This window comes from Hemibagrus wyckioides, linkage group LG06 (genome assembly GCF_019097595.1).
Source record: "Hemibagrus wyckioides isolate EC202008001 linkage group LG06, SWU_Hwy_1.0, whole genome shotgun sequence".
Classification (NCBI taxonomy): Eukaryota; Metazoa; Chordata; class Actinopteri; order Siluriformes; family Bagridae; genus Hemibagrus; species Hemibagrus wyckioides.
The window spans coordinates 21,099,320-21,341,724 of record NC_080715.1 but is presented as its reverse complement, the minus strand read 5'-3'; the positions used below and the strand labels follow the sequence as shown (position 1 = coordinate 21,341,724).

The following is a 242,405-nucleotide window of genomic DNA, read 5'->3' as shown; positions in this document are numbered from 1 at the left end:
CACACTCCAATCCATATGTCTCTGCCCCAATAACAGAGAGAAACTCGCTAACCTTTTTCTCATTTGCACTGTTCAAAATGTTCCACGTATGATTCAAAATCCTCTTTTGATTCTTTGTACTCATCCACACAGCCAAACTGCATCGCCGCCATGATGACTACTCCGTTAGCAGGTTTTTGACTCGTACCTTGTTCCTTTTTTTTCCACTTACGACAAGTGCAGCAAAGTGTCTAACAACAACTAACAGTCTCTAAAAGTTCTCTGAATCCTCGTCGCCACCGTAATATAGGCCTATTTTGTGGAAAAAGAAAGAAAAACTCGCGCTTGGCTAATTCACTGCTTTACTGAAGAAGAACTCTCGCAAATACGACAACTCAGGTACAGTCAAAAAGGGGCGTGGCATAACAACTCACCACATCTATTACATCTATTGTTAAAAATGCTCTACAATTAAAATGTAATTGAACTGAGTTGAATTGAATGATCTTCACAATCAAGTGGACTGCTCACTGCAGTCTGGTCTTACAGTTTACCAGTTTAAATGTTGCTGCATTCTGCTAAATCAGGAATGACACCTGAAATCTGTTATAGAAAAATAATCAGTTACAGCCTGGTGTGATTAAACCCTGATGTTGATTTCTTCCAGCATGCCAGTGAAATGTTTTATTCCTATTATACCACAGCAATTTACAACTGGCACACATATTTATCTGTTTGTAGTAGTTTTGTAACAGCTACTATTGTGGAACATCCTTTAAACAAGTTCGTTCTTTCACATTCTTTTAAAGTTATTGATTTATGCCCAAAAAAAAAAAACTGGCTACTGATAAACTGGAAAGTTTTATATCCTAAAGACATTACCTCTGTCTGAGACTGCTTCCAAAATGTTAAACATTTCCTTACAGAAAGCTTCACCTTAGCACACTTTTATACGATTTTCTTTGTAAAATAAGACGTTTTAATCAGATCTATCTATCTATTCTTAGATTATGTTGATTGTCAGCCTCACGAGTCTGTAAGAATGATCTGAATGTACTGTTTCTACATAATAATAAAAAAACAACAACGAGTTAGCCAAGTTTTACTTTGTTTATCTACTTGTTAACTTTTAACCAATCAGATTTCGAGATTTCAGCAGCGCTGTGAATGAAATCATAACGCAGACATTGTGTGGAGAATATTAGAGAGGTATTCAGTTGCTTTGTAGGCGTGTTGCTTCGTAGCAAAGTGTACAGATAGGGACATAACCCAGATGTCTGTGAATAGACCTTTGCTCAGTATTAGGGCTCGGGCTTTTAGAGAAAGGTTACTCGCGTTCATCTGATCCAAACAAGAGGCCATTACGGGGCGACGGGCAGTCAGGAAAAGTACACGGGGAATATAACTAACTGTGGAGAGGCGCAGAAATGTTTTGTAAATCGCTGGGAAGAAGTGGACTGCTTGCATATAAGCAAGATGTTCCCACTGGACTGAAATGCGTAACCGCCACGTGTGTGAATGCGGGAGTCGCGAGACAGCACAACTCGTCCACTGTAATGGGCAGCACCAGCAAACTGAAGACGATGGACGACTTGCGCGGCCCCAGCTTTCTAACATCTCTCTACTGGTTTTTTGGCAAAGGCTACTTTCCGATCACCCACCAATTGCAGGTAAAGAGCTTTACCATAGACCTTTCTATTTTTTTCTGTCGAGCGACTATAAAGTAAGATAGATGTTGCGTAATGTGTAGATTCCCGGTTCGGTAACCTACTAAATGCACCCCTAAAGCCGTTGTGGGATTTTTCAGATTATTTCATGATCTTAAAGATTCCATAAAAATTACATTTTATGCACATCATGATGGCTGCATTTAACTTCTTTTTTTTGTTTTGGGAGGGTAAAAATGCACAGCCAGTCATGGATAGAAGTCATGTTTTCAGGAAAACATGGGAAGAGCCATGGGAACGACATGGAAAGTGTATCAATATAGGTCTTAGATATGATGTCCAGTCATATCAGTCCATTTTATTCAGAACACGTTTAAACACTTGTGATTATCTAATCAGCCAATCATTTGTCAGCACAATGCAAATAAATAAATAAATCAAACATCATGCATATTCGTTTGTGAGTTAATGTTCACATCAAATTGTGATTTTTGTGACTATAACAGTGTTTCAGAAATTGCTGAACTGGAATTTTCATATACAACAGTCTCTAAATGATGCAAAGAACTAACAACACTGAGTTGAGTCATGGTTCTCTTGTGGAAATGGGTTCTCATGTTGATAAGAGCGATCAGAGGAAAATGGCTGTACCAGTTTGAGCTGCAAGGAAGGATATAGTAATTCATATAATTACTCTTTACAACCATAGTGAGCAGAAAGCATCTCAGTATGCATAAAAGATCACCACATTAGGCTCTTCTCCTGTTAGCCAAGAACAGGAATCAGGGGCTATCATGGATACAGACTCACTGAAACAGGACAGTTGAAGATTAAGGAAAAATTACCTGGCCTTTTTCCAGTATTCAGCTGTCCAGATTGCTTTTTTTGCTGACCTAGTTATAAAGTGCTTATCTGAGTTACTATATCCTTCCTGGCAGCTTGAATCATTTTCTTGGGGATTTTCTGACCTCTCATCAATATACTTATTTCACACTATTGCTAAATTGAAACTGTGAATATAGAGTCTGATATTTCCAGTTAGTTTTCACCACTATACTTGCCCTACCTGTAGTTATTCCAGTCTGTACTCTATTTTCTTCCTCTTAAGATTGAGCACAGCAAAATCTATGGTCCTCTGTGGAAGTCCAAGTATGGGCCATTAGTGGTCGTGAATGTGGCAAGAGCAGACCTCATAGAGCAGGTCCTGAGACAAGAGGGTCGTTACCCCATTCGAGCTAACATGCTCCACTGGAGAGGATACCGGGAGCTACGCAACCAGGCCCATGGTCCTCTCACAGGGTCAGAGTTTCATATCTTGCATACATATTCAAAGATATGTCAAGTTATTTGTCATTAAAGAGTTTGTTTGTTTGTTTGTTTGTTTGTTTGTTTGTTTGTTTATTTATTTATTTATTTATTTATTTATTTATTTATTTATTTATTTATTTAATGTATGTTTTTTGCTGGTGTGTAGATTAGGGGCAGAATGGCAACACATCAGAAGTATCTTGAACCCTCGCATGTTGAAGCCAAAACATGTGTCAGGTTACACTAACGCCATCAACGGAGTGGTAAAAGACTTCATAGAGAAGGTGGCTTGGCTAAGGGCAACGAAAGGCAACGGTGTAATGGTGCCTGACGTTGCTGGAGAACTCTACAAGTTTGCATTCGAAGGTAAAACAATCAGCATTAAAAAATGTTTACAACATTACTGATAGAATATATAATATCCAAACAGATGGGTGAAAGATTACAGGCAAAACCACAATGGGAAAAGTTTGCTGGCATGTCACTTGTCCTCAAAGTAGGAAGAGTCACTGCAAATCAATGCAAACTTTTGGAGACTGATCACCTCAAACATGTGATGAAATATCTGTCTTCTAGAAAGTGGTCTCTTCGTAGATACACAACTTCCTTGTCTACATGTAAGGGATGACTAAATAGTTTGACAAAAATCAAAATGTTAAGAATTATATCCTAGGAGCTTCACAGTCACCAGTGATAAAAGTCAGTTTGCATTGTTGGTCAATAGTTATACAAATAGTATATCGACACTCTGAAGCAAAATGTAATTATTGGGTAACAGACATAAATGATCGTGACAAACTTCACCAATATTAAGAGGCCTTGAAGTTGCTTAAAATTGACCTTGACTCATGTAAAGCTGATAAGAATTAGTCGGTTGGTAAGATAGTGTCTTTCCTGGGAGAAGTTAGACTTTAAACAGATAAAGACACACTATGGGCTTATTGCACTAAGCTGCAATAGGTGGTTGTTTCTAAAGGTATTTTTCTCTTTTCTGAGAAAAGAAAAGTATTTTGCCTCATTTGTGAAGCTGGCTATATATGCACAAAATAAAAAAATTTCAGTTTGTTAGGGAAAACACGTGCACGCTACTATTGCTCCTCAGTCTGTACATTTATGTGTAAATTTAAGCCCGAATGTGAACCTTGATTGATAGGCATAAATATGTTATCTAGTTAAAACCTAGTTTATTCCAATTGATTTATATAAAAATATAGATACTATATAAATAATAATTATTATTAACAATTGGCTGATTAGGTAATTGTATGAATGAGTAGGTGTACTACTTTTGTCCCCATTCGAACTTCAGTGTAGGGACAATAGTAAAACCTGAAGCCCGGATATTATTTAGTTTTCAGGAGTCAATTTTGATCATCAGTTTTTAATTCTTTCATTAAAAGAAGCTCACTACACTTTATGTAGTATCCGTAGCTCCTGCAGAAAGCAGTATTCAGGTACCCCCTTAAAAGTATTGAATCCCTTTAAAAGAAATTGTTCCCTCCACTATTTTTTTATTGTACTTAAAGTCCTAGTTCATTGTTTCTTTTTAAGAAAGCTCAAAAACTGCAAAATCCTGCTTGTATTCAACCCTTACAGACTACTACTTGGTAAAACCTCCAGTAATATAATACTGGCAGGAACAATGTGTATTTATCCTTTGTTATTCAGAGAAATCTGATGCTTCTATAGCTACCAAATCCCAGCAAGATGTTTGTCAGAGAGTTTTTTCAAAAAATGGCTTTCTATGATGAATTGCAACACAATTCTATATTCTCTTAGTGAAAAAACCTAAAATACACACCTATATAGCTCTAAAGCCAGTCCTCAGTGTCATGGTGTACAACAACTGAAAATCATTAACTGAAATGTAACCATCAATACTGCGGACTGTCACTGTTTGGTCCAGGACTCAGTGTTACTTTTCATGTTGTATAATGAATAATAATTCATTTGCATATTTTATAGTATTACAACCTGAAACAGAAATGGACGTAATTGGGATTATTCTGTATGTCATTACAGGCCATAATAATGAACAGGGGAAATATCAGTATGGTTGTAATGGAATTATTTACAAATAAAAAAAATATATAAGTCACAAAATTAGTCCTATGCAGTACACCTTGTGCAATGAAAATGTCAGTTGATCATAGTATAAACACATGTTTATGCAACAAGCATCATCATAAGAAGCAAGAAGCTATTAAAACAAGTGAAAGAAAATGTTCAACCAGGGTTTGGTTACAGAATAATTTCCAGAACTTCACAAAGTGTACCCTTAAGTCCATTAATTAAAATGAGAAAGATTCGACAGAACGGATGGATGAATGGAGGTATGGACTGATGAACAATGTCCCATTCATTAAAAACTATTGATTTGTAGTTCATTTAAGCCTGTACCTCTAAATTAGGTTTAAATAACAAAAACTTGAATGATGAACTGTCAAACGTTTCTCTTAGGTTGTACTGTAACAATTATGCTTCTACAGGGATATGCTCTGTGGTATTTGAGACCCGATTGGGTTGTCTGGATGAGGTGATCCCTAAGGACACTGAGAGGTTCATCTTTTCTGTGGGAGAAATGTTCCGCCTTTCCCCCATCATTGAACTTTTCCCGAAGTTTCTGTGGCCCTACATGCCCTTTTGGAAGCACTTTGTAAACGTATGGGATCATCTGTTCCAAGTTGGTAAGACACAGACCCCACAGCACTGTAAAATAAGCACATCAGCACATCATTAAAAACATTCAGATTGAATTTCATGCAGTTCCGAACATAATATGTCAAAATTTTCCATTGTTTTTCTCACTAGAGAGTCTTTTACTCTTTACTCTTACACTATTACAGTTGTGTTTTTATTAACCTCACCTTTCAATGTGTTCATATGCCATTACTCTGTATGTTGGGCGATGTTTTTGATAATTTAAAGTAGATAAGCTGTGACCTAATATACAGTTATAAAAACAGAACTATAAATATATAAATTTTAACTATGACATTTTTTAGCTGAAGATCTAGTAACGAAGAAAATAGCAGAGATTGAAGAAAAGGGGAAGAAAGATCTGCCAGTAGATGGTGAGTATCTCACTCACCTGCTGATCAGTGAGCAGATGTCCCCCACCGAGGTGCTGGGAAGCATCACTGAGCTGCTGCTGGCTGGAGTCGACACTGTAAGCAGTAACATTTTTTCAGTATCATTTGACATTGTATGAGGATTTCGAGCTCTTAAAGATTTAGACGCAGCTATCAGAGCACCAGCATGGCAATATTTTTGTACTCCCCAGACATCCAACACAATTTCCTGGGCTCTGTATCTTTTGGCACAAGATCCAGAAGCCCAGCAGAAGCTCTACGATGAAGTAATCAGTGTTTGCCCAGGTGACAAGATGACTTCCAGTGAAGACATTGTCAAAATGCCTTTTCTGAAGGCTGTGATTAGAGAGACACTTCGGTGAGACAGTAGCTAATCTGCTTTACTCTTGTGCTACATCAAGATATAACAAGCACAGTCTTGTCAGTTTGTATGATGTTTCTTCTCAGGTTATACCCTGTGGTGCCAGGGAATGCTCGAATTATTGCTGAAAAAGAAGTAGTGGTGGGCGGTTACCTCTTGCCTAAAAATGTAAGCATTCTACCACAGTGCTGTTGAATTCTTAAATCAGATAGGTCAGAAGTTGTTGATTCATTTTCTGTTAACAGCATGGCATCTGATGGTAGTACCTTCATTTTTCTCATACCTTTATCATTTCTAAAGTAGCAGCTTATTTACCGGGACTTAGTTAACAAAGGCATGCATTTATGGAAATTGTCTTGGCTTCTAGTTTTGCAAGTATTGCAAAGCATTGCAAGTAAGTTTACTGCCAAGATAAAGTCTTCAGATTGGAGGACATTGCTCTCTGTGGTTCTTGCTAATGTAACAAGCTGCATACTTTTGTGTTATTAAATTCAAGAGAGGAAAAAGAGAGAGAGGCTGATGAGGGATATACTGAGTATAACTTAGCAGAACTGACACTTCTTGTTGATGTTCCACAACATTAGAATTGTAAATATAAATGGTCACTTTGGGACATGCCGATATTGGAAAATAATCAGGATAAGACTGTCATTTTTTATTTATTGATTTTTTTTTTTTGATAAAACAAACCTTTAAAACCTATATACATTAAAATATATGGGTAATAGGTAAAATTAGACATAGTTACTGTGATGCCTTGCTACTCTATTGTATTTACATACACATACTAGTACTGTATTGAGCATGGAATGCATGCTGTAGCAAAGACAAACCATTTATAACAAACCAGCAGCTAACTCATAAAAGATTTTCTCTTTCCAAGACTCTGTTCCACTTGTGCCACTATGCTGTGTCCTACGATGAGAACATTTTCCCGGAGCCCCACACCTTTTCACCACAGCGCTGGCTGCGAAAAGATAAGCAGTTAAACCAGCACCCATTTGGGTCTGTGCCCTTTGGGTTTGGTATCCGTGCATGCTTGGGAAGAAGAGTAGCTGAACTGGAAATGTATCTCGTCCTGTCCCAGGTAAGATCATAAACAAGCTATTTCACTCCCTCCCATACCTGTCTGAACTTTGTCACTTTCATTACTGTGATGTAATTTCTTCTGATGGTCTTCTGAGCCACTGAGCAATGAAGGTGATGGAGTGAGTAGAGATAAGAGTTTGTGGCAGATAATTATATTTTCCACATCTGTACTTTAATCTGTAATTGAATGTCAGTATATAATCAGTCATTAGTACACTGATCACTGCATATGGCTCTCAAAGTGTTGAATATATAGTACTATCCAGTGAGGTGTAAATGGTTTTCAAAAAATTAAAGCAATATTTATAGATCTAGGTCTCATGGAAGATAAATGCTTTTATGTAAATTACTTTGCACTGCTCTGTCTCAATATTCTCAAATAACTCAAATTTCACTTTAGTTTCTTGAATTTGAAGTAAAGAGTGAACCTTTGTTCTAAGTAAACCTCTATTTTGATGCTGATCTGTTTTTTTTTTTTTTGGTCTGATTGTATATTAGTTGCAAACATTAATATTATATATTGAGCATATCATATTTGCCAATAAAAACAAATACATACATTTACCTTTTTTGTTTGGTTTTCACCTAACACCACTTCTACAGTGTGTCTAGATTATCTCTAGTTTAGTTCATGAAGAACTTGAATACTGCTAGCTTGACCTCTGACTATCTTATAGACAAACTGTAATTTATCTTCCCTTTTCAGTTAATTAAACACTATGAAGTGCGACCAGATCCTACAGGAAAGACTGTCAAACCAATTACCAGAACTCTGATGGCCCCAGCCACATCGGTTGACCTTCAGTTTATCGACAGGAAGAAGACCCCAGCTATAGCTGCTGCCTGATAATGCGCAAACAATCTCCTTAAAACTATTAGCAGTCTTTGGACCACTGTTTTAGACTTATGAGAGTAGAACTGTACATCGCAGGTGTATAGGGAAATGAATGCACTAGGAACTGGGTGTAATTTTATTATTTAAATAACATATGCATTTAACTTGAGTTAACCTAATTTACCAGTTGGCAGAACCAGTTCTAAATCTTTGATGATGTTTTAAACAAATATTTTGAAACGTTATATTTTAATTATAATCTGTCCTTGCACTTCTAGATATTTTGTGAATTGTATAAAACTGAATTTTAATCAGGATCATTAATCATAGTTTATATAACCCTTACATAAAATATGCTATAATAATATTCTATATTATTTGATATATGATACATATTAAGTAGAACATTGATCATGATAAGGAGATTTTACAGTTTTCAGTGAGCAACACCATGGAACATTTAGGGTCTGGTGGTTGCATAAAAAACAACAAGCACCGGTTCTTTTCCATCTGTAGAACACTGTAAAAAAACATCTTGTAAAAAAACGGTCAAATCACTGGTAGCAGTGGCTGCCAAACAAAAACCGTAAAATTAAAGTAAAATACGTTCATTCAAATAAAGTGCAAAAACAATCATTCTACATACATTTTTCTTAAATATTTTACAGGAAAAACACTGTAATTTTACAGATGTTTCCTTTATTATTATATGATCTCAAATTGACGCCAAAAAATTATGTCAAAAAACAAGTCAAAAAAGCAAATCAAATTGACGTCAACATATTGAGGTCTTATTTTGAACACCAAAATAATGGAACAAAAGTAAGAAATATTTTATCAGGCCCTTTTGGACACTTTGTTAGTCCAAACAGATCAATGTTCTATACCAGCTTTATTCCTAACTAGGGTCACAGGGGTCTGCTAGAGCCTATCCCACCCTGCCAGTCCATCACAGGGTCACACATATAGACAGACAACCACACACTTACTTTTGTGTGAGTATTCCAACCAACCTAACATACATGTCAAACCCGGGATCCAAACCCAGGACTTTCTTGCTGTGAGGCAACAATGCTAACCACTAAGCCACCGTGCTGCCCGTGAGACCAAGCCTTAAAAACCGAAATTAAAATGACCCCAAAATTAACATTACCCTTTTGACATTACAAAACCAGCTTCAGATGCCAAATGCCTTATAAGAAAAAGTGCTAAACAGCTGAATTATTGATCAATGTGATGTCAAACATTTTATATTCATATATTTAAAAAAAAAACTTTAAGTTTTAAAACTTTAAAAAAACATGTGTTGGTGTAATGACAAAAGTTAACTAAATTTCTTTTTAGAATTACAGAGTTTGAATGTAGAAATACCCATACAACACATACACATACAAATGAGTTTTACTGTAAAATGAAGGTGGGAAATGTTAAAATGTTATTATGGGCATAAACATTTAATATAATAAGCTACCTGTTTAATTACAATTTATTATTGTAATTTGATGTAAATTGCTATGTAATTTAAGATAACAGAAAAAATACAGTTAAAATAATACAGTATTTTTTTGTAAAAAAAAAAAAGAGAATTACTGTAATTTTTCATCAATGGTATAATCCTTAAAATTGCAGTCAATTTGTTAATTTAGAGATAATATTGGTCATTTTACTAGTTTTTAAATATAATTTTAAATAACGGGAAACTATTGTAAAAAAAAAAAATTAGTTATTTTCTGTAAAATTAGGATTTTTTTTTTTACAGTGAAGATTAGTGCCAAAAAACATGAAGAATCTTACAGTGCCTTTAATAAAAATCCCAGATTCACATATTTTTGTACTATACTGTGATTGTATGCTTGGTTTGACAGGTAGCTTTAAGAGGAATAATTGTGTTTGTTTAAAAGTGCAGATATTTCTTCTTTTATAATTTTGTTCCATTCGTCTAGCTAGCTATGATGATTTATGCCTAGTGGTTAAGTAATGTTTGTGTCTTGAACAGATCTAAACAACAAATGTAGATAAGATCTTAAACTGATAATTATAATTGTAAGAATTGTTCAGTGAAAGGATCATACTGAAATATTGTTTCAGCGCCTTATTTTTTCAAGAGGTATGCTTGTTTGTGAGCAAAAGTATGAATAGTATGAATAATTGAGATCGCATCAATTATTGGTGGACTACTACCTAAACCTATCATTCAAGTTACATACTGATAGCTCAGTGTTAATCCTGACATTTGCCTGCCAAAAGCTTAGAGGGTGATGACGGACAAGTTTTTTTAATAATAAAGTCATTGAAAAAAAAAAAACCTAATTTGATTAGCACAGTAGAATCATAGGAAATTTCAGCTTGATTTCTAACTTTCTGAGAAACAGTTATAGATAGATAGATAGATAGATAGATAGATAGATAGATAGATAGATAGATAGATAGATAGATAGATAGATAGATAGATAGATAGATAGATAGATAGATAGATAGATAGATAGATAGATAGATAGATAGATAGATAGATAGATAGATAGATAGATATACTTTATTTACCCCATGAGGGAAATTCTTGTTACAGCAGCTTAGACAGTTACAAGATATGATACAACACACACAAATAAATAAATAAATAAAATGTTTTATTTTATTTATTACCCCCGGGGGGGGGACCTGGGGGTATCCGAAACAAAACCTGTGCCAAATCAAATATGCCAACTTGATCACCTGCTGTGGTGACCCCGAACAGGGAACAGTCGAAAGAGCAACAACAACAACGAGTCATGGGTTATGGGCAAGAATTGTATTCTAGCACCCAGTGGAACAAACAGGCGCAACTACAATTTGCTTGAGTAGCAGGAATGAGGAAGAAGAAGGAAGTATGAAAGAAAAATTCTAATAATTAAGATAAGATAAAATAAGATAGGAAATAATCTCTATATACAAATGTATTAAAAAAGACCAAATGTATTTGAAAATATAAAATATAAAATTTTATAAAATATAAAATAAAAAATATATTTTTTAAATAAAATATAAAATAAAAATATTATATATATATATATATATATATATATATATATATATATATATATATATATATATATATATATATATATATATATATATATATATATATATAAATAGCCCACATTTCTAAGTTAGTGATAATGTTGCATTAGCAGCGGTGATTCAGAAACAGTGTTCTTTCTACCAGGACTTACCAGCTGGGTTTTTCGTCAGGGAGATTAATCATGCACTGCACCTTGCAAACTATTTATAGAAATGATTTCATTATAAATTCTAGAATTACAGTTCCCTTTGAAACTAATCACTTGTGGAGAAGCGCTCAAAAGAATTGCAAAGGTTGGCAATGTTGTTGTGTCCTACCACTTTTGTGAGAGTCTATGTTCCCAAGTGGGGAGAGGCAGCCGTGTCACCGATTGGTCACATCACCTAACCATGCTGCTGTAGGTTTTGATGGATCTGTATTTTGGGGTCAGTTTGAGTTTTATATTTTATAATTATCTTATGTTTGCTTTGAACTTCTGTGAACCCATCCACCGTGAGGCTGGAATTCCCCACAACTCCTTCTGCAAAACATTTTGTTAAAGTCTAAAGTGAAGATACTAACGTTTCTGGTTTGAAGCAGACATGATTTTCATCATCCTTATCATTATCATGTAATGGACAGATGATGATTTATAGATTCTGCTCTGTTTAATCTGAAAGAACAACATTTAATCACAAACACAATCATGGTCTCTCTCTCTCTCTTTCTCTCTCTCTGATCTGTTACAGTGTTTCCTACACACTTCTCTCCTGTCTTTAATTTAAGACCCTCACTTTTGCCTCACTTTTGACACCCATTTTGACAAAATGGATATTACAAATACTTAAATTGAACAAAATTTTTAAGAGAGAAATAATACATATGTCTAAAAATAATACCTAAAATGTGAGAACACTGACACTAAATCTAGCTTACAAAAAGTGGAAAATAAACTACCTTTGTATAAATGAAGAAGATAGAGCAGCAATGTCTTCATAAACCATACCTAATGAGCAGCTTAACAAAGTGTTGCATGTTTATATTCTGTGCTCAGAGCAGTTGTATTTGGAGCCAAACCTCAGAGTCAAGGCATGCAGCTGCTTCAGTAAAAACAGAAATGGGTAAATAATAAGGGGAAAATTCCCCCTGTTTTGTCACAAATGTAGGCAGAGCTACAGGTTCAGGCAAACTGATTATTCCACCTTTAGAGGAAGTACTCTTTCATTTGTTAATTTGCTATATTAGTTATCTGTTTATCTACTCATTTATCTGCTTTTATATGAAAGATACATTCTCAATACATGAATGATGATGAATGAATGTTTGTCCCTTAAAAAGCATACAAACAAACTCCAGTTCATTACCATCCATTCACCCGTCCATCCATCCATCCATCCATTTGCTGTAACCTGAAACTTGGAGTCTATCCCAGGGGACTTCGACTTGGCACAGTGCAAAGGACACCCTGGACAGGGTGCCAACCCATTACAGGCACAATTGCAAACATTCCTGCAGAAAACCCCAAAGCTCAGGGAGAAAATGCAACCTCAATGTGCACAGGGAGGAGGCAGGAATCTCAGTGAACATAGGGCAATTGCAATAATCAACTCCCAATCCAGATGTGTGAGACAAACATGCTAGCCATTAAGCCAACATGCCCCCATTACCCCAAATCCTTACCAAGAAACACAGTGATAACATTATGACCACCTTCCTAATATTGTGTTGGTCTAAATTGTGCTGCAAAAACCGGTCAGACCCGTCGAGGCATGGACTCCACTAGGTCCCTGAAGGTGTGCTGTTGCATCTGGTACCAAGATGTTAGCAGCAGATCCTTTAAGTCCTGTAAGTTGTGAGGTGGGGTCTCCATGAATTGGACTTGTTTGTTCAGCACATCCCACAGATGCTCGATTGAATTGAGATCTGGGGAATTTGGAGGCCAAGTCAACACCTCAAATTTGTTGTTGTGCTCATCAAACCATTCCTGAACTATTTTTGCTTTGTGGCACGGGGAACACTGTTTCTATGAAAGGATATACATGGTCTGCAACATTGCTTAGGTAGGTGGTACGTGTCAAAGTAACATCCACATGTATGGCAGGGAACACTGGCAGCAGAACATTGCCTAAAGCATTACACTGCCTCCATCAGCTTGCCTTTTACACCCGGCCATCCACGTGACGTAAAAGAAAACATGATTTATCAGACCAGGCCACCTTCTTCCATTGCTCCGTGGTCCAGTTCTGATGTTTACGTGCCCATTGTTGCTGCAAAGGGGTCAGCAGGGCCACCCTAACTGGTCTGTGGCTATGCAGCCCCATACGCAACAAATTGCGATGCACGGTGTATTCTGTGTATCACACCTTTCTATCAGAACCAGCATTAACTTCTTCAGCAATTTGTGAAACAGTAGCTCGGCTGTTGGATCGGACAAAACGGGCCAGCCTTCACTCCCCACATGATCAGTGAGCCTTGGCTGCCCATGACCCTGTCGCTGGTTCACCACTGTTCCTTCTTTGGACCCCTTTTCATAAATACTGACCACTGCAGACCGGGAACACCCCACAAGAGCTCCAGTTTTGGAGACACCCTAATCCAGTCGTCTAGCCATTTGGCCCTTGTCAAACTAGCTCGAATCCTTAAACTTGCCCATTTTTCCTGCTTCTAACACATCAACTCTGAGGACAAAATGGTCACTTGCTGCCTAATATAATGTTATGGCTGATCGGTGTGTATATATATACACCATATATATATATATATGGTTATATATCCATATATATATATATATATATGGATATATATATATATATATCCATATATATATATATATATATATGGACTTGAAATCAAAAATAGAATCAAAATGAAATTCAAACAGCCTTAATTAAAATTACGTGTCCATATTTATTACGCTTGCTGTTGAGCAGCTGAGTTTATGGCTCTGAATTTGTTTGTGTCTGAATAATGTATTGCTATATTCTGCCCTCTAGTGGAACAAACAGAGACTAGCTCTTTTTCGAACCATTCCATTCAATTCCCCAGAACGATTTTAGATTAAAATACAGATTGTATATTCAGCGCTTAAAGTAGATAGGAAGCTACAGGAGGTGTGTCTGACACCACTAGTAGAGGTTCCTGTCGGTCCCAGCAAACCCAGTGCATATTTAACCATCTCTTTAGTCTCTCACAGTCATTAGCAAATAATCTTTTTTCGGATGCAGAAAAAGGTAGCGTTTAACTTTTAACTTATAATAGTGTCCTTATAATAAGCAAAGAGAAATGCAAATAGCTCCTCTTTATAAACATGACCGTGCACTTAAAGAGTTTCCCCTGCACTGCATACTGAGGAGTTTTTTTTCCTTCAGACTGCCATATCAGATTTGCCATATCAGAAGCACACTCCACAAGTCCTTAAAGTGTAAGTGTGTGTGCAGCTCTGCTGGGTGTGAGCCGGAGGGGGAGTGGAGAACGGGCGTTTTCAATGCAATGAATACAGCCCTGTACTGCCTTCCCCCCGATGGCTTTTAAGTGTGTAAAATATTTTATGACGCAAAAACAAAGTGCTCAGCTGAAATGACAAACAGGTTGAAGCAAATGAGTAAAACATTATCCAAAAGACAAGTAACACCCCCATAAGTGCAGAGTTAAACGGCAGGGTTTGTGCGCTGCTGAGGGACGGACTTGGACGCGTGGTGTGAAGAAGACCACAGAGTGCTACTGCCAACACACACAGGCTGAAGACTGGGAGAGACGCAGCTAACGGTAATCATGTGTTCTTTTAACTAACAGCGATTCACCACCAACACAGAATTGCTGTTTGTTGCATCTAGGGAATAAGTGTGAATTTTACTCCGTGAATTTTACTCCGTTTTTCGAGGAAAAAAAAACCCCAAGAAGACTCGGTTAAAGAAGTGCTCAACTTCTGTGGTAAAGATAACACCGTGATCAGAGCTGATTACAAAAAGTAGCACCATAGAGTTTTGGGGGATTTATTTTGTTTGCAGTGGGTTTTTATAATGAGACACTGTTACCTTCACTCAATCCTGTATAAAGTTAAAATTCGAGTTGAGATGTAAATACAGCAGTCTCAACTCAAATGCATGGAGAAAACTTAATTTATTTGTTTGTTTGTTTGTTTATTTTTTTGCTCAATGCACCAAAAGATATCAACAGTGTTATTATTATTATTATTATTATTATTATTGTTGTTGTTGTTGTTGTTTACCCTGTATATATGTATGTATGTATGTATATGTATATATATATATATATATATATATATATATATATATATATATATATATATATATATATATATATATATGAGAGAGAGAGAGAGAGAGAGAGAGAGAGAGAGAGAGAGAGAGATTCCACCATTCCTTATTTGTATTTTTCACAAAATATTTCACACCATAGACCAAGTTGCTTCCTTATATATCAGGTTCATATGATATCTTACTACTCAATCGGTCATTTCTGTAAAGACTTTTGGCCTTAACTTTTTGCTTGTTTTTTTGTTCCCCCTTTCTTTTTTTAGATAACAACATGGAAGAGCAGCGACCTGACAATAGGAAGAAGTCCCGAGTAAGAATTTACGTTTATCTCGCTGTTACTGCTGTATCTCAAAATGGTATCCCAGCAGCTGAAAATAAATTGCAATAGCAGCTACATTTTCCGACTGAAACAATAAAATAAGTAATGATGTTGGTCTGGATGTTGTCCCGGTGGAGTGGGACATTGGGCTTTGGTGTTTTTTGTCTCATTTGCTTAGTTTCAAGTGCTATGAAAATGGTCTAATATGAACTGTGTCTAATGGAAAGTGTCTTCTTGCCTTATGCTTTTACAGAAAATATGCGGGACAAACTACCCACTTAGCATTTCCTTCATTGTAGTCAATGAGTTCTGTGAGAGATTCTCCTATTATGGCATGAAAGGTAATGAAGAAACACAGATGTCCAGTGTTTTATACAAAGCCAATGACCAGTGGTTTATACAAAGCTGTGTTATTTCACTTTTTTGTTGTGCACATCATGTGAAAGATTGTTGACATGCAAAGGTACCATGAATTTCTCTTCTTCATTAAAGCGTTACTCACACTTTATTTCATCCGATACCTCCACTGGAACAAGAACCTCTCCACTGCTATATACCATGCGTTCTCCGGCCTGTGCTACTTTACCCCTGTAATAGGGGCTATCATAGCAGACTCATGGCTGGGGAAGTTCAAGTAAGTTAAAAGGTTTCAAAATGGATCAATATACTGTAATAGAAAGATGAGTAAATAAGTACTGAAACTCTGACGTCTTTGTGCTGTGTTCACAGAACCATCATCTATCTATCAATCGTGTATGTCATTGGGCATGTAGTAAAGTCTGTTGGTGCGATACCAGATGTAGGGGACAATAATGTACACATGTAAGTGTTTTGCTTGTATGCATTCTTAATAATTGAGCTATGTATTACCATGTGTGAGTGCTGCATTTTGTATTTTTGTGGTACTTTTTGTATGATCACAGAGGTCTGTCCATGTTTGGCCTCATCCTCATCGCTTTTGGAACAGGAGGAATCAAACCTTGTGTGGCAGCATTTGGAGGGGACCAGTTTGAGGAAGAACATGTGAGTTACTCATGACATGTGACATGATTATTTCATTACTGAACCTGTTAGCTCACTACAATTACAATCACACAGTAGTTACTCAAGAATAGTTATTGAAATCATATTTATTCCCTAATCATATGGCTTTTTTCTTTTGTGTTTCTCAGACAGAGGAGAGAAGAAAGTTCTTCTCAATTTTCTATATGTCAATCAATGCTGGAAGTGTGCTTTCGACCCTCATCACACCAATTCTACGAGGTTAATCCTATAATGCCATAGAATTTTACTGTGCAAAAGCCTTACAAACCACAATAATGGTTTCCACTCATAATATGCAGTTACATCCTGAGCTACTTGTGGTTATACTGTAAGTGCATGTTTCATTTTTATGACACAGCTGACGTTCAGTGTTTTGGAGGGGATTGCTATGCTCTAGCTTTTGGAGTCCCTGCGGCTTTAATGATCATCGCTCTCGGTGAGTTTAGCAACATGTTCGTGTTCAGAGCAGCTCAAAGCACTGCTATTATGCTATTAAGCATTGCTATTATGTATGTGGAATTGCATGTATTTTTTTAAGACCAGAAGCACTGATGTGGATAAATACACACACACACATAAAATAATATATAACATAAAATATGTGTGTGTATGTGTGTTTGTGTATTTGCCTGTATTGTATATGAATTGTTAATATTTTTGGCAGTCTCTTAAATGTGTCAGTTAAACAGATGAGAAGAGCAAGCTTTAACCTCAGTTAGCATTATGTATACCTTGCTAAAACAATAACTTTGGAAAAATATTAAGCCTGTAGGCCAAGTGTATCATAGTGCTGTTCTACGATAGAGTGGGTTAGCAGTGTTGTCTTCTTGTAAGATACTCTAGGACCAGTTTAGAAACTGATTTCTGATTTCAGTGCTAGTGCTTTTTCAATTACAGTATAACATGAACTACAGCTTAACTGTACAAGGCAGCCTATAATGACTAGCTTTAGAGTTGGTATGCATAATCGCTTTACTGCTCAACACATTCCTTATGTACCTCTGATAACTGACTGTTACTTGCCTAATACTGAGTGTCTGTTGTTTGCCTAGTGGTTTTCATTGCTGGTAGTGGGCTCTATAAAAAATCCCCACCTGAGGGAAATGTGTTATTGAATGTCTGCAAGTGCATTGGGGTAAGAAATCTCTTCACACAACAGTTTGACAGATTGATAAAGAAATGAATAAGTCAGACCGGTTAATCACTATTTTGTTGATCAGTTTGCCATAAGCAATCGTTGGGGAAGCAGCAAGAAAAGTCCAAAAAGGGATCACTGGCTGGATTGGGCTGAGGAAAAGTATTCGGTATAAATATTCATAATACTTGGAACTTATTCTGCACTCTAAATACAGTGCTTGACATGACTTTTTATGCATCATGTGCCATCAGAAAAGTCTAATTCAGGAGATCAAAATGGTGCTCCGGGTGCTGCTTCTCTACATCCCATTGCCCATGTTTTGGGCCCTCTTTGATCAGCAGGTAAAAGTTTGTCTATCTTATAAATTAACATTGTTCTTATTTGAATACTGTGGTTCCAAACTTTGGTTTATAAATCAATTGTCAAATGCACAATGAAATCAGAATAGAGCTATTAGCTATAAGTTATTTTGTATCTCAGGGATCTCGCTGGACTCTGCAGGCCACTCGTATGAACATGGATTTCGTAAGTCGTCTGTTTTCATCACGTTATTTCCTCTTTCATATGTGACTACGTGGTTTCGTGTCCCTTGTGCAATCCCATGATTACTGAGAACTGAGAATTGGGAAATAAAGTTAAAATGACATCTGTATAACTCCCAGTTATGGACAAAATTGCTGTATTTCCTAAATAATACCATTTTATTCTATTGAGGAGTTAAATGGATAACATAAAATGTACTGAGCATTCACATATCCACTACAGATCAATAGGTTAATTCGTGTAATGGCAGCTTTACAAAGCACTAGACTTGCTGAGCTGAGCAATGAATTATCTTCCATAAAGTAACTTCATAAACAACACCAAATACGTCATAGCTAAAACAAGCAGTAGATGTATTGATAATTATCTAATAATTAGTTAGATAGGGAAATATTAACCGGTTTCGAGGTGGGGGATCTCCAGGATGGGTTTTCTCATTGCTGATCCATTACTTTCTCTAGATAATTGATGATGATGAAATGTAGTAAATATACAGTACACTGCAATGTAATTATTAAATTATTTATATATGTGTTTCTCAATTAGTATGCAGAGAACCTCATGCTCTGTACACATTTGTGACTTTTTGTGATTTTTCATACTTGGCACTTGGCAGATAATTATCAAGCTCTACTTCACTGTAATACAGAAAGGAAAGCCTTAAAATGTGGAGAACATCTGTTCTTAAGAATTGGATATGAAAACCTTGGTCAAAAATATAGGAATTAAGTAATACATGATTGTATGTGTTTTATGTAGGCTACGTGAGGAGCAGAAATAACTCACTGTAATTTTAAATAGTATAAAAAATATTTACATTCCAGTTTTTGACAGTTTATTAATTATTAGAGAAAGGTGACAACTTTGTGGCGATTGGATTTAAGCAACTAAACTGCAGACACTGATTTTTTTTATATTGCTTACATTTGAATTGTTAGGTGAGTTGTATTTTCATCCCTTAATCTCTTTTTTTATGTTTTTACAGGGTGGAGGCTTTGTAGTAAAGCCTGATCAAATGCAGGTACCAATATGTACAAATCTTGCCTAAACACTATTTAAGCTTAGTGATATGATATATTATTACCAAGAAACAATCATAAAATTTAAGCAACACATTTACTGTTATCATTTTTATCAGTCATATATTTTTATGATTTTGTGATCGTTATGTTTATCGAGCTGTCTGAGATGCATCATGCATTGTTTTTCTCCTCCCTGCTGTTAAGATGCTGAATGCGCTGCTCATTCTGGTGTTCATCCCTATCTTCGACATGGGCGTGTACCCGCTCATCAGCCTTTGTCGGATCAACCTCACGTAAGTACAGCCAATACTACATATCTGTGTGAAATGGAAAGTCCCAATAAAATTTTAACAACATTCGAAGCACACTAAAACATGTTTTTATTGTCTAACAAAGTGCAAAACAGCATATGCAGTGTCAAAGATTATGCAAGGTGCAGCATTCATTATGTGGTTCTTACACAGCAAAACAGTGCAGACCAGAATGTCCTTAAGCTTCCTTAATGTCACCACTGTCTGACATTTTGTCTTTTGTCTCACAACTAGGCTTTTTTCATTATTTTATGTATTGTGGTATTATGTGCTGCTTCATTATAAAGTTATACCAACTATAAATGCACTCTGATATAACAGGCCTAAATTTATTTTCCTGAATGTATTTCTCAGCCTTGTTTCAGATTTTTTTAAAAAACATTAGCTACTATTTGTACCTTAAGTGAAATCCCCTGCAGAATCTTTATGGATTTTATTTTATTACTTACGCACCTTTTATAACCATGCACATTTATCTGCACTCATGTATAAATAGTGTTTTGGTGCCTACGGGTCAAAAACATGACAAAAACAAAGTCAAAATAATAAGCACATATTTATAGACTTGATGCTTGTGTAACCTCTATATCTTTCTCCTATACTCAGGCCTCTAAAGAAGATGGCCGCAGGAATGATCCTGGCTGCACTTGCTTTCTGTGTCGCAACTATAGTGGAAATCAATGTCATTGTATGTCATTAGATACTCTTTATACAAAAAATGTTTAAAAAAATCTTAATGGAGGTCATAGAACATGCTGTACTCTGTGTTGTATTTTCTGGCAAAGAAAACAGTTGTGGAACCTCCACCAGCCAAAGAGTGTTTGCTGCAAGTCCTTAACCTTGTTAATGGAGATGCTGTGTCTGTAGAAATTACAGGACATAATATTTTCCCTGACAAAATAGAGTCGTATAAGGTGAGATAAGTTTAAGTTTAAGTTTGTTTAAAAATACATTAGCTTAATCACTAGAAAGCGAATAATGAAATGATTGTTATGCTATCAGGATCCTGTAGGATACACTAGACTTCCACTTGAGGATGTCCAGAAAATCTTACCAGTCACTGTCACTCAAAGCGGAGTGGGTCACCAGTGTGAGCTGAACGTCACTCAGCACACAGTTTATACCCTTGTCTTGTATCGTGAGAATTCTAATATTATGTGTAAACAGGTGAGTTCAAAAGAGTTTCCTAAATTTCTTTTTATAAATAACACAAGTGACTACTATCTAAATATATTAAGATTATACTAGGTTAGTATTGAATTTTGTACTCTAATGATATTACATTGTCCTCTTGTACATGTTTTCTGTCACTTAAATGAAGGCAGAGGATAATATAATCAAATCTGAGAACGGAGAAGCCTTCCTCAGGTACAGTACAGCTTTTGTGAATTATGCATACTGAATGAGAATCACATTGTGCAGACAAGGGTGTTTCTGAGGTCAAATTTTAACAGCATGGTTGAGCTTCAGTAGAATTATCAAACTTTTCATACTCAAGTGCTTGGACGGTTCTTTGCAATGAGCTATAAAGGCTTAACTATTTTTTGTTTTCAGATTCATCAATACTTACTCAGAGAATATGAACATTACAGTAGGCAGTGAAGATTTCTTTGCATCGAGCAATTACGGGATCTCACAGAGCTTAAATGTTGAAAGAGGAAAGTGAGTATGTTCATGTAATATCTAGTAATTCATTATCTCTCCTTCGAGTTGAAAATATCATTTTTATGGTCTTTTTATGGACTTTCATTTCACATTACAGATTTTATGCCTGATCAAGGTCTTGAATGATGAAACATTTTCTTTTTTTCTTTTTTTTTAACCCTGCAGATACATGCAAGTTCCCTGCAAATCAGACACAAAGACACATCATATTGATCTGGGGCTTCTTGACTTTGGTGCCACATACACATTCATTCTTCTCGGGGTAAAAAAATGTTTATCCTAGTGTTGTTAATGTTTTATTATGGGCACCATGGGAATACTTCTTTCACAATCTCATAGACAATTATGTAGTTTTTACAAGGTACAATATAGAAATTGGAACCACCTCGTCAATAGACTCACAGAATAAAGTCTCAGTTTAATATTTATGGTATTGGTTGGTGCGTCTTGAGATAATGATACAGGAATGAGCAGCCAGGCTAAAAAGGGTCAACGTTTTCCTGTCTTTTGTATAGGATGGAAATAAAGTAACAGTTCATATGATCGAAGATGTTCAGGCAAACAATGTGCACATCGCCTGGCAGATCCCACAGTACGTCCTCATCACTGCTGGGGAGGTCATGTTCTCCATCACTGGTCTAGAATTCTCATATTCCCAGGTAAACACAAACTGTGCACTGTTTTAGTTTTAATGTTCTGTAGGTTTCAGTTGCTCACGCCAAAGCTTGTGCCCTTAGGCGCCAGCAAGTATGAAGTCTGTGCTACAGGCAGGATGGCTTCTTACTGTGGCTTTTGGGAATGTCATTGTTCTGATTGTGGCAGAGGGAGCTGGGCTGGAGCAGGTAAGCTTTCGATCTGGTGGTTTCTTTTTATAACTCCTAGTCTGACCTTAGATAAAAAGTTAAAGTTAAACTAAAAAGTTAAAAGTTAACGTGAGTAAAGATTCTCCTTTATTTAAAATATTTGTGTGTCAGCCTCAGAAACTTATTTGGATGATGAGGCAACAGACAAAATATTTGGCTGAACATTTTTTTCTGCTCAAAAAATATTTATATATCTTGATATCTCAACTTTAAGAAACCATAAATATAGTTTATGGTATATTTAACATTTCAGTTTTGTCCATTTTACCTTTTGGAAGTAATAGACTTGTGGTTGAGACACATGCAAAAGAGAAACATGTTTAGTTTGTTTCATTTAGTCATATTTAATGGGCAGGGTCATGATAGGTAACATTTGCCTGGCACCTCCAGGGTTGGGAGATTCTAGCCTCCACCCTGTGTGCTGAGTGTTCTCCATGCGCTTCAGGGTTTCCTCTGGTTTTCTCACCCTGTCTAAAGATATGTGATGTAGGCTGATTGGCATCTATGAAGTGTTCCTAGTGTGTGTGTGATTGTGTGCATAAACAGGGTATCTCCCCTCCTTGTGCCCCAAGTCTCCTGGGAGAGACTCCAGGTTCCCTGTTACCCTGTGTAGGATAAGCTGTTTAGAAAAGGAATGACTGGATGAATTTAGTTTTCAGGAATATATAGTACAAAATGTCAGAATTTCACTGACTGCTGTCATCTACAGTGGACAGAGTTTCTGCTCTTTGCTGCACTGCTGGTTGCAGTCAGCATCATCTTCTCCATCATGGCCTATTTCTACACCTATGTGGACCCTGATCAGCTGGACAAGCTCACCAAAGAAGATGACAAGATGGTTGACTTTAAGGAGAAAGAAAAACAGAATATTGACATGACTGAAGTCACACAGAGCACAAAGATTTAGCACAATGACTTGTTGCTTCTGGTGTATAATTTATACTAACTCAGATCAAAACTAATGATATCAGTCAGGAAATAATGTTCATTGAATTTTTGTTAATAATGTCAATTTTAGGACCATTCTAATGGCACATATAAATATCATATTTAAAACAAGAAATAACTAAATGCTAAAATTTGATGGCTGTATTTATCTTTGTGTTTAGGCATTTAGGACAAAACATCTAATTTAAAGCTGCTGGATGTACATTTATAAGGATAAGCGTAATAGTGGATGTATTTTGTGTCCATTAACAGTATGATGCTAATGCTATATATACTGATTTCAGACAATAACAGAGCTGCCAGTTTATTAAATGCAGACGTACAGATGAAGAAATGGGCAGCACAGGGCCTCAGCTCCAGGGTCCAGGATTTTATCCTGATTTCAGGCTACTGTCTGCTTAAATTTGCTTGTGGCTTGCTATTTTGCCTGAATGTTCCAGTCAGTTTCCTGCTCTGGACCCACCACAACCATAGTACATACATCTTATATACAGTTTATAGACTGTAGTTTCAACAGCACATCATTGAATCATTGAGAGAATTGGGGCTCATGACCTTGACTGTGATAAACATGTACTGACAATAAAGTAATTATGGATGTAGCTGGGAATCTGGTGTATATCAGACATACCAAATCAGCTGATATTTTTTTATTGTCAATTTGCACAGACTAATATAAACATATCAGTGGCTTTTTTTTTTTTTTTTGTGAAAGAAATTGTGTGAATAAAATTCATTTTCAGATTAGTGTTTGATTTCAATGTTTGTTTTTTGTCCAGTTTCATCAAGGTTTAACTTATGTATTGTCTTTTTACTAGGGGGCACAGTTCCCTACAGAGAACAGTATTTTATAGCTTTATCTCTGTGAGATATGGGGTATGACACTATAATTTTATATCATAAGAAAAACCATGCCATTGCAACATTTCTGTGATATTTACATAAATAAATGTAGAATCGGTGCAATGATTATAGTAACTTTTTCTTTTAAATTATTATTAATAAGTCTTTATTAACTGCAATATTTAATGTATAAAGTTGATACAGTAAAAATCGCTCTGTGACTTGTTTAGTGAAGCTCTTTCTGACGGTCTATCATTAGCTTTGTAACAAGTTTGATGACATCTGGATGTAGCAAGCAGTCCAGCAGATCATTGGTGGATATTCGGCCACACGTTGCACCAGCATTTCCATCTTCTTCTTCCTCCTCTGTTACACTGATTGCCTCTTCTTTCTCATGTGTATCTGTATGCATGGTCTTTGTTCCCCTTTGCGTGTAAAAGAATGTATTGTCTTTTGAAATGAGAGCCTCTTTGGGGTTTGTCACTAAGGGTTTCTGAGTTAGGTCTCCATGACAAGTTACAGGAATGAGGTTAGGTCCAAAGGGCAATGAAAATGAGGTCACAGGTTCAGCGACAGGGGTCTTCAAATGACCACTAGAGTCCCGCTTCAAAGCTGAGGGACTGGGTTGCTCTGGACATTTGATCAAGTCTTCAGAATGTAAGCTTCTTTTATTCATGTATGCCTTCACTGCTAGATTCAGATACTGCATGTTTTCATCATGTGTAGAGATCCCATCCTTTAACACAACAGCAGACACATGAATGGGATGAATTGTCAATACAATCTTTATCACTGCTTAAAATGCTCTCAGTTCACCTTTTAACATGTACAAATAGAGCTTTGTGAAGGTTATGATACAGTGCTTCGATGTGTCAGTGGTCCTGGCCTTGTTGTCAGTCTGTACTCACAGCTGTGACTGAGATATCTGCTTGTTCTTGTCTGAGCCTGTATAATCCAATAGGCAGATTCCACTCTTTTAGCTATGTGTACAGATTGATGACAAGGCCAGCACCAGTAAAAACAAACATCTATCAAGTCTGGTGCACCCTCTGTGTGTTGATGTTAAACAAATTATTCATTTTCATCTGCATTAATCGCTTATTAAAAATGTTGAGAGATCTATGTAAATGAAATTTTCTGGGGTAGACATGGATCTCAGTGTCATGGTAGACAATGATAAATTCAGGTCTTTTTCCCCCTCACATCACATGCTGTAATTGGTTGTTTATGGGAGGTGGGGCTTTAAGGCATACCTCAGTAGGATTGAGCCAGTTGTCTTTGTTATCCATACTCGGTTTACTCTTTAGTGCACAGATTACGGTCTTGGTCAGAGCTTCTCCTATTCGGGCTTCGTCATCCACCTCCTGCATTGAAACGTGAGTGTGTCACTAAGAGGGAATTCTGGGAGTGATCATGAACATTACTTACTATTCTAAAGCTCTATTGCAAATCATTCCTTTGTCCTTGCAAAAAAAAAACTGGATAGCAGTAGATAGTATACTGCTTGAATGCATTAGTAGAGAATTAATGCACTGTTCATTTACAGGGGTGTCTTCATTCAAATTCAAATACATGTCTATTAACACAATGCAGACAGCACCATGGCATCCATCACAGTGATGCTGCAGATGAAGCATGAAAGGTCTAAACAATAATAACCCATGATGTGATCTTCAAATCATTCAAATACTACAGTTGTGCACTGCCACCTTTATATAGCTGGCAAACAATGGCATAATGTTACAAGAGATGGTACATCACCTTACCATATCAATCCAAGAGTTGACACTGACAGTTACTGGGTCTACTGATTCCACATAATGCCACCAATGTCTTGGGACAAAAAGAACCTAATATAAATGAAAGGAAGAGACAATATTAACAAATTTTGATCATACACTGTGAAAAATATCATTTTAGTAACTTAGATGGCTTCTGTCATGCAGTTTCTTTAGCCTCCCTTCGCTGTTATAATAACATCCACTCTTCTTTGAAGACTTTCCAGAAGATTTTGGAGTGTGGCTGTGGGGATTTGACCATTCAACCACAAGAGCATTAGTATTAAATCAGGCACTGATAATGGTGTGCAGTCAGTGCTCTAGTTCATCCCAAAGGTGTTCAGTGTGGTTGAATTCAGGGCTTTATGCATGCCACTAGAGTTCTTCCACACCTTGATAAACCATGTAATTATGGACCTGACTTTGTGCACAGAGGCACTGTCACACTTGGACACATTTGAGCAAAGTGTAAGGCTACAGCAAAGACATTCTATACAATTGTGTGTCCAACAGTTTGGGGAAGGCCAATTATGGGTGGGAATATAAAGTGTCCCCATGCTTTTGGCCATATAGTGTACAATTAGACACCAACCTATATGAGAGCATACTCATTGGGAGATCTGCCAATGCCACCTAAAGAAAAATGCAACATATGCACTTAAAGTTCACTAGAATGCAACTTGAAGCTACAGACAAATAAGGATTGTATTATTATACTGGGTTGAGTTGAGATCTAGCAGGATAGTGTTAGCAATACAAGTCCATGCAAAAATGGTTCAATGACCAAAGAGTCAATCTTGTGACATGACCATTGCTGTCCTTCGACTTAAATCCCACTGAAAAACTTTGGAGTGAGATGAAAAAGGAGTTTATAAGAGAGGACTCTGTTAGATCTAAAGAGGATTGTTCAAGCTGTATTTGCTTTGTATTCTCAGCAAGCATTATTTGAGAACTGTTGGGAAATTCTTTGTTTTCTTAGAATAGAAAAAAATCATTATAATCTTCAATTACAATTTCTCTGTCAGATTTCTCTCACACTTACAGTGCAAGAGCTAACCACAAAGACAGCTTTCATAACATTTTTTAAACCAATGTTTATCAAGGGTGCCAATAGTTCTGGAACTGATTATAAAATCCTAAAAAAGAAGCACAATTATCCATCAAGACAGTAGGATAATGTTAAGCTTGCAATTAATTTTTACATAACTGTTCAATTCTCTATTTGTTTATAACAAACTCAATAAATATTTGATCAATTTTCCTAGATTTACATTTTCTCACACTGTTGCTTTCTGCAGTGTTTCCAAATCCAACTGACAAATCATTCAAGGTTAATATGTTGTGCAATTTTTCACAGCACAAATCTAGCAGAAACAGGACAAATGGTTAAAGCTCAGATGGGTTTGTGTAGTGTCTGCAGAAGTAAGTCAACAGGTCTGGATTTAGCCAAGCAGAGTAATTCACCATTACAGATTAGTGCCCTCAATCAGCATGCAGGTTTCTGGACTTGTGTGTTTGAACAGGCTCAGAATACCAAAAAGGGATTGCATGTCAGCTTTTTCCTCTCCACTAGTGGGCAGCTGCAGTCTGTCATACTGTTGTAATGTGGGTCTACAGCACTACGTGATATTCATATTCATGGAAGTATATAAGGGCTGGTCAACCTTTAAACTATTTTAGGTTATATTCCTGCAAGCGCTTCATTTTCTGTGAACATTTTTGCCTGTCTTCTTGAGTTACTTAATTGTTACTGTCGGTATTACAGTAATTGTAATTCAGAAATAATATTTCCCCATACTGTAATGGCTTCCTTATGTGCACCCTGCATTATTTATGAACCTCTGCTGTAATCCGATGGAAACTTTCCATTCTGACAACCACAAACTGTCTAGTCTGCTCAACTCCATTTTAAGAAACAGATCCATCGATAGCAAATGTGCAGATACTGCATAACTTTTGGCCGTGTCTTCAATAAGCTCTTGGCAGGAAGGAGTCTCTGGTGTTCCCTGAAGGAATTTTCTTTTGTTTGTGTCATTCTATAAATGTGTATTTATGTGTAAATATCAAGAGGATTATGGTGGATTTTCAACTTTCAAACAAACTTCAAACAAACAGACACCCTCAAAAATATTCTGGCATCCTCCATATGTAAGGTTGTACTGTTTTATTTGCACTTGTGGGCAGTGTAGCTCTCTGTGTGAAAATGGAAATGTACATCTCTGGTCTTCATTAGTATGCTGCGGATCATGCGAGCGCTCCCAGCGAATTCACTAGCAATGTTGAACTGCCGCTAATTGCACTGCCACCATCTCTTGTCTCAAATTGTGTGAGCAAAGAGGCTTCATAAACAGTACAGAATTCCAAAAGTGTGTGTGTGTATTTGGGGGGGTATGATAAACACACATGTACACATGAACAAATGCACACACACATTTTCACACACCCTGTGAAGAAACATGGACACTATATGAAGGCATGACGCTTCTGCTTACCATGCTAGTGTTTAAAATAGAAGAAGGAAAATACAAAAGAAGTGCAAATAAAGTGAACATTTTTGACACTACAGTATAGGTTTACAGATAAAGCCCAAATTACTTTTCTTTAAATCTATTATCATTTTAAGTGAAACTGTGTGCTCCTAGTACAAAATAGCTATCTCTATGTATTTCTGATCACAACTTTGGTTATACATTTTGCTAAAAGCACCCATATACCTTTCCTAGACTTTTCCCCAATTTAATAAACTATTCTGGAATATTACCACCAGGACTTCATTCTCTACCTGCATAGGGTTTTAGGAATAGAATTACTCTCTCCTCTTTCAATGAAGAGTGACACTAACTGATGGTGGTTGTCTGTGAGCTTATGTATGTGGAAAAGGGCAGTTAGTGCTATGTGATGTACCAGTAGCGTCAGTTTGAAAGTTGACTTCCTGTTCTCGGAGGAAGCATGAATGCTAGCTTTCACCCTCACTGCGTAATGGTGGTCATTTGATGAGGCAACCCAGGGAGTGAGTAATGGCTCAATAATTAAGGTTTTGGGTTACTGATCAGAAGGTCAGGAGTTTAAGCCCCTGCACCACCTTTTAGCAACTGCCACCTTTCGGGCCTTGAGCCTCTCTGCTCCAGGGTGCTGTATCATGGCTGATTCTACGCTCTGATCCCAACTTCCTAAACTGGGATATGTAAGGAAAAGAATTTCACTGTGCTGTAACATACAGTATATGTGACAAATAAAGTCTTCTTATGGTAGAAATTGTGTACTCCCAGGCACTGGCATGTTATTTTTGATGACTAATATTTTAAATGGGACTTGATGCAGCACTGTATGACTTCAGAGACTTGGAGATCTTTTTGGGTACATATAGTTATTACTTCTATTTTGACAAAGACAAGTAAGTAGTGCCAGCTGAATTGTACTCACTTCCTTGTGTAAATTAATCTGTTGGCAATCCATTCAAGGAAACTTGGTTAAACAACATGTCTTATGAAGATTATTATCTGCTCCTATAGAAGTCTCTAATGAAATAAAAGCATTACTGCACACATCAGTTGTGTTTACGGAGTGCTTGGAGAAAGATTCAGGTTAATGTTAGACAGAGCATGGCAAGTCAATCAAACCACTGACAATCAGCAGTGAGCCATGTGAGCAATTATCACTGAGAAGGTAACGGCAGGATGCTAGAATAGAAAGAATAGAAGCTAACTAGATTCGCAAGGAATAATTAAGAATATAAATATATTGATATTGCACATCTCTCTGGCACTATTTAAAAAGTTGCTTAAAAATGAATAAACAAAATGAATAATAATAATAATAATAAAGAAGTCTTTCTGTTGTCTTTCTTTCTGTGTTCAGTAAGAAAAAAGAATATTAATGAATAACCTTTTTGGTCTGCCATCTCATGACACTGCAGGAAAAACAACACCAACATCATGTTTCAGACAATTTATTTACTATTCTCAATAAACCATGTTAAAACTGACTGTTTGACCATTTCGAGCATAAATTATAAATGATGTTAAAGCAAACTGCTCTTTACCTGACCCGGCTCCAGAGTGACGAGGTGAGCCCTGGCTCTTCGGAAAGCAGGGAATCGGTGCATGTCAGGACGCATCACATTAACCTGGCTGAACACGCTGGACTCCTCATATGGTATACGTGTTGGGTACATACATTCTGTATCATCAGGAGGAAAGAGATGCCAGCATTTTCTAGAGGGAAGAAAAGATTATTGCTACTACTAATGGCAGCACAATAAAAAGTGAATCAGATTTTTTGTCAGGTTCATTAGATACAGGTAGATCCAAAAGTCTGGAAAATACTTCTATATGGCATAGATACAATGTTTTTTTTTGTCTAATTTAACAGAAATTATAATTGCTGACATCAACATAGTAGAAAAGTAGAATCCTTCCATGACTTTCAGAGTTTCCTAGTCTTTGGTGTGTCCCTGTTTTTGCTTTAACGACCCTGTGCACAATGACGAGCTGGCACAGACTCTACAAGTTTGTGTAAAACCTCTGATCCGTTTTAGATCAAATCCATCAGAGTGTGGTTTGAACTCATGCTTCAGTAGAAGAGATTAGACATGAGGAAAATCTGACCTTTAAACAATAAAGCATTTAACATGCACAATTTCACACATTTGCTTACGTTTAAATAAACAGAGGCCTTGAAATAGTATGTTCAAAATTCTGAATATTTACTTTCCTTGGTATAAATATTTGAAAAACTCAGTTATTTCCAATTTCTATATATTTTAAAAATCCCAGATTCCCAATGTGGTCTCAGACTTTTGAACCCCAAAAGCTTTAGTTAATGCCCGACATCAGAATGAAGAAATCTTTGTAACTTTGATCATGGCATGGTACCAGATGGGCATAGTATTTTAGAAACTGCTGATCTCTTGGGATTTTCACACACAACAGTCTCTAGAGTTTACACAAAAACAAGAAACTGAGTGATAGTTCTCCGAGTGCAAATGACTTGTTGATAAGAGTGACCAAAGGAAAATGTTCAAACTGGTTGAAATCTAGAATAACTCAAATAACTCACTCTTTACAACTGTGTTGAGCAGAAAAGCATCTCAACATGCACAAAACATCAAACCATAAGTTTGATGAGCTACAACAGCAGAAGACCATGGCTGGTTCCACTTCTATCAACCAAGAATGGGAGAATATCCTGGCACCCCATACTCACCCATACTAGAAAAAAAAACACCTGGGCTTTTTTCCCCCAGTCTTCAACTGCCCAATTTGGCTGAATAGGCCCAGATTCCTGTTCTTGGTTTTCTGCTCTTGTAGCCCATCCACCTCAAGGTTTGATGAGTTCTGCATTCTGAGATGATTTTCTGCTCAATACAGTTGTATGGCATGCTTATTTGAGTTACTACATCATTCCTGGCAGCTTGAACTAATCTACCCATTTTGCTCTGACCCTCTCTCATCAACATGGAGTTTGGTGCCAGATCTTCCAATTAATGGTGCCAAATGGCTGAAAGTACTTTTGAGCATTGTCTTAGAAACATTTTTAGAAAATTCTGAATGAGTTATCTGCTGTAAGTTATTATATAAAAGCTTTTACACAGACTATACATAATCTCAAAAGCAGCTGGGACATCTATTGCAGTACATCATTTCTGATGTATTACCTTAGTTCTCTGATTCAGATTTTACACTCTTTCTTCACATTCTGTAAAATCTAGAAAATCCATTAAAATACAGGAAAGATGTGGTGTTTCACTAAGGCAGACAACTGTCAAGAGATTAGTCCAGACTCCTGGGCTTCCTCTGTCAGAGATATACAGCTGTTCCTTGTAATACGGCTCTGTAATGCAGTGCAAGAGCCTCTTACAGCTCAGCCCTTTTACCCAGCTTTGGTGAAGGAGACGACTTTTCTTGTTTTGGAATAAAATAACTCTCCCCCTCTGAAATCCTTTTTCTTCTCTGCTAGCTATATTGTGCTTTTTCCCCCTCATAGTTTAACCATAAATCTAGATCAAACATGACCGTTGTAAAATATTCATTGGCAGAGGACATTTGTCCAGTATTAGCACTAATAAGTGTCACACAGCATGAACTGTAAGATTCAGCTCTGTATCATTACCTGCCTTGAATCTGAAAGACAAGATTGTATCCATAGGAGTCCAGATGACATGGAGTGTTGGCACCATTTGTACCAACCCAAAGGGTACTTTCTCTCCCATCAAGGCCTGGGTAGCCAAAGTCAGACCACATTATATCCTGCAACACACACATTTGGATAAGACTTTCAGCTTAGACTCACATTTGTACTATGAATGCTTACAAAGCTGAAATAAAGAAGTTAAAAGTTATTTATTTATTACTGAATTAATCATTACATAATTTGATTGCTGTAACATTTTTTGCATAGCATGTCTGATCTGCTAATATATTCCCTTTACGATAAGAAGGGAAAAACCTGTGCTTGAAGATGCTGCCCAGCAACCTGGATAATGAATCCATTAACAGCCGAGAGACTGTAAAGAGCACACTGAGCAACTGAGGTTTTCAGCAACTTTTAAATGGCACTATTCATCATTTAAGAAAAGCTGATGTCTGCCAGTCTCACAGGCTGGGCTTTGGCAGGATTGCTGTCTCAAAAGAGAACGACAACAGCTCACAAGCATTTATTATCATTTAAAAAGACAGAGAAAGCCTGCAAGAGCCACCCATTCAGGTCAAAGTAACCTTGTGGCAAACTTTAAAACAGCTTCTCTGCCATTACCATCTGCAGTCTGACTGACTGAAAACAAGAGCTGGGCAAAAACGCACCCAGTGATTTATTGCTCCAATTTAGTCTGCAAGTCTGTGTGTTTCCAAAAGACTCAAAGGATGCTTTGTGTGGAAGTTCAAGCAATAGAAATGCACATACATAGAAGACGAAGACGTTATAACAATAGGAATTGATAAATGCTTCATGTTAGATAAAAACACAACCAAAGTTTATTCGATAGAAAAATCTGTAAAGGATCATCTGCTTTCTAATTGTGCGAGTGGTTCACAAAGCTCAGGCAATGAGGTGCTTCTCCTTACATCTGTGACAATTACTACATAACTGACTAATCACAATTGATTAGGACTATTTCCTACAATTATGTAATTAAACTTGCATTTATAAAATTCAAAGAAGAAGGCTTTAAAAACACTTGCTCTGGATAAGGAGGTCTGCCAAATGCAGTAAAGGTAAATTTCATTTATATCATGCTTAATGTTAGATTCTAGACTTGGTTGTCAGTCAATACTCATTTGAAATTATTTTCTTGTTGTAAACAAACCGCTGTACCACTGCATTTTAATTATTATTCTTGATCAAATGCTTAGTTTTCCGTTCTGTTCTATTGCTAAAACAATATTAGATTTAGTAAATTAGTACAGAACAGTACAATATTTGATTTACTTTCATAGATTTTGCCATAGTTCATGTTCATTGTCAAGAAACCTATTTCTGTATAAAAACATTTAAATGCAAATTATTTGTACTGTATCTTCCCTGAGTGTTTTCAGCATTTAAAAGCAAACAGAATTTCAACATACTTAAACTCTATTCTCAGTAGAAATGCATATTATTAGACTAAAAAACTGGCTCATACTTTAGTAGGGGCATCAATTCAACAGAACACACAAGTTATCATAAGTGCATGTTTGAATGAATCCAGTTTTAAAATAAAAAGTAAGTATGTTTGATTTGAGATGTAAGATACTGAACATGGTGTGTTGATGTACCTTAAACATGGAGATCTTTTCCTGAAAAAGAAGGGCGATATACTTGTAGTCCGCATAAGCCCAGTATTCTGAAAGGGGATAGTCAGCAAATGGGCCTACAGAGGCATCATCGCTACCACTCGTCCAACACAGGAACTCTGCAAGAGTTGCTTCGAGATATGAACACTCTGTCTCAAAGAGAGGAGCTGGTGAAAAAGCAAAAAAAAAAAAAAGGTGCATGTAGACAGAGGGGTTGTTAGCGAAAACTGCCATTGAAGTGGCCTCTGCGTCAATCTGTTCATTCGGAATATTACAACTTATTGATTCGGCATGATGTTTGAATGAAATGTCCTAACATTACCTCAATCAAAAGTGCATTGCAATGACACAAAGTTTTAATCATCCACTGTGCAGTGCTTTTTGTAAGTGGCACAAAATTGCATCTTGGTACACTTGATTTCTGTCTGGTTCAGAATGAAAGGAAAATTGACTGAGCAGTCAAATTAAATAACACAGTATTGGACATGTCTACCATTGTTGTGTAGAGGGAACAAATGATCTATCTCCTGCCAGCGCTGCACACCAGGACACTTTTCAGCAAGCTCTCTGAACCCAATATTTCAAGCTTGCATTTTTTAAAACCTTGCAATATTAAAAGGGTTTGCTCTACAGACATGTGAGAATTGTGAGTACATTACATAGTCATAAATGACAGAATGTAATACTGGCACATTATAATATACATTTCCCATAACTACAATGTTCAAATTAAAATGGCAGCTTTCACTGACAAATTTCACATTGCCTTGACTATGGGGAGAAAAAAGCTTTCAGTCTATTTAGAGACTATAAATTACATTGTAGGCACAGGACATTTTTACATCTCCGTTAGAAATATTCATCCATTTATCTTCAGTAACAACTTATAATGGTCACTGCTATTCCAGCATACTGGCAGTGAGGCAGGAATACACCCTGGATGGAATGCATATGGACATACCAACAAATACTGCCTATGTAAATAAGGGAGCATAGGCCATTATTACATTACACCTAATTAAAAAACATAGCACAGAAATTCACAGCAACTGTATGACTGCATTTGAGGCCCTGAGCACCAGAACCAAAAGTTTATCAAGAGCTCTGTCAGACTACTGTAATAAAATGGACTAATATACACAAATGATAAACAATGTGAGTGATTTTTTTTAACCTTCTACACTACCTAGGGACCAGTTTAGTAATTTGTCATAATGCATTTAGGGTGGGTCAGAGAGTGAGTGAGTGAGTGAGTGAGTGAGAGAGAATGTGCCAATATTCTTGGATATTGTAATAAATAAAAAAAAAACCTATAGTTGAATTAATTAATTAATTAATGTAATGGGGTCTGCATATGCCATTTCATTCAGGTCTTAGTATTCCCAAATGCAATTACATGCAAAAGTTGCATTGCTTTCTCAATGAAAAGCCAATTATCTTTATTTTCCAAATTATACACAAAAATCTATTACAAAACCTTATAAATATTTTGACCTCTTTCATTTTATTTTGTCTTTATAGTACACAACATATTTTATTGTCTGACATAATTGTTGAGGGAATTTATTTCAGTTGAACAACTATGAACTACTACGTATGCAACTGAGCAACTCCTTACCCTTCTTTTCACACTTCTTCCCAACACGAAAACGTACAGCCTTCTCTAGACAAACTGCCAGATGTTCCAGAGTCCAGTCCCGTCCTGGCCAGTTATCAGTCATGTTGATGAAAACCGCTGGCTTGTGCAGAAACCGCATGATCCTACGTGCTTCGTCTGGCCTGAAGGGCTTAGTGGCCATATCTGCAGAGGTCACTGAACAGAAACACAGTTTTGAAGGTTCACATCAATCGAACCACACATGCCATACACTACTGCACAGTCTCATTTGCTGTGACATTTCCATTACACTAGTTAGCAAGTCTCAGAGACTGAAGTGATTTACTCTTTCTGTTCATCTCTTTATAAAGCTGTAGAATTCTCAAATCTGATTGGACAAAAGGTGTTGATTATTTAACAGAAGCTTTGACTAGAAACCCAAAACGCAAGTTTATAATAATGCGCTTGTTGTAATACTTTACTCTTCCTATAGTAACAACTCATTTAGGAGGATTTATATGGTGCATGTGCTACATAATTTATTAATGAATAAAGTAAGCAGAAATAATGCATTGTTACGTTAAAATACATATAAAAATTTACAATTCAATTCATTAATCTCATAAATTCACTTATTCTTGTTAAATTGCTGCAGTTTGATGACCGCTGTTATAACTTCGTGGTCTCACATCTGGCTCATTTACACCACCCAGATGTTTTATTCCTGAATTATTTATCTGAACAGACTCCTACAGGTTATGAAGCGAGTTAAACTGGCTAACTGATACAATAAACGCACACAAAACACCAATTAAGCCAAATTTAATCTTTTAATACCCGTTTCTATGAATTCTTCTATTTAAAGCCTAAATTCATATAGAAAAAAGTCTTGTCTATATATTTGCATATGAAGAACAACACGTGGTGAGAGAATGATCATGGCCAGCCTGAAGACGCTTCGAGCTGCAAACTACAGTATTTTAACTACACAAACACTCGCTGTTCTACTTTTCACTCTGCATAAGCTTTACATGAACTCAGTCACACAGTTTAACTGCACGGATCTCAAACAACCAAAACATAAAATAACACAGTCTCACAATATAACTAGCAGCTAGACATAAGGACGTTCACTCAGCTTCCCAGAAAAAAGTACTCTCTGTCCTGATCTGGCCATGTAAACAAACTCACGTGAGAGCTTACAGTGGGGTTTTAGAACAGCCTCAAAAAATCGGACAGGAAGAGAAACTCCAGCCATTCGGGCTCTGCCATGATGGAGGATGTCCTATTAATAAAGGTCTCCCAGATCCAACATGGCGAACGGAGTGGTTTCAGTTTCTAAGCTGTGTCGTCACGTCCGTTTGTAAGAGCCGCATGCGCAGTAAAGTAATAATGCTTGAAACTGCCATCAGCTGTTGTTTACGTTTGTGGAATCGACCGGTGAGGAGATGTTTGTGTAGTTTTTGTTTACTGTTTCAACCTCGGACACTTCATTAAACTACGCAAAGAGAAGGGATTGCGAGTCGATTCAATGGGTGCCGTGGGGAGCACCGACGGGGAGAGGGACCCGTTGCTCGGGCCGAACCAAGCGGAACCGAGGATCCAGCCAGTGATCAGCAGTGGCAGGGTGTACAGGCGGAGATGGCTGGTGTTGATCTTGTTCTCACTCCTCGCCTTTTTACAAGGGATGGTGTGGAACACATGGGGCCCCATCCAAAACTCTGCCAAGCATGCTTTCGGCTTCGCATCTACGGACATCGCAATTTTAGTCATTTGGGGACCCGTGGGCTTCATCCCGTGGCTCCTGTTTGTGTGGCTGATGGACAAGAAAGGTTAGTTATTGTGTTAATACGATGTCAAGCAAAAGCAGTCAGTGACTCAGTTTGTACTGCTTTGAGACTGAATCTGTGCTTATTGCTAATCTGATTTTCTAGTTGTGTAAATAGCTTTGCTCCAAACTGCACAAGATCACTAGATGATCCAGAAAGTGCTTCCGGGATTTCAAGTCGAGTCATAAGGCTTTTATTGTCATTTTGAATATATATATACATATGTAGCCGACAACGCAGAACTAGGGCTAAAGAGTAAAAGAAAAATGAACCAGTTGACATTTAGTTTAACTTCTCCATCTGATTTGCAGCATCCTGGTGTCATGTGGTACAAAACTGGCTAAGAAATGGCCGAACACCTCCTTTTTCCAGAGCCTTTTTTACTTCCTAAAAAAAATACCAAGTTACCTCAACTTCTCCATCTGGTCTCTCAGAGTTTCTGATTTGCGACAGAGGAGTTTCCTTTCAGAGAGTCACACAATCACAAAATCACACAACTCTCATTGAATCTTTATTGCAAGGTCTCATTTAATCAGTTTTAAGTGAGTACTACAAGGGATTTGATTTGAAAGAGAATCACCTGATGCTGAGCAAGTGAGACTACATTTATGTATGGATAAAGTAAAGATGCAGAAGTGCTTTTAAAATAAAGATCCTTGGGGCAAAAAATGGTTTATAGGTACAGAGATTTATGCAGGCAGACACATACAGATACAAATAATGCAGGCTGGTAGAGCTCAATGTCCCATAGTATACATCAATCTGGCATAACATTATGGGCACTGACCTCATCATGGCACCTGTTAGTGGGTGGGATATATTATGTAGCAAGTGAACATTTTGTCCTCAAAGTTGATGTGTTAGAAGCAGGTAAAAATGGGCAAACGTAAGGATTTGAGCGAGTATGACAAGGGTCAAATTGTGATAGCAAGACGACTGGATCAACTGCAGCTCTTGTGGGGTGTTCCCGGTCTGCAGTGGTCAGTATCTATCAAAAGTATCCTTTAAGTCCTTCAAGCCCTGTGAGTATTGTTTAAGTCCTGTAAGTTGCAAGGTGGGGCCTCACAACTTAGAGGACTTAAAGGATCTGCTGCTAACATCTTGGAGCCAGATACCACAGCACACCTTCAGGGATCTAGTGGAGTCAGTGCCTTGACAGGTCATGGCTGTTATGGCAGAAAAATGGGGACCAATGCAATATTAGGCAAGTTATGTTATGCCTGATCGGTGTACGTTATTTACTATGGACCTTAGACTCCAGATATTGCCACTGAGCCACTATAACACCTAATACTATAAGGTAAAGTCAGTTGTCCAGTGGAGATTATCAGTGCTAAGTCAGGGTTTTTTTGTTTTTGGCGTTTTGACCAAGCATAGTTACAGTGAGATTCTGTGTGCTCTACCTATCTGTCTTTAACCACATTATACAGTAGTGTTTATAGAGTCTACCCATTACTGTTATCTCCTCTCACCTGACAGGTCATCTGATGATCCTTTGCAAATGACAACACATAAACTTTAGCATAAAATGTATGAAAACATAGGTTAAAGAAGATAAGTTGTATAAGTCACATGGAGATTTCATAATCAAAAGGGTGTGATTTCTCTTTTAGTCCTTCTCACATATACCCTGCTCAAATTTGTCAGCAGCCTGCACCTCAACAGTCATAAATCTTGACAAATAATGTATTTAATGACATAAATAATTATATATAATTTAGTTTGTATAATATCTCCAACAAATTTGAACTGAAACACTACATACGCTTTATTTAAAATTGCCCATAATCTGAGTTTATAGATAAACGTTTTTCTCTGTTCCGGTTTTGCGAACATCAAGAATTTTTACAGGGAATAAAATAAGCTAATGATTGGTAAACATATTAATGAATTAAGATCGTACAGTTTGAAAACTAGCTATACAATGTTAATATAATCATGCCACACCATTTTAAATGGTTCTTTGTAATTGGTTCAAATGTTTTTGTATAAATCATGCACTTGTCTGTCATCATCACGAAACTGCAGGGGGTTGAAGTTAATCTATTCTGTATCATTCTTTTTCCTGATAGTATTGTCCACATATTAACATGATAAAACTTTTTGTGTGTAACCGAGACTGATCACTCGGACAGATGTTTCCACAGCTGCTTATAGACTTTTAGTTTGCAGTGAAGTTCCCACTGCAGTACACAAGTCATGCAAATATATCACACACCCTGCCTTCAAGCTAGCAAGCAACAAGGCAACAGCAGGTAATAACACGCTTTCCCTTGACACTGAGCGACTAGTGACATTGGAATGGTCTTTTAAATTGGGTCTAAATTAATTATATGAATTATGACAATATAAGGCAACTAGCTCCAACAAACTCTGTGGACCTTGTGGCAGTGATGGAGAACAATTACAGCTTTAAGTTCCTGTCTGAATAATTTGTCCCTTGCCATTTCTCTTTATAACCTCATAATGGACAGTGATTTAGAACAATTTATAAAGGATCAAGAAGTGATCAAGGATCAATTTATTTAGGTGAAAATTAAATAAATAAATAGTTAAATAGCTATACAAACATAGTATTTTCAGGTCACCAAATCTACATTATTGTGGAGAACTGAGCATGCGTGTTTGTTGAATATCCCAATTTCCACTATTATTTCCCCTTTGCTATTCTAGTAATCTCCACTATTCTGGGAATTCATTTCACTAGATGTTGGAGTGTGGCTGTTGGGATTTGTGATCATTCAAACACAAGGGCATTAGTGAGATCTGGCACTAATGTTGGATCAGGAGGTCTGGGGTGCGGTCAGTATTCCAGTTCATCCCGAAGGTGTTCAGTGGTATTGAGATCAGGGGTCTGTACAGGACACTCGAGTTCTTCCACTTCAACCTTAGTGAACCATGTCTTCATGGAGCTCTCTTTGTGCACAGGGGCATTATCAGGCTGGAACATGTTTGGACTCCTTTTTTCCAGTGAAGGCAAATTGTAATGTTGCAGGATATAAAGACATCCTATATAACTGTGTGCTCCCAACATTTTGGGGAAAGATTGCACAAGTGTGTGACTGTCAGTTTTTAGAGTGTATATAATACCAAAGGTGTACTTTGGTACAGTGGACAGGAGTGGACATTACAGCTTTACTCAATAACTGTGATAGTTAGATACTGCTGATTTAATACTAGGCAGCATTCTCAAGTCTTAGTCTTAGTCATTTCTTATTATGGCACATTTATATTGCACACAACACCCAAAGTCTTGTCATTGTTGAGACAAGTGACTATTAGAACATTATGTATGAACATCTGAGCTGATAAGGTTAGTTCATATTGATTTACACATCCATTATTTCATATAAAGACTCCACAGTGTGTGAGAGAGTGTGTGTGAGAAATAGCAGTATTTATATGAAGTATATAACTGGAACGAAAAAAAAATGACACCTTGTATTTAGTGAATCAACAATTCTGGTTCTGGTGACTCCATTGTGTATACAATTAACTGTGAAGGTCTGCTCTATCTTTGTCTTAGTGGTGTTCATGACCTTGTGACTTCCAGTTAGGAGTCGAAATGCTTGCCGTTTATATGAATCCAGGCAATCAACCCCTTGCAGAGTCACAGCCTCTGAATAGGTGACTTTGATTTTTAGTACCAGGCAAAGAAAGTAAAAGTGCTGGCTGTTAAGAGTTTGTCACTTATATAACGTTCAGGCTGACAGTCATGTGAAGAGCTTCATCTGTGAGCGAACTCCTGTGAAACCTGCTTGAGTGGAGCACAATTCTGCCGATGTGGCAGAACCCAGTATTTTTTTTTTAAGGCAGATTTTTTTCATTCAGCTTGCACAAATCTTGAGGAAATCTATCTGTATACAGTTAACGCAGGGGTTCTAGAGTGATATTAACTGTTTCATAAGGGAAATAGGCAGGTTTCAGTTACGTCCTGACTGGAAAGGAGTGAGAGAGGTTACTACACATTATGAAAGTATTAAACTTTCCTCTTTTGAGAGCTCTGTTACTGTTTCTGAACACATTTTGTAACAAATGTGCAGCACACAGTGTTCCCAGCATTATGCCCTGAGTCTCCTCCAGGCTCCATGTGACCCTGTGTAGGATAAGCAGTACAGAGATTGGATAGATGGATTTACTTTTCAGAATTATATAGGAGAAAATGTCAAGATTTCACCACATGAAACATTTTCCCAGGCCACCAGACATTTATGTGCATCTATAGTGAACAGAGTTTCTGCTCTTTGCAGCACTGCTGGTTGCGGTCAGCATAATCTTCACCACCGTGGACTATTTCCACGCCTACATAGACCCTGATCAGTTGAACAAGCTCACCAATGACAGCATGGTTGACTTAGATGTATTAATGAATGGATGGTTACTGTTCTTCATTTTGATCCTTTCAGTATTCATGCTATTATATCCAAATGTTTATAGCCCAACTAATCACACAAGTGTTAATGATAGTCTGTTGTATTACTCTTGACCATACTGCAGGAATTATACTCTAAGCTAAATGTTAACCTCATGATTGACAGAAATTGTGAATAATATGTGCCACATTAAAGATTAGTGATTATTAGGGTTAGGATTGAACTTCACACAAGACATATATACATTATACATTAGACACAATACATATACTAATTAGGACATCAGATTACACCTCTCCTGAAAATGAGTGCTAGCAAATCAACCTCTTGCCTGCAGAGTTGCTGTGAATGATTAGGTACGCCCTTGATTTTGAGAACCCCAGCCGTTATAAATTGTGCGTGAGATCTTTCTTTGTGTTCAGATTTATACACAGTCTAAAATATCAGATTTTACACCAATACATTTTCTGCCTGTGAAGGAACTGAAACTGGTATAGAGAAGTTCCCTCAAAAGTGATGATAAAATTCGATGTCATTGCATTCAAACACTTCATGAATCTGTACAGAAAACTTGTATCTCTATCTTTAAAAAGTGTGTTCCAGTTGTTTCTCTTTTTACAGAAGACTAAAACTTCATCATATTACATCAAAAATACTGCAGAGATAATTTCAATTAAATAACTATTAATAAATAATTAAATAGGTATTAAGCACCAGTAAAGCTCTACAATGTGTAAATCCAGTGATTTGGCGAGGTAATTGACTTTTGGAACTATTTTATCCTCGTTGGGGTCTCGGGGGATCTGGAACCTATCCTGGGAACACCGGGCATGAAGTGGGATTAAACCCTGGATGGGATGCCAGTTTATTGCAGTGCACCATGTACATGCAGTCATTCACACCTAGAGGAAATTCCTCTAAAAATATATTTAATCTTTGTCTGAATGATGAAATCCAGTGTTCTTTCACACCATAGTAAATATATATTAACAATAAAAGAAAGAAACTGGAAGTTGCTTGCTTACTGACTCTCAGTGATATTATATTGTACCCGTCCCCTATTTTGCAGGATTGCGGGCCTCTCTGCTGCTCACTGTCTTCTTCATGGTGTTGGGTTCCGCTCTGCGCAGTGTTCCTCTCTCAAACCCGCAGCTCCGGCGCTGGTAAGACACTCATTCACAATGCACCATTTCCCTTCACATCTCAATCCTAGGGAAAACATATTGTAAAGGTCAGAGCAATTTTCTCACCCCCGCCTTGAAGCCATATTCAATTCACTTCCAAGCGCCATTCTCTTGTGCCCCCTGGCATCTTAGTTATGATGTGGTTTGATGGTTTGTGTCATTGGGTGGATTATTATATTGTTTTATTATTTAAGAACCTTGCACCTTCTGGAAGAACAGTTTTATTTGCTGTGATGTAAAGTGCTTGTAAAGGTGAAGGCAAAGGACAATGGAAGACCATTGGGACACTGGGCTTCTACATCCCCAAATAGCAGAGCAAAACAAAGAATTATAAATATTCAAGGAATGGATCTTGTTTATTTATTTTTACACCATAGCACTGTTAAATTCTTGTATCTGAAGATGCTGATTCATTTTCTATAACAGCATGACTCTAACAGCAGTCAGAGCAAGAACAATACATCATCATTTCTACAGTAAGAGCTCCTTAACATGGAGGTATATGCTGCATGCTCGATATAAACTGAAAACCAATAGTAAATGAATATAAATGTTGAGGTTTCCCATAGAAAAATGTATAATAGTGTATAAGACGGTGAAGCTTAGAGATGCTTTTATATTTACGGAAGGAGTCTCCAGTGTGAGCACTTTGTAGCAGTCTGGGGTTTTCCACACAGAAAAAAACTTCACTGCATTTTTTGGTTTCTTTGTAAAAAGAATGTATTTTTGTCTGAATAACCTCGAGAAAGTGAGTAAATGATTGTTTATACCTGCAATAAAACACTGATCCAACTAAGTTGTGTCTCAGATGTTCCACAATGTTAATCGTACCAATCAACCTATAAAAAAGTATGTACAATGTCGTTCTTTAAAGACCCTTTTACAGATGACAAACTGCTGTGTTATAAGGGCAATAAAACCACTTCGGGACATGCTGCTATTCGAAAATAATCAACCTCCGGGTTGAATCAGCTTTTCTCTTCGCATGAGGCAGCATCACACCACTCTGTTCTGGATTATTTGCTTGTTATAGCTTTCCCTGTCATGTTTTATTCCTTAGTTATTTCACTGCAAAGAAACTGACTGTATGAAATGAGAACAGCTTTAAAAAGAGAAATCTCTGACCTATTGAGAACATTTATTAAGACACCTTTTTTTAACGTAAACACATTTTAAGCCAAACACTTTACATGCCTCAGTAGTTAAGCTCATCTGTGGAAGACACAGTTCTGGCAACTATCTGCCACATTTTTACTGCTGTCTCATTTTTTACCCATTTATTACCACTAATGTGCATCGCTCTACAAGAATTTATTTAGATCTAAATGCTAAACATTTCCTATCACATCTCAGAATTACATTATTGAATACGATGCAAAGCCATAGACATCACACTGCTTTGTATAATTGCTTGTAAAATCATATTTTTTTAGTGATGTATTTGGATTTTGGGGTTTACTGAAGTGTTGCATGATTGATATTGAAACACTGCTGCTGCACACTACAGGAATCAATGTGGATTGAATTTCATATGCTTAAAGCTTTTCGGGGTTTTTTTTTTCTTTCTTTTGTCCTTTGTGCCTTTCTTACCTTTCATAAACGCTATTAGGGAAGTTCTATTTTGCTGAAGGCAGGAAGGTCCTGCTGTTTTAAATCTGATATTGTGTTTAGTTGTTTTGTATAAATTCTGTACTATTGTTCATAATCATATTAGAAAAAAATTTGGAGCTGATAAAGCTTGACTCTCATTGCTGATACACAAATGTATTTAGCAGTCTTGTATATCGGACGTGTTTTCTTGTGTTTTAATTAGAGACATGACTTCTGCCTAGTTTTAATATTCCACTATCTGTAAGGGTTCATGAACGGATATAAAGGTAAACATTAGGAGAGAGAATAATATCCGTAATAATATCACATACAATATGTTGCATAATATAATTTTTCTACTGCAATTGACAGTTCACTCTTGTCACTGCCAATTAATGCACACTCTAATTTATGCAACATAGGATAGTTATCCTTTCTGCATTAAATCGTGCCAAATGTTTTTCTTTTTATATTTTCTCACTGGCATCATGTCAGCATATGCCATAAGGAATACAGTCATTTCCAATTTTCAAATATGGGTGCCTCAAACATTTAATCGAGTTAATTAAAAGTCCTGAGTTTTAATTCTTGTTTGCTTAATCAACAGTTGGGAAAGATCTCAAGTTGTACAGGAGAAATTAGCTGGATTGGAAATTCATTTGTTTAACAAGAACTATGAAGCCTTCTCTGTCCCAACAAACATTGATTTTAGAATGATGTGAGCGGCAGGTGCTGATAAATCATTGCTGACAGAATATCTGCCTTCACCCTCAGACACAGTGCAGAATTTTGCTCTTGATCTGTTGCGTTGTCGCAACCATCGATTGACCGAATGAGATAATGCTATGAATTAAATTTTCAGGTGCACACTGATAATGCTACTTTATATTACTGCAAAACAAACATGGAGAATCTGCGGACTAGCATCTGCCTCCATTATGCATTATGCTTCATTGTTTGTATGAATGTTATTTGCTGTGGAGAATGAAATGATTGTTTGATGTTTGTGTTACGCTTTTTGATTCACACCCAGCAGTGGTGTTACAATGCTTGCATTGCAGAAGGTGTGATTTCACCCTATGCTGTGAATTTATTTCTTGTGTTTCTAAGCCCATGATTGAGCTTGCTCACTTGCTTATTTATATTTGAGCGGAGGTGTTGAAACAGTGTGTATGGCAAACTGTGTTAGAACCCTATGCTACTAAAGCTGCTAAGCCGCTGTATCGCTAATGTGATTTTCAGTAAAAACAAGTTGACAGGACAAGAGACAGAAATCCTTTTTTCACCAATAGGTGTCAGCACTCGCCTTGAGAGTGAGCAGATAGAGACGAGATTCATTCTTAACCCTGTGCTTGTCTTAAAAGTAGTGAATAACTGTATCAAGAACCTCGGCCAAGGGGAACGATACTCATCGGAGCCAATTCAGACATGAAGTGATCTTGTTGCTTTGGTTGATCTGCCAAGCACAGTGTCCAGTGTCTGTTTCAACAATGCAGTGTCCAGTGCAAGACTCTAGATGATAATACAGCTTAAAACTCTAAGCTTCTAAAACTAGAAACTGCTCAGCCGTGTCTCCAGTTTGTGTTCGGTGCAAGGGTGGGGCAGGAACCCTATCTCATCCTTTTTGGTTCTGCCCACATCTCTATGGTTTCTTGCAAAATATATTTTCCTGGTATTCTGTGCAATATCATAACAGCAGTAATGTAAATGTGCATCTTTGGGTCAGCTTCTAACACTGTTACCTACCTTATTATATGCAGTTGTGGCACTAATGACTAATGATGTACATGGTTATGGCTAAGAGAAGCATATTGAGGGATAAGAAAGCTTCTGCTCCACCATTCTTTTCAGAGATGGCTTGCTTATATTAAGACTTGCATCTTGTAAAAAAAGATTTTTAAATATTTGTGATATGATCTTTCGTTGTGTTCTGGTCCCATTGTTTGCGTGATTTATGTTCCACGTTTGTACTTTATATAGGCATTAATATCATTTAAATTGTGGTCTGTGTGTGTGTGCGTGTTCTTGTGTATTGTTTGGTTTCTGTTGTTCATATAAAAATGAATCAAAATAATATCGCAGGGGAAAAACAATGCACTGTCCATATGTTTGAGATCAGTAGAGGCAGGCACTTGGAAAAGAATTGTTGCAGATATTGGTGGCAGATGTCAGCGCGTGCTCTTCAGAGAGAGGAATGTGTATATAAGACGCATGTAATGTTTAGTGAAGCTGTTTTCATGGAATTCTCAAGGGTTGGATTTGGATTTCACAGATGGGTTTGAATCTGAGAAAGATTTGTTTTTTTCCTGAAGACCTTCTTTTCAGTTCAGAGGAATCCACTGCTCTCTCAGTCTTATAGAGTCTATAGAGGAAATGCTGGAGTCTGAGTCTGTGCTGCAGAGGCATCAGTACATCTATTATTGCGGTGGTAGCTGATGGGGAATGCCAGTGATTGCTCTCAAATCAAAGCAGATTGTTAGGGTTACAATAAATGTATGCAAATAGCGAGTGCAGCCTCTGATTAAAGAGGGTGCTGTGGTTGAATTGCTGATTATTATAGCCTTTTGTATATTGTCATACCACCTTGACCACCATGAATTCAAATGACCAGCCATTACATCTAGTAATGAGTTCCAAGAACTCCTTCTTGGCTAGAACTTCTGTCTGACGTTTTTTTATTTAGTAGGTTAAGGAATATGACACAACACTTATGCTATTATGATTAACTGTGGGGTGGAGTGGTTCAGGCCAACTGTTAGCACCACATTTATTTACATTTAATATTGTGTAACTACTGAGAAACAGCTCTTGTAGTGTTGTAGTTTGTAACTGTACAGTCATTCTCTCCTGAAACAAAGGAATTATAGCGTGAACCACGCTGCTGTAGTAAGCGAATCATCAACTGACCAATCAGAATCAAAAGCACATCAGCAGTGTGTAATACACATATTATTAATTGATTCATTTGCAGCTTTTATTTTTACAGGCCAGTGATAGGAACAACTTGAACAGCCAGCCATCCATATTAACTCTACTGCTGAAACAGGCTTTCTCTCAGTAGGGGACAATTAGGTACAATTAGAGTGCACTAATGGACACATTCCACCCAAAAGCAGTTTAATCAGAGTGCATTGAGACTTCCTCTGCTGGCGCTTATCGATATTTATCAAGTTAATAATCTCTGTCTAAATTGCTATGCTCCCTCTACACTCAGGCTTTCTCGTGCAGACTCTGGCTCACTCACACTTATTTAAGCTTGTCCTCTGCCACAATGCTGTATCAGAACTTACACTTGCGTGTCAGCTGATCCTGAGGACAGATCATATAGCGAGGCTTGTGGTCACAGGGAGAACTTGTTTCATTCAGTAATTGCAATGGAAGTGATTCAGCTCAGCTCAGCTCTGCAAAGGTCTTTGCTTCCTGCCTCAATCTTGAGGGCTCTGCCATCCTTATATACTGGATTGACATTTTTGACATTGACATTTTTTGTGTATTTGTGTTTTGTTTTTGTTTTTTTAATAAAAGCTTTTATTAACCTGGGGAGAGTCCTAAATTTTCCCGGCTTTGGGTTTGGGATCTGGACTCATGTAAATATCAAAGATTTCTGCTTTTTCAGAGGAAGCTCAGGTTCCATCTAACTCTTATCCAAAACCTGTCCACTCCTTTCATGTCATTATAAGAAGTGTATTAACATGATAATAAGTCTTATCATGAGCACCAATGTTACAGTGTCTAGGTTTCAGCTCGATAGCATTATACTGTAGGTGGGATTAAAAGTCTCTCATTGAAAGAGCGTGTTAAATATTAAAGGACAATAAAGGGCCACAACAGAGTGAAAACGAGGGTGAGATAAGTGTTGTTGAGAAGGCTGTGGAGTAAATCAGTGCTCTTATTGACTGGTCTTGCAAGGAAGGCTTGCCTTTTGTGTACAGCTAGGGATTTTGGATTTCAGCTGAGATAGAGACCAAGTCTGGTGATTTAAGGTGTCACTATAACATAACTGAAATGTTGGCAGACCAAATGCAGCCATATGTCATGGTACTTACTTGCTGAATTTTGTTCTTCTTTGTATTGGATCTGCCTTAGAATGTTTTATGTAAAGAGCAAACAGCAGTGAAATTATTGAACTTTTTTTTTGTTACCACAAAATTGGAAGCACAAACATTTATATAATGTCTTTGCAGGCTGTAACTTAAGGTTTTCCTTTCACTGCAGTTAATGAGCCCAAACATGTTTCAACATGACAATGCCCCTGTGCACAAAGAAAGCACATGGTTTGCCAAGGTTGGAACATAAGTACATGAGTGTCCTGCACAGAGCTCTGACCTGAACTCCACTGAACACTTTGGGATGAACAAGACTTTGCTGACTAAACACCAGGCCTCCTCACCTAACATCAGTACCTTTTCTCACAAATTCTCATGCGGCTGAATGAACACAAATCCCCAAATAACACTCCAAAATCTAGTCTAAACCCTTCCCAGAAGAGTGGAGGTTATTTTAACTGAAATGGAGGGAATGGGCTGCTCAACGCGTACATATTGGTTTGATTGGTTTGAACTTTTGTAATGTCATGTTTAGTTAACACAAGTTATCTCATGTTATAACACTTATTTTATACCAGCTATAAACCGTTGCTCTTTTGTGAGTTTAATAAGACAAACAAATACAGCTTGTCACATTTGAAGCTGTCTTGAAGTTGCAGCTTTACCTCTGACTCTTACAAAGCACTGACACTGGAGACTCCTTCCAAAAATGTCTCATTAAAACAGAATACTCATATTTTTAAATCCTTTTGGATTTAATGGAACATCGACCATGCAAGTCCCTGTGTAACTTGTTGGTACAGAAACAATTATATATTTGAACAGGCGCATTAATATAAACATTTTAGGTGGAATATAATGTAAACCTGTTAGGTGGAATTACTGTCTGGCCAGTCAGAAGCCTTCAACAGTACAGTGGAAAAAAGATATAGATTGTTGTTTCACCTTCTTAATCATCACATAATATTATACTTTCAAAAGTGGCAACACTCCCATCAGAAATCAGATTATTGATTTTTGACTTATTTTTATTACTCATAGACCCAGAGTTTTCCCCATTTGAAGTGCCACTACTTAGAAATTCAGTGAACAGGGGGGATTGTGCCTGGCTGACAACAAGAAAATATATAATTGATATTTTAATACTACAATATAGATTCTGTATATAACTGTATAAAATCATGTGGTTAAACGGTATTTTGTTGTTGTTGTTGTTGTTGTTCATTTAAAGTCAACACTGTTGTGTGTATTATGTTTGAATTTGATGCTGTGATCTCTTCAACTTGTAATCTAAAAATCTTGATAGAAAGAACTAAAAATAAATAACTGTTAAATCACAGTTTTTATTTATGTGCCCTCAGTACTTTTAAGACAACCCATTTTGAATGTTTTGCTTTCTAGCATTTTTTTTGTGCATTCATTCCTTTGCTTCAGATTGCAATTGTTTACATATCAGCTGTAGCAGATGGAAAGGGATTCTGCTATCTGTGGTGGCTCTCACACCGTGCACTGGGGACAGGTGATGGCCCAGTTTAGTCAGAAACACAAAACCATCAGAAAGCTCCCTACAGAGGCTTTCTTTTCTCCAGTCTACCAGGCACAAGTAAAAGAAATTGTTTTTCTTTATTTAACCACACGTCTTATGCATACAGCAGCAGCTGGCTATATGCTATTCACTTCACCACTCCACAGATGCTATTCACTTCACTCAGCAGTGTTTTCAATGTTATGTCTGATTTTATATATGACACACACACACACACACGTGTGTGTGTATATATATATATATATGTGTGTGTGTGTGTGTGTGTGTGTGTGTGTGTGTGTGTGTGTGAAAAATCATATATAATTAGCATTGCTTATCTCATTAAGTGCAATGTCACCTGTTAAGTTGTGGAATATATTAGACAAGCAAAATGGCCAAGCATGATGGTCTGATCTATGTAGTTGTTAGTACCTACTAACTGGTGAACCAGCTACAGGATCATGGGGGCTCCAAGGTCCATTGATGCATGTGGGGAGTGAAGGCTAGTCCGTCTTGTCCGATTCCACAGACGAGCTACTGTAGCACAATTTGCTGAAAAGGTTAATGCTGGCTATGATAGACAGGTGTTAGAACACACATGTATGGGGCTGTCTAACTGCAGTCTAGTCAATGCTCATGCTGACTCCTGTCCACCCCCAAAATCACCTTCAGTGGACACATGAGCATGAGAACTGGATCATGGAGCAATGGAAGAAGGTGGCTCGGTTTAATGAGTCATGTGGACAGCTGGGTGCGTGTGAGTCACCTACCTGAGGAAAAGATGGAACCAAATGCACTATGCTCTGGGAAGTTATCTGGTGGGATATCCTGGCATTTATATGGATTATACTGTCACACATACCACCTAACTAAAAACTGTTTCAGACAAAGTACATGCCTTTGTGACATAAGTGATGTGATTGAATGATTTGAGGAAAGATAAAGAGTTCAAGGTGTTGACTTGGCCTCCACATTCCCAAGATCTCAATCTGAACTGTCGGATATGCTGGACAAAGAAGTCTGACCCATAAATAAATAAATCTGTAGTTAGCAGCAGATCCACCAGGTCCTGTAAGTTGCTTGATTGTGTGTGTGTGTGTCTATATATAACAGCAGGCTCAGAGCAGATTTGGTGTATTTCCCACCTGACACACTTGTATATAAATGTTTTAATAAATGGCATGATGTCCTTGGTCAGTGTGTATCTTGGAGGAAACTAACAAAATGTGAACAAAAATGTTCTTTATTTATGTACTAAAGCTGGTATGTTTTATAAGTGGCAGAATTCAAGAAATGTGTTTCTTTTCAATTTGCAGGTTGATTCATGGTGGGCAGTTTCTTAATGGTTTAGCTGGTCCAACCCTTATGAGTGCCGGCCCTCTTCTCTCCACTACATGGTTTGCTCCAGATCAAAGGGCTACAGCCACAGCTATCGCATCACTGGTCGGCTACCTCGGAGCCGCCTGCTCTTTCCTGATTGGTCCTCTGGCTGTTCCAGCACCCAATGATACACATATAGTGAACAGCTTCACGCACTGGGACCCAGAGCACATCAGGGACAGGATACAATATGTTCTCTATGCAGGTACAGTACCATCTCCTTTGAATTTACAAAACCGTCTCTACATCAATGCCTTTTTTCCTCTGCTCTGAAAAGCAGTCTCATTCCTGATATAAATAAAGAATCAAAGATCTCCATAACATTAGACTTCACCTGTATTTAAAGCAGAGACTGGCATTGTCCTGCTTAACTGATTCAGAAAATTAAAGCATTTAAGGAAGAAAAGAAACCTAGCCCCGAAACAGAATAAAGCACTGCCTTGCTTAAATGTGAAAGATTCTTCTATTTGCAAAGTACGAACCCAGAACAAATTCTGTTGGCTTTAGTATTCAGAAGGAAATGTCCAACCATACGCAACACTAAGCAGTGGAATGAACTCATATATTTTGACATGTCCCCTTGGGAAAAAAAATATTATACAACACTTTTGGACTTGAGTCAGTCTTCCCTAAAATAAACATCAGAGAAACTTATAATCACAGACAAGAGCAGTTTCACAGAAATGCTTTTGTTTTAAAATGAACACAGATGAATCCAAATCATGGCCAAGACAATTGTTTCCCTTTTCCTCATGTGGATGGAGATCAAAGAATAATAATAATAAAAAAAAAACTAACAAAACTAGGCAAGAAATATCCAAAAATTTAACTGTCTTCTTGGCAGTGTGTCAGCTTATTAAAGCCTTTTAGGTCCTTAATACTTAGTCTAAATAGATTAAATACTTAACTAAATACTTTGTTTTGCAGGTTTCTGATATGCTCTATGTATGCTCCAGTTTATCTTCTTAAGAGCTAAAGAGCTGAATATTGTAGCATAAGTAGAGTGAAGCACAGAAATGTACAGTCATTGACCTATGTAAGAAATAAAATGACAGCGTCTATAATTAACAAGGCGTGCTGCCCCGCAGTTGATTATTTTCCTGATATTTAATTGTGTATAGTTTTACCTTTAATGTTGTGGAAGTTAGTTCCTGTTATCGTTTATGCTACAACAGCTATAATGATATAAATCCTATCGATTGCTTCAAAGAATTGACACAAAGTTGGAAGCACACAAATGTATATAATGTCTTTCTATGCTGTAGCTTTAAAATTTCCTTTCAATGCATTTAATGAGCCTAAACATGTTTCAACATGACAATGGCCCTGTGCACAAAGCAAGCATGTGGTTTGCCAAGGTTGGAGTATAAGTACAGTGTCCTGCACAGACCCCTGACCTGAACTCCACTGAATACTTTTGGATAAATAGGATTGATAACTAAACCCCAGGCCTCCTCTCCTAACTCCTTTAAATGTTAAATTACCGATTTACAGAAAACGTTACCATATCAACGAATATATATTTTTCTTTCTTCAATAACAACACATATTTTATCCATTTATTATTAGTCTTAGATCATGTAGAGCATACACCGTGCAAGTCTCTGTGAATTAGCTATCACTGTAGAAATCATTATTAGAACGTACAGTTAAACCTTTCTTAACAGCCAACTGCTATAATGACTACTGTCAGTTCTGCTGCACTAGAAACTTAATCAATACCTTCTGACCGGTCCACAGCACTGTGCTATAAAGCACACAGAAATGCACACTGAGACTAATCTAGATGTAAACTATAGCATCAAAATTTGAGGCTGTCGCATTACAGTTAATATGTTATTGCGGATGTGTCTGTTGCCGGGTTAATGAGACGATCACTCGCCTCGTTATGTGTTTCCTTACTGTGCAGGAGTGTAATAAATCTTCCCATCTCCTAGTTAACTCCAGATAAATGTGGCTGTTAATGATATTGCTTGGGATCCTTCTCTCTCATGGTGCATTTAATGTCTGAGATAGCATACGTAACTGTACATGCATACGGAGTATACTTAACAAGCTTATCTTCAAGCCTGACCAATTCTGCGAGATTAGAATAGAGGTAATGGCTCTGTGACTTACCCATGTTATCGGGGTGGTGGTAGCTCAAGTGGTTAAGGCTCTGGGTCGTTGACCAGAAGATTGGGGGTTCAAGCCCCAGCACTGCCAAGCTGCCACTGCTGGGCTCTTGAGCAAGGCCCCCAACCCACCCTGCTCCAGGGGCACTATATCATGTCTGACTCTGCACTCTGACCCCAACCCCCAAGGATGGGATATGTGAAGAAAGAATTTCACTGTGCTGTAATGTATATGTGACAAATAAAGACAACTTAACTTATCTGTTTTGTGTGCAGAATCGGCGATGATTGCAGTCCTCTTCACAGTCGTGCTACTCTATTTTCCATCCAGGCCGCCCATTCCACCCAGCGTAGCAGCAGCTAGCCAGCGACTCAGCTACCGGAGCAGCATCTGCAGATTACTGAGGTATTTCGGTACAAACAAACTCCCAACATGCACTATTTACAGAACTTTAGTTTCCACGATGTTTAAGATATACACCTATGCATAAATGCACACAACACCAAATATTGAGTCTGCAATCTCTGTAGCTTCAGGGTTAAAAAGAAAATTGTGGCTCTGTGTTATTTTTTTTTAAATCTCTAAAAATGTTTTTTTATACTAATGATCACAACATGCTAGTAATCAATAGCCCTTTGCGAATCCTGCCACATCTAAAAGGTTTGTTGGTATAAATGGATTTTCTTCATTCGTCTCCTTCATATTGTCATATTGAGTTTTTCTGTGAATGTGAGGATGTGTGTAGTTAAGAAAAAATGTATCCAGGTTAACTGGAGAGATTTAATTCTGATCATACAAATGCACCCAAAACAAATCCCTCCTAACTTGATGTGGCGAGAAAGTTTGATTTAAACAAATTTGAAAAACCTTTGACGTTCATATTTTCATGTTTCTTCCCCATACAGAGAATATAGGAATGAATTGTGATGTAAGGCAAAATATATGTTACATAAGAACAGGGAAAATAAGGACATAACTGTCTGTATGTGTATTGAAATCTAATGCAAATGTAGCACAAGTGCTCTGTTGCTCTAACCACGCAGATGCTTTCAAAGTATTTTGAGCAACACCTCTACACATTTAGAGATCTGGATGAGATTAATGTGGGTTTTCCAATTCAGAAGAACCAGTGAAGAGATGAATTCGGTCTGGACGTAAGGGACAGAAAATCTTAATGAATAGGGTCTTGTCATTTCGCCACTCACCATCTGCTCTAGTTAGTTAATGCACATCAAAGATGTGGCTCTATCCCCGTAGAGTAATTATGAAGTCTTAAGTTTGGCAGACACTGTCCCTGCATGTTAAATAGATCATCTTTTTCTGCAATCTTTCTGGCCACACGAGTCTTCATCCTGCCGACTTCATCCTGAATGCAGCGTACACAGTTTTCTTCTTTTGATAGAGGTTGTTTATCAAAGCCAGGGCCAGTGTCACTGTTTACCAATCAGAAGCGACTGTTCCTTGCCCTGGGTTTGTTTGCCTCAGCTCTGCTGGAATGGATTGAAGGCTGCTCCCTGGAAAGAAGTGAGCATCCAGCGGCATTGGCATAAGGACCCCGTCTTTTTTAATCTGCCAGGTCAAACCACAGAGGGACACCAGATTTTCTGCTCTCAAACAAACACAAACTTTCTACAGAATGAATTATAATTAGAATATTGCAAACAGCACAACAGCATACTTGTTTGTGTATTTTGTACATGCATCTAGACAGCTGAAATGAATTCATATTGTATTGCTGACTGGAGTCTAGCTGACGAATACATGACATTTCATATCGTATCAGAGTCGAGCAACAGCCTAAGCTCTGTAATGCTTCTGCACATTCACAGAACACTGCAGATGAGGGACAGACGTAAGTTTCTCAGAACTCTAAGTTATCTGTGAAACTAATTTCTCTTCTCAGGCGTAGATATCTCTGGAGTTTGAAATATAGCTCATTTAATTACTTCTTTTTGAGTCAAGTCTCTCTCAAATGCTCTGAATAATATCATTTCATTCCATCTTTACAAAAAGCATTATTCAGAGCTTGATTAGTGTGCTAAGTGTGGATTAGTGTGGCTTAGAGAAAAAAGTATTAGTATGCTTAGTTCCTGAGGCATTTCAGCATGACCTGCTTTAATGAACAACAGTTAGTGTACATTTGCAGTATTGTACAGACACCCTGATCCAGGGCAACTTATATTTATCTCATATATATAACAGTTGAGGGTTAATGACTTTGCTCAAGGGCCCAACAAGGATAGCTTGGCAGTGCTGGGATTTGAACTTACAACCTTCTGGTCAGTAGATCAACGTCTTACCCACTGATCTTCTACTGCCCAGAGTTAGTTGTTGCTTTGCAGGCTCGTACAAAATATTTCACAGATAATGAGCCTGAAATGCTTCTGTACTATATCCAAATAAGCTCCTGCTGGTGTATGGGTATTGATTATTCTGCTGCTGTAAGGTTAATGAAACGGGTTCAACTGGGAAAAGGTGCTGCATCAAAACACGATTACACCATTGAGGCCACAGCAGCACTTACACACTTCTATCTACATCTGGGTAAAGTTTCAGTCTGATACAGAAAGACTTTGTGTTGCAGAAGTTTGCATTCAACAGAATTCAATGTGTGAAGCTTAAATAAAGAGGGGGGAAAGCAATCATCACAAAAGTCTGAAAAAAAAGAAATAAAAGTGTGTCTGGTGAGTCTTTGAGCTGGCTGTGGGATGTATTGTTGGTTTTCACCCACTCATGGAAATCGGGGAGGGTGCATTTGGAACATAAGGAGGGTGGGTGAACATGGCTGATGATTATAATTGGGATGGGAGTGATTGAAGCGCAGACAGAAATCCAGGTGAGAATGGCTGATTTTATAAGGGGACCTTGAGACACTCGTCATCCTGGTGCTCTAATGCAGTGATTGGAGAGATTCTCTTAGAAATGCTAATAGATGACATAATGATATAGCTGGGGATTTTTGTATCAGACGATGATTACAGACAGATCTAATTGAGGAATGTTTTAATGCTGAAATCTTAAGACTTGTGTGTTGTGTTGTGTTTATTTATGAGGACTGAAGGACTGGATTTCATGACTATTCAGGTATTTGATTTTTGGTGAATGAAGGCAAAATGACTCGATGCAAAGATGAGGCTGATCGTTCTACACAGATTTGTGTGATTAGTGATGTCTAGTCGTTTTAAAACACCTAACAGATACTGTATGTTAGTACATTCTTAAGGAAATAATTGGGAAAATGTATTTAGAAACTGTTTAACCCCTTCCAGTACTCATGCCTGGATCCACTCTTCCATTCCTTTCTCTTGTAACTTAATATACTTTTATTAGTTTTACTCCAGAAACTTGAACATTTTTTGAATATGTTGAATTGTTTGATTTAGGACAGATAGCTGAATTAATAAGCTGATATATTAAAATTGTGTTAAAAGTTTGAAGCAGTGATTTTATTTTTGAAAATTCTCTTTAGAAGTAATTTTATCTTTACACGCAGCTACTTAAAGAAATGAAATGCTTAGTAACAATTAAATCACATGTTAGCAAGTATGATACTTATAATATTTTATGTAGGACTGAGACAGACTAAAGATAAACGTATGTCATGGTGACATGAAGCCACAGAAGACAAAGCTTTGTTGCTAAGCACTTGCTCCATTCTATAATTACACTTGGCCAAGAGCTAGCTCTGCTGTCAGCTCGGTGTAGTCGCTGTCCTGCACACATTTATCTCTCTGTCACTTGGCTGAAAGGCTGCATAGATTTTGTGTGACAGGAAAGCTGAGGAGTTGGTAACAAAATAAACACTTCGATATGCCTTGAACACCTAGTTTAAATAAAGAGTAATGCATCCACGTCTCTCTTACGGCAGCTGTTATCATTGCTTTCAATTAGACTGTGTTAAATAAAAACAAAATTAGATTATGTTAAGAAGCGATAACCCTTAAAGACAAGAGTGATTAATGAGTTACGCACAAATAGAGCAATTGAACGCATGAGAGGTTGACGATGTTGGTAAAGCAGGATAAAAGAAAATAAAGGGTGTGAGATAAGCGTACATAACACTGGACCTACAGTACGCTACAGAGGAATTCTGTATGAATTGGGTGTTAGGTATAGATAAGAAACCAACATTTATGAATACACATGAAAGTTTATGACTCTTGAAAGTGTGATTCTTTTGCTTAAATTATAAACTGATAAATGCAGGTACTATGCATCTCACACTGCTTTACTTTTACAATCAACTGGATGCACAGTACAATCTGATATTTCAGACCAGTGAATCACGTGATCATGAACCATCCCAATCTCTTTCAAGCTGACTGACCGTTAAGTGAAGGACGTTCACCGCGTCTGTAATCAGTGGTCCTTGTCTTGCATTTAAGGACAAATTCCACTCAACAATAGCACATTATTTTTAATCTTACTTTTTTAGGGTTTTTTTTTTTTTTTTTACTTTCAACAGTCGGTGTACAGCTGTCATTTAAACTCTTCCAGACTACCAGATCTCCCCAGTCATCTCAATTACATCCCCAAGAGCAGATCTACAACAGTTCAGAGTGCTCTGTGGTGTTCAGTGCGTACAAAAACGTTCATGATCAGATACCACAAGCTGCTTTACTTTCCCACAAGCCATGTACTGAAAGCAATGCTAAAAAAGACCATGTACATCTGGGCTGGTGAAGATAGAACTGATTGCTCTTGTTGGTGCAGATTTTAACTGTTTTATGTCATTTTATGCTGCACACTGCCTTTGTGGCCAGGGTCATTGCCCCTAGGTGCAAATGAGATGTGTGTATGTAGGATGTTTCAAAATGAACTGCAACATCACATCCAGGGTGTGTTCCCACATCACATCCAATGGTCCTGGTACAAGGATAAGAATAAAGTGGTTATTAATGACGAATGAGTAAATAAAACTGCCTTGTTATAATCAACACTCTTACACAAAAGGATTCCTTCATACATTGCATCTCTGCGCTCTCTCTCTCTCTCTCTCTCTCTCGCTCTCTCTCTCTCTTCCTCTCTTCCTCTCCTCACTGACACGGTCACTTGGTTAAACCATTATACTGGAGAAAAAGCCCCAAGCCCATTTCCCCATTAAGATAACTGGGATTTGAAACTTCTTTTGTCATTATAACGATTATCATTTCTAACACTGAATGAAAATTTTAATTTCTTACCATTGTTCTCCTGCTTCACATACCAGCAGATGTGGCCTTGTATCTCATCTAGTGATGTATTTACAGAAGCTCAGTGTGAGAACGCATACATGTGTGCAAAATTCAGCATGGAGTGTGCAACCCCATATCCACACACATACAGCTCTGGAAAAAAAAATAAGAGACCATTGCCCAATCTCCAGATTTGAACCCTATTGAAAACCTCTGGAATGTCATCAAGAGGAAGATGGATGGTCACAAACCATCAAGCAAAGCTGAGCTGTTTGCTTTTTTGCAAAAAGAGTGGTATAAAGTTCCCCAACAGCAATGTGAAAAACTGGTGGAGAGCATGGAGCCAAAACACATGCAAATCAGGGTTATTCCACCAAATACTGATTTCTTAATGTTATTTAGCCAAAGCATTAACACAATTTGTTTACAAATTATTTGCATTTTGTTTTATTTGAGTTATTAAAGCTCTGCAAATACTGCATGATCTTGGGTTATTTTGATGTGTTGTCATTTCCTTTAAATATACACTCTAAATAACAATAGTTATATTTTGAATTTAGGAGAAATATTGTCTGCAGTTCACAAGAAATGAAACAAAACTGTTCATCTCACCAATACATGCACATGGAAGAAAAAAACATTATTTTGCAGTGGTCTCTTATTTTTTTCCAGAGCAGTATATACCCTCTCTCTTCCACACCCCCCCAACCCCCCCCCCCCCCCACACACACACACACACACACAAAATCAAAACACAATCTCTGTAGTATGTTGTCTGTTGGTTTGTCTTCCATTTTTATTGAACTTGCTTGCCTGGGCTGGAATATTACTTTGATATTACAAAAAGCCAAACTATTTTAAAACTCTAACCCTCAGAACCCAAGTCATTCTTCATTATCCTGTTTTGCAGTGATATGCTTTTACTGTAATGTATGGTGCTTTGACAAAAATTGAAGAATTTATTTATGCCTAAATATGCCTTTTTTCTTTAAAATTTTTTAAATATTGTTGCAATCCTTTTCTTCACATATTCCAGCTCATTAGGAAGTTGGGTGCAGGGTCAGCCATGATGCAGCACTTTGGAGTAGAGAGGGTTAAGGGCCTTGCTCAAGGGCCCAGCATTGACAGCATAGCAGTTCTAGGGGGTTAAACCTCTGACCTTCTGAATCAGTAACCCAGTACCTTAACCGTTGAGCCTCCACTGCTGTGTAAAATCTGATTACAAACACACCTGTGTTGCTGTTGTAGGATTTTTAAAAATAACAGGAATTATATGAATTTGACATTATAAGGTTGAGGTGTTTAGACGATTCATCTTGCTCTGTTTGCATTGAGTAAAGAGTATTTAGAAAATCCTTGGACCAGAGTTGAACCCCACCGTGCTTAAAAATATGAATCAGGTCTCAGGAATCAGTCAGATGTGCTCTAAAAATTTGGCATCTAACCGTCATCAAATTCTCTGAGCAGTGACTCAGAGTTAAAATGGCTGTTTAATCAGTCATGTTCGACTCATTAGTTCGTTCATTCTTTTTTTCAGAAATATTTAATAAGGTATTTCTCCTTGGTGATGAGCAGGCAAGATATAGTGTCTGTCCAAACTGAAAGGATCTATAAATTTGTAGATATGTAATCAGAAATGTTAATGCAGAACAGGTTCAGGTTTCTGTAATTTAGATAAATGGTTATGATTAGAGATATAATGGATATTTGTGTATTTTAATCAGAATGGATGTTTGTGTTTATCTCGCTCGAATAAGCAGAATGTTTTTTTTTTCTGTTGTTGTTATAGTAACATGAGGTTCCTGATGATCGCACTTGCCTATTCAGTGCCTACAGGAGTTGTAGCTGGATGGTCTGGTGTGTTGGACATGATTCTGACTCCTGTCAGAGTTAGCCAGGTAAGAAATCATCTCACTTCATATGAAAAACACATAGGTAGGTTATTTTGAATGAATAGAACTAATTCAAGCAATTTTCTTTTTCTTTTTTTTCTAACCACCAAGGTACCACCAGGTATCGAAAGGAAATTTGAATTACTGCAACAGAACTTAAATATTGAGACTTGACTATTTCATAAAGCAGCATAATTCCAGACACACTTCCTCTGAGTAGAGTCTGAGAGAGCAGGGGGGCGTATTGACATGTAATCCTTTTCTTTCTTTTCATGCCGTGTTGACGATCATTTTCATTGTGATCCAGGCAAAATGCACAAAAATGCAATTTGCTTGTCCAGTATTGATTTTGACTCATAATTAACCCCCGAGTGTACATGTATCATTAGTGACTGGGCGCCCACAGCAAAAAATCTTCTAAAACTGTTTTTCTTCCTGAACCAGCTCATTAAAACCCTGCAGATCTCTGTGAATAGACTTTTCACTTTAAATCAGCTGTTGTAACAATCTAATTATTGCCTTGTGAAAAATGAAATCCTCCAAAGCCATTCCCATCAGTGTCTAATCAAACGTACATGCAAGAGACTCCTCTATTTGCATGTTTGCCAAAATACGGCACATTCAACAGCTCTACAGATTAATGAGAGAAGTCCTCCATCACAGCATCTCTGATTCTCTCCACCCTCTTCAGATTTGCATCTGCCCCTGTGGACTAGGGGTTTAAACAGTTTTGGCACAGTCTTAGAGAGATGTTTCTGCATCCTGTGCGTGACAGTGACCTGTTAACATTTAGTATGAGACAGGTGTTACTCCTCAAGAAATCAACCAAGAAGGAGACACATTGTCCTTTTTTTGTGTCATACAGCTGTTAGAGAGATGCTCGTTTCTTTCAAGCTTCATTTCCCATTATGATTGTCATTCATGATGCAACCACCTGAAGCATTCCCTGCTTTTATGGCCACTTCTATTGAGAGGACCTTTCAAAGTTCTTTCAAAAGAAATAATGTTCAACAAGGAGACAGAGTTGTGCCATGTCAATTGAAGCAGGCTGTGCATGGAGTGTTTATTTGATTTGATCCTGTGTGTGCTTTGACCAGACTACATTTTACTTTGCTTAGGCAGCTACAGATAAAATGTAGGATCAAAATTTTATTTTCTTTGACTGCAAATGAATATAAAGTCATACACTGTCCGTTGTCCTTATGTCTCTATAGACATAGCTGGAGGTGTACACTTCTGCTCTGCTGAATGTTGTTCTCTCCCTAAACTTCAATTTCAAACATGTACACAGTGAGATAGAAGCACTGAGGAGAATGTTTAAATTATTAAACTATTTCCACCTGCATACTGCTCTATACCAAGACAGGCATTCAGACCAGAACCAGACATCGTTCTGGCTCAGAGAGTCAAACCGAATGGACGAAATCCATAGAAGACAGTAGACGTGGCTGAATTTTTAAGAAGAGCAGTTACTTAGCTATTTTAATAAATCAGATGTCGTCAGTTTGCCCTAAAGAGCTTAGTTTAGATTGACAAGCACAACACAGCCATGGTTTGTCCAAAACTGCCAAAAAAGCACGGCTAAACATTTTAAAGTCATTTCCTTTAATGGTTTATGTGAAAAGAGCTTATTTCCAGGACTGATGCAATGTTTGTTTGCCCCGAGGATTCTACAAAGCAAGAACTAAGGGCCTATAAACACACACATGTACCAAGAGCCTGAAGCATTGGCTCTAAATCGGGCTTCCTAGACTCATTTCCTGATTATTGACCATGCTTAAAAATGCATAATTACACTTAACACACCACAAATCTTGTCCTTTCTCATTCCACTTAGCATATAGACATTAATTTACTTCTTTCCTCCACATTAAATGTTTGCTTTCTGGCAGCTAAATGAGTTTAAAATGTTTCATATTTGCCTGACTAATTAGTGTAAATGCTAACCTTGATATGAAGTAGCATTTTGCATTTGTGAGAAAACCCAAATGTATGAAGGCAGCTAATGACCTGTCTGTTGAGGGAATTAGATAAGAACTTGCACATGATGCAGAATGTAAATCTGTTTTTGATTTGAGTTGATTGGCTGTACACTGAAGATTAGTGCACCACACTGTGTTCCTTAGTTACAGAGCGCTTAGTGCCTTCTCGGGCGGTTTGACACACATCATATCGAGTTCTTGGTTTGGAGCGTCCTGCGGTTATATGTCTAGGTTGTATTTTATCTTCTTGAAATACAACCCCTGATACCAAATCACTATCACCATGCTTGACCTTAGCTGTGCCCATCACTGCACTGTCTGATTTATGACATCTGTTAGAGTTGAAGCAGGAAAAAATAAAAGTGTTCTGCTTAAAGCTTGCGCTCTAGTCATGCATGCTGCACGGAATGCAGTCAGGCAATTTGCTGTCCAACTGATTGACATGTTCTCTCAGAAGACAGGCACTCTGTTTCATCCTGCAACCAGTTTTTCAACGAGCATAGCCTCTGCATCACAAGCAATGAATAATTCTCATGTTGTTTCTTGTCTTTTTTTATTTTGTGTCTCCTCTCTGTCTCCCTCTCTGTCTCTCTCTCTGTCTCTCTTCCTTTTTAACAGGTAGATGCTGGATGGATAGGCTTTTGGTCTATTGTTGGAGGCTGTGTGTTTGGAGTAGCCATGGCAAGGTAAGCACATTAAGTAGAGGCGAATTAATTGAGGTCTTATGTAAAATAGCTCTGTACATAATATAGCATCGCTTTTGAATCTCCTGTGTCGGTGCTGTATAGAGATAAATGACTCTCCTCACTGTATATTCACCAACCTTGAAAGGTGTTGTTTTGTCAATGTCACCGTTTTGTAAAGCGCACATTTTTTTTTTCTCCTGACCATTTGGATTCTCCCAGGCTCCGCAACTAATTCATCCTCTCCCATGTAATTTATTAAAATCACGTTTGTGATGAACGGCAGCTAAAAATGCTAATGAAATGGCCATGCTGCAAAGCCTGATGGATAGGCACTAGTGCAGATAAACTGAACTTTGTCTATACAAGGAAAGATGGGATCTGACTAGTACTGATGAATAAACACTTTCCCCCCTGGGTTCAGTCAGCAGTTCCAGGGAATGGCAGCATTCAAAAAAGGTAATTAAGAAAATTAATGCATAACTCTTTCTGTCAGTCAGATGCCAACTCTTTGGTCAGAGGGTTAGCATTGGGGCAGCAGTACAATTAGTAGAAAATGATGATCTAGTGCTTACATCGTTTAATGACTAAAGGGCAAAGTACAACCCTCTAAAATGCTCTTTATCAGCTTGTTATTCAGATAAACAGTGGACTGCATCTTGGATAGCGAGTCAGAGAGACTGATTAAAGAAACCAGACGCCTGGCTGATTGGCTCTCCTCTGTTGTGTGTACGCTTGTGTGTGAAAATGCACGTCTGTGAGGACTAAATGGAGGCTCTGTTGGGAGTGCAGAGGGAGGCCTCAGAGAAGCAACAGATGCCCCTCGTTCTTCCTCCTGGCAGCCTTTTCTTTTGTGGTGCCGTTACTGATCGTTTTCAGGGCTACATGCCATTAATGGGTCGGCATGAGATACAGTGTACAGGGCCTCAGTGCTTTTTCTCTGCCATGAATCAAAATGCAAATGCACGAATGTGTGTAAGTTATTAGATACCCCAGTGCCGCTGCACAGACGTGGCCCAGTGGGCTGTGTTCTGGCTGTAGAAAAATGGCTGCATTAACACTCAGCTCCAGGGGTGATGACCGCACATTTTAATTGATTCGGCTCCAGAGGTGCTTTTAATAGATACTGTCCTTTTCAAAGAAGAGTCCTTGTTCACCGACATGGCAGAATTCATCCGAACAGATGAACAATTAGCAGGTAGTGCAGTGCAGCACAGCGCACACTGAGACACTTGATGAACAGTCCTGCAACTATTAATTGTCCCAAGACTGCTTGAATAAGGACAAACGCTGCTGTTATTAGAAGGAAACACCCAATGCCATCCATCAAGCAGTGGCCCATTACCAACCTGAAGAGTGTTTAATCACTGGTAAGCTAAACTTAAAACTTCTGTTTCTATTAACCAGGAGGAGGAGAAATTACCATGCCTGGAGTTTGAATGTATGGTTCTTTGCTTAATTGTTTTGGTCTTATGCATCAAGTGTACTTGTTATTTTTCACATGACAAAATTTATGAATGTTTCCTCTGCAACTGTCCCCCCCCCCCAACATTCTTTAAGCTGTTTCCTTATTCATGCAGTGCTTTCCACAAATGCTGATATAAAAAGCAAACTGCCAAACCCTTCAAAGCCTTTAGAGCACAAAATGACGGTTTATAGGTACACTAAACAATATTGGGTCCAGGCTGCAGTGAACAGGTAGCAGATTGCATAGAGTGAAGTTGTATTTTACTCTAGACATTCCTTTCCAGCAAGATAGCTTTCGTGTCATCATGCAGAAGATTAGGACTTGAAGTAGCCAGTGAGTGCACATATATTCTGCTTTCACATTATTCATAACAATGGCGCTACATCATGCATTTTGTAATAGTGTGCAGTTCAATAACTTCCCAAAGCATCAACTAGACCTCTAATTAAACTCTCACTTTCTCACTTTTATGCCCATGCTCTCCCATGTAGAGTGTGAACTGTTTCAGTCTGACAAGATGGATTTTATATCAGTCTTTAATAACTGATTTGACTTCAGGTTTTTCCTCACCGGATTTCCACCTTGTAGAGAAATGTCCTGGAGACACTCGTATCTAAACATGATAAGAGGTACTAATTAAAATTTGTGGAGGGAGAATGTTGTCTATGCTGACTACATTGACCTGGATGCTTTCATGTGTGTTTGAAGTTGTTAGTCAGTTTTACTAGGGCTCCTCTGGCACTTCTACCAAATATAACATCTCCCAGATGTTTTGTATTTGCTGAGAGCCAAAACAAAAAAAAGAGAAAAAGATGAACCGTCTGTGTTAACTGTTCTCATTTTATGTCTTGTTTCTCTTGCAGGTTTGCGGACTCTATCCGGGGCATGCTGAAGCTGATTGCAGTGCTGATGCTGGCTGGAGCCTCACTGGCAGCCACTTGGTTTACACTCACCTGCTTGACCAGGCTTACTCATCTGCCCTCCACTAAAGGTAGTCTGAAACAAATATAACCTTTTTGTAGTGTGAAGACGTGAAAGTGGCAAACAGCTGTGAATGCAAACTGCAGTGGGAGAACTAAAAGAGCTGAGCCAGAGGAGCTCATTAGATCCAGCTCAGTGAAGGGAATCGAGGACTGGGGCTCCATGAAAGCTGGGCTGATATGAACATATGCCCCACAGATCAGCCAGCTTAAACATGGACATCCATAATCATCCCTTGCTTGGCACCTGTTTCTTTATGGGCACTCTCACAGTGATATTGACGCACCAATCTGGGCTGACTGGGTTTTCTCTGCCTGGCACACATGCCAGATATGATGTCTGAGGGCCGTAATATAAGGCAGTAGTTCTTAAGTTGGGGTAAAGTATTAAGCAGGGGGTTGAGGGAAAACTTTTTTTTGAATGAACTCAAAATACGCGCCTAATGGCACCACCTGCCGATGATATTATATAACTAATTTACTGCTTATTGTAAGAAGTCACATGGGTTTAGCAATTTGTGGCTTGTAGTCCTCATAGCTGGACTGCTGATTAGACATGGAGCGATTTCAACAAGTACAAGTACAAGTATAGAGCCAAACTCAGGGATGATAATAGTTTGAGTCTCTTTCTCAGCCCTACTCAACGACTGGTCTGCCTCTATCATAACCCAACCGCCCCATAGAGTAGACTGAAAACATGGAAGCTGTTTTATACACTGCTCAAAAAAATGAAAGGATCATTTCATCAGATCTCATTAAGGAAAAATATCTGGAAAAATATGGGTATCTATACTGATATGGACTAAGTAATGTGTTAGGAATGAAAGGATGCCACATCGTTGGAAATTATGGAAATTGATGGAAATTAAAATGATCAACCTACAGTGGGCTGAATTAAAAGACACCCTGAAAAAATTGGGACAATGGGTCTAAGGATTTCATTCTGACACCTAATGGCAGTCAGGGTGCCATGGTCTAACCTGTAGAGGTCTGTGCGTCCCTCCATGGATATGCCTCCCCACACCATCACTCAGCCACCACCAAACTGGTCATGCTGAATGATGTTACAGGCAGCATAATGTTCTCCACGGCTTCTCCAGACCCTTTCACCTCTGTCACGTGCTCAGGGTGAACCTGCTCTCATCTGTGAAAAGCACAGGGTGCCAGTGGTGGACATGTGTATTCTGGTGTTCAATGGCAAATGCCAATCGAGCTCCATGGTGCCAGGCAGTGAGCACAGGGCCCACTAAAGGACGTTGGACCCTCATGACATCTGTTTCTGATTGTTTGGTCAGAGACATTCATACGAGTGGCCTGCTGGAGGTCATTTTGTAGGGCTTTGGCAGTACTCATCCTGTTCCTCCTTGCACAAAGGAGCAGATACCGGCCTTTCTGATGGGTTAAGGACCTTCTGTGGCACTGTCCAGCTCTCGTAGAGTAACTGCCTGTCTCCTGGAATCTCCTCCATGCTCTTGAGACTGTGCTGGGAGACACAGCAAACCTTTTGCCAATGGCATGTATTGATGTGCCATCCTGGAGGAGTTGGACTGCCTGTGCAATCTTTGTAGAGTCCAGGTATCGCCTCATACTACCAGTAGTAACACTGACCCTAGCCAAATGCAAAACTAGTGAAAAACAGTCAGGAAAGGTGAGTAGGGAAAAATGTCAGTGGCCTCTACCTGTAAAACCATTCCTGGTTTGGGGGTCATCTCATTGTTGCCCATCTAGTGTACCTGTTGTTAATTTCATTAACACCAAAGCAGCCGAAACTGATTAACAACCCTCTGCTACTTAACTGACCAGATCAATATTCCAGGAGTTTAATTGACTTGATGCTATACTCTGATTAAAAAGTGTTCCTTTAATTTTTTTGAGCAGTCTATTATATAAATGTTGTTCATCAATCAAATGGGGGTGGGGACAGGGTGTGTGTGTGTGTGTGTGTGCGCGCGTCTGTGTGCGTGTGTGTGTTAAGAAGAGCTTAACGACTGCTGCTATAACATATCATGAAAACAACAAACTGCTCAGTGTACATGAATTCTGTCTTATTTCTAAACAATATTTGGTATTTTAAGCCTCATAAAATATCCTACCCTTGTTTGGATTAATACCGAAGAGCCCCACCTTCATGGGAGGACAATCAGGGAAAGGTTTAGTAGTCTTATCGGATGTTATGTGTTTTCAGACTGTGTAGAGACTGTTGTGCATCAAAATCCCAGGAGATTAGCAGCTTCTAAAACACTAACCAGTCTGTCTGGCAAAAACAAACATGCCATTGTCAAAGTCACTGAAATAATATTTTTTCCACATCCTTGTGTTTGATATTAATATTAGCTAAACTTTTTACCTGTACCTGCATGATTTTATGGCTCATTGCATGAATGTATAGGTGTCCAATGAGTATACAGTATATATAAGCAATACTAAATATCACATTTGAATGAGGTAAGGCTTTTGCACATGTATGCTTAAATGTGTCTTTTTTTAAACTGGTTTATACTGGGCATGGGCAATATGATAATAGGTCTGACCTTTCACAAATTCCTGTGTCCTCAGCCACACTTTATACCTCCTGTATCCTGGTGGGCATCTTCATCAACAGCAGCATTCCCATCTTCTTCGAGCTTTTCATTGAGACAGTGTACCCTGTTCCAGAGGGCATCACCTGTGGTGTGGTCACCTTCCTCAGCAATCTCTTCACAGGCCTGCTCCTTTTCTTTCTCACCTTCTACTTCACAGGTAAATTATACTCACAACAGGATTAACTTTGCTTTTATATAGTTTCCTGATAGATCTGCTTAATTCACTATGTTAATAAGACATGCAAGAAAGCTTGAAAATAACTTCCCGCAGAAACATGATCAGTCTGGACCTCAGTGTTGATGCCATAGCCTGTAACTGTTACAAGGTTTGATTACTGATTGAAAAGTGATATGATATTGTTGACTTTTTTCCCCCATCACGCTAGGAATAGGCAATCCACATGAATAAAATTAGTTGAGCTGATTTAACAAAGGCCAAGTGTGCTGGGATAAAGCACCCAACATGACTGAGTGGTGACAACAGTTACAATTCATCCAATAGTGATTAGTGTCTATAGACTTGAAGTGGTTTTATTTTCCCCTTGGAACTTTCTGGTACTTGGAACTTGCCACTTTTGACTCTAGAGATATAAAACATCTGTTTTGAACCTGAAAAGAGAATAAACACATACATCTCACACACACTTCTCTAATCAGACCTGAGAGGGTAAAGGAATTAAAAATATCTATGAAAGTCTTTGATGATTCTTTTCCTTCTCAGTAAGTTGCCTTCAGGTAAATTATTTACATAAAGCATGTGATTGTATAAGCTACAGCAGAGGATCTGCTGCAGAAGTCAAACTGGTTCGTGTTTAGAAAACTGAAGTATTTTAACTTCTGCCGATTTTTCTTCATACTTTATTCGGTTCTGACATTTGCTGGGAGTTCGATTTGATCATATGCACTTTACTAGGGCTGCATCTGGACTGCAGTCTGCCAGTTGTTTATCATCTGGCCTTGTGTATTTTTCTGTTGAGGGATATACTGATCCACAACTGGTGCTCAATATCAGGGATTAAACCAAAATGAAATGAGGGATCTCAATCAGATTTTACACGTTTTCCATTCTGCCATATTGACTGCCATATTTTGTCACAGCCATGTGCGCTGTTGAGTGATGCGACACAGATGTTGGATGTGAATTCAAGAAGCAAGTTGTCTTAGAGAATGACATCATCACTCCATTTAATAATGTTTCATGTGACAACAGTTTTGCTTCCAAAAATTTGCGAGTATTGGATCAATATTAGAAACTGGTCAATACCCAGAGCTCTTCTATTGGTATTCATTTCCAAAAAAAAAAAAAAGTTAACTTGTTCCCACCCGGCCTCTGTCTCCTGCATGGTGATTATCCTCCAGCATGAGGGTATGCACATGGACAAGTCAGTCAGGTGAGGTGATGAAAAATGTGCTGAGGGATTGACAGGGATTCTCATGCGTAAATAGAATCTACCTGTTGAATATTGATGAAACGCTCTGTGATATATTCCTCATGGTGAGCAGATGGGTAAGTGAGAGCTCTATGATTGCCATATATCTCAACTCTGTTTCATCTTTCCTTGCTGCTGGAATTGGCTGCTCACATAAGTTAGACACAGGCACCTTCCTCAATAACAAGCCATGTGGCATGAAATCCTCATCTGTGGACAGTACCTTCACTTCCTAAAGGCTTTCGACAGATGGCAGATGCTCATGCATATACATTAATGCTGGCAACACACTGTGTTTGGGTGTATTTCTAATTTTTGCTGATACCTGTTGAGGTTTGATGATAACGGGTGAATTGCAATGTTCAGGAAACAGCATGTTTCAAGCAGACTCCATCACACAGTGCTGTTAGTCCTGCCAGCTATGAGATCCTTTGGATAGATTTTTTTGTGTGTGTGTGTGTGTGTGTGTGTGTGTGAGACTGAGCCTGTTGGATTAGCTTGAGGAAGCAGGGTGATGGATTTCCTCATGCAGCTTTTGCCTTCCTGTTGATCCTCCAGAGAAGATTACAGCACGATCAGTGCGATTAGGAGAGCTCAGCTTTTCTAATCTGATTCTGTTATCAATCACAAACAAAGCTGTGTGACTGTCCATACCTGTGGGCCTAATTGAGTCCAGATCTTTACATTTTAATGTGTACTGTTTCTATATTCTATAGCTGAGAGCGGGGGTGGGGTTAATGGCTCATCTGGGCTTGCCACTGGTATATATACTATAGGATCTTATGGATTACTTCTTGTTTCATCAGAATCTTCATGCAGGTTCTTTTCCTCAAACTGCAAACTATTTCTCTTTTTTTCTTCTTCTAAATACTGTTAGGCAGCACGTTCACAGAAAGAACAGACTTTATTCAGAGCTTATATACGCACAAAGCAGACTTTGATGTGTATATACACTTTCCCTCCATGTAGGATTAATGCTTGTTTATAGTGCTAGATGGATTTTCAGTTAACACTAGCTAGCAATTGGTGAGTAAACATTAATAAGAAAGTCTCTGCTAGAAAATTGATAAATCGCTATATAGATTGTTGATTAGCATAATTATTATAAGAATTAGTGGACCTCTCCTTCATCGTTCTCTAAATTAAAAATATCAAGGTGGCACAGTGCTCAAGTATTAAACAAAATGTAACTTTTCACTTCTGCAGAAAAGTTGCTAAACCTTCCCTGAAGATTTACTCACTTACACTGTTTATCCATTTTGTAATTAATAAAGTAGCGTCCATCTTGTCGCTCATACAGATGAGAAGGGAGCGTTGAACATCAGGCTAGATTTCAAATCCTTCATTCATGTCACTGGGTACTTGCTTTTGGTCCAAGTCCAAAGCTCTGTAACACCACCTGTCAACTACTTACAGCCCCATACTGATCCTTACCCTGGTGGTTTTGCTCCAGTTCACACCCCTCTGTTCCTGCTGTTGTCACCAGCGTGAGTCACACACAGCCAGCGAATGCTGGAGAATTTCCCAACATCCTCATATGATTAAAACACAAATTTAGACATGTGGACATGTGCCATTTTTACTCGCTCACCTTGGGTGTGCGAGTGTACGTAAGGATGAAAAGTTATTTGCACGTTTGATTCCACTGTTTTCTGCACACCGGTGTGGGTGGAATACAAAGTGAAACACTGCAGTGTCTGTCTCTGTGAAGAAATCAGGTTAGCAAGGTCATCCTGTTTTTCTGTTATGCAGGATGCATTATTAGCCATTAGCTTTGTATAAAGATAAAGACATGCTGACATGTTTTAAGGGAAAAAAAATACTGCTTCTCATTCAGAATACAGAGTTTAGATCTTCTGTTTTGAATCTCAGTTGAAAGTGGTGGCATGTGAAGTGATCATGTTTATACAGAAAGAACCACCGCGATTTTATTGTCTGTAGAGGAATGTGGAAACATATAGCAGCTGTGTAATTTAGCTCCTTGTCAATTCCCTCACATAGAACCACTTGAGCTTGCTAATAATTAGGCTAGCTATTAGCCACATGCAGAGCTACAGCATTTAAAAGCATTAAGCCTAAAGGATAGAAGCTGTCAGTCTGAGCACTGAATGGGCGATGATTGGAAATAATTACAGCAGTAAGAGGTACATATCAGAGTTGTTGGTGGTGAGGGCTTATGTCTCCTGTGTCCACTTTCATGTCCTTATCCTTGGAGGCTTTCAAACTGTCACTCTTCTCCGGCCCTGTCAGTGCGTCAAATCCCCCCAAGACTCTGGCCAGAGGCAACATCTCAGCCAAAATTGGTGCCTTAATAACAACAATCTCTGCACGTTTGACACCAGGTATAACATGATGAGAGGAAAGGAATAAAACATAACAGCAGCAATTTAACTGCTGTGTAAGTGACAGGTGGGGAAATAATTGCTGCGGTGTGATTGCTAGGAGGAAAGTGAGAAACGAGAGAGATCTGTTTGTTCTTGGTGGAGGCCTTTCCTGACAGAAAGGTTCAATTGTTGCGTTTTTTATGTGTACCGATTTCCATTAGCGCTGGAGGGCTGGATGTTGACCGCTCCTGGGCTGTTTGAGTTTCTATGAACATCTGATTGGATTACTTGAGTGTGAGTGGGGCGATATGCTAACTCATTAGCATTCGCTGTGACCATCCTGCCACTAATGTTGCCTTTCTCTGTTTTAAATTGATGAGACCTGGGCAGGCGTGTGGCTCAGATAAAACGGCTAGGTAAACACAACTCCATTAACCTGCCACCACAACCCAGCGCTGTCGAACGGCTAGTGAGGCCTGATTAATGAGCAGGCGTTCGCGGAGGAGCTCCTCTGTGCCGTTCTGCCTGTCTCGTCTCCCTCTTGGAGCTCACACCGTCTCTCTGTCCTCTTTCTCTTACTGATATGGACTGTGCTGCAAACCCGAATCATATCATTTGCTCAAAATGGGCACAGCAGCTGACCCAGCATGGATTTCACCTTCCAACATCGATTACAGCTCACTCTTCAGGGGCAATTGATCAACCTGTTATCTGGTTTCACAAAGCCGTCAAATTAAAACCTGCTCGTCTATTGAATTAAGAGGTGCACTCTCCCTTGTCCTAGGGGTCTGGGAGTTTGAGCTGCTCTGTGATATATTTAGTCCCAGATCTTTATCAGGGCAGAAGCAGACACTGCAAGGTACTCAGTGCATTGTGTGTGTGGACCTGTTTGCGTACTCTTCGCAGATGCTGTGTAATTTATTCTCAGTAAGGCCAAAGCAGAGGCTTGGCAATAGTCCTGCTGTCCTCTTTTTTAATTTAGTTTTTGTTCATATATTTAAATAAAAGACTTAATAGCTTTCAATTACACTGTGCACTATTCCTTTACGAGCGCTTTCATAATTACCACTCTCACAACCCAGGCTTCATCTATCAGTAACAGAGTGCATATATAACACCTTTAAAGCTGCTTGTCATTTTATTTTCACTATTAGCTTCTCGCTGTTATCTACAGCTAAGCTGTGGTGAGCATATTATCAGCTTCAAAAGAGTAAAACTTTTGAGTTTTCTGAAATTTTCTTTCTGCTGTTTTCCTCTGAATGGTTCCATTGTTCCTCGAGTTACATTAGGAGTAAGTGACGGATAATTCCACGTAAGAATAACAGTTAGGAACATTCCATATTAGTTGCTCGTTTTTTTCCCCAAACCACAAAAACACATTTAGCTTTTTTTTTGGGTCTGAATAACCATAATCCAGATTGTATCTAGGTATTATTTGTGATAATCACCTGCTTGGCAGGATGCCTGTTATGTCGGTCTCTTGTGTGCTATTTGTTGTGGTTAAGTGCGAGGGGAAGAATATAGTAAAGTGGGAGAAGTTACACTGCAAAAAACTACATCTTAGCAAGTGAATATAGTTATATTTATTCAGTATATCCTATGATGAGCTTACATAAAACCATACATAAGAAAAAGCCTTTTTCTAGACATATTTGCCTAGTTATGAGCTTTCAATTTTCGTATTCTTTTCCCAGATAATTTTTCTTCTTTCTAGCAATAAGTACTTTAGAAATTAGATTAATGAACTGCCAATAAAACAAGCTTGAAATGAGTAAAAATGTTTTAAAATTGCTTCAATATTCTCAGATTTAGTGCCTTGTAATCTCCCATAAAGGAAATTCTAAATTCAAGATATTTTAACTTGCTAAGATGCCGTTTTTTTTGTTGCAGTATATAAAAGTTAAAAGCTAACTGACTTAAACCTAAGCTTATTGTTGAGCTAATAAACTTTGATTGGATACTAGGGGTAATTATATTGTAAAATGTTCTGTTGAACAATACAGACAATCTGCACAATATAATTTACTTCTTCACAGCGAGAAAGCACCGAAATAAAGTTTGTGCTGCAGTGAAGAAGTGGCTGCCTGTGTGAAGTGAAAAGCCTGACCAGCACAATAAATAAAGATAACGGCTCAGTTTCTAGAAGGATTCATTTTCATGGTTCGACGATGGAGTGCTTGATATAAAACGTAGTTGAAAGAGTTTTACTCAAACCTCGGTGCCGAAACTCCACATTCAGGAAAACAACGTAAGATTATGAAATCTATTAAAATGGAACAAATATAATGATAACGATAAATAAACAGATTTTATGAGGGGATCAGAAACCAATGTCATAGGTGTGCAAGTTTATTATTATTAATGATAATAGAATAGAATAGAATAGAATAGAATAGAATAGAATAGAATATATGTTTATATAGATATAATAATAATAATGATAATAATAATGATGATGATAATAATAATAATAATAATAATGATGATAACAACAACAATAATGATGATAACGACAACAACAACAATAATAATAATAATAATAATAACAATAACAATAATAATAATAATACATTTTTGCCTCACTCAACACTCAAGGACACCTTAAAGTACCACAAAAACAACATTCTATAAGAGCAACATAGTGCAAATAAATGCAAACTTAGGCATGCTTCTAGCACTGCCATGGTACAAACTAGATTGATCCTCTCTTTGCTGTTTTCTCTGGTTTCTCATTTATAGCATGTCAGTAAACCTCTCCCTACTACCTGACCTCTAAAATTATATATTTATGAGGTCAGCTTTTCTGCGATCCCTCACTAGACTGAGTGTGTTTGTGTCTGATAGATGGATTTTGACAGTGTGGTAATAAAATAAGCTGTGCCCCAACTACATGTAGACGACATGGTGCATCACCGCTGGCTAATGCCCTACTTTTTATTTATTTATTTTTTTTTATATAAAATATGCTGGCAATGTAACTTTAGTTTTGTTTTAAATCCAAAAGGATAAATTTAAAGCAGTAAAGATCATGTTTTGTTATATCTTTGATGAAATTTGTTCAGTGTTATTTATTTTAAGGATTACTTTTTCTTGAATCTACCTATGCTTTGATGTCACAAAGAATTTTCTTTCAGCCCAAGACTTTAATAGCCTTCTGTATTATCTTTGCTGTTTCAGTTATGTTAGGTGTCTCTTTTATTTCCCTGGAAGAAGAAATAAGGAATAAAGGGCTTTCATCAGAGAAAAAAAACAACAGAAAAGTCTTTCATATGGAGTACATTCAATTATATCAGTCATCTCTCTCTCTCTCTCTCTCTCTCTCTCTCTCTCTCTCTCTCTGTTTCAGAGCTTTCCTGGTTGAACTGGTGTCTCACAGGTTCCTGCCTCTTCAGTCTGCTCCTCATTCTTTTCTTTAGGGAATCCTATGACCGGCTCTACCTGGACGTCTTCGTATCAGTCTGAGCAGCTTGTAGCATCGGAAAAAAAACTGTGTTGACACCTACTTGCACCAAGAACACAGGAAGTGCATCATCATCTCTCTCATTTCAATGAGAAAGTTACACGGTTTGTAGTTGGCAGTGCTTTGTATTAGCATTGTCAGAAAGAAAAGAAGCCAGCACCTTAGTAGTAGTGTAGGTGTTTTTTTTTTTATTAATTATTTGAGATTTTGGGGATTTTAAAAGTTCTTTTACTTGAACTAATGGAAATGTTTTGACGCACATTCATTACATGATACTAATAAAGGAGTTTGAGGTGGTTTCCTGCAAGACCTGCAGTAGTGAGACCTCCAGACCTTTAGAGATCAATTTATCATTATTCATGCTCAATCATCTGGCTGTCAAGAGGCTTCTAAGTAGTTTTCTTTTATTCTGAATGACATCAGCAGTGAAGGAAGTCGTACTGTAAATGACCTTTGACAGCGTCCGTCATGAAGTGGCCTACGTGTTACTCTCTACCGGCTCATTTTCCCTCTTTATACTTAATTATTATGCAAATGATGATTCCTGCTTCTCCTTCACATCCTCTTGGGTTAAAACTGCCTCTCACTTTCAAAGCCTGTGATTGGAGAAGGGTCCTTATGTGTAGTTCAGTGCGAGGACAGGTCCAGAAGTTTCTAGAAGATTTTTCTTTGGCTCATGTGGCTTCTGTCTCTGAACAGATTCACACAAGTGCCATCGTCTTCATGAGCATCAAGCTTTTGTTTTACACATGCTCCAAGCACAGTGTAGGCATCAGCTGTATAGACATTCACTGTTATTGTTGTTGTTTTAGTGTCATTGGTGCAAACATTATGAAGAAGTTTTTTTTTTGTTTTTTTTTTGTAACACTTACAGATTATAAAACATGTGTAATGGATTATTTGTCTGTTTAAGTGCTTGACCTTAGTCGTCATCATACATGTAAGAAGGGATACTATATTTGAAAAACAGACCTGTAGCTAAAATTGAACAAGGGAGTGTGAAGACTTCTGATTGTTTTTGCCTAGTGCTGACTCCTGTTAATGTTTTTCCATCATTATTGAGCATTTATGTATCCTTTCATACTGTTGTAACTTATTAGTGATGTGAAGCTGATGCTTAAAGCGGTTTCAGCTCGGGTTTGTCCACTCACTGCCTAGCCTTTTTACTGTCTTTTCCACTGAGCCCTTGTGAGAAAGAACTTCAGGGGATTTTTGTAGCTTTCTATAAGGTGTAATTTGGTTCAGTAAGTCCCAGGGCTTCAAATTAAAGAAAGTCTCCAAAGAAGGCCAAAACAACCTGTCTTACAGAAGGGATACAATAACTAACTCCAGAAAATCTTCAGAGGCACCCAGCTGATGGATCTGTTGGTTTTTTGTGGGGTTTAAACAGGGCCTTGAAGAACTGCTTTACTGTAACAGTCATGAAAGGAAATTGTAGCTGGCAACAGCAGCCATAGGGTGAAAGAACTTTTGTCTTTTATCCTCTGACTGATTTTTCTTTATTATTATTTAATTTATTTTTTTATAATTACCCACCCCATGCCACAATGGTGCCACCCCATGGTGCCACAGAGGATTATGGGAAGGCACAGCTGCGCACCTCTTTGCCTGGATGTGATTTTCTGTCTTTTTATGTATTAAAGGGGTTGTGTGTTAACCCGCTGTGAAAGGTTGCCTTAATTAGCAGTGACCAGTGCAATTTTGCCCTTCTTTCTTCTCTGTACTGAAGAACAGCATTTCAGACACACCCAGTGGTCCTGTACTATTGTTCATTTTAATGTTAAATCAGTGGGAATTTTAGGGATCTGGATATTCTTGTCCTTGTCTTTGTTCCAGATTCTGTATATGTATGTGATTTTCAGCACCTTATTAAAAACACATTTTGAAAGAACAAGCCTCATTTTCTCCTCCATATTACTGACCCAGTGATGTGTACAGTAGGAAATGTTTAGAGTTTTTCTCAGGCTGATGAGGAAAATGTTGTCTAATCTGTGTGCATAGTAATGAAAGCAATCTACAACGTCATCATAAAAGCTCACAGGCTACTCACACATTTCTTAAAAGGACTCTTAGTTCCCTGAACTGAAACCTTGTGGTGGATATGTCAGCTCACTGTACTGGAGCCAGTACGAACTCCATGACCTTCTGCACCCACTACAGCGTAGAGATATCAGGGGTGACATCAGGATTGTGTTGGAGGCTCTGGAGACTGTGAGCATGCTGAAGTGCTCTGCACAATGTCCTGAGCACTATCCAATAGGGCAGGGATTAATGCTAATCTTTTTCACTCGTATTCCTTGCCTAGGCATGTTTCTTATATAAGCGTGTGAGCAGATGACTCTATTTCAATAATAATAATAATAATAATAATATAATATTATAATTTTATTATTATAAATAATAATAATAATACTTGTTGTATTCATGTATTGATTGTGAACTTTTATGTAATTATTATTATTTTTTTTAAAAAAGCTGTGATATCTATATAAGGATAAATCCCAAAAGATATATTTACATTATATAAATGGCATGAAATATCTCAAAGATGTGCAGCACAGAAGCACAGCAGGTAGTATTTCCACCTCACAGCTTCAAGGTTCCTGGTTCTATTCTGAGTTGCAGAATAATTTCTCTCACAATAGTTTCCTCTCACTGTCCAAACACATACCAGTAGGTGGATTGGCTATTCTAAATTGCCCCTAGTTATGAATGTGTATGTATGCATGGCGCTGGGATTTCCATCCTGGCATCCCATCCAGAGTGTATTCCCACCTCACAGGCAGTGTTTCTGGGAGAGGAACCAGATTCACTACAACCCTAAAGGTTCAAGAGGTTCCTAAAGTTGAATTAAGTAATGAATCTCAAAAAATAGAAATAATGGAGTTGTGGGTACGTTTGCCTTATTCTTCAAACTGGCAATGAGGCGTGAAAAACAGATGTACAGTGATTGTGCTTCTAAGATGAAACAGCTCTATCAAAGAACTCAGTGAAATACATTTTAATAGCCTACATATTCCAACACACTGAGTAACACCTGCCTCTGTGTATCAGTAACATCACTGAAATATTTACTCAGTAGGATCACATTAGATAAATACTGGACTTAAAGAAATAATCGTGATTAATGGTAACGGAATCTACTGATCAGTGCTCTTCAAAGTCAGAGAAGGAACTTAGCAGGTCACGTATATGACACACACCATAATAAAACTGTATTAAAGGGAGAAATAAAATCATGATATTACTGCTACATGGCCTGCTAACTTTTATGGAGGGTAGGATGGTATGGAAGTGTTATTCTCATTCAAGTCTACTGACATGATATATATCCATTTCCTCGCAGGTCTAAAGCTGGGAGCATTTCAGAATGGCTTGCTGTAATTTGTTGAATGTTGTGGTGTTGCTTTTGTATGTCAGTGTCGACAGACTGTCTAGAAGAAGATTGTGTATTTAAACAGGATTTTTCATTCACCAACAAGCAATTTGGTAACATCCAGTTCTGTTCTTTGTTCTGACATGAATTGCATTGTCGAAGACTGTACACAACTGCTGATGCAAATTGGGGTCACTGTCAGTCCGAGTGACATTTGTATACCCCTTAATTATTTTGCCGCTGTTTTTCTGTTTGTATTTTTGCCTGAATATTGGCAGGATGTCTGAGAATTCTTCCACTTCTGTTAAACACAAACATGTACCATTGAAACATATTTCACTTATTAATGCTTCAATCAGTGAATCTTGTAAAACACTTCCTGTCAAATCCGAAGCGTATGAATGTGGTTGTTTTTCTGTGTTAAATCCAGGGACTGTGAAGAAGCTTTTAAATAATGGACCAGCATCAACCTGGCAGTTCTGTGTGACAGGTTTCTTTTTTCTGGACACTAAGAGAAAATGTAATGTCAATGTATTTCTTTTCAAGGAAGGTCCTCCATTCGTAACTTTTAACCTCATTTCTGTTCTTAGCTTTGTGCATCCTGGATGTTTGTCTTCATTTCAGGAAGTTTGAAATCCAGAGCTAGTCACTGCAAAACACTGATATTGTGTTTCTATAACCATTTCCTCGTTAATTTGGCTCTATGAAGACTCATCATTGAAATGATTATCTGTGGCCAAGTCTGAAACCCAAGGTAGAGACAACCAGGTTTTGGGCTGAAAATATTCTGGTACTTAGCACAATATCTGATGCTATCAGTCTTCACAAGAGTCCCTAACCACCAGCCACAAGACAGTTTCACAACATCAATGATCCACCTAAATATTCTACAGGTATCGGATTTCTTTTTCTTTACCTTCTATCCAAGTCCCTTTAGTCACCAAATATGCTGATGCTGTGCATAAGCAAAGAGTTTTCTAAGTTCTAATGGATTTTTAATTATTGTGTGTGATGTTTATTTTATGCAAAGCATGTCAATAATTCTAGGTAACAGCAAAGTATAACATGCTCACAAAATCTAGCACATTTTAGGTGTTGACTCTGTTGTCTGAAAAAAACCCAGTTTGCACTCATCAGATAAAAGAAAGAACATTCTAGAGCACTAACCATCATTCTGGAGCTTAAAGAGAGCCGGATGATGTGCTCATGCCCTTCACCATTCTAAATGACTCTCAGTCTTCAGTCATCCTCACTCTTTCTTCATTCGGAAATCAAATCTGGGGTCTATCAGACATCAGTTTTTGGACTCAGTTGTGCAACAGTAATATGGGGAGACATGACCTAACCGAAGCAGCATGTCTTAGAGACTTAAACTGGTTATAAGATCCAGATGGATGAAAATGCCACAACCAGGAACACTGGCCTTGATCATTTGGTGATTCCTGTAGACTTTCATTTGTCATTAATTTTGTTGTTGTGGAAGGTTGGTAGTGTAAGTCTTGCATGGCAACTCCATTGCACTCTTCAGTTAATACATATTACATTTTGGAAGGTTTCACTAAGTTGATAGACTGTGCTGGTGCTCTGGGAGTATCTTCCCTCCTGCAAGTGCCTCTCTGACTCATCCGATGCGAGCTCATGTTACTCTCCATGCAAGAGACCAAACGAGAAAGGCTTCCTTTGATCCTTTGTGTCTTTTGTGTTTGACGGTGAATATGTATGCTAGTTTTGTTCGCTTGTAAATGTGATACATAGACTTGTAGAAATAGTGGAAATGGGTTTTCGGATAGACTCAGAATGCATGCATTAGTAGCTGACCGGTCAGAAGTTACTACTTTGGTCTGTGTTTGGTTCTAAAAGTGGTAGGATAGTGAAAGACACAGCCTGGAGCTGTCAAAGGGACAGGAGTCACTGGCTCCATTAACCTGTCCCTATAGAAACCGGGTGCCAAGCTGTGATACACTTCTGCCAGAGCAGCTGCTGTAGACGCTGTCCTCAACCACAATGACGTCAAACATTCGTAGCCCGTTGTCACATTTTGCCCTATGTAGACCAGTGGCTCTGCTTCACAGAGCTGAGTGTGTGTGAGAGTAGGTGGATGGGTTGCTGTGAATGTGACACTCAGATGGACCACAAGCTGTGTTACTTCAACACCTCTTGTATTTCCTGCTTCATAAAGCATATGGAAACAGAGCTGATAACTCAGAGAAAGAGCACAAAGCAGGTGTAAAGAAAAAACCCTTACTCCCAACATCTGTTGTTGTTGATTCAGCTGAGGAAAGAGATGGAGAGAAGCAGGTCAGTGCAGCATTGACTAGAGGCTTAGCCAAGCAGGTGGGCGTTTGTCATTGGCAAGAATGCCGTTGTTCTCCACTCCACTAGATCGAGATAAATTTACAGCAGCCTCATAAATCTTTGCAGGCCTCTTTGCACTGCAGCATGGCCCTCCAGAGACCACATCTAATAATGTTAAATACCTATGTTTCAGCACAGGGCTGACAGGTTGGCCCTCATAGTCAGTTTTTCCAAGACTAGCCATGTTTAAAGTGTTCTTTGTGAGGGAAGAGGCAGAGTGATGAAGAGTCTGTCACTGAGTGTTCTTTCACTTAAACAAGAGTATTTTGTTCAAGTGGCTCTGGTGGACTGTCATGGCTCCAGGAACAGATTTACCTGTAGCTCAGTAAGAAACAAACTCCTGAGAAAGACTGACTGGCATACTATAAAAACCAAAAATCATCTCCCTCAGAGCTGGAATGGATTTAATTCAGGATCAAGGAATTCAGTGTGAGGATCAGCATTCAATTCACCTTCAGAAACACTGCGTGCCTGACACAATGCCAGAATTAAAAATGGGTACAGATGGATTTTGTTGTGATCTACAGCCATGTCATGTGCTGCTTAATAACCTTTACATGGAATGATATTAACATTTTAAAGCTTGACTACATCTACAGGATTTTTCATGCTGAATGCAGCCAGGTTTTTAAATGAATTATTAAACCCAAATAGATTAATTCCTTCAGTTAATGTGCTAAACTACAACATGATTTCTTGGTACTTAGGATTTTTTTAATACTTTATCATTTTTAATAGCATTGGTGTATTAAACCACCTGCCATTGTTTCAAATGACCAACCCTGAGCAGATTTCCTAATGCCAGGTCTTTGAGGTATTCTGGAAAGTTTGTAGCACTGTATGTGTTGCAAAAGGATTTTATTTCCTGTGAATGTATAGTGGGATGGAAGAGTATCAAGTTCATGTTGCAACAGAAGTATTATGTATCAAAACAAATATCGTTAAAAGTGATTTACAGCTCAAGGTAGACCCACTCTCTCAGTAGACATACTTTACCTCAACTGCATTTGTCACTTTGCAATATGGATGAAACATTTCACAGTAACCAGCAGCAGCATATAATGCAGCAGCTACTGAGGAATCAGTTGAGGATTTACAGTAGGATCATTATTACAAACAGTATACTCACCCTTGTCCTGATATATATAACCTCCTAAGACCCAAGCTTTGGTTTGGCTTGCATTTTAGATTTCTTCTAGCTATTTGGGGTTAGGAGGAACCAATAAATATGTACAACAGGTTCCAGTTTTAACTACCAACCAAAAATTTGATGTCCAGGTTGAAGGAGGAGATATATATATATATATATATATATATATATATATATAAAGCTACTGCAGCTATGAGTGAGCATGTTCTCTGTCGTGATCTTGGAATGGGTTAAAAAAAAAACATTAATCATTTTAACAGTGTTAAACTTTGTTTAGTCAGCACTCTCTTATACTCAGCATGTCAGGAAGTGATCCCAAGTGAAATCTTTGGCCTTTCAGCTTTCAGAGAGTTTTGACAATTAATCATTTTTTTTTTTTTTTTTGCAATGCAAAATGTCTTATTCAGCATGCATACTGTCAGTGCCATTTTACCTTGGGTTAATAAAAATATTACAAGAGCATCTTTGCTAAGGCAGAGTGATGGACCATAGAAAGGGTCCAAGAACCCGCTGTATAATTTTCTTGCATTGTTTTGTAGTCTCCTATATTTCTCTCTTGTATGTAGTTCACTATATAGTTCACGGTGTAAAACCCAATCCACATCATATTGATGTGGATTAAATAAAAGATAAAATGCTTTTGAAATCAATACCTCACTAAACAAATATAATTTAGGTTGACCCAAATGAGATTCTTGTGAAGTGATGATTTTTATCCCTCTTTTCTGGGTCAAGCTGTATAAATGGAGGTGCCTTTTAGTTCCAAATTCATTGCACAGTGTAGTCATTTAACATCATTTGGCCTCCTCTTGCTTTCATTAATGGGAATAGCGCTGGAAAAAGCCCACTATATCACTGCCCAGTCACTGCCTCGTACCCATTTCTCCCTGTCATACACTCGTAGCCAATAACAGAATTGGCCCTCCTCCACACATGCTAATGAGACAGAACTACGCAGTCGCATTTTATTTCAGCTCAAGCGCATCCAATTTCACTGACCTTGAGAAAAATTGTTATAAAGTTATTTTCATTGTTGGATTTTTTTTAATGAAATGTATCATACCATTGATAGTGTCAAGCATTGTGTAAATACATGTTTATGTAACAATTAATGAAGGAAGGAGTCTCCAGTGTCAGAGCTTTATAACAGTCAGGAATAAAGCTGTACGTTTTCTGTTACAGCGATCATATCACTCCACCAAACAGCACACATCATTGTGATTTATTCCTCAAATACAATTACTGTGTTTAAAGAGGATACAATGGTAAAGTGATATACAGGTAGTATACCAAGAAAATTTATAGCGATAGCGATAATTATAGAGGATAGAATATCTGTGCTTGCAGATGTTGTACTAATGAGAACCAGGTAGGTTAGAAAATGTGACAGTGTAGCCTAGTAACAGGCATTATAGTAGTACACAGCTGCATTCATGGCTACAGTAAATGAAATGTGAAAAGGCATGTGCTGATTATACTTTTATTTCATGCTAGGTCACGGCTGCATACCAGTCCTGAAAAAGATTCTTCCTCATAAATTAGTTTACTTCACAGCAATCAAACCTGGTTAGTGTGACAAAAGGGATTTCCAGATATCTGTTACATTACAACTCTGTTATTTCCCTTCCTCAGAAGTGTAATAGGCTCCTAAATGAAATCCATTTCAGCCGCTGATATATGAAACTCTATAATCTCCTGGACTTTTAAATATGCTCACATGTGTCTCACCATCTCTCTCTCTCTCTCTCTCTCTCTCTCTCTTGCTCTCTCTTAAAATCAAAAGCTTATCAGTTTTGTTTGCACACATCACAAAGCGAGCAAGAGCATAATGCTGATCAGATGCTTTCCATTACCTATCCAGTCTAGGAGAGAACTCAAGAAGACAGGATCGAAAGCAATTACAAAAAGGAGCTAGATCATGCTACAAACCATGAACTAGAGCCCCTGTGGCAGTGTATCTGTAACTTGTTATGATTGATCCTCCATGGTCAAAGTCATGCATCAGACATCTCATCAGATAGTATTAGAAGAGCTAGATTAAAGTTGAGTCAAAGTTTGTGCCCCTTAAGCCACCTGTTTAAAAAAATAAAAGGAACATGTTGTGTCCTGCAACAAGACAACAATTGAAAACAAGGAAAAGTTTACAGAAAATCAAACTTGTCTCTGTCTCCAAACCTGATTTGAAAAAGACAGTATGTGACATCTGCAGAGCTTCTAACAGAAATGTTATTAAAAATGAACAAAGATTGACCAAGTAATCAGGTTGTGTAGGGCTCAGAACATCTGAACAGCTGTTCAAAAAATATGAAACAGTTTGGAAATGGTGAACAAGTTGGAGAAAATTTATAACACATCCACATGGGTTTCATTTATCAGTCTTTAGTAAAGCTGCATGTTAAGTTTTTTCTAAGTCAAACTGAACTATAAATTCCTGCCAGCTTGTTGATAAATGCTAATCAGCTGTAAATTACCAAGGGTGTTCATGGCACAGTCAATAACTCCCTAAAAGGCAAAGAGCTGTAAATGTCAAAATGACATCAAACAGTTAAAGAGCACTTCATCTGCCAGTTTAACTTTTGCAGTAAGTCAGCTACTGTACACACACATTAACGCTTCCTCCTGTAACACAAGAGCATTTCTTTTGTCCTAATTGCACATATAATCTTTGTTGTATTAATTGTTTTAAATTGATTGGGATTCATTAATATAAAGTTTATATGAAACAATATAGTTTCGCAGGGGGCATAGTGGCCTGGTGTTTAGCATGTTTGTCTCATACCTCCAGGATTGGGGGTTTGATTACTGTCTCTGCTCTGTGTGTGTGGAGTTTGCATGTTCTCTCTGTGCCTTGAGGGTTTATTTAGTACAAAGACATTGATTGTATGTTGATTGGCATCTCTAATTATATCTGCCAGGGTGTCCAGGGTGTACCCTCCCTTTTGCCCTGAGCTATCTTTTGGTATAGGGTCCAGGTTCCCCACAACTCAGTGGCTCATGTAGTGCAGAGAATGGAATAAATGGATGGAATATAGTTTCACTAATTTTTCTCTAGTTTCACATTACATTCATGCATGCAATTGAAACAAATAACTTGATTTGTAACCTACTCACTAGATAATTGCATGGTATAGCATTCATGGTTCACATTAATGAATAGGTTATTATTACTTCTTGTAGCTTGTTAGGAATTTGGGGTTAGAGTACAGGATCAGTCACGATACAGTAGCAGATATGGTTAAGGGCCCAACATAGGCAGCCTGGCAGTCATGGGGCTTAAACCCCTGAGCTTCTGAGCAGTAACCCAGAGCCTTTAACCACTGAGCCACTACTGCCCTATTAATCAACACCAACTCTGTCTGATTCATTAACACACATGCTCATAGAATACAAAAATCTGAATGCTTTTGTGATATTTTACTAGTAAATTTTGGAGTGTTCCCAGTCTGCAGTGGTCAGTATCTATCAAAAGTGGTCGAAGGAATGAACAGTGGTGAACCGGCGAAAGGGTCATGGGCAGCCAAGGCTCACTGATGAACATGGGGAGTGAAGGCTGGCCCGTGTGATCCGATCTAACAGATGAGCTACTGTTGCTCAAATTGCTGAAGAAGTAAATACTGGTTCTGATAGAAAGGTGTCAGAATACACAGTGAGTGATGGGTCAGGGCTGTTTTGGCAGCAAAAGGGGGACCAACACAATATTAGGCAGGGGGTCATAATGTTATACCTGAGCAGTGTATTTTTGTAATAGGCTACTTTAGCTTAGGCCATATGCAAGCTTAGGTAGTAGATATAACATGCATGCCCTCCACATGATAATTCCTAGAAACCAACAGTGGAGAATGTTCCAGAATGGGCTTTGCAATAATAACACATCTATTGTGTTGACAAGGGATCAAACTGGAAGAAACTCCAGCCCCTAGTGACAGCATTACTGAACGACTGCAAGTCTTCTCTGAGTGCCTCCATCTCTGTTCTTCCTCTCTTCATCGCTGTGAGTCTCTGCTCCTCCCTCTCAGACATGGCTCTGCACTGGCACTAGGCCAGTTCTGCCCCCTGGAGAGGACACTACTGGTGATCTGTCTGTGCCAGTCTGTCAGTAGATAGTGGCTGATTGATGCAGCGTTATGCTCATCAATAAACCCCACTTTCAGCATTTCTCAGTGATTGTAGAGGAGCAAGCTGAGCATCCTGGTCCAGAGTCACCAGCCAGCCACACAGCTGTCTGCAGAAAGACACGGCAGGGGATCACTCCTCTCTGCTGCCTTTAATCTTAGCTGAGTCTATTGACTGAATATGGTATCAGCTTTCACAAAAACCTTCATGCAGCTGTCTGTCTTTGTTAACCTTGTATCTACACAGACAGGGGAAAACAATATCTTCAGTCTGATCAGTTAGAAAAACAGTTCTGTCCCAGTCAGAGATGTTACAGAGTCTCACATTAAAAACAAACTGAGAAAGATCACGCAAGTAGACATGGTGATTAATTCCCGTCTGATTTCAATCTTCTCTCGAGTGATCTGCATTCTCATTTTCGCTCTCCTCAGTGGAAATGAGAGAAAAATGAGTAACCCGAAGTCCCAAGATGATCCCAACACCTCAGTCATGTTTTTCTAAAGGGACTGTTTTCCTAAATGAGCATTTCTACATTAATACTAAAAGAGGAAAAAATTGGCTTGCTCACTTAGTGTCACAAGCAGTTTCCTGAGTAAAAGTACTTGAATGCCTACAAACACCATTGTCACCTGTAAAGGGCAGGTTATTTTATCACTGCCACTTTTTGTGGCCATATACAGTCCTATTAAAACCATTAATGGGATTGTATAATAATAATTTAAAGAGTAGCACATGACACTACAGTGGATAGCATTGCTGCCTCACAGTTCAAGCATTCCCAATTCAATCCTGCCTCATTGTGGCAATCTTGCCTATGCAGTGTTTTCCCATATTCTCCTTTTGTCCATATGCATTTCCTCTAGGTTCATCAGTTTCTTCTTGTGAACTCGCTATACTAAATTACAGTAAATGTGTGTGTGAGCATGGAGCCAGGGTGTATTCCTGCCTTACTGCCAGCGTTCTTGGGACAGCCTCTGGTTCCTCCATGACCCTGACCAGGATTACCGAAGATGAAACGATGACATTGATCCAACAATAATCGTTTATCAAAAAAATGATTTATCCTCAGTGTAACTAAGGTTTGCACAGCTCAGTGTAATATACATGAAGACTGATGGAAGAGATCCATGTGAAAGCGGAAGGTCTTAAGGATGATGTCTACCAACTACAGATGGATGCAAATTCTGACGGCCATTTATTCCTGCAGAGGGCTCCTTTCTCACTTAGGGAATGTGACAGATCTGCAAGTTTTGTCAGCACTGGAGTCTGATATCCTTCATGCCAGCCAGCCAAGCAAATCCCAGCACAAACAAATGGGACTGTGCGATACCCAGGCTGACACTGGCTACAGAAACACAAAAGCAGATCCTGCGCCAGCATGAAAACACTTTTCTTTCACCGTCGGAAAGAGAGCGGAATCTACCCCATGTATGAGCTGAAAAGGATGAGTTAACTGCAGCTAGGTTGAGTCATCATCATGGTTTATTATCATTTACAATGTACAATATACAAAAATATAGAGTACCAAAAAATTCACAGTGTCTAAAAGGCAGTGATTACAGTCTACATCACATATCTAACAGTACCAATGGGTCAGTTGCATAGAACGGCACCGAGCCTCGTGGGGATGAAGCGTCTCATTTCATCAGCTTTTGCTCCTTGCCTGTTAAACACCAGAGGTCAGAGTGGGAATAATAAGATCGCATCTTTAGAATTTATAATAGAATTTCAAAATAGATAATGGGTGTCATATTCCTATATATAAAATGCATTTTATTGAGACCAATAATTTGTTCTCGTTAAACAGAAATAGACACACCATGCCTTAGTGAATGTGATACACTGCAGAGCCTCATAGTGTAGGCGGTAAATTGAAATCACAGCGCACTCCAGGCCTTGTTATACAGCTGCAAATTAACACTTGATTTTTATAGAGCCATTTCGTAATATGACTCATGACATCAGTATAGCAGGATAACAGTTTAAATCTCTGCACAGTCGCAGTGCATTCTCATAAATGCGATATTTTGCAGTTGGATCAGATGCAATACCACAGTTGGAAGGTAAGTTTAAAGCTGTAACAATAAAATTAGTGAGCAGTAATGTTGGAAACCTCCAAAACTAGTAGTTTAGAGCCCGAATTAAACAGCATGGTCACGTAATAGATGTGAATGAAGTTTTAAATTGGATTTTACAAAGACTTGGAGGAGTTCTGGTTGACTGCCACAGAGCAGGAGCACTAGACTCATTGACAAGCTCCATCCCCAAACTGTGCCTAGAGTTGGATATATATATACACGGATGCTGCACATACTATTTTACAACTATAAGGCTTGTAAAAAAAAGGGTTAGCTTTACAATATACATGTACATTACACTAACTTTTATGTGTCATAGTGGGGCATTGCCTATGTACAAATCAAGCACTCGTGCTTAGATTAACTAAAGGTCACCACTGACAGCATTCCTTTGACGAGCATAATAAAATAGCTTTGTTCTTGAATGCCCCTTTTACAAACCGAGCTTATTTTGTATAATATCACACCCAGACAAGCATCTCGGTGTTCTTCTCCCTTTTTATTGTCGCTTGTTCATGTAGAACTGAAGAGTGCATCAGATACTGGATATAATGAATGAGATATTAAAAATGAACAAATGCGCATTCCTGCTTCATTATCTCCTCTGACACTGCAGAAAGTTGAGCTTGTCATTCCTTGTAAGACGCTTACTGTATGTGTGCACAGTTAGAACGTGATATGTGATAGATGTGATTAAATGAGCAAATATTTGAATCACTGCTGTTAGAGCTTGAAGAACAAATGCAGTATATTTAATAGTAAAATTAATGTAGAATTCTTTACAATTACTGCTGTATAAATTAATGCAACATTTAAAAAATAATGAGAATGATAGTTAATTTTCTAGAGTACAAAATAATACATCTAAATATGAGAAAATGACCAAAATCAGTATATCCCATCAAAGTGTGAATTATTTAAATAAACCCTATTATCCATCCATCTACTTCATTTCTTAACAACAGTCAAATAATTCCCTCTTTAAAATAATATTTAAAAAAAAAGTGCCAAGCTATCAATTTTTTCTATAATGTTTCATATTAAAACAAAAAAATATATATATTGCCCAAGCTTGTCGTATTTGATACAACCGTCAAGGCAAACCAAGTATTTAGACTTCAGAAGTATGTGTTTATATAAGATCCAAGGTCCAACATGGCGGAGACTGGAGGGTCATATAGTGGTGTTAAAACCCAGCGGCACCAGTTACAGTCCTATTGCTTCTTCTCCAAACTCTGCTGAACAGCGGCATATTGGACTTCATCCTCTGCATTTTTTCGTAGCTTGGTTGCAGACGTTGTCATACTGATCCGGACCGGTTAGGTTCAGTGTTGTCCATGTAATATCATATCATGTCCATGTCAGTGCTGCATGCCTTATATACCGTGCATTACTTCTTCAACTGTAGCTTGGTGAGAACTGTATACCAACAGACCTAACAGGTTCTGTTCATTCCTTTCTTTAACCATATTTCTTCTTACTCCTTTTCGTGGTGCAATATTTGCCACTGTGAAGTGTTGAACCTGCCCATTTTGGAATTCATGTAAGAGGTTTATTAGATTTGAAAGTGTGGAGTCAGCTTAAATAGAGGTCCTCATTCAGTTATCCTGAAAAACTTTTCAGTTAACGATTAAAGATATCTCGAGTTTCACAGAGCTCAAGATTTAAATAATTGACATCAGTGTAGCTACACAATTGTACACATTCCCAAGGAAGGAATACCATCTGAAACACAATTAGCTGTGATTTATATGACATGCTCATATCCTCCATGGTGGGAGTGTGAAGAGTCATGCGAAATGATCCAGAAGAGCACCAATGCTCATCAGGTGCCAAGAACGCATGGATGGAGCATATGGTAAGAGTTTACGAAAAAGCTCCGGACTGTCAGTATTCCCCATCACCATGGCAATATAGCTAAGGGGTGGGAGATGTGTCTCAGCTGGGGTTGTAGGTTCTGCAGGGTGAGGGGGAGGAGTCTGGTCGATAGTCATATTTTCCCAGCGGTGTTGGGTAATAGGTGGTGGTGTAGACATTCGTCTGCTGGATTTGTGAAGGGAAGAAGTTGGTTCTTTCATCTGGCAGCAGGTTGTTCTTGTTTAGTGTCTATAGTGGATAGACAAAAAGGACAAGTTCAGTTAGAAAAAAAAGACACACAATGTGAAAGATCATTGTTCTCATATTTGAGACAAAAATTTTTTTTTCAGTGTTGATGGTCCACATGAACTCTAATATCTAGGAGCAATGGCCAGTTCAGGGTCATGAGTGTAAACACAGGGTGTCTAATCTAGCTAGCACTATAAATATCGACAGCACCTCAGAATGATGTCCCCAGCTGAGGAGCTGAATAATTCAAAAGCAGTAGACTAGCAGGTCATGGATGAAAGCAGAATATGAGCGTTCTGGTCTGCTCTTGAGAAATGTAATTTATGTCAACAGCTCTGAAGCAACAGCATCTCAGTAATTGGGAGAGAAAAAGTGCGCAATGCTCAGTGGTGATTGTAATGACTCAACCTCCCAGGCTGCCTGCAAAACTCTCAACAGCAATTGCATGCATATAATGTAAAATAAACAGCATAGTTTGTCAGAGTGTAGGACCTTGATATTGTCTGCTTACAAACATCTCCAATTATAACCATATACACAAACCAGCACTTATCCCAGTGTCACAGGTGACAGCAAGGAGAAGGCTGGATTTATGGCTGATAAAACAGGAGTCACATCTGCACCTCTTGTGATGAACAGCTGTGACTTCGTTTCTCACCTGTCTCTGCCTTCGATTCTTCATTCTAATTATTGCATGTCTCTCACCGGATGTTGATCATCACACCTGTCATTAAGAGTCATTAACCGGCACCTCAGATTCTCCTTTCTGCAAACAGATATGAGTAGAAGCACATGTCTAAAACGTCCAGGGCAGCTAAGATCACCTTACTTGCGTCCTCGCCTCAAAGGCTCATAATGAGCTTAGAGTGAGCAGCGGGTACAGAGCAGATCGATGGAAGTCGTGGCAAAAGGAGTACGCAGGTGTCAGAGCAAGGACAGGAGGTGGGGGAGAGTGAGCCGAGTCTGGCTAATTGGATGGGCTCGACAATCAGTCACAACCAGCTGTGGGAGTGCACCGGCCGGCTGCTGCTTAAACAGTCTAATGGAGCCCATTAACAAAGACAGAGCATGTGCCAGGAGCTGGGAAAAGGGGCAAAACAAGGAGCCTCGGGCAGAGAGAAAAAAACAACCAGAATCTTTCTGCAATCAGACCTCTATAGATGCTCTTTTCACACATAATAGATGATAATCCCAAACCACCAAGAATATTATTCATCAAAGTTTGGTGCTGTTTCTGAATGTTTCTAACCAACACCGTGATTGACATCATGAGAATTCTTGTTATTGTAATTAGAAAATAAATGTTTAAAATATCTAAAAAAGCTTTAACAGCATTAACAGGTTGTCACAATAGTCAAATAATTGGGTTGTAAAAACATGGCACTCCTGCCATCCACAGAATGTGCCAGCCAATGTAATGTACCAAGAAACGATGTCCAGAATGACCACATATTTCTTCCTCATATCTCCTTTTAGAAAGAAATGCTGCCAAGGGAAGGTACAAAATGGTTGGAAACCCACTCACAGGAGAAAATATGTGGCTTGATTATCGGTGAAAAAGTACAATATGACAGGCTAAAATGACCACACTAGTCAATTTAAACCTCCCAGTGCTTGAGAAGCTTCATAAAACTGACATTTATGATAGCGAGGCCATTGGGTCTAATGAATACTAAACTTAGACCTTCACACAGTGGAATAAAATAATAAGGCCTTTGTCATTTTCCTGTTGTTTTTTTTTGTCCTTCCTTTTCCTCCAGCCCACACTATCTACTCCAACTGTCCAACAATGGGCCTGAAAATCTTGGGATAAGAATCATCTTCCTACCAACAGCTGTTTAAGAAATTTTAAATATAATTTAGGGAAAATAAATATCTACATTTTTTTTAATCATTTCAGTACTGTTCTGAAAACCAAAATGCAGCACAACTTGTGTATAAATGACTCAAGGCCTCATTTATAAACACATTCATAGAATAATTAGGAAATTTGGATGTTAAGATTATTTACCAACAGTTTCATTGAATGGTTTATAAAAACCTCCATATGCAAGAAAATAAAATCATCCAGCTGTGATGTGTCTATTAAACGCAAATGATTTTTAAATTATGTACACATGATCAACTGAAAGGACAGTTCTGAGTAGCTGATATAAAAAGCCATTTATTAATGTTGAGAAAGGTGCTGAAAGGGACTGGCAGAGTACAAGCATGACTTTGTTATTCCCTGACTTTTGCCCATATATAGTTAAATTTGATATTTTAATTAAAATGTTTGGAGGAAAGTCACATAGTACATGTGTAACATTTGCAGTTTTTACGCAACTTTATTTGGGTGTTACATTTTTTACATATATTAGCAATTAACTATTTTAGTCAATTAATTTTTTTATTAATCTTTTTTTATGCTAAAATATTATTTTGTTTATACTAATACCATAAATATTTATTTCTAAAATATTTCTGTGCAGAATTTCAATCAATACTGTAGGTCAGTAACTGCAATGCAAGGCATTTATCAGATTATTCGTCACTGCATGAGAATATTATATAGATTAAGAGCTTACTTGAACCAAATCAGAAACCTAATGAAATGTAGATGGTATTCTGTACATTTGTACTGGATCCACACACCATTTCGCAAACTATAAGACTCGTCTGCCTTTCAAACTCATATTTTCTTTTTAATTCAGACAAATCTGAAATAAACACAAAATAAAATACCTGTCAGTAGTCTTGCTAACTAAAACACTCAGATGCTGAATTCATTTTGCCGTGTGTGCATGGAGGCAAATCCAAACTGAAAGCAAGTTTTTAATGCCTTAATTCTGTGAATCGAGTCTTTCAGGGATTGACTTTGAGACTGAACTGAAAGCAGGATTGTGATAAGTCAAGATATATTAAATTCACATGCATATTATGTATGGAAAGAAATCTATAAAAAGATTTTAAATGCCTATAAGCTAATTAAATCAAATAGCTTTACTGTGCAACAGTGTACGATACACATGCTTTACTAAGTGAGTTGTGAGTTGAAGTGAGAAAAATTCGTCTCCTAGATCAATCAGTAATTTGAGACCATGTTCATTTTCAACCCTGTTTCAAACAAATTGGCAAAAATGCCAAAATAGCATGAAATTTTCAGATAGAGCAGGAAAGATCAATACATATTACATAAATGTGCACTACAGCAAGAAACCCAGATAGAAAGAGTGAAAAAGAATACGTGGTGGTTATATAATAAGCATGTATAATAAATATGAATCAAACAGGGACACAGTACTTCCGAAGCTTTGTGGACACCTGACTGTCACACCCATAGTATACCTCTCAAAGTTTGAAGCACACTCTTGTATAGGATGTCTTTGCATACTGTACCACTGCAATTTCCCTTTACTGGAACCTCATGGCCCAAACCTGTTCAAGCATGACTATACCCCTGTGCACAATGACATGGTTTGCTAATGTTGGAGTGGAAGAACTTGAGTGTCCTATATAGAGCCCTGGCCTCAAAACACCTTTGGGATGAACTGGAACACTGACTGCACCCCAGACCTCCTCCTCACCCAACATCAGTGTCTGATCTCACTAATGCTCTTGTGACTGAATGATCACAAATCCCCACAGCCATGCTCCAACATCTAGTGGAAAGCCTTCACACAGTGGAGCTTATAATAACAGCAAAGGGGGATTAAATATAGAGTGGGATGTTCACCCCATTCATATGGGTGCCAGGTGTCCACATATTTTTTGCTCTGTAGCGTATGTCATGAGAGCAACATCATGGTGCATTGTAGTTGTTCTGTCTTCTCTGCTGTAAATGTGTTTTACTCTAAGTTAAGTGATGCAGTGCCAAGCTTTATTACACAGTTTAACTGATCAATAATAACACTGATAAATTGATATAGCCCTAACTGTTTGCTTTATTCAGAAATTCAGAACAGTCAGCCAGCTAATAGAGACATTTCAGGCTTTGAGGCTAAATTGTAGAGGAGAATTTTACATATAAGAAGATGGATGCTCTCACCTTGAATTCCATGGGTGTGTATTTCTCATTCTTTGGCGTGGTGTTGCCCTTGTAGCTGAGGTGGTTAGGGGTAGTAGGGTGGATCACAGCAGACTCCTGTGAGGGTTTGTGGAAGCGTTGACAGTAGACATACACTAGGAATGACAACAGTCCTGCTCCCAGGAAACATGACACACCTGTCGCTATCAGATGCAACAGAGTGAACCCTGGGGAAATATGAGCCAAGGTTAACCGAATAAGGACATTCAAAAAGTTATTTGTCTCTGAAATCATCTGTCCACTGCTATGGGAGAGCTTTTTGCCACTCTGCCTGCCCATTATGTGCAAAAAATAACTCTTAATAGATATACCAGGAAAAACTGTGACTGTGACATCTCCCTCATTACTACTCCACATGTCATTACTATGTTCATTTCAGTGCAGATGTTGGAGAGTTTCAGAGTGACTCAAGCTGCACTGAGACACAGTGAATCTCCTGATTAGCAGAGGTGTGTGAAGAAGCAGTCAGATTGCTGGCCAGGGCCATAATGAATGAGCATGATGAAGGAGAGAAGACCAGGCTGCAGTGCTCTAATTGGACGATGAGACACGAGAGAGAGCGCCACTCATTGGGGATGCTGGGTAATGAGCTGCCCGTGGTTGGTTCCAGCTGTTAAATGGAGAGAGCCCAAATTGGCATGGTGTTGGCATCTCAAGGGCATTGCAGGATACCCACTGTAGCCTGGATCTGTGGTCTCTAAAGAACCAGTGTGCCAAACTTATGTATATTTCATCATAATGTGTGCGCCTTACTGGCAGGGCACAGAGTGTGGAGAATCGCCTCAGCTCAAGAGCAGCGAAGCGCCGGGGTGTGAACGCCCGCGTTCGGCCCTGTAGATTCTACCTCCTCTTCCTCACTCTCCTTACACCACTTATTTACATTACTGAGAGTCGAGGAGATGGAGGGCAGGAGAGAGGTTCCACCTGGCGAGATTCCATTACGTCCTGAGGGCTGCATGAGTGAGCAGGGCTGCCAGAGCAGACATTCATACATGCACACATGCTTGCTTGCACACTGCACAATGAACACACATGCACAAATGCAGCCCAACATGCACCTGAAAACACATTCTGTCTGTTTTATACAAGGGGGCATTGTTGATTCACTTACCCCCACACTGCTGGTCTTTATCATAGCCAGATGCAGGTAAAATCACTGGGAAGACAGAATGAGAGACATAGTTATACACATATGCAAGTACACACACACACACACACACACATACACACACTCTCCTCTATCTTGGCTTATACTGCCAGAATGCCAATCATTGCTGTCCTCTGTTCACTCCTCTGAAAGGCAGCACTGCTGGAACTGGGCCAGTGTAAAGACGAGCAATGACAGTCAGCGAGCCACATTCAGGTGCTGTGTGCAGAGAATCCGATATAAAGAAGAGAATCTCATGAAAGCCTTTCTTGGCTATAAAGAACAGCAGGAGAGTATTTAGGTTTTAGCGATGAACAGACAGTGTGCATTATGTTTTTTTTCAATCTGGGAATTTCAATTACTAATATAAAACCTATTATAAAGATTATAAGATTAGAGCAAGCATCCGAGTGAAGACGTCAAATCTAGACGTGCTTCAGAGATTCTAAAAATACAGCCAAGTCAAGCAAAATCTGTTATAATGCCAGTCCTCATTTATTCTTTTACAGCTGAGCTCTGATATGCACAAGACGTGTAATTCATGCCTATGGGGTGAGGGTGGGACTGCTCCAACTGAGACGCACAAATTTTCTTGATTAATTTATGGTGAAATCGCCTGAAAGTCTCACAGTCCATGAGACCTTATGATTTCAAACACTCGCCCCAAAATTGCAGTGGAATTAGATGTGAGCCTGGCTTGTGACATAACATTAATATTAATTACAACGCCTGATTTACTTGATATTCTGCTCGGATAACTCCTGCTGGAAATGTCAGTTCTCTACTAATAAATCCCTCTTTCACTTTCACTGACCAGATTGAAGAAGCAGTGTAAGTAAACACATTATGGCTAATCTATCTTAATGGGTTATATAGAGGTAAAAATATATATGACTATTAAAATAGGTATTCATTTGCTGGCAAGTTTATGAATCGAATCTGTTGTACTGGACGCAAAATACTCGATATATACATACTGTATGGGTGACATTGAACACATTCAAATGTGTGTATATGTGAACTCTCACCGGGTATCTCATTGCAGTCTCTGTACTGGGTGCTGTTCCCTACACAAGGAGAACCCTGATTCCCACACACCCGAGTACGTGACTGCAGGCCTAGATCATCACACGCAGACCACAATGTCCAGGCCATCCAGCCACCTGCATGAACAAACATTCACACACATACTTTTAGAGAGTTCACGCATTTACACCTATTTATATGGAGCAAGTCCAGAAATCTAATACCCTTATAAAGAGAAAAGGAAACACTTGCAAATGTTGCTAAGTATGCTTAGGAGAGATGTTGAGGATAACATTCTATGCATTTGTTTACTGGGGAAATCAAATCAGCTTCTAGATTCATTGTTTTTGGTTCAGAGATGACGGACTGCTAAGCAGCCACCTATTATATCATGCAGAAACAGAGTCAGCAAGACTCAAGCGACAGAGACAAGAGCTTCAGAGGTGACATCTAAAATCTACATCTTAAGCTGCATGTTGACGTGAAATATTTGCAGCCATCATGGAAAGCAGCCTCCTTGTTTAATAACGATGCTGAGCAATGCAGATAATTGCTACATCCATCTCTTTATTTACCTCAATCAAACAAAGTGTTTGCTTAGCAAAGTCAGGGTAAGAGGAAATAAGGAACGAGTAGAAGTGATGGACTTGACTGCGTCTTTTAATATACATGCTGCCTCTACACCTGGCCCACGCTCACTCTTACCTCCAAAACATCTTTAATCAAGCCATGCTAAAACGATATGTGCACAGCTTCTGCAATCTTATTGGAGGTTGACTGAGAGCCTGCAAGGCTTTTTTTTTTTTTTTTTTTTAAATCTGTAGCAGTAGGGCTGGGTGATCACCAGGACAGAATATTAGGAGATGAATGGCAGAAGGAAAACAGACACTCAGATACTGCATTGATCTGTGTGCATATGTGTTTGTGTATGTGTTTTTCACATTTTTATTAGGGGCGTTTAATACGGCAAACATATCATACCACAATACTTTCATAATGTGCAATATGCATCACAGCATGTGTAGGCAGCAGCATGTTTAAAAATCAATACTTCTAATTGATGTCTACAAAAAGAATAAGAAACTTATTGCATTTTAATGAGGAAAACATACACTAATAGGGCTATAACAGGGTTAACATTGTGTCATGGAGGAACTGAGGAACTGTGGAGTCATCCACAGTTATTAAAAGCACAGCTGATAACCACGATATGTCAGAAATATCCTTGTGAATTCATTTATCACTATATCGAAATTATAGAGCCAGCAACCCCTATTTTCTGCAACAATAAAAAATAGAGGCAATTAATTTCCTGTTTATAGCTTAAAAATGCTCCATTCTTGCCATATTTATAATGGCTGGCAAGGCGTTCAGTCTTACATGCTTTTCTAACCGCAGGGAATGCAATCATTTTGCAGTGCATCAATGCATTCAAGGAATATTAAGTGAGTTTCAAGAAAGAAATAGAATATGGGCGAAAAGCAGGAGTACAACGGCGCTTGTTAAATCCAAAAGGTGTTTTGAATATCTTCTTTTTAGGAAAATGCTTGCATTCGCACATGATTCCAAGATTAGATCACTTCATAAATATTTGAGGCTTCTACAGAAAGATGCTGTTGAACACTGCAGAGCATGATTTCACATCCACACACACACACACACACACCCACAAACCCAAGATATCTCTGTATCTGAAGGATGTTTTTAATGATCTGCACACAGCAGTGGGAATTGTTCTATGGAGCTGACAGATGGTGCACTTCTTTGAGGTGATAAAATGGATGGACATAGACAGAAGACTGAAAAAACAACACACACAAAAATGTGTATCTGATCTTGTGCATACAGGTGGAGGCAATTTACATTTTGACTGACCTGTCAGGACCTGTGGCTCACGGTCGGCTATCATTTTAAGCAATAAATCGGTTTTGCTTTGTTGCTGGTCCTGATGGTAGGCTTACCCTGGCAGGTGTGTGTGTTGCACAGAGCCTCCTCTGTATGCAGCCCGATGCAGATGTCCCCTCCGTGGGCGGGCGCGGGGCTTGTGCATGTGCGCGTCCGCTGGTAGTGCCCGCCACCGCAGGGCACCGTACACTGTGACCATGACGACCAGCAAGACCAGGCACCTTTCACTGAACAGACCAGACACACACATACACGACACACACAAGTACAGGACGATCAGGCAAGCAGGGAGACACAAACAGGACATGTGGATAAGCAGACATTCACACAGCGCAAACAGGATGCAGTGAGTGAGCAAAGAGATGCAAACAAACGGACATGAAAACAAGCAGACAGACAAAAACAAGCAAGACAAAACACAACAGAGGGTGAAATCAGAATTGCACAATTGCACTGCTGACAGACAAACATTTACTATGAGGTGTAACGGGGACAGGACGCAGGCACAGTAGTGGAGACACATGTCTACTTTCTCTGCTCAGCACTCTTCATTAGCTTTCTGCAGCACTGTCCACACCTGTGCCTCACCATTAGAGCACTATGGCTTCACCTGGCCACAATAAGTGTTGCTTTATGGGCATTTCTGCTCCTGTCAGAAGCGGCTAGAATCCTCTGTTGATGTTTCATCAGCTTGATGGGATGGAGGGGGGGAAGAGGTGGAGTGTTGGGCAGGGGGGGTTATCTGGCTGCAGTGGAAAACTCGATTTCCTCTAGTGCATTAGAGAGGAGACACAGGACGCGAGAGACTGTAAGGTGACAACCCTCAGCGAGTCCACAGCACACACAGTACACACAGTACAGGGGACTGACTAGGGAGCTGCATAAAGACATCATTTTGCCTCCATTTTTCTAAATCCTTTTAATCTCTGCCGCTACTCTGCATCTAAAAGATAAAGATACAGTAGATCCTCTGGCCTGCATGTAGCTATATCTATATTTGTTTACATTTGCTTACATTTTTTTCTGATGATTTCTAAGGGGTTTTCAGAGCTATGACCTCCTTACACAAAGCACATCTATATTTCAAACAGATTACGACTGTTCAAAAGAGAGTACTTAACATGCCCCTAATACACATTTTATAACTATTAGTGTGGAAATCCTGTTAATCCTACATTCATTCTCATTGTCATTTTTTCTGCTAACTACAGTGTTCTCCATTTCCATGCAGCTCTCTAAAAATAATAGCTGAAAACACAGAAAGATGGTAAAATGGTAAAGATTATGTGAAATGATTACAAACATGGTGTGTAGAATATGCCCTTCAATTTGTTGATTATTGACTTCCATCTTTTCTATCTCTCTGTTTGTCACAAGCGAGGAATGCATTGGCATGTTGTAGTTAATAAGATAGGGAAAATATCCATCAGCTTTCAGACCAAACCCTCTACATTGTTTGCATTAAAAGAGGAACCAAATACAATTCTAATTATGTTTCTCAAGACTGAACACAGCTAATGTAAAAATCTATAAACAGTGTAAAAGTAAATCAGAGAAGCAGGTAATCAAGAAACAACAGATTTATTTTATGTTTCTCTGACTGTATTAACAATCATGAATTGTTAATTATAGAATGTCCTGAAAACTCTGAAATTCTTTTTGCCCTGACAAAGAAAGAAGGGTTTTGACCACAGACCTCTGGAGCCAGTACAGTCATCATCTCAGCCATCCATTAGCTAATGAACTCATTAATACACTTGGACTCAGCAACTGTTTTACCAACTTGACTGATAGAAAAGGGAAATGAAGGAAACACTTGGACGTCCTGTGTCTGTGTGTGTGTGTGTGTGTGTGTGTGTGTGTGTGTGTTACCAGGACATGGCTGAGGATTGCAGTCCTGATACTCTACAGGAGATCCTCTGCAGGTATTGGGGGAATTCTTGCCGTCCATGCCTGTGCAGCTGCGTTTTCGGGAGCGATAGCCTTTAGCACACTCCTGACTGCACGTCGTCCATGACTCCCATAATGACCAGCTTGAGCCTGTGAGTCTCACCCCAGGAGTCCTGAGCAGCTCATCCACAAGAGCTGCAACATACACACATTTTACTTTTTGAAGGCTAAACTTGATGATGAAGCAATCTCTAAATACAGCATTTACCATGGGTCTGGACAAGGAAAACGGAATAGTTCTGGACATGGAAGTCTAAGGTCAGATGTTCTAGAAGTAAAGCACTTTGCTTTTGAATTTGTGTTATGTTTCCTCCCATCTACCTGACCCTTATTTTTGACCCTGACCAGAATGTCACAGTTACTAAAGGTGACTGGATGAATAAGTTCACAGTTTTTAATGTATTTATTAAATTCACTGACTGCATTTAGATGACTTTTTAAAGCCACCTGTTTTATATTCTTATACCGGTTCAGGAAAAAACAATCACCCATATGATATAAAGAGATATTAGATGTTTTTTTTTTTAATGTGGCCTCCTTATTCCTTAAATATTCCTTAAATAAAAAGCCTTGTAAAATTTAGTAGTGTTCAAGAGAAGTGTGCCATAATGAGGATCCCACACAACATTAAAAATGTAACATATCAACTCTTTCGTTCTCTCTCCTACACTCCTAATGGATGAAGACCTAACCCTCTAATTTAAAGCATAGATGTCACGGCTCACAACGTGCTGGCCTTTTTCATTAGTAATTCAAGGTTGGCTAGGGCACCTAGTCACGCTGTGTTTTACTGCATTTCCGACAGAACACTCAAGCTGCTCTGTCCGACCACCTACACATAGAGCTATCCTTTTACCACGGCTCCACACTCCCCCTAATGCACTCAATGTATGGTGTCAAGTATGGCCCACTTCTCCCTGACTTCTGGCAGGAATTTATAGTTAATCGATGTGTGGGCTGACACCCATAACATGGATGGTCACTGAACTGTGTTGCTTAGCTGTCACCTGGGTAGAGAAAATGCCTCACATTCACACACAGCATAATCCCTAGATAAAGATACAGACAAAGCAACTTCAAGCAGACAGAAAGCATTTAAGGGGATCTACTGTTAAATCTCCTCTGGTGACAGAGACTAATGCAGTGAGCACTTTCAAGGCAGGAAGTAAGGTTTACTGTTTTTCACAGCCTTCACTAGTTTAATGAAGTCATGTATACAGGAATGAAGCACAGTAGATCCCTGGAGTAATAGCACATTATTACTTAGAGTAGGGTTTCAATAAGCAATCTGTTCTCTGGAGTCTTAAATCTTAAAAACAGCATGGCAGCAAGCTACTTATTTCCCACTTCTTGAGGGCTTAGTTTGCTGAAGTGTGTAATATAGGAGCGAGAATTGTGCGTGACTTCAGCACTCACAGTCTGTGTCACAGGAGACGGTGCCATCGTTGGGACAGAAGCGCGTCTCCACCTTCCTTTTACCCAGCTGGAGTTCATGCGGATCTGCCAGTTGTGCCCGGCAAATGTAGCGCACCCTCTGCTCCTGGCGTGCACCGCCTTGGGTTATGTTTACTGGCACCCATGGCGTCCAAGGAGTGTTTCGCCTCACCTCAGGACACGACTCCAGATTACAGGCCTGGTATTCCTACAGAATGAGAAAGGGACAGGGATGTGAGCAGTGTTTAAAGTGTGAAACATTCAGTTCATTTGTCATGCCCCCCTGTGGACAATCATTAAGCATAATTAGAGATACCGTGGCTCAGCGGTGCTGAGTCATGTGTGAAAACTGTTACAACGTGACGGCTCGCTACCACACACTCTGGGGAGGTGTTTCAGCAAGTTGTGAGCAAACCTGATTTGATTTTTAATAAAGTAAATTACATCTGGATTAAATTAATTGCAGCTATAGTAGCTCTTCAGTCTGAGAATTCACACACACACACACAAACACACACACATGCATACACACAGAGACAGATAAAAAAAAAAACCCCTCTCACACTGTAAATGAGGGGCAACTGTGAAGTGAATGTCTCAACCACATGATTAAATAATCTATTTGTTCAGTAGCTGCAGAGTTTATCATGGCACTCTGTATTTGGTTTGCTCATCATGGACTGCAGGTACATTTCGCAATTTCAGTCCGGCGTTAAAATATGTCTAGGGAAATGTGTTTTGTTAGTGAATGTGCAGCTGGATTTCCACTCAGTGTGCTAAGGGACTTAGTTCTTCCCCCTTCGAAGAGCTTCTTGGTTATCATGGATAGACAGACTTTCAGAAAACTGAATCCCAGCTGCCCTAGTCAAGACAGGAAGAGAGAGGAAGAGAGTGTGTAAGAGAGAGAGAGAGCTATGTACCAGTGCGCAGCCTGGACAGCTGTTTCCATTCTCACAGTTCCTGGAGCGAGAGTGCACTCCTCCCCCACACTCAGCACTGCACTTAGACCAGGGTGACCACGATGACCAGAAAACAGGCTGAGGGCAGGAAACCTTCTCATTGCAAAATCTGGAAAGGAAGATGAAGGTGGGTTGCCTTAATCACATCCAGACACACTCGCACACTGTGCCCTTATTCCAGAAACACATTGCTCAGCACTTCAACATCAAAGGAAACCAAATACTGAAATCTGAAGATTCATATGATGTGAGAGAGACAGTTACATCATACTGAGTAATTTAGGTGTCGTGAAATCAGGTGTGCAACATGAAAAAAACTTTAATTTTATCAGTGTCCTCCAGCCTCACTGTATTCACTGTCTGAAAGGAGATGTGTATGTAGTGTAGTCTGTAAGAGCACTCTACTTTCTCTATCTCTCACCTCTGCTCTCTGGCTTGGCCCACACACACCCGGCCACCGTGTCTGGGTGAGGGGTTGTTACAGGATCTCTGACGCACCTCGAAGCCAATCTCGCAGCTGGTGCTGCACTGACCCCATGATGACCAGGGAGTCCAGCCACCATTCCTGAGAGAAACCAAAGACAAAATGTGTTTTTTCTCCAGAATGTTAGTTTCTAATGTGCCACAGGGAAAGAAGAAGAGTTCTGCTTTGATAAGGAGTACGTTTCAATGTGCAAATGCATTCCCTTAATTTGCTTAAGTGCCTTGCTCCTGTGTAGCACTTCTCAGAAATTAATTGCCACTTCCTGGGCAAACACTATTTAATTTTGTCACCTTGCATTTAATCTTGCATAACTTTGACTTAGCTACTCTTATGCATAGCATGGTGCCTGCGTGTACAAATCATCAAACACTTTTAAAGGGTGATTCTTTGGTATGACTGTGCATATTAAATTCAATATCAGAAAAGAATTAAATGCTCAGCATATGCTGAGGCTGGAGTGTGCTTTAGCAGTGAACTGAAACTGCAGTTACCTTGAGCAATTGGCCACTTCAATGGTAGGACCCTCACACATTTTTCCCCCACACAGGGGAGGAGGACTGTCACATCCCCTAGAACGACAAAGACAAGCACTGGTGCCATCACCGTCATCGTGGCTGCAAGGCTGCCATGGAGTCCAGGGCCCATAGGCACCATCTATGGTTTGGTTCCACAGCTGGAAAAAGGTAAAGGAAAAAATGTGAAAGGAGAGCACAGGATAGTGGAAGTGCTTTCTTCAGCCAGCTCCACCATAGCCAGAAGCAGTCTCTGTTCACAGACTCTTGCTCACAAATGACTATGAATGGGCAACTTTGGAAGCTGAGGCCAATTCAATCATGTGGTGAGTCACCCTTCATGCAGAGGCAGGTGTTCAACTCTTACTGGGCATGCGGTGATGTTCTGAAACCACTGGCTCATGTTAGAGCTATCCTCAATTGTGGTGCAGCGTTTCTGCTTTCTGTCCCAACCACAATATGGGTCTCTGGCACCCAAACACATCCTGGAAAACAGAGAGAGAGAGAGAGAGAGAGAGAGAGAGGCATTAGATAAACAAACATAAACACACAATTTCATCCAGTCACTGTAACTAAACAATCAGTTGAACAATCAGTCCTGAATATTCCGACACCTCTGACATCTCAGGTGTACAGAGAGGGCAGTAAGGCTTCATATGAACCTATCACACTCTGAAACCGAGATAAAATATCTAATCTGGTGAAAAAGCAGCTGCCTAATGAGGTGTGATTAAATCTAAACTCACTAATGAACTTAAGCCATGAGACACAAATAGGTTGCAGGAATGCAGGGCAGCACAGCAGTAAACCCGAGAGCAAATACCGTGCCCCAGCTGAACCATTAGCCTGAAAGGCTCTTATTTTTGGCACAAGCAGATTGTTTTGTTTGCAATGAGTGGCTATTGCTCCAATTTTGGGGAAAATAAACAGTGTTTAAGAATGAATGCCAGAGAAGAAAGAAGTCTGACTGGAGTACAAACACAGCTGCTTGAAGGTCCAGAATCTCTGTGAATAATTTCTGTCTCCTTCTACAGTTTGCCAATACTTGCTAATACTGCAAATGTCTCTGTTTTTGACTTTTGTAGTTGTTCCTCTTGAATGAACTATAAATCCTACAAAATCATCTTGAGATGAAGAAGATAACTTTATCATATATTTACATATGAAGGTAGATGCAGAAACTGTCTAAATCAAGCTATATGATGGACGAAAGGTCTACCAGTTCTCATACTTATTTTAATCAAAGACACATGAGTTTATCTGTTCACCTTCCTGCCTCACCCTGCATTCTGTGTTGGCAGGCAGTTGCACTAACATGTGTAAGGCATAATTAAATAACACTGTTCTTGTCAATTAAGGACATCTTAGGGAAGAAAGGGAATAATGATGGCTATGTGGTGCAGAAGGCTCAATTACCCCCAGTTACTAAAGGTAGACAGACAAGCCCACAGGGCGCTAACCTGCAAGCAAAACCCATTTAAGCGAGAAGTTGGTGCCTGTCTTATTAATTACAGAGGAGAAATCCACTCCCATGAACCAGTGCCTCTGAGCACAAGCGAACCATGTAAGCTCTTAAGACTGCAAAAATGCAGCAGCTCAAGGGGAATGCTGATCTGACAGTTTGAACTGGAGGGCCGGTTCATGGATGGCCAATGGACACACAAGCAGCTTAGAGCACTTGCAGGCCATGGCCTGGCTCAGCCATCTGCCAACTGACTCCCTGAGAGAAATCAAAGGCCCAGACTGTGAAATGCATGTTTCCACCTGCAATTCAGATTTGGGAAAGGGAGTTTCAACACACACAGGGTGAAATAAAAATGTTTTGTCTCAACTTTGGGAAAAAATGCTGCTACTGTAAAAACAAACAAAAAAAACTGCATAGTCATACTGATAGCTCAGCTGTTTTAAAAACAGCAGGCCATGAACATTAGTTAGTGCTGAGCAATGTCTCGTTACTGCATCATAAATAGCAGTTCAGCAAAAACAGCTATCATGTATTTGATGTATTTGTACCTGAGTCAGGCATGAGGTGCTTCGAGTGACATCTCCAAGTGGCTCAAACTACATTCATGTAGTGTGTTGGCTTGCTGATAGATCAATACATCATGAGCAAAGCCACATGGCTTGTTAAATTTTAAACAGTATACAAGGCGAAAATAAACTAACACATAAAACAATGTGGCATGACGACTGATGGAATGCAGTAAATCTCCTCTATTCCCTGCAAGCTTAATGGATGTTTTAAAGAGATGAGGAGGGCTATAAAATACTGTCCTTTTTTATAGGCCTTTTAAAACGAAAGATTGGAGGCAAATAGCCATCACTGTCCCTTTAACATCAAACCTGCCCTCATGACCATAAATATGACAGCTGGTCAGATTTGCCACTTTGAACAGATTGGGGAAAAGCAAACCTTTAGACACAGCACACAGTGCTATGGTTTGATGTTCTGCATAAACAACACAAAGTTTTAAGCATTAAAACAGCCTCAGTGATGCTATTTCTACACAAGTCACTGAAAGGAATTTTTGCACGCTTTGTCTTTATATGTTAGTCTAAAGGTTAGAGGGCACAAGAACAATATCTGTAACCAGTGACAGGTTTTCTTTCAGTTCTTCTCTTAATTAGTAGTGAACTGACTGAGAAAAGCCATCAAACTCTGCACATTCATCCAGTTCCTGGACTTTAAAAGCTGTTTGGAGAATGGACGGCTCCTTGCTGGTCCCATAAACCTAAGTGAGATAGCTGTATGAAGGCTCAGTTAGCACTTTTAATGAGTTATCACTGTTGGAGTTTGTCAGAACTTGAGGGCAAAGGGTTTGAGACATATTGCCTGACTGAATAAATGCTGAGAGAGCACATGAAAGAGAAATGGCTTCAATATTGAAAGTCTGCAAAAGGAGACTCCGTTAAAAGCCAAACATTCTCCAGTAGTAATAAATACCTTCACTTTCTGATTACTTTCTTTCCCCTCCTTCTCTCTCTTCTCCTGCTGTTAGACTCCCTACAGTGCTGGGCTGAGTGCTCCAATAGGCTGTACTGATGTGAGCCCTTAACCACTGTATTCCTTAGCACCCTGCTGACAAGCTGGCAGGAACAACAAATCATAAATCTTCTCGGCCAGGGTGCCCCTCAGAGCCCCACAACAAAGCTCCACTCATGCAGGTCTCAGTCTGACCTTCTCAACAGCCACAGGTAAAAGAGCCATAGTCGCATATATCAATTAATAGGAAGTACTTTACAAATTCCTCTAGGTAGAGTTGCTTAGACAATACTTTAACACAGACCAAGACCTGAACTCAACTTTGTTTCCTCATGGATTAGGTGTTTAGTTGCATTATTAAAACTTGCCTTGTGTTGCTATGTTCTCTGCTGAGATACATCATAGTGCTGTAAGATGAAAGATTCCACATGCTTGATGCCTTAAGTATTTTTGTGGCCAGAGGACCATGGCATATCTTTAACAAGCTGAAAAAAGCTGGCCACATCTGTGGTAATGGGAAACCCAAGGGAAAACTGTAAAAACCATTTGTGGTTTACCAAGCAAAACATGTGGTTTATGATGCTATGTTCTGCTCTTTAAGAGTGACTTAAAGAGTGAGTATGAACTGTTTTTTTCCTTCTTTCACTGGGTTCATGAACTTGTATATTCTTACCACATACATTAAATAGCAATACTAACAGTATAAACCTGAACTATTTCACACTAGATACTTAATATTTACAGAATGCAGCTTCTTAAAACTTTCTTTTCATGAGCAAAGCAGTAGGCTAATTTGTCTGCTGCCATGATTCAATTCTGCGCACTTGATCGACTGCCACCGTCGTCTAAATGCTATAAATTGCTTTATTCCACCTGCACCAACACTGCTGCTTTGTTCTGTGCTGTTGGCCAGAGACTGTAGGCGAGCAGAGCTCGTCATTCAGGAGGGTACTGCTCCCATACCTCAGCCATTACTGCATCAACCTCCACATCCATTTCTCCCTAAGACGCAATCACCCTCTCTCACCCTTGCTAACGCTTGCTGAAGTGGATTGATGTGGCAGAGTGGCTGTGCTGGCATTGTTTTCCGGCCAAACAGCAGCCCAAGTGGATTAAATTAGTTTCTTACTGGACAGGCGTGAGACTAGGGCAAGAGGTGTTAGCAGAAAGTGGAGTGCTTAAAGGTCAAATGTAATTACACAGACCAAAGCCACTGCCGACATGAACATTTTGCATTAAGTCACTAATAAACACTTCTACAAAGACAAGAGGAAAGCTTGAAAGACTTTCAGCTGCATGCATATATCAGTAGAGCCTGTGTTAATCCATACACTGAAGTGCTATTAAGAGTGTTTTGGTTGTCCTCATTAGAAGGTAATACAGATTGTTGTAAAGGATTTCAGCCCTGACATTTGAAAGAGATGTTCACATGAAGGAATATAGAATATACAGTACATGCTTGATAAAGGCATAGAAAATTATCTCACAGGAATAGTTAAAAAGTAGACAGAAATATTAAATTACTATTATTAAATAAAAAATAAAATGACAAGATAATGACATTTTCATCTTCTTCTTCTTCTAATAAGAGTAATCATTATTATGGCAAGTATATATTACGGCAAGTATACATCATATCAAAGCATATCATATCAAACCTGTGCTAGTCGGTTCTGTCAGATTTGCCCTTGAACCAATGTGATTATACTTTCCTGCTGGGTTTCAAACCGGCATAACTACTTGCACTTTTTCTCTGCCCTTGCTCTTCTGCAACACCACAATAACCCCCTGTCCTCTTAAGATGCACGTTTGTTGTTTGTTTGTTCTCTGTTAGATATCTCTCTCTCAGCATGTTTGTCTGCGTTGGAAGCACTTCTACAGCTACTCTTTCTTTTTCACCTTCAGCAATACGGCACACAGCTGACAAACCATCTTTTGCAACCCTCAGCCAAATGGAGCTTGACTCCGGTCCCTACCTTGGATAGGCAGCGGACCCGGACTGATCGAAATCTCTGATAACCTCTGGGAGCTATGGGAATCCTTACTCTGCTTAAGTCATCGGGAAGGACAGATTTCAGTCCCAATTATTTGGTCTACCTGATTATCCTACAGGGGAAGGAGTATGAGCCCATGCCATGCGTCTGTGAAACTGAGCCAAAGGATTTAATGTCCCTAAGGACAGAATGAATGGGGTAGACTGAATACACACAGCTTTATACAGAAAGAAATTTTCCTGTTTTTGTCTGGCACATTTCTAAAGGTTTGGATATTACAATTATGCTTACTGTTCTGTTTTATAGCTGGAGCATCGAGCCAGGGGAATTTTTAGCACTCTGTCATTCAGACCCACAAAGAGAGTCCTGTCACCATGGAGAATCTGGAGACTCAGTATTGGCTCCTTTACACCGGGTGGGTGGAGCTGCATCTCCTCCAAATAACAGCCTTGTAGACTCTTATTGGTGGTTGCCAGAGCCTTCAGAATGGTCCCATATTCTAATACATAATAAAGGAGAGAATGAAATCAGATTTTAGGTCATAAATTATGTAAATACTGCTGGTAGGTTATAACAATGTCTGAAGTAAATTTGTATTTATAATACGGACTCATTCAGCTTTCCTGGCCTGCACGTTTGCTCACCTGTGCCAATGTACATGACGTGGTGTAGGGTGTCCTGGCCTTGCACAATGTCCACCACTAGCTTGGAGAAGCGTACATTATCCTGCCACACCAGCGGGTTGACAGATACAGGCTGTACCACGTCATTCATGAGGTAGAGTCGCTGGGCATCCTGCAGGCTGCGTTCTGTTAGGCCCTCGTTAGGCCCCTCATCCTCGATGGTACCACACTGTAACAATTCATAGTAAATAAGAGTAATAAATATTATATGCATCTCCTATATTTGAATGCACCAGTGCTAGGAGTGTTATACTGTGAGAGTTTTGAATAAAATGCCATATCATTGTAGTATGTCAGGGTACAGATGCTCACTTTAATATGTTCACTTTTCTTGATTAGTCGTTTAAAAAAATGATCTGGATGACTGCAAATCTTTAGAGACATACCAACTAAGCAGAATGTTACTAAAATAACACAACAATATCACATAACCAAATGTTCATGCAAAATAGTATTCCCAATTGGCAATATAATATGAAACCAGTATAGCTTCACAGCTGTGGATATAGATTAAAGGCGGTCAGAGACTAGACAATAAATAGAATCAAGGTGAGTGGTATACCTGGAAGTTGGGGATAGGGTTAAGAGTTGGCAGCCAGGTGGATCGTGGGTTCTCCTGGGAGCGGAACGGCCCATTAAACGCACGTGTGATGGCACTAAGGTTGTACGCACAAACTGCTGATGCGGCTATACTGTTCCTGTAAATTCGATAGAAAGATACGAAGAGAGTGTGAGAAAGAGAACAAAACTAAAGAAATAAGCAAAGGTAAAGAAAGGAGTTAAAAATCAAGGCAATATAACAATTAGTTGAAGAATGATTTATATCCCATATGATCTTTCAGCTGTGTGTCTTGCTGGATGAAGGATTTTAGATTTTAGTCTAAAGTTCCAGCAGTGTATATCTAAGCCTTTAGGCTTCTCTCCTGCTACTAACAACAGTTTTGAAATGGAGTTTCAGCTAAGATTTCCATGTGAGAATATAATGAAGTCGCATAAAGCTAAATCCGTTTCAGTTGCTGACACACACTGAGAAGAATACACAGGCGCTCACACTGTGAAATTACTGCTGATGCACATTGCCACTGTTACGTAAATGCCGCTGACACCTGTGTAAACCTCTGCCCACTGCTATTTGGTTATCCATGCAATCAATTCCTCTGCAGACAAATAATTAAGATGGGCAAAATGACTATCTGAAAATGACCATATTCGTCAGTATTTTTTAGTCAGTATATGGCAGCCATGTCTTTGAGTATAAAAAAGTATAAAATGGAAGACTGTCGTTAAAAAAATGAAACAAAATTAATTTATGTTGCTTTGAAAAGCAGGCAGATTCAAAGCCAAATGGTATCTTAAGAAAGCAGAAAATATCCAGGAGAGTAAATGCGTGTTTTGAGCTGACTCAAAACAAGCATGGGCTGCAGAGACCACTGACAAATGAGCTGCAATAACTAGGGTGCTAGCAGCAGAGCAGTGGACAGATGGTCTCTACGGCTGAGCTCCAGCAGGGAATCTAGCCCTGCCAGACTGTGGGGCCTGAATTGGGCTGTGGTTATTGAGTCTGGAAAAGAACCAATAGAACCTGCATCAGAGGACTTAGGGTACAGCTCTACGACAGGGGCCACATGCTGAGAAGGAAAGTATGAGAGGAAGGGCATTGCCAGCAGGAGAAAGAAGGTTTGACAGTGCAGCTCAAACGACTAGCAAAAGACAGTGAGATCCTTTACGTCCATTAAATTGGGCAGTGACGAAATATGGGCTGTTAAGCAGATTAGCCAGGAGTAAGCTAAAAAAAAGAGAGAGAAGCTAACTTCCTCTGAGGTGCCCTACTCCAAGCAGGTTTTGACATGACAGCAAAACAACTATGCTTTCATCAAGCTGCTCTTTTTCTTTGATGCTTTCATCGAGGCAGCATGAACATACTGATGGATGAGAATGGCCTTTTTTTTGCCTTAGCAGTAGCATAAAAAATGACCAACAGAAATATGCTGCCTCAGCTTTGGCTCTTTGCTATATAAAACTTATCGTGTTCATAAAGTCCCCCTAGCAGGAAACTGCTGTTAATCAGCCCTCTTTAATCATTAGTGGAATAATAGCAGGCAACTGGAAGGAATAAGTAACAGTTCAGAGAGCAGAGAGGATTATTTTAACTGCCCCACTTCATTGATTTAACATTGAGGGTGGGCCTGCGTCTCAATGAGTCAGAACTCCTGATTAACCTTCAGAAAACGTTCCCAAATTTATCCATGTGTGAAAGAGCCTTAAACACAGCTGCAATGTGATATGCTTGGAACTAAACAACAATAAAACAATATTGTTATACATAGCTACAAATAATGCTTAAAATAACAATTTAACTTTACAGAACTCATTCATTTATCACTCACAATCCAGGCTAAAAAAAAAGTGTGTGAACCATTGTTAAGAACTGGTAGAACACCGTTTAGGAGCAATAACCTTTTGCTAAAGTTTCTGCCATGCTTCACAGTTTTGATGGGGTACAGTGCCAAATATAGTGCTGAGCAATTTCTCCAAAAAGTACAACTTTTGTCGCCTATGTCCACAGAACATTGTCCTATCAGCATTGTTGAACGTCCTATAACAGTTTTTTTTTTTTTTAGAGAGAGAGAGAGAGAGAGTTTTTTAATCTGAACTCTATCCAGTATGGTGGAAGTGGAGAAAGCAATTTATCTCATATATAACTGTTTCTAAAAAGGGCATGGATCCCACCTGAATATAATGTGCCTATAAGTTGTATCCTGTGCCCATGTGTCACAACCAGACAGTCAGATGGCATAAAGAGACATGGTCCCACACATTCTTAGTCTAACACATAGCATATCAGGGTGATTCCACCTTACTGTGAGAGCAGATGATTATCTAAAGCATCTCTGACTGCTACACACTCCTAAGAGCTATCCAGGTTGTCCAGGTATAGAGTTTTTAGCACTGTAATTTTTATTCTAAAATCACTGTCACAACACTGGCCATAGCACAGGGTCAAATGAAGACATCAGAGTATACAGTATACTCCGGATGTAGCAGAATCTCCATATTTTTAAAAAAATATGGAAAAAATACATTATGTCTGGGATTCCAACCTCATCATGAATGCAAAAGCCCAGTCAGCAATCTTCTGAAGCATGAGGCAGGATTAGTCGGAATTTTTTTTTTTTACTGCATAATAATCTTTGAGTTACAGCACTGGTCAAAGTCACTTTCTTGAGGGAGGAAGTCAGAATTTCTCCAAGTCACCACATAAGCATGACAAGTATGTGTGACAAAACTGAGTGAAGATTAGCACAATGGCTCCATTCTCATTTCATATCTCTAAATATGCTTTAAAAGCCAATTAAAATATATGCATTCAATATACATCACACTAATACTGAAATAAAAATGAATCTTTTTGAAAATGCATTGTGGTCTGGACAGTGGAATAAAGAGGATTTTTTTATTGTTATTTGATATGATCTGAAATTTCCACTCTAACCACTATAAATCCAACACAGCCCAAATACAGCACACGCTAATTTGACAGTCGTTGACGGAAAATGTTTTGGTTGCGCATTTAAAATTCAACCGAGCCCAATGTAAACGCAGCATTCCTGCATGCACTTAGTACTTTTGTAGTCATCGCTGCACAACTGACCTCTGCATTCGTAGTGCTATTACTGACTCTTACAAAGAGTGCTAATGGTCTGTATGTCTGTAACTTCTACCACATTAAACTACATGATGGAAATTGTGCCAATTCCTGGCTCAGATTACATACTGATTGTCTGTCTGCTCAAAAGTGTCTCAAAAATCTCTGGCTTTAATTTGGATTTTTTTTTTAAAAAAAAACCTATTTTAAAAGAATATACAAATGCAAATGTTGTTGGAAATGTTTATAAAAAGCCAAAAGAGCATTGTTTAATGTCTTCTTATGGACAAGGCATCCTGCCCCAGAAAGGCTTCTTGATTCAGCTTATGTCCCGAGAAATAAAATGATGAAGTCATTTTGTGTGATGAAGCACTGCAGTATAGGTAATCACATGGGGCAAAATGAGAAGATAAAGTAAAGTGTATTTTAGTGCTTGGGTTCAGTGCTGCTGTATGATTAGCACTGTTTATAGCTGTGTAGAAATGCACTGACAAAGTGCAGCTTAGTCCTGCGAGTGGCAGAGCTATAAACACAGTGAGTTCATTATGAGGGGCTATAGTGCTTACAGACCTTTAGGCACTAATTCACAGTGAAAACGGGCTAGCCTTGCCAACTCAGTCTTTACCGACTGGTAGAACTACTACTTGCAAATCCACATTTTCTCTCTCACACATTTTCTCACCCTCTGTCCTGCTCTTACAACCTGAGATTCCAGAGGTCCATGCTGGAGGTGTTCAATTTACTGCAGACAGATGGAGACACTGCTCTTATGATTTCATTACTAAATCCCATCACTACAGGAGTGTGTGTGTGTGTGTGCGCGTGTGTGTGTGTGTGACAGAGAGAGAGAGAGAGAGAGAGAGAGAGAGAGAGAGCATAGCACTTTTTAACGTAAGAGCCTTTTCACTTTTCCTATGATTCAGCAAATGTACAGTGTACAGCCTTTAGCCTTCAGAGTTCCTGATTACGGACGATTTTAAAGAGGACACAACAGATCTGCCTGCAAACAGAGGAAACAAACTTTTCCCCTTATTTCACCATCTATTTTGAACCTTTATTAAAACCTGAGCTTTCTGCACAACAATGATAAAAGAGAAAGAGCAGCTGCTCGGTCATTTGGTGTAAAGTTAAAGCTGATTGAAGCATATGCTTAAACACAAGTAAATGGCCATATAATCTCTTATGCATTATCTCTTACACATTACTAAACACATTTACCTTTTTCTTTTTTTCTTGCCATCACAGGATAAATAATGTATGTGCAAAACAGTGCAAATGTAAACACTGCTTAAACACATTAACTAGACACTTTGGCTTTAGAGTGCACTCACACATTGGTAGTAAATATGCCGTAGATGAGATCCTGCTCAGGTAGGTAGAAAGTGCTCTGGAGTTCGTTGTAGTAGAAGGGGATCTCTCCAGAGCGGGAGCAGTTCAGTCGAGCTTTGGTGAAAGTGGTCCATGTATCCTCGAGCAGGAAGCGGCCACCGATGTCATTCTTACAGACGCGTGCCACACGAGAGTACACGGTCTTCCCACAGTCATGCTCTACTGCATTCTCCCTCAGGAAGAAGAAGGTGAAGAGTCCAATATCATAGGCTGAGATGAACTGAGGCTCTAAGAGAAAGAGAATGTATTCTGATGAACACTATGCAGCATAGTGTACGGTGGGGACAGTTACAAAAATCCATTTGCATACTCATTAACACTTAGGGGTCATTAATCATAAGCAGTCCACCTATGGGCATGTTTATGGCAAATTCGATGATACCAGAGACTACAGAGTAAACCCATGTGGACAGAGGGAGAACACTCAAAAGTCTACAAAGACAAGAACCCATGTTTACAAATGAAACCCTGGAGCTGTGAGACAGCAAAGCTACCTGCTCTACTTCCATCATTATTTATATTGCCAAAGACACTCACCACAATATCGCCATAATAATAAGCTTATACCTGCCATTTTACCATGTCTATTTTTACAGTTTTACGATTTTATGCTTTACCTTTCAAACACAAAATAGGTTAAAAAAATGAAGGAAAAACAAGGAAAAATTCACTGATCTAACATGAGGAAGAAACTTTGACAGTCTCGAAAGTGAACCCATCCTCTTCTGAATGACACTGAATAGTGAGAATATAAATCACAGCTATTCTACAACTGTATACTAATGAGTTAAGAGGTGCGGAGTGGGTCACTATAAACATCAGGGTCAATCTGTAAATAAACTGGAAGCTTTTGAACCTACAACAGTCAGGAACATTATACACTGACAATGAAAGAAATAAAAAAGAAAGAGCTTTTCTCCATGTGTGTAGTGTGAGGCTGGATTTGACTGAATAATAATAAACTAATAGTAGAGCTTTCTGGATGTTGAGTAAGTACATACTACATGAACCTTTTAATATATTTTTTCATCTTGCTTAAAATATTATTATTCATCATCTACATGTAATAATTAAGTTAGGCAGTTTTGCATTGCTGCAAATATTTCAGTATGTACTTCCAACAAGCAGATTTTTCTGTGACTGAGAGGTAGGCCAGACTGTTCGTGTTGTGTAAGTGTACACATGTTTGTATGCATGTGCATGACTGTACAGTTATATGTGGGCGTGAATATGACAAACAGTCTTTTTCTACTTGCAGAATGAAAGTAAACAGATCAGTTCCATCAGGATTCTAGTGTGTGTTTGTGTGTGTGTGTCTGAGTGTGCGTATGCACTTGTATTTGAGATCATGCCAGACTTGCAGCTTCTCCAGTAGCACTGACAAACTTCTCATAAGAGAGTTTGGAGCCAAAACCCAGGGCTTATTCCAGTTCCGTTCCAATTCACTTCATTATTAAAATGTAGTCAGTCAGCACCTTATACGTAGGTGCCGAGCGCAACAACAGGCCAGGTGAATCAAGACCCCAGAGGTCTGTGACATTCTTTCCTGACCCCCTCAGGAACAGGCTTATGAATGGAAATGAGATTTTAATTCACACTTCACATTCAGAGGGTTATCTTCACATCCCACTGGCTTGGTGAGTAAGTGCTATTTTTTACAGGTGGGATATGCTGAGAGCTGAATTTGGTCACGAGGAGCACAGCAACATAAGTCTGACAGATTATTCTTCACACTGAGGCACAGAATTGAGTCTTTGTGCTTTCGTGTGTCGGATGGGGAAAAAATGTGCATGTGTGTGCGTATTAACTCTATCTCTCTCTACCTTTTTCTCCTCTGCAGCCCCTCACTTCAAATCTCCCACAGCGGAGTTAGGTGGGTGTCTCTGGTAGAGTGGAGCATTGCGGCAGCAATTTCACCCTCTTCCTACTGTGAGGAATAATTATACCACTGCCTGGCAGAGAGCTGATCTGTTCCACCTGAGGCAAAAACTGCTTGCTGCTCTATAAGTAAGCTTTAACACCTGCCTCGATTCAAGTAAATAACATGTGAAGACACCAGAGACATGAGATTCACCACAGATTCATCATGTGGAGATACTAAAATTGTTTGACACAATTTTTTTTTTTACATTTACTAATCAAACAGGTGCTAGGTGAATGTAAAACATTACACTATTTAAACAAGACATTGTGTTTCTCCTACCGTTGAGCCATTTGGAGTTGTACTGGGCGGTCCTCAGAGGAGGCATGTTTCCCAGGCTGCGGTATATGACTGGGTCCCGGCCAGAGAAGTCGATGACTGTGGCAGCGTAAAGCTCTCCGCTGTCTGTCACAACTGCCGTAGAGTTATGGCGAGGGTCATAAGGGCAGCGTGCCACGCCATTCACCCGTTCCAATATCCTGCTCATATTCCCCACCTGAGACAGTTGGGAAGAAAAACTCAATTAAATGTGCTCTAATTCCTAAAAAAAACTCTAACTGATGAGTAAATACTATTGTCACTTACTTCTCTGGTGATGCACAGAGGCTGGAAAGCGTTAGTGCCACATGTCATCACCTCTGTCTTGTTAACCAGAAGTACTCGAATGTAATTCTGACACTCCACCTGAAGAAAAAATGAACACTGTCAGTATATTACAGCAGTGCTGTTCCCTTAAATGCCACAAACCATCTACAGCTGACCTGAAGTCATGCTATAATTATCAGTTAATCAAGTGCCACTACATCAGACATTCGGGACATTCAGCATCCTCTGAGTTTGGTTAAGAATCCACATTTTTTCAAGCATAAAGGGATGAAGTGTCTTGGTGTGAAAAGTGCATGGCATATATTAGCATGGGGAACCAGACAGCAGTTTGTGTTCTCCACTTTAGATGATAGCCGCTGCCGTGTTTTTCTATAGTTCCTCAATTATAGAGTAAGCGACTGGCAGCTCAGTGCTAGAAGAGAGGAGGTCTGAGTTGTTAGGAACTCAAGAGACTTGCTATAAACACTTCCAAACTGAAAAGGCCAGGTCATCCCATTTTGTATTTGCAACTATCTAAAGATCTCTTTTGAATTAAACTTATGAAATATAAAAACTTTCAGTGCATGAATCCTGTACAGAAATTCTAAAACCCAAAATGAACTAAGGTCAGACCTGATGTTCAGATTTTGCAAATAAGATTATGTTTGGTCTTCTAAGATAAAAATGGCACAGTAATCAATCCCCTAAGACAGCCTGATCACAGTGTTTCTTATCAGCACCACAGGGAGACCTTGTCTGGCATGCTGGAATGCTAAAAAGAGCCATCATAAGCACCTGGTAAATGCTGGGTTTCAATCAGCATATTAAAGCTGCATATAAGCAGTGATGTGCCATAAATTATTTATTATTCACAACACATTATTCACTAACTGGAGATTTGTGCTTTAGAAAACACCGGGTAAATGTGCTTTGCACTGTGTCCTCCTACAAGGCAAACCTATTCTCTTTCCTCTGTCCAATGAGATGCTGGCATTTTGAAAGAAATGTTACTATTCAGTAGTAAAACCGGGGGTTCAAAGTTACCTCCGTCTTCCCTTTGCTTTGACAGGACCTCCTGGTGTCTTCGTCTGGGCCCCATTCTGTTGCCTAGGAAACCAAAATACATGTTGAAAAGTGACTTGCGGCATTCGCTACCAGCCAGCAGACGTTCAGCTCGAGGCGCATTACACAACTGTGCACAGCAATATTGCATTTAGCCTGATGCCTTAAACGACATTAACCTTATTGATGCTTGTTTATTCTGTAAACAGCTAAATAAGTGGGGCAGTGGCTTAAAAGGGTGAGGGAAGGAAACAGTTAGAAAGCCAGATAAAATTTGCATGTAAATGCCTTTGCCTTGCTTATTTATTTCAGGCAGAGAAATCTAGTCTCCCTTCCTTTCACTAGCTTTGGTGTCTCCATTTTCCTTGGCCCAATTACACCCTTTTGTAGCAGCTGGTCCAGTATTCAATTATAGAGACAAATTGAAATAGTTTAGAGCAGCAGAACATGCAATATCTATCTGTCTGTCTGTCTATCTATCTTGATAGATAGATAGATAGATAGATAGATAGATAGATAGATAGATAGATAGATAGATAGATAGATAGATAGATAGATAGATAGATAGATAGATAGATAGATAGATAGATAGGGTATATACTGTGAATATTTTTTTTCCCCTCATCTTTAAACAAAATCAGAGCTACATCTTCTACCACAACCCTCTGACTAACAGCTCTCATTCCAGTCTGTCTCACCTAAAAATAGTCCTCTGCTCAGCCCAGTGTGTGCGAGAGTGAAAAAAGAATGGCAGAGAGCAGAGACAATGCAAGAAACTCTTGCTTTCTTTTCCATCCTGTTTTCCATTCTCTGCTGCGTAAAGTGCACACCACCTGGACTAAATGAACTGTTCTGGCTTCCTAAAATTACATTCATAACACCTTTCCCTTTTCTCCATACAAAGCTCTGTGCTTCAGAAGATAAAGGGTAATCGATTAAGCAATTTGAAGCAGTAATGAACCGATATTTAAGTGTGATTTGTTTAGTGTAACATAGGCACTGACACATGAACCAAATTGGAAAGTAGTAAAACTACGACAAAAAACAAAAGGCTCTGTATGCCTCATCAGCCTTCATTCAGCAATAGCATCATGGCTCAAATGTTTTGAATGAGACTGTCACTCATGATTTTCAACTCTTCCCTAGTATGCTGGCTCTCACTCACCAAGATATGATAATGATGATGTGACATCATACCAAACAAAACCCCCACCACTTAGAAAAATTGAAAAGCTGTATTTTTTCAACGAAGTGAGAGAGAGAGATAGAGAGAGAGTATGCTAGGATCCGAGTGGGGGTTGTTTGTGAGAAATGCCTTTGTGGTGAGTCATAGTTGGGGTCATTAGCATCTTGTCTTTGAAGCCATTTGTAGAGAAGTCCGTCAGCTTAACCCTGACCTTAACCATGGCAGCCCCCCTCTTTTCACCACGTTGAAACAAAGCCAGCCCTCCACTGCCATTCCCAAAGCACATTCTGAGAAGTGGGTCTGTGAAAGGCGCACTGTCTGCCATGTTTGGTGAGGGCCACAATGGGGTGCCTGGGACTTTGCCACCCTAGGAGAGCAACCATCCACCTGGCAGTGAAGCAGCAATGCTGGCTTTTCACTAAGGAGAGGATGAAATGTCTGAATAGCAAATTGCCCCTGACAAGCGTTGCATTTCATAGAAAAACTGACAAAGTAATGTAGACCAAGAACGCACACCTGTAATTACATAATTACCTTCCTACTCACTATGAAATATTGGTAATTAAATACTCTGTAGTTACTCTGTAGTTAATTTCTTGAGCAACACTCTGATTTGTTGCACATTCATTTTCTTTGCTGCATAAAACAAATTTTAGTTTAGTAAATAACAGATTAAATTGCTAAAATAGCAAATTTTACACTGATGGAATCCCTTGAGCAGCAGTAAGTCTTTAAGGAACAGGGGAAAACTGAAGTCAGTATTAGAGATCAAAGTCATAACAGTTAAAATGGCAGCCGTGGAGACGATAATGAGTGTAATAGCACGGCACTCTCCAATGCATTTCGGCAATTTCATCTCACTTATTTAAAAAAAAAAAAGCCACAGTCATATAGGAGTGTGTGGGGTGTGTGTGTGTGTGTGTGTGTGCAGTCCCAGCCTACATTTCTTCAACATTTTTTTCAAACCCAGAAACACTGGTCTAATGTTAACATTAACATTGTAAACATACTCAGCAGCTGGGAATTATATGTTTCCACATAGAGTCTAATTCTGCTGAAAAGGCAGTTGTATCTGTTGTGCATGACTAATATCAGGTGTGACAACTAATTATGATGCATGAATATTACAAACAGGAGCCTACTCCAGCACACTGGCAATGTCTTATTGGTGTTTTGTAACACCTGCTACTTACAAACAAGGCATATTCACCTCTAAACTAAAGTAACGTGGCTTCTTTAAAAGCTTTTTTGTCTTTCACTTGACTGCTGACTCTCCATCAAGCATGTAATTACAGAACAGTTTGTGAATAAGAATTAATTTTACACATCAGTGTTCCAACTGCCTGACTCCATATCTGGTTGTTAATTTCAATTTTAATACCAAAAAATGAACTAATTTCATTCTCATCTTTCCTCAGCTGTGCTTCCTTTTTCTTAACTGTCCCTCCTTTTGTGCTGTGCCTGATTAAGGTGCGGAAGCTCCGCCCCATTTCCATTAGACTATCAGAGTATCCATATTAAACACCGAACCTCCAAGATCTGTAGGCTTCAATAGGACCTCCTCGATCCCGCCTCATTTCGTCCTTTAACACAGTTCTCCATTGAGCCAGCCGGTTCCCCTGTACTGAGCACCACCCTGCTGGATGTGACAGGACTGCCAATTCCTTTTCCTCATTGTCCTACAACCCTGATCCCTACACAACAGGGTGCACATATGCATTCTACTTCCTCCCCCCAAACCAATCTCTCCCCAAAACACATACGCTTCCCCATTCTAGCACCCGCACCCCTAACACAAACACACACTCTCTCCTCATTCCAGCGTACCCCTCTGCACTGGCTACAGCCAACAACTGTGCTGAAAAATGGGACCAGTGTAGTGTGGAGGTGCATACCCTTTGAGTAGCGCTGAATGAGGGGACTGCATATTGTGCTGAACTGTGTGAGCTGTACGAGTGTGTGAATGTGAAGATTGAAAGAGGAAATGGGCAATTATTTGAAGCTTCACTGTTGTGCTGCAAAAAGCTTTTGAAGTTAGAAAAAATGACAAGTAGAGAAAAAGAGAGTTTGGTCAAAGCCTATGTCCACACCTCCACATGACGGCTGTAACAGTGTGACAGCACTGTATTGCAGGGTTAAACGCACAGCATGGCTAAACCATGGTGAGACTGTGGCTAGGAGTGATTGACTAATTAGTAAGCATAACTGCCTTAGTTAACTGCTAACCTAGTGAGCAATGGTGCTTGCATTATTATAGTTACACATTTCCATTGCCTGAATATGTACATGTTCAATTTCAAATCTAATGATCACTAAATAAATGTATACATGCACAAATATCACTTTGTCTAGTGAAACACATGTAGAACAATACAACACTTCAGTCCAAAGGCCACCCCCTTGTGTCTCTTGTTCTCATGGTCTTTGACTTTTTTCCCAGCATATGAAGATCACATTATACCCACCCAGCAACAAAGACCACATCAATAATTAAATCTGGGCAAATTGCAGGGGGACATTAATAACCAGTTGGCTGAATGAAATCAGCCCTAGCTCATCAGACTATCATGATGTCAGTAGAAATTTGGACTGCTGGTGAAAAATATCAAAGCAAGCACCGTTTTTTAATGCCACACTTTTTCATTTTTGATAGGATGCCCAGGACGTGCCCTGAACAACTGACATATAAATAGAATACGCACCAGTGCCTGTGTGATCCTAAAAACATTACAACACTAAAATTCTCACTCTAAAGCATGCGAGAGGGAGCCAACACACTAAAACTCTATATGCTCTCATATTTTAGCCTGATGCTGATTGTTACAACACCATATTTGGTAAAGCAGAGTTTACATTAGACTGAAATACTTGAATAGAATCCAACCCATCCAGATTCCCATGGATTCTTTCTATTTTGTCACAGTTTACTTCTGTGTAGGACTTCCTGTTTTAAATGCGAACTGCTGAGGAGGGCAGTCACCTCTTGCCCAGAGTGGCCTCTGTCTATGCAGCTGTAACTTGCTTGTCAAAGACAATAAAAGGAGGCTGGCTTTGCTACATTTCCTCACGATTTAGAAGAGAAGCCTCTGTTTTTGCTTGCAGCTTGGCACATTTGATTATCAATCCCTTTTTGACTTGTGTCAAATCAGTGATTTGTCATGGACCTTTGAATGTGTTGAAGAAACGCTTCAAACCTGTTCTTCTTCAAACCCAGCAGATTTGACTCATAGAAGCATTTGGAAATCCAACAAAAGAAGAGGAAAATAAGGTCTTGAAGGCACAGGGAAATAGCTGGCATGACGTCTGATTTGCATTAGTGTCGCTCACCACTACAGTCACAGCAAGATTGCTTAGTCTGATTTCTAAACTACCTTACAATGGATATAAAAGGTCTACACACCCCTGGTAAAATTGCAGGTTTCTGTGATGTAAATGAAAGATGGATCATGTCAGAACATTTTCCACCCTCATTGTGAAAAGTTGAAAACTAAAACGAAAAAGAAAAAATCTGACAATAACCTACAGATCATGAGCTTTAGCTAATCAAACATCAGAATGGCTAAAAAGTGTGATCTCATGGTTGTTGGTACCAGATGGGCTGGTGTGAGTATTTCAGAAAATGCTGATCTCTGGAATTTTCACATGTATCAGACTCTGGAGTTTGCACAGCATGATAAAAAACAAAAACAGACATAGTAAGTGGATGTTCTGTGGGCAGAAATGTGTTGGACAGACTGGTTTGTGCTGACAAAAAGGGTATGGTAACTCAAATATCCACTCTTTACAACTGTGTTGAGCAGAAAAGGGTCTGAGAACATGTCAAATCCTGAGACAGATGAGCTACAACAGCAGAAAGTTACACTGGGTTCCACTCCTGTCAGCCAAGAACAGCAATCAGAGGTTAGAGTGGGCACAGGCTCACAGAAACTGGTGAGACGAAGATTGAAAAATAACCCCAGCAACATTTTCCCAACCTTCAGCTGTCCAGTTTGGATGTTTTGCCACAGTCACTGAAATCACATTTTCCTCCATTCCACTGTTTGATTTGAATAAAACTGAAGCTCTTGACCTATATCTGCATGATTTTATGCATTGTGCTGTTCCCACATGATCGGCTGATTAGATAATTGCATGAATAAGCAGGGGTCCTGGTGTTCCTATTAAAGCGACTGTAGAGGACTCTAAAAGTCTGTCCATATCAGATTACCCATACTTGATACACTACTGTAAGAGCATTGTGAATGTTTAATCATAACCTTGGCTGCAATTTCGGACTACCTCTTAAAAGCATATTCCTTTCAAAAGGAACCTTTCAACACTCCTGAAGCATATACCATTTGATGTATCTGATGTGCTTATAATTCCTGAAGATCCTGAGCAGGTTGTCCTGACATGAAAGTGTTTACCACTCAGCACTGAATAGAGAAGTTTTGAGGTATGAGAAGGTGGGAGGGAGATCAGAGTTATGAAACAAAGTTGCTTCTTTAGGTGCAGGAGAGTGGTGGAGATTTAACAGAGTTGCTTTGAATCCTTCTTGCATGTCCTCTCTATTTACATTCCAGCTTGGCCAGTCCTCTGGCCTTATCTTCTACACAACTCTCCTCACATAGAGCAGACCCTCTTCTTTCACCTCTTTATCATCTTCATTCACAACTCTATTCCTCTCATTTGTGACAGCAGCGCCCGGTATCTCATCCTTTTTTCTTTTTTTTTTTCTTTTTTTACCACAGCCTGTGACAGCTCAAATCGAAGTAAGTTCTCCTCCAAGATCCTCCTCCACACCATACAGTGCTGGAACATTTCAGCAAAGCTCCTTTCTTTCCAAAGCTCCTCACAGTGTGTAAGTGATGCTCACTGGGTCAGTCGCATTACTCAATGAGGACAGATTGTTCCTTTTGATTTTACACATACAACCAGAAAAGTAGAATAGAATAGAATAGCTCTTATTCAGATAATGAAGTATTCAGATAATGTATGTAGATTTAATCAAAGTGCTGCAGTAATTTTGTAGTAGCTGTTTCATCCTGGGCAGGGTCATGGTAGATCTGGAGCCTGATCCTGATCCTGAATGGGATTCCAGTCCATAAACAGGCCTTCATTCACACCAATTTGGAATATTTAGTCCCCCTAGCATGTTCTTGAAGGTGGGAGGAAACCGTAGAACTCAGTGGAAACCCACACAGATACATAGATACAGATAGAACATGATCTCCACACAGAGAGTAACCTGAGCTCAAAATCACCCTGAAGCTGTGTGCTGGCAATGTTTGAGATTTGTTTTCTGAAAAATACTTGCAGTAAGGCAGATCTGATTTCTGAGCAGCAACAACTTTCTAATATCAGACAGATCCTGACAAATGATGAATAGCACAATAAACAGTCAAGCTGATAATATAGGGGGAGCCCAGGGATGATCAAAATACAGGTCAGTTCTAACAACCTCAATATCTCTGAAAATTAAGTAAGTACACACTTCACATGTTTTGCTATGTATACGTTTAAAGTTGCATTAAAGTCAAAATTATAACAGGAGCTGTCTATAAGACTAGTAGACAAGTAAATTTTATCCCTGAAATTGTTTTTCAGTTCAGAAAGTTGTGACTGTTGTGATTGATTTCCCTGATCTACTAACAAACATGAATCTTTAATCTGATAAAACAGAAACATTTCTGCGTGTGTTTGGTAATATCTGACAAGAGCTATGCTTAGCATAAGGGCAGAAGGGAAGATGTATTAGGTGGTAGGAAAAGGTAAAAAATACAAAACAAAAAACAACAACAAAAAACAACAAAAAAAGAATTAGGGCCAGCTGTAAAATAATCTGTTTCTACATGGCATTAAATCAAATTATCCGAGTGACTCAGAAACCAATAGTAAATGCTCTGTGTGTACTGAGTTTATCCAGTTTAATGGCAAAAGAGCTATGGGCTCAATGCTGGTACAATCTAGGATATTCTGTATGTTCAAATTTAGGGACAAACCAATCACACACACACACACACACAGTCACGTATGCTCTACTGAGAATTTCATTTAAATTGTGTCAGATTAGCAAAACAGCTTGTGAAATACAGATTATAATCAGCTTTGTTTAAGCCTCAATCACAACGATTTCTTGCAAATGTGATATTACTCTACTTTCACAGTTAACATGCATGGTATCTTATTTTGTTTAGTTTAGATGTTGATTTATATGCCATTCTGATTTTTTCTTCCCCCCCCCGTATTGTTTAACCCTTTATACCAGTACACTGTATGGAAATGGACTTATCTGACATTTCCAGTATAAACAAATGGATTATTTTATTTCCACAAGTCTGATATAAAATGAGTCAGGACACTGTTGGTTTTCAGCATGAGATGCTTTTAACTCTGTTCAGATAACCTTACACAGAATTTTATTGGGTAAAGGTAACAGCTTCAAATTTTGTGCAGATACTTATGACAAGCACTTGGGGTATCTTAAAGAGCAGGAATGGTTTGATATCACCATTTAACATTTATATAAAAACTAATAATAATAAAAACAAACCATTTTGGAACTTTTCTAAGTATATATAGCCCTTTGGAAGGCAAAAAAAGAGAGAAATACTTATAAAACACAAATTCTTAAAACCCTGTGTCTACTTTCATATGATCCATTCAGTGTTGAACATACGCCCCTTAAAACAGGCACAAATTCCATTTTTTGGCCTCTGGGAAAATTTCACTCCAGCGCATGTCACAAGGAATCTAGGTTTTAGAGTAAATTCTTACATTTCCAACTGACAACCTAACTGTGATGGGAGATACAGTAAATCGTGTCAGTTTGCAGCACATACAGGTAAAGTTTTTGAATCAAATCTTGCCTGTCTTAGTGGTACATTTTTATTAAAACAAAGTAAAAGTAAGAAGTGTCACAGTCATCGTCTCTTCCTTGCAGCGAGCCACAGGCAGAACTCACACACACAAGTAGTTTTTATGTTTGCACACCTGCATCCCTAAAGCACAGGATCAATAGAGGATGGATGAAGAAAAAATGTATGGTTCACACTTTCTTTTTTCCGACTGTAATAACACTCATTGAAAACATAGTCTAGCACCCAGGAGGAGCTGTATAAACAGAGTGAGCATGACCAGACAACCCAGATTTACACAGTGACGCCATAATCAAAGCTTCCTGCCTCTTTTGTCCTGTCTGAATGGGAGCAGCTACTGATTAATTGTGCACGCACACACACACACACACACACACGAATCCTCACATATACTTGTATAAAAAACTGCAAAGGCAAAGTATAGGATTTAATAAAGCAAACACCATCTGCGCGGTGAAAAATGAAGCAGCTAATGGAACATGTTGACTCAATTTTGCTTGGACGTAAGGAATTATTCAGTCAAATGTCCGGTAATGAATTAAATTAACTACTTTGCTGATTTTTGTTTAAATGTAATTACGGTTAAATACAACTTTTCAAAGTGTATTTAAGCAGAGGCAGTGTGTTGATAAAAGCGTTGTAGCTTATCTTGCTTTGTTTGAAGATTATATCTTTCAGCTAGAGGGTTCTCAGGAAGTGAATATTCTTCATTGTCTTAAGCTCAGCTGATTCCGAATCCCAAAGCCCTAATGTGTCGAAAGTTGGCACCCAAGTTGTAGAGGGAAAAGAGGTGCACACTGATGTGTGTTCATATCCAAGTGATAGAAATTTTTAGCAACATTCATATCTCGCAAAGAACCTGGGGATATAGTGTGAATTTCCCAGCCATCAGTGTGGATGATTACGACTACTGTGAGAGTTCTCTTGGTTCTCCTATACTGATGTAATTTCCTGCAATCTTTGTTTTTTTCATTGGAGTTAGTGACCACCCTTTTTTTAATCACAAAATGAGTTAACTGCATGGCTATTCTGTGAAACTTTGCGATGTGAGTAGGAGTCCATCTCGGCTTCAGAAAAATATGGAAACATTTTGTGCTAGTCTTTTTCAGAATCATGAACAAAATGTTATTGAAGCACATTCTGGTGTGACCATTTCAGCATCTGTATTCCTGGCTGAAAACTTGACTCTGAAAGTTTAATTGGTTTTAACAGCAGGTGCAGTTTGGACCGCTAGCTGGATGGCTCATTTATTCTTGGAATAAACGCAACTGAGTGCACTCAGGTTGCACCAGGAGTTAGGACCAGCACTGTTGGCTCAAGTTAACCTTCTATAACAGAATGCTAGAAATTGACATCATAATTTGCAGATTTTTAACTTAACGCATTTTCACACAGTCATGCCAACAACATTGTTACTTTTTGCATGGATGTGGATGACCTGAGCTGTAACGGAAACCTGGCAGCTTCAAGCTAAATATTTGACCATTTTAAATATGGCCTAATTATTGGAATGATTTTCTCAAACATTTTCTCAAATAATCTTGAACACTGATTCCTTATACTTTGAGAGTTATAGTGATACTAATGATTGCACTGCTTCCTGATTTAATTAGAGGCCAAAGCTCACAGATTCTTAATGCATATGCATAAAGCAACAAAAGCTCATTGAAAACACTTAAAAATGCTGATTTGTGTGGGTGAGTTTCTTGGCCCTGGCCATCTCCCTTGCCATACTTTTTTACTTATTAGCAAGCATTCTGGCGGGGTCAGCTCTCTCAATAGCTTGGGCATGAATTCAGAGGGAAGGCACTAACACTTCTCACCTCATCCAGCTTGTGGAAAGTGGAAAAGACTCTGCTTTGGCCCTGCAGGCCTCCTGCCAAAGCCTGCATGTTTGGCACTAGGACATGCATTTCTGAAATGAGCTGGCTCCTGCTCAGGCCCTTTCTACTTCTGGCACGCACACACACACACACACGCACACACACAAATGCATACCCACATACACACACACACACAAGCACAATAATGCTAATGATGTGAGGCATATAGAGGAAGGGACAGACTGATATCATCCTGGAGATGGGGAAGAAACACTGGAGGACACATGTAGGACAGGCCGTGTGAGTGAAGTGAAGAAAAATGTGAAGTGAAGAAAAATGCACCCAAGTAAATGACAAGAATGAATGAATGACTATATAACAAGAAAAATTGCATCTCACAGATCTGAGTGAAAGTGTCAGTGCAGAAATGAAATAAAAATATCCTGCTCTCACTAGGTGTTTGCTTTTAGTTGAAATGTTACAAGCTGTAAAGTTCAGAAAGACAGAGCCGCCTGCCACAATCCCACAATCTCCCTTTCTCTGACAGACACAGACATTCCCCTTCATCTGCTGGCGCCATCTCTCCTCATTGATTTGGACCCTGGCACTGCTTGTGATGCTCCAGTTAGTTTAAATGAAGAAAGATCTGTCCTATTCCCAACTTTGGATCACTCACAGGAATTGGACAGGGTGATTCAGGCTGGGGTGAAATGGAACAAAATGAAATTGCAGCTAAGGTTTTCATTTAGGATGCTTTAGCGACGGAATACATACAGCAATCATGTTGCTGTACAGAATGCCGAAAAAGGACGAGGAGAAGAACTGCTATGATCTCAGATAAATTCAGGTGTCTTTTAGAGCTAGGCATATTACAGTGGAAAATAAAAGCACAGTAATGAAAATGATGCCCAGGGGATTTCACTTGTTTGATGCAATACAGACTATGGGATATGGCTTTAGTGAAACAGAGGCATGACCAAACCCGCACCTTCATCCAGCCATAACACAACCATGCCTGACATTGCAAAAGCTTGAAATGGAATTGGGGAGGACTAATCAGCCTCTCTCTTGGGCAATGTTTTCTCTTAAGTCAAGGTGAGTCTAGCAGATGAACAACCCTCAGAATCCAAAATGCAAGAAGAAAAGTCATAGCTTTGGTGTATCTCCTTATGCTTACCTGTATAAGTGAAACATTGCTTAAGCTCAGTCGAAAGAGGTAGTTTCTGCAGAACAGTCAGAGACAAAATAAAGGTTAAATGATGAATGCAATCTTACAAAGGATAAATGTTAAGAGTAATTCAGATATGGCTTTTATAAAAACATAAAGTCTATGAAGGGAATAACTGCTCTTAAAAAAAAGAGGTTCTATATAGATTGATTTCAGCCAGAAATCTTTGGCATACCCTCTTATAAGCTATTGAAGAGTATTCAGTGCACACAGGAAGTACAAGAATTATTACCTTGCTCCTACTATCAGCTCATTCCTGGTCAGATCAAGAGTGAGTTGGGAGTAATCTCGTACACCAGGGTGGGAGAAAGTGGAAATCCAAGGGCTTAATGCTAAAGGAAAAAAAGAAGAATATCACATTAAAGAGGATTTCTTGTAATATTGAGAATTTATAGAAAAACATATATGGTAGAACTTCTTGTAGATCAATCTAGGAAATATAATTGCACTATAATAGCAGGCCTGAGTTTCCTGTCACAGACACATTTCTATGAGCGAAAAAAGGAAACATTCATGACTATCACTAGCTCATTCAGCTAAAGCATTTCTGACTCACTTTTAGACTCATACTCTGAGTTGTTTTGTGCCAGGCAGCTGGCACGAAATCAAGAAATAAAATGATCAGCACAAATGATGTATATGATGCACCAAGTGAGTAAGATTTCCTGTGATCTTCCAATTAAGGACTTTAGTCTAGATTTTGATTTTGTTTTGTATTAATGCACACTCTTCCTCTCTCTGTCAGTCTGATATGTTACACTTCTGTACACAAAGAACTTGAACAGCAAGTTCCTTTTTAGCTCCTCCATTCATTTCAACAAAAAGGACAAACAGGTTTCTGTAGAAGTAGCTGAAAAACTATGGAGTTAAATCAGGGAGTCAAGCCCAGCGTCATGAGGGAGACCCAGCCGTGAGGTACAATACGCACTGTACCACATCATGGCTGCTGAGCCTAATTCAACATGACACTCAGTCAAAACTACACTTTCTAGGAAATGTATAAAAGCGCAGTTTGACAGAAGCTTCTGTACATCAAGACAATTTGGCCTGCCAGATATTTAGGGAACCCATCAGGGCTTTTTAAAATGGGAACAAAGTGACACGGAAAGACCATTATGTAAAAATAAAACCTCTTGATCTTTTGGTGACCTAACATGCTTTGCAAAATGGGATTTCACAGTGAGGCGGATGAAAGAAGATTTGTCATCTTTCAAGTAAAATCAGAACGTTTTAGCAGTTCAGTAGATCTGACATCACTGTATTGAGAAAGTGGCCAGAAATATTATAGAATTTTCACCTCATGATGATCCCGTTCCATCGTTTAATTTTACACATGATCTTTTGAATTTATACAGACAACCATTTTATTTTATATCGCAGTTTCCTTTGGTCACAGTCACAAATCTCAAGATGAACTCTAGACACACTAAAGCAATGATATTGTCATGTACCATCCATCATCCATCATATGGTGCACATTTTACTAAAGCTTTAAAGGTCCAAAAACAAATTCAGCTGTATTTGTACAGGTCAGAACCCTGGTGAACCTGTGTCCCAGGCAAAGCATGTGAAATAAAACCTCAGACCACAGTCTCAAGGGGTCTCAATCATCCAGATGTTTGGGTCAAGCAAAACAATCTCACTCTCTCATGAGCAAATAAATCAAGACCATTTTAAGCAAGTCTGCTGAGAGACAGGAAGAGACAAGGCATATGATCCGTGCATCACTGCTACACACTGCTAAAGGATGTGCTTGAGTCTGACTGAGACCATATGGCAGCACAATTCAAGTCATCCTTTACAAAGACATAACGAGAGCAGGGTTCCATAATCACAGCCCTCGGAGGGGTTTGTAGTGTTTATCCACACTAGAAAGTTTTAACACAACACCCTGCAGTGATCCCATTCAGGTTTAATGAGCAGTTATAGCCCCAAATGTGTCTCACACGTCATTTAATATCAAATCTGTTTGGATTCAGTACATCAACACAATTTGAAGAAAAAAAAAAATGACTGAATCTGAAAAAAAAAAATTGATATTTCTTATCACACACACACACGGGTGTAGCAGTAAGCACACTATTATAATAAGTGGATGATTGACAGATGCTCCTTGGCAGATTAAATCACATGCATGCTTTGTCTCAAGTGTGCGTCATTCACTCATGTGGCCCAGATGAGTGCTGCATGCATGCTAAGAGAAATTGAGCAAAGTAGAAGACAGCTGACATGCAGATCAGGCTTTGCAGACCAATATGAGTGTAACGCTAACATCTGGACTGCCTTCATCACACTGCAGGGTTACAGCTCACTGAGGAGAACGTCAGAAGTGTTTAACACAGAGCAGAGAGCTGAAAGCAGCACATCCAGCAAATGACTAAACCGCTTTCCACACTAATACAAATTCTTTATTTGTAGACGCCGTGAACAATGAACAAAATTAGAGGGGAACTGCGTGAGCTGTCTATGCAAATCTTGTTGTTTATTTTCTTAAGGGCAATAAACCCTAAGAGTCCACTCTTAGACATTTATCCGTTCCCTTTACTCTTGCCTTTATATGCATGAATGCCTCTTCATAAAATGTGTCTTGGGCTTGGCAGTCCATACGAATACATAGGGATAAATATAAATCCTGCTTGCCCCCAGACAGAATATGGGCTGGATTTTGGAGTTGGCAGATGATTATTGCTTTCTGATTCATAGAGCAAGAAAGTAACGCATTAGCTTCAGATCATGAGGATGAGGCTGGATTTAGCAGTGCTTTACAATGACACTCAAGGTGATTTAAACATAACTTTTAGGACCTTCTGCAGAAGACAAATGCCCGTTATACACACATAACATCCATTACTGATGTTAGTCAACTTCTCAAGAAGGATTAACAAAGCAGACAGCATATTTAACAGGAAAGAGTTGTTTTGATTCATCATTCATCAACATTTGAGCTTTCAAGCGAGCTTGTACACAGTACACTGTGTTATCCTACACACCTAGCATTTAGTCATTACAATCATCAAATCCTACCACAGCATGCCTTTCATTTTGTACCACAATGACAGAAGTGTCTTGGCAAAACAAACAAACAAAAACTCTTGCACCCTGAAAAAAGGAATATGTAGTCAGTCAGATTTAAGAAAGAATATTACATATAGTTTACATCTACAAAATCTCTTATTAAAATATGATTTCATTCCTTATAATAAACATAATTTAAATGAATTATTAGCCTGATTTAAAAAGAATTAGCATGATTGATTCACATAGTATTCATGTAAACCAATTACACAGTGAAATCTCACATGGATGTTGGCACCGATGGGAACAATAACCATAATTGAATAAAATACACTAAAAAAATAAAAAAGGTTTGTTAGCTTCATCTCGCCGTGATTGAATTGAGTCGCATTAACACAATTTGTTCTTGTTCGTTCAACATGAATTAAGCATGTATTTTCAAATCCTTGAATAAAATCAAACTCTGTTTTCTGAGACTCGAACCCAAGTCACTGGTGTAGTGCAGCAACCACAATGCAGCACCACTATTCTGCCTGACTAACTGGTTTACATTAATACTACATGAACTGATCACTATCAATTTACATCATTCAATCTGCTAATAAAAAACTTTTATAAAAGTAAAGTATAATACAGGCAGATCAGATCACTTTCTGATTATAAAATTAATATTTTTATGTAAACTATATGAATTACTTTCTCTTACATCTGACGGACCACATATTCCATTTAATTCAGTAATAAAGTATTAATATAAGTATTCAGTGTTAGTATTAAATATTAAGCAATGAAAACCCGCATGGTAGAATAAATTATAACCGTTACAAAACACCAGCGTTGTGGGTTCGATTCTCTGCATGAAAATGTATTGTGTAAATGTTAGCCTTTTGAACTGAGGTACGCATTTTAATTAAGTAAATTTATTGAGCTGGTTTTTTTTTTAGCGCAAAATGCCTATAGTACAAAAAAGTGTCTACTGGGTTGAACTGAATTTTAAATTGACCAATAAAATTTGAATAATGGCATAATGAAATTACTATCAGAATCTGCATTACAGCGTCAGTGTTCACTTATAATAATTACTCTCATGTCTGAATGGAATATAGGTTGCAGCAACCTTTTGTCCCATTAACAATGGGCTTTCTTTGATTACATCAACAATTTCCTGCCTACAGGAGAGACAGACTGGGCATCTCATTTCATAGTGATTACTTTAGAGCAAAAATCCACAGACTGATATAAAAACATACAGTATTTACAGAGTCATCACTTAGCACACCAACTTTCTACAGATACTGTAAGTTAATATTATTTGTTTAAATGCTTTCAGTCAGTTGCTGAAATTTGAGCTGTAATGTCCAATGAACTCTACACTCAAATATTTCTTCTGGTTTCTTCTGTATGATGAAAACCTGTTGCATACCACAGCTTTGTAATTGCATGTTTGTAGACAAAGTAGTTGTGTTAAAATAACTGCCATCTCTGCTGACCTCAGTTTCCAGTTTCGGGCAGATTCGTCAAAGAAATTGGAGCTGGGAGTTTTCGAACATGTAGAAAATGACCAGTAATTATTTCTATAGTATGAACAGTTCAGGAACAGCACACAAAAAAGACCAGAAGAAAAAATGAGATACTTTTAAGACTATCTCAATGGTCTCACTTATCACAATTTTTACAAATGGATTTTGGCCAAAACTCATTTTTTAAAAATTAAACTTTTTAGACAGTTTTTTTTTGTCGATCTATTTACAGTGGTTTGGGAAAAGGACAAACTCTGAGGTATGGAACATGAACGCTTAATGCTGGAGCAGCGCCGGACTGCACTGTCATCTGTTTCAGTGACAATGATTAATTCTTAGGTTGCTTGTGGCTTTGTGAAGCTGGCTATCAGTAAGAAACCAGAAACGTTTCTGAACTTGCTAAATGACACACGGAAATGCCAGAGGTAGTAGATAAAGAAGAAATTACAATTTTATGATTATGCTAAATATTACATAATTTTTAAAAAGTACACAGTGACACAAACACTATAACTGACAAATATTACATCCTAAAGAATACCAAGACCACTATACAAAATAAAGAAAAGAATGCCATTTAATTTTTTTTTTTTTTAATGGCTAGTGGAAAAAACCCAGATGCGTCCACCGACTACAGGACAGGTAGCTGTCAATACAACCATAGCACCAGCAGTGTCCCTTGACAGATGGAGGTACCTCGCTGTCTCTCTTTCCCAACACACCCTTATTTTCCTTTTCTTCTCTCAAAAGACTGTCTCGCCTCTCTGTGGATCGTCTAGAATCTTATCAGGGGAGGCAGACGGCAACTTATCTGAGCAAATAGCAAATTTGCCTTTGTTTTGTCTGCCTGTGGTGAGATTTCCATGTTGTTTCTGTCCTTTGGGGGCAGGTGGCTACTGGATGAGCAGACAGAAAGAAAATGGTTCAGAAATCTAAATCCTTCCAGACTGATAATCAAAAAAGTGAGAACAATGAATAGGCTATGAAATGTCACGTTGCAGAAGAGGAAGTCGAACTCCACTGGGGCAGCACGGGACAATTCAGGTAATAGAGGGCCAATTCAGCCAAGCAGAAAGAAAAACTCAAGCAAAAGCAGTGAGAAAAACATTTATGGCCTGCAATTTCAATAAGCCATTAAACTTGCCTTAGCTGTTTCTTTGCTATAATCAAAAAGGCCACGCAAAAGTGTGCAGAAGCACGAGGCAAACACTGGGACAAACAAATGACGGACTAAATAATGTTTGCAGTGGCAACAGAAGAGTGGCTCTAACCAGCAACCCAAATACCCCAGCCTAATTGTAGTGAAACAGTACGTGCTCTCAAAGTTTCAATGCCCAGCATTAGTACACAGAACACGACTCTCGCCATATTTAAACAGCACAACTATTACCCAGTAGACAGCAGAGAGTAAGTCCATTCCACAAGTCCACAGAAACAATCTGGGGCCAATTACAGTAGCTGTAGAGAGAACGAGAGTACGGAACCAGACAGAGCAGCGACTTACTGTTGCCTATCGGCTGTGGGGTGATTACTGACATTTTACCAAAGAAGAGCAGGTCTCTGAAAAGATCAAATCTGCAGGCTGATCTATACACAAGGCTTCTGGCATTAAATTCAGGGTCTCACATCTAGAAATTAGCCCTTCTGAAAATCACAGGACCTTCAGCATGCGTGTTGGCAGTATAGTGCCACTTTTACAGCGACTTCAACACCGACTTGGATTGCCTTTTAATGGCAGTATTTAAGGAAAGAAACTTGGGCTGTCTATTCATGAACTTTTTTTAATCTTGTGCACACAAGTTTGCAATGACATCCCACTGCTCTGGTCCCATGTGGCCTCCTTCCTCCTTCAGAGTGCTGGCATAATTATTCAGGTAAGTATGTTCTGCAGTGAGCCTGGTATAATGATTAAATAGGAAATGTATCTGGTTATGGGGAGGGACTGAAATGTATGTATCAGATTAAGGTAATGTAATCCTCATTCCACTGGTATGAAGCTTAACACAGGTCACATCATGTGCAGCATGGGTCTAGCGGAAAGCTTTAGAAGACCCCCTGCTGAGGCAGCCACACTTCACTGCACTCAACCAACTTTGAAAAAAAAAAAGGACCTTAGACGGGCGAAACTCGTCTTTAAAAGCATGCAAGATCCATCCAGAAAGCTGCTCAGAGATTAGAGCCTGGGCCCCTATCCTCTTCCTCTATCCTCAGGTAACGCCTCACAGTGGCTGCCTGATTGCTCTGCTTGAAAATACTCATCCATCAAAGAAGCTAATCTCAGGGTTAGCCCACACCTTCATTGTGGCATGACTTCCATACCAATGCTCTAGCATAAAAGATGGCTTTAAGGTGTACAGAGGGGTTTCTATGCAATTGGGTTAACATAAAAGGATATTTTAGCTGAGCTAGCTTACAATGCAGAGCTGATTGTTCAGCAGTGCCAAAAGTACTTTTGCTTTGATGAATGGCCGTGACGAAAGCGTAAGGAATACCATGAGAAGGAGAGAACGGCAGCCATTTTTGTGTGAAGGTGAAAGCGGGAAACAATTGAAGGGAGTTTAGATGCTTAACATGTTTTTTCTAATTACAATGTTTAGTTTTTCTACCAAATAGTAGTATAACACTTTAGAATAATGGCCAACTTACTGCACCTCCCTGAAGAAAGCTGGCAATGAAATAAAATACTCCTCACACATATACACACACACACACAAACAAAAAAACCCTCAAGTCTTTTCACTAGCAATAAAAAGTGCAGGCCACAGGCAATGTCCTTATGAGCTATGGTTGCTCTATTGTCCAGGTAGAGTTCTAGCAATATCAAACCCTGTGGCTGTCATTTCTATATTTTTTCCTGTTAAACCTTTTTTTTTTTAAATACCCAGAAAGGTAGAAAAATACCCAGAGAAAATATTGTTATTGTACATTAGTTCATACACACACAAAACTCTATCCATAGGTTCATCTTTCACTCTCAATATATATCTATGTCTGTTGTCTAAACTAAAAAAGCTTATCTTGCATTTTTAGCTACCCAAGATATTGTCTGAAAGACTGAAGAGTATTACTCCACATTCTGGTCTATTCATGAGCTGACAATTGGGGGGTGCAAGGAATGAAAGTCATTCATCTGCTACAGAACAGGGCGTGTTCATCAGCGTTAGCACACATCGTCCCTATTTCTCTCCAGTCTCACAAAGAGGCAGAGTGTGAACAGTGTGAGACCGAGCTCTAAAATCTCTCCCAGGAAAGTGGACATAGCTTTCAAAGTGTGCAATGACAAACGCACATCCTTATAAAACAAAATTAACCCTTAACTTAACTAAGCTAATTATGAAACCCTTGTGACAGATCAAGATTAATATAACAAAGAAGCAATAACTTTAAACAAAGTCACAACGATAACTAAAGACAACTAAAGACAACATAGCAATTTCCTCTTCAAGCTATATGAGTTTCTAGACTCTTTAATGTTTTAAAAAGACTAGTTTAAGTCAGATGTCCAAGTAACTTCAGAAGAGGCTTTCACATGCCAGACATTATTCTGGTAGCCTGGTTCAAGTGCATTTCACCACAAACCACAAAACCAAAAAACACTACAAAAAGGATTACCACACATCTGCAAGCATCTTTGCAAATCTCTTTTTCCCAAAATGCACGGTATATTACATTACATTCTGAGCTGGAGAATATCGATGTTTGTAGCATAGAAGCAGTGTGTTAGCAGCACTCACCTTGAATAGAGATAATAGGGTGTTTTTGGTGGGTACACTCTGGCCTGCTCTGTGGTTGAAAGCTTGGGCTGGGCTCGGTAGGAGCTGTGGGCTTTTGGGAGAAGACAGCAGGGATGCCAAAAGAGAGCAGACAGAGGAAAAGGCCAGACACAGCCAGGGAAACTAGGTTCCGTGGCAACGCTCTCATGGTGACTGAGGCCAACCTCTCCTCTAACTGCCAAGGTGGGCCTCTGGAATGCACCTGGAAGACAGAAAGTAGATATGGATAGTTTCTAAAAAAAATATTACCAGACTCTGACCTTTTAATAATGGAATAAAATGTGCAATAGCAGAAATCTTAATTTAACGCCCAATAAATACTGGGTAATTGAGTAATGCAAGGGTGGTGACGCTGGAATGCTTCCACCACATCTTTTCGAACAGCCCATGCACTTAGAAATGCTGATGAATTAATATTGCTCCCAAATATATAAATTCAGTGCGAGCTCCTTAGTCAACATTTTTGTCCACAAAAAGAAAAAAAAAAAAAAAAAACATATTTATGGCCTCTGTAGCAGCAGAGTAAATGTGGATAAACACAGGGTGGAAACAGCATATCAGACATTACTCACACCTCTAGAGAAAATGTTTCAGGCACAGATAACAAAAAAACTGCTGGGGTAAGAGGACCTGGTGTTAAACAGCTCCTGACATAACATGATACTTTGGCTTAAAAGTTCTTTAGACAAATTGAAATTTAAAACTCCTTCCAGACCAGAGCAACTGTGTGTGAAATGCACTTTGATGTGGAGGAGTTTTAATATCAGGGCTGATCTTATTAGATGCAAGAGGAGGCATGACATCCCCATCTTTATTCAACTCTCCTGCATTCCTGCTGCAGCCACATTACGCCACTCAGCAGTTAGCTGAATCACAGCTCACTCAGAAAAGAAGCTGCCTGTCAATCTCCACACAGAAAGTAAAGACCTGCCAAGTGCTAAGTGCTCTGCTCTCCATGTGTCACAGCAGATAGGCCTTAATGGGAAACGATAATCATGCCTGAATAAAACTACGGGCCAAAGACACTAAGGATAAAATTAACCCTCAGGCTTTCCATATGTGGGCTATTATGGGAGCTAAGAATACATTTTCCTCCCTACATTCACTTAATTTTCAAATGGCTCCCTTTCAGCAACGTCTTCAGTCAACTTTGCACTCTTGTAACTTGTCTACTGATACCTGGCGGAGGGTTAAGACGGATGTAGCTCTGACATGATGCACACGATGAGACCTACGCTATGTTGATGTGATTTCCCCAGAACAATAATGTTTCATATTCACACCTCAGTTCAGGTCTGTTGTTCAGAATGAGCTGAATATTAATACTACTACTATTAATAGTAAAGTTGAGCATTAATATGATGTATTAAAAAGCCTGGGATAAGAAGTATGTGTGTGCATCTTACTTTTTTCATTTAATGGGGCGATTAATAACAAATTAGTAGCTCCATTAATTACAAAATCAACCATTATACCCCCAATCATTTTCACACAACAGCTGGTAACTACTTAGGCAAATGAGGCCAGGGCATTGCAGCCAACACTCTTTTTTTATTTTATTTTATTTTATTTTTTTAGATACAGCTTAAATCAAATCGTCAAGTTAGAATCTACAATCCAGAATCGACTGGTATTAACAGAGGGAGAACATAGCACATTGGACAAAAATAAGATACTGCACAGATTTTCAATAAGGGCGATATAGAACCTCGAATGATTCCTCTATTGTAGTCAAAGCTAGTGCAAGCTAGCCAAGTAAGTGAGTGCCAGCTGCTAAGAGAGAAAACTTGGCCCAGGTAAACATATAATAAACAAATACACACACCCACACATGCATACATCTGAACAGCAGCACCGAAATCTAGCCAGTTTCTCCCCAACAATAAATCTACTGCTGTGAGTTCATTAGTCTCGACATCCTGAGAGAAAAACTCTAAAGGCTATACACAGATGTGCGCATACCCCCCAACAACACACAAATTTGCAAATTAAGCTCCTGAACAGCTGGTAACATTCCTCCCTAGGCCCGGGAGTATTAGCAGAGCTGTCTGAAAACCACAATGCTAAGTGCTGCGTGCCAACAAAAGTGCCCTCTTAGAAACTGGCAAGGTGGAGTGGCACTTCCTGGCTTCACTCATAGAAATCAAGTTTATCTAGAGAAATGGGGAACAAAGGAGCCACCTGGACCATGCTGTTAGAGCCACTGCAGATACGGCCAGCAAAAGAGAACAGACAATTATCCGTGACCAGTGCGCAGTTAGATTTAGAGCTGCTCCTGGATTACGTTAATGACTATGCAATCAGAGTCTCTTGGCCAACAGCTCCAGGATCAGAGGAGGAATTGTGTGACTGCTGGGCAAGTGGTCCTGGGCTTGTTTCTGCCAAAGGCCTGCGTGTTGCCACGGCAACAAGCCCCATTAATGACCAAGTCATTATGGTTTTTTGGACACATGAGAGACGGAATATAGGAGTGTTTTCTCGGTGCAGTGAGGTCTAAGAAACGACCCGGCTTAGAAAGGCTTGAGTGTGGCGATCATCTCATTTAAAGCACAGAACATCTTCACTTAAAACTGATGGTGGTATCAAGTGGGGACACTGGCAGTATGAGTCACTCTACAGTGTGGATGATTTGTGAAACTGTTTCTCCTGTAATGCTTGGGCTACCCTTCTGGCATTGAGATGAACTCCAATAGAATTAGGTATAGAAAAAACGAGACAGCAAGCTGTATCTTTGCCTCACAAAAAAGATCTATTTCATCAGCGGGTCAAAATAAAGCATATAAAAAGATACTGTCTGTATGTATTTTTTAAGCTTAGCATTTGTACCCTTCAACTAAAAGCTCCTGGTTACACAACTCCACTTGACTATATAAAATTGTAGAAAATACATTATTTATAAATCACACTATATGGTGTCACCCAGATGAGGATAGGTTCCCTTTTGAGTCTGGTTCCTCTAAAGGTTTCTTCCTCATATAGTCTCAGGAAGTTTTTCCTTGACACCGTTGCCTTAAGCTTGCTAATTATGGATAAATGTAAATCTAATATTAAACTTTGCAATTTATTTGAAATTTTTTTTATTTCTCTAAATCTGATTTGAGACAATGTGCATTGTAAAAGGTGCTACTGCACTTAATTACATGTTATCATATTATTTGCTATAAAATACAATGACAGCTTGAAGTTCTCTCATCTCTCATCTCTCATCTCATTATTGTAAAGTAATTTAATGGAGAATTATTGTGAAGTAAATGAATACACACTCGGGAAGGCATGTTTTCTGAATTAAAAGATAAAGAGGTTGTTGTTCCAAAATAAAAAATAAAAATATTACATTCATTACAAAAAAAAAATATATTACATTCCCAAATAAATCTGTTTAATTGGGATTAAGATTTTTCTTCTGTCTTTGGATGGGTGAACAAGAGAGTGACAAGTGAAGAATCCATTGGTGGGTCTCCACTAAAATTCCGATATATGACAGTTCTCTTTAAAATTCCATGGGCCATTGGGTTGCCAGATGCTTTGTATTCTTTCGCTGTGAGCCATAAAGCCTCAGCAGCTTCTCCTAGAGCAAACATCGCACCTCATTCAGAACTGATAGACCACTCTTTTTAGTCAACCCCAGAGAGCAGATTTAATTACAACTCAAACTTTCTCAGCCGAATCTCATCTGAATCAATTAAGAGACTGATTAAATTTCTGCTGGTCACAATAGGGAAAATTGCTGCCCACAGATGCAACCTATTTCATATCAGAGAGGCAAGGAAGCAGATATTTTTGGTCCTATAGATGCTTTTGCAAAAAAAAAAAGAAAGAAAGAAAAGAAAGAAAAGAAAAGGGGAAAAAAACCCTAATCAAAATGCAGCTTGAAATACTGTCTGAGGAAGAATATTCTCTCCAGTGATTTCTGGAACTATAAGCAAAGTTGATTATCTCTGATGATTTTCTCAGGGTTTAGAGTGTTATGTGCAGAAGCATAATTAAGTCCTTATAAAACAGTAAAAGTATGAGATTTCAGCCATCAGTCATTTAGGCAGAGCATTTTGCGGAGATAACCTTGTACCATCGCTCAGGGAATACTAACACACCTCATCACAGAGCTACTCAGGTCTCATTTGCAGGCAAAGTAAGAAACCCCTGTTTCCTAATTGTTCTAAACATAGACAAGAAGATACAATGACCATGTTTTTTGAGAAGAACTCTCTCTGCTGAGACGAAGCCTTAGGGAATGTCTGACAAACACTCACTCAGTAGAAAGTCTAAGGAACTCTAGTTAAGTATGTAGAATAATCTTAGACAGAAATATTCCACCTGGCACCATTAAAGATACCTCCTGGTGCGTCATGTCGGAAAGATCGTATTTACGAGCTGAATGCACATGTGCACCGCAATACAGTCGTAATTACGAGTTAGAGTTTCCGAGTTAGGGGCGGTTGGGGGCATGTCAGAAAGAAAACATGGTGGAATCAGTGGAGGCAACGTCTCTAGCTGATGGTACGTTTGTGGAATTTGAATGTTTACTTGTATCAGAAGCTGATTTCAATTATTTTCAGTTATTATGTGTTATTATTAAGCTTAAACTTTAGCTTTACAGTAAGTAAATTTTGCAAAGTTTGCAGTGGTTTCATGAATTGATTAAAACCATTAAAAAATCCCACACCTGACGCTCATTTTTGTTCTTCATGTTCAGTTTTAAAAAACCTTGCTGTATTTTTTGTAGTTGATTAAAAGAAGATTCACCTTCATCTTGCTCTGATCAAAGTGACTTGAACGCACCTGACGCTGTAATTACGACTTCACAACTCCTAATTACAAACTTCCCAGGAGGATTTCAATGCATAGTCAGTTTTTCTCTCTGAGGAAGCATTTAAAAGTTTTATGTAAAACATTACAACAGAAACCTTCCTATTAAAATATTAAAAGTCAAAGCCTTTCAGTTAACTGGAACCCAGAGAACTTTTGAGGAAATTTATATACTAAAAGTATATCACAATATATTAAGTAATTTTATATTTAGTGCTATTAATCTATGGCCTGTGTATTAAAAAAAATAAGTGTAAAACTATAACAACAGTAAGCATAAAAAATGCTCGAGAATCATCTATGAACCCCACCTTGACAATGCAACAGTCTGTCCCCTAAGGCTTATTGATCTCAAATGTATCATTTGCCCAAAGGCAATCACACACAAGGCCAAAACATACACACAGACATTTTTTTAAAACTGGTCTCTACCCTTTCACTGCTTCACCATTTACCCTGGTGCCCCTAACCCAAGTTGAGGTCAGTCAGGGTGACATAATTCCTCTCAAACACAAGGCCACAACGAATTGCTTTAAAGCTGTCTCTGTCGCTCTGGGGGACATGGAGAGACAATGGGGTCACTGAAACCAGGGGGATGGGGACAGGGTGTATATGTGCATTTAGGAAACTCACAGAATTGGAAGTAAGATAGAAAAGAATGATATAAAGGTTCTTTGGGCAAAAGGTTGAGGGGAGGGTCATGGAAATCACGGTATTGACTTGCTCATCTCACGCATGGGTGAATCCATTAAATCACTGAAAAGGCCTTTCTCAGGAATATGCTACAGGACCTCAGAGACACAGAAGAGATTATCAGCCATGGCCGATAGGCAGGGAATCCAGCCATGTCCAGGAATGTTTGTGATAACATATCAGAGCTCCAGTCGTGACCATGGATGTATCACTGAACGTTTTCATGCCTGCAGGGCAGGTTGGCGCCTGTAATGATGCGATTTCACACTTATCTCTCAATTCCAGCACAAACACTAAGGCCAAAAGCTTTAATGTTAGAGTGTGTAAACCCATTTGCCTGATTCCCTGAGCTCCTGGATGCATGGGTGCAAAGCAAATAGTGATTACAACAAGCATTATTTTGCTAGCATTTTCTGCACGTCTGTGTGAATAAACAAAGAAAGTAGGCCACATCAATATGAACATGAGTTACATCACCACATGGAAGATAGATTTCCTCTCCAAGAGCTATGAGAAGAGATATATATATATATATCTGTATGTATGTTCCGAAGATCAGTCTTCTCAAGAGAGTATGTGTGTGTCTGTTTCATTGTGTTTTCCAAAAACTTGGATGTAGACTTGATGTGATACACAATACACTATTATCACAGCTGAGAGACATTTCTATATACAGCGATGTATGACCAGAGTGAACGTGTCTGGAGCTCTAGTGGACTGCACCCTGAGGGGTAATCATCTCCTGCAGCTGAGGACAGCGAAGCGTGGAACCCAGTTAGTTCAACTTTCGAGTGGCCCTTCCAGGTTTGTGAGTCTCCACACAATTTTACACAAGAGCTTCTGAGCTCACTGCTAACCTTATGAACAACAGGGAATGATTAGAATTACATGTAATACTATATCATTTATTTTCAATGCTCAAATACAGACTATTGATCCTTCGCTCAAGATGATATTGACAGTGTCTACAGGAGACTCATAGGCTGTGAGGTTGACTGGGTTATTGTAGTGCAACCTGTGGTTATGATGATTTGCCAGATGGTATGTTAGTATAGAGTAATGACTCGCTTCATCTACAAAACATGCATCTACTCTAGTCTGTAGGCATTTTCTTCTTAATACTGCTGCTGCATTTCAGGTTCATTCACTGAAGTTACAGAATTACAGTCAATGTCTGCATGGGCTCCTGAAGATGAATGCCGGTGATGTTCATCAGAGATATAAGAATGCTTGCAAAGACCCTTCTAGCTAGATGAAGACAGTCTCTTTTTACATTTACATTTATGGCATTTGGCAGATGGCCTTATCTAGAGCGACTTACAGAAGTGCTTTGAATTCTTGATCGAAGAATACATCCTGGTACTGGTTCACTAGGTCACAGACTAAGAGTATCTTATTTTTATTTTAATCTTTTTTATCTTCATTTTATGTATAAATAATATAGGTACACTTTTTTATAAATATAGAAACAATAGTATTCTAATTTAAGATGGAAAATGATTAATCATGAAGATTATTGTAAAGAAGAAACATTCATGGAAGGAGTCAGAAGTAAAGCTGTAAGTTTTCAGCCACAGTAGAGTCTTTAGGACATAGGACATCTTTATGTTCTTGAGGTTTTCTCTATTTTTGTCTTATTAAAAAAAAGAGTAAAATGGAGAGGCTGGTGAGGAAATGAACATTTATAACTGTTATAAAGTATGTGATTACAGGAATTTGTTGTGGACGTTTCACAACATTAAAGCCATTAATAAACCCCAACAGTGTTGTCAGAGGATAATTATTCATACCATACTGTCATTAATTAGTTTCCTGCAACACACACTGTTGTGTTTTATTCTTTATATAGCTAATATTAACCTCAGATTACATAATTACACAAATATGGCTCTCAAAATGAAATGATTTCTGATATGATATATTTGCCTTCACTGGAACTAAGTGGTCCAAACATGGTCCAGCATGACAATGCCTTTGTGGACAAAGCAAGCTCCAAAAATCAGGTTGTGCTGAGGTTGGCGTGATAGAACAGAGCCCTGACCTTAACCCCATTGAACACCTTTGAGATGAACTGGAATGCTGACTGTGCTCCAGGCCTGACCTCAGTAAACAGTAAACATCCATTTCAACACATGACCTTCTGATGTGTGACTGCTCAAAGACTGAGCCACTACAACTACACTGCAACAACAATGCAACTGACACTGATTCAACCACTTCTGTCACTGACTTCCACTAAATGATTGCACTGAATCGGCATATGAAACAAATGCAATCTGGTTTCGAGTCACAAATTAGAAGGTTGTGTGTTCACATCCCAGCATTCCTAAACTGCTTGATTGGGTCCTTGAGCAAGACATTTCACCTTAATTTCAGTCATATCCTTCACCAGCCAAATGACCAAATGTACTGTTATGTGTTATTGAATACTATATAATATGTATATTACAATACTTTGTTGTGGGAAGTGGAAGCTCTGTGTTTAAGATGTTGGACTACTGACCAGAGAGTTCAAATTACCAAGCTGCTACTCCTGGGCCTTGAACAAGGTTCTTAACCCTCAACTGCTCAGTTGTATAAATGAGATAAATATAGGCAATTCTAGACAAGGCCATCTGCCAAATGCTGTAAATGTTTTACAATACTGTACTAGCAACCCAGGTTGGCAATAAATTGTAGTCAAATCTACAGCAATATTTTTCACTGCAGTCATGCTCCAAAATTTAAAAGGAGAATAATATAACAGTGATGTGGGATTAAATCTAGAATTGGACAAGCTTCAGCAAGCACATATGGGTGTGACTGGTCATGTTTCCACATACTTTGGGACCACAAAGTGTAGCTGTAGAGCCTCATTATAGTATTTATCTGCCATATGAGTATGGTAAATAAGTGAAGCTGTGCTGAGCTTCATAACAGTTTTAACTGCAATCTGAACTTCAGGTGATGAACATTTAATTCATCCAATAAGGAAGTGAATACAATAAATAAAAAATAGACACTTTACTGAAGATTTTTTCAATACTTCATGAATGTGACAACAAAAATATATTATACTATATAGTATAATACCAAAGATATACAACCGTCTCATAACCATAGTAATATTTGTTCTCTCTTTTCTTTTTCATCTAAAAACAAAGCAATATACTTCAAAAATCTTTTATGTTACCTCACAGGTTTTGGCAGTAACCTCACATGGACCATATTGTATTGCTTTTTTAAATATTTAAGCAATTCTTATGAAGGTGGTATCCTGAGTGAATAATTGAATAATAAATGTGGACAGTTGTAGTAAAACTGCACACAACAAAATGATAAAATGTTCATGGTTTGTGATGCAGAGGATTCATAAAGTATTCTGAACAGCATGCAGGTGTGAGCTTTGACCCACAGCCCGTTCTGACTTCTTTTTATCCTTACTCATGCACATTTTTGCTTTTCTACCAATAACACAGACAAAATTACAATAAAAATGTATACATTTCCATTAACCATTAGGTCAAATCTGTATCTTTATGTTTTATATCCATCCATATCCTGTAGACTGCGTATTATATTCATATACATGGTCAGTGAATTTGCATAGACCTGTATGAAATGTTACTCAAGCACACCCAGTGTCCTACATGGCTAGACACAGCAAATGACAGTTACAAATTGTAGCAAAGGTTTTAAAGGGTGTAGAATTAAAATGTCACTTCTTATGTATGGTCCTAAATGGGCTACTCTCGTGGGCATTTGTCAACCAAAGGCCATCCATTTTTGTGTCAAAGCACAGGCAGACAAAAAAGACATACATATTAGTTTGCTCTCTTTTCCCAGGCCTGCTCTGCTCGTGTGATATATGGGTGGCCAGGCTGAATCTGAGTAACGGGCTGAGTGCGAAAGCAGGTCGAGGCAGAGGCCGTCATCCAATCCAAGCCGGTGTCAGATACCATCATATCCTCTTAGAATGGCCACCTCCACCACTATCTGGTAACCAGCAACACTCTGTCCAGCTGGTATACAGTACACATCTGTCTCAAATGACCTGAGGTGACTCACCGTCTCATTTCTATACCCGAGGACGAGTCGTATTACGCATCATGGTAATGCCTTTCTGTTTAGCTCTGTAGATCATTCTCCGTGTTGACTTATTGCTAAAAACACCATGGAGCCCTGACAAGCTTTCTGTCTTCACCATGTCAGGTCTTGCTTGAATATATCGCAGTGAGTGTCGCTGTAAAAGCCCGGAATCTATGATAAACAGCACAAAGTGTCTAGATGACAAAGCTCAGGATCTTTACACATTTGCAGGAGGGGAGAAGGAAAAGGCTGGGGTGCAGAGAAGAGTGTCACACTATTGCTGTCACTGCAATGAACACAGGTCCTGGCTTAGGATAAGAGCTATTCAGATGCCGCAGTATAGCACTCTGCATGGCCTGATAAAGAAGAAAAGATTATATGTACCTTACAACTTGCCTACTTTTGTAAAGCTCGGTATATATTTTTAGGTAAAATCTCCTAGGAAAACACCTGCTCAAACAGATAAGGCTTTAAAACTTGCTATCATGCTAATACTGCTGTAAACACCATTGTGCTCGTCATCTCTGTAAATCGTGTAATTCTGCATCCTTTAACTTTGAGTCTAAGGTTTGCTGCCTCCACTACTTCTAAACTGGATTTAGAAACTATTTATAAATCTATTTCATGTATTTCAGGGAGGTGTTTTAATCCTTTTAAAGGACTGAAAATTGTAACCCTTTTATGTCAATGTAGCAAAACAAGAAGCTCCAAAAAATAGACAATACAATGAAGACTGTTCTAATTAACTAAGCAAGAACAAAATCAACACCATGTAGGGTTCTACAACACAGTTTAATTGATGGGTGAATTATACTGGCTTGAAAAGATTTGATTTATGTAGAGAAATAAAAAGCCATACTGACAAAAAAGGAGAGATTGCATACATGCACACAGAGACGTGTAAGGATACTAATGTGTTCTGCACCTATCCCTGTGGGTAATTACTTGAAGCAGGTGAGATGGCTGTTAGTCACAGACAACAGTCAGTATGATCTCATCAGTGTGGGGCACATAAAGGTCCACACAATTAGGAGGCCCTCTGTCAGCCTGAGACAGCCACCAAATAAGGAGGCAAGTTGAATTCAATCAGAAATGCTGTCACGTCCATTCCAGCACACACACACCCACACCAATAGAATAGCTACCCTTCATTTTGGGGTGGCAGGGAAAGAAAGAAAAGGCAAGTGACACATTGCAGTGAATACCTAAAACATCAGAGTCCTTGAGACCAGTGAGCTCAAATCTCTGAAGGAATTTAAGGGTTGCACTCTTGGAATTTTAGGCTAAGTAGCCTGAGGCTCCAAACTGCATATATGAATACAAAATCTGCTTTCTCTGCAGGTCACCAAAAGAGAAAGTGACCTACAGGCTAATAGATGTGACAAAATGCTATAAAGACATGCTGCAGTTTGGATCTAATGGCCATGCCTCTCTGGAATGCCTCAGTATATCTGCTCAAATCTCTTACTCTGTACAGGTGAAAAAGACACACACACACACACAATAATGTTTGCACACTTAACTATCCTGTGCACGTCCTCTGTCTTTAATAAGACAGTATGTGTGTGTGATCCTTTTGAAGGCAAACTGACAATGGATAGATGGACTTTTATTCTGTTCCAGGCTCTCAGGAGGATTTTTTTTTTTGCAGCCACTCGCCTGCGGGGGAACCTGGAGACGTGTGTGAAAATGCTCTATCAAATCCTCCTCATCACACCATAAAATATTCTGAGTATGCATATATATATATATATATATATATATATAGGTTCATAAATTTGCGCTTTGCATTTAAATAAATAAACAGCTCAAAATGTCAATATACACTGGCTACCTGATCACCATTGAATGGACTGCCAGGGAAACAGAAGGTAAATCTGAAAATCCCATTTAAAGTTTGGCTGTATTTTTCAGTTACTTTTCCCAAGGTTATACAATAAAATGCAAAATGATAGAAAAGCTCTTCTTGTCAGTTCTATCTTGCCATTCTCTCTAAATAGGTATATTTAACCATGTAAAAACACATCTTTTCAAACGTGCTTGACAAAAAGTGGATGAATCTGAAAATGCAGCTTGGGTTTTAGTTCAAATAAAGAAACACACACCGTTCGAACATTCTGGTATATCGATGCTATGAGGATTCTCCATGGAATTGGTGTTCCTCTATTCATTCCCCATGGATATAAGCACATTAACCCTTTTACCATTACACTGGTGTTCCATACCAGAAACCTACTTACTGGAATGTTTCAATCAGCATAAACAAATGAATTATTTTATTGCTGCAGGTCTGATATAAAATTAGTCAAGACACTGATGGCTTTCACTGTGAGATGTGTTTACCTCTGTTTGGATAACCTTACACAGAATTTTAGTTGTTTGAAGATGACACCTTCTAATTTTAGATGTTCATGAACAAGCATTTGGGGCATCTCAGAGAGTAGAAATGGGTTTAATATCAGCATTTATTTTGAAGATATAAAATTTTGTGTTCTTGTTGTGGAACTTTTTTTATCAGTATATTGACCCTAGTAGTGTAGATAAAAGATAAATACTTAGGAAAACACTAAAAATTCTTAAAGCCCTGAGTGTCAATATTCATATGAGACATTAACCACAATTGTGTGTGACAAAGAAATTCAATGCTGAACATGGTCACCCCAAAACAGACACAAATTCCAGTTTCTGGACTCAGTGTAACTGTGTTATCTGTACAGACAAAGGAATTGTAAGATTTCTTCACTATAGTTATTTATGTACCATGTGACTGCAACATAAAAAAAAATGGAAGCCTGTCATTCAAAGATCATATGTCACACAAATCACAAGTGTAGCATGGATGGAAATTCTAAACAGATAAGAAAAGATTTTTTTAATTTTCCCATGGTAGTGTGGGCTAGATCTTAATGATACTCAAGGCAGAATTATGTAGGACTAAGATGGTTATCTGTATCTAAGTGAATCCAATGTCAGTACTCAGGTCCTGCTGCTTTCGGACGTCATTTAAAAAGTTTTTATTGGGCTTGAGTCAAGTTTACATTAGTGTTCTGATAGCCTTGCTGTCCCTCCCTTGCACATTCAATTGATCTGAGTATGCATTTTCACCCTGCTTCAGGTTTCTTTCTACTTTAATTACAGTTATTTTTTAAAGCCAGCAGGAAAGCGTCACTTATTGTTGGTACCTACACTTTATAAACAGTACGATAATGGATACAAATGATGCCTGGCCTTTGAACAGAATTGAATTGGGCTCAGATTCAACACTTGGTGCTGTGGGTAGGGTTAGTCTTGGATAAAATGTTCTTTAGCCACATTTAAAACGTAAGGCTCTAGCAGTATATATATTTGCTGGAATTATGCTATAAGGATCAACTGCATACAAATTTTAGCAACACCAGTCTGGGCGTGTCCTTTAAGTCACTGACATTTAAAGGTATTTCATCATTATGAAAAGACAACCTGTGTCGTACATTAGCTTTTACAAGACTTTAATCATTTGTAAACAAAAACTTTTTGAAGAAGAAAATGGGGTTTTCTTGCCTGGAAAATACAGAAAAACAGAGCTGAATAATGAACTTCTATACAAAGAAATTTGCTAATAAAACATAAAAATGTTTATATAAAAATGATTATTAAAAATCACAAGTCTTCTGTATGCACATACACAACTTTACAACATATTTGTCCTTTTTCTACTTATATCCAAGCAAATTCTGTTTAGTGGAAATTCTAGTGGTATGTCACAAACAGTTATAAAAAGCAGTTCACTTCATGTTGTATTGTGTATGGTTGTGTGTGTGAAATTAAAATCTGAATTTGAATAGAATTTTTTGAGTAGCTTAAAATACATTGCAATCAAACCCCTAAAGAATTGTGTGCTCTATACTTAATGCGATTATAAACAGTCACTTGATACAGAGAGCTAGAGCAGGGAAAAGCTCTGGAAAGCAGATCAAACAGCAATCAACATCAATCAGCTCTAATTAGCAAATGGTGCATGTGGCCACACTATCAGATTCAAGATCTCTTCTGCTGTGTACATCTCGGACGAGGATTAGCTGCGAGTGTCTGGGTGCCGACTGCTAGCCAGTCTGCCAGACTAGGAATAGTTTGTGATACAATAAGACACAACTAAGCTGTAAAGACAAAATAGCATAAATCTGAGAAGTGCCAGACGAATGACCTAGATCGACCTGGCTATCCTTGACCTGATCTGGTGCCAGTCCAAATTTTCCTTTATGTTACTGGCTGATTAGAAAATTTCCATCCAGCTATTTGTGGGAAACTGAGCAATCTGAATTCCTATAACTGATGACTGATTACCAGCTCCTGCTCCATCTATCTGTCTAGCACAGTCACTTAAACATGAATTCCAAGATAAAATGAGTTCAGTAAGAGCGGGCTAAACTCTACATAAACCAAAGTGAATACCTGGGTCCTGCTCATTTCAGGGATCATTCCTCTAACATTTATTGGGTTTAGGTTTGTGCTTAAATCTTTTTCTTTCACCTTTAACTGTTTTGACCCGGATTTCTATTTTCCTACCTAACTTTTACTACACATCATGAGAATTCCAGTAACAGTTCAGTCAATCTTGCCAATACACTCTCTATTAAACATACATAAATTGATGTAATAGAGACTCTATTAGGTAAATATTGATAGCAATTTATCCAGAAACAAACTGGTAAAATTAGTTTTCTGGTTTGTCCTAATGATATCAGCTGCCTCTTTATAACACATTCATAGAAACAGGCAACTTTATGCACACTTCATCTAGAAATCATAGCAAATATCTAAAAGTGAATACAAATATAGCTTATATTATTATATATTGCTTCTAAAAGCTGGAATGGACAAAAATGCATAGACGGTTGACCAAATAATTACTTTGTACTGTATGCCTGTCCAATTTTTTGGCCAAATTGTAATTGTTTTCTTTCATTATGGCCTGTTTTTTTGTTTTGTTGGGCTTTTTTCCATCCGTTATCTGACTTACCTTCAACATTACTTTAAAGCTGGTGTTAGATGAGAATGTGCTATTTCAAGGTATGCAACCTCACATTTACCCGCCAAAGAGGCTGACAATGGTCAAATGTACAAAGAGATCCTGAGAGCTTCTTTACAAATAGATCCAGTTTTTTATTCTTTTTTTTTTCTTCAAATATGATAAAGCAAGCTTGAAATCAATTTTCAAACCCTTCAGATCTCGTTGGACTCTCTATTGCTGTAAAGCTGCACTGATGTTCGCTTAGCCCTTACTTTCTCTACTTTCCACTGTTTTATAGTTTAACTGATGTGAGACACATGGGGCACCAGATCATTTGGGTTAATTTGCACTTTCTCTTCGACTTTCATAAGGTTATGTCGATAACTTTGACCATCTCCAACAAGCTGGTGCTTCACTTTAGTGCTTTCAATTTAGCTTACCCTTGTATGAGCTGCCTATGCATGCGTTAAATAATTGACAGGCAATGAGAGCTCACTCCTTGTAAAGAGGTTTGCTATTTCATTAATACAGCTGAACCATGCTGAAATTTTAGTTGATGATTACAAAACCCATGACGGTCATCGAGACATTTTCCTGAGAGCGTCTATTTTCGTCATATCTGTTTTAATTTAGCAATGGCATTCAAATTGACTTTATTTGTCCCTGCCTTGTCTCGTATGACAACTGCTGATGGAAATCAGTACTCTGAAAAGCGGATGTCTGTGTTTGCCCTGTCGCACAAGATGAGCAGGTATTTGGCTGTTTTGCTTTGTGTTTGTCAGGACACATTGATCAGTGAGCGCCAGCAGGCTAAGAGATGAGTACCACGGCTGGCCTGCAAGACGTGCTTATTGAATCTAGCTTGAGCGCATTCATCACTCAGCCGAACTGTGCTGGCAGGAGCCGTGATACAGAACTTTAATAAAACACACCTGTGGACATGAAAAGAGCAGACAGCGCAGCCTCTGTACCTCTTCAACAAGTCGTCTACAGCGTAATTAATTCCTCAGGAGCACAATCGCTTTTGGAGTTAGCAATTAAATGAACAAAGATGGCGATAATGGAGGTGAAAATAAATGACATTATATATAAAGGAAGCACACAGCCTTAATTGTGTCTTTGTGGTACACCTGTTGTATGGTATGTCAATTTGATTTATGGGTTTAATGCAAAGCTTTGACATTCAGTCAGATCACTTTTTAAATCCTACATGCTTTAGAATAAACAGGGAAGTGTATACTATTGGCAAAAGTTGGAACAATGCTTAAACTGAGCTCAGGGACTAATTAGTGTGTTTTTTCGAAAAGTACGGTTTGTGGCCTCAGTGCTGCTTTGCTGTGTAGGAGTGTCTGATGGGGACACAGGAGGTTTGGTTCCTTATCTTTTTATTTCTCCCGGGACACCGCTCCTTTTCAGAGCTGGTGGCCAAGCAGGCATGGCTGCTGGTTATCCTCCTCCGCCACCTCCTCTCATCCCACCCCTCTGTTCTTTAGAAGGGAGATGCCAGGCTCTGTGAGCACATCCTCCCTTTCACAATGTGTTCTTTGCTTTCATTTCTCTCATCAGAAGCCTAAACACGAACTCTCTCTCTCTCTCCTGCTTGCTCTCTCTCTCTCTCTCTCTCTCTCTCTCTCTTACTCCCTCCTTCTCACTACAATGAACCAGTTCATTGATCCGTGTCCCTAAGCTCCGTACACATGCACACAAGCACACTCGCATGCACCACACACCCTCTCCTCGCCTGTAGTCCTTCCAATCTAAGAATTTTTGTACTCTCACAAACACAAAAAAGGGTGTTTATTTATCCAAAAATGTAGTTGTTTTCTATATCTTGATAACTATTCACAAGATGGCTGAAATGTCATTGTTTGGTTTATAGTCAGGCTAAGTGTCAGATCTGGTAAGATAACTAGTACTCATCTAGAGCAAATCTAATTACTTTTACTACTCGAATCAAGTCGAATTACTCCAGAGGTTTTATCTCACAAATTAACAATACTCTGCACATTAATAACCGTGCCAGTCTTTGCTGCCACACAAATCCAAACTGGTTAATGACCTCAATGTTCTCAAGGTCCCTTTATTCGCAACACTTCACCGAGTTCTTGGGGCGAGTGCATGACGGCTAGATTAAAGGATTTGATTAAAACAACTGAACCAGACCTGACCCTGTACATTCCAGCAAAATTCATGATTTACAGCCAACAGATAAGGATACCCAAGTATTTCAACAACCTTAAAGCATAACTTTAGCTCTGGTTCTTATCACCTCTCATATACGCAAAGCTTCAGTCGATGTAGATGAGGACTTCAAGTACTGTATACTTGTCCAGAAACTCAAGGTTGGCCCGTGACCCCTCGAAACAATCCCTATGTAGTATGTAGAGGCAGAGCTGTCAGGTTTTCAGAGCACATTGTGCAATGTGATCAGCGGCTCTGCAAACAGGGTCAGGATTTTACACGGGTCGGGGCAAAGTATACTGAGATTCACGTTTCCCTGAAGCAGCTTATATGGCTTCATGGCAGTTGCTTGCAGTTGCTGTACATGTAGATCTTTATGAAGCTATTAAATCACAACAGACACATTGTGTAGGATGTCTGGAGCTGGGCCACTTAAATTAAAAAGGCCCAGAGAAATGTGAGAGAAAATATAGAGACCATATTTATGAGAGTGTCAAAGGAAACCACAAAGGAGTATCTTGTGGTAAACCACAGAGCTGTACTGATATTTTTATTGTGAACAACACAGGGTCGCTTAATTTAAGCATCCCTGCAACACATATTTGACAGCAAATTTATTACTTATTGCCAATGAAAAGAATGATTACAGTCAGACCTCACAGGTTTGATGGAATCTTTTCTGAAAATGATTAATATGGTGAAGACATCAACTTATCAAGCATGTACTCGGTATACTCAGTACCTGAAATATGGGCACTGACTTGCAGCTGAAGAATTCCAGATCTACTGTGTATATAAACAGGTTATTTTGAAAACAGCACACGCACACATTCCTTAACTTTCTATCAGTTTTACAACCGACAACAAATAGAATGTTAATTATGCTAGAAATGAAAATGAATATATTGCACACATAAAAAGTACACAGCAATAAAATGTATTTCACTTTAACAGGCTATTATACTGAGCAAATGTTCACTATGAGAAAAGTCTGTGACTGAAGAAAGGAAGGTGAAGGTGAACCGCTAACAGCTGTCCAAATTAAGGTTTAATCCTCCGAGTGTCTGTCATGCAGGTCTTTTGAGGTTTAAATACATAAATCTGCAGACTGAAGACTTTGACCTTATCAGCCAAAGGTTTTTTTTTTTTTATTAGAAGAAAAACACATATTAAAATCCTTTAACAGTCCTTTAGCAGACTCAGGCTCTGTAAAGCATAAATCAGACAAGTATTTACAAGCGGTTTGCTTTGTTTCAAAGCTCCTTTAGCCTTACATCTAGTTTTTAATATTGTTGTGGACTGAAGAAACCGGTTAAAATGTAAATACTGTAATTATTGTCCACAAAGAGACAACACAGTGTCTGCGGGCTTGAAATGGCAGTACACTTCATTTTATCAGTGCTATATGTATTTGTTTTCAGTGATCTTGGTCTTTGACAATACCAGCTCAAATCCACATCCTGCTTTACAGCTGGTGAAAAAGAACCTCAAGCTTTTAACTTACCTACAAGCATTATATTCACTACCTTAAGATCCTTTTTTTTTTTTTTCTACAAAGATCATGACAAGCTTATGCATGCCTCCTTGAAGAACAGAGAAGGAACCTGCACACAGATCCCACTTCCTATGTGAATCTTTCACGACTTCTTTCTTTACTATTTATGAGGTTCACTTCACAGGGGCAGCCATATCCTTTACTACCTGGAGCCTGAGGCTGAATAGCTTAAAAAAACAAACAAAAAAAAAGATCAGCAGGAAATTAAAAATAGATTATGTTACTTGTTTTTGTTCCAGCCTTCATTCAGTCAATTTGCTAATGATGCTTTATTCACTAAATGGTTTATCCCAGTGAAAAACAAATGAGTTCACCTGACCCACGTGTGAGAAAAAGGTAGGTTATTTGTTTTACTTGCATAGCTTTGAAGAATGAAAATCAAATGAAATCAGCGACTATTCTTCATTGAGTCACACGTGAGCATTTGAGAGGAAATTGTCTCAGAATGGTCAAGCAAAGGCGATGAAAATTCAATCACTGAAATTCTCATTTTACCACATTTTTTAAATGAGGAGTTTTGTGATCAGTTGTGGCAGCTTCATTTAGTTGTCTCCTGCTGCCCCCTAATTTACTTTATAAGAGACTGAGCCCAGATCTCTGGCCTCCATCCAAACCCAGATATACTGTGTACAGGAGCGCCCAGCTATAATTAGGCAAAGGCCTGTCTGGTCCCTTTAATTCTTCTTGAAAGTTTAAGCAGCAACACAGGATTAGCTAATTGATGGGTAGATTTGGTGTGCAGTTCCTATATTTTTTAAAAGGCCTCCTGAGGGTTTTATTACCTTATTTTGACTTGCAGATATAATATGAGAATCATTTCATTATTAAAAAAATTACATGAACCAAAAACTTGAAACAAAAGTCTACTCTGCGTATGCATGCATATCAGTGGCTTTAAAATACATTTTCAGCACTCTTATGGTGAAAACCTTATCCTAGTCATATTCAGGAATAATCTTCTCTGACCTTTATGTGTTGAATCACCGACCGAATCTGCTGAGGATCTCCTCTACGCAACACACCCCCACTGCGCCAAATCACTTCACCCTGCCTCCAGCCAGAGTCTGTCCTCAACACCTCCCTCTCATAAATCTCAGGAAGCATTTCACAATCTTTCTCTGTCTACCAAAGGCCACATGGACACCTACACAATCGTGTTCATAAATATTGTGTACCCGAAGGAATTCGCTCGTTTTGAAATTAACAGCAAAAGCATCGCTGTACCAATTTAACACCAGTGCTTACAGTAATAATGTGCATAGTTTATTCTGGGTTTAATACTTCAAAGTAATGTGCAAACTCAATTAACAGAGGGAGCAGGAAGGAGAGAGAGAGAGCAGAGAGCAAGTTAAGTCACAGCCCACATGCTGATAAACTGAGAGGTGAGATAGAGAGAGAGAGAGAGAGAGAGACAGAGACAGAGACAGAGACAGAGACAGAGACAGAGACAGGGGGTGGGTTTAAAAGCAGATTTATGTTTTTATGGCCTCTCCCATTCCATGGGACATCAGCTGACTTAATTGGCTGCAGATAGTTAGTCTTTGGTTCAAAGAAAATAAACACAAAGAGTTAGCCACTGCTTTTAGCCACTCATATTGATGAGGAAAAGATTCAGTAGCCCTTAGACATTTTAATGATCCTAGAGTATCATATTACAGATATTCATTAAAAAAAGAATAAGTCTAAAAAGTGGAATATAGTGTAACATGCAGTTCTGTTTGAGACATACTTGAACATGCAATTTGCAGACATATTGGCTTTTGCTCCTGTTCACAATCAACTCATATCAAACACAATTTCAGCACAGTATTCTTTACTTTTGCTATCCAACACACATATAATGTAATCATTTCTAATCAAACTGTCCTGTGTTACCTAGAAAAAAAGAAGTTTCCTTTTAGGTCTGGTTCTTCTTAATGTTTCTTTCTCATATTAGTCTCAGACTGTTTTCCTTACCATGGTCAACTCTGACTTACTCATTAAAGATCTAACTCTGTGTCAGATTTCTCTAATACTGCTTTCAGCCATAGTCTATTGTTAACACTGCTATCCAAATTAAATCGAACAGAACATCAGAGCACAATTCTCCACATTTTTGGACTAACCACAAATTCGACTCGTTAGTGATGGTACACTGACTCATTAAGGTGTCTTACAATAAATACACCATTTTGACCTTGTAACCAGGCTTGACCTTGTAATTCTGGGAAATAATTATTACACGGTTTATAATCTCATAGGTTTACTACTCTGTGAAATCTTGCCAATATCCTCCTTGCGCAAGTTCTGAGCCTTGTTTATCTCCATGGCCTTTAGACCCTTTGCCTTTGGTCCTTTGCTTTGGTGCCTGACTAGCCTTTGGATCATCCTCTGGCTTTGAAATATCATGCCCTGTCGTGTTTTGTAAATAAAATTCCTCTGCAAAGGGATCCTAAAAAACCTCCCAAGTCTGGTTTATTACTTCAGCATTCAAGAGTAAAAACAGGTCATAGGTCTACCTAATATTTAGAATGATTTGCTTTGTGGAGTTGAATAAAATGTTACATTTGTGAAGCTGTAGACATTTGTGTTATATCATTACTATGAAACAGAGCAAAATACATAAAGATGAATGTAATTACACTGTGTAACTGGGCCATTAGGCCTCTGAGGGTGATTAATTACAATGTATGAACATGCATTGCACAAAAAGAAAAGATTACAACTGCAATAGTGCAAGCGCTCAAATGAGGGACCTTGTGCCCTGATGAAATTGGACTAAAGATTACAGTGTGATACGGTTCAGCCACAACGCACAATTCTAAAGCACGTAAGATCAATACAATAACAGGCAACTCCATCTTTCTGTCTCTGGACATTTAAACATACTCTCTAGTACTACATCTGTTAAAAATTTCACCACTGAACCTCGGCTGTTTGGAAAGCTGTGTGATGAAAGTTCTTCTAAAGTGATATGTTTGTTCATGCACCAAAACTGGGCTGAGAATGTGTCTTGGCTCGGCTATGGCAGGCTTTTGCGCCGTACGGCCCCTTCGTACAGCCTGGTGTGAATAGCTCCTCTGTGTGACCGGCCAAAGATCTGCCAGCAGACCCTCTCTTTGTTGGCTGAATGGGCACAGCTAGGCCACGTCTTAAGGCACACTAATGTGCCATGGACAGACCATAAAGGCTGTGTGGTAATTTGCCAGGGATAATGGAATGCCTTTAATTTGGCTAGGGGGAAATGGAGACTTAGAGCAGCCTTATAGAGGAGGAGTCCTATTCTGGGTCTCACTCTATTCATATTTTAAAAGGGTTTGTTTTCTTCCGGCTCATTGTTATCCCGAGTCCAATATCTGCAAACAACAGGATGGGAAAAAGAAAACAACTTAGCAGTATCTTGGCCCTATTACACAGGGAATAGGACACCAGAAAAACAAACAGACGGCAGCGTCTTCTTCTGAGGCAAAGCTGATGTCATTTGGAGAACATTTAGGTCACAGATTAAGTTTTGGGAGAAGCTTTAATACAATAAGATGAGGGGAAGGGTTCAGGGAGACTGTACGGCAAAGAGGTTAGAGGCCTGGCCTGTCTGTCACAGTGTACACGGAAATATAGAGTGAGTGCTGGTAACTCCAGGTAGTCTGTAATTCGTTATCTCATGTCCCCAGATGATTCGTGTGCCTCGGAGTATACTGCTCCACTAAAACCTGCCTTCTGCTGGGAGCCAACTGCAGCTCTAGATATTATAGCACAGTGAAATTTTATATACAAGTATGCATGCTTGACATTTTAGGAAAGGAAAAAACAGAATAACTTTGTTGGAGTGTTACACATCAATGGTCAAGCTTTGATAAGCCAACAAACAACCAATTAAACATAGCAGCATGCTGGACTGACTCCCACAGCGCTCCAAAATAGCTGCTCTTTGTGTGTGTGTGTGTGTGTGTGTGTGTGTGTGTGTGTGTGTGTATATGGGGGAATGGTAGTGAATGTCAGCGAGGGGTTGACACTCCAAGGGATGCTTCACCACTAACTTTCTTCCTACAGAAACCCTTCTTTTAAAGATGTTGACTCTATTTTCCCATCTATCTTTTAATCATTATTATTATTATTACACTAAACACATTTATTAGTGACACGCATCTGATATACTTAAATGTTCCACTCCAGTATTGCCACATGCATAGTCCATGTCATAAATAGCAAAAACTGTCAGTCATGTTTGTGAGATCCACAAAAAGGTAGCACAGGCTGCATTTTTGTGGTTTGCATTTGCTGTTTCTGTAGCTATTACTGGCACTTCTGTGCCCAAGAGATGTGTGGGTGCAGGAGAGGCGCGAGCAGCGATATGTACACTACATGCACAGTGAAGTGCAATACAAAAATAAAATAAAAAATCACATGTATTGGATATGTACCTGAATAAGGACCATGAAAGAGGCTTAGAAATTTCTGGGAACAAAAATAAAATACATCCCAGTGTCACATTTAGGTGCAAAATAGGATTTGTGTCACTGTGATGTGGCCAAACTGAGAATAGAGGGATTTTATAAAGCCAGGCTGACTTTTTACGGGAATAGAGACACAAACCAGGAAGGAGAAAGAGATTTAAAGGTGAGAGGACTAAAGGATGCCAGAAGTGAGAAAATTTTCTTGCAGATTCTAACTGAGCGGGTCAACCTGGTCCTTTTTTTGCTCTTTGGTTCCTCAACAGGAAGCTTTGCTAACTTTAAAAGCCTGACTGCGGAAGTGCAGAAGGTAAAAAGGCTACACTGAGAGATTGTTCAGCACAAACACACACACACACACACACATATATACATATATATATATATATATATATATATATATATATTTCATTCTGAACAAGAGATTGTTTGCATTATTTAATTATTTATTTACTTATTTACTTAACAACTCCCCTGTCTTTGCTTTCTCGTGTTATTTAGGCTACAAGTATGTTTAAATTTATTAAAATTGAACCAAATAAATAATAAAAATTATAACTGTATGAGCAGGATTAAAAAAAACAACATCACTAACATAAATTATGAACCTGATTGATCTTACTGAGGTTGAGGAACTGTTAGAGCAAAAATAAATAGACAAATAAAAACAAGTAGATAGATAGATAGATAGATAGATAGATAGATAGATAGATAGATAGATAGATAGATAGATAGATAGATAGATAGATAGATAGATAGATAGATAGATAGATAGAATCAGGTTAAAATCCAAATACAGGTATAGATCCATATATTTGGAGCATTAACATTTGGTGATCATATAGTGATCATATAGTGATCTGAACAGAGACCTACTTCCACGAGGGCATCACGAGGACATCATTCTTGAGGTGCAGTAGAAGCAGTAGGTAATCCTTTTGTAACTCCTGGGAAAAGAAGACAAGAAAGTTCAAGCACGAGACCATTAAATGTCGGCGTGATAAACCAGAGGAGTAGAGTTGCTTTACTCTAAAAAACACACTGCGAACTTTCTCAGTGGAGACAAGAGGGAGGACATGTAGAGTAATGAAGTGAAGGTTCTGAGGGAGGGATAGTAGATAGTCACTAAACAACAGAACAATGGCTCCTCCCCTCATAAAGAATCACTTAAAGCCAGCATTAGTGCTAGGACGTGCACTTGACTGACAGTGTGTGTATCTAGTGGTATTTCATACAAGACAAAAACAATGGGCATAATATCTGCATGAACACATTTTCATGAGATTAAATTACAGCAAAAAAACACCAAAAACATAGATCTTTGTTTCTATGACAACCCACATTGATCGCTCCTGATGTTGCAGTGTGACCTGTTCAATTAGCCTATTCTCTTTTTTCCCCTCTTTAGCACTGTTTATGCATGGATTTAAACAATCAAACAAAATGACATAAAAGTTGGATTTATTAAGTGCAGTTACATAAGAATTCATACAGAAGTCTTTCATCCCATGTCACCTCTCTCTCCTGTCTAAATGATGTTTTTTGAGCAAAAATAAATTTTCAGCAGTTAGGGGACTGGTCTTTAGAATAAACACTACTATTTCTTAATAGCTACTATTTCTTAGTTGTTTATAAATGTACATATTGTTGTAAATATTGTGGGTTTTTTTGGCTTAAAATGTAATTTAATTGTCAAATTGCATTTGTTTTTGGTTAACTTATTCACCAGTTCTTGCAAAGTCTAAAAGAAAGTCTAAAGTATTTCAAAGACTGTATTGCTTCAAAACATACATGTCCTACAAACACTGAGCTTGGAATGATATAGAAAAGTCATATTTAAAAAAACAAAACAAAAAAAACAAAACAGCACAAATCACATTCATGCATATATCTGTTCATTTGATCATATCAGTGCACAGTCAGGATCGTTCATGCACTGTGCAAGTTTCTGGATTTAAAAGCACTTCACCTTCTCCTACACCCCTTTAGTTTACACACAAGCCTCTAAACCTATAAGGCCAGTGGCCTCTAGCGCAGGACTTAATTAAGCTTAGGCACAAGACAAAGCTTTTCCTCCAGAAGCTTGCCATGTCCCTGAGGACTCAGCTGGTTTATGCTGTGTGGTGCAGTGTAAAGGCAGCATAGAGACCAGGCCAGAGTAATTAAGGAGTAAATAATGAGGCTCTTGAACGAACCCTTGCTCTGATGATCTGACTGGCTGGGGTGCCAAGTCCACGTTCAATAAATCCATTAAGAACGTCTGTGAGTCACCGCTTTAAAAAGGTCACAGCATCTTAGCTAGCAGCATGTGCCTCTGCAACCAGTGTCATTGCAAACCTCCTAGTACTAAAGCACTAAAAGTAAAGTTTGGTAGGAAGTTATATTTAAAGCACCATGCAAAAGTTTTGCTTTTCACTTTCAGTTTCAGTTTTCACTTTTCACTCAGTTTCATCCATTTTTATATACTGATCAGGACTTTTTATGCAGTGCCTAGTAATGCAATCATGAAAACATTAGAATGCTTACAGGTATTTGTGTACTATCAGTATAGGTAGAAGCATTTAAGAAAACATCCTTGTCTGCACAAGCCCATCTGTATGGTTTAATGAGTGATTGATGGGGATAAGACCATTTCTCATTTAAACATGTCCCTGAACATACTGCGAAGCCAGAGACTCTATAGTAGTGTTTGTACAGCTCACTTCCCACCATGCTGCTACAGGGGAAGCTGTGCTCTGCAGGAAGGTTCTCAAACCAGCCAGGTGTTCACTGTGGGATAAACATTTACTAACAGACTTCAACAAGATCCCTGGGGCACAACATTAAAGGAGCCTGTTAGCCAGCTAAATGTTCTGAATGATACAGTCAGCAGGGGATGATGCATGCTGTTTAACCCATGTAGCCTAGGTTTGAGCTCCAAGTTTTAATTTGTGTCCCTAGAGGCATTGTTATAGCTAGTTAATTATAATACACCACCACTGGTTAGTCAGTTATCAAAAAATTAGAACAGACTACACACACACACACACAAAAAAAAACCCAGATGCAGATTCAATACTGATTTGTGTAAATGCTCTTTTAAAAAAAGCCACTGTGGCAAAGTTTAAGGAAAAGTGAAAACTTCTTTTGAGAGCAGTTAAAGGAACGAGAGCACAAAAACAAATACCACAGCTATACAGGAGATTGTGGGTTTTCCATTGGCTTTCCTGCTAGTTAGGCAGCAAGACCTTGGGCTTGCAGGAACAATCCAAATGACAGAAAGTGAAAGGCTGAGAAAACTCTCTGTGAGGTGAGAAGACCACCTGCTGTGATGGCCTCAGTACCATCCCCAATGTGACTGCAGCCAAACTGCACAGAGTTGCAGTAATTATGTCTCCCACTGGGGACATAATAATGCTCAGCTCTGTAATGAATGTAAGAAGAATGGACCTGCGGATCAGTCTTGTCCTGTCAAATGCACTGACATTTTCATAAGTGCCTGCTACATTTCTTTCTCTCAAAAGAAGTTCTCATCATACTACCCATGAGGGCTGTTGTTTTTAAACCAACCCGCAGCACCAACAATTCACAGATTTTGCATAGTGGTGGGATTACGAAAAGGTAAAAATTCATGCTTGCACAACAACATAGTGCATGTGGCACATAATCAGATGCAGCAAACGATCTGTTCTTTCCTTCTGACATCAGCAAGAGTAAAATGTAAAGATATTAACTGTCTGGAAAATGCTGCAGTGATGTCATACCGAATAAGACCTTTCAACGAGGTGTAATAACGCTAAGCTCAGCGGCATTATTATAACAAGTTTAGCCCACTGTGAACTGAAGAGAGGTAGCAGTACAATCGAAAAGAAAAGGCAGCCTAAGATACATTGAATAATGAGATCATTTGGGCTAGACAAGCTGGACCGATTTATAACGAGCTTATGGAAGTAAACGTGTCAAATTTAAGCAAGGTTGTAATTCTACACAAATTTTCACAGATTTTACAGTCGATTGGGTGCAAATTATGACTTTCCTAAATCAATTCAGATTTGAAGATTCTCTAAATTCTTATTCTAGGAGATAAGGCACACAAAACTCATAATAACAGTTGCAGTTAAAGCACTTCCTTTCCAGTGAGTTAATGGAGACAATGAATGCAAAGGGTTCAATCAGAGGCTAGATAAAAAATGGAATATGTTTTTGACAGAATATTTTGATTAAATAGCCTGAAGTGCAGCTTCTTTCCCAAATATGTAGCTGCCATCACCCCCAATCCCCCCTGTAATTCCCCAGTCCTTTACAGCTATTAAGAACTAAGGACCACTTAACTCCAAGGTTACTCTTTGCTGCTATATGGAATCTAGTACACTTTGTCACTGTATACAATATGCTTCTAACATGCTACTGTGTGCAATATAAATATATTTCAGGGTCTAATATATACATCTCAATATACATTTCAATAAAAAGCATTACACTTATGTGCAGTCTTGCATATATTTTTACATTGCACTCTTTTACTTATTTCTTCTTCTTCTTCTTTTTAAATTCTTCGTTGAAATTCCTTTCAGGAGTGTTGTGTTGAATGCATTGCTGTGTTAAATTCCTTGTTGCTGTCTGAGAGTTGCCACACTAAATTTCAGTGCATTGTATACAATGACAATAAAGTACCTAACTATAACTTCCCCTGCAAAGCTGGCTCTAGGATTCCTACATCCCTGTTTAACTGAGATCAAATGTGTGTGGAACAAAAAGACCAAATCACAAGACTCCTGCTATTACTCCTGCTTGCTCCTCATAACTTATCACAATCAATAATCTCATTTCGTGAAAAAAAATCACTAACTTAAGTAGTCTCATGTTTGGAATTCTAAAGCTAAAAATTGCATCAATTAACCTGAATTAAGTTACTGAATAAAGTGCCAATCCAATAAGTAATTACGAGCGGTCAGATGAATCACAAAGGACCAAGACATGCTTCCTCTCTTGATGGACTAAATGCTAATTAATGATTCAGAGTAAATTTCTCATTCCTGTGAACTCAGTGGGATAAAGAAAATAAAAATGGTCCCTGGCTGAGCAGCGTGACTTCTGGCTTTTAAAAGTCCCCAGGTTTCCTGACATCATATAAATAGCTTAACTAAACACATTCCTGAAAACTAAGTTACTAGATATTCATTTTACACTGAATACTCTAAAGTAAGGATGTGTTTGAAGCATTTACCCTCTGAAGGACTTTAGGATAATTGTGACAGATCTCATCACGCTTCATTCACAAAGACTAGTCTGATTAATAACTATTTTTAAGCCTTTTGAGTAGATTTTGAGATTATGCAGATAAGTTAAAAGGCATAAATCTATATTTAACTGTTAATGCTTAATATAGATTTAACTGCCATCATCAAAGGTTCAAACCGCAGATTACATGGGGAACAAAATCCAGGAACTGAGCTTCAGCAACATAAAAAAGAGAGAAAAGCATTGCCTGAGGGAGTACAAAACTATCTTTCTGAGACAATCCTTGATCCCAGTGTGCTACAGGTAAATGACAATAATTCTAGCTCTCTTCCTGTAACTGCCTGTAACAGGAGTGAGTGCTGTCCTTTCTTTCCAAATGCAGTGTGCAGAAGTGGCTGCAGAAGCTTCCAGAAGATTAGGCGAGTGGGCTGCTGTGATCAGGACTGTGAGACTACGGTGAATAGCTGGCATGAGGAGCAGCACTTAGGAAAGACATTGCTTGCAGCGTTGTCATGAAGACTTCAGAGGGCAGATGCTAGCAGGAGATAATTGATGGGGGCTCAAACAAGTATTTACATGCAGATAAATCTCGTGAAGTCTAGTCCTCATTAGTGGCAGCGATCCAGAGGCGATAAGCAGCACGCCTCAGTGCGGCCTAGAGAGATGGAGGGGAGGGAAACTGGAAATTGTCCAGAGTCACAGACGGCCTGTGGCCTTGGGCCACTACTAGCACACAGCCCAAGTTGTGGCAACTGTTGGCATGAACTGGGAAGCCACCTGCTGAATGATACCACAACAAAACTACTACCATGCTGAGTGTGATCAAAAACATGGTGCTGGGTGAGAACTAGTAGAAAAAAGTAAAAGCCAAGTCTAGACTCTCTTGTTAACAAATTGTGCTTACCGAAGTAAATCCATGAAAGACTTAAAGAAAAATGATGTCTCTCTCATTCTTTTTAAAGCAGGTGGTCATTAAGCACAAACATTTAGACTGCATTGTTGTTTTGTTCACAGCACAGCCACAAAAACTTGAACCTTTTTTTTTTTTTTTTACAACAATAGTTTTACAAATACAATAAATAAATAGAATACAAACAATATAATGGCAGCACATATTGATCATTAACATTTAACAAGCCTCATTTTTATGTCTTGTTTATTCCGCTGATCCCAGTGGCTGAGCTGCTGTCGTTTTCAAAACCCTGATAAATATGAATTTGCTTTCGCAAAATTTAAAGTGTTCACTGATGTCGCATTGTAAACTGCAGAGTACGGCTGGGCATGACGCCAGCAAAGACGCAGTTACTGTTAACAGGAGCGATAGGGGTGGAGGGGTGTAGAGGGAGCACACTCCATCTCTCAACCACCTCCTGGCAGGATGGATCAAACTCCAACTCAGTGTGTGCTGAGCTAAGCCTCTACAGGCTCTCCAAATTAGAAACAGTATCACTGGAGGTCAAGGACGTCCATCACATGCCAGCATTAAGCCCCTTTCACATGGATATTTATCTGTAGTCAGAAGATTCAGTGAAGTACATACATATAGTAATACTCACTAATGTTACTTCATTTGCATGTCATTTAGCTATTTAGTTAGTGTAGTAACTTTACTGCTAAAAAATATAAAGCACACCGCATGCAGTTCAGCAGCATTAAATCTGACCAAGAACAAGAACATTTCTGTGGATAAATTATAACAGACAGTTGATAAATATCAGTTCCCAAATGTTAGGCATTAGAAGTGCAGCTTGTGTGGGAGTGATGAACAGTAGTCAGCAGACCTGTGGGTGTACATACGTGAGCACTGAGGAATACAAATACAACACTACTTTAGAAGCTACTGTCTTCCACAAAGCTTCATAGAAACAGGGTTTTTCTTTTGCTTTTTTCTAACAGTGCTCCAGTCTATTCATGGCAGATCTCCAGAGGGCCCAGAACTCTTCAGTTCATAGCAAAGTTATCCTGTGTTATCCTGTGTGTATTTATGCCATTATTCCAATTGCAGAATGCAGTGTGTGTTTAGATCTGTTTCTATTGTGCATCCTAAGAGTACATCAATTCAAACTAGCCAACAGCGGATATCGAACATCCGATTTGTATCCAAAATGAAATCTGAGAGTCAATAAGCAGACATAGTGTAGGTTGGAGATAGCCCAGAGCTACATTTTATCTATGTGCACTGATATCACTGGAGTGAGTTATTAATTAATGTTTGCTGTCACAGGGGAGAAAAACTAAGCCTTCCTTACTACAAAACAACCTAAAAATATTCTGGATTACAGACATATATTTTTGTTTTAAAAAAAGGGAATTGGAATATATTTCATATGTAAGCATGCTCCTCGGAGACGAGCTATGAATTGGAAATGTGTAATCATGCAAATTTATTATTTCTATCTATTACTGTCAGATGGGCTCTCTAAGCAATATATGACTCACAAAGTCTACACAGCCACACAGGATACATGGAGTATGTTATATAAAACGCTGCCTCTGAAAAACACTCCTATCTTCCAGTCTAAATTCAACGATGCCAAATGGACTGTAGTATTGAAGAACATTGTGCAAGAACATCCATCCATCCATCCATCCATCCATCCATTGTCTATACCCGCTTATTCCTATTTAGGGTCACGGGGGTCTGCTGGAGCCTATCCCAGCGCACATAGGGCGAAAGGCAGGGGTACACTCTGGACAGGTCTGTGCAAAAACAATTTAAATAAATAAATAAATAAATAAATAAAACCGCTCAATCAATGTGTATTAATTAAATATCCTAGCTGTAGGTGTGTGTACTTTACAGAGGTAATATAATGAAATAATCAAAAATATTTAATGCAGGGCAAAAGCTTGAAATTATATCAGCTCAATATTTGAACCTGTTCTAACTAGCACAGAATGTAGGAGTAACAATATTGGATTAATGAGTGATAAGAGACAGGTATTTTGTTATGTTTACTGGCACTGAAATGATTGCACCGGCATTAAGTTGTCTGAAAAAATTTGGAATGATAATGGGACCCAAAAAAAAAGGAAAAAGAGAAAAGAAAAGAAAAATCCTTGCATGATCAATGTGAGGTCAAACCATTTTACACCAAATGTGTTTCTAATGTGATTTCAGTTCAGTCTTTATTAATTGTTCCTTGCGGAAAGCATACACTTGAATCCGCACAAGCTTCATAAACGCTTCAAGCAGTAACGGAATGATACATACTTTAAAAAAAAGTTAAAGTCAATATTGCAGGTTGATGAGATTGGACATCTATAATCAGTACAAAGCCTTACTTTTGTAATCACACACTCCACAAAATGATTTTCTCTAAAAAAAATTTCGATAAAAGAATTCAGACTATAATTGTGTAATAATGGGTTTGTAGGGAAGGAGCCCAGTCATGCCTTGTAGGGACATTTTATTATAGATGCCAGCCTGAGAAACACACAATGGCTTAAGTAATGTTTTTAGAAAGAGTTTGGATCCTGCAGCAAGCTTTTATATATAAAGATTTATAATGAACTATACTTTCAAAAAGCGGTAGGGACAAAACTGGCACATCAGAATTACATTGATGAATGATCACGGAGATGAAAAGCGGAGCTGTTGAGATGCGGTGCACGGGCAGCGCCAGTGTGAGAACAGGCTTATTCCATCATCTCACTGTATACCATTTGTATCGATTGCTGTTTAATATTTTAATGCTGTTGTACTGCATGTGGCTGGAAATGCATTATTTCTGTTTTGATCCTCATGTCTGTCCTCCTGTTCCCACCTGCATGACTGTTAAAAAGCAGCTGCTCATGACACTTTGTTCAGATGCCCTCATCAGCACCACATTTTGTTCCATCAAAAAAAAATTTAATATTTGAATCCTGGAGTTTCAAATGGTGAATCAGGTATTTGAGAGCAGCGCTCTGTGTTATCAAGTCATTAATAAAGTGTTTTGCCTTCCCTTCTAACCACTGAGTGTAGGGTGGAGTCAGAGGGTCTCTCTACACCTCCCTAATGGCATTTCATCTTCAGTGTGTGTTGGCAACAAGTCACTCCTTTCCCCCTTCAAAACTTTGAAAACTTTAAACACTCCCCTTTTGGAAAGCTCTCAATGGGGCCCTTGTCCAAGGCATACCACTCCACTGTGACTGAGGAAGGCCTAAAAGTGTATATATTTACTTTAAAACATCAAATGTTTAACAACGCTGATTTACACAAGAGCGCTAGTGTGTTTCTTTCATCCCTTTAAGTAGATCTTTCTCCAGGACAGTGAGAAGCATGAAGACACATATAACTGGACTATCTAGTGTGATGGAAATCATTGTAACCATTGTACTGAAGAAATACATGTGTTTTTAAAATCTGGCATAATTTCAGGCTTATATAATTTTGCCTAATCACCGAACAGAAAAGCTGTAGCCATGGAGCATGGTGCTACAATGCTGAGCCGGAAGTGGACTATAAACAAAATAAGGTGTAAGCAGAAAGCCAGCATGGAATAAAAATTAGGGGAAGTTGAAAGAAAGGAAAAATATATCTTGAGTTTAGTGTTTGCTTGACTGTAAGTAAGCCAAAGGCAAAGTCACCTTTCTATAGAGATGTAGTCCAGCACAAAATTCTGATTATTACTTTCCTCAAGTGGAATTAAAGGAAGTCATTTCACAAGAAAACATACCGCCTTAAGCAAAATCTCATATACTGACTGACGTAGGACAAGAATGAGGTCACACCTTATCATTGTCGAGCAGATGCACTGGTTCACCTTGCAAAAATCTTACTGCGTCAGAGAATTACACCTTACAGCTTGTACTGTGCCGGAAATCTAGCAAAGCAGACATTTTCATATGAACCATACTGCACAATAAGTATGAAAGGTGATCTGGAAATAATTAAATACTACACAAAAATTTTAAACAGTACTGCCCAAAGCATCATTGCCATCATTATTAATTGTAAATGATTAAGTCCATTCAGATCCATTAAAATGACCTCATATAAATCCTTATCCTTATAAATCCTATAAATAAGCATCTAATGGACGTTCCTGTAGCTGAGCCGAGCTCGTTTGTAAAATATTCCAGAGCGCATGATGGGATTTGCATTGTAGTTGATGAGGTGGTAGCCTGTATTTAGTGCATCATTTGGAAATGGGTATTAATCACTGTCACACTGAGGTCTGTCTGGGTCTGCATTTGAGACAGATCTTTGTGCCCCTGCAGAGAGCTACTTATCACTATAGAAACTGCTGCCGATCGTGCTAACAAGGACTGAGCTGGATGCCACACATGGGAAAAACAGGGCTGTGTTGAAATGCTGAAGGAGAAGCAGCATCAGTCCACAATATTCACACAGGACGAAGGATTGCGTGGTACTGCATCATAAGCTACTCTGCAGGTCTATGAAGTTGAAGCCATATATCATAAAACTCCTGACAGCCACATCACCTGGTCACAGCTTCTTACATTAGTCGCATTAGAGTGACCATGGTGATGCACTAAAAATCCGCTCAGACTTTGCATGACCTTTTCAGTCCACTTGGGAGAATTTTTTAGATTCTCAGGGCATGCAAATAGTATTACAAAAGAATGGAGCACCAAGGGTCTGAAAGAAATGTTTAATTTATTCTGAGAGGAAAAGGTAATGGTTAAATCTCAGTGTGCAGGCACATGGGAAGTGACTCTAGCTGATTCACCCTCACTCTGACAAGACCAGGATTTTGCCTGTAGTCAGCTCGCTGTATTTGACATGACTCTATGCAAAGTGCTATTAATATCTCATTTCACAGCAGAGCAGTTTACATGATCTGGCACTTTTATAAAGAAATCACTGCCCTGCAGTTTTTGAGTAGGAGTTAGGATTATTTAGTGCTTTTCAAATTTCCATCAAAAATCAATATCACTGTTCCTGCATGCTGCCACATTAGAAAAGAAGGGATATTAAAAGGAAGCATAAACTTGCCTCATTAATCTCTCATAATAAAAGCAACAGCGTGTAGGATTATTTTGGTTACATCCAAAAAAAAATCCTTTTTAATATGACAGTCTCAAGATGCTGTGAGAATGCCAACAAGCCTATAAGAGGAATCATGTGTGTGCTACTGTATGTAGGGGAGTCTGATCAGAATTAGCAGGACATCTGTATGTATTTCTCATATATCAGGTCAGAGATGGCAAAAATCACCTTTACTTCAGGCACAAAAGAGGTTTGAGCTTACAGTGTCTGGCAGGAGCTTCAGCCAAACAGGGGAGTGAGAAAGCAGAAGAGAAAAAAAGGGAAAATAACTGCTGGTGTTTTAGATTTTCTCTTTCTCTCTTTTCTCTTCAAGCCCTCTGCTCATCCACCTTGTATCTGTTGATATTCTGATGGTGGTTTGAGCTGGTGTGGAAATCCAGTCTCCAAACTTGCCAAACTTTTTACAGGCTCAAATATAAAATGCGCAGAACAGAAAGTGTCTATTTGAACAACCTTGTATTATCATCTCTGGGGTTGGGGGTTTGATTCCCACCTCCACCCTGTATGTGGAGTTTATATGGTCTCCATGTGCTTCAGAGACTTCCTCTGGGTGCTCTGGTTTCCTCCCCAAAGACATGCATTGTAGGCTAACTGACATCTCTAAATTGTGTGTACTATGCGAATTGTGTGTAGCTGTGCTGTGTGATGGGTCTAGGTGTCTATCTGTACTCTATGTCCCCTAGGTGTGTACAACCCTGTGTAGGATAAGTGGTACAAATTATGAATGGCTCGACGGGTGAATAATTAGCAGAGGTAAAGCATTTACATTCAGCCTGCAGTCCAGCACACCTTGACATTAGCCAATCTACTATTTTACCTTCAACCAGATCTTATATTTTATCAAGCTTTCTAAAAGTATGTAACCATATTATTCTGTAGAATATGTGCTGTTTATGGTGCACAAAATGAGCTCAGTTACACTGCAGCAGGGCTGCAATCAGTCACAGTGAAAGATAATTGACTGACATCAGCTAAAAGGCAAGCTCATGTTTGTTTGTTTGTTTAATTTGGTAGGTATCGACTAGGGCATTCACATCGACGTGCACAATATAGTTATTTTATTCTCATGACGCATCTGTAATACTGTTCATTCGTGAGCTGCAAACACTTGGACCATGTTTCAAACTGCATATTACAAACTAAATAGTATGTTGTTTGCCATCTACTCATTTTGGTATAAAAAATTCTCTTAAATTCTAAATGTGTGCAGCTGAGAAATTCATGTGCACAGTGAAGGAAGAGCAAAGCACATTGTTATGAAATTATGTTCTCCAATTAACTCACAATAATATTTTTCTGCCAGAGAGGACAAATTTCCAAAATGATACATTGTGAAGCTTTAATTGACTTTTAATGTATTTTTTAAAATTATTTTAAGAATTTGATTGTGTATTAAAGCAAAGGACCAAATATAGACTAGGACTAGATGTTCCAAAAGTTCCTATTATGTAAGTAAAGTGAAATCACTAGCAATCAGTAATATTTTAGCTTCAACATACAGGGTTTACTATAAGCTTTAAGTCTAATATATAACAAATGTTTTGCTTTTTTCTAATATATCTAATTATAGATATCTAATTCAAAATGATTGACACCACAATTAATATTTATTGAAGACTGACATACTTGGAGAGATAATAACACTGCTCCTGATCCTGTGATGTTTAACAAGAATGTAAACACTTCAGGACATTTGAATGCTCATTCATAGCCTTGGGTTCTTGCGTGTGGACTTCACTCTTCAATTCAGATCACATTTTTCCAGGAGGAAAATGTTTTCACATGATTATATTTTGGTGAAAGGTTCCAAAGTGAGAAGATGACCAGGCTTTTCACCATAATGTTCTGGCTTTCGTAGAATGGCATGATGACCATCATTGTGAATTGCCCCTGGACCACTGGGTGCTTGCCAATGGAGTTTTGGGTTTCATCTGGTCATCTCACTTGTAGTTCCCCTGGCCCTTGGCTGAAGTTCCTGGAATGCATCTCATAGTTTTTTCTCAGTAAGAGGATATATCATAAAATCCATTAATCCATCAAAAAAAATAAAAATTTTTGGTCGATTTCTGACCAAAAAAATAAATATCCTTTAAGTGAAAATCATGGCAGTGTGGCAAAGAAAGGGCATGTGTAAAGATATTTTAGCTCTCAACCTGTGAATATACATACTGTTATTTTTTTGTTGTTGTTATTGTCCATTTCCTTCATTCACCATCATTTTTCTACTTTGGAAAGCTGACACATTTGTTCCATTCCTAATGAGATATTGAGTGTTCCAGAGAGAAACTATAGCAGTCTAAGTCAATATTCAATTTACACATAAGAAGAGAAAAAACTACCCATGGCATGCATGATTTTCTTAGCATGCTTACTTCCCACCTTGTGGAAATGCTTAAGGGGGGGGCAACCCTCAGTCTCTTCTAGTCAGGAGGCACAGTAAAGCTGCTTAAACCTGGCAGTATTAAATCACTGGAATAAGGACAATGTTCCCACCGTGTGCCACAAAAGCTGTAACACCCATCTCCCATAGTAGAGTAGAGCCGCCCATTGCGCTGAATGGGTTTCCTTTCTCTAGCTTTTGGGGGCTTCACCATCAACACTATCAATGGGAATAGTGTCCCTCCCCCACAATGGCCAAATCGACTGTGGGAGTATTTTGGTCTCTACGCCTTTTCCCATCTCCTTATTGAATCCTCCTTGCAATGAACCGAAAACAATATTGGGGAAAAGATGCATACCATCACGTCATCCTTCCTTTATAAGCTCAGACCATGAATCCGGCTTTACAAAAAAAAACAAAAAAAAAAAAACAAACAGAAGATCACGCTTTCCGAATGGAATTATAAACAGAGAAGCACATTCTCCTCCTCTTAATCCAGGAAGATATTCTGTGTCAATAGTTCAATGTTTTATTTGAACATTACTATACCGCAAAGAGTGTTATGATCTACAGAAAGTTGCATAATGCATAGCATAACATGTTTCACATGTAGCGCCTAGGTACAATATATTTCAACAAAATGGGTCAAGAAGTATTGCGAATCATTCAGCAACACAAAATACTGACAGAATTCAATTATGCATACTGACAGTGATATGTATCAAGTGCTTGGAATGATTTAAGCACATTATGCAAATGAAACATTAAGTTCTCTCATTGGAGAAAAAACCCAAGTATCTAAGGGTGCTTTAAAAGGTGAAATGAATTCAAAGAGAAATTACACACATTTTCGTTTCCTTAGTAGCCAAGATATGATCAGTGCTTAATTGTTGTTTCATTGAAATTGTTTTATTCATGCCATATGACTGCACCAGAGTTCATTAAAAATACACTTTCTTCTGCTATACATCATTCAAAAAAAAAAAAAAACACAACAACCTTTGCTACAGCTAGTGTATGACTAATTTTTGCAGGTACACACTATATAGAAGTGTGAAAATGCCACGCTTCAAGGTGCTTTATTTAAACCCAACCCACAAAGTGAGCATCTTGATAGCTATACATCCATGGCAAAAATGAATGACAGTTACACATAAAAGAAGATTTCAGGCTTTAATTCATTCTATTTTTTTACTAGTTTACTAGAAAAACACCAAGAATACGATGACACTCGAGACAAATAGAGCCTCTTCAATTGCAATAATAATAATAAAGTGTTATTAAGGCGGTAAACAGCCATCAGCTCAGTAATATCATAGATCACATTTCAGTGCCTGAGGAGAGCACGGTCGTCTATCTGTGCTTCACACAGCCACACACTCATAAACAATATGCAGCCTTGGCTCAACGAGGCTGAATGGGCTCAGACAATAATTTGATCTCCTCCAATCTTGTTATTTTTAGTGTACAGCTAGATTTTTTCCCAATCAAGGCCCTCAACCGTTTGGCAAACATTCAATTCCCCCCACTCTGCCACTCCATTCCCAGCTGCAGAACAAAGCCAAACAAAAGACATCGTGGCATTCAATTCTCTTGAAAATCAGCCAAAGGCACAGCTCTTCCATCTTTTCTAGCCTTGATGGAAGACGGAATAATGATAGGGATTCATTAAATTCCCAACAAACTGGAGGACAACCCTGGAGCTTCGGCGCATCTATTATCACTGGAATTCACTACGAAAACGGTTCCCTAAAAGGGTCAGGAAAACGTCATGGATTTTTTTTGCTGTTTGCTGAAGAAACAACACGAACGTCAGCGTCTTTACTGAAGCATTGCGATGCTCAAACTGAACGCTTTCCAAAGTTTTCAAAACACTGTAAATCTCCACAGACCTTCTTATTAGTTAGTTATTGTGAATGATGGCCTTTCTAAAATCTATTAAGTGAAAATAAATCAAAGATGACATGGCTTCTGCTTTTTCATTCTGGAGAAATGTCATGTCTATGGTCACACTTTCTTTCTCTCTCTCTCTCTCTCTCTCACACACACACACAGCATGTTCACCATTCTAATAACATTTTTCTTATTTACTCTGTAAAAATAATGACATTCTTAATTTATTACTAGCCTGTTTATGTTGATGGAACACATTAGGGCCTAAAGTGCCAAGGGCACCAATCAAAGAGACACCAAGCCAAAGGTAAAGCAGTCTGGAAAAAGTGCAAACATGCACTAGCCTGGACACAGTGTTTTATTGTCTTTTATATTACACTGCCCCAGGTTGTGAGGAAACAAACAACCAATGAATTATAAGCTCTCTGGGACTGAATGGCACAACACCAAATGCACTTGAATGATAACAGCTTGCGAGAGATGACATGGTGTTTGACAGTTTGTGATTATTAAAACAGAATGATTTGTTTCTTCTCTAAACATCATAAGCTTGTAAAAATAAAAAGAGAGCAGAGAGTTTGAGGTGCTCTCAAACGCAATCTCTCAAATTCACTATAAATATCAAAGAGCAAGGCGTGCGTGCAAATGGCATGCCAGGTCATTATCTATGACATTTGAACATATTCAAATACTTAACAATGTGAAGACAAAATGTTATAACTATGATATGACAAAAAAGCCACTGTTACAGAAAGACTGTAAAAAAGGGAGGGTCTGTGAATTTCTAACATGTGATGACACGACTTTTCAAAATTAATGCCAGGTAATTGTCCTTAGACTAATCCTCAATTTTTATGTTTTATGTTTTCCTGAAGAAGGAAGAAACCCTGCCTGTCTGTCTGTACATGACTGATTGTACCGTGTCACAGAGTTGCTGTTCTTAAAAGTTAGCTGAGTCCAGGGTTAGTGTCAGTCAGATCAAGTTCCTCTCCATTAAACTTTTATTCCTATTGTCCTCGCTCGATTGATGTCTTGACGTCGGAAATAATTCATATGGCACCTTTTAAATATGCATCTAATGAAACTTTGATGAGGGTCACTGAGTCTTTACTTCACAAGATTGTATTAATGAGTTGAAATTATTTAGGCTGATATTAAGTGAGACTTAGAGACAGCTTTTCACTTTCTACGACTCTTTCTATGGATGCGTCCAGACTGTACTAGCTGTCCTGAGAAAGCTGTGAGCTGCATCGTGATCGCTTTGAGGCGTCCTGGGCTTGAGTGTTTCAAAGCTCTCATAAGTTCATTAGGGATGAAACCCCTGTTTTACATCTGAAAAAGACGCCCCAGGAACCAAGGACACGCCTTAATCAAATGGCACAAGCATATGGACTGTATGAATATTAATAGTTTTGTCAAGCAGATTTGTTTATGTAAGCTTTAGTGAACTTACTAGACAAATAAAGACACACATGCACACAGCAGATCCAGAGGCAGGCTGAGGAAAATCTACAGTCAGGTGGGTGTGCATCCGAAAAATGAGTCATAGCACGAACGCAACTTCCTCAGTGGTTATTAGTTGCATTTGTTTAATAGTAACAACATGGTACAATGAATCAAAGCTATCAGGAAAAAGAAGTAATAGAAAACAGTCCTAATTGCTAAATCTTGCTTGCATACTCTGCCATGAGAGTTTTGAAACACATGATGAGTGCGTCTCCAAGTAGCAGCACCGTAACCAGAGGAATACGGAGACTGAATCAATCAGTGAGAGGTTGTTGCCACACCATTCATTAAGTTGCGCAGTGAATGAGACTGCATAAATATTGATAGAAACATGTGAAGTGTAAATTAGCACTCAGGTTTACATACTATAATTTGTACATCAGCAGATTTTAATATCTCATTTGCACTTCAGTGAAAGACGTGTGGCGGTTTCAATATGCGAGGATCAAAAAGATGTTATTTTAAAGCGATCTACCTAAAAAAAACAGCTCTGGAGAGCAAGCAGGTCACATCATAGTTATATGTAGACATGCGTGTTCTAAATGAAATCATTTAGAGTGCCATATTGACTAGGACGGTCTTTGTAATAAAGCGATATATTGCAGCATCTTCATCTCCTGATGCATGTTTATAGGGTTTCTGCATAATGAGAGCCCATGTGTTTCTCTCTGACCATGGATGCTCATCACTTCCAGGCTTGAAAGTGTACACAGGTCAATAGAACCACCCAACAGTGCCCCCTGCTGTTCCTTACTATCCCAAGCTGTACTGGAGTCATTGTAGTGGCTTTGTTTTTTGGCCCAAGGTGCACTATTACAATCAAGTAGTTTGCAAACTTCATGTGCTCAGCAGAAAACCATTCAAAAATCATTCAAGCACAAAAAACAGATGATCATCTGATGTGGATTTGATGCTTCAAAATAGAAAGTGAATGATGCCATTGACATCTGCAACACAATTTAGACCAAACATCTTGATCAGATTTGAATATTTGAGGATGTAAACAGCTGGTCATCAGGTTTGCAATATTAGTCAAGCTATAAAAATATGTACATGGTGCAGGTCAGATGTTCTTGGGGTTTTTTTCTCCCTTAAACAAAGGTTCAATTGGTCTCAGTCTTCGAGTTGTACAAATGGTATCCTGTCTGGCTGGAAGAGGAGGAAAAAAACGTACAGTCCTTTTTTTTCTGTGCCTTTCTTTCAGGAAAGAACTTGATTATTAATTCTACTTCAAAATGCAATGAATAGCGAAACACATGTCTGAGAAAGAAAGATGACATGACAAACCTAATAGCAGCTGCTAGAAAATAATAAAATGCCATAAGACAGTCTGGATCCTATCAGAATGATGCTGTTCAGGCAAAGGTTTATTCTCACTTTAAAATATACAAGGATCATTACATAAACATATGAGGATATTTCTTCTTTCTTTCTTTTTTTTCCCTAGTACTGTACTTGTTTTTTCTTCTTCTTTTCTTCCTGATCTGTCTGCTTCGGTCAGAAGTCTTGTTGTGTCTGCTTTCCTGAGACTATTCAGTGTGCAGTCTACTGCAGGTCCACTCGAATCTTCTCCATCTCACTGTTATATCTTCTCATCTCTTCTCGTGTCTCGCGCTGTGTTATTGTTATCACTGTGGGGTTAAGAAGCTCATATTTACCAGGCTCTTGAGCGTCGAGTTATTTGATAGAAATCCACCTGCGTCTGCGCTATTAATAGCACAATGGCATAAAATAATAAGTCTGTTAGCTATCTAACCAGCAGGTTTGATGGACTGCAGGAAAACCTGGTAGTTAATAACACAATAACACACGTGCGCGATGTTTCAAAATAACAGGAGGTCCACTTCTGCTGACTGTCCAGCTCATTTCTCTCTAACAGGAAACATTTTCTTTTCTCTCCATTGACTGTAAACTAATCAAGGTGATAAATAAGGCTGATCATTTCCTCGGGAAAAGCTATGCCTAGTGATTAAGCAAAACAGCATTTGGAAACGTGAGTGCAAAAGGGGGGAAAAAGCAAACCCCAAAACCTCCTCTGATCTCAGGACGAAACGTGAGAGGCAAGTAAATCTGTAACGGGATAAAAGAAACGCTGTCTGCATTCGCCCTTTCCTTTCTCACATTGTTGAAGAAGACTAATTACTTTAGCAGGGGAGTAGAATGAGGAGTAAATACGGTTTTGCAATGAAAGAGTAAGAAAACTGTGATCAAGAGGAGGATCGTGGAAGAAACTTTAATAATTGATGGCAGCGCTCTATAAACAACAGCATTACAGCCCCATCCAAGCCATGTGCGAGGGAGAAAGTCCACAGATTAATAGCCTGGTAGACAATGCTGTCTTTATTTATTTATTTTTCTTTTCAGTTCAATCTATTCGTGCTCTTTGAAGAATGCATAGCTTTATCTGTTTCAACTATTCACTATGGATGCAATATGATTGAAGAAGTTGCACAAAGCAGCTGCTCCAGATAAGTTTCCCAGACACTTCAACTACAAAGTAGTGTGAATAATAATAATAATTATTATTTGTTGTTTTACCTTTTTTGACTGTCCTTCAGCAGGGTGTAAAGTCTCAGCATAAATGGCGCTGTCCGTCCTGTAGATGGTGAACAGTGTATCCCTTTGCTGTGAGCGAGTCTCACCGATATACCTGCAGCTGCTTTACTGCGCTGTGTGGGCTCGTGAGCGCAGGCTACTATAAGAGCAGTTCAAATTCAAACCGAAAGGGGGACAGCCGAGTATGCGTAACATTATATCGCATATTTATCGTCGGAACCCAATGACAAGATGCTCTATGCGTTGTGAAATGTCCAGAACGTACATCTGAATGGTCGCATGTCATCAAACAGAAACGTTTGCGTCAGTAAAAAGTATTTCGTTAGATCATCCCCCCTACGCATGCCAGATAGTTTGCTCCTATAAATCTATGAGTTTCCATGGCAATTGATTAACTGTTTGGGGTGTGCGAGCTCAGAGCTTTTTAAATAGTTTTATGTTCATGACTAATTAAGGACTACATTTGGGTTTGTGTAAATACATAAATAAATGTAAATAAAAAGTCTCTGAACATGTTTTTAGAAGAAATGAGCTGAGACTTGCTTGAGTGATTTAATCGTCTGTTTGAGTTTGTAGAGCTTAATAAACCACACAATTTTGCACACAAGCATTTTTTACTGTCCTTGATTGATATAGGTCAATATTTACTATAGCTAAGTATTGCTAAACTTAACCCTATTCTTAACCTCAATATCCAAAGAGAAAAGTCTGAGAATTAAAAAATATATATATATATGTAAATATATATATATATATATATATATATATATATATATATATATATATATATATATATATATATAAAAAAAAAGCTGTCAGATAACCCTATGTTCAAGATCTGGTTCACACCAAGATATAAAACATACCCAGAAAATCAACAATCCGTCAAACCTGTAGTCAGTGAGAAAACTACATTTCCACGTATCCTACGCCCTCTCCAGAGTTCTTCGAGGAAAGCAAAATGCGCATGCGCAGCCAGACGTGGCAGCGGCATCATGGCTTCTTGGACCAGAAACGGGAGACGCAGGAGAGAGGTTGAAATGTATATATTCCTGTGTATGGTGAGTAATATAAAGCTGTCTGTCGGGTTTAGATATTTTTGCAAGGATTGTGTGGCGTATCGGTTCATGTTTTATTTTACTCGCGGCATTTATATGGGATTGGTGTTTGAGGCTGCAGCTGAAGTTGAAAGGTGGAGAGAGCATTAGAGGCTGAACTTGAGACCTACAATCAATCTGACCGCTGGATCTTTCACACAGTCACTGCGTGGCTAATGCGTATGCACTGATCTATGGACATGTTTACTGCATGCGTTGGAAGCTTGCAGATCGCCACTGAGACCGGTGTGCACTCGTGAAAATAGAGAACACATTGCGGCTACAGCGTTGCAATACCGATCAAACGCTGCAGTTTACAGTGTGGCCGCATTTTTCCTTCGTGCACTGCGTGTGGTAGTATCAGGGAAATAGCCTGTTGATTTAGCTCTCCCTCTTAGCTAGGCCACTCACACGGACAGTCACAGTATTGGCCACAGGGACGCGGTCATGTGACAGTGATAACTAATACATCACGACGCCATGCATTTCGTTGCTTTACGTTTCTCTGTAGTCTTTACCTTACTTCGAAATCAGCTGCCAGAGTGAAGGAAAAATCTGTCACCTTTCAGACTGAATGCTCTCATAATAAAGAGTATACCACATCAGTATGACATCTGTGTTTACAAATCTAATGAGTAGATATGGAGGAATCAAAATGATGATTGACCTTATAATAATGAGAACTGCATGGCCACGTCATTCTGCCCCTAATTCCCCAGGCGATTTCCTTTCTTACATCCTGTTTTGTAGCAGCCATTGCAAACAAAGGTGCTACCTTAGGGCAGAGGGAAAGAAGGAGTGAGCTCAGGCAAGAGCTGGGTTGTGTACTCTAGTGTACTCCCTTTATTTGGCTTCACTGCTCCAGCAAGTCAAAGCAATATCCAGATCTTATAATCTCAACTGCGCCCCCACCACCACTACCACTACCACCACTATAAGAATAAAGTCTGCATACCCCTCTTGCTTCCAGCTCAGTTACTCACATAAACAGGACCACTGCCGGTGATCATTGTCTTTTCACTCAGCACACTCTTTTTTCCATTAAGCATGTAAAGCCTGGCTCATCCTCCAACAGAGCCTATAATTCATCCCCAAGTTGCAGCAAGTTGTTGGAGGTATTGCCAAAGCCCCTCCCTGACCAAGTTGTTTGCCTCATTAATCAGAAAAAGAGAGGTGTGTTTGACAAAACGTCAGTCAGTTTGTGCTGAATCAGTGCATCCCTTGATGCTGAAAATGGGTTGCCATCCATTAAGCAGCTTTGTCATGCCAGACGTATAGGAGGCACATGGGATTGCAGCGTTCACGGCTGATCGAGCAGAAGTGTTATGAGAGATTTTCCTTTCACCTTTTAATTGTATAGATATGTTCCATCACAGAAAGCATGAGCGAGTGCTTTAACTGAAGTATGTTTGTACATTGTACATTTCTTATAAATCAGTAGCACCAATGACAAAAGTTTTGCCCCAGTTTCAGATTGATCCAGATTAGTGATCTGTGACAGATTCTTCATAGGGGGATTGGATTGTTGTTCAAGCAAAAGCATGCTTATTCAACATAATTAACCTAAGCTCACTATATCTCGCCATTCCAAGAAAAACATGCAGTTTATTAAAAAAATGTTTTTTTTTAGAGAACAGAGCCACTCCATTGGTAATTATGTTGGTTAGTAAAATATGGCATACATCATGTTTTCGTTGAACAACATACAAAGAACTCCATGAGTCTTTGTTGGGCTTTCCTCATAACTCTGTTATCATTTAACTTTGTAAACTCTGTACATTAACTCGAGGGCTAGATGTATTTTTCCTCTCCGAGTCTGTACAAGGATAAGTAAGGCGATAGTGAGGCGATGCTTTCTCACTGCACTCTATTTTGTCTCACAGATTCATACGTGTATTTAAAATGGCAGTTTGTCTATTTTGATGAATTTTTCTGAGAGAAAGAATTGGCAGGTTTCACAGATTGGTTTCTCCTGGCAGAATTTTACAGACTCATTTTTTTTCTTCCGTCCTGCATTTTGTATCCTGTTTATCTGTGAAGGGTACGTTTGTGTTTTGTTAATCAGTGAAGCTCCCTATTGGGGTTCAGTGGAGGAAAATCCTACATAAACAATGTAAACCTAGCCAGATCCACCAGGAATTGCAAGAAAATATGCTGGCTACAGGCAAGACAGACAGAAAATCCACCACTATTGTATTTTTCAGTGTATGTTTCTTCCAGTATAATCCATACTTTCTCCAAACAGTGTCTGATCAGTGCTGCTCAGCACGCAGCACATTCAGTCTGTTTGTTTCACTTTGCATCGATCGACAGGATGTGATCGGGACTCTCCTTTTGTGCTGCTTTGTGGATTGTTATAACACTGACAGCCTTGTGAAAGGAGCAGCAGCATCATTAGGATAATGCCCACATTGAACAAGGCTGCTTGGTGAAAAGCAAATGGGTTGCTTTTGTGACTGGTACGAGACATGACGATCGCCAGACAGTAATGGGTTTACCATTTTTTCCCTTCCCGTCTGGTCTGTACTTAGCTTGTGAAGAAAAGATGCTGTTCAGAAATTTGACGCGACTCGATGTGGTTCTCGCTACTGCGTCTGAGTGTCTTTACTTTCTGAATGGTCTTCAGGTATCCGAGGTGTGCAGACAGAGTTGTTTGTTATACATCTTGCATTTTTTGCAAACAGCAAATGACTGCTTGTAAACTATAGATTTGCAGGACAGTTTCCAGAGCTGGTGAGCTGGAAAATCATTTGTTTTATTAGCTGCCAACGCTGGCTTGATAACCTCTGCACTTCTGGTTGCAAACACTCGGGTCTCGCTTGGAACAAATACTGAGGCATGGCTCCAGGCTTTCTTGTTGGGGACATCACTGAAGTCATGTGAAGAGGCGATATGATTCACCTGCTGCAGAGATTTGTCGTTGCTCTAATTACCCCATGCTGTCATCTCCTCTATGACTCCATCCTGCTGAGCGTTGAACTGTCGCCCCATCATTTAATCAATGTTGTGTGCCTGGGGCAGGACTGCAGCTCTGACAAGCACTCACACTACGACCACTATGAGTCAACAACTATGGTTTAGTAATTAGGATTATTTTTATGCCTTCATTTAGAGATACAACACCTGAAACTGAAACCTTGCTGCTTTTTAGGTTAAAGCAGCAGTCAAAACCGAACTCAAAACCAACACTGTTGATGCGTGCAACTTGATGGCATCGCATGATATGATTTTTTTCTGCATGCTACACAAAGTCTGGCTGCGTCTGTCGATTATGAGTGGGACAAATTGAAATGAATTAACTGTATGGAAAAAAGGTGGAATGTGCTTTTTATTTCTGGATGATAAAGCATACAGCGAGTGCTGTGTGTTACTTTTAACAATTTTACTTTCAGTATGCAGTCTATAGCAGATTTGCTATAGATTGGTTTGGTTTCTTTGATGTTTTTTCTTTCATGTTAGTAATAAAATTGTGTGTTTTGTTTAGATCCTAGTCTGTATACTGATGCACAACAGAAAGCCAGTTAATAAGTCTACAGCATTCACTAGAGATATATGCAGTTATTATCCCATCAGTTATTATTATATCTGACATGGGCCAGACTGTGTATTGGACATGCACTTCCATTCGCTTTACATGCTTGTATGCTCATTAGCTCAGATTGCTTACGAATTCAAACATTTCCACAGATAATATCAGTTAAACATCAGTTCAGGTTTTCTTCTTAGGAATGTTGGCATATCTGTAGAGCTTATTAGAGCTTACGAATCTCCTGTACGAATTTAAGATCAGGAAAGTAGTCTGTAATTTATGTAAAACGGGGCTCACAGGACGTCCCGCAGGCCTCCGCGTGTGGCAAAATTCGCTAATGACATTTCTTTTTAAATGTAATGAGTCTATAGAGCTCATCCGAGAACGGTCTGTCGAATGCAGCCAATTTGGAGGTGATTTGCCCCCGGCTCATCTCTCCGTGGAGCTGTGAGGATGTGCATGCTTTTTAATGAGTGAGAAGATGGAGCTTGTTTCAATCTGTCACCAGACAGGACTAAGCTCATCAGCGAGTCTGCGTCTGTAACACCACCACCGCCGACATCGCTGCCACCGCCGTGATTCATTGATCCTCCGTATCTCACAGGTGACATGCTTGGTTGTCGCTGATAACAACATTCTTAAATATTCCGGCTGGATTTTTCCTGGCATTAACATTTGTTGAGTCCCCAGCTGCAGTGATTAAACTTCTGTAGCCATTAGTGGAACGTAGTGTAATGATTCCACACATGTCTTAATGGTTTCTGTGAATGGACAGGGAATCCATTGTTTAGGCCTTTTTTTTTCCTGGTATATTTTCATTATCAAATTACTCTTTAATGCTTAGTGACTTATAACTAATGCTGCGTTCACGCATACAGCAATTTTATCTCTGGAAGTCGCCTGTTGCTGTACTATCACATGGCCAATAGGCGTTCCAATCCTTTTACCAGTTGTCATAGTAATAACATTTATTATTGGGTGGCTCAACTAGCGTTCTAATTTAGGTTTCTTGTGGCTAAAATGAAACAATTTGGAGGGGGATTTGGTGTTTGTATATAAAATCCAGCAGAGTATAACCACATCATATCATAGGAGATGAAGGAGAAGCAGTTTGTTCTCTTTGCCACTGATCACATGCGCTCTAATGTCTTCACTTACAGTATGTAAAGTTCAATTTTCTCACATCATTGGACACGCCCACATAAAGTCTCCAACAGTAAATCTGCAGCTCTTTTGAAAATGAATAATCTCTGGTCGCTTTGTTGCTGCAAGTTGCTGTATGGGTGAGCGCAGCATTATAGGGAAGAATTGCAAAGTGAGGGAAAAAATGTTTGTTCATTTCATATCCATCCATCCATCCATCCAGTACACATTAGCAATACATTGGGTCTAAGCCCACCCCCACCCCACATTTCCCCACTGACTCCTGAAACTGTCACTGCACCTGAGCTGATACTGTACATACTTTTTTTTTAAAACTATCTGAAACTCCACACCAGTTCTCACCAGTATGTGTCCAGTGTTTAGTCAGTATGTCAGGTGTTCATGGCGTGAAATTTGAATTGCACATCTGCAAATTTATACTGTGGAAATAAAAATCAGCCCTCATGCCGACCCACGGTGCAGCCCTTCCCTTCACACTGTACTCTAATCCAATTTTTTCAGGCAGTTAATCCGAACAGCTGTCAAAAGTCAATGGTTGTGCTAGAGTAGCGTGTCCTTCATTAAGCAGGGTTTAATGGGTGCTGTTGAGCATGTGTTAGAGGTTCAGACTGTGTCACTGAGACGTTGCCTGCTTCTGCCTTATTTTTGTCTCAGTACTGTTTGCGTAGAACTCAGCATACAATCATAAGCTGAGAGAGAATGAGTAGAATGATGGAGAGATTGTAAAGGAGCAGATTAAACCAGGATGTTAATTTATGGTACAGAAGTTTCGGTGTACTTTATTATGTCTCCTGCACCTCATCTCCCTCCTCTCTCATAGATGATGTATTTGCTGATGAGTCTGAAATAATCTGTGTTCATCCGCTGGTTCATCAGTCTGGCCTATACTACTGGATATTGTCCTATGTGCTAACTACATGCTTATCTGAGCTCTTAAAAATGTAATACAATTTTTTAAAAACTGATTTGTTTAATATTCATTTTGTTTTTTGTAGATCTGTATTATTGTAGTAGGATCAGTAAAATCTATCTATCTGTGTGTCTGTCTGTGTGTCTGTCTGTGTATCTATATGTGTTTGTTTGTCTGTCTGTGTATCTGTCTGTCTGTGTCTCTCTGTCTGCTTGTCTGCCTTTCCTGTATCTGTCTGTCTGTGTGTATGTGTCCCTATCCATCTAACCATCCATTTTTCACAGGCTGTCTTTTAACCTGTCTGTCTAGCTGTTTGTCTGTCTATCTATCTGTCTGTATCATAGCTATCTGTCTGTATATGTGTCTAAATCAAAGAATTCACAGAAATGTTACTAGAGTCTGTTGGAGTTAATAAATAAGGAGTAGAACACAATGAGGCATGCTGATATAGTAAAATGACCATCAAATTTTTGGTGTAATGCAGCATGACCCAAAAGGGGAGTTGCCACCACGACCCCAAAGTTTTAGTCGCCTTACACTAAAAAAGACAGAAGTGCAAAGAAGTTTGTTCTGAGGACTTGGTCAGAAGACGTTACAGCTTTATCTCTGACCATTACAGAACAGACAGTGGAGACTTCCAAATACTGCTAAATAAAAAATGTGACCATGTTCATGATTACGCACTTGTGCATGAGGCGCATCTGTTGTACAACTTCCTGTATGAGACAACATTGTGCTTTAATAGAAACTTGCTATATTTATTTTAATATAAATTTTGCTGCTGTTCTAGAAAATTCATCACCTTCTGAACAGTCAGATGCGAGCATTCAGCAGTGCTGTAGTGTTATTAAAAAAAAAAAAAAAAAAAACGCAGAGTATGAACTGGAAGCAAGATATTTTACTGCTTCCCAGCTGTAAAGCTTCTGGAAATGAGCACTGTGTCTTTTAGCTCTAGATCAAAACAGCAGTTGAATATTATTAATACAGCTTCATTTGTGAAAGTGTGCTTTTTATCCTCTCTGTAATTGCTGTTGTCTTTCAGACTGGCATTGCTAAACACAGTTTGACTCTGTTGTGATTCTGAACCCAGTACCAGTGTTACATTGGCAGCCACGCAGCTGGAGACAATGTCCTGAAGCGCCTGTGAGATTTTACTGCGACACTGAAAAATGACAATGATTTTCCCCTCTCTGTTGCTCTGTCTCTCTCAGGTTGTGGTTGTATCCACGCTGCAGGCAGTGAAAGTGTCCCCATTAATAGAGCGAGTCAGTGACCATAAGGACTTCAAAAAGTTGCTCAGGACCAGAACCAATGTCCTTGTTCTCTACACTAAGTCAGGTGAGTGACAAGCCTACGTTATTAAACACAATGCTGTCAGCCGTGGTGACGTTAAACACATTTACACATCATCTACTGTAGAACAACCTGCCAAATAACCTGATAATAATAATCTGTTTCTGAAAATGTTTGTCACGTGTAGTGTACTTGGGAGTTAGATAAACACAAAACCTACTCCAATGCAAACATTAGCACTGCTTTGCAATGCCCTCTCTAATTTGTACTCGTTGGTGGAGGGATGCACGGTGCCATGTGTGATGTGTGGTTTTCTGGTCTGTAAACAGCCTCGTTCTATACTCAGCAGGAGGGTCTCCCAAGACCTAGCCGCTCTAGATATATTGGTTTCATAATTCATGGCCCATTTCTGCCGTGAGGTCATTGGGTAAGACTCTGGAGTATCAAACAGAGCGTTTGATTGATGGCCGAGTCATCTGCTCATCCTCCAAAGCCTTGGTTTGAATCCCACTGAATACGCACACATGTATATACACACATACAAGCGCTTTCAGTTTCCCGTGTCGGATGTTTTCTCTTAGCTTTGACAAGGCAGAGTAGCTGAGCTAGAGAGCACCTCACAAGAGAGCCATGTTTTAGCAATATACAACTGTCACTGTTGCAACACAATACTGTGTTTACACCTTTAATTTTCAAATTCTGTTTTTAGGATGGAATTCTTCACCATGCTTCATGCTTGTTTTCATTGCGTAACTTGTTCTTGTCTTGTAGCCTGACAGTGTTCTTAAACCTTGGCCTATTTAATAGCATGAAAATATGTTTGGTTTTTATGCTTTAACAGAGACTCTAAAACACCTCTGAATGTTGCTGTGGATAAGGGTGTCTGCTAAATATTGTAAATGCCAGTCTTTTAGGAATGCATTTACTGGCTTTGCTTAAAACAGCTACCAAGTCATAAATCACTGGAGAAAGAAATATAGGGGGGAAAAAGTACAAAATATTGATACCTATTTTGCAATGTGTCTCATATGTTGTATCATATAGTTCTGTATAAAATGCCCTGCTCCAATTGTTTTTTTTTTTGTTTTTTTTTGTATCTCAGCTACATCAGGAGATGTTCATCTGAAGCTACTGTCTGATGTAGCCCAGGCTGTGAAAGGCCAAGGGACCATTGCCTGGGTAAACTGCGGGTATGTCTCATTGAACATTTTACATAATTTGTGTCAGTGGGTTAGCAGTTTGTGAGATATAGGTGTATATATCACCTGAGAGTAATGAGCAACATAATTATCAGGTAGTGGAATGAGTATTCATGAGCACTGGAACACAATTGCAGTGACAGCATCAGTGACAGGAAAGAGGAAAATGTCTGTAATCCCTTTGGAATTATTTGGATATGTAAATGAATGATTCTGGAAATGTAGAGTGTCATAGGTACAATAAAAACTCATCAACGGGTGCATCACCTCTGTATGTGGACCCAGCAAAGTATTTCATCAGGATTGAACCGAACGCTCAAAAAATTGTAGCAGAGCTAATCATAAACCTGTGCAGATCAGCTATTTCAGTTTCTATACATGAACCATTGTCACATTCACAGCAGATTATCAACATGCGTTTTTCCCCCAATGCATGCAAAGAGGAGAGAGATTTCATACTTTTACTTTCTATGGTCACATTACTGAGGTGGTAACATAACATCAGTTAAAAATGTTGACGGCAAAAATAGAATTTTAAAGGCAAATGGACAAAGAAGTATGCATTTATTCCCTCAGGTCAAATTTAAAGCATGTGTCGTCTCTATTCAGAGTCTGTGGCTCTAGTCAAGATTGATAACGTGAAGCTAAGAAATAAAACACAACAACTGAATGACAGTCACACACACTTGTTACATACATTCAAAAAATATAGCATGTTAGAATATCTTGAATCTAGTCAAAAATAATATATTATTTCTTATTTTAAGATTATAATATAAGATTTTTAAATCTATTTGTAGGCATATTTCTTTTTCAAGACTCTTTTTAAGCTTTATTTTTTTTTTATTAGCACACCAATTTCTTGAAATTAATGCTTAAAATTAGAAACATAATCTGCCAATAGAATAACTTGTAAGTCTCAAAAATAGTCAAATATCTCTAGAAACAGGTCTAATAATATTAGATTTGAAACCTCTCAATTATTTTGAACATATTCAAGATGTTTGAACTTGAGCTGAAAGGTTTTTACCATGTAGTCATATTTTATGTGCCTGGACCTCCTCAAATTTTAATTGAATAAGTCTAATATTATTAAAAACAAATTGTAGTGATGGCTCAGGGATTAGTGTGTGAGTGTTTAATCTAGTAATCTGAAATGCCAACACTTCTGTCCTGGCCACTGTTGAGTCCTTGAAAGTGACCCTTACCTCTAATTTTTCATCTACATTTTGTCTCAATTGTAAAGTAATGAGTAAATGTACAGTAAATGAATAATATAAATCAGGCCACTGGCAGGTACTGGCTTAACACACACACTCAGAAATGTTGTAGGAAACGATCCAATCTGAACCCCTGATCCAGATCATTACAGGAATAAGTATATGAACCTAGAGAATACTGACCTAGTTTAAGGAATACTTTTTGTAGTCAGGCATTCCAGTCAGGATTGTAGAGTGTAGGATTGATTTGGCGAGCCGTATAAAGCACACACTGTTTTGTTTATCAGTAATTTACAGTTTATGCATGTTTATACTGTCGTGGGTGAGGCCTTCAATTTGGAAATATGAGAGCAAAATGAATCAGTCATCTTTTCCCTGTTTGTTGAGGGAGGACTGCAATGATTTCACACTCATGAATACACACTTCTATTCGTTTCTAAGCTCCCACCGATTCTTGCCACAGATCTGTCAGATAAGGCAAGATGACTCTTTGAAAGAAATTCAGTGAAACCTTTTCATGCCAGCGACATGGCCTCTGTGCAGCGTGCAATTCTCTCGCCATCTGCCAGCCCAGAAGAGCGTACCCATCTATTTCATTCTTCTTTATCTCTTTTCCTTCTATTTGACTTTCTCTTTCCCTTTTTCCAACCAGTGAGTCTGTCAGCCCTTAGCTCTTTCTGTCTGCCTTTTCTGTGAAGAACGAAAAGCCCAGGAAAATTCCTCTTCTCATACCTTCCAGTTAAGGATTTACTGAAACTATTACTACTGATGAGATGCCTTTTTGCCAGTTTCTAGCAAGTACATGGAGCAAGTTTGTCACAGTGTGTTTTTCCACAGTACTAGTGGTGCAATTATAATTAAGGTCTTTTTCTAGCACTTACGAAGAAAGAAAAGTATCCATTTTTCAGAACAGTGCAAGTTAAGGAGAACTGAAACAGCAGTAACAGTACTTAAGGCCGGCTTATCTGACTGGCTTTTAAGTTCCCATCAAGAAGAATAGTTCTACTAATTGCACAGATTCCTGATTAGTTCTTGAAGGATTTGTGCTCTTTGCTGAGGTCTCACTCCTTCACCTACTGTAAGTGCACCAGGGTGGAGATGAAACGGGACACTTTATCAATCCTTGTGTCCAGGTGGAAGCTCAATGTTTTGACTGTGAGTTAGGAGTTAGATACATCACTCAGCCTTCAGTTGTGGGCAAATAGCAAGATAAAACTGTGCTTCAGCAAAAAAAAAAAATAACACTCCTCTGAGTCTGCAGTGTGAGAAAGTCTCTGCTAGAAATTGATGGCATTGCCAGGAGAAGTGTACATATTGTCAGATGACAAGGACCTGAGAGATGGCCAGATTGCTGTGCTGGGGCATTAACTCACCAGGTCAGGGCTAGAGCAATTGGAGTAAGACAGAATGTGAGATGTTTGAGGATAAAGATTCTTACCAGTTGTTCGAATTGCAGTGAAATGCAGAATCTGACAGAAAAATCTATTTATAATATGTTTGTGTTTCAAGCTTTGAAGTCTAATGTAGCTGGACAATAGTGTTGGATTCCACCTTAATCATTTGGGATTGGTTTGAGTCAGTGGTATTGTCATAGTTTCATTGGGAAACCAGTGAGCCATAGCGGGGTTAGTCATTTCCTTTTCCGTTTCTTTTAACTATTGTTGCGAGTCATGACTGATCTAGATTAGACTCTTTCTGCTCCCCTCTGGCTACATTGTTTGTTTGATTTAGAGTACATTATGTACAGGTGAGCAATACGTCTCAAACGACACATACAGAAAACGATTCATGCTGAAAGCACAGTAGGTTAGTGGATATATCAAATATTTAAAGTTAAATTTTGTTTGTTTAACGTCAGTGTCATAAAAGTATATGAAAAATAAAAATAATTAAAAATTACATGCAAGAAAATAAAATGGAATTTGCTATACAATAAAATGGCTATAGAAGGAAAAAGAAATGGACAAAATATTGAAAAATTGTAGCATATATATACAATGAGTGATGTGATATCTTGAGTAATTTATGCTGCATTCAGTTTCATGTTATCTAATTATTACTAATAATATTTGTATTAGTTACCAATTAGTAATTATCATCCATTATCAATTGTTAACAATGCTTTTCCGATACCTATTTTCTGTGGTTATAAGTCTATAGAATTAGATTCATGAGTGACAAAAAACAGTTGATTCAACCCACGACCACGAGCCTTCACTATACTATACAAAGATGACTAGTTTGAATCCCAGTGTGGTCACAGCCGTCCAAAGTCCAAGGAAACAAAATTGGCTATGCTGTCTAGGAGAAATGGCAAACTCTCCCTCTGTCCGTAACAATGACTAACCATTAGCTATTAGTGGGTATATGCAGAAGAGTGTGGATAGTACATTCCTCCAAAGTGTGTCACACTGACTTCACATGTCTCTGAGGAAGCATTCTCACTGATTGGTTAGTGCTTGTTGTATAATGGAGGAGAGCTGGGTGAGTAGTGGGTGGGAATTGGCCAAGAAAATCCACTGAGGGGGAAATAAAATGAATACAATCCTGCATTCTTCTCCCTTGGTGGCTGAGAGCCTAAGCTACTGCTTACACTGCTTACTCTGTTTACAGCTAGCATCACCTCTGGTCCCACAGTGCTGCGTGTAGCACGTCTGCCAGTAAATACCCCGAGTCGCCATCTGTGCTAGTGAGTCAGGACCTTCGCTACGCAGCACGTCTAATTGAATTTCCCACCTGACAGCTCACACTTCTGCTTTTCCTCTTCCCATTCTTCCACTTTTAATGTCCTTCCTCAGACAAAAGTTTGATGAGAAACATGCGTAAAGCTAATAAGGCTGTCTCAGCCCCTCTTTGAAGAGAAGGACGTTGGCAGGGGGAGGATGTTAGATGTCAAGATTTTAAATTGAATTCTGTCTATTTGAAATTCCATTAGAATTAGAATGTGGGCTTTAGCTTTCATGGACTCTTTTTCTTCATTCTGGGGTTTTTAGTTTTCTTGGAGTCGTCTTTCTGTGTCAGTTGTTCCTATGTAATATGTTTTTGTGCTCGTTATCACTGACGCACACAGGGAAGTGGCAGTTCTGGCATTGTGTGCATTCGAAGGCAAAGGGTAATTGCACATTCTTTCTGTGAAATGCGCTAGGTAACCGTGAGCCATCAATGTTTGGTCAGGTGACTCATCTAGGGAACATCTGCGTAGAGCTGAAAGGATTCGGGCATTACGTAGTACCAACTGAGAACACATCCGTTTCTGTATCCAGATGGTTAGACTGCATTTTCCATGGTTTGGTTTGTGATAGGTCTTCACACTGACCATCAGAAATGAGTTAAAGTGGACAGTCATCTTTTTTTTTTTTTTTAATTTAAATTCATACCTTTGATGCAAGGCCAAAATGTCCATTACACAGTCAATATTTAGCTCCTTTGAAAAGTTGCTTAAAAGTTAACTCCTGGGCTCTGGTACATATGAGAACCTAGTTTACCAACTTTCATATGAATGTTTTTCATTAACTTGTTACTCTTGTCATCATATATTACTGCTATGGCATTTTATAATGTTTTTTTTCCCTAATTCATTCATTCATTGGTTTCAGCTTTTGTCTCTTCTTATTTACAATACTCATGTGCTGTACAGCATGTTTCTAAGAAGGCAGTAATGAGGTTATAGTCTGTGTATATGTTCAAACTGCTCACTCTATTTTGGTCCACGTAGTAGCCTTTTTTCCACTGAATACATTTCTGTAATCTTTAACAATGGATTACGGAAACTGCATTTTTCCCATGGCATTCAGTTCTTTAATAATTGTATGGGTTTTGGCATTTGGCCACCAACATGGGCAGCAATAGGGTCTAACTAACTGGGGTTGGGTCTATATCACTGTTTTTTGCTGATTGGTTAAAATCAAATGACATCAGGTAATGTACATGGACAAATACAGCACCACTTTTTTCAAAGGACATTTCATCAAACCTTTTTGTTGTTTGAAAATTGTGCAGCTGTCAAACAATTAAAAAACTGGGACAATAAATTGTTCTTAATCACCAATACAAGGTTGTTAACCAAATAGCTAAATAGACAACAGAGCAGAGTTAATTCAATCACTTCTTTCCATTTTGGCTGTTGGTGCGTTGCCAAAATTGTGATTCATTTGCTTTAATTGTCTTCATTATGGCTCCTCCAGTGAAAAATTAACTAACAACAGAACCCCAAATTCCACTGTTTTCCATATTTTAACTTTAGGTATTGTAACACGCAGTCAAAAAATCCTAAAGAGTATTGGGTTGCTTGTGTTCTTCTGCTTGGAGATGATTCTTGTTTTTTTCCCCCAGCTGCACTGTGGATTTCTGTTATACCATCATGAGAGATTCATTTACCGGTCTCTTCATCTATTTTCCTTCCCCTCCAGGGATTCTGAGGGTCGCAAACTCTGTAAGAAAGTGAAAGTGGATCCAAGTTCAAAGACTTCTGGATTTGAAATCCTTCATTATAAGTAAGTGTGTGCTCTGTGCTCTCTCAACTTGATGTTTTATTGGAAGTATTACCAAAAGTAGTAGAATATAATGAGCTCACAACAGGCACTATTATTAACTCTTCTGCTTTGTGTGTTGGGTCTTTTTTCCCTTTCCTTTCCTTTCCTTTCCTTTCCTTTCCTTTCCTTTCCTTTCCTTTCCTTTCCTCTCCTTTCCTTTCCTTTCCTTTCCTTTCCTTTCCTTTCCTTTCCTTTCCTCTCCTTTCCTTTCCTTTCCTTTCCTTTCCTTGTCTTTCCTTTTCTTTCCTTTCCTTTCCTCGTCTCCTTTCCTCATCTCCTTTTCTCTCCTTTCCTCGTCTCCTTTCCTCTCCTTTCTTCTCCTTTCTTCTCCTTTCCTCTCCTTTCCTTTCCTTTCCTTTCCTTGTCTTTCCTTGTCTTTCCTTTTCTTTCCTTTCCTTTCCTCGTCTCCTTTCCTCGTCTCCTTTTCTCTCCTTTCCTCATCTCCTTTCCTCTCCTTTCCTCTCCTTTCCTCTCCTCTCCTCTCCTTTCCTCTCCTCTCCTCTCCTCTCCTCTCCTCTCCTCTCCTCTCCTCTCCTTTCCTTTCCTTTCCTTTCCTTTCCTCTCCTTTCCTTTTCTTTAACAGAGATGGGACCTTTCACACAGAATACAACAGACCCGCCACACTTAAGGTAATTGCTGTGAAAATTGGAGTCTGATGTTCTGTTTAGGAAAAAAAGTTGTGACAGTTAATTTAAATTTCATTTTCCCCTCACAATAGATGCAAATTATTATTTTTGAATCACATTGGAAGTTAGGAACTCTGAGCTCTGTACCCTGTGTAAATAGCAGAGTTACATAAATTGCATTTTACAGCGGTGTTCCTCTTCACTAACATAAACTTAATATTACGTCTCGGGGGGATAAAAGTCCCAGATTTAGAATGTGTCTGTGTTTTATTGAATTTATTTAATGTATAATTGAGTGATGGGTTTTTAGTGAAAACACATATTCATCTGTAGCTTGTATTTAAACTTTTATGAACTCTGTGTAGTCATTGATCCTCCCTGTGCATGTGATTCTGCACTACACAAACAAATATGGCTTCACACCAAAGGTGTCAGTTTGACAGTGTAGTAAAACTAGATGACTGATCCCATACCAACCCGCTGCCTTATGTTCATTTCTTACATCCACCTCTTCCCCATGTAACCATTACGGTTGTCCGTAGCTGACATGGCGTTAATGAATGGTTCTGCAGTTAAAAATGAATGAGCTCTGGTGTGTGAGTCATTGCTAAGAACGGCGAGCTGCCTACATGGAGAAACTGAGACTTCTCATTAAAAGCATCCGCTGCCAGATCCCATATTGTTCTTCTTTTACACAATTACACTTATTATAAGCACTTAATGTCCAAAAGGTACCTTTGTCTTGACTGATAATCATGTAAAATGTCCTGTTATCAGAAATTGTCTCGTTGTAGTCTCAAACTGACCTGGATGTCTTGTTGTAAAATTTTAATGGACAGTATAGATTTTTTTTATTTATTTATTTTTAAACTGTGGGTCTTATTGTTTGAAGGATGTGCTATGCACCAGTGCCAGTGACACTCAGGAGGTAGAGGACAGGGGTGTTTTGACAGGAAAAGATGACTCATCGCTGCTTCTCTAATAATGGCTGTTTTTTATCGTCTCTCTTTTTTCTCAGTCTATGGTGGCATTCCTGAAAGACCCCACAGGTGCCCCCCTATGGGAGGAGAACCCTGAAGCTAAAGACGTTGTTCACATCGAGACAGAGAAAGTGAGTATCTCTTTTAGGGCAGGCGAAGATCAGCTTTCCGTCCTGAGCGTTTGCCTGGTGTGGGAACTGCATGCTGAACAAAAGCAATGAGTTAGACAATCTGCAAGAAGTACCAGGCTGTTCTGCTGTCTCCTGAGACCACACTTGGCTGTGATACAGGTTCAGGAGCATTTAGGAGCATATGCAGTGTACTAAAACAAGCCTTAAACAGCAGACCAGCCTAGAATTTGGAAACCGACAACAGGAATTATGAAAGCGAAGCTTAATAGAAAACAAAGTCCGAATTTTTCTCTATTTGAACACACACTATAATCCAAAGAGCTTCCCTGCTGAGAGGGCTGCACTCAATCAGTAAGCAGCCCTACTCATGGAGATGAGATGGCTTTGCAACTCGCTTGAAGAGAGTATTGATTGCTGCAGGGGAGTGTATGCTCGGTGGCATATTACATCTTTTGGGGTGTCAACTGCCAAAAGCAAAGCTCAGCTGCAGGAAGCAATCTGGTAATGAAGCAGGAATATAAACAAAGCTGATGAATGACATTTCCCTGAGAGCTGGTGAATCCATGCATGCATTCTAAAGTAAGACATTAGTGTAAATACTGTATGGCTCACTAATATGATGATTAGATCAAGGTAAAAATGAATCATTGGTTGTCACAAGATGTATGGGATATCTTAACTCTGCCTTATATAGAGCTTTTTATGGTAGAACTATCCATTGTTAACGTCCAAAGTATAATGTCCACCTAAGATTAGTGTGTCTGATCCAGTCCTGTGTCCTATAAGCTCTAAATAATTCTGATCTTTAAGTGATGAGGTTATGCACAGAAGTTGTATTGTTAAGAGTTAGAGGTAATGGCCTCAATACATCCTAGAAGAAAAAAAATGCCAAGCCATTTCTCTTAAGGGGCTCTGTGGCTTTTTTTCTTTCTTTTTTTTTTAACAGGACTTCAAGAAGCTGTTGAAAAGAGAAGAGAAACCCATCCTCATGATGTTTTATGCCCCATGTGAGTCATCTGATGATCTACCTTCATTCTGTCCTCAGTCACCGGTGAATTCAAACAGCTTATGTTTCAAAGGGTGTCAGATCCTGCATATAAATGGCTCTGGTTTAACTGTAAAATAATTAAAGTTTAAAGCCTGGTGCTTTTAAAATTTGCATAGTGTGTCAAAAGTTTACATGACTGAACGTCTCAGTTCTTATATTACCATTAAACATTTACAAGGAAGGATGAGTCTGTAGATAAGTTTAATCTTCATATTTTCCTTTTGCATTATGTGTACTTTATTAATATCGTTGTTGTTGCTGCACTTTTGAAAGAATTTTTTTTCGCATACAAGATTTAATTGAATTTAGCGAGTGCCTTTTATTACTCGGCCTCCACGAAATGGAGTGATTAATTTAGATAAAATGGCTCTAGAGCGTATTTAATATTCAGAAATGTGTTGACTATGTAGTTGAATAGCAAGTACAGGAATTGTGGATAATAATAATAATAATTCTTAGTGGCACTTCACAACAAAGAAAAAAAACACAAATAATAGAAACACTTTATTGTGTCTAAGAGGTCATGGGAGTGCTCAGGTTTTTTTTACTCATAATAACCATAATCAAGTGGAATCTCAAATAAACCAGACAATTTTGTTGATTGGCCTCCAAATCACTGATATTTAGGACTGTCTTTTGATTAACCCAGATTTCTATCATAAAGTCGTAGTGATGTCATTAGGTTAAATTATGAAAAAATTTTGTTAAATTTTGAGTTATTAAAAAATTGGACAGTCCTAATCATCAGTGATTAGGTGGCCCATCAACAAAAGTGTCTGTTCTATGTCAGATTCCATTTGACTATCTTTATTTGAAATGTATATTTATCCAGAGTATTAGATCTGATATACATTTATGCTATAGCATGGAAAGGCATAATGTGGCTGAAAGCAAGTATAAATTTGAATCTCATCAGTGAACCATGTAAAGTTTTATACCGTAACTGCAGATGATTTGCTCAGCAGTTTATGTACATTGTAAAGAGAAGGGACTGAAGAACTGCGGCACCCATTAATTATTAGGAAGTGGGAAATCTCACCAATTTTACTCATAAATTATAACACTTTTATGAGCACAATATTGTGCCCAGACTATGCAAAGGCCAACTGTGAGCCAGTGTATTTTTGTGAGATTGCTTGTACAGGTTATAATATCTCTACTTGGAAATAAACCTGGCTATGAGCTTTCGTATCTGGGGCATTAAGGGTAAGTGTCAAACTCTAAATTGCTGTGCGGAAGCTCAGATGGTTTGGGCTTGCATCCAAATAAAGAAACTTCCTGATCAGGCTTGACCACCGGCTTCTGGATACAGATTGTTTCAGGCTTTTACATTTTACTCACATCTTCGATGACTGTTGATGGCTTGCGGAAAAAGGAACGTCTGCTGCTGCTGGACGTCGAAGAAGTCACATTTTAATGATGCAGCACAGGCATTCAGCCAGGAACAATCATGAAGACAGTGCTGTATTACTCGTGTAACGTCTGAACTTTGACATGTTTCCACTTGCTCTTGGCGTGAAGTGAAATCCTGTGAGAGGATAACAGGCAGAAATTGTGTTTCTGCCTAATTAATTGCACACTATCATGCCACCATGGTTAGCTGGTCTGCATGGGGCATAGGGCATTTGATCTCACCATTATAACCTAGTCATCTGATTGGAATTGATGTCACCAGGTTTAATAATTGTGGGCCATCTTCAGAACACAACAGACTCCAACTGTACATGTTCTTGAACATTGGGGTTAACAACTGTTCTCACACCTTTTCGATATCTTTTAACAGTTTTCTAGAGCCACCCACACTCTGACACTTACTAAAGGGTACACTGTGTTGAATAATTGAAAGTAACCTGTTTGTAAATCAAGGTATGGACTTTCATGGCAATTCTGAAAGAATTCCTCAGCCACACCATGGGGTGCTTTTACAAGACAGGATTTATTTTAATTCCCAGCACACCATAAGAGAAAGACAAGCTCCCAGGTGATGTGTGGCTGTCCTTCTGGCTATAGGAGGTATAAACCCGGATACTGAACAAGACTTCTTTTTCTCCACTGTCTATCCTGGCCCATGTAAAGGGAGATTCAGAGATGAGTCACTTAATCACTGCTTATTACTTGAGTCCAGCAGGGCCAGAGGCACACTTTCAGACCTGCAGAATCGAATCATACATAGATTTCAGTTTGGCTAGACTCTCATTTTTTGAGATTTGCCTTCTCTACTGCCTTGTGCACAGCCAGGACTACCTGATGTGCTCTGGTCTGGTGTGTGGGAAAGTTTGATCATTTGTAGAGAGATCTAGATCTGTTGTCCTCCACTGGATGGACTGCACACTGAGAGTAACTGGGGCTTCCATCTGTGTGCAGTTGGCTCTGGCTCTGTTTGAGGTTTTGTCCTTGTTTGTGCCACTATCACTGAGGCTACTTTGGAAACATTTTGGGTTTGTTATTGCACATTTATGATTGAAATTGAGTCGTTTTACTGTTACTATACAAGAAAAATAAACTTTCCTTGCCCAGCATTACATTGTTCTCAGCATAAAAAAAAATAGAGATAGTAAATGCTCTTTTCTTGTACAGGTGTTTAAGATCTCAGCAAGCAGATTTAATCAATCACATTTGCTGCCCTTGGATAGTACAGAGTCCAAAAACTACAGATAAGCAGCCAAGACGCTGTGGTGTAAGAGTGCTCATTTATTTGTGTAAATTGATAAGGCACAAAACACTGCAACAGCACTATGTCAAGCCAAAATCTACACCGTGGTAGGCGCAAGCTGGTTCCCACTGCCAAACTGAGTTCAGAGGAAGTTGATGAGTTACCTTTAACTACAGGAAAACTGCCAATAATATGGTGGTATAGGTGACCAGAATGACATCTGATTTAGCCAGTAAGGCACAAAATAGCGGACAGAATCCGCAGTGGTGATCTTTAAACAGCTTGATACAGCGGTGTAGTCGACAGGGTTCCTCAGATTTTGCAGAGGAAACTTGTACAGCTCAGACTTTTGTGGTGAATATCCACCAAGCACTGGTGGTGATCCATCCTCAGTCAAAAGGAATTTGTGCCTGTTTGGGGTGCTCTTGGTGTGCATTTTTGGTCCAATTTCTTTGGCAGGTCACATTCCACAGTGGTGCATAATGGCTCATATGAAAGTAAATATTTAAGTACATTAAGTGTTTGTAGTTGTTCATAAGTATTTCTTCTTTTTTTTTTTACAGTCTTTTTTTGCAATATATTCGTTTTCTAAAGAATTAATAAAAGGTGGTTAATTTCAATGAAATCTTCAATGTAAATAGTGACATCATCAAACCCATTTCTGCTCTCTGAGATGCCTCAAGAGCTTGTTCATAGGTATCTAAAATTTAAAAGGTATTATATTCAACCACTAAAATTCTGTGTAAGGTCATCCAAACAGAGAAACAGTTTACATTTACGGCTTTTGGCCGACACCCCTATCCAGTGCAACTTACATTTATCTCATTTAGGGGTCAGTGGTCCAGAAGTGGCAGCTTGGTAGTCCTGGGATTGAAACTCACAAGCTTCTAATCAGTAGTCCAATTCTTTAAACACTGAGCTACCACTTCCAGGAGAAAACATCTCACACTGAAAGCCAACAGTGTCCTGATTCATTTTATATCAGACCTGCAGCAATAAAATAATGCATTTGTTTGTACTGATTGAAAATGTCTAAGTCAATTACCTGGAACGCCAGTGAACTGGTAAAAAAGGGTTAAGCATCAGTCTTTTGGAGTAAAGCAATAAACAGTGATGTTTCCGTATATTAGCATGCCGCAGTGTATAGGCTCAGACATGTTAAGGCATTACATTACTTTTAGCTCAAGGCTTGTGCAACTTGTTATGCATTCTCTGCAGTGCTCACAGTGATTATTTGTTGCTTCTGTAGTATGAGACAAGTACTTCCACATTCCCAATCACACTTCCACATTATTCTACTGTTTTAAGATTGTTATAGTGGATAACTACCGCACACATTCAGTTGTGACCAGGATATTTTCTAAAGTTGTACTCTGTAGTGTTTGTGAGAAATGCTGCCTGGTTATTGAAAGCTGCACACACAGGGCAGCCCCCAGGCTATTCATTTAAACTTCACTTGTAGTTTCCTCTTTCTCCTCTCTTTAATTCTTTAATTTTTCACATACTTCCTGAGACGTTATTTTATAGAATTAATAATTAGGTGCCTTGGGATAAACACACACCACTCTTGCTGTCTTCAATTTAGATGCACTAATATTCTAAGACTTTATATGCATTGAATTCATTTTGTTAAAGATGTAAAATTGTTTTCGGAGGAGTATTACTATTCCAAGTCAATAGGAATTGGTTAACTGCTCCAAATTCTGTTTTCAGTAAATCTTTTAACACTTTTTCCTTCCTTTCTATGACACAAAGGGTGCGGTGTATGTAAGAGGATGCAGCCCATCTTCCAACAAGCTGCCAGTGAGACGAAAGGAAAATATGTAAGTACTTCTCTGTGCTGTTCCTCTATTGTAATACAACAAACAGTTAATTCACTTCCTCACACTTTAGCTTAGTGATGTCTGTCTTTCATTCAATAACAGCAGGATATTTTATGTCATGATCAGTGAGTTTTTCCGGTCAGTTTCATGTCTGACAATTTTGTCACCTTGTGTTTTGTTTAATAATGCATCTAGTGCTGTTTAGACCTTATATATAGCAGAGCATACAATATCAAGTAAAATCAATATCAAGTGTACACATTTTCAAGTAAAGTGGATTCAAGTAGACTTTTTTTCCCCCCTCATCGCAGGCTGGTGAAGATAATGATAGGAATGAAATATAGTTCCCTTAGAATCTTGCTGCTGCACTAAACATGAAACCGTGTCAGGCAAACGGATAAGTAGCACAGAGACAGACTGGGGATGAGTCGATAAGTATACTAAATATAGAGAAAAGATTATATAATGACCAATAAACAATAGAGTAAATACAGTAAACACTGTCAATACTGTAAACACAGTAAATATAGTAAATATGGTACGCATGATGATAAATACAGTAAATATGGTAAAACATTAAATATAGTAAGCAAGGTCAATACAGTAAATGTGGAAAACACAGTTAACACTAAACATTGTAAACATGGTAAACACAGGTAAGGTAAACAAGGTCGATACAGTAAATGTGGAAAACACAGTAAATGTAGTAAACAGTGTAAACACGGTCAATACTATAAATGTGGCAAACATGGTAAATATGGTAAACGCTGGAAATGCAGTAAACTCTGGGTTGTTGAGCCGAAGTTTGAAGGTTCATGCAGTAGCACAACCATGCTGCTACTGCTGGGCCCTTGAGCATGTCCCATAATCCTCTCTGCTCCTGGGTACTTCATCATGGCTAACCCTCCACTCTGACCTTAACTTCCCTACAAGCTGGGATATTTGAAAAAAAGAAGTTCATTGTGCTGTAAAGTATACATGACAAAGTCTTCTTCTTCATCTTCTTCCTGAGCAGCAGTATAGCAGAGTATTACACTATCAAAACAGTGCAGAAAAAATGAGAATTACTAATAGAGCAACAGAATCAGTATTACGCAGCTGAAAGGCCCACATGGCCTGCTCTCCTGTCCTGATTTTACAAGCCAGAATCTCTCTGAACATGCACCAGCAGTTGGCTCGGATCACACCACCACAGGAACCGAACGTATTTCTTCTTTTCTTTTTATGGAGCTGCAAATGAGGACTAGTTTCACTAATTGGAGCAGGGTTTATTTTTCATATTTGCTGGAAGAACAGCGGGCTGCACAGACAGCCTGTAAGTAAGCCATTTGTTTAGTTTGTATAATGAATGTCTAGTTTGCAGACGTGGACAGCTAGGAAGAGATTTGCTACTTCCTGCACTTTTGCATGTGTGCGTGCAGGATGCCGATAGTGTTCAAGAAATGAAATGGAGTTGGCAGGATGTCAGTTGTGAGCGCGCACATTTTTCACTGTACTGCTGGATGCATACAAGCAGCCAGAGAGGAGTTATAAATTTGTTCTTTTGAAGGTGTGCAATTGTGTTTTTGTATGTGTTTGTGTATATTTTGTGTTTGTGTAGATTTTTACTTGTGTGTATTTTTGTGTTTGTGTGTTTTTGTATTGTTTTGCATGTTTTTACTGTTTCTGTGGAGTTTTGTTATGGTGTGTGTGTGTGTGTTTGTTTGTTATTCATCATTGTAGATTGGCCTCTAATACCTGCTCGATTAATTTGTAATGAACCCCTGCTCACTAATACTGTTTCTAATGAAGGTAACATTGCTATACGTCCAGAAAAAAAAAGAAAACGCTATTCAGTTGACAGGCAAATTGTGCACTTGCATTAGGTGTCCTTTTATCAGGAAAAACAAACAGATGGCCAAGTGAATAAACAAAAAAACCCCAAAAACACCCTGTGCTTAAAAAGTCGGGCTGCGTCTCACCATAAATTCCACAAAAGAACCCAAGTAGTTTATTCTGTAAATGATTAAAAATCATCCCTGTCTCAGATGCTGTTTTCAGTTTTCTCTTCAAATGAAAAATTGTTATTTATAATTGTTATTTATTTTTTATTTATTTATTTTTTTTATACATGTCATGTTTTAGGAGTCTGAGTGCTGAGCTATGAATATTGCTGGGGGTCCAGTGTGTAGCTGAGTCTAACCTGAGTGTAATACCTGGGGTATCCAAAACCTGAGCACATGCTCAAGTCTACTTTCAAATGATTGAACCCAAGCAATGGAGATGCCCTGAAATGTAACATTTTCTACCAAGAAATAAGTTTATTATTGATCTTGGCATGAAAGAAGCACTTAAGATTAGACCTTGCAACGCCGACAAGAGTTTGATATTTACCAAGTCCTACTTCACTCAAGGCCATCCTTTGATGTTATTCTAATTTAACACTCCTGTTTCCCCAATGATGCAGCCATTCATCTTCATTTCCCAGAGTTCCATTTTGTTTTATTTGATCGTTTGTTACTCACGTCTCGCTGCAGGTATTGGCGGGGATGAACGTCCACCCAGCAGAATTTGATGGACTTAAGCAGGAATATGACGTCAAAGGCTACCCGACCTTCTGCTACTTTGAGTGAGTATTTGTATTTACAGCTTAATCCTGCTTTTACAAAGGAATGAACTCGTGGCACCTTCACAAGTCATTGCTGCATAGAGTCCATTGCTGATGTTCTTGCTTCTGTAGCTGAAGCTTTGGCATTGTTTAGTCACAGGCATTTGGGAAGGATTGGCTTTTTCAGTCCAGAGAAAAGAGGGGAAAAACAGGTAGAATGAGAAAGTAATATCAGAATAAACCACTTGAAATTTACCAGGCAATAAAGTGCTTAGGGCTTATACAGTAATAAAATATTTATTTTGAAGGACACTTGCAGTGAGGGACCAGAGCGAAAGCATAACAGTATTGGCTCTCTTGTTCACATGCTGATGACAGCAGTTCAAGCAGAATACATCAAAACATCAGCAGATATTTTCAGGTAAATTTGTTGTGGTGCTTAATAAGATCTGCTGCTTAATAAGCATACAACAAGACTACAGAAAGGAGGCTTTCATACTCACAGTTTGGTCTGAATTTGGTCAGGAATTGCTTCAAGGTGTCGAACCCAAGGCTACCTGTAAGAGGTGGTGTGAGTTCGGTTGCACTAGAACTGTGCAGCGATACCCATGAATGTGAAGCAACTTGTGCTCAGGTCCTCAGTTGTACAGGACGTAACCCACTCGTATGTTTTAGCTGATGATGATGACATTAGTTTCCACAAGACACGTGTAGCATGGGGAACATTGTGGGACACAGAAGAGGTAAGGTGACTTATTGTGCATAATATCACCAAAACAATAAGAGTGAATGTAAAAAAAATTATGGTGAGTCATGTGAACACAAACACAATAAACACAAATGCACTGGGGTTAGATAGAATCGAGTGAGTCTGAATCCAGACCAACACTGCAGGGGTGCCAGAAACAATCACACTCGGATTTGTACCACAGCAAACATGTCTAGAGTGAAAACCACCTAAATCTCCAAAACTCAGAATTGTGCCGGTGTCTCAAATCGCCTAATAATTGACAGAGGTGTCTCCTACAGATGCAGCCAGTGGCCAAAAAAAAAAAAGTCTGTTCCTTGTTTCATCTTCACTGGTTAACATCTGATTGGATTGAAGCAGTGTAGAATCTGCATGGTTATGGCTTTTGCTTTATAATAAACTTTAGTGTCCTTGCATTTATGTGTTTGCGGTCACAATTATAGCTCTACTGTAGGCACAGGTTAATTATTTACCTAGAGATCTTTCTGTTGTGGTTTTAAAAAATGTCTAGTAGACCTACTCATTGTAACCACACAAACTACAACACTTAAGATTCATTTACCTGATGTCATCGATTTCTAAAATAAATCGATTTGTCAGGAGAGATTTTTTTTTTTTTTTTATGTTTACTGTTTACATTTACATAATTTGGCAGGTGGTCTTATTCAGAGCAACTTAGGTTCATCTCTTTTATATATCTGAGCAGTTGAGGGTTGAGAGTCTCGTACAAAGGCCCAAAACGTGTCCGCTTGGTGGTCATGGGATTTGAACTGCCAACATTTACTGATAAGTCTGAGCATTTGACCCCATGCTAAACTGATATCGAAAACTTTTCTGTAACTTTTCACAAAATTTCAAGCAAATTTTATCTAGGTAACCTTTGATTTGCGAGGTCATGCAGCAAATGAGAGCAAGGAGTCGAACTGTGGCCTCTTCAGTTGGTGGAAAAATGGAGAAGCTGCTTATTATCAAGTAACCAATCACACCACTGAAAAAAATGGAATTAGTCAGATTAAAGAAAACATATAGTTTATAGTTTCTGACCAAAAGCTATAGTAAACTCATTTTAAACAAGTATCTAACTACTCGACTGAATGATGTAGAGTGATCGTGATCGAGTCATGTAGTATTAATGTACATCACGTATTCAGCGATTTGAAAATACATGATGAAATCATGTTGAACGTACAAGAACAAATTGAACTGAGTCACATTAACACACATTAACACAATTAACACACATTATCACAGGGACCTGACGAACTGATTTGAATTAGTAAAGCTAACAACTTTACTGTAGACCATGCCAACTTATTACTTTTGCTTGTGTAAACTGTGATTTTTTTCCATCTCATCCTGCTAGGATTTTCTTGTTGGCTCTATTGGCACCTCTGTAATATAATAGAAGAAGTTAATCATGAAAAATTTAGCCAGGGATTTAAGGAATGAGACAGCTGGCTTTAGCCAAGTCTAAAGTCGTGACGTGAACTCGGCTTGATCTAGCACAGAACTTTTCCCGGTAAACAAGTGCTGAAGAGTATGAGGTTTGTTTAGTGAGTAGATTCCCCTGAGAATATCTATCCTGCCCTCATTTCTATCCAGAGCTAGCGAAAGCCTTGATCAGTTAATGAGAGCACAGAAAGTTCCTCTGTGAAGTAACTGAGGTCAATATGGCTCAACATGTGCGGTAATAATCACACAGTAACCAGTATTCACTTTTTTAAAAACATCTGCCTTTACATATTTCACCTTCAACAAAGCTAGCATTGTTTAATGAACCCTAAAAAATACGCACACACACAGACACACACAGCTTTTATATGTATTTTATTGTTTTTCCTCCCACATGTGTATCAGCGAAAGTTACTGCACTCTATGCTGCATCTCTCAGTGTGGTCAAGTTTATCTGCTTTCATTCAATGTTAGACACTTTCTCATTCAATGCTAAATGTGTGCCATTTTAATTATGGAAGGGCTAATTAAACGCCACTCTCCGCCCAATCCGTTTTCAACGAGCCATTAGCCATTGCCCTGAAGGGAGTCGCAGGCTAACGATCGCTCAGCGTCATTGCTTACGGTAATGAGACTCCGGGAGCTAAGTGCCAGCACTTTGTTTCAGCTCTTTGACTCCAGACGCTGCTTTTGTTTCGTTTCTGTTGCAGTCCTTTGCACTCTGAACCATCAACCTCCAGCATTGCTTCTTCTTTTTTCTTTCTTTTTTTTTTTTTTAAAAAAAAAAGGGGGTCACTGAATGATTCAGAATCAGGCATGAAAAGGATCGAGATAAATTGATTTGACTTGAAATTGACTTACTACACTTACAGTCTTTGTACCAGATCTTAGAGAGCATATTGGCCTTGAGTGGAGGGCAATTGGATGTAAACGCTTAAGCTGTTGCCACTTTATTTTTTAACATTCAGCGCATGCCAGTGCAGACTGAATCTTCAAGATGGTTTTTTGCCTCTGTTAACATCTTTGACCTCTTCTGCTAAAGCTTCTCAAGATTACCTGTATCTCAATAGCGGCTTCTTTGAACAGTTATAGTGTCCTACAAACATTTTGACAAGATCTTCAGAGAATAGGACTCCAGTCCATCATAAAAAGATCATATTTCCTTTGTGAGCTCTGTAGTCTATAGATTTAGGAAAAATCCAGTCTTCATAGCCTTTATCTGCAGCAAGTGTCATCATGCGAGCTGTACAGTGACTTGGAGAACTGACATCCTGCCTTTCCGCTCAGTTGCCACACAGCAGAGCAGATGAGGACTACATGTTCTTCCAAAGTATTCATCTGGAGGATATAAGGATAGAGCAAAGTCGCACACGTCTCTCACACTGCCTGACAGCTTTTGAAGGTCATACAAGGCCAAACCCAATACACATGATAAGTGAACAGCTTCCATCTGTCTCAATATTAAATCTGACGCAGGGGAACTAATGCAGTTTGATAGCTTTCCTAGGCTTTTTTGATACACTACCATGAGGCATGCAGATCCTCATTGATCAATGACAGTTACAAAGGACAAAGCAGCGCTGGCATTCAACCCTCCCCACCTCCCACCCCCCTTAGCTAGCCTAGCACTTATCTGCCTCAAATTAATTATTTGTGGCAGAAAACCCAGAATCGGAGCAGATAAAGAAACCATTACCCATGCATACAGATGTGCTCCTGCATATAACTGGCTTCAACATGAAACTGCTCCGAGTTTTCGTTGTTCACTTTTGGAAATGCCAGATTACAGTTTTGCCCAAGTGTTATTGGTCTGCAGTGTTAATGTGGTTTAGTGGAAAAGCCTCTTAGATGAAGTCTTTGATTAAGCTAGATGCTTCAAGAAGTGTGCATTAATTAGCTTTGGGCCTGGCACTCATTTAAAATGTTTATCTTGGCTGCCACAGAGGGATCCACAGTCTCGTAATGCAATCCTTTGGTGTGCCACTACAAATATGCTGTGCCAACTAATAAAGCTTTATTAAGATAGAAAAATGAATTGCAGCACAATTTAGTTTAGCAGTCTAAGTCCTTTATTTAGGCAGGTCTCCTCGGTTTTTGTAATTTGTTTCTTTTTTCAGATGCTTGTGAAATGTTCTGGTATGCATTCAAATAAAGGCTATTGTTACTTTGTATAATAATTTCCCAAGTCAACTCAAGACTGATGGCTAAGGTTAAAATATTTTTTTGTATTTTATTTTCCCATGTCCTAGGAAGGGAAAGTTCCTGTATCACTATGAGAACTATGGAGCAACATCCAAGGACATTGCAGACTGGCTTAAAAAGTGAGTAGAGTTGTGTCTATGGTCACCATCCTGTCTGTCATAACAGCAACAAGGACTACACAGACACACCCTTACCCAAACACTCCGTGGGCCTTGTGGTATAGCTCTAATGAGGCATTTCTCTTTTGTTTTCCATTCTCATTGTTTTCAAACACTTGTCTGGTCCATGAGCTAGATGACCAGTACCTCAGATTCTGGGAGGTCACATGGTCTAGACAGGTTTTAGGTCTAGGTCATGCTAAATAGGTCATGCTTATTCTGTTTTCTTTAAGCCAGTGATACTCAAAGTGATCTATGTAAAGTATAGCTTGAGTATTTATTTTGATATTGTTATGCTGGTACAAATCAAACTCCAACATTATCAAACTTCAATTTATTATTTAGTTTTTAGAGTTATTCTGGTCACTTGAACTGAGGGGGTTCAATCCAAATCTTAAGAATTAAAATGTCTATGTGGGGACATGTCCTTTACCTATAAATGGGATGGATGGATGGATGGATTTATTTCATTACTTTTAAGTTTACAATAGAAAGCTATATTGCCCCGACAAATAGGCAGGATATTAATCTACACATTTAAATAAAGAGTCTTATAGTTAAATAAATTTTTCTAAAGTCTCTCCATATACTGAAGGTATCTGAGAGGAAATATATTTTAGGTTGGTCCCTGGTTGCAAAAGATTTGAGAAGCAATGGTGTAAGCCTCAGGGCAGAAAACAAAACACTCCAATATTTGGGTTGCCAGCTAAAAAATAAGATGAATTTTTGTTCTGTTATCATTTCATTGCAAAACGCATGACATGAAGGGATTGCTATTCAAAGCAGAATTAAGTCACCTCTTTTGGAAACCTGATAACTTCATTATGCAACACATTACAGGATTATTACAGGAAGAAAGCTGATTGCACAAGTTGACGGTTTCATGTCACTGAGGAGTATTTGTTCTAATGAAATCTGAAATCTGCAACAGTCAGATTTAAAAGCTCCACCATGTCCCGTTATGAAGCGCTGCAGCTGACAGATCTTCCTGTAAAGCATCTGCACAATGACTTCTGCACCTTAAAGCTCACTTATGCTGTCTTTATCCTGTCTAAAATCTGGAAGGTCATGTCCATCTGTTTTTAGAGAAGAATGTGTTCCAGCTATCTAAAAATGTTTTGCCTGTTTCCTAATACCTTTTGCAGTCTTGAGAGTATTATTTGGGCTAGTCCAAGAACACCAGAGACTGTGAAAGCACACAGTGGCTGAGTGTGTGTCTCTCGGCCTCACTTAGCTGCTGTTGATCGTGGTGTGGGATCACTTATGAACAGATGTCCAGAGTTGAGAGTGAAGTGGAGCATCTGTGTCAAACATAGCCTATGCTTAATTTGCTTTATTTCATTAAACAAAAATGTAGGAACCAGACAAAACTGAAAAAAGGCATTATTCTGACATTACCCACTATTCACTTAGACAGGGACATCCAGTAAGGAAAAAAAATTAAAAATAAAATGAGCTTTTTTTTTTATTTAGCATTTAATAAAAAGTTAACCAGGTAAATGCTGAAACAAGTTAATACAGAATAGGATTTTTTTTTTTATGTAAATTTTTTTAGATAAATCTGCAGATAGGCTTTTGCACTTGGATGTGTCGATATAGTTACATTCAGATTTCAAGAAAAAATGGACTTAACGACTTATTAATAACACATTAATACATGAAATAATGACCTAGTGTATATGATCGAGTGTGAGCTTATTTCTTGAAGTTTCCAGTCAACATTCACTTTTGTTAATGGTTCATTTGTAGTAATTAATGTTTCCATGCCCCCTTCTCTCTCTGACTCCACCCCCCTTTCTTGTTGTCTATCTTTCTCTCTCCCTCTCTTTCTGCCCCTCCTCTCTCTCTATTTTTGTCTTTATCTTTCTTTCTTTCTTTCTTTCTTTCTTTCTTTCTTTCTTTCTTTCTTTCTTTCTTTCTTTCTTTCTTTCTCTCTTTCTTTCTTTCTCTCTTTCTTTCTTTCTTTCTTTCTCTCTTTCTTTCTTTTTCTCTTTCTTTCTTTCTTTCTTTCTCTCTCTCTCTCACTCTCTCTCTCTCAGCCCACAGCCTCCTCAGCCCAAGACCCCTGAGGTACCTTGGGCAGATTCGGACTCTGCTGTCTTTCATCTGACTGAAGAGTCCTTTGACACGTTTCTGGAGGAACATCTCTCAGTCCTGGTTATGTTCTATGCTCCCTGTAAGTTCTGGGCTGCTGTTCAGGTCTCTTGCACACTGGGTGTTTAGCAGTCATGTCCATATTTTCACATTTCTCTAGGTGAGCGGTGCAGATTGTAGAGGTCAGGCCTGTCACTCTGCACATTTCCAGTAATGCTTATCAGACTGTATATATCAGGCTAACAGCAGCTCAACCGTGTGCAGAGCTTCTCACTCTCCGTCTGAAGCATTGAAAAGACAGTTACTTGGCATGTCGTTATTTCCATCACTTTGTATCAGACATTTAAATAATCATATCAGGACAAATAATGAATTTGATAAAGAAAATGTGGCAGTCTTGTTTTATTAGATTATGTCACTTGAGCTTGACTTTGTCTCAGCTCTCATACATTTTAAATCAAGCACCTGAGACTGGATGTTTATTCATGTCCTCGAGCACTGGATATATCTCACCTTGTCTCTCCACACACACACACACACACTCCCTTCATCACGTTTTCTATAACTCTTACAATCCTCACTATAAAAATACACTCAACGATTACATGCCACCTCGCCACGCAGAATCGGTTCGCCTTCAGCTGTGCTGCCAAAATACTGACACAAAAATGAATGCATGCTTGCGTCACTGACAGAAGGATGCCCAGGTTTCATTTTCACTCTCCTTCTGTTTAATTCTGGGAGACAGACATGCTTTAATAACTTCCTCTGGCCCTTTTAAGGATATGAGTAATAAATCCTCAAGGCTGTGGGATGCAGTATCCCATCTCCGGTTATTACCCAACCCACTCAGCAATATTAGAGCACTTATGAAGTGTGTAAATTTCCGCTTTTTTTATTTTATTTTTTCTTACCTCATGGTCACTTTTAGTTAGTAACCTCATAATGACTGTCCCAGTCAGCACTGGTTTATGTTCCAGGCTCTGTCAGAGTCTATAACAGGTGCAGAAGCTAGAAGTGCTTAGAAGCAACAGAGTAATGTTTTTCCAACCAAACGCCACCCATTAGTTTCAAGAACCTTACTTATTATGACTGCACTGGCGATTATATTCCTGCAGTTCAGATAGTAAACAGATTTTATGTATCATTCCAATGGATGTTCTGTTATTTAACTATGGAAAAAAGCAATCGCTACAGTTTATCCAATGGTACACATCTTATTTTTTTCTTGCAACATGTAACGAACGCAGAGTTCATTCATTTAGTGGTTTGCCAAAACACACGCGCACAGATATTCTGACGGTGTCTCTGCCACATGTACAGTAATCCTCTTCTCTTTCATCATCTCATCTCACACAATAAAATAATTCATTGCTTAAATGACACCTTGCCATAGCAAATCAGAATCAGTTCTGTTTCAGCTTTCTAAATTCTCAACCTATTTAATACAAATCCTTTTTTTTTTTCTAAAGAAATCCATCGGCCTGGCTCCTTGCCCAGTTTTCTTTACACATCAATGCAACTTGTCAGAAAAGCTTTTACATAATCTAGATTTTTCAGGCATTGACAGAAATCGTGTTTAAAAGTGAGAGTCTGATTGAAGGCCGTTACAGTGTTATGTCCATGTCTTCATCTGTCACCTTTTGTATGACAGCGCTGTATGTTTTCCCCAGGGTGCGGCCACTGTAAGAAGATGAAACCTGACTACGACGAAGCGGCTGAAATCCTCAACAAAGGGGCAGACGTGAGCGCACATTTCCTTCCGTCTAAAAATTCATGAATCTAAAGGATCACCACATGAGGCCCAATAGGAGCAGGTCGAGCTGCCCTGCGAAACATATTTGCCTAATGTTCTGCTTCATGTGGAAAGAGAAGAAATAGAGTCACTGTGCTTGAGAGAGCACATGAGTACTGTGCACCTAATGAAATTATTTCAAGTGTGAAATTGTGGGGTTGAAATATAGAATCCTTAAAATGGCCTATTTGTTTGTTTAATTAAAACAAGCCATTCTAAATTGCCGTCATGCAAAGCGAGCTCATAAATCATAAAACAGCTTTATACAGTTACACCACAGTTTACACTTCAGTTTTGTGCTCATAATGCTAAAGATTTGTTTTGGACCTGACTTTTTTTTTTTTTTTTTCTACTTCTTTTTCCAAAGAATATGGCTGATTCACAAACATCCTTCTTTGGCCGCTTTTCTTGTTTGTGAAAATGTGGATGGAGTGTGGTTCTGATTAGCAGGGTGTGTCCACTGAGTTAAAACTCCAGGGCAGTTTGAGGCCAGTAAAGTTACCAGAGTCTCATTTCTGTCCCTGTAGTCTTTATTTTCGAGCCATGCAGAATGGCTTTCTTACCGGTGCTGTGCATTATCTAATATAGCAGTCGTGCTCCAGCTGCTACGCCCCTTTCCCTAGAGAGAGCTGAGCTCACTTATTTTTCTCATTTCTGCTTCCATCTGAAAGAGAGCATCTGTGTTTCAGACACATTTATGTAGCTTGTACTGACTTTTCCTTTCTTCAGTCACATGAAAAATTTGAAGGTTCATCTATAACTACAAGACAAGTGGTAGTGACATTACTATCCATTTGCAATATTATGCATTTATAAAGTTTGCACTCTAAAGTTTAGTATCAAATGTTTAGCAAGGGTTTATTGATGGACCACTGAATGGGCTGAGTGCAGGCATTTTTCTGGACAGACTGACTGACAGCTGGACTGACTGAAGGTGAGCTAGACGGATTGACTGACAGCTTGACAGACTGACTGACAGACTGGTAAATTGACTGACTGACAGATGGACGGACAAACTGACTGACAGACAGAAGGATGGCCTGAATGAATGGCAAAATGACGGACTGGCTGGAGAACTGAGTGGACTGACTGCTAAGAATACATCTAGTCTGCCACTCAGTCCTCTAGAGTATTTCAGTGGACCAAACGAAGTACTTGGAAAAAATCCTATAGCAGAGCCGAGTGATGTATGAAAAGTAACCGAACGTGGTATGGTGACTTTAGTTTTTTAGCATTAGCCAGATTTCCAGCACAGCTTCTGTAACAGATACTCTGTTGTGGCTTATCCAAGCATACATACATTTGTAAATAGTAAATTATTTAGCAGATGATATTTCATTATACCCAAGTCTATATAGGGCTTAAGACTTTGCACAGAACAGCTTTTGTATTTACAGATTTTTCCTTTTGTTTCCAAACAGATGTCTCATTTAATTATGTGAATCTAGTCCCAAGGTTTACAACCACTTTGAATGTGTAAGCAGATTAGTTTATGCCACCTGTTTGTAGGCGTAAACTAATCTTTAATGTGTACTTTTGGGGTTTTTTTTCCTTTGAAAAATAAATCTAAAGATTTACCTTTTTATAATATCCTTTGTTTAAGAAAGCATATTTATACAGTCATGAAATAGAGAAACATTTACTGGAAAACATTATTTAAAAATGAGTATTTTTTTTAGTTACACATGGTTAAAATGTGTTTTTTTCTTCTGCAATAAATTGCATACAAGTTTGTCAGTATATATTGTGCCATAATACATTACTCGCGAATTTGTAGCTGTCTAGTGTACCACCCGTTACGCTCAGTGGCATTTCATGAAACTTTTTCCTCGAAGGTTTTTCCCATGAGAGTTGCAGCAACTCATTTTCTCAGAACCTGCACGACCTGAGAGTCTCGCTCAGCCTTTAACAGTTTTCTCCTCAGTGTGCAGGAGTTCTTAACCATAGCGATCAGTCAGTATTAAAAGGGCTTACACTGCTAAAATATGTGCTGAAAAGCTGCTTTATAAATATGAATAAAGTTCACTGTGTGATTTTGTCTGGTTTGCTGTATGTGTGTTCTCAGAGTCCAGGTGTGTTAGCAGCAGTGGACGCCACCATCCATAAATCTGTGGCTGAGCGCTTTAAGATCTCAGGCTTTCCTACTGTGAAGTACTTTGAGAAGGGCGAGGAAAAGTACACATTACCACAGCTACGAACCAAAGACAAGATCATCGAGTGGCTGCAGAAGTGAGCTGTTTGTTTTTCCCTCTGTTTTTGAGTTGTTAACCATTTTGAAGAGAAAGTTCATAGTATGTACTTTTGCAGAGTCCAGCTTTATCATTTTTGTTATTATTATTATTTCTGCATAGCTATAATTTCTGCTGCAATATAAAAACAGTAATGGAAGGATAAGTATCTTTCTAGCAGTAGTAAATGCTGCTGTTTTTCTCCTGTCTGTCTATGATGTGTGTTTGGGCTTGGGGCACTGGGACTGCTCTGGAAAGGTGATGCAGGAAGGATGAAACTCCCCCAGACCTCATGGTGATTCTGTGTCACTGCTACCTAAGTTATACACAAATATTTGAGCCAAGTCATCATAAATACTGAAAAGATGTCACAGTGTCTTCTCGCTGAATTCATGTTGTATGCAGGATGATTCTCCAGCTGAATAGTTGTTTCTCCAGAAAGAAAAATACATCCTGGAAAAGTAGAGCAGCTCTGTGTGTTTGTTTCCATATACTAAGGGCTCTAATAATGCCAAAGCTATAAACTTTGACTCATTCTAGCTTATGCATAGACTCTCAGTGGACTAAAGAGTAGCTGTCACTGTTTTTTTTTTTTTTGCCTCTCTCTTTCTTTCCTTTTTCTTTTTTTTGTGTATGGGTGGGGGGCAGTCTGCTCACTCACACTTTTGGGTGTATGTTCACTGGTGCTTGACTTCAATCAGTCACTACCATGACTTTTCCGGCCCCTGAGCTAAAAAGGACTGTGCATGTTCTTGTCCCTGGAGGGGTTTGTGCGGTGAACAGTAGCTGTGTGTGTGTTGTCTGTTTGTGTGTCTGGGCTCTGAGATATGGGAGCACCTGTGTAGAGAATTTTTTTGCACGAAACTGAAAAGTTTCAGGGCCAAACCAAAGAAAGACTTTTTTTTTTTTCTTTTTTTCTTTTTTTCTTTTTTTTTTAAATTGTCAGTTTTAGGCAGGTGTTGATGATGTGATTGGAGTCCGTAAAAATATATAATTTCAGGTCAAGGTTTTAATTGACATTTTAGGCTTTTTTTAGGCATTTGTCTTTATGTATACACTACATGGCCAGAATGTTTGTAGACACTTGACAATCTCTCCTATAACATTATGTAGTTCTTCCCCAAACATGTCACAGTTGTACAGGATGTATTTATATGCTGTAGCATTACCATTTCCCTTTACTGGAACTAAGAGGCCTAAACCGGTTCCAGCATGACAAGGTACACAAAGCAACTCAATTGACCTCAACCGCACTAAACACCTTGGGGATAAAATGGAATGTGTCCCAGAGCTCCTCACCTGACATCATTGCCTGATCTCACTAATGGTCACTAACTGTAAATGGGCAAATTCCCACACCTACCTTCCCAGAAGACTGGGGGTTATTTTACAACAAAGAGGCACTAGATCAGGAATGGGATATTCAGCATGTAGGTATGGATATGATGGTCAGGTGTCCACATACTTTTAGAATTATAATTCACAATTATATGAGCATTTGACCGAGTATTTGAAAGTATTTTCATTTGCACTATTAACCAGCTCATTTGTCACAATATATTATGTAAATATTATATTTTGATTCTTTTTTTTCTCCTTTCTGTTTCTCTCAGTCCACAGGCTCCCCCTCCTCCTGAACAGTCATGGGAGGAGAAGCCATCCAGCGTGAGTCACCTTGGGGCCGAGGACTTCAGGGAGGCTCTCAAAAAGAAGAAGCACGCCCTGGTCATGTTCTACGCTCCCTGTAAGTTGTCTGCTTTCCTAATGTCTAAATGATGCCCTTGTAGTGTGGCTGTAGGATCAAGTGAATGTTCCTATAGAATTAATTATTTTTATAGAATTAAAACCACACAGAATTGTAAAAAGCATCAGTTATGAATAAGATGTGCCTCGAAAGCATAAAAAAGGACCGATTGCATTTTTTGTAGTATTGCTAATTAAATATAAGCTATCAAAATGCTAATAATTGTGTTTAAAATGCAATCTTTGAGTCTGTAACTTTACTTATAGCAATGATCCTATAACCATATGAGGCTCATAATTAGAGATTGCATGAATATAAACCATAACTACAGGTTAGTGTACCATCAGCCGGTTATTAAAATGACACTCTTCACAGCATGTTTTTTAATTTGATTCTGCTATCATTACTTAGGGAACAGTGCAAAATATTTATGAACAACAGAAAGCAGCAAAGGGGAAATAAATGAGCAAATGTGCCACAGCAGCAGTTTCACAGGGTGCTGCTACAAAAGATGTCTTCAGCTTCCTTTGATAGAAGCTTCAAAGATTTAATGGAGAGCTTTCATTTTCCCTACAAAAACAGCACTTCCTTTTCCCTGTCCCACATTTAATATTTTTGCGAAACATCAGTCTAATAAGGGATTTGTGTGATTATGCTGTTGCCTAAAATGTGAAAACTTTAATGCCCTCAAACGATTAGTTAATTGTTTCTAAAGCGCTTCTATTGAATTAAATGCTTCTCTTCCCCAGAATGCTGCATTTATTTTACAATGGCTTGAGATAATTGTGCTTATCTATTAAAGTCTGCTCTTTAACAGTTCTGTAGCCCCTATTATAAATTAAAATGATTTGAAGAAAAGCAAAAAATATTTCTTCAATGTATACTGTCCTTTGTTCTATCTATCTATCTATCTATCTATCTATCTATCTATCTATCTATCTATCTGTTTTAGGTGTAATTTAATGCTTGTCAAAGTGTAGCTTCTAATTTTTTTTATTTATCTATCCATCTATTTATTTATTTATTGACTAAATGTCAATAACTTGCTGGGGGGGGTAAATTGATGCAATATATTTCATACTTTATTTCCTTTGTATGTTTGTTGTATGTTTCAGCAAATTTCTGATTCAGTATGCAATATACAAATAAATCTTTTAAAATATACGTAGTACAAATGTTTTGCTCGGTAGAACAGCATTTAAAATTCACCACAGAAACACAATAACTTCAGTGTGTGCCTCTTGAAAATGTTATGTATTGTCACATTACCTTCTATATAGTAGCTATTTATAGAGAATAGAAAGTCATTCATAGTTCAGTCGAACTGTGTTGGGCGGAGCTTAATTAACAGAAACATTATGTAGATATAAGGTGACAATTTTACCCATGAAGCACCAAGAAAACAGTGCAGGTGAAAAAAATAAAGCATATCTAAAACATACAGTTTATGATATAATTCTGATATTGGCTAATCACTTCAAAATACGTTCAAAGATTAAACATTAGAAGTAATAAAGGTTTTAATGTAATAAACTTTTTTGTGTGTGTTTTTTGTATGTTTTTCTTTTCATGGGTAACTGAGAAAAGTTTGGTAGTGTTAATTTCAGTGTAATAAAATCTAAGAACAGATTGTTTATCACATCATTAGTTCTTATTTCATTATGTTTGTGCACATTATTCTTGTTGAACTGTTAATATTAAACCTTAATGAGCATCTTCTCTCAGAGATAGCAATAAATTCCTTTTATTTACAGTTGTTCAGAATTTAGAACAATGGTGAATGAAATTAGAGTTAAGGTTGTTGAAAGAATTTGCTTGGTTCTAATAAATGACCTGCTTAATGGGCTACTGATGGTGCTGCCTTCTGTAATAGAAAGTTCTACAGGTATTTATGACCAGACAGTTTTCTCTATTTTCCTTTTTCTTCCTCCTTAAATATGAATGAGAGGGAGAGAGACGGACAGAAGCAGACAGAGACAGAACTGAGAGAGAGGGAGAGAAAGAGACAGACAGACAGACAGAGAGAGGGAGAGAGAGACCGAGAGGAAGGGAGAGAGTAACAGAGAGAGAGAGACAGAGAGGGAGAGAGACACAGGAAGGGGGGGGGTGAAGGTCTTTTTACTGTACAATCCTAAATAACCTCATCAGAGAGTATTCATTAGACATAAGTTTCCTGAATATGTTTCAATGTTCTTTAAATGCAGCTTTATCTTGCTCTCTAGATTCTTATTTGAAGTGTGTGAGGTATGTGGATAGAAATGCAAGGTCAAATAGACCTGACGCAGGTCTGGAGGTTTGGAAACTTGTGTAATAGAAGCCGATGAGCCGATAGGAGGGTCAGCAGATTTATGCTTCATTATTCTAATGACTGCTGTACTTCTGAAATTAGAAGCCGTGTTGTGCACACAAGCAGGCCTTTGTCTGGGACTCCAAGCGTCATTAGTTTACCCTCAGGAGCCGTTTAAGTGCACTGGTTTGTGAAACTAAGCTCCTTCTCTGTAATGACTTTAATTTGAAAACCCAGATTACATCGGTAGCTAATTCCTGATTCTGATTGGTGTTGATTTATTTTCTGTAACAGCAGTTCTGATAGTAGTGCTGGCTGCAGGGAGAATCACAGCTTCTCATTAATCAGTTCATTCTGATTAATACCTTATTATTGCTGTAGTAGCTGCTAAAATGTAAGGACTTGTGTGGTAGAGGTTTTTCAATAATAAACTGATTAAAAATGTTTATCCAACAAATAAAATGTATAATGCTTTGTATGGTGAAGCTTTATCTAAGAAGATGAATGTTTAACGTTTATGGAAGGAGTCTCCAGTGTCGGCACTTTGTAACAGTCAGAGTTAAAGCTGATAACGCACCATGTGATGCAGCAATCATGTTTGTTGGCTTCAGAAGTCTCAAAGGAAGCATATGATAGCCTTCACCCTCTCAGACTGGTAGATGTCATGTGATGGAAGAGACTTAACTGGTTTAGGAATTGGACAAGACTAAATTAGGCAGAAAATCATTAAAAAATTAATTTAACAAAGTAATCATTAAAATGTATGTTGTACTTCGTTAATCATATAAACTCTAAGCAGTGGTAAATTGTATAATGGGTATAAGAGGAATAAATCTCTTCAGGACATGGTTTTAGAGGAAAATAATCAACTTTTGGCTTGTAGCTTTATCACACCACCCAGTTTTTGATTATTGTCCTATAATTACCCATCCTGATTTGCTTTATTGCTTCCATAAGTTGTCGTTTTTGTGAAGTAGCTCAGATCTAAAGAGTGATAACAGTAGTGCTAGGAAAACACAGAAACAGAGTAAAAGCTAATGTGAACATTTCAGGGCTTGTGGGGTTTTTTTTTGTTTGTTTGTTTGTTCGTTTTTTTCTTTGAGAACATTTTGAGCCGATCTCTTGAAACGCCTAGTTGTCCTTGTGTTTTTACGTTCTGCACTTCATCACTGTTATTTTTCTATGGCTCTCTTGGCTATTTACGGCCTTTGCTTTGAGAGAAAGCATCACAACATTTTCCCAGTACCCAGTTGGCTCAGATGATATTCAGTTCAGCTGAAAGATGAAATGATGACATGCTTTTCTCTGCAGGGTGCCCGCACTGTAAGAACGCCGTCCCTCACTTCATTACAGCGGCTGAGACTTTCAAAGAGGACCGCAAGGTGAGACACCACCTCATGAAAGAGAATTTTCCTTATCAGGCTTACTTTCTTTCCCTGTTTTTTTTTTTTTTTTTTTGTTCGACACTCTCCATCTTTAATCGCTTAGAATTTAGCAGAACTTTTTCAAGGTCTTGTCTCTTACCCCTTTAAACTTGCCATTCTCATGCTGCTTGTTAGCTCTTCATTTCTCAGAATGTAGGATCAGTATCATATATGTTGTACATGAATAGACATCTGCTTTTCATGTGTTTATCCTCAGTCATATTACTGGCACATTGCTGGTATTCTAACTCATAAACACCCAGCTGACTTTAATGTTTTCCACATGAAGCCATACCCTCTTCCTCATTCTTTTGCTTTTCAGTGTCTAGTACTATAATTCTGTCTATAATCTGGCTATCTTTTCCAAGTTCACTCCAAATAACTGACCCACCTCTGAAATGCCTCAGAGAATAATTTGTAACTTTTCATAACTTCATTCATCACTAGCACCGCATAGCAAATAGCTGAAATCAAATGGTATGCATGATGTCACCCATCTTTAACCTTCTGATAGCTCTTAAATTTGAACTTGCACACCACCATTACTCAATCGAGTAGGATTTGGAAAGTCGTTTTGCTAAGGGAGCTGGCTGTTTCACGCTGTGTTCCCGTTAACACCCTGACCGTCCTTTCTCATGCTGTGAGTCCTGTAGGAAACATTGTTTATATGAAGGTCTGTGACCCTGTACAAGAAATGTATAGAAAAAGCTCCATCTGCTGGTGTTCTGATGAGCTGAACCAGATAAACACACGAGTTCATTTGGCACTCGGTTGATTAATGTGGAAAATGTGCCAAGACTGTTTCTTTATCAATAGAGCTAGATTCTGTGACAGAGCATCAGGAGGACTCTTGATCACACAGGAATTGGATTTAATTAAATTGTCTTAATTAAAATCAGAATAATAGCCGAGTTGTGCTTCAAAGACATTCGTTCCTGCTTTGTTTGCTTCCATATAGTCTTTTCCTTGGTTTTCCCAGAGTTCATCCTTTATCTATTAGTGCTGCCTGTCTCTCTCTTAGACTATGCATTAGTATGTGTGGCAAGTGTGCAGATAACAGCCAAGTGCCTGACTTTCCATTCTCCTGATTTATAATGCAACATCTCAGTGTACTCTGATGGTACATTGTGTTGTTTATAGCAAGCAAACAAGTGTAAGTGGCCCAGTTAAACACAAGCTCCAACACTGGGAAGAAATCGCTGGGTTTAATGAGTAAACCTTTTGTAAGTTCCCTGATTTTCATTCACTGATTGAACTGAATATGAGCAAACACAAAGAGGTCTGTGGTTTACTTATTTCAAAGGCTCTTTGTTGCAATAGTAATGAGCCTGCTGTATACTAAGGCACATCAGGCAGTTTAATTAGCCGTATACTATGCCTCTTGTTTTTCTTAAAGCTGATCATTAGTGCCTGATGTGGATAACAAGATCCTTCATTAATGATTTTTCTAACCGAGGCCACCTGATGAAACCACTGCTGTTACATGATGTAGATTCCCCATAGAGAAACATTTCACTGTTGCTCTTATCCATGCTTGCCCTAAAGCAAGTGTATGGGAATTGATAGCAGAATTGGCTGATATTTGTATCAGCATTTCCTCACCACTCTCTGCTTTCTTATCAGTACTGTGGAGCTCTGATAGATATCCTCATTTGATCAATCTCTAAGGCCACAAATTAACAACAGATTAACTGAGATCATTATTCAGCAGTACGTCTTGAACTGCTGAAGGGTATTTAGGCTTTCACTAAGAAGGAGCATGCTCCCTATTTTTGTAATCCATAGCTGAGTCTATCATATGACCATTATTAGTCCAAAAACAGGATGTTCTTGACTATCACAGAATTTTTCATATCAGGATTGTAAGAGGATCCACCCAATCTGTGTTTGCTTGTGTAAAAAAAGAAAAAAGACCTTTTTTTTTTATCAGTGTCCTTTCTGTGTGTTTTTTTATGGAAGTGGATTGTAATTTCAGCAGACTGATTCACATTATTAAGGTACTGGGGTTTTTCATCCTGTCAGATCTGCTTGATGTGACAATAAATGTTTAATAACTTGGCCCAGGCTTTGTCTTTGCCTGCTTTCTGACAGACTAAATTAAAATTTGTAAATGCTTGGAAGTATAAAACTCACTCTTCCAGTAAAGAAGACCAAAATATTCTGGCATTTATACATTTCAATGAAGTGTTAACCAGTGTTTCACCAATAACAAAGAAGCAGCTTAACTGTTACCACACAGCTGATGTTTGGGTCATATCACAGGGGCAGCTATGATACAGAACCCCTGGAGCAGAGAGGGATAAGGGCCTTGCTCAAGGGCCCAACAGTTGCAGCTTCAGTGCTGGGGCTTAAACTTCCACCTTCTGAACAACAACCCAGAGTCTTCTTGATCCACAACTTTATTTATTATTATTATTATTATTATTATTATTATTATTATTATTATTATTAGTAGTAGTAGTAGTAGTAGTAGTAGTAGTTTTTCCCCTCCATGGTGACATGACCTCAAAAGGGTGAATTCTATCATGTGAGACACATGAAGTCAGCCACCACATCTTTCTGAACTGCTGCTTAATGCTATGGAGCAGCTGAACACATTAAGTTTAACTTTAAAGCGATTTAAAACTGCCCTCTTCACACATGCGCTCACAGAATATACCTTTACAATTGGTTTCTGTTGTGCTGATTGACTGTGCAGTGTTTAATGCTATTCATCTAGGTTGTAATGCCATTCTGGACAGTTTTGCTAAAAATTACAGTGACCAGGATTGGAATTTCTGATCTTCCAAAGATAGGGCAAACACTTTTCTGCTACACCACTAGGGAGCCCTACCAGTACAGTAACTATAAATGTGATTCTGTCCACCTCATCTGCTAGACTTTTTATTCAGCCAGGGATTTCACAGTTCCTATTTTAGATAGAACTTTGACTCTGATGCTGTAGCCAATGATGCTATTAGTTTGACCATTATAAATAGCTACTAAAGTACCCCGCCCTTCCCTTGCTACTATAATAGCCTTCACTCTTCAAGGAATGTTTTGCACTAGATGTTGGAGTGTGACTAAGGGTTTTTTGCCCATTCAGTCACAAGGGTATTAGTGAAGTCAGGTATTGATTACTGGCAAGAAGGCCTGAAGGTTTTGGTGTTTCAGTTCATCCCAGAGGTGATCAGTGGGGTTGAGGTCAGGGCTCTATGCAGGACATGCAATTTCTTCAACTTCAATCTGTCTTCATGGATCTTGTTTTGTGTGCAGGGGCATAGTCATGCTGGAACATGTTTGGGCCTCTTGGTTCCACTGAAGGGAAATCTTAATCATTCTAGAAAACTGTGTGCTTGCAACAGTTTGGTGAAGGCCCACATATGGGTGTGATGGTCAGGTGTCCACTAGTCTTGCATAGCCAGACCTTTGAACTGACAGCAGAAGGTCTGGAGTTCATTGGCTTTTATTGGCCAAGGATCGTCCAAGAGGGCATCTGACTGACATGTAAAGCAACCAATCAGTTTGTTTTGTTCAGCACCATGGTTGGGGGCATGAAAATGTAGAGTGGATGTCCCTACAAAAACACCTGTATTCAACCATAGATTGTTCATTTAAGAAAGTCCAGCAAATCTTAATCTTGATTCTTAACTGTGAACTTCACATTATTTGGAAAATCCAGAAAAGCTTATCCTTGTTCATTGTCACAGTTGTCGGCTTCCTTCTTCCATGACGGCAGTTATGCACCACAACAGCTTTGTTTCCAGGTGGACTGCTGAAAAAAACCTGACACAGACGTCACCCGGAAATCCTGTCGAATCCAACCAATTAGATGCCAACATTGAAACTCCTGAATTTTTTCAATTTTGTATGCCAAATACATCACACATTCAGTCGACGGTTAGTGGGCATGATATCTGCGACTGAGCCTTGGAGTCCACAGACTTTTGGCCATATATTAATACATTTCTTCCCGCAAATAGACTTAAGGGAGATTGTCAGCATTGTTGTAGTCCATCTGTTATATCCTCGTCATCATCACATACTTGTCCATGTGTTTGGTAAATCTGTTCACTCCCTCTGCAGACAGTAATTTATTCCCTGAGCCCATCGTTTTATTGGGCTTTTGGAGATTAGGATGAGTAAGCAGCTGGTCTATGGACAGATAGTGTAGTTCCACACCATGTTAATTACAGCTTGTATAGCAGCACTTATACACATGTGCTCTCTAGTTAGTATACATAAGGGTTAATGTGCTGAGTGTAGCTGTCAGTGTTTGAAAAGAGATTACATGCTGATTCTGATTTTTTCAGATCGTGTATGCTGCTGTGGATTGCACCAAAGGCCAGAACCATGAGCTGTGTAAGCAGGAGGGCGTAGAAGGCTATCCAACCTTTAACTACTACAATTATGGCAAATTCAGTGAAAAATACAATGGAGAGAGAGGGGTATGTCACTTTGTTTCATATATTTGAATAAATGTAATTAGTCATCAAGTCTTTTGTATTTAATAGAAATTAGTAACACTTCATTTATTTGGATTAAATTTTTGTGCGCGCATGCTGTTCACAGGAGGCTGGCTTCACCGGTTTCATGCGAAGCCTTAGAGGACGGGACCAAGAGAAGGTGGGAAAGCGGAAAGAGGAGCTCTAAGAATGTGGGTGTGGCTATAAACAGGGGAGGAGCCTGTCATTGCACTGTGACTGGGCAGGGACCTTCTAGCACTGATGCCACACACGTGAAAACCTCAGCTTAAAGAGAGGATATTTTTATACAGCCTTATGTTTGTAATACCAATGTTCAGCCACAAGACCACTCAAGACTTGGCTTTTTTCTTTGTTTGTTTGGTTTTTTTTCATAGACATTTTGTGACAAGGACGATTGCTCCCAAATACTGTGACAGTTAATCAAACTACATCTTAAATCTATGCAATACTGAATCACTCTACAATTCATAGTGACCAGTGGCTTCTGTGTCAAGCGGACACTTCAGCTACTTTTACATACAGTAAGTCACCCAAAGCGCTCCTTGACACTGACAGTCTCCATAATTATTGCCATTCCCACCTTTGTAAAGAGGACCCATAATGTATACAATCACATGTTTGAGTATTTTTGTACAAAAAAATGTGACATCCTGGACTAGACAGACAATAGAAGAAAAAGGAAAATGTAGCTCATATTTGTGGCCTTAATTATTTGAATATGTTTTATTCCAGTGGTGCAGTGCACCCAGGACTGTAACAGAGAATTAGCGGGGCCAAAATACAACAGAGCTTAAAAGAAATTGTGTGTTGAAGCAAGTAGCGTCTTTGTTCCTTGTATTGTTATGTGTGATTGACTGTCAGCTGTGGGGAAAAAAATAATAAAAAAAAATGATAGATGCCAAAAATGTAATTCAGCAGTGAAGGATATACTGAACCCCAACTTAGTTGATGTACTTTTAGTTCCCGTTTATCCCTGATAATCAGTTTCCATACTTTCACTTCGATATCGAATGGCCAAGAACTCAATATGCAGTACAGACCCAGTGTGAATCTTTGTACTGCATAGTGAGACAACGTTCAGATTTTTATGATTAGTGCAGGAACCATTTAAAGGCTAAAATAAGGAATTACTTTTTTTTTTTTTAAATCTGGTCATGTCAGTCACCTTATTCACTAAGTCGAGTTTCATAGAGATTCAGCTGGTATAAGGATGTTTAATATTGCTTTATTTTTTAATAGGCCATTTTTCTCCCCAAAAAGATTGTTAGTGAACGACAGCCTTCACTTCCACAAGGCTTATTCAATCTATACCCTTTTAACAGGAAGTTATTTTTAAATACCTCTCATCTTGATTTTCCCTTTTACAGAACAACCTGGAGATTAGTTTTAGCGGCAGAAAAGAAAGAAATCCTTTCTGAAATGTGATTTAAGTGGTGCTTGAGTGCACGCTTTCATCTAACCAGTGTGGCAGTGAAGGTTTCTCAAGCAATCTTATTCATACATCGTACCAGGATCATTGCGTTGTACCATATTACTCTCTGAGGCAACTTTGCTACTGTGTTGGGAACTCCCTGATCAAGGCAGTTTACATATTTAATGAGCTTATCTGTAGCTAAACATCTTTTATTATTCAAGAGATTGATGCTTTTCATTTTTCAAGTTCTCAGGGATAGCAAAACACATTTTAGCTGAGTACTCGGAGCTTGTGTTACTGAATTCTGAATTGTTTACATTTGTCTGTGGGAGATTTCTTATGACAAGATTCGGTTTGTGAAGTCTTGGCAAATTATAGCAGAAAGAATTAACTCCATCGAGCCAAGGAAAGCGCAGAAATATTCAGATGGTCACAAGTGCTACATTTCTATCACTCAGCTAATCAATCTTTTTGCATCTGTAGCCAAGAGGAGGGTAAAGACAGCTTGTTTCAAAATAGCTTAGTTCTAAATACTTTTTTCTTTTTTTTACTTTTTTGCATCAACAGGAGGGGAACCATTAAAATATTGCTTACTGTATCTCTCATACTACAGAATATTAGCTTGTGTATCCGTTTTCTGTCATTTTGTGCTTCAGAAATTTCTGTACCTAAGCGTTTGTCTGTTGAAGGAAATCCTGCTTTGTCTTATCCCAAAGGTCTCCATGTCACATTGATGCCAAGAAGTCACTTTCATCTGTCTGATTTATGCACCCAGCCATATGTACAGTTTTGGCCCAGTGAATAAATACAATGGAAAATAAAAAGGCATACATTTCCAAGGTGCTCAAGTAGTCTTCTCTATATAGATTGTAGACATTGCTAACTTTGTATACTGTAATTAGTATTACTTGCATATATTTATTGCAGAATTGGTGTTTAATCACCACATTGAAGGAATTCATGTGATGGACCCCACTTCCTTGTTGTTGGCTTCTTAATAACTAACTTGTACAGGCCAAAATAAATTATTGGCTGTATAAAATAATACCATAATGAGAGTCTATTAAATGTAGACATGGATTTCATGGATAGATGTTAAAACAATATTTTTAGATAGATTTTTAGAAAATTTCTCTATAAAACCTTGGACAGAGTACCAGCATGGTACAGCATCCTGTTCCTGTAATGTCTAACAAGGTTGGCGACGCTTGTACATGGATATTGGAGTCATCCATGCGAATCTGTCGTAACTCCTGTGGATGTCTTCCTCAGTTCTTCTTCAATTTGCAGGTTTCAAATCAATATCCAGGGATTGAGCTGGACAATGCAGAAACACACATTATTTTGTGCAACCTTTTCTGTATTGATTTGGATGCATTGTAGAAATTCTAGTCTATGGCCACCTGTTAACCTCCTGGCAGAGACAACCAGGTTCCATGCTGAAATATTATGGTAGATTTATAACTTCCTCAAAACAGCCCCAATGCATCCCTGATGCACTACATTTTACAGAAAATATCATGTGCTCTTCCTTGCATGCAGATTTGCACAGATGGTTTGTTTCAATTCAAGAAGCTTTTATTGTCATTTTGACCTACAGTATATATTGACCATACTGTATGTAGCTGATGCAGCATATAGTAATCTCACATGTTTACAAATGATGTGCTAATGAGAGGCTTCTTTTCATGCAACCCTTGTTATGAAACTTATTTATGAGGGCGTACAGGGTTGCCTCGATTTTAAAAGACAATACAAATGTCAAGGAGTTCTTAAGAAAAGTGCTGTTTGTGGGTAAGTTTATACAATCATTTTCATGACCGGTTCCAATAATTCTGGACATAATCATACAGTATGTAAGCTCTAGAGGAGAGCTATAGTTACTTTTCATCCAGAAACCAGCTAACTTTCTTTAAACTGGTTTAGAATTACGTTCTCTCTCATTCCTAGTGCTGTGTTATTCTGCTAGATGTTTTGTATGCATTATGCATTCTTTTGTATATTTATGTGTATAAGGTGCCAGCAAATTATAATTAACTAGTCCCAGCAGCATACTGTATAAATGTGTTTCAGGTCGTAGTTTAAAAGGATTATTTTCAACGTAATTTTTTTCTAACTTAAAATTAAAAGATCAGATATGTACAGAGTGCCTGAATTTTTTTTTTATCCAATTAGTATCAAAGTTTTCACACACATGTAAATAGAAAGTCTTGGGATTAATTGTTTATCAGCAAGTGTGCTTCATTCTTTTTAAGCTGGATTAGAACCTTAAAAAGAAGCAAAAGTCGTTTACAAGATTGTTGAATAAAGCATGAGTCACTCCAGGCCGAATATGCCGCTTTCCATGGAGACATTACAGCTGCTAAAATGCATGTAATGTCTGCATGCTGAGAAAGTCTGATTAATGCCTCTGAGAGTGAGCCTAGGTACCTACTCCATCAAAATTACAAGGAGGAAAGTGTAGGAGCTGACTGTTCCCTCTCAGCTGGATGCACTCCTACAATATGTGTGGAATCTGTGGGTGCAAAAAGTGCCAAGGAGTCAGAATATCTGGGAATCAGAAAGGAAAAAAAAATGTAAAGGTATGTAGAAGGTAAAAGGTCAGAGAGAGACAGTAATTGGGCAGTACAATAATTGGACAATGTCGTTGAGTTCTTCTGCTGGAAAAGAGGCTCACCCTTGAGGACATGAGGAGCTGTCATCATCAAGCAGACTTGAATGAGTGTGTGATCAGACAGGGCAATCAGAACAGATACAGACAATTACAAGTCTGTCTGTGTAGTTCAGATATTTCCACATACACTTTATGAGCCAAAAGTATTTGAACACACGACAAATCACACCCATATGTTCTTGTTGAGCATTCAGATTTAGATTCCAGATTTGTTCCCCCTTTTTTGTGTTTAATTAACTCCACACTTCTGGGAAGGCTTTCTACTGGATTTTGGAGTGCGGTTGTGGAGATTTGTGATCATTCAGTCACAAGAGCATTAGTGAGATCAGACACTGATGTTGGGTGTGGAGGAGATCTGGGGTGCAGTCAGTGTTCCAGTTCATCTAAAAGATGTTCAGTGGGGTTGAGGTCAGGAAACTCAAATTGTTCTACTTAAACCATGGCAAAGCATGACTTCATGGGGTTCACTTTGTGTACAGGGTCATAAACAAGTTTACACCCATAAATTTCAGGGATAAATGATGTGTTTCCAGTATTATAGAAACAGTCTTGAGGTAAGTGATGGTCATGTGTTCACATACTTTTGGCAAAAGCAAAAACTTGTGTTTTTAAAAAAAAAAAAAAAAACTCCAAAAACTTTTTCAATACTACTGTTATTTTTTCCTCTGTACTTTGTCATATCATTTTGACTGATGATGGTCTTGGTTTTCAGAATGTAGTTTTTGGTCTGTCTTACAAAATTAATTGCACAGAGGAAAATTCAGTAAACAAAGTCTCTGAGAAGTTGCTTGGTATAAGAGAACCTTAAAAAAAAAAATCTTGATTATTGTTCTGGAGGAAAAATGTTTCTCACTTTAAGCAGCAGTCAAAAGTATGTTCTTCATTTACCACTGGATCTATACAAACTCAATTTCCTCTCTGTTCCATAGAGCAACACAACAAAATTTCTTTAGCAACATAAAATTGGGAAATCATTTCTAATTGTTTATAATAAATTTCATTTGGCACCTATTACAGAAATATAAAATAAAAACAACATATATAATGTGTGATGTTTAGAACCTTGTGATGATCCATCAGAATTTCTCTCTTCTGTGGTATAGAGTATATGAGCGATAAAACACAATGGGATGTTGTGATGTCATTGATTTTCCCATAACAGCACACCCTGAGCTTTTTTTATTCTATCTAATACACAACATCTTGTAAACAAGTAGATATTCTTTTATTTATGAGCAATAGACTGACATCATATTGCTTATCAATTAATAGTCACCATCAACATAATCAGTCTGTTAGATCCTGGTAACTCCTTCTGTTCTAATAGTTATGAACCATTGTTCCACCACCTTGATGTTTTTTTTTTATGTTCGTTCATTCATTCATTCATTCATTCATTCATCCATTCTTCAGTAGCTGCTTTTCTCTGGACAGGACAGCAATGGACCTTGAGCCTATCCTAGGCACTCTGCCTCTTTAAGTCTCTTGATTTCAGCATGAGAACTTACACGAAACGTTTATTGGAAGTTATAAATGTTAAAGCATTTATCATGAAATGTTTTCAACGGCATGCATTTTTGTAAAGCTTCACATCCTGGAGCTTCACATTCCTGTATTTATATGGGGTTATCTGGTAGTCGAATTGGTAATGCTAAGTTACCCCTAAGTGTTAATGAATGTGTGATTAAGACTTTATCCCAAAGTGGATTCAGTGCAATTCAGTTTTATTTCATTGATTGTTAAAAGTGCAATACAAATAAAACTTGTTTCAATTTAGCACAGGGTTTAAGACCGGATGCCCTTCCTGACAGAACCCTCCAATTTAATCTGGGCTTGGGACAGGCACTGTGAGTTAACTCTTCAGTGTCTGGGTTAGCTCCCTGCCCAGGAATCGAACCCAGGCCGCGGCAATAAGAGCGCGGGATCCTGCCACTGGACCACCAGGAGGCTAAACAAAGAACTAACATACTCTTTTCTTTCCTGTACTATGTTCTTTTAGTAAAAGTATATTATAATTATATACTAATAGTAGTATCAGTACTGGGTGCATGGTGGCATAGTTGTTAGAACGTTTGCCTAGGGTTGGGGTTTCAATTCCCTCATTAGCCCTGTGTGTGTGGAGTTTATAAACTGATCAGGCATAACATTATGACCATCTGCCTAATGCTGTGTTGGTCCCCTTTTGCTGCCAAAACAGCCTTGACTGGAAGATTTGCTGTGGTATCTGGCACCAAGATGTTAGCACCAGATCTTTCAAGTTCTGTCAGTTGCGAGGCGGGGCTCATGGAGATGTGGGAGGAACATCATTGGGCAGAGGGCCACTGTTACAGTGCCAGGACAGAGGGGCACCAATATCAACATGTGTGCTGCCATCTCCAATTACTGTGTCCTTTGCCACACACCAACTATCAGCCCATACAATACAGAACGCCTCATCACATTTCTCAATGCACTGAATGAAAGACTGGTTCCACCTGCAGAGAGAGGGCTGTTGAGGCCTGGCATGACTCTGTGTCATCATTTGTTACAACGTTGCCTTCCACCACTCTCACCCTGTGAATGAATGGTTTGCAGCAAATCCCTGTATGATGATGATGTTTCTCCCTGCATACGCTCCTTTTTTGAATCCAAGTGAGGAGTTTTTCTCTGCTTGGAGATGGAAGGTGTATGATCACCGGCTGTATGAGCAGATGTCCCTCCTCGAGGCAATGAATGCTGGTTGTCTGGCAATAGGGGCAGAGGACTGCCAGGGATGTTTACGCCATGTAAGGAGGCATATCCCTCGGTGCATTGCAAGGGAAAACATCTAATGCAATGTTGATGAGAACCTGTGGCACGATCAAGAGTATTTCAACTCTATTGTGTAAGGTTGTTTTTGTTTGTTTGTTTGTTTTTAATTAGATATTTCCACCCATAAGTTTTCTTTGGGGTGGCTGTTTTCTTTTTTTAAACTATATTCAACACTTCTGAGTTTGATCAGTGTAATTTCATATTGATAGCTGTATTTTGTTGTCCAATGTGTAATAATTGATTGAATAAATATATTAATTTGAGCATAAGTGTCTGGTGGAAATATTTGCTTTTGTTGCACGTTTGAAGTTTTGAGAGTGTTAGAGCATTTTGCAAACAAAATTACTCATTTTTTCCAGTGAGCTTCAGTTTCAGCCTGTGTTAACTGTTTTGGAAATGTGATGTTAGAGTGGACAAACCTATTAAAGCAATTAAGAAAAACAGTAATACAATATTACAACTAATAGTGTAAATTTGAAATCTGGCAGTATAACTGTGGACCCAGTGGTGATAACTAATCATTAGACATTTATGAACTGCTATATCACCTAAGAGAATCAAGGACCTCATGCACAATTATTACAAAATACTGTATGCCATCATTGATGCTAAAGGGGGAAATACACAATATTAAGAACTAAAGGGATTATTTCCCTTATTTTATTTATTGTCATGTTTTGTTTGTGCCATTCTGTTATGCCTTATGAACTTGAGTCCTATAAGGAATAAGCTAAATTTGTTTTGCCTTCTCACTTATGTTTTCTTTAAAAAATGGTACACATTATGCAAATTCTCCTAAGGTATGCACATTTTTGAGCAGAACTGTATACCTACTTTGTACCATGAGAGATGGTGAGACCAGTCGAGCAGTGCTAATGGATCCACTCTTAGCTTTGTAGGCAAGCGTCAGTGTTTTGAATCTGATGTTTGTAGCTACCGGAGGCCAGTGGAGGGAACGCAGAAGAGGGGCGGTTTGGGAGAACATGGGCAGGTTGAAAACAAGTCACAGCTGCATTTTGGATCATTTGCAGTGGGGAACTGCATTCAGAGGTAGACCTGCCAGGAGAGAGTTGCAGTAGTCCAGTCTCAAAATGACAAGAGACTGAACTGGGGATAAATCACCTGGGATGACCAGCAGTTCAGTTTTGCTGGGATTGAGTTTCAGCTAATGTGTTGTCATCCATGATAAAATGTCCGCCAGACACACTGAGATCCGAGCAGAAGCCATGGTATCTAGAGGGAGAAAAGGAGAACAACTAAAAAATAAAGAAATAAAAATACATAAAATAAATAAATCAAATCTAATGCACAAGGAATAAAACTATGACAAAATCTATTGACATTTCCGGCAAGTGCCAGAGGGAAGATCCAATCAAAAGTAATTTCCAAGTCTATGAAAGTTAGTTAGGAGCCGATCCAAAAAAACCAAAACAAACATCCTTCAACACCTGAATGAGAAGAGTGTAACTGCTGCATGATCTCTCTTCTCAGTGCATCGGGTATAATAACACAATCTTCTTTGAACATGATTCCATCTTGATGTACATTATTAGGACAGTCTTTGTGTCTTTAGATTTTGTGTTAGGGTTTACAGGAATGATGTTGCAACTTCTCTGGGAATATTTTCCAGATGGTGTTTTATAGCAAATTAAAAACAAAACATTGAATAAAAGTAAAGCCAGAATTTCTTCTTGTCTCTGGCATGATCCCAGAATGTATGAATTCTGTAAGGCAGTGGTTTTTCAATGACCATGTGAAATATCAGGAACTTTATACATCATATTGAGACATGATTTTTTTTTTTAATCTACAAGAGTTATGAAGTGAAACCTTAAAAACTGTCTTTGAACTGTAATGTCAAAACCTGACAACTTGAGTGCTGTAAACTCACTGTAACTATGAGACTGTGATGCCAAATATCTAACTACATTGCAACATTTTACTGTATGTGTGCAATAATTACCAGATTTATGAACAAATTTCAGTTTATGTTATGTGATGTTTTGCATGTTGAAAATGGTCTCAATGAGTTGATGGTCATTCATGAAAATAAAAAATAAAATGTGCTGACTTTCTACTTAACAATCACGTAAATGTATCTATACTCTCAGAAAGAAAGGTACAAACTGTACCTTTTAAGGTACAAGTGGCCATCACTGGGGTGGTACCCTGAAGGGTACAATTTTGTACCTTTAGTCATATCTTTATAACTCGTTTTGGGAAGATAATTGTACCCTAAGGACCTATTGTGTCCCTTTAAAGGTACCATTATATTTTTTGTTCCCTTTTTGTACTTCCACGGTACGCTTTTTTCTGACTGTATTTCTACAAAAAAAATCCATTGGGATGCAAAGTCTGAAGGCAATACCTCTTCTAGATCAAAATTTATAGAAATTTAAAGGCAATATTTTCCTACTCATGTCTGCAAACTCCGCGTTTCACAAAGGCTTTTATGTAGAGCAAACATTTTCCAAAATTGTCATTTTTTTCTGATTTCAAATGTTCATACTTTTGATCTACAAGAGATATATTAAAAAATAAGAAAAATACTATGTTGAAAATTTGATGGTGGTTGCTATTTATTTATTTATTCATTTATTTACATAAATGCCAATTGTTTGTTATTTGAAATTGCCGGCTTCCTTTGCACTACGCATGATTACCAGCAATATTCCTGCTCAGACTAGCTTGAAAACATTACAAAGTTTAGTAATTGGTGACTATACTAACATTCTAACGATGTTTTAGTTTTGGTAGATGATCAGTGATTTATTGATGTTCTCGACACATATGCTATTTTGCTCAGTCTAACAGGAGGGCATTACTCTATATGTCCGTGTTGTAACAACACTACAACAATAGTTACCTAAATGCACTATAACCTTTACAGGTGAACTTAATTTGACCTTCTCTACACTTTTGAGTGCACATGTCCAACTGTTCAGTGTTTCAGTACTTTTTGCATAACATGCTGTTCTCTAACAAGGTGCTTAACGGCAAAATTCACAACTGTTGTTTGATCCATGAATCAACCAATAAATTTTCTGGTTCAATTAGAATTGGTATTTAAACAGTCCTCTTCATCATGCTGTTCACATTTTGACATCATGAGACCAAGACGACACCTAAAAATTGATCAACAGGACCTCGTCATTGCGAGGCTTCAAACAGGATGCTCTCAGAGGGAAGTGGCCACTGAGCTTACAGTGTCACAGAGTGTCATCAGCAGGTTGCAACAGAGATAGAGAGAGACTGGAAGAGTCACAGAAAGGCATAGAAGTGGACATCCTTTGGCCACATCCCACATTGATGACCGCTTCATTGTGAACAGTGCCCTGCGGAACCGGATGATGAATGCCATTCAACTACAGGCACATTTAAGGGAGGTGAAAGGCACCCAAGTGTCACGTCAGACCATTCGAAACTGTTTACATCAGCGTGGTCTGCGTGCTAGACAACCTGCATGGGTACCTGACCACACCACTAGGCACAGGCGTCATCGTCTTGCATGGGCCAGGGAGCATTTACGCTGGACGAGGGACCTGTGGGCCTCAGTGCTGTTCTCTGATGAAAGTCGATTCACGTTGAGCAGAAATGATGGCCGCCAACGATGTTGGAGATGTCAAGGAGAGCGCTATGCATCAGCCACTGGTGGTGGTGTTACAGTCTGGGCAGGTGTGTCTACTCAGTACAGAACTGCCCTACATCTTGTGAATGGTACAGTGACAAGCCAATACTACCTGAATAACATCATTAATCCACTCATTGTGCCCCTGCATGAACAACACAGGCCTAATTTCATCTTCATGGACGACAATGCTCCAGCTCATCGAGGTGGTATCGAGGTGCTGGAGGCTGGGGTACCTCAAATGGAGTGGCCTGCACTTTCTCCAGACCTGAATCCCATAGAAAACCTATGGGAGCAGCTGAGTCGCCGTGTAGAGGCTCATAACACTGCACCCCAGAACCTCAATAACCTGAGGGCCGCCCTTCAAGAAGAGTGGAATGCCACGCCTCAGCAGACAATAAGTCGACTTGTGAACAGCATGAGACGTCGTTGTCAAGCTGTAATTGATGGTCAAGGGCACATGACAAATTATTGAGACATTGACATTTTTTGTTGTGGTATACCAACCACTGTTGTTGGCTTTTGTTTCAATTAATTGTTTGAGATGAGGAAATCACCATTGCATGCTTCTACTTAAATGCCCTACTTTCATGATATAATATCACTGTATCACTGAACTTTTTACATTTTCCATAAATTTCACCCAAAACCCAAATATCCTTAACTTTTTGTGAGTAGTGTATATATATATATATACTGTATGTATATGTATATATATATATATATATATATATATATATATATATATATATATATATATATATATACATAAATAAGTGTAGAACTGTAATATTGCACACGTGATTGTAAATTGGTGATAATTTTAATAAGTGACAATGGTGAAGTTGTATTGTACATGAAAGATAATGGTGAAATTGTAATGTCCATGAAAGGTCCATAAGTGGTCTAATGTCCTTCACTCAGACTGATTAAACTTTTTTTCACGATAAAAATAACACCCCTTCATTTCACTGAATTTTAGAATTTAAGACTAATGAAGTTTGAATCAGTGCCATGCACAATACACAAGTTATCATTAGAGAATGCTTAACTGGTTTATACAGTTATTGACTGTTGACTGTATCTTGACTCCCGCAGCACCTCCCTTAGCAAAGCTCCAAGAGTTTCGGCATGTAGCCATCTAGTTTCCACATGAAGGTTTACTCCGGGAGCACAGCCGTAATTCTTCAGAATTCCTCCTTTATCTGTAATAAGTTAAATAATCCACACACAAAAGTATCCTTATATGAACAGCAAACAATCAAAATGTGATATCTACAATAATGTAACTGGCTTCAATTACCTGAGCCTCTGAGAATAAGGCAGGCCATCTCTCCTGGAAATCTTTCATTGGGGGGCTGAGATGAACAACTTCGTGACTCCTGTAAGAAAAGGTTTTAGACATTTTCTCTCCAAACACTCTTTGTCTTTCTTTTTCTAAAGTCTCAATGGATTCCCCGTTAGGATGTGGTGGCAGATAGTTCAGTTCAGCTTTTCTTGGTTTCTTGAGTTGTGGTCATTTACAAAGTGGACACGACTGAGTAAAGAAGGGACCTATTAACAAACAACGCACAATTTAGTAAAGTAATTAGAGACTGGGGGAATGATTTATATTGTGCACGATTTATGTAAATTGAGGGAATGAAAACGTGTTCACGAATTGTTAACCACACAAAATAACAAATATTCAACAAAAACTTAAACTTAAAAAACTTAATCTTAAAAACTTGTTAAACACTTTGCAACGTTGACTACAACATTAACGTTAGCTTATATGGCGCTCGTTTTACAAAGCTAACTCAAGAACACGCTAAACTATTAAAAGGTACAGAATTAAGTGATGATAACACAATCATCTAATGAAATGCCATTTCTTTAATAAATTAAATCTAATAATCCGTAATATAATGCGGTTTTAAATAGTACTTACCCTTCGAGAACTGATGGAGAAGCCTTGAATCATCGCGGCATTACTTTCCACGCATGCGCAGATTCCTCGCATCAAGACGGCGTAAATTTTACATGATTTTTTACAGTTTGCTTCAAGTACTTTATTAATTCGAGTAAATATGCCAGAGAGTCACAAGTCAGATTTACTTGTCTGTCGGATGTCTAATATTTACAAGAAAAAATAAGTGGTCTAATGTCCTTCACTCAGACTGATTAGACTATATTTTTTTTAGAATTTAAGACGTAATGAAGTTTGCGTCATTGCCATGGCAACGGTTATTTTTTAAACAGAACAACACACGCGCTGACCAGAGAGGATTATCTGATTTTGGAAAGTGCTGCATTCTTGAAATAAATACATCGTTCCTAAAGATGATGGACCTAGTGTGGGATATGGACTACCACCGATCGCAGGATACAGCTGAAATGCCCGTTTTCACGGAGCTGCAAGCTGAGATGTGGGACTTGGACTCAGAGGCAGATGACACCCCGATGCCTGAAAAGTTCACAACCTACCAAGATATCCAGTCTGAGGATTGGGATGTGGACGACGAGGTAATAAACTCTTTTTAATTCAAGTTATATCTTATTTTTATACTTGAGCCAAACGCTGCTGTAGCAATATGTATGTACAAATAATGTGAGAGAATACTTTTGTAAAGGTGATATTGGATATTTCAGGTCCAAGAGGTGCCCACTTTACATCCTGCTTGTCTGGAATTCCTCAGTGATCCAAAGGGTATGTAAGACAAATGATTGAACTAAATACATGAAATAAACCACTGATTTATTACTGACCATTTCACCTGTAACGAGTGAAATAAGCTGTGGCTCCTTTAAGAGCAGAGCGCCATTTTTGTTTTTTGTTGTGGTCAGTCTGCAGTCACCTGAGCCGCGAGTACAGCATGTGTGCGGCTCCGATCTTTTTATTTTCATTTCTGTTGCTCATTTAAGTTGTCTTCTTTAAATAAATAACGCTGTTGCTATTAAAAACCCCTCGAGATGTGAAATGCGACCTGTGTGAGCTTCGTGTGATTTCTGCTGCATCTTGAGTTAGGCGAGCGATCCCTTACGTTAATGCTAACTCAGCGCGCTACATACACAGAAGAGGACAACAAACACGAGGCTCATTTCGTGTCTTTCTTTATTTGTTTTCTTTAGCACAGAGATTTCTCGATCTGTACACCATCGGAAATCTGCTGGGGAGTGGAGGCTTTGGATCAGTGTACGAAGGAGTTCGTAGGAAAGATGGACAGCAGGTAAATGCCTGTGCAAATCCTGCAGATTGCACTGGTCAACGCAATACATGAACTGTAGAGCATTAATGAGGTTAATGACATGAGCATTGTCCAGATTTTTGCATGTGCTCCAAAAACTTTCTCTGGTGATTTAAATCTATAATAAGGTCGTAATTTCATTGTAGGGCATCCCTTTTTTGTAGGTTTACTTCACAGGATTCAATTCCTCATTGTTTTTTTGAAAAGAGGATTATTGAAATACTTTTTTTGTTTTTCATAAGATAAGATCAGATAAGATTAGATAGATTTAATGCTTAAGGCTCGTTCCCATTTGTTTGTTTTGTTTTGTTTGTAGGTCGCCATTAAACACATCCGTAAGGATGGCTCGGAGCTGTACATCACAGCTGTAAGTAACCTTACTTGACTGCTGTGATAGTAGCAATAAAGTCCTGTTTACAATTTCTTTAAAGACCAAAACTATGCAAAACGAATGCAACTTGCTGTCATTTTTCAGTATAAGAATCCTAAATGCTGCATTAGTCACTGTTCCTGACTACTTTCATAAGTCAACACCCCCACTCCAATCAGATAGTTAGGGTCAATAACTAGATTATATCAAATCATATATAAGCAACAACATATTCATTATAAATTGAACAAGTAATATAATGTGAGCTAAAGGTAACTGACACTTCAAACTAGCGTACTTTCACCATGATAACACATCCAACATAACATCCATATTCTGCAAATATCTTTCTTTCAAAGTCTAATTCTCCTCAGTTCAGTCACATTAGTCTTAGCTCACAGCAGCATCTAGGTTTCATATACTGAAAACTATGAAACTATGCTAATTTTATGGGGTTTTTTTATTGCTAGCCTGGCGAGACCTGCAAGCTCCATCTAGAGGTGGCTTTAATGCAAATGCTGTCAAAGCCACCTCACTGCCAGTACGTTCTGCAGCTTGTGGATTGGTTTGAAATGGACAACAGCCTCCTGTTAGTCCTGGAAAGACCAATCCCCTGCATGGACGTATATGAGCTACTGTTGAGTGAAGGAGGCACACTCAGTGAGGTGCTGGCCAAAATGATCATGCTGCAGGTGATTCATCTTTCACTATGGTCCCTCTTTGGATAACTAAAGAATTTGTTTGCTGTTGATTTGTTTGTTCTTGATTGACTCGTGATAACATGTTTGCTAGCTTTATCAGATGCTTCACAAAGTAAAAATCCCATAAAAATGGAGAACACAAAGTGATGCACAAATGCAAATAATAATGGTGAAGTTAGTAATACTAAGAAAAACAATCCACAAAGGCATCATTTGTATTTTGTTTGTGTGTGTAATTTAGATACGTGTGTGATTGAACTGTTTATTTAGGGGTACTGATGTATGGTGTGGCTGTGACTATGTGATGTGGCTGTAAGGGTCCAGTCTTGCTGAGACTGGTTGTTCTTTTTAGAGTATAGTACATAGTTACAGTCATCTAACTAGTTGTGTTTAGAGGAAATTTAATTGAGCTCGTTTGATTTTGATCCTGAGAGTTTTCTTTAGTGTTCAATGACTGATGGTATTTTTTATTATTATTATTATTATTATTATTTCATGCTGCAGGTGGTCGAGGCTGCCCGCTACTGCCAAAGTCGGAAGGTTTTCCACCGTGACATCAAGGCGGAAAACCTTCTTTTCAACTCCGACACCCTGGACATAAAACTGATCGATTTTGGCTGTGGCGATTTGTGGCAGGACACGCCCTACGAGGAATATGCAGGTAATTGCTCATCACCAGATATTGCACAGAATTAAAGGAATATCTAAGTTGTGATCTTACTGATGTTGTTCTTGCTCTTCTGCTCAGGAACTCCAGATTTTTGGCCTCCAGAATGGATCCAGCAACAACAGTACTACGCCGACCATGCTACCGTCTGGAGTCTTGGCATTCTCCTATACAGCTTAGTCTGTGGAGAAATGCCCTTCAGTAATGAGGAGGAAATTGTTGCTGGGTCCCTCAATTTCATACCTGGCCTGTCTGAATGTGAGAGAATATAAAAACAGCATTTTGAGATATTACAACAAATCTGAGAAAAATGATAGTGAAGTTGCAAGCAGAAGTTTTTTGACTAAAATTTTGTGACTAAATTTCTGTCTCTGTTTCATATCACTGCCCACACAGCCTGCCGCCATCTGATCAACTGGTGCTTGGAGCAAGATCCCACCAAAAGACCAAGCCTGAGGCAGATCAGTAAACATGGGTGGTTCACAGAAGGCCTTTCAGGTTAGCCAGGTAAAACATCAGATCTACTTAAAATGAACTAACATAGAATATAATCTAGAACACTACTGCATTCTTCTATAATAAAGTCTCATGTAATTTTATTTTCATGACAGAAACATGAATTGAACAAGAAATCAAATAAGGAAACATTATGTTCTACAATACTCTATATTAATTTAAACATGTTTTTATTCCACAGATGATGAATAGGCAATGTTGTGTCAGAACATCACTGTAAATCTTCTTCTTTCGGCTTTTCCCTTCAGGGGTCGCCACAGCGAATCATCTCTCTCCACCTATCCCGCTCATCTCCATCCTCAACACTTGCATCCACTAGCTTCATATCCTCATTTATTCCATCCATATACCTCCTCTTTGGCCTTCCTCTTTGCCTCCTTCCTGGCAGCTCCATGTCCAACATTCTCCTACCAATATACTCACTCTCCCTCCTCTGTCCAAACCATCTTAATCTGGCCTCCCTAACTCTGTCCCCCAAACGTCCAACATGCGCTGTCCCTCTGATGTACTCGTTCCTAATCCTGTCCAACCTTGTCACTCCCAAAGAGAACCTCAACATCTTCAGCTCTGCTACCTCCAGCTCTGACTCCTGTCTCTTCTTCAGTGACACTGCGTCTAAACCATACAGCATGGCCGGTCTCACCACTGTCTTGTACACCTTCCCCTTGATTCTTGCTGAAATTTTTCTATCAAACAGAACTCCCGACACCTTTCTCCACCCATTCCAACCTGCCTGCACTCGCTTCTTCACCTCTTCACCCTGTAATCTTACTGTTCCACTTCCCTCCCTTTCATTCACACACATGTACTCAGTCTTACTACGACTGACTTTCATTCCTCTTCTCTCCAGCGCAAACCTCCACCTCTCCAGGTTTTCCTCCACCTGCTCCCTGCTCTCACTACAGATCACAATGTCATCTGCAA

The 242,405-nt window shown here is 38.7% G+C and overlaps 7 protein-coding genes across 14 annotated transcripts; 5 read left to right on the top strand and 2 right to left on the bottom strand.

Annotated features, from left to right (window-relative positions):
* Positions 1-1,150: 1,150 nt before the first annotated feature.
* On the top strand, positions 1,151-10,587 carry LOC131354923 (sterol 26-hydroxylase, mitochondrial). Its single transcript, XM_058393051.1, has 9 exons — positions 1,151-1,649; positions 2,755-2,945; positions 3,121-3,320; positions 5,444-5,641; positions 5,960-6,123; positions 6,238-6,404; positions 6,494-6,575; positions 7,291-7,494; positions 8,203-10,587. Exons 1-9 carry the CDS (start codon positions 1,407-1,409, stop codon positions 8,341-8,343), a joined length of 1,590 nt encoding a protein of 529 aa, XP_058249034.1. The 5' UTR covers positions 1,151-1,406; the 3' UTR covers positions 8,344-10,587.
* Positions 10,588-14,780: 4,193 nt separating this feature from the next.
* On the top strand, positions 14,781-24,266 carry slc15a2 (solute carrier family 15 member 2). The gene is made up of 23 exons (XM_058391574.1): positions 14,781-15,133; positions 15,909-15,955; positions 16,218-16,305; positions 16,457-16,598; positions 16,694-16,786; positions 16,888-16,987; positions 17,137-17,227; positions 17,367-17,444; positions 18,061-18,143; positions 18,229-18,312; positions 18,398-18,487; positions 18,627-18,671; positions 19,675-19,710; positions 19,916-20,004; positions 20,629-20,710; positions 20,808-20,936; positions 21,025-21,189; positions 21,344-21,390; positions 21,577-21,684; positions 21,853-21,949; positions 22,203-22,346; positions 22,425-22,529; positions 23,260-24,266. The coding sequence occupies exons 2-23, from the start codon at positions 15,917-15,919 to the stop codon at positions 23,455-23,457; spliced, it is 2,133 nt and encodes a 710-aa protein (XP_058247557.1). The 5' UTR covers positions 14,781-15,133; positions 15,909-15,916; the 3' UTR covers positions 23,458-24,266.
* Positions 24,267-24,490: 224 nt separating this feature from the next.
* hspbap1 (hspb associated protein 1) lies at positions 24,491-36,803 on the bottom strand. 4 transcript variants are annotated; one of them, XM_058391576.1, is made up of 8 exons: positions 36,689-36,803; positions 35,507-35,701; positions 33,871-34,055; positions 32,231-32,367; positions 30,162-30,333; positions 26,108-26,191; positions 25,595-25,705; positions 24,491-25,077 (listed from the first exon to the last, which is right to left on the bottom strand). In XM_058391576.1, exons 1-8 carry the CDS (start codon positions 36,741-36,743, stop codon positions 24,568-24,570), a joined length of 1,449 nt encoding a protein of 482 aa, XP_058247559.1. In that variant the 5' UTR covers positions 36,744-36,803; the 3' UTR covers positions 24,491-24,567. The 4 variants fall into 4 exon arrangements, with proteins under 4 accessions (XP_058247559.1, XP_058247558.1, XP_058247560.1 ...); XM_058391575.1 differs by having other exon boundaries at positions 36,677-36,786; XM_058391577.1 differs by having other exon boundaries at positions 36,586-36,717.
* Positions 36,804-36,864: 61 nt separating this feature from the next.
* Positions 36,865-77,390, top strand: slc49a4 (solute carrier family 49 member 4). The gene is made up of 9 exons (XM_058391580.1): positions 36,865-37,317; positions 42,757-42,850; positions 51,349-51,617; positions 53,803-53,932; positions 60,491-60,599; positions 63,194-63,261; positions 65,590-65,717; positions 68,263-68,445; positions 75,389-77,390. The coding sequence occupies exons 1-9, from the start codon at positions 37,017-37,019 to the stop codon at positions 75,502-75,504; spliced, it is 1,398 nt and encodes a 465-aa protein (XP_058247563.1). The 5' UTR covers positions 36,865-37,016; the 3' UTR covers positions 75,505-77,390.
* A 12,135-nt stretch (positions 77,391-89,525) lies between these two features.
* On the bottom strand, positions 89,526-180,276 carry sema5ba (sema domain, seven thrombospondin repeats (type 1 and type 1-like), transmembrane domain (TM) and short cytoplasmic domain, (semaphorin) 5Ba). Of its 5 annotated transcripts, XM_058391790.1 has the most exons (23): positions 180,087-180,267; positions 161,428-161,498; positions 137,790-138,030; positions 129,753-129,852; positions 129,470-129,515; positions 118,409-118,471; positions 117,365-117,463; positions 117,062-117,275; positions 114,801-115,086; positions 110,386-110,521; positions 109,785-109,992; positions 109,432-109,639; positions 104,531-104,648; positions 104,143-104,324; positions 103,589-103,732; positions 103,129-103,276; positions 102,191-102,416; positions 100,697-100,909; positions 98,881-99,051; positions 96,922-97,056; positions 95,858-95,902; positions 94,708-94,913; positions 89,526-90,680 (listed from the first exon to the last, which is right to left on the bottom strand). In XM_058391790.1, exons 3-23 carry the CDS (start codon positions 137,974-137,976, stop codon positions 90,513-90,515), a joined length of 3,303 nt encoding a protein of 1,100 aa, XP_058247773.1. In that variant the 5' UTR covers positions 137,977-138,030; positions 161,428-161,498; positions 180,087-180,267; the 3' UTR covers positions 89,526-90,512. The 5 variants fall into 5 exon arrangements, with proteins under 5 accessions (XP_058247773.1, XP_058247774.1, XP_058247777.1 ...); XM_058391791.1 differs by lacking the exon at positions 98,881-99,051 and having other exon boundaries at positions 180,087-180,268; XM_058391793.1 differs by lacking the exons at positions 89,526-90,680; positions 94,708-94,913; positions 95,858-95,902 and adding an exon at positions 95,929-96,112 and having other exon boundaries at positions 180,087-180,276.
* A 742-nt stretch (positions 180,277-181,018) lies between these two features.
* pdia5 (protein disulfide isomerase family A, member 5) lies at positions 181,019-228,981 on the top strand. Its single transcript, XM_058392739.1, has 17 exons — positions 181,019-181,165; positions 188,016-188,142; positions 189,200-189,287; positions 194,926-195,009; positions 195,632-195,677; positions 196,693-196,785; positions 197,732-197,792; positions 202,242-202,309; positions 204,826-204,917; positions 209,346-209,417; positions 211,496-211,632; positions 213,224-213,294; positions 215,411-215,574; positions 217,187-217,317; positions 220,916-220,986; positions 225,321-225,455; positions 225,580-228,981. The coding sequence occupies exons 1-17, from the start codon at positions 181,100-181,102 to the stop codon at positions 225,658-225,660; spliced, it is 1,587 nt and encodes a 528-aa protein (XP_058248722.1). The 5' UTR covers positions 181,019-181,099; the 3' UTR covers positions 225,661-228,981.
* Positions 228,982-238,322: 9,341 nt separating this feature from the next.
* LOC131353800 (serine/threonine-protein kinase pim-2-like) lies at positions 238,323-241,673 on the top strand. Its single transcript, XM_058390874.1, has 9 exons — positions 238,323-238,505; positions 238,632-238,689; positions 239,112-239,209; positions 239,544-239,594; positions 240,068-240,289; positions 240,803-240,959; positions 241,047-241,223; positions 241,362-241,463; positions 241,663-241,673. Exons 1-9 carry the CDS (start codon positions 238,323-238,325, stop codon positions 241,671-241,673), a joined length of 1,059 nt encoding a protein of 352 aa, XP_058246857.1.
* Positions 241,674-242,405: the final 732 nt, after the last annotated feature.

Coding starts and splice junctions, on each gene's coding strand:
- LOC131354923 (XM_058393051.1), top strand. CDS start 1,407: ATGTTTTGTAAATCGCTGGGAAGAAGTGGACTGCTTGCATATAAGCAA. Junction 3,321..5,443: donor CTACAAGTTTGCATTCGAAG/GTAAAACAATCA, acceptor ATGCTTCTACAG/GGATATGCTCTGTGGTATTT. Junction 6,124..6,237: donor TGCTGGCTGGAGTCGACACT/GTAAGCAGTAAC, acceptor TGTACTCCCCAG/ACATCCAACACAATTTCCTG.
- slc15a2 (XM_058391574.1), top strand. CDS start 15,917: ATGGAAGAGCAGCGACCTGACAATAGGAAGAAGTCCCGA. Junction 18,144..18,228: donor ATGTCTGCAAGTGCATTGGG/GTAAGAAATCTC, acceptor TTTGTTGATCAG/TTTGCCATAAGCAATCGTTG. Junction 18,313..18,397: donor GGGCTGAGGAAAAGTATTCG/GTATAAATATTC, acceptor ATGTGCCATCAG/AAAAGTCTAATTCAGGAGAT.
- hspbap1 (XM_058391575.1), bottom strand. CDS start 36,743: ATGGCTGGAGTTTCTCTTCCTGTCCGATTTTTTGAGGCTGTTCTAAAA. Junction 35,702..36,676: donor ACCCCACTGTAAGCTCTCAC/GTGAGTTTGTTT, acceptor GTTTCTGTTCAG/TGACCTCTGCAGATATGGCC. Junction 25,706..26,107: donor TCAACTCTTGGATTGATATG/GTAAGGTGATGT, acceptor GTTTCAATGCAG/GAGGTGGATGACGAAGCCCG.
- slc49a4 (XM_058391580.1), top strand. CDS start 37,017: ATGGGTGCCGTGGGGAGCACCGACGGGGAGAGGGACCCGTTGCTCGGG. Junction 60,600..63,193: donor CTCCTGTCAGAGTTAGCCAG/GTAAGAAATCAT, acceptor CCTTTTTAACAG/GTAGATGCTGGATGGATAGG. Junction 65,718..68,262: donor TCATCTGCCCTCCACTAAAG/GTAGTCTGAAAC, acceptor CTGTGTCCTCAG/CCACACTTTATACCTCCTGT.
- sema5ba (XM_058391790.1), bottom strand. CDS start 137,976: ATGAGAGCGTTGCCACGGAACCTAGTTTCCCTGGCTGTGTCTGGCCTT. Junction 115,087..117,061: donor CAACTCCAAATGGCTCAACG/GTAGGAGAAACA, acceptor TCTTTCTCTTAG/AGCCTCAGTTCATCTCAGCC. Junction 94,914..95,857: donor TAAAGACCAGCAGTGTGGGG/GTAAGTGAATCA, acceptor ATATTTCCCCAG/GGTTCACTCTGTTGCATCTG.
- pdia5 (XM_058392739.1), top strand. CDS start 181,100: ATGGCTTCTTGGACCAGAAACGGGAGACGCAGGAGAGAGGTTGAAATG. Junction 189,288..194,925: donor ATTGCCTGGGTAAACTGCGG/GTATGTCTCATT, acceptor CTTCCCCTCCAG/GGATTCTGAGGGTCGCAAAC. Junction 209,418..211,495: donor ATTGCAGACTGGCTTAAAAA/GTGAGTAGAGTT, acceptor TCTCTCTCTCAG/CCCACAGCCTCCTCAGCCCA.
- LOC131353800 (XM_058390874.1), top strand. CDS start 238,323: ATGATGGACCTAGTGTGGGATATGGACTACCACCGATCGCAGGATACA. Junction 238,690..239,111: donor ATTCCTCAGTGATCCAAAGG/GTATGTAAGACA, acceptor TGTTTTCTTTAG/CACAGAGATTTCTCGATCTG. Junction 240,290..240,802: donor CCAAAATGATCATGCTGCAG/GTGATTCATCTT, acceptor TTCATGCTGCAG/GTGGTCGAGGCTGCCCGCTA.